Source organism: Callorhinchus milii, unplaced genomic scaffold (assembly GCF_018977255.1).
Source record: "Callorhinchus milii isolate IMCB2004 unplaced genomic scaffold, IMCB_Cmil_1.0 Scaffold3, whole genome shotgun sequence".
Classification (NCBI taxonomy): domain Eukaryota; kingdom Metazoa; phylum Chordata; class Chondrichthyes; order Chimaeriformes; family Callorhinchidae; genus Callorhinchus; species Callorhinchus milii.
In genome coordinates, this window is record NW_024704744.1 from 93,238,298 (window position 1) to 93,526,655 (window position 288,358).

The 288,358-nt window shown below is 44.1% G+C and overlaps 7 protein-coding genes and 7 non-coding genes across 17 annotated transcripts; 11 read left to right on the top strand and 3 right to left on the bottom strand.

Moving 5' to 3' along the window:
- The first annotated feature begins 44,184 nt into the window (after positions 1–44,184).
- On the top strand, positions 44,185–84,741 carry ppp1cb (protein phosphatase 1, catalytic subunit, beta isozyme). Its single transcript, NM_001292508.1, is given in 8 exon segments — positions 44,185–44,266; positions 68,146–68,277; positions 75,524–75,754; positions 76,475–76,579; positions 78,296–78,367; positions 81,145–81,296; positions 83,494–83,628; positions 84,285–84,741. Coding segments are annotated over 8 exon segments (984 nt in total). The 5' UTR covers positions 44,185–44,214; the 3' UTR covers positions 84,390–84,741.
- A 5,366-nt stretch (positions 84,742–90,107) lies between these two features.
- Positions 90,108–102,302, top strand: spdya (speedy/RINGO cell cycle regulator family member A). Of its 4 annotated transcripts, none has more exons than XM_042332647.1 (10): positions 90,108–90,204; positions 92,483–92,604; positions 93,322–93,471; positions 94,566–94,800; positions 95,911–95,969; positions 96,104–96,189; positions 98,446–98,617; positions 99,752–100,025; positions 101,647–101,753; positions 102,050–102,116. In XM_042332647.1, the coding sequence occupies exons 3-9, from the start codon at positions 93,469–93,471 to the stop codon at positions 101,733–101,735; spliced, it is 918 nt and encodes a 305-aa protein (XP_042188581.1). In that variant the 5' UTR covers positions 90,108–90,204; positions 92,483–92,604; positions 93,322–93,468; the 3' UTR covers positions 101,736–101,753; positions 102,050–102,116.
- A 943-nt stretch (positions 102,303–103,245) lies between these two features.
- Positions 103,246–109,772, bottom strand: trmt61b (tRNA methyltransferase 61B). Its single transcript, XM_042333167.1, has 7 exons — positions 109,119–109,772; positions 106,824–106,926; positions 106,067–106,257; positions 105,540–105,631; positions 104,808–105,025; positions 104,231–104,311; positions 103,246–103,419 (listed from the first exon to the last, which is right to left on the bottom strand). The coding sequence occupies exons 1-7, from the start codon at positions 109,770–109,772 to the stop codon at positions 103,346–103,348; spliced, it is 1,413 nt and encodes a 470-aa protein (XP_042189101.1). The 3' UTR covers positions 103,246–103,345.
- A 7,529-nt stretch (positions 109,773–117,301) lies between these two features.
- wdr43 (WD repeat domain 43) lies at positions 117,302–145,496 on the top strand. Its single transcript, XM_042333305.1, has 18 exons — positions 117,302–117,532; positions 124,434–124,568; positions 125,195–125,316; positions 128,303–128,423; positions 129,317–129,456; positions 131,203–131,305; positions 132,099–132,163; positions 133,609–133,774; positions 134,776–134,862; positions 136,163–136,297; positions 137,018–137,155; positions 138,201–138,287; positions 138,933–138,964; positions 139,888–139,951; positions 140,717–140,830; positions 141,585–141,654; positions 142,723–142,778; positions 145,033–145,496. Exons 1-18 carry the CDS (start codon positions 117,323–117,325, stop codon positions 145,159–145,161), a joined length of 1,974 nt encoding a protein of 657 aa, XP_042189239.1. The 5' UTR covers positions 117,302–117,322; the 3' UTR covers positions 145,162–145,496.
- On the top strand, positions 127,763–127,841 carry LOC121848618. Its single transcript, XR_006084994.1, has one exon. It is a non-coding gene; the product is annotated as a small nucleolar RNA SNORD53/SNORD92 (small nucleolar RNA).
- LOC121848615 lies at positions 128,970–129,044 on the top strand. Its single transcript, XR_006084991.1, has one exon. It is a non-coding gene; the product is annotated as a small nucleolar RNA SNORD53/SNORD92 (small nucleolar RNA).
- Positions 130,784–130,858, top strand: LOC121848616. The gene has a single exon (XR_006084992.1). It is a non-coding gene; the product is annotated as a small nucleolar RNA SNORD53/SNORD92 (small nucleolar RNA).
- On the top strand, positions 135,378–135,452 carry LOC121848617. The gene has a single exon (XR_006084993.1). It is a non-coding gene; the product is annotated as a small nucleolar RNA SNORD53/SNORD92 (small nucleolar RNA).
- LOC121848613 lies at positions 142,307–142,440 on the top strand. The gene has a single exon (XR_006084990.1). It is a non-coding gene; the product is annotated as a small nucleolar RNA SNORA31 (small nucleolar RNA).
- Positions 143,943–144,079, top strand: LOC121848612. The gene has a single exon (XR_006084989.1). It is a non-coding gene; the product is annotated as a small nucleolar RNA SNORA31 (small nucleolar RNA).
- Positions 145,497–159,976: 14,480 nt separating the features above from the next.
- Positions 159,977–185,287, top strand: togaram2 (TOG array regulator of axonemal microtubules 2). Its single transcript, XM_007896902.2, has 21 exons — positions 159,977–160,022; positions 162,054–162,139; positions 165,373–165,499; positions 166,202–166,324; positions 167,429–167,689; positions 170,438–170,679; positions 171,072–171,241; positions 171,936–172,009; positions 173,632–173,795; positions 173,930–174,083; positions 175,450–175,599; positions 176,742–176,883; positions 177,489–177,594; positions 179,102–179,337; positions 180,304–180,462; positions 181,243–181,360; positions 182,011–182,111; positions 182,733–182,931; positions 183,440–183,656; positions 183,891–183,977; positions 184,867–185,287. Exons 1-21 carry the CDS (start codon positions 159,977–159,979, stop codon positions 185,118–185,120), a joined length of 3,216 nt encoding a protein of 1,071 aa, XP_007895093.1. The 3' UTR covers positions 185,121–185,287.
- A 4,244-nt stretch (positions 185,288–189,531) lies between these two features.
- pcare1 (photoreceptor cilium actin regulator 1) lies at positions 189,532–197,909 on the bottom strand. The gene is made up of 2 exons (XM_007896903.2): positions 193,891–197,909; positions 189,532–189,661 (listed from the first exon to the last, which is right to left on the bottom strand). The coding sequence occupies exons 1-2, from the start codon at positions 197,907–197,909 to the stop codon at positions 189,532–189,534; spliced, it is 4,149 nt and encodes a 1,382-aa protein (XP_007895094.2).
- A 7,429-nt stretch (positions 197,910–205,338) lies between these two features.
- zgc:112001 (uncharacterized protein LOC550384 homolog) lies at positions 205,339–206,499 on the top strand. Its single transcript, XM_007896822.2, has one exon. It carries the CDS (start codon positions 205,395–205,397, stop codon positions 206,307–206,309), a length of 915 nt encoding a protein of 304 aa, XP_007895013.1. The 5' UTR covers positions 205,339–205,394; the 3' UTR covers positions 206,310–206,499.
- Positions 206,500–222,925: 16,426 nt separating this feature from the next.
- trnal-cag lies at positions 222,926–222,997 on the bottom strand. Its single transcript has one exon. It is a non-coding gene; the product is annotated as a tRNA-Leu (tRNA).
- Between the last annotated feature and the right edge of the window lie 65,361 nt (positions 222,998–288,358).

A 288,358-nucleotide genomic window follows, 5' to 3' on the forward strand; every position in this document is an offset into this window, starting at 1 on the left:
TATTACCTGGAAATCGTGTGTGTGTGTGTGTGCGTTGTTTTTTTTTTACACTTCATGTTTTGTTGTTATTTTGTTGGACGATACGATAATTTCGTTTTAATATTGTGATATCGCCCTGTTCACCATCCTTTCGCTTCCAACGACGAGGCAGAGAAAGAAAGACTTGTTCGAGTGCGACCATTAATGGACGTCGGCGAACAAGTGACAACTTGTGATGGTTCAAAAGAAGCACTTTGAGAAATTTCAATGCAGTCAAAAAACGGAAGCCCTTTCTATGATGACTCCAGTACCGGACTATTGTCAAAGGCTTGTTGGGCCTCAGCACTAACATTATAAGGTACAGATATCACAATGTTATTATATCATGATTATATCGCCCCGCCCTCGGTCGACCTTTCATCCTCATGCATTTGCCTTATCGTCTTCTCACCTTAACCTCAGTATTTATAATAAAATAAATCCAAGAAAATAACAAACACTGCAGAGCTCTGTGTTTGGCTTCTGCCTGGAGGTTGCAAACTATTTATATTTTTGGAGGGGGTGGTTGCAAGTTTGGAGGAATCAGCATAGAATTCTTCAGGGAGAATTTTTTTCCCCCTGTTCCTGGTCTGGCCTCCTCTTCCTGGAGTACAGTTCCATGGTCACTGGCTGGCCTCTGGTTTCCCACTCAAAATGATAACAATAATAATCCTTGCATTTGATGTAGTGCTTTACCACATCTTCGAGACGTCTCAAATCGCTTCACAGAATATACTCTAAAGGAATTGACTATATTTTTTATGGGCGAAAAGAGTCAGCCAATTACACACAGCAGTGTCCCACAAACAGTCGTGGATTGAATGACCAATTTATTATTATTATTATTTTTTTTGAAGGAATTATCACCCCTGAAAAACGATCCCCTGATCGACAAACAACCAGATTCCTACTTACTACTGGGTAAACAGAGGCGTGTGGAGCAAGGAAACTTCCCCGACATTTCGCCCTTCTTGGGAATCAAACCCAGATCTCTCGCTTGCGAGGCGAGTGCTCTTAACCAGAGCCGCGGGACTCCATGATCATTGTACATGTGTGATTCTTGGCTGTGAGCATCGGCAGGCAACTCGACTTAGAAGGAGTCCGAGTCAAACCAGCCTGTCTTCATCTGGTTGCCCCCCCCCCACACACACACACACACACTACTAGTACATGGTGCTGAAGAGAGGTCAGGAACAGGACCCTGATTTTACCCTGCCTAACTTGAGGAAGACGGGGGCCAAATCCTGCCTCCATTTGCAGCCCTGACTTGAGACCAGCAAATTTAGCACAAAACAGGATTTCAAACCCAGGGATTCTTGCTTCAAAAGCTGCAGGTCTATTCAAACCATCAGGCCTGCCTCACCACCTTAAACGTTAAGGCTGTGGCTTCCATTTTTTTTCTTGAAAGAGAATGGGTTCTCTTGGTTTAAAGGTCTTCAGATAAATTCCTCTGATGGCAGACAGGCCCTCCTAATGGGCTCAGTGGTTAAGTGCAGAAACTGGCCGTACAAGTTGCAGTTGTCAATGCAATTCGCTTATACAGAGGCAGAGAATGGAAGGGTTACAAGTAAAGGTTAACAACTGGAGTGGGTTCACATGAAATGGCAGAGGCCAGTAGACTGGGTTCAATTAAGGAACAGCTTGATGCTGTAATGGGGGGATGGTAGGAAGGATTTTCTGGAAATGAGCTAAAAGACCTTCTTTATCTGAAGCGCTCTTGTGATCTCATGAAAGGGTTTACACAGTGAAAGAAGTGATTAGCAGACACGCACATGGTCTGTGGATCAAGCTGCCTGCCTGTTAATTGGAGCCTCTTCCTGTTATAATACCTGACGTCGTTGTTGTCTCATCTTCAAATCTGTCAAAACAAAGATCTTTCCAGGTAAAAGATTGATCTGCAACTTCAAACACCTGACAGAGAATTGCCACCCAACCCTTCACTGGTACTTGTGTGTGGCAACATCTGAGCTGGTTCTAGTGTGTCTTGTCATTTTGATCAAAGACTTTGTGAGAAATAAAACTACACAAAGCAAGAGAGAAGTTCTGGAAAGAAACAATGGTTTGAGGGGGAGGATGAAGCGACTTAAAAAGTACCATTTGTCAACACAGAGAGAAATCGTGGCTATTTTGGAGAGTGTAGATACAGTTCAGCAGAACAATATTGTGCAATTGGTAACCTGACGTGAATTGTATCTGTTTGTTTGCAAAGAAGGGTTTGCACTACTGTCTTTTTTGTGTGGGGGGGTGTGAGGAGAAAGATGCCCACTTATGTTCTCAGGACTTATTACAATATATGTGAGCACTTTGCCTGCAATGTACAACTCTACCTTACACTTGTGGTCGCTTCACATCCAGAGGAAGTGAAATCGTGACAAATTCCGAGAAAGCAAAGTCTATTCTTGATCCGTTCACGTTCAGCCAGGCCTAGTGTAATGTACCTGGACCAACCAAACCCCAAGCTCTATTGAGAGTTGTAATCACCCACTTAACAAGCTCATTTATTTTGTGCTGTTAAAAAAAATTGGACAAACCCATGATTCACTTAAGCAGGGCTTAAAATGAGTCGGAAAATGGTGGCGATATTTAACAGGTCTCTGTGTGTTTGAGTATCACTTCAACTGGTTATTTGTGTGTTTGTGTCCTCTGCTGTTTAACTCTCAGTGCTTTTTCTCTCTCTCCCTCTATTCCTACGCTCACCTGGAAGAGATCACTGCTTGAGTGAAATCACAGCCCCGCTGCTTCTGTACCTGAGCTCCAATGTAGATAAGGGGACATGTGTTATCTGCTTTGTAGATAAACAATGTTCTATTCTATATATATATATATTTATATTAATTACCCTACATTAAATATAATTGGTTAGACGTTAGTCTTTCTTGCAGTTTAGTGATTATCAAGAGCGAAGGCTTTAAAAGTATGTCGCTTAGATTTTGGCAGTTTTTGGATTCAGATAAATTGCAATATGCTACATAATAGAAAGTAAGAATAGGTAACACAAGTACTTCTTGGATGGGATGCAAGTTGCCAAGCAGAAAACTGAAAGAGATCCATTGGTGTTAGTTGACTCAGTATTAACTCAGCAATAAAGGCAAGCAGGACACTTGGTTGTATTGCTAAATCAGCTAAATTCCCACAAGTCATCCCGATCACCCCAGTCCTTGCCAGACTGCTCTGGCTGCCTATCCCAGAGAGGATCGATTTCAAGATCCTCACCCTTGTATTCAAGTCCCTGCACTCCTCTGCACCCCCCGACCTCTCTGACCTCCTCTCTCCTCAAAACAGTACCCATTGCCTTCGTTCCTCTGGGTCTGGCCTCCTCCTCGTCCCCCGAGTCCTCCGCTCCACCCTCGGCAGCCGTGCCTTCAGCCACTATCTCCCGAGGCTCTGGAACTGCCTTCCTCATTCCCTTCATCTCGCTCCCTCCCTTCCCATTTTCAGGTCTCTGCTGAAGACCTTTCTTTTCGACCGCGCCTTTGGTCACCTTCCTCCCCATGGAGGGCGCTATATAAATCCAAGTTGTTGTTGTTGTCATATTCAGGCGATGGAGTGCTCTAGTGAGATCACAACCTGAAACAATAGACACTACTTTAGGATGCACCAAGACGATAGAACAAGAAGATGTAGGTTTAGATGTGCAAAGGGCAATTTCAGGACAGCCCCTCGGAAGTTAACAACTAGAATAGTTTGCTGGGAAGCAGGAATTGAGGCCAGGACACTGGACTCATTTACAGAGCAGCTTGATGCTGTGATGGGAGGAAGGTAGGTCGAGTGTTCTGGAGGGATGAGGTCAGATGGGCTGAAAGGCCGTCTTAACCCAAATTAACCTTGTGATTCTCAGACAAAAGTCTATCACTGGCGCCTGTTTATGAGTGAAGTATCCTGGTTAGCCTTGGTTGACTCTGTCATTTTGCCAGTGATCCTGTGCCAATCTAAGGAGTAAGACTGGATTTGTTTGAGGGCAGGTTGGGAGCTTGATCTTGACCTTGGAACCAGTCTAAAAATCCATGTAACATTGATATCCCAGCCTTTGGTGGGTAGTGTTGTATTCAAATTACCTGTTCTGGTTGCCTATGTATAAATACACAGTCCTTATACTTTGCACTTTGAGATGCTCCGACATGGTGGATGTAATATCAAACATGAGAATTATTATTATTAATAGAGCATTTATTTCATTTGAGCAATGCTTTAATTTTCTTTTACTTTGAAATTAATCTTTTCTTTCTTGAACTTCCTCCTCCCTCCCGCTCCACCCTGTTCCTGAAGGTGCCGACTTTTAATGGTAAAATAATCCTTCTCATTGATTCAGGGTCAAAACGAGCATCAAAGTGCTTCTCAAAGTTTTCTGTGAAGTATGAGTGTACAGTGCTCTGAGATACAAGACCGCAGCTTACAGTACAACTTGCATATGTAATAATAATCCTTGCGTTTGATGTAGCGCCTTATCACGTCTTTGAGACATCTCAAAGCGCTTTGCAGAATATACTGTAATGTGAATTCACTGTATATTTTGTGGTCGAAACGCAGCAGCCAATTGTGCACAAGCATCGTCCCACAAACAGCCGTGGATTGCAACCTTCAAGCAGGTGAGTGTCTCTAAGCGCTGTACAGTGGTGAGGTTAGACCCCAGCAAGGGAGAAGGGGAGGGGGAGACATGGCCAAAGAGGTAGGATTTCAGATGGTTGGGCTAAAGGAAATCTTCTTAAAAACTCCGCAGTGAAAAGACAGAATGTGTTAACAACCTCCTCAATCTTGCTTCACTGGGCGAAGAGTAGTTAATCATGAGGCAATCCATTAAGCCACAAAATGGCGTATCCACACCTAATTGCTGGAGGCACAATCTGTTCTGTCAGACACGCCCTCAATGTCCCAGTTCGAAAATGAACTGCAGTTGTTTGCCAAGACATTAATGGAACACACACACTCTCTCTCTCTCTCTCTCATCTTGTACTCTCTCCAGACTTTGGTCCTGATTTTTTTCCTCCCTTCCCCCTAATTCTGTGCGGGTACGTTTTTCCTGTAAGGATTTCCTGCTGTTAAGAGAGAGGCAAGCTGGTTCTGTACTCACTGGAATGGATCCAGTATCCGTGGAGGAAATGGTTGGCAACGTGCCCTTAGACTGCCAACACTGGCCCTCCCACCTGTATATGACGCATGTACTAAAGCACAGTTGTTCCCATGTTGCGCAGGTGTTGTTTATTCAACCGCCCCCTCCTCCCTCCACCCACTCTCCGCTCCCCCCCCCCCCCCCCCCCCCCACTCCTGAGAATTGCTCAGTCTTTTGTACGATCCAATAGCCAGGAATGCAAACCTAGGGAAAGAGCCAGTGCCAGACATTTCCTATCAGTGCAGTGTCAGCAATACAACGGACATCCCTGCCATCAAAGACCCACAGCAAGTTCAGCTCAATATTTGTGATGCCACCTTGAGCCCTTCCTGTGTACATAAGGGTAGAAAGAACTTGTGTTTCACTTATCGTGTCAAAACACATTGCAATATCCACTGTCATGTGCTGTGACTGTATTTGTTGGCGAACGTGCAAACAGCAACGTCCCCAAACCAACCGTGAAGTAAATATTATCGATGATCCTTGTATTTGATGATATAGCACCTTTCATGTTGGGAGGACGTCTCAAAGCGCTTCCCTGGAGATACCGTAACGTGGTTTGTACTGAGGATTGTTGGGCCGGGGCATCGGGAGAAACTACCTTCTCTTTTCGTGATCGTTTGCTGTGCTTGTAGCGTTGTGGAGTGAGAGGCTGGAATTACTGACATTGTGTTCATTCCACAAATTTAATGTAACTTGTCCACAAAACGGCTGATAGGTGTATGAAGCAAGCGATGTGGAGATGATGTCGGAAGGTATTCTACCAGCTGTCAGAAGCACCAGTGACTCTGAGTCACAAAGTTATGGGTTCGATCCATGAGTAGTTCAGGCCAGGAAACTCACAGTCTTGGCCGGTTCTCCAGTGCAACGCTAGGGAGCTTGGAGGTGCTATCCTTCAGCTGAGGCTGTAAACCCAGGCCCCAATCAAACCTTACTGTTCAGGTGAATGTTAAAGTTCCCGCAGTAAGTAAGTGCAAAACAGAAGAGGGTTTCTCCTGGTGTGCTGGCTGACAATTCTCCAGATAAATCGATCATTTGTTCTGTGAAAAACGGCTGCTGTTTGCCCACATGGTTGATGAAATTCAACTGTCAGGGCAGTTGATTTTCGTCACTTGTGATGTTTGACGTTGATGTTGATGTTGATGTTTGTGGAGTCCTGTAGCTCAGTGGTTAGAGCACTCGCTTTGCAAGCGAGAGACCTGAGTTCAATCCCAGGCAGAGGGCGAAACCTTGGGCAAGTTTCCTTACTCCACACAGAGCCTAATAATAATCCCTCCAAAACAAAACAATAATAAATTGGTCATTTTCAATCTACGACTGTTTGTGGGACATTGCTGTGCGCAATTGGCTGCCGCGTTCGCCCACAAATATACAGTCAATTCACTTTACAGTATATTCTGTGAAGCGCTTTGGGACGTCCTCCCGACGTGAAAAGCGCTATATCAAATGCAAGGATTATTATTATTATTATTATTATTATTATTGACGGCATAGGCGCCAAACCAAACAAAAATGGTCATTTATTTAAGTGTTCGGTTCAAGGCTAAACAGGTGATATGATGTCCCTTTTCACAAGTGTTGCCTGACCCTGATATTGTGGTCTCCTCTTGTCCTTCACTCTGGAGCAGTACCTGGGCTCATTAACACAGATTGGCCACTCAACCTGTGAAGGGGTCAGAGATGAAGGGAGTGGGAGTTAGGGGAGGTGGGGGGAGCAGGAGAGACAGAGTCAGTCAGTGCCACGGCCCTCTCTATCTCCTTATTTATCGGAAATGAAAATGCTTCATATTGAAAGCAAAACAGACGCAGGCAGAAGGTTGCTGTCAGTCCCAGCAACGTGCCCTGTCACTGCGAGGCACATTAGTGTAGCTGTCAATCACCAGCCTGGTTGTCTCTTGCTCCAGCAAGCTTCACAGTTCCTGTAATTGACAGGAGGCCTATGTCAGTGTGCAGCCTGTGGCGGGCAGGGTAGCATGGACACACAGGGATATTTATAGTTCGGAATAACCTATAACAATCTTTCAATTGAAAGCTGATCTCAAGCAACACAGGAGCATCCATCGCAGAGTTGTAGCCGGACCATCAATGGTAAGGCCGAATGTCCATTGTAGGTAGTTCTGTTATGCTCTGTGTAATTGTTCCAACCTATCCATTACCCCACTCCCGAACTCCAACACATCAGTTATTTCAATACTCCATTATCAGCCAGTTCCATCTGCTGTATCAGCCCCTGCAATATTTCACGGCTCCGGCCATTCCAATCGCCCACTGCCATTTCCCTGAGCAACATTTCCAATTACTCCACAACACAATGTCCTGCAGAACACTGGCTGTGCTTTTTCAGCTCGCCCTTGTTGCAAAAGCTGAGCATCATTTTAAAGTACCACCTAATTGACCCACCTGGAAAACAGCCACTTATTCCAGGAAAGATTGATTTGACAGCATTTGCAAGCACCAAGCAACATAACAATCCTAGGGAAATTATTACATAGAATAACAGGATGTTTACAGCACAGAAGAAGGGCATTCGGCCTAACTGTGCTGGTGATAGCCTTCCCCTCCCTGTTTGAGTTGTCGCCTCCGATCTTATTCCCCTACTTACTCTTATTCCTAATATTCTTTAATATGATTTATCCTCACATATCTATCCGAGTCCCTATTAAATACTATTGCATCCTCATCTTCAATAACCAATTTAAAGTGAAGTATTCCGCAATCTCACCACACTCTGTGTTAAAAACAATTACTTCTAACTATTACCCCATCTATTGCATTCTGGTGATAATTATTGATGTATGTCCAATTGTTACTGATTCACTGAACATTGCAAGGACTCATCTATTTGCTACAATAACAACAATTTACATTTATATACAGTGGTTGCCTTTTGCGTTGGGAAGTGGGGGGAGGGGAGATGGGGGAGGGAAATTGACTGAGAGTGTGGTCGAAGAGATAAGTCTTGAGGTGGGATTCAAAGGCAGGGGAGGAGGTGGGAGGAGATACCAGGATGGTGTTCCAGAGAGCGAGGGCAAAATGACTCAAAGCTCGCTCACAAACAGTGGGTTGGACATGAAAAAAGTGGGAATTTGCTGAGCAGAGGGACCAAGCCTCATGGAGTCCTGTAGCTCAGTGGTTAGAGCACTCGCTTTGCAAGCGAGAGACCTGAGTTCAATTCCAGGCAGAGGGCGAAACCTTGGGCAAGTTTCCTTACTCCACACACCTAATAATAATCCCTCCAAAAAGCCAAAACAATAATAAATTGGTCATTTTCAATCCATGACTGTTTGTGGGACATTGCTGTGCGCAATTGGCTGCCGCGTTCGCCCACAAATATACAGTCAATTCACTTTACAGTGTGTTCTGTGAAGCGCTTTGGGACGTCCTCCCGACGTGAAAAGCGCTATATCAAATGCAAGGATTATTATTATTATTAAGCCAGGGCAGTAGGGTCACTGGAGGTTGTAGAGGTTGGCTGGGTTGGGGTCTATTTTACCCTATTCATAATTCACAATATTATCATAATTTTAACAATATTATATTATTGTAATATCTTCATTAGAACCTCTCAGCCCTGGTAACATTCCGGGCACTAGAGATATATCTGCCATCCCCCCAGCACACACACACACACCAGTTTATATATTTAACTTCAAATCTTCAGATTAGCTACAGGGTGTTTCTGAGAATCTAAAATTTACGTAAACAGGTGGGGCAGAGTTCGCTCCTCATCAGCAGCCTCTCTCCTGTTAAGGCACGTCTCGAGCTACACCTCACTGCTCTGCTCTGAGCTCTTTGGCCCAGAGCCAAATGCTGCTCCCTTTATATTTGAATTACACCTTCGTGTTTCCTCCCAATATTTGTTTATGTATTATTTTATCTTTGGGGACCGGCCAGGTGGATTATTTGCAATGCTCGTTTCCGGTCTTGTACGTTCGTTCCTTGTGTTTAGATATCAGTTGAAATGAGGGGAAATAATCTAGACATTACTGTGGGGTGAGTCTGAATGTCTGTGGTTGTACAGCTTTCCTGACATGTCACAACTGTTAGTTTATATACTGTGACCTCATTTTATATTTACAACTGGACAAGTTCGTGAACAATGGTTAACTTTCTCTTACCTTTAAAGCCATCCACGGTCGTGCTTCGCCCTAATAAAACTTTGCCACCCTGTCCACTCCCTCAACTCCGCAGGCACTGGCCTGCTTCACTTCCCCCGCCTTCCCTGCTCTACTATTGGCAGTCGGACCTTCAGCTTTTCCTCTGGAACTCCATCCCGGAGCCCCTCCGCCTCGCCCCCTTCCATCTCAAGTTCTTCCTTTTCAACCACCGTCATCTTCTCTCCTCCAACCCTTGTCCTCCAGTCTCTCTGGTCCCAGCCTGCAGCGCAGCTAGTTGCAAGCCCTTCATTGACCAGTGCCTTATGACGTCCTTCCGATGCAAAAGTCGCTATACAAATGCAATTTGTTGTTGCTGTTGTTTTAGACTTCAATTGATGATTCACTTCATGGCTGCTTGTGGGACATAGGCTGCCGTGTTTGCCTACAAAATACACAGTCACTACACTTTACAGCAAATCCTGTGAAGCCTCCCGACTATATCAAATGGAAGGCTTCATTTTATAATTATCGAGGATCATCTGAGAATTTTTTTCCCCAGAAGATAAGAAGCGTCACAAGATCAGCCCATTCCAATCTCATCCCCTCAGAACACACCCCCTCATTCCCCCACCCACCCCCAAACACTGCATCAAACTACATCGAATTTACCCTCGATTGCTAAGTCCAGGAAATTCCCCTCCCTTCTTTATTTCTCATTTTCTATGATGATGCACAGGATGTAGTGGAAAAATTAAAAATCTGCTGCTTTTTAACAGCAAATCAATTTAAATTGGTTGATCAATTTAAAGTCACCCCAGAGCGGAAGATGTGAGGACTAAGGATGTAAGTGGAGTGAGGAAGGAGCAGGTTTTGTGGCCCATGTGGGTTCTTTATGAAAATAAAGCTGTAATTTCATTGTCAGCCTTGTTCAGTTGGTAGGGCTCCTAATTCTGGAACAGTAGGTTGTTGGTTCAAGGCGCATTTTGAGATGTTGGTTATAACTATAACAGATTAAAACTGTGTGGTGTCTCAGGGGAAGTGGCAGTGTGGAAGTGCTGTCTACCTTCCAGATGTAATGTTAAGGTAGATGTTGAAGATCCCATGACACTATTGGAAAAGTTTCTTGTTTAGTATCCTCGCCAACAATGTTCTACATAATAATAATTAATAATAGTAATCCTTGAGTTTGATATAGCGCCTCATCACGTCTTCGAGACGTCTCAAAGCGCTTCACGGAATATACTGTAAAGTGAATTGACTCTATTTTGTGGGCGAAACGCGGCAGCCAATTGCGCATATAAGTTGGTCATTCACTTCAAGGTTGTGGTTGGCCTTTGCTGTGTGAAAATTGACTGCTTGCAATTGCTTACAGTCACAACACCTGACAGAGATAACCAATAATAATAATAAGCCTGTAGCCGAGGTAGTGTGGCGGGTTAGGGGACAGGAGAATTGGGAATTGGACAGAAAGGTTGGAGTTCTTCCCAAAAATAATGGTATGGAGAGCTGCATTCACTCACACGCTTTCTACCTTTCTCTCCGCCGGCTCACAGCTTCTCATAGTCCTGGGGTTAGAGGCTCTGCCCTTAGCTCTGATTCAGGCCAAGTTGTCTATCTGACTCCGAGGCTGGTGAGGAAAGGAGCGGATTGGATTGCAATGGTCCGGTCTGGTCGAAGAGCCTGCAGGCACTCACTGTCATGGCTCGCACGTGAATAATGGACAGTTGGGCGAGTTGCTGGAGGATTCCCATGGAACGTTAACCCCAGTGAAAGGAAAAGGGAGTCAGAAGCCTTCAGAAGACAGATAGAAATAAAACAGAGAGAGAGAAATCTCAAGAAGGTTTGTGACATCCATATTAGTGATACCGCAGCGCCCCCTGCAGCTCACTTACAGAATGTCTGAAACTGGTGGAAGCCCCATTTATCACAGAGTTGCTCATTTCTATTAATAATAGTTGCATCGGATACAGCGCCTCATCACGTCTTCGAGACGTCCCAAAGCGCTTCACAGAATATACTGTAAAGTGAATTGACTGTATATTTTGTGGGTGAAACGCAAATAATAGTTGCATGAGATATGGTGCCTTTCACGTCAAGAAGATGTCTCAAACAAACGTGTAAGTCCTCAGGTAAAATGTTGTGAGGGAAGACGGTTTACTGGAGAGCAAAGGATGAGAGGGTCAGGAAAGCTGGTGATTCTGTGTGGCACTGACTCACCTATTAATCGCTAAAGCGACACTGGTCCACATGTACTCTCCAACTCGTGCTCTCAGGAGCTGGCATTTTTTATAGTAATTCCTCACATCTCATCACATCACAATGTCTTAAGATGCTTCTCTGGTAATTAGTTGCCCATGTGGGTATAAGGAAAATGTGTGTGTGTGTGTGTTGGGCATGTTTGTATGTGCATGTGAAAGAGATTGTATTGCCACTGAATACGTACCTGAGAGAGATTACAAGGCTACAATCTGATCAAATGGCTCAGATGATACTGTAAAATGCAGGAGCAAAGTTCACGGGTTTAACAACGGTTGGCTTCACTTTGGAATCGCAAAACAAAATGATGTTTCTTTTATCGGAGTTCAGAGTTATCTGACACTCCCAGTGAAACCTTTGCCTTGCTATCAAAAATCCTTACCTCGAGCAAACCAAACTTACTGGTGATCAGTGACTCTGTGTACACACAAAAAAAATACACGTAGCAGTTCAGAATATTTTTGTCTTTCCTCCATTTCTGCTCTGGCTTCTGGCCGGCAGTGAGCTCAGCTCTGTTTGCCCCTCTGTGGTGGTCATCTTTCCTCCAGCGAGGTGCCACAAACAGCCAGGAAGTGGTCAACAACAACAACAACTTGCATTAAATAGCGCTCCTCACGCAGGGTAGCGCCCCAGAGCGCTTGACCCCGAGCCGGAGGGAGGAGTGAAATGACTGTAGGCAAGGTCAAAGAGGAAGGGCTTCCAGGAGCGATCTGAAAGAAGAACCGATTAGGAGTAACGGAGGGTTAGGGAGGAGAAAGGGGAGCATTTTCAAAGAGAGCAGCTCGGGTCGGGAGCGGCAGCCAAAACACACGCACGGGCCCGGGAGCAGAGCGTTCAGTGGAGCTCAGTCAGTTCCGCAGGCACGGCTGCTCTCTCCACTTGTTCACGTCTCTACTTATTTGTCTAAAGGATTGACGGCCTGGATTCCCAGTGAAACTCTTTTCTCTATTTACAGAATAGTTGACATCAACTTGAAGACCTGGAACCTTGATTTAACGCCTCATCGTGTGACAAGGCTGGCTCGGTTGGTAGCATTCGTCTCTGAGGTCAGAAGGTTGTGGGTTCAAGCCCCGTGTTGGGACTTGGAATTCACCCCAATGCAGTGCTGGGTTTGTGCTACATTGTCAGAGGTGCCATCCTTCAGATGAGACATCTGTGATGGGTTTCCGCACGTGCCAGACACCCGGCTAAACCACACAGAAAAAAATCTGTGTCAAGCCATTCGGTGCATGGGCTGGGAAGAGAAAGGGACAGTGAATTTGCAAAAGTTCCTGTGGAAGTAGGGAAAGGAAAGCTCTTTATTGCCTTACAATTTACACTATTCAGCAATTTATTACATTGTAAATGTAGAGTGTTCAGCAGCTTTCGTAGGTTTATAGAGCTGGGAGATCATCCCACCTGAGCTGGTACAAGTGAGGATCTTATATTCCCCTGCGCTTTGTGTGCTCTGGGCAAATGGCTCTTTGGACTCCAAATATTTTGCTTCCCGTTTCCATTGTTCTCTCTTTCTCTCCACACATTTTCTCCAAAGTAGGGATGCCCTGGATTTAATGTTATGTTTAATACACCGATAACAAGATCTAGTTTTAAGATCTTCAAGCAATTTATTTGTGTTTGGTTTTCAGGAGCAAATCAACCAACAAAATTAGATTTATAGAGCGCCTTTCAACGCGGGAGGACGTTCCAAAGCGCTGAACAGTCAAGTGTTGGGGCTCGAGCATGGGGGAGAGGTGGTGTAGGGGTGAGGGAAGGCAGAGAGGTGGGAGGTGGGAGGCACAGTCGAAGAGAAGGGTTTTGAGACCGGCCTTGAAGGAGGCAAGGGAGGAAGCGACGCGAAGGGACCGTGGGATCGAGTTCCAGAGTGTGGGGGCAGAGAGGTTGAAAGTCCGGCCACCGATGGTAGGGCAGGAGACATGGAACAAACCGGAGCATGATGAACGGAGGGAGTGGGCAGGTTGGTAGGGAGTCATCAGGTCAGAGAGGTAGAAGGGGGCAAGGCCATGGATGACCTTAAAAGTGAGGACGAGGATCTTGGGGATGGGGAGCCAGTGGAGTCGGGCGAGGGTGGGAGTGATGGGGTCGCGGAGCCTGGTGCGTGAGAGTACATGAGCTGCAGAGTTTTGGATGACCTGCAGCTTGTGAAGGGAAGAGTTGCGAGGCCGATGAGGAGGGAGTTCCTGTAATCAAGGCTTGAGGTGACGAATGCGTGGGTGAGGGTTGCGGCAGCCTGAGGGGTGAGGCGGTGGCAGAGAGGTCGTCACTGTAGGGGAGAATACTCCCCACCACCACAAAGTCTAACACCGTGGGGGTGAGGTGGTGATGTCGACACGAGTTGTTGCGATAATAATAATGATAATAATAATAGTCCTTGCATTTGAGACGTCTCAAAGCGCTTCTCAGGATATACTGGAAAGTGAAGTGACTGTGTATTTTGTGGGCGAAATGTGGCAGCTAGTTGCGCAGAGCAGTGTCCAACAAACAGCTGTGAAACGAATGACTAAATTTACTTGGGGGATTGTTAGCCAGGACCGTGGGAAAAACTGCCTTCTCTTTTTGAATAGTGTTTTAACATCCACCTGAACCAGCAGGTGGGACCTTGGTTTAAAGTCTTATCTGAAGGACATCATCTCCAACAATACAGCGTTCCCCCAGAACTGTATTGGAGCATCATCTTCGACTATATGAGTTCCAAGTCCTGACGTGGGGCTTGAACCTACAATCTTCTGACTCAGAGGCAAGAGTGCTACCACATGCTACAGCAGACCAACCTACACAGCAATAGAAAGACTGGGCTCTTAAATTGGGACCTGTGATTGTTAATTGGCAACTTGATGATCATTCAGTAATTGAAGGCTGGTCCTCAGGTGTGATCTCGCATAAATGTAAGCTAACCAATAGTGGATTCAAAAGCAAGTTTAGGAGGAATTTTCTTCACACAGAGAGTAGAGAGAATGTGGAGCTTACTGCCAGAAACTGTGGTTGAATCAAAAGGCATTAATGTATTTAACAGGAAATTACATAGCTGAGGGAGAAGGGAAGAGAGGGATATAAGAGAGCGGTATAGGAGGGATGGGGCATCATGTGGAGTATAAACACCGGCATGGATTAGTTGGTTCGAATGGCCTCTTTCCGTGCTGTATCGTTCTATGTACCTCTATGTAACTCTCCCCGTCCCTAACTCTTGCCACAATGGTTGAGCGCAAAGCCAGATGGGACGCTATTCGATCACGTTGTTGAGACGTCTCAAAGCGCTTCACAGAATATACTGTAAAGTGAATTGGCTGCATATTGTGTGGGCGAAACGCGGCAGCCAATTGCGCACAGCAGCGTCCCCACAAACAGTCGTGGATAAGATTAAAGGATCGATAAGCTCCGATGGTTTGAAGCGCTCTGGGACGCTACCCCACGTGAAGTGCGCTATATAAATGCAAGTTGTTGTTTTGTATGTGTCATTAGCATGTAGTTGTGATGAATGGTAAAAAGCAAACACAGTGTGCAGCCAGATCAGAGATTAATCTCCCCAAGAGCACCAACACTATTTAATATGTATGAAAAGATTGGTCTTATTTTGGTCAGTCAGATATCTAACGCATGCAGAAACCTGCCACCTTGCTTAAGAGTATCCGAACTGTACTGAGTTCTACATATGTGTAGCCACCTACTTACAGAACGTTTACTATGTCTGGAATGGAATGCGCATTCCCTTCCTGGAGGCATATAATCTGTTTACCTAATTCCAGATAGGATTAGGCGCAGGTTGGCAAGAGCCAAGGCTTAGTGACCCCAGAGTGTATGTTGGGGTAACTGCTGAGTCTAACCAGCTAAAACAGTCTAGTTTGTCAGCTGGAACCACCCTACAACAACAACAACAACAACAAATTACATTTGTATAGCACCTTTCACGTTAGGAAGATGTCCCAAGAAATGCGTTAATGGATAAGATATTACACCAAGTTTCTGTCTATTTATATTTCAGGTGGACACGAAAGATCCCTTGATAGCTTTGGAAAAGGGAAGGAAATTTCTTCTGGAGTCCAGGCCAACAATCCTACGAATATATTGATCAACATTTTATGGCTGTGTGCAAAAGGATACTGACTTTGCCTACAAAATCAATTGCTACACCAGGCAATAATGACTGTAAAGCACTTCGAGTCATTTTGATTTGATATGGTGCTATAAAAATGTACATTTTTTTCTTCTTTTACCCATTTAAATGTCATAAACTTTCAAATTGCATAAGAAGACTTTTGTAAATAAGAGATAGAAAGAAGTCCATCAGAGAATCAGCTGCAAACTTACTGCTTTCTAATCAGACGATCTCTAATGGCTCCATTCAAATTGCTCAGTGAGATGGAACAGGTCAAAGGATGTTTATTAAGCCATCCCTGCTAACTCTCATTCCTGATATGTTTATAATAATCTAATAATGATTGTATTAGATATGGGGCCTTATGTCAAAACATCTCAAAGTGCTTTAAAGTTGTCTGTAAAAGTGCAGTGACTGTATTTGTAGGAAAACACAACAGCCAATTTGCAGACTGTCACCGTCCTGCAAACAACCAAGTCAATGCCTGCGTTTTTATCTGGGAGAAACTCCCTCCTCTAAAATGGGATCTTAAACGTTCACCTGAGCAGGCAGACCAGACATAGATTTAAGTCTCTTCTGAAAGTCAGCACTTCCAATAATGCAGTGATCCCCCACTCCCCGACTCCACTCTCAGCACTGTATTGGAAAGTCCTGATGGTGCTATTAGATTTGCTATCCCTGCTTTTCTGTTGATCCATCCTGCTATCTATTCTCCGCATTTCTACGTCTACCTGGCTGATTCCACCTTAGGCAAGTTTCCTTACTCCACACGCCTCTGTTTACCCGGGTGTTAGACGATTGGTGGATCTTTTCCAGGGGGTAATAATCCCTTCAAAAAAATAAAAATGTGATAATTCTGCCCTGTTAGCCTATTAACAATTGGCTGCTGCACTTTGCCCACAAGATATACTGCACTACACTTTCCAGTATATTCCGTGAAGCACTTTGAGACGTGATAGAGGGCACCATATCAAATGCAAGGATTATTATATTATTATGAATACGTCAATATGACTGTTCCCAGCACACAAAGGGTTAAAAGCACAGCTGTTGGAACGGGAGGTTATCAGAACAGGATTATAATAGACAGGGTAATCGGTGGGTGGGGTGGTTGTGGCAGTCGGGGGGGGGGGAGGGAGGGCGGAGGGGTGGGGGAATGTGGGGGGCAAGTTATGACTGGGTTATCAGTAGCAGGATAAGCAAGGCAATTGTGAAACATTTACCAGACTGCACACTGACAGGTTCAAGGCTCTGTGTGCGTTCACTTATCTTTCTTCATCAACTGGGTTTAAATACCTAGAACCTAGAAATACCCAGTATTATATTTAGCTTGGCTCAGCTGAAAGCACTCTCGCCTCTGGGTTAGATTTGAGCTCATAATCCAGGCTGACACACCAACATCTGTTATTGTTTTTTTTTTGCTAGCCGGTATCCGCAGGACAAACAACAACAGCAACTTGCGTGTATATAACGCGCCTCACACAGGGTAGTGCCCCAGAGCGCAGAAACAGTGGGTCTCTCGCCACCTCTGGGCAAGACAGGCCAAAATCGAGCAGGGTTCGATTCTTGACTGACCACGATGTCACGAGAAAGAGAGAGACAGAGAGAGAGTCAGATGAAGAAGGCTCTTCAGCCAATTGGATATCATTCTTCCAGAATACCCACCTTTCCACGTTCCTGTTAGCGCGGAAAGTGGTTTCTTAAATAAATCCATAAGTTTGGCCTCCAGCGCCTTTCTTGGTATCCAATGGAAGTGTATAACGCGTAAGGATAAGGTTACACACTATTCAACCCTTAGGCTGTTCCTACGGGTTAAATAGCCTCTGACAGTTACGATCCAAGCTCATATTTGAGGACTGACCACGTTGGTGAGTTACAGGATATCTTGCACTCCCACTGAAATGTACCCCACCACGAATCATCACCTTCGGAGAGGAGAGGAATAAGTAGACACAATCTGAGGGACGTTTGGAAGAAAAGAAGTGGGGGAGAAACGGAGGAGGGAAGGAATAGAAACAAAATATTTCAAGAAACTAATATTTCAAGGTACTGTTAAATTATGTTTCATCACTTCATGTGATTTGCAACCGTGAACCTTGTCATTGTGTATCTAGAGTTTAGTGTTAAACAATTGCCCCGATAAGGGCCTCTCGCTATCATACATTCACTTAGCAGAAGGGACGCATTAGCAAAATCCAGCTGGCACGGACCCAAGCCTTTTTGTTCCATCTCACATCGCTGACCTTGAGATGATAAATATCATTAGCACTGTGGCGCCACACATTAGCACTGTCGGGCACCAAACCATAAACGGAACAAATACTCAATGATACATCAGTCAGTGAAGCTCTGCTCCTCCAGGGACCAAAACTTCTATAACAGCAGATCGATCTAGGATTAGGGTGGTGGATCAGGCTTGATTTCCTCAGTGCTGTTAAGAAATCAGGACTGTTGGTGTGTTTTACAAATAATATGGAGGCTAGGAGAGGGAGTGGCTGAAATGTAAACAAGCTACCTTGTGACTGTATTACTGGCCTTGAGGTGTAAAAAACACGTGGGGAGCAGACTGGTTCAGGCCACGCCTAAGTAATTATCCCCGTTGCATTTATAACATGCACAACTGATCCATAATTCTAGCTGAAGCAACGACGACAACAACTTGCACTTATATAGCGCCCTTCACCCTGGACGATGTCTTGGAACGCTTTATGAGATATATATATCAATATCTATCAAGATATATATTGTGGAGTCCTGTAGCTCAGTGGTTAGAACGCGAGAGACCTGAGTTCAATTCCAGGCAGAGGGCGAAACCTTAGGCAAGTTTCCTTACTCTACACAGAGCCTAATAATAATCCCTCTAAAACCAAAAACAATAATAAATTGGTCACTTTCAATCTACGACTGTTTGTGGGACATCGCTGTGCGCAATTGGCTGCCGCGTTCGCCCACAAATATACAGTCAATTCACTTTACAGTGTGTTCTGTGAAGCGCTTTGGGACGTCCTCCCGACATGAAAAGCGCTATATCAAATGCAAGGATTATTATTATTAAGGATTATTATTACGAGATATATATATATGGGATCTATCAAGTAAACCCGGAACCTCCCCAATCTCTCAGTCACAGTCCTATATCGTGTCACGATTAATTTAATTTTAAGGGGAAAATTAACACTTTTGTTTACTCTAATTTTCTCATTCTGCTGAAGACATCTGACTTGTTTTCTTTCTACAGGGCTATGGTTCCATCGACTTTACTTGGCACATGTAACTATTATTCACAGGGGTTGGAGTGGGGGGCTGAAGTCAATTGTACTGCTCCACCTTCTGCCCTGACTGAGATAAGGAAAGTAAACACAGACCAGGATGCGAACCTGTGACCTTACATAAAAATAAAAAATAATTACTATTACTATTACCTAAGATTACAACAATAATCCTTGCATTTGATATAGTGCGTTATCACGTCTTCGAGACGTCTCAAAGCACTTCACAGAATATCCTGTAAAGTGAATTGACTGTATATTTTATGGGCGAAAAGTGGCAGCCAATTGTCCCACAAGTAGTTGTGGATTAAGTGGCCAAATTATTTTTTTTTGAGAAGGGATTATTATCCTCCAGAAAAGCGAACTGCCAATTGACTAACCATATTCCTATTTAATGCTAGGTTAACAGAGGCGTGTGGAGTAAGGAAACTTGTCCAATGTTTCACCCTGCCCGGGAATCAAACCCAGGTCCACTCCCTTGCGAGACAAGAGCTCAAACCATTAAACTACAGAACTCCAAGATATCAAGGTAAGGTAAATGGAAACCAAACTGACAATGAGCACATAATACGTGGAAAACTGTGGTATGGATACGATAATTATCACTCGACAGAAAATATGGCTAAAACATTTGATGTGAAATGTGACCTTATCATACCAAAGGATAAAACCGATCCCTTAACATCCTCAACAATAGATTTGAGACTGGACACCATTCTAACTGGACATTCAGTGTGAGTAAAGTGATTTTGTTTGCATAGAGAAGACGTGAAAAGGTGCTATATCAAATCCAAGGATTATTATTTATTATTATCATTATTATTATTACCTAATAGGAGGTTTGTTGGACAGCTGCTGGGCAAAATGCAGAGACCAGCGACTCTAATTTTGCTCCCTGAGTCGAGGGATATTGGTCCTGAATTTTCCAAAATTCTGCCTGATCTTAAATTTTAAAACTTAAGGCAATTTAAACTTATGATGTCCTTTTGGAAGCTGCACAGTCTTAACTGTCATGAATGCAGTTCAGCTCTGTGCCTGAAACCCACGTCAATTTGACATTTTAAGGGGTAAGTGTATGCGGGGTTTGCACTTTATAATGTCGTAGTCTAAGAAAAAAAACTTTTGATAAAAACCCATGCATACTCCAGCACAGTGGATATGTTGTTTTTCTATTTGATATTGTCTTTTTTTGTTCCCGAAAGAGTAGTAAAGATAGTGAATATCTCTGAAGTGGACAAACTGAAGTGGAGTCCTGTAGCTCAGTGGTTAGAGCACTCACTTTGCAAGTGAGAGACCTGAGTTCAATTCCCGGTAGAGGGCGAAACCTTGGGCAAGTTTCCTTACTCCACACAGAGCCTAATAATCCCTCCAAAACAAAACAATAATAAATTGGTCATCTTCAATCTACGACTGTTTGTGGAACATTGCTGTGCGCAATTGGCTGCCGCGTTCGCCCACAAATATACAGTCAATTCACTTTACAGTGTGTTCTGTGAAGCGCTTTGGGACGTCCTTCCGACGTGAAAAGCGCTATATCAAATGCAAGGATTATTATTATTATTATTATAAACTAGCTATGGAGGGATATATAACAATAATAATCCTTGCATTTGATACAGCACTTTATCACGTCTTTGAGACGTCTCAAAGCACTTCACAGGATATACTGTAAGGTGAATTGACTATATTTTGTGGGATAAACACGGCAGCCAAATAAATGCGCACGGTAGTGTCCCACAAACAGTCGTGGATTGAGTGACCAAATTATTATTTTTAAAAAGTTTTTACCCAGAACCTGCCATCGCTGCAATTGTCTTTCTCTACTTATCTCTGTTGTTCAAGATCATCGTTCTTTCCTTTAAATCCCTCCACAGTCTCGCCCCACCCTACCACAGTGACTTCCTCAAGCCCTATCTACCTGGCCACTCCCTTTGCTCAGCGACCACTAATCTGCTTCACATCACCTGCCCTCCCCACACCATCACACCCTCTGGATTCCCTCTGACTCACTCATTCCTGCCCCTCATTCAAGATTCATCTGAAGACCTACCTCCCCACCTCTCCTCCCCCTCAACTCCTATCCTCAGTTTGGGTGTCCAGCCAATAGTGTTAAGCACTTTGGGACATCCTCCTGACATGAACGCCCCCTCAGAAATGTAAATTTGTATTTGATATCCACAGCGTCCAGACCAATAGGATATCTAACAAAGAGACTGTGAAATGCCTGCAAGCCAAGTTCACAAACAGGCTCACACTCAGAAAGTTGGGCCTGAAGATTTCAGCTGAAAATGCCTTGAATGTGAGTGACCTCTTATTCTCAGAACAGTATTCTCTTCAGCCTTTAGCGCATCCTCCTCTTGACAGCAAAACTGACAGTAAGCTGATTGTAAATGTACTCAGTTAAAACCGGACACTGATGGGCTTCCCGAGAGGTCAATTGTGTAAGACATTATCTATTATGGAATTGAGCGAATCCAAATCAGGAAGGTTCCAGGTTTGATCCCTGGTCCATGCTGAGTGAGCTGATGTTGGTCTGGTCAGCGGCGAGTCCTGTAGTTTAGTGGTTAGAGCGCTCACCTCGCAAGCGAGAGACTTGGGTTCGATTCCCATCAGGGTGAAATGTTGGGCAAGTTTCCTTACTCCACATGCTCCTGTTTACCTAACCGGTAAGTAGGAACCCGGTTGTTAGTTGATTGGCGGATCTAAAGAAAATGTTAAAAAAATTTTGGTCACTCAATCCACGACTGTTTGTGTGGGACGCTGCTGTGCACAGTTGGCTGCCGTGTTTTGCCCACAAAATATACAGTCAATTCACTTTACAGTATATCCTGTGAAGCGCTTTGAGACATCTCGAAGATGTGATAAAGTGTTATATCAAATGCAAAGACTATTATTGTACTCAGCTGTTATGTCCTCGTGTATACTCATCGAGGGAGGTACTGGAGGGCAGCGGGTGCCTATGGAACAATACAACTGCCTTCAGCACACGGGGGAAGTAATTGGAGTCAATCCTTACCGGTGGAAGCACTTGCTTTATATTCTCCGTGCTTCCCCCTGCTGGAATAATTAAAGGACTTCTTTGTGTAAAACCATGTGTTCTCTGTTTATTCCAAATGAAACATCCCACAAAGCTATTCTGAAGATGAACGCAGCGTCCTCCTAGTGCCCTGGCATATATTCCTCCCCCAATCGCAACAATATTCATTGGTCATTCATCTCATTAGTGTTTGTGGGACATTGCTGGAGTGCATCAGCCTACAAAACCAACAGCTGCCCTAATAAGACACCATATCAAATGTAGGTAACATTTCAAAAGACTATAGAAATCAGTAGTGCATCAATTTCATTCCCACAGGAGCTTGGAACCTTCTGATGTCCTTGTTCGTTGAAACACTCTCCTAAAATAACTTCACTCCCTCCTTCCCTCTCTCCGTCCCTCCTTGTTTTTAAAGCCTTTCTGGAAACCTCCCAGGAGAGCTCAGTAAGAGTGTTTGCTCTGCAGTTACGAGTGTGGGCAGATGCCACTCTACAAGCAAGGAAAAAGTAGCAGAGTTAAACAAGTCCAACCTTATCTTTCAATCCTCCCAATGGCTGTTTATCAGTCTCCATTGGAAGAGGCAGTTGTCTGCCTATCCTCGTTTCACCCGAAAAATATACAGTTAATTCACTTGATAGTGCATCCTGTGAAGAGCCTTGAAATGTCTCTAAGACGTGATAAGGCGCTATATCAAATGCAAGGATTATTATTATTACCCTCTAATCCAGAGCATGACGCACCACAGAAGGGGAAAAATTATTAATAATCCTTGCATTTTTTGGATATAGCGCCTTATCATGTTTTCGAGACATTTCAAAGTGCTCCACAAAATATACTCTTGAGTGAATTGACTTTGCACAACAGTGTCCCACGAACAGTCATGGATTGAGTGACCAAATTATTTTGTTTAAAAAGTTTAATTGAAGGGATTATTATCTCGGCAAAGCAATCCTCCGATCAACTAACAACCGGGTTCCTACTTGCTGCGAGGTGAACAGAGACGTGTGGAGTAACGAAACTTGCCCAGTTTCGCCCTTCCGGGATTCGAAGCTTGCGAGGCGAGTGCTCTAATCACTAAACTACAGGACTCCGCTTTTAGCTAAATAAAAATAAAAAATATTAAATAGCTCACAGAAACATTCGGAGTCCTGTAGCTCAGTTTCGGAGTCCTGTAGCTCAGTGGTTAGAGCACTCGCTTTGCAAGCGAGAGACCTGAGTTCAATTCCAGGCAGAGGGCGAAACCTTGGGCAAGTTTCCTTACTCCACACAGAACCTAATAATAATCCCTCCAAAATCCCAAAACAATAATAAATTGGTCATTTTCAATCTACGACTGTTTGTGGGACATTGCTGTGCGCAATTGGCTGCCGCGTTCACCCACAAATATACAGTCAATTCACTTTACAGTGTGTTCTGTGAAGCGCTTTGGGATGTCCTCCTGACGTGAAAAGCACTATATCAAATGCAAGGATTATTATTATTATTATTATTTTAAACAGAGCTCTTGAATTTTTCAAATATAAACAAGTTTTTGTGTCCATTCAGCCAAAGCAACCCCTTTTGGTTCAGTTTGTTTTTCTAGTTTGCATTCACCTTGTGTTCATGTTTTTATCCGTTTATCCTTGGACTCTTAAATCCTGCTGTTCTTTTCCAGGAGTCTTATTCAGTGGATAATTACATGAAATATATTCAAGAGGCATTGTATATATTACACAAAGAGGTAAAGGATTGAATGGAAATTGTTCCCACAAAATACACAGGCAATTCACTTTACAGTATATTCTGTGACACATTTTGAGATACCTCGAAGACGTGATAAGACGTGATATCAAATGCAAGGTTTATTATTAGTAGTAGTAGTGGTGTTGTTAAGACTTGGGTGTGGAAGCGCAACTGGGATGATATTTCCCTCTCGCTCTCTGACTTTCCCCTGAGGGCATTGGCTCAGTTGACTTACCAAGGTTCCCTGACACCACATCGGAGATCATGAGTTCACTACGTACAGGATTTATAGGCATCAGCCCATGCATAGCAAGCAATTTTAGTATGTAAAGCAAGTACAAGTGAGTAGAATACAGAAAGGAAGAAGTATCAGTTTTGCAGATGGCACTTATAGGCGCTCATAGTACTTGGTACCAACTCACCCATAAGATGACATGGCCCTTAAATCCACTTGTCCTTCGAACTTCACACTGCCTTGTGGTATAAAATTCCCACTGCCCCAATTCTCTCCCTCCCTCCCCAACTCCCCCCTCCAGCCACCCGCCTAACCCCCACACACACAAACACACATATTCTTCCACTTAACTAAAGTCGAAATAATCTTAGACATTTTTAAGCAAATTGATTCAGAACTTCATCCAGATGAAGATCCGAGTGGGTGTGGTTTATACAGCATGTGGCTCTCGGTGTCTCCTAAGATCGGAGTTGAAATGAATTTGACTGATGTTCTCAGCAGACATGAGTGTGCAGCACAGAGATAGTTCAGAGTGAAGGTGACTCTGGAACTCTTCAGTTCAGAACCAGCAATCATCAACTGAACACAAGAATGTCTTTGATAACATCCCGAAATGCCACTGGCTCCAAAATATCTACAATAAAATGTAGCAAAACCATTTCCAAGGAAGAAATATTTAGCAATATTAGAAGCCTATCATATTTCCCCGATCAAAACCAGATGAGGCATTTCCACCTATTCTATTTATCCTTGTTTTGTACCGTGGAATTTTTGAAAAATGTAAAGCTTTTTTTTAAAATCACTGACAGCGTCTGTAGCATAATAATAATAATATAAATAATCCTTGCATTTGATATAGAGCCTTATCAGGTCATTGAGACGTCTCAAAGCGCTTCACAGAATATACTGTAAAGGGAGTTAACTGTATATTTTGTGGGCGAAACCCGGTAGCCAATTGCTCACAGCAGTGTCCCGCAAGCAGTCGTGGATTGAGTAACCAAATTATTATTATTTTTTTTAATTTGAAGGGATTATGACCCCCGGAAAAGTGAACCGCCAATCAACTAACAGCCGGGTTCCTGCTTACTGCTCGGTTAACAGAGGCATGTGGAGTGAGGAAACCTGCCTAATATTTTGCCCTGCCCAGGAATCAAACCTAGGTTGTCTCCCGAATCCACCTTCAGTGGCTCTATTCCATTGCTTGTTTTCCTTCTAAGTTTAATGTAACTAAAAAACTTTTTGTTATTATCCTTCACATCTCTTGCCATGCTCAATTCAAAGCTTTTCTTTGCCATTCGGAAGCCTTTTTTTCCAGTCCTGGCATGCCTTCTGGTATTGAGCTCAACTTATTTCCCTGCCATTTTCCTTCGTGACTTTAAATGGCTTTTTTTCCCTCTTTATGATTTGCTTTGAAGCCCCGTCCAACCAGGCAGGAGTGCCTTTTTAGCTTGGTACTTTTGCTTCGCATGGGTACACATTGTTCCATTGCCTTCATAATCACCTCCTTGAAGGAACTCCATAGGTCCTCCATTCCCATTCCCAAGCCCACTCTGACTAGACTTCTCAAGCTCGCAAAGTTAGTGCTCTTGAAATTTGGCAGTTTTGTTTGGGTATTTATAATCTCACCAACTCTTGTGATGCCAAATGTGACTGCATTGTGATCACTTAATCCTTCTCCCACCTTTATTTTGGAGATTTGGTTGTCCCTGTTGCTCATTATCAAATCCAAGATATTATCTCCCCTTGTTGGCTCTTTTACAAACTGAGTCATAAAACAGTCTTCCTTTAACTCTAGTAACCCCTTTCCTATCTTACCAGTAGACACATTATTATCAATTTCAGGTAAATTTCGGGTAAGTTAAAATCTCCAACCACTGTGGTTGTACACATTGCCCACCACCTCTTCTTCTCCTGATATGGTCGTTCCTAAACAGTTTCTAACCTTCCAGTTGCGTATCCCAGTGATTGGATTAATTCCACCATGTTTTAGGTGTGCTAATGATGTCCAATCTCTCACCCTCTATAAGACATTCCAGATCACGCATCTTGTTTGTCAGACTTCTTGAATTAATGCAACTACAGCTCCATTGTTTTTTGCCTTTCCTATTTAATTTATAAGCATTTTCTGTTTCTTTTTCACCAACCTTTGGAGTTAGACCCATTACACTGGTACGCTTTAAGGTTTTCCCAAATCGGTTCGGGTGCTCTCTTACACCTACCACAACCACCCCTGTCATGTTTTATTCCATTCAGTCTCATCAGATGATCAACGCCTGATATTAATTTTCTTCCTTGAAATGTTATTTCCTCCTGGTTCTTCAGGTCGTGCCTGGCATGTTTGGATGTGCTAATAAAACCAAGTGTCCAAGTTCACTTTCCTGCCACACTCAACATCTTCTCAACAGTTTGTACATTTCTCTCTGCAGAACCATTGCTCCGTGGATTTCGTGGCAACGTGATGTGCTTGAGGTCCCATTGTTTTTGTGAAATTTCCAAACTTCTGGGATATCATCATTATTATAAAAATAATATAATAATCCTTGAATTTGATACAGTGCCTTATCACATCTTTTACACGTCTCAAAGAGCTTCACAGAATATACTGTAAAGTGAATTAATTGGCGGTATGTTTTGTGGGTGAAACGCGGCAGCCAATTGGCACATATAATTTTTTTTTAAAAGGGATTATTAACCCTGGAAAAGCAAACCACCATCGACTAACAATTGGGTTCCTACTTAATGTTGGGTAAACATTATCACATAAATTATTATGCGAATTATGGTCAGTTGTCGGTAGGCCATGATTTTCAAACATTTCTTTTGCCTTTTCCACCGCAGCCTGTGCAGTCATTCCCGTTCAATGTTCATCTTTCTTTTTTGACAAACAATCTGCTATGAACGAAACATCTTTCTTTAGCGATGGAGAAAGTCCATTACAACATTCTTCAGTGTTGTCCCAGCATCTAGTGATGGATTACAGTTTCTTTTTTCCCCCCTTGTTTTGCATCAAAAAGCAAATATCGTGTGATTCACCAAAATACTGTGTTTGTGTGGACATCTATCCCTAGTCAGGAAATCGGTTTCCTTGCCAACAATTTTAATAGGCCTCTGAGAACTTCTCTCAGTATTCCTTGCCGGTATTCTATGATTTTCTTCAGTTCCTTGTAGATTGTTCCTGCTTGCGCGTCAAAGTAATCCTTTGTATTCCAGTCCACTATGTCTTGGCCATCCTCACCTGATAACTTCCATCAGTCCCTTTAGGTCCGTCCCCTGCACTGACGATGGGATTGGCAGCCACCATTGGCAGCCAAGCTTTAAGCTGGTCGCCCTCGATCCCTGGATCTGGCCCTTGCAGACACCGCTTCTCACCAACTGCACCGAACCGGCCCTGGCAGATACTGAATCTCAGCAGCTACACATAGCAGCTGTCAGATACTGACCCAGGACTGACACACACTGACTCGGTAACTACACTGAACCAGCCCTGACAGACACTAATTGTGCAGCCAAACTGAAGCAGCCCTGACACGTACTGACTCAGTAGCAACACAAAACCAGCCCTGGCGGAAACTGAGCCAGCACTGAAGGACACTGACTGTCAGTAGCTAAACTGAACCAGCCCTGGCACACACTGACTGTCCAGCAACTAAACTGAGCCACTCCTAATGGACACTAATTGTGCAGTCAAACTGAATGAGCCATGGCAGACACTGACTAGACATTGTTTCCGCTCTAACAGGCACTGACTCACGACAACTGCGCTGAACCAGTTCTGACGGACATTGACTCTCGACACCTACCATGGTCCATCCCTGCCTGACTCTCAACTCATGACAACTGTACAGAACCAACAGGGACACTGGCTCTCAGCAGCTGAACTGCACTACACCAGCCCCAGCAGATACTGAATGTCCAGATATATTGACTCAGCCTTGGCTGACACTGACTCAAGGCAATAACACTGAAGCAGCCCTGACAGACGCTGATTGTACAGCTACATAGAACATGTCCTGACAGACACTGACTCTTGCCGGTTATATTCAACCAGGTACAGGAGCGGCTGACTCTCATCAACTGCACCGAATCATCCCTGAGAGATGTTGACCATCTTTTATCCTGTCTCTTCTCTTGAATCTTAACATGAACTTTCTGCAGGTTTATAGTTCTTTGTGCCCCCACACCCCACCACCAACCACCCCACCATTAGCAGCTGACCTTTCAGAAAACCTATCCCCCCCACGCTCTCCGTAACTCCATCCATAGACCGTCCAAATGTGCAACTACATTTCAGACAGTGTGCATGTGGGCCAATAGAAAATTGCAGAAACATTCGTCAAACATTGTGGGGAAATTTGACAATTGTGATTGAGAGGCACATTTTACTGCTGACCTCCATTTTTTCACTTTATTGATAAAAACTAAACACGAAGAAAGAACATATTATCGATTGTTGCAAAAAAAAAACAATTTATGAATGCTTTCTTTCACAAAACAGGTGGCCCACTTGGGGAGGGAAAACACCACGGGGTGGGGGGTGTTTCAGTTTTTTTGACTTGGGACGTAAAAGGTGATCATCTGCCAGACAGTCTCTCCGGTTCCTGAGCCAGATGGGACTGCAGTACTCCAGTGCCCTGCTGATGGGCGAGCACTCCCCTTGATTGGGCTCCCTACAAGCCCTGGATGTCCTCTTTCTCTGTGCTGTCAGAGTGAAGGAACCTCAGAGGGAGTTCCTGCTACCTGCCATCTACCGAGTGAGAGCTCCAACCCTCGCTTGTCAGCTGAGATGGCTCCAAGGCGACATCTGAAATGTCAGATTTAAGTCCACACTCTGTGAGCATCACTAGTCGGGTTCCTGAGCCAGACAGGCCCACAGTATTCCAGGGCACTGCTGATGATAGCTCAGACAGCCTGGCTGGGTGGAGTTAACCCTGCAAGCCAAAGTCCTGAATGGTAGGGTGATCCTTGGCGGACAAGCAAAAGGAAGCTTGCCAAACCATGGTAAACTATGTGGGTTTAACTGGTTAGACTCCAGCAGCACCCAAATGCCCACTCTGGAGTCCCCAAGCCTTGACTCATGCCAACCTGTGCCTAATATGTTCTGCAATTAGGTAAGCAGGATGTGTCCCTCTGAAGCGAGAGTGTGCATTCCATTCTGATAAATATCTCTTCAATTTCTATGTATATGCATGGAATTCTCAGTTTGGGTTGGATACTCATAAGTATGGTACTGGATGTCTCGGTGTCACCTGCTGACAGCTAAGCATTGACGCCTGATTTCCGTTGACTTCACAGAGAGGAAAGAACCACTGAAGTCTCGTGTCTGAATCTTCAAATCAAGGGACAGGCCTTAACAAGTTCGGCACAAAGACTGAAGGTAAGAGTGGCTCAACACTGAGACCTTTTCCTGCACCTCCCCTGAAAATGCTGATTTGTTAATATAATGATAATAATCCTTGCATTTGATATAGCGCCTTATCACGTCTTCGAGGCGTCTCAAAGCGCTTCACAGAATATCCTATAAAGTGAATTGAAACAAAAACAGAAGTGGTTGGGAACACTCAGCAGGTCAGGCAGCGTATTTGGAGAAAGGAAAGTGAGTCAACATTTCGGGTCCACGACCCTTCGTCAGAACTGAGTGAATTGATTTTGTTGGTGAAAGGCGGCAGCCAATTGCGCACAGCTGCGCCCCAAAAACAGTCGTGGATTCAGTGACCAAATTACCATTATTTTGTCTGAGTTTCCCAAGGTAGGTGGTTTTTCTTCATGCGTGAGCCTTGATAGCCATTATTAGTGTCTATTAGCTCAATAAGATTCACTTCATGGCTGTTTGTGGGACATTGGCTACCGGGTTTCGCCCACAAAATATACAGTCAATTCACGCTACAGTACATTTTGTGAAGCGCTTCGAGACATCTATGATAATAATAATCCTTGCATTTGATATAGCGCCTTATTATCATTGCTGTGGGAAAATTGGTAGCTTTGTACACCCAGAACAAACCGCAGTGACTCAATTGTGCAGGACATCCTGTGAAGGGCTTTGAGATGGCCTTTCGACGTTGAGAAGCCAAAATACCGAATGCAAGGATTGTTACTAGTGGTGTTATTATTAGGGGCTTGTGTGGCAATGCAGGGAGTGGGGTGGGGGAGTCTGTAACACAAGGAGAGCTGCTGCTGCTGTTGGTCTGAAGCAGGAATGCCTTTACAGGTTCGATTAACATGTCTTTGTGCAGTTACAGATGTTCTCCACCCGAGGGCAGTAAATATTCATTCTCCAGTTGGAGAATTATAATTTACATAATAATAATTATTTTCACGTCTTCTCGACGTCCCAAAGCGCTTCACAGAACACACTGTAAAGTGAATTGACTGTATATTTGTGGGAGAAAGCGGCAGCCAATTGCGCACAGCAATGTCCCACAGACAGTCGTAGATTGAAAATGACCAATTTATTATTGTTTTGCTTTGGAGGGATTATTATTAGGTGTGTGGAGTAAGGAAACTTGCCCAAGGTTTCGCCCTCTGCCTGGAATTGAACTCGGGTCTCTCGCTTGCAAAGCGAGTGCTCTAACCACTGAGCTACAGGACTCCACATAATGCCTTTCACAGTGGGTTACAATAATAATAATAATCCTTGCTGTTTATATAGCGCCTTATCACGACTTCAAAGTGCTTCACAGAATGTACTGTACAGTGCTTTGTTGTTTGGGAACCAAGTCGGGTGGGGGGGTGGGTGGGTGGGTGGGAGGGAGGGGCGGGGGGGTGGGGAAGTGTTTTGTCTTCACAAATAATACAGTTAATTCAATTTACAGTACATTCTGTAAAGCGCTTTGAGACGTCTCAATGACGCGATAAGGTGCTACATCAAATGCAAGGATTATTATTATTATTATTATTAGATGACCAAAAGCGCGGTCAAAGATTTACACTCAAACTACATCACGACTATTTGCGGGACACACGTGCGCAATTGGCTGCCATGTTTTGCCCCGTAAAAGTACACAGTCACTGCACTTTACAATATATTCTGTGAAGCGCTTTGAGACGTTTCAACGACATGATAAGGCGCTGTGTCAAATGAAAGGATTATTATTATTTTGAGACAAGGCTTCAAAGAGAAGAAAGGGAGAGAGAGAGAGAGAGAGAGAGAGAGAGAGAGAGAGAGACAGAGAGAGAATCTGGGATGGAGTTCCAGAGAAACGGGGGCAGATGGTGGTGATGGTGGGCCAGGCAGGACGGGAGGACACGAAGCAGCAAGATTTCACACCATGTTGAGTGAGGTGGTCAGATACACAATAATCCTTCCATTTGATATTGCGCCTTATCATGCAGTCGGGATGGGGGCAGGGGGGAGATAAGCGAGTTCTCCTTGGTGCTGAACTTGTTCCAAGGTGATGTGCCTGGCAATGGATGTCAGAATCAAGCCAGCCCTCTGTGACGGTCTCTAATCCGGTTCTTGAGCCCAGGCCGGTCCGCAGTATTCCAGGGCACTGCTGATGACAGCCCAGCCCAGCCCAGCCCAGCCCGGCTCATCGGCAGGACCTGGAAGGGCAGACCATCCACTGGGCGTAGGGAGTCATCTCACTCGGCTCCTGTTAACCCTGAAACCAAAGCCCCAATGGATAGGGTCATCCTAGCTGGACAAGAGGTGGGAAGCTCGCCGGGCAGCAATATCAATGGCAAGCTAGAACAAAAATAGAGAGAGAGTTGGGAAAACTCAGCAGGTCAGGCAGCATCCATCGTTCTGATGAAGGCTCGTGGACCCAAAACCCAAGACTCACTTTCCTTTCTCCATAGATGCTGCCTGATCTGCTGCATTTTCCCAGCTCTCTCTGTTTTTGTTTCAGATTTCCAGCATCTGCAGTATTTTGTGCTTTATTTTTTTGTCAATGGCAAGCTATGTAGTTTTAGCTGGTTAGACTCCAGCAATACCCCAATGCACACTCTGGGGTCCCCATGCTTGTCAGACACCCGGCTGACCCCCAAAATATTTTTTTTCACACAGTTACGCAGTGCCTTTCACAACAGGATGGTTTCCCAAAACGTATTCCCATTGCAGGGTGAGCACCTGAGCTGAGGGTGGAGGACAAGTGAGGGTGGGGGGGAGGGCAAAGAAAACCAAAGCGCGGTCAAAGATGTACGGTTTGAGACATGGCTTGAAAAAGGGGAGAGAGCGGGGGGCAGAGAGGTTGATTTCTGTTTATTCCACAAGCTTAAACGCCTGCTGTTAGCACGGTGCCAGTCACATTAAAACGCAGGTCCCGTAGGACAATTACTTATGTATATTACCCCAACATCCACATAATGTACAAACTTCATCCTACAATGACCCAAAAAACAATGCTACTAAAATATATAGCAGCTTAGATTGAACGAGCTCCAGCACTAAATTTAAAAAAAAAACAACGTATGTGAAATGGCTTGTCGGGATCGAGGCGATATACAACCTCAAGATTGTGATGGGGTTGAAACCTGCTCTTGCAGTTCTTGTAAGACCTTTGAAGGTGAGACATAATATTAACTAGATGGGGCTCATCCAGTGACTTGTGATCTGTGCAACAACGATGTGCAAAAAAGATCAAATTATAACTATACAAAGCGAAGTTGTAATTTTTATGGGGATTCTGGTCACACTTAATGTGTTGTGCGTAATAATAACAATAATCCCTGCATTTGATATAGTGCCTTATCACATCTTCGAAGCGTCTCAAAGAGCTTCACAGAATATATTGTACAATGTAGTGACTGTATATTCTGTGGGCAAATGCGGCAATAAATTGTACATAGCAGTGTCCCACAAACAGTCATGGATTGAGTGATCATGTTATTATTTATTTTTTAAAGATTTGACAGGATTATTGACCCCGGAAAGCGATCCACCAATCAACTAACAACGGGTTCCTACTGACTGCTCGGTAAACAGAGACGTGCGAAATAAGGAAGCTTGCCCAACGTTTTGCCCAGCCCAGGAATCGAACCCAGATCCTCTCGCTTGCGAGGCGAGTGCTCTAACCACTAAACTATGGTCAGTACAGACAAATTTCACTGGGTTAGGTTAGCTAAGCGCAGGCACAATGGTTAGTTAGCGCTTAACATTTGAAAGATTATAAAAATTCAAAATATGAATCACTTAATACTTGAAAGCGTTAAACTAATCGTTAAAAAAAACACATTTTGCCTGGTGCAGCGAATATGAAGTGAGACAATTTTCCAGGGTTGCTCCCTGACTGCATCAATAACAGTTATTATTCTGTTTACACTCTCTGAATTTCATGGTGTTCTGGCGGAGAGCTTTCGGCTTAATGTCATGAAGATCTACTGAATCGTGTAATGCTGCATTTAGTATGGAGATCATTAGATTTACAGTGCTTTTTTTTAAAAAAAAAAGCACTGTGTCCAAGGACAAAGAGAAGCAGCTGCTGAGCTTCAGGTTTGGAATCAATAACCTCTTAAATTCCCGGTTACTTTAAAGTGTAATAGGGCAACTCCAGTGGTGTAATGGTTAAAGTTGTAGTTTACAGATCAGGAGTTGGCTGGCACCTTGTTCCTCTTCAACACCCTGTACTGTTGTGCGTGCGTGCGTGTCTGTGTGTGCGTGTGTGTGTGTGTGTGTGCGTGTGTGTGCGTGTGGCATCCTGTAGCGTAGTGATTTTAGTGCACTCGCCTCGCAAGTGAGAGGAACCGGGTTTGATTCCAGGGCGAACCCTTAGGCAAGTTTCCTCACTCCACACGCCTCTGTTTACCTAATAAGTAGGAACCCGGTTGTTAGTCACTTTTCTGGGGATAATAATCTCTTCAAATTTCTTTTAAAAAATATTGATAATAATAATTTAGTCACTCAATCCACGACTGTTTGTGGGACGCCGCTGTGCGCAATTGGCTGCTGCGTTTTGCCCACAAAATATACAGTCAATTCACTTTACAGTATATTCTGTGAAGCGCTTTGAGACATCTCGAAGACGTGATAAGACGCTGTATTAAATGCAGGGATTATTACTATTATTATACATGAAAGGGTCACAGGTTAGAGTCCTGGCTTGCTGAGTTGGCTGATCTTGATCAGGCTTGCACTCGCAGGCACTACACGTCCTAGTGTCTTGGGTTAGGGAGGGAAAATATTAGCCAGGGTTAGCAATCTTGATCCTGGACGCATAAGTCCTAACCCATGTTAGGAATACAGGTCTGTGAACATTGGGTTATGTGTGATTAGATAGTCTGCCATTACTCACTCTCTGGGCACTCATATGAAGAATGGCCACTTGGACGAAATCTCAGAGTTTCTGTCAGGAAACAAAACCCAGGCAAAAGTCACCATCTTCAGGAGGAGAAATTTGACAAATACTAACGAATATTTTCCATATATCGTGTCTCTTTATTCTCGTTAGGAAAAGCCGTATTTGCTTACATCTCGAAAACAGTGGAATAGGACAGGAAGAAACAACCAGTGGAGTCCTGTAGCTCAGTGGTTAGAGCACTCGCTTTGCAAGCGAGACACCTGGGTTCAATTCCAGGCAGAGGGCGAAACCTTAGGCAAGTTTCCTTACTCCACACAGAGCCTAATAATAATCCCTCCAAAACAAAAAACAATAGTAAATTGGCCATTTTCAATCCACGACTGTTTGTGGGGACGCTGCTGTGTGCACTTGGCTGCCGTGTTTCGCCCACAAAACATACAGTCAATTCACTTTGCAGCATATTCTGTGATAAGACGTGAAAAGCGCTATATCAAATGCAAGGATTATTATTATATTATAACCAAATATACCTTCACATTAGGCTCGACTGAGATTACCAAGGTTCTTGCTACGATAAGAAGAGTTCAGTTATGGGCAGATGTTGTAATAGCCGTAAGAGGCTTGATCATAGGTGGAACACTGATGGTGATAATAATAATAATAAACCTTGCATTTGACATAGTCTTTATCATGTCTTCGAGGCATCTCAAAGAGCTTCACAGAATATACTGTAAAGTGAATTGACTGCATACTTTGTGGGCAAAATATACAGTCTTCTCTAACCAGAAATGTGTTATGTTCTTGTAATAAATGACAAAATATGGAATATACTTCTGTGTTTCGCCCACAAAATATACAGTCAATTCACTTTACAGTATATTCTGTGAAGAGCTTTGAGACATCTTGAAGATGTGATATCAAATGCAAGGAGTATTATTATTATACTGTAAAGTGAATTAACTGGAATTCACTGTGGGCGAAACACGATAGCTAATTGCACACATCAGTGTTTCACAAACAGTCGTGGACTGAGTGACCAAATTATTATTTTTTTTAAAGGATTATTAACCCTGGAAAAGCGATCCGCCAATCGACCAACAACCAGGTTCCTACTTACTGTTACTGTTAGGTAAACAGAGGCCCGCGGAGCAAGGAAACTTGCCCAAGGTTTCGCTCTGCCCGGAATCGAACCCAGGTCCTCTCACTTGTGAGGCGAGTGCTCTAACCACTGAGCTACAGGACTCCACAATGTTTGATATTTACAAAACTGAAACCTCAGAAAAATGTGAAAAGCAGAAGAGAAGACTGTTAAATTGAAAGTGACTCCCCTGTAAAATACAAACGCAATGTGAATGAAGATTTGACTTTGAACCTGTCAAACTTGGTTCTATTTCAGTCTGCTCAAGTTTCATGAACTCTTATTTCATAAAGTAAATATTCTGAATATAGGTGTTTTATCATTTTTTTTATCAGTTAAACCCGAAAATCTGAATCCTGACCTATAATATAAACAGAGTGTGCAATATCTCTGAAATAAATACCAGTTCATTGCAATCTAAGTAAAAGGCCTCAATATTATTTCACTTCAGTTCACTAGAGTAAGCCATATGTTACTGTTTATTATTGCAAATAAAGATGTCACCGAAAACAAAATTTGTCATTTATTACAAGAACATAACACACCTCTGGTTAGAGAAAACATTGATAAACTGCTCAGAATCCTCTCTTGTAGATTGTGACATTATAAGATCTTTTAAATATGTTGTTTTATGGGTTATCCATAAAATATAAAACATGTCATCCGCTAATATTAACACCTATTCATTATGTGCTTTTAATGACAAAATGCTATTAGAAATGTGTTTTGTAAAGATCACTTGTGTTAATACTCATTATGTGATGAACTACATATTTACCGTACTGTACAGTATAAATGTTAATGTCCAGCAGCTGGTGATACCTTGTAAGATATAATGATCTAATCCTCTTTCGTTGCTAAGTAACGTTTCAACAACAAGATTACATTTCTATAGCGCCTTTCACGTCGGGAGGATGTCCCAAGGTTCAAAGAACAAATTGTGGCACTTTTTTATTCAGATGAAAAGGGGACTCCTGGAATTATATATAGAATATATAATATATAGCCTGAGCAAACTGTCCAGACTAACAATCCTCAAGATAAATTGGTCATTCGGCTGATAGCTATTTGTGGTAAATTAGCTGCCATATTTGTCTACAGAGACGTAGTCATCGTACTTGGCAGCAATTATCTGTAAATCTCTTTGAGAATTATCAATGCTCTCGGTGCTGTATCAAATGCAAGCAGTATTATAATTGTTACAAACTAATTAGCTGAAACAATATTCTATCTAAACTATCAGAAAGAACCTTGAGATATGTATGTACCTTGCTAGAGCCACGACGTTAGATTACTGCCTTATATCACTAAGGATATCTCTTATTGAAAATACATGCAAGGTAACACATTGAAAATAAGGCAACCTTTGTATTGGTTCTGTATGGCCAGGTCATACATCTTTGCGTAATTTAATTCTGAAAGAAACTGAAAGAATCCTGTAGAAAAATAAGAAAATAACTGACTTCATGACAGAGAACCAACAGCATACTAATCATCTAATGGGACCCAAGTACTACCAAGTTATTTTGAACTACAGATCAGAGGTAATTCCTATACTTCCATTATAATTAATAGTTCTGTAACACGCTCTTGCCTATAGATTTGTTTTGCCTGTATTTACATTGCATTAGTCCATGTTTTGACGGCCAATCTCAGACAACTTGCGATGCCATGGAGCAGCTTCTCACACGTGCTGCAATGAGCTTTGTCTGTTCTTCGCCGGGCTGATCGTCTACATGTCTTAATGTCTTACAGAAGTAGTTTCTCTCAGCTGAGCAGTGAGAAAAAACACAATGCGTGTCAGCAGGATTCATACAGCTTTTCGTCACTCTCGAAAATGAGTATTGCGTGGGCAGAAAACAACACTGGGCAATTGTGCTTAGTGGACACTGACTTATGCAAGTGTTCTCTCTCTGCAGCAGGGTCGAATGATGAACGGTGAAAGACAGTTACGCATGTATTGACTGATTAGTTGAGAAGCAGCACAATGATGTTGTGGTAAAGCCAGAGGTGATATTGGGATTTCACTGTCTGATTGCCAACAGTACTATAGCTTTCAATGTGTGCATCAGTTTTCAATGTGGGTTATTGTACATGTGGAGGTGTATTAATACCGTACCGTACCATTCGTGCCTTTGTGTCAAACTGCTTTCCCTTCTCTCCAGGAGATTGTGTTCACAATCTTGAAAATCCCATTAAATAGGGATTAAAGTTAAAAAAAGATCTGCACAAACAGCCCCAATAATGTTAGATTTGAATAACTTTTCAATGAGCTAATTTAAATCCTCAATCCCTCTCTGTCTCTTTGCCAATTGCACATACTGTATTACAATATAAATAAACCTGTTAACCCACTGGTAATAGGAACAGGTTTCCAATTCTGGTACTCCCTGAATATCATTGCCAATTAGTCACTGTGATAGAAATATAAACCAGCCCTTTGAATAATTATTTATTTATAAAGGTTATATTTGAGGTATATACCAATGATCTTCTGGGGATTAGGTAGAAAATGGATCTGAATACTCACAGACTGAAACAATTACACTGAGAGATATTTGATTAATGCAAATTCAAACTCTACCCTCGAATGACCAATAGAAATAATGTACACTAGATATTGAGTTTCTCTATAATTTGTTATCCAAATTAATCTAATAATATCTCATTGAGGACTTAAGTGACAAATCACTATTACTAAGCACTCCTACATCAGGGTCCACTCTCAACATAGCATCAACGACAATGTATCTGCTATTGAAACTTCACAATCCCCTATCTACATATCGGAAAATAATAATTCTTGCATTAGATAGAACACTTATCACATCATTGAAAGTCTCAAAGCGCTTCACAATGTTTTGCTGTAACGTGTAGTGACTGTAAGCAAACTGACTCTGGGTAAGCAATTGTTCTATGAGGTCTGTGTCATCGAAACTGTCCCCTTCACTCTCCCTCAAATGGATTACTGGAGAGAAAGGGGGAAACATTTATTACAGGTTGCATCATTTTTTTCTCTGGTATTTCAGTAGGTATACTATACAACAACAATAACAATTTACTAGATCCGGTGCAATATAGGGGTGATAGGTTGGCAGATCTTAGTGTGTATGAGGACATAGGTTGCAGAGGTCTGGTTGGTGTGCAGCTTGTTAGGAAGTCGGTTGGCAAGCATAGCGCTCGAAGTGTCAGGTCGGGACATGATGAAGGTGCAGATGAGGGTCTTGGTAGCCAAGGGAATGAGGCAGTGGCAGAGGTGATGGAAAACTAGGCCAGTGAGATCCCGGATGTAGGGCTTGAAGGACATGTAATGTGAATTATGATTTGAATTAACAGCTGTCATCCATCTGAGTATTCCACGTATTTGTATTGTGCTCTGGCAACAAAGCACTGACCTTTGATGATATTCTTTCCGGGTGTTTGTGATCCCACTGCAAATGTAGCGTTTTGCAGTTGACACCTACGACAAGAACAACAGAGTTACATTTATAGAGCGCCTTTCACGTCGGGAGGACGTCCCAAAGCGATACCTAAAAGGGGAAATATTTGCAACGTCTATGTATGTGCATAAAGGGAGCCTTCCAAATACCACAACCACGTCTCATAAACTATCAGCATTTTACCCCACATAATAATAACAATAATAATAATCCTTCATTTGATACAGCGCCTTATCATGTTTTCGAGACGTGTCAAAGCGCTTCATAGAATATATTGTAAAGTGAATTGACTGTATATTTTGTGGGTGAAACGCTGCAGCCAATTGCGCACAGCAGTGTCCCCACAAACAGTCACGCATTGTGTGACCGATTTTTTTTTTAAGGAATTATTACCCTCGGGAAAGCAATCTGCCAATCGACTAACAACTAGGTTCCTACTTACTGCTCGGTAAACAGAGGCGTGTGGAGTAAGGAAACTTGCCCAACGTTTCTCCCTGCCGGGAATTGAACTCAGATCTCTCGCTTGCGAAGGCGAGTGCTCTAACCCACTGAACTACAAGACTCCACAAGATATAGACAATTTCCAGCAACATGTGCCAGCAGGTATAAGTATATGAAATTCATTTCTCATCCCTCGATGATTTTAAAACCTCTTGGAATTAACAAAAGTATGATTTTAACTGTCCATTACACCAGCATCCGTGTTCTCCCAATCTCTTTACCTATCGAGGAAAATAAGTCCGATCAGGTTTATATTTGAATCAAGAGTGAAACAAATATCACCTCCTCTTGGTGCTGAGAAAATCAATCAGACTGACAGATAAAGGGGATCAACCATGACTTAGATATCAAACATTAATCACTTGGCTCCAGAGCATTTGGCAAGTCCAAGCTTGTTTTTCATCACTGTGTACCACGGTAACATCAGCCACCAGTGAATGACGACATGGAAGAATTCAAGTGACATTTGTGCTTTAAAAAACAGCATGATTGCATCACATTCACCGCTCAAAAACTCTACCGACAGCCTTTACAGGAGAAATGAAAGCCCTTTACATTTAAATATATTGTGGGATGCAAAGGGGTAAGAGGTACATTTTTGTGATCACTGCTGGAGATGAGATATAATTAATTTTCCTGTACATGTGTCATGGGTTTACTAAGCTGTTTAAAAACGTAGTCCAGTGTACAGCTACAAGAAATCATTAAATAATATCATCCTTAGTGTATCAAAGCAGTTTACCGGTCAATGCTATTTTTGCTCCAGGGAACATGGTTCATGCTTCTTATTCCTTGGAACAACTTTACAAAGCTAAGTAGCAGTTAAGCTGTCTAGAGTATTAACCTTTTAGGGGTCTGAGAAAGCTTTTCTCAGTCACAAAAAGAGAGAGACAATAAAATGTTGATACTTAAAGGGATCTGACATAGCGTGTTTTCTCTACCAAATGCAATACCACTACTGGTTGTGTTATTAAGGCCAATGACTGAGTAGATCCTTCCCCAGAGGAAATAAGGGAAAATAAATAATAAAAATAATAATCCTTGCATTTGATATAGCGCCTTATCACGTCTTCGAGGCGTCTCAAAGCGCTTCACAGAATATACTGTAAAGTGAATTGGCTGTATATTTCCTGGGCGAAACATGGCAGCCAATTGCACACAGCAGTGTCCCACAAACAGTCGTGGATGAGTTAACAATTTTTTTTAAAGACTTATTACCTCCGGAAAAGCAATCCGTCAATCAACTAACAACTGGGTTCCTAGTTACTGCTTGGTAAACAGAGGCGGGTGGTGTAAGGAAACTTGCCTAACATTTTTCCCTTACAGGAATCAAACCCAGGTCTCTCGCTTGCAAGGCGAGTGCTTTAACCACTGCGCTACAGGTTCACGAATGAGTACTCTCTCGGGCTGCTCTGGCATACATTTTAGTGGTTGGTTTCAAAGCATAGAGTGGTTTAGAATCAGATTGTCTAACTCACTTGTTTTTGTTGGTTAGGGAATGATTTATGATCAGGCAATGGAGGTTCCTCAAAACATAAAACAAGGGAAAAACGTATTGAATACAGTATGTCAGAATGCAATAAGAAGAATGTATATTATATTTAGTACAGACATAATATATGGAGTTCTGTAGTTTAGTGGTTAGAACACCCGCCTCGCAAGCGAAAGGACCTGGATTTGATTCCCAGCAATGCAAAATGTTGAGCAAGGTTCCTTATCCACATGCCTCTGTTTACCGAGCAGTAGGTAGGAATGTGGTTGTTAGTCGATTGGTGGATCGCATTTCCAGGGGTAATAATACCTTAAAAAAAATAATAATTTGGTCATTCAATCCACGACTGTTTATGGGACATTGCTGAGTGGTATTGGCTGCGGTGTTTCATCCACAGAACATACAGTCACTACGCTTTACAGTATATTCTGTGAAGCGCTTTGAGATGTCTAGAAGACGTGATAAGGCGCTATATCATATGCAAGTTTTTTTTATTAATATAAAGAAACTGAAGAGCACTCCGAGGAACACAGAGAATTCTTACATTCAATTACAGTATTTTGGGCACCGCACAGCCATTCTGCAGCTATCAAAAGGTTAATAAAAGTCTGATCTCAAGATACAAGGTAAAAATACCATGCACCTAAAACAATGGTGCTGTTTACCTGGCGATAGCAATCTGATGTTTCAAGGAGAAACCTGAGACAGCATAACAAACATTTTAAAATTGCCTTTAATAATAGTATTCATTGCATCCCAAAGTTCCATGAATAGGCCATTGTGTTTGAGTAATGCATTATTTAATGGAAGGCTTGGATAGTAAACCAATATCCTTTCAATATAATAAGATGAAAGCTACTATTAACAACTCATGTGACCTTGTTACCTAAACCAATGTATTTGTGTGAACATTACAGGTTTCACATCAGGTTTGGTATTGTTCATTTAAAAACGTATTTGTTGTTTTGCAAATGCTTTCGCGAACTTGGTACGGTACACAGTTTGTAAACATTACGTTAGTTTCACAGCTTGCATTATATGAGTGTCTGACAAGTGGAGTACTGTTCAACAACAGATGACATTGTTGATGACATTACCAGCTTGTACTGATGTTTATTGTGTTGCTAGAGTAGAGGGGAGTAGAGAATCTTTATCCCAAGTGTTTGTTAGACCCAATTGAGTCCTGTTTTTTTTCATTTTTATTCTCTGGAACTGTAGACATCACCTTCATTGCAATAATAATACTAATAATTCTTGCATTTGATATAGCGCCTTATCACCTCGTTGAGGCATTTCAAAGCGCTTCACAGAATATACTGCAAATTAAATTGACTTTGTGTGACCAAATTATTATTTTTTAAAGTATTTCTACAAGAAAATAAATGTTGACTGAAATAAATTGGAATATTGAATTCCAAGCCATTTAAATGTGTTTAATTTTTGTCCTGAATACTTGTTTCCCAAAGTTACGGACATTGATTTTCAGAAAATCCAGAAGCAAACAATTTATATCCGGGATTATTAATTATGGACTTGTGTACACTATTTGTAGGACTATTCAAGACTATTTACACATTCTGGGTATGGTATGAACACTGCCTAGAACTAAATTAAAATGAAGGATGTCACAAACAGATAAGAAACTATTCTCCAAGGCTAGAAAATGTTCAAATTAAAATATTACTGTCTTCGGAAGGAGTCAGGATCTATCATCCTTTGTTTTATTTTAGTGGGAGTATAGAGATAAAAGGGCGTCAGTAGATAAATGAGATTTTATGTTTTATATTGGAGCATTAACTACGAAAGCAAAGAAGTGATGTTCTATTTATCCAAAATTTAGTTATACCACAAATGGATAATAAAGAAGCTATCTTTCCTGGCCTTGACTCAATGCCTTACTAGTTCTATTCTTCCACCTTCTCAGTGATATATCTTTGGTGTCAAAGATGATTATAACGTGCAATAAATTACCGGTATTTGACTTTGAAAAAATCTTATCAATTTAGCAACACTCCTAAACTGGAGCCATCAGTATAGTAGTTCAACATTCAACAGCTCCATTTCAGGAGTCATACCAGCATTCCTCTGCACTCTGTCACCCACAAAATACACAGTCAATTCACTTTACAGTATATTCTGTGAGACGCTTTGAGACGTCTAGAAAACGTGATAAGGCGCTATATTAAATACAAGGATTATCATCATCATTTTATCATTATTCACTCTCGTTTCCCGATCTCAGATAGTGCTGCTGTGGGAAACAGCCGAGAGAAATCAAAATTCGTTCCCCAAAATAGAATGGAAGAAAGGTGAGGCAAGTTTCCTTACTCCACACGCTTCTGTTTACCGAGCAATAAGTAGGAACCCAATTGTTAGTCTCGATTGGCCGATCGCTTTTCCGGGGGTAATAATCCCTTCAAAAAAAAGAAAAATTAAAAAGTAATAATAAATCCACAATTGCTTGTGGGACGCTGCTGTGTGCATTGGCTGCTGCGTTTTGCCCATAAAATACACGATCAATTCACTTTACAGTATATTCTGCGAAGCGCTTTGAGACGTCTCGAAGACACGATAAGGCGTGATGTCGAATGCAAGGATTATTTGTAACATGGCAAAATGTGTCCAAATTTGAAGATGACAATAAATTTGGCAAAGGATAATAATAATCCTTGCATTTGATGTAGCACTTTATCACGTCTTCGAGACGTCACAAAGCGCTTCACAGAATATACTGCAAAGTAAATTGACTGTATATTTTGTGGGAGATATAGCGCCATGTCACGTCGTTCCGCGTTGACGGTGCTATCATGGTAACTGCTCTGTGTGCGAGTGGGAGAGAGAGTGTGTACCTATGTGTGTGCTTGTGTGAGAGAGAGAGAGAGAACGTGTACGTGAGAGGGAGGGGTTAGCTGTCAGTTCAGCGCTGACAGTGTTAATATGGTAACTACTTTGTGTGTGAGTGAGTGAGTGAGTGAGTGAGGGAGGGGTAGGGGTTAGCTGTGTGAGTTCAGCACCAGCACTGACAGTGTTAACATGGAGGGAGGGGCGGGGGGGGCGGGGCCAGAGCTGTGTGAGTTCAGCACCAGCACTGACAGTGTTAACATGGGGGGGCGGGGCCAGAGCTGTGTGAGTGCAGTGCTGACAGGGAGAGTGCGCGCGGTGACTGCTCTCTCTCTCTCCCTCTCTCTCTGTGTGTGTGTGTCTGTGGTTGGGTTAAGCCGAGTGGCCCCTCCCCCTCCCCCCTCGCCCCGCCCCCTCTCCCCCTCTCTGTGTCTGTGGTTGGGTTAAGACGAGTGGTCCCGCCCCCCTCGCCCCGCCCCCTCTCCCCCTCTCTGTGTCTGTGGTTGGGTTAAGCCGAGTGGCCCCGCCCCCCTCGCCCCGCCCCCTCCCCCTCTCTGTGTCTGTGGTTGGGTTAAGCCGAGTGGTCCCGCCCCCCTCGCCCCGCCCCCTCTCCCCCTCTCTGTGTCTGTGGTTGGGTTAAGCCGAGTGGCCCCGCCCCCCTCGCCCCGCCCCCTCTCCCCCTCTCTCTCTCCCTCTCTCTCTCTCTCTGTGTGTCTGGTGTAGAACTGGTTGCAAAATGGCGGACGGAGAGCTGAATGTGGACAGCTTGATAGCCCGGCTCCTGGAAGGCGAGTACCTCACCCTCACTCCCTCACAGCACCACAGGAGATGGGGGGTTTTTTTTTTGAGGGGGGAAGTTTGTGTTTTTTTTCGTTGAGGGGCGGGGAAGAAGGAGAAAAAAAATAAATGTAAAACGGACCTGTGGGGGGTTTCTTTTTGTGTGTGTGTGTGGGTGTGGGGGGGGGGCGCTGGACGGTGGGCCGTCGAGGTCGGTCGGTCTGTCTGTGGTGGGGAGGGAGGGGGAGGGGGGAGAAGCTGACGGGGGGGTCGCGAATATCTCCCGTGTGGAAGCGGCTGAAGGAGGGAATGAAGTGAATAACTAACCGGGTGTCGGGTTGAGGCTGAGGGAGGGAGGGAGGGAGGGAGGGAAGAGGGGGGCGGGGATTTGAGAGGCTTCGCAAGGCCCGGAGCCCCGGGCTGGGCTGGGGAGGGGAGGGGGGGGGAGTGCGGGTGGTGACGGCGGAGCGGGAGAGGCCTGGATGGGGTTGGAGGGGGTCGGTGGAGGGGGTGAAGGGGCTGTTGTTGGTGAAGGGATTGGGGTGTGTTGGGGAGGGGGGGTTGTTGGGGAGGTTGAGGGTGGTGAAGGGATTGGGGCGGCGGATTGGGTGGGGTATTGGGGGTGGGGGTGGTTGGAGGGGACAGGGGTGGTTGGAGAGGGGTGGGGTGTTGGAGGGTGTTGGGGTGGGGTGGGTGGTGGTGTTGGAGGGAGCAGGCTTGGGGGGGCTGGGGTCGGAGGAGGGGCTGGGTCGGTGGCGGTGTTGTTGGGGGGGCTGGGGTCGGTGGCGGTGTTGTTGGGGGGCTGGGGTCGGTGGCGGTGTTGTTGGGGGGCTGGGGTCGGTGGCGGTGTTGTTGGGGGGCTGGGGTCGGTGGCGGTGTTGTTGGGGGGCTGGGGTCGGTGGCGGTGTTGTTGGGGGGGCTGGGTCGGTGGCGGTGTTGTTGGGGGGGCTGGGGTCGGTGGCGGTGTTGTTGGGGGGGCTGGGTCGGTGGCGGTGTTGTTGGAGGGGCTGGGGTCGGTGCTGGGAGTAGTGGGGTTGGGGGGGTGTTGGAGTGGTGGAGGTGGTTGGGGGGGAAACATTTACCATTGGCATTAGCAACGGCTCAAACGGTGAATTGGTTTCTATAGAGCGCTGATCGTGTGAGCGAGCTCCTAATTTTTTTTCTTGGTTCACATTTGTATGAACCCTTTCGCTTCTAAGTATGATGTTAAATTATAAACCCAACCAACGCCTTCCTTTTCTTTTAAGTAGAAACGCCGCACCGCATTTCCTACCACCATCCCACCTATTTTTAAACCTTCCGAATGAAGTTTGTCTGGTGTGAGGTCACCCAGCGCAGGCATTTTCTTAAAGGACATGTTTGTATTTTTAAACAGCTGGTAAGGGTTGTCACGGTCCTTTTCTGTGCGTGACAAGTTTGCGGGGGGGCGTTTGTGGTTGAAATATACTGTATACGTTATTGCTAATTTTTGACTTGCGTTCTGGGAGTCGTGCTTGGGAAAGGCGATGAGTGTTTTCTGATTTAAACTGTACGGTTAAAGATTGTGGTCCTCCTAAGCCTTACAAGGAGTCTTTCTCTGGGTGTCTCTGATGTCAGCTCTCTGGGAATGTTAATATGTGATGCTTGTGGGTGTTTCTTTTGCCTCTGAGCTGGACTGCATTCCCCTTGTTTGGAATTGATTGTTTGGTGTTGTACCCCAAAAAGAAATGGTGGTGCTGATTTTTTTAAAAAAAACTTGACGCTTGACTGGCAAATTTGATTGAAATAAAGTAATGTTTTGACATAATAACGTGGAATTAACATTTTTTTTCTGGTCAGCTGCGTGAGTACCTGATCAATTCCACTTAAGAGTATCCTAACAACATGTCCAACTAGGATTTTTTCTGGCGGGTTGAATACAACCTTCCGGGGGTAGTGGGGTAGTGTAAGCTGGGTCTCCTTGAAGCTGAAGTGGCTTCAAGGGGACGAGTTTGGTAACAAGTTATCAGAATTGAGCCCACCCTCTGTGGTTGTCCAGTTCCTAAGCGCTGCTGATGAAAGCACAGCCAGGCTGGGTCATTGGCAGGGCTTGGAAGGGCAGACCAGTAACGAGAGCTGAGTGGGACTCCCAGTTAACCCTGCAAGCCAACGTCGTAACTGGTAGGTGATCCTAGGCTGGACAAGCAGCGGGAAAACTTGCCAGACAGTACTACAGATGGCAAGCTGTACTACGACAACAGCTTGCACTTATATAGCGCCCTCCACACAGGGTAGCGTCTCAGAGCGCTTAACAGTGACGGAGTCTGAGCCGGAAGGGGGGGGGGGAAGGTGGCCGTAAGCACGGTCAAAGAGGAAGGTGTTCAAGTGGACCTTGAAAAAGGGGAGAGAGAGGGGGCAAGGCAGAGGGATTGAGGGAGAGGGTTCCAGAGTTTTGGGGCGTAGTGGCTGAAAGTGCGACCTCTGATGGGAGGGTGCGAGGGACGACCAGGAGGCTGGTTCCAGTCGAGCGGAGGTGCCGGGTGGTGGATTGGGGAGTGAAAAGGTAGGGAGGTGCCAGAGAGTGAAGAGATTTGACACGAGTGCGAGGATCTTGGAAGTCGATCCCCGATCAGTGATGGGGAGCCAGTGGCACCCTGGGCCAGAACTGGTGAGATGTGGGTACAGAGTTTGGTCCGGGTAAGAATGCAGGCAGCAGAGTTCTATGTGGGTTTAGCTGGTTAGACTCCAGCAATAATACCCCAGTGCATACTGTGGGGTCTCAAAACCTTGGATCATACCAACCTGCACTAATGCTTTCCAGAATTAGGTAAGCAGGATGTGTCCCTCCAGGGAGAGTGAGCATTCCATTCCAACTAACTCATCTCTCTGGAATTTGTGTAGGTGGGATATGTGGAACACCGTTTGGTTTGGATACTCTTCCAAGCATGGTGATGGGTGTGTGCGTGTGTCAGGCTGAGCAAAAACAATTGGGTTTTATATTGTAGATGCACACATTTGTAGCTTGTGGTAAAGCAGTAAATTGTCCCATCCTCGCTTCCTGTTCATGATCCAGGATCTTAAGATGGATGTGGAAACATTTACTAGGCTGTAGCTGATGATAATGAGGCTGCATACAGCTATTTATTTTAAAATACTAGTGTCTTGTTGAAATGCAGTTTTAGTTGAGTTGAATCTTGTCTACGAGAAATAATCAGAATGCTATTACAGTAAATTGTATTGCTGTACACTATCTTTCTCCCTGTAAAACATTTTTTACGCAAACATTTAAAACCGTCAGTGAGTGAACCAGTGCCAAGGAAGAGGGAGGGAATCCAGTTCACTGGAAGTTTACTTGTAAAATGTTTCATGATAGTCATGACAGTACTGGTTTCAGGAATTTAAAAAAAAATACATCAAAGCTGTTTTGCTCTGAATATGTTTGCAGCACAACAGTTTTAATGCGATTAATGCTGTTACAAAATCTGTTACAATACTCGCATGATATTAACCAGTACAGCAAAATCTGATGCTGCAGTTCTAACAGATGCTGCATTGTACTGGTAAACAGTTAATGTGCTTTGTTAGAAATATACTGCCAAAGGATTACAGCTGCTGTTTATCAAAACTGCTCAAATAGGGGGAGGCGAGTATATATTTTCTAAACTTGGCAACATTTGTGATAATGGTTATTTAAAATAAAAATTTTCCATTTATGTTTTTTTTAAATGTGTGTAGTACTCTTACCTCATTAGGACATAATCTCGTGGTACAGGCCAGCGTAGGCAACCTTTTCTCAGGCCAGTGCCATAAAGACCAGAAATTTACTTTTTTAACACAGGTACCAGGTGAATTGTTTTCTTTTAAATCAGAATGCTTCAAAATGCTCACAATTCATTGAATTCCAAAATTGCTACAGATTGAAAAGGCTTCATTTCATACAGCTTCACAAAACGTCATAGTCCCATATAAATATTACTTGAATAAAAGGAAAAAAACATTTGTGCAGGCCATATTGCCTTACCTTTCCTAAAGATCTGTTCTCCTGAAAAAATACACTGCATAGAACCACTCAAAGACTGGCCAGCCACATTTTGCAACCTGTGAAGAACAAGTTGTTGTCTGCCCACTTGCCACTGCTGATGATGACTCAGTTACAGGATTCAAATCATGAGTGACATTCCAGGGATCCAGTAATTGAGTTATCAGCAATGGCGAGTGGGCAGTACACAAGAATGTGTCTTTCAAATAAGGGAATGTTTTGAAGTACTTTTGAAATAGAGACAGAGTGGGAGATTGAGAAAGAGGAGGTGGCCAAAAGTACAAAGGTAGGTCATTAGGTGAGTTTTGAGTGCAGAGAACCAGAGGGACTTCAGAAGAGAATTCCAGCCCATGAGATCAACGTGACTGCATTCCCCTGCTGATGGTGGAGTTGGTGGTAGTAACAGTGGTTGGGGAGCAAGGGGGAGAAGGGTGTCATGGAGCAGGCTAGAATGGGGAGAGTAGCTGTGGGAATAGGGTAGTGGGAGGGTGCCCAGATAAGGTGGTGGTGTAGCACTATGGAAGCATTTGAAAGGCATGGATTTAAGATCCACAATTTTAAGATCCCCACCTGGAGTCTGGGGGCGGACAGGGAAGCTGGGTATGGTTGTTGCAAGAGAGGACACAGTTCTAAGTGGTCTGGAGCGTGTCTGTCGGTGGTGAAGCTCGGGAGGCCAGTAACTAGAGCATTGGGAACATCAAGTTTGGAAATGACAAAGGTGAGAGTGAAAGGTGCCTGAAGGGGTAGTGGAAGCCGATTCGATAACAACTTTTAAGAGAGAAGTAGATAATTATTTGGGGAGAACAAGTTTGCAGGGCTATTGGGAGAGAGCGGGGGAGTGGGATTGATTTGGATCGCTCTTTTCACGATGGGCCAAATGGCCTCCTTCTGTGTTGTATAATTCTATGAAGAAGTGGCTGTAGACATAGTTGAAGAGGAAAGTTGTTTTGAAGACAGGTAAAGAGGGGGCAATGCAGAAAGATTGGGGGCAGGAAATTCCAAAAGTTAGGGGCATAGTGCCTGAAGGCACAGCCTACAATGTTGATGTAGAGGGATTGAGGGACGAAAGTTTGAAAAAGAGTTGAGGGTTTACTAAAACGCTGAGACACTGGCTCTGAGTTAGTGAGTAACTGGTTGATGCGTTCAGTGTCAGGTCAGGAACCTGAGCAGGATAGTTTCATCTTTGCCATTGAGAAAGTTTATTGGGGCTTCTTGTTTTCTTGTCAGAACAACAGTGATCCTGGAATTGAGGGTAGAAGCAGAGTTGGGTTTCATTTCCGTAAATGTAGAATTGGATTTACTCTCACGTGTCCATTGATTGCTGGATGTGCGAGTGGGAGGTGGAATTGACATTTTTGGCATTGAAGTTGAGTTGGCGGGATACAAAACTCTCAAGACTTAAACTTAGTTCTTTCTCTGCCTTCTTATCGCATAACAACTCCACAGAACTCTGTGTCTGGAAACATATGTATCACAAATTGGCACCTTTGCCAGGGTTTGTTGATCCCTGGTCTGACATTCTCATGAGGTGCTAATAGAATAAATAAAAATTGTTACAGTTGATATAATTCCTTGTCACGTCATTGAAACATCTCCAAATGCTTTACAGAATTTACTATAAAATATAGCGATTGTGTATTTGGAAGCGAAAAGAGCTGCATTCGCCCACAAAATTCACAGTCAATCCACTTTACAGTATATCCTGTGAAGCGTTTTGAGACGTCCCAACTACATAATAATATGTATATTATCTATATCAAATGCAAGGGTTATTAATATTATTGTTGTTATTGGAGGTGGGGGGTGTTGCCTTGTTGGTAGAGGTGCCCTTCAAATGAAGTATTATACGAGAACCAACCGTTATTCAAAAAGAACAGGGAGGTTCTTCACATTGGCCTTTTTGTTTGCGGGACCTCGCTTTGTATGAAATGGCTGACACAATTGCCTACTCACAATAGTCACTACACTTGACAGTAATTATTGTAAAATGTAGTAATTATTGTAAAGTGTTATTTGACCTTTCAACATAAGATGCTAAATAAAAAAGTTTTGCTTTTGTGTAGCTTTCTCAGTAAAGTCTCTGTACCATAAAGATTTGAACAAAATTCACAAAGCTGGCTTGTCCCATATTAACTAGTTTGTTTTGTGCATCTTTCAGTATATCTTGTCACTATTAATGCATGTTGATTTAAAAGTGTTTATTGTTAAGATAAATTTTAATATTCATGATGAGTAGTGCTTTATTTTTTCCTGGAACATTGAGTGATTCCGGGTCTATAGCAAGCCCATTTGTCTGTTGCTGTACTTCCATTGAAAATAGATAAATAGTCAGCCATCTCACTCATACAAAATGGCAGCCCTGGTGGGGGCAGCAGATGTGCTGGTCTGCTTCGTAAATTCTAAATATTTTATCGGTCGGGTTGCTAGACTTACTTAATTAGTGATTTTGCCACCAGTCATATTAAAATTCAAACCTTCACTTTAAGGCTTATCAAATTAATTGAAAAGTGGAAAGAACTTGCATTACTCAGCAGGAATTTTAACTCCCCGCAAGTCTTTTTCTCCTTCCCAATCCATGATATTCCGATGAGGAAAGGATAATCTTGTGCAGCTGAAGACGTTTGTATTATGTGTTTTTAATACCAGACAAGAGATTCTTGTCTTGTGTGCTTAAAGTTTTCTTGCAGTTCATGTTAGAATGACTTTGCAAACCAGTTACATGGATCTAGTTAGTTGAACAATCAACATAAATTTATTATCTACTAGTTTTATATTATATAGGTATCAACACAGACCATTGATATACATTATTCAGCTGTGGTTACTGAAACTGCTTCTCTTCCATGTTCCACGTGCTATGTCAATCAAACTCTGCAATTGGGACCTTATAGATTTGGCATGAGGATAGTTTTATTTTAATTGCATTGCAAATATGAATATTATTTTATTAAATTAGATTTCACTTAGTCAAGAAAGGGTACAGAATCCATCAGGGCTACACAATAGACCCAAATAGCACTCCCCTGCTGCCTACCAGGTTTGTGAACACCCTAAGGAAAGCTCTTCCTCTTCTGACGAAGGGTAGTGGACCCGAAACGTTGATTCACTTTCCTTTCTCCATAGATGCTGCCTGACTTGCTGAGTTTTCCCAGCTCTGTTTTTGTTTCAGATTCCAGCATCTGCAGTATTTTGTGTTTTGCTCTTCCTTTTATTATGTTTCTCCTCCTTGTGTGAGAGCTTCTTTGGGATCTGATTTAATTCCTGCATTCAATGCCACACTTAAGTACAAGAATGCAGCCTGTATCCTGCTGAGGTATTTTGATGTATTGGTGATCCTGTGTGCTGCAACTACCCTGAAAAATGTCTGTTTCTCCTACAAAATATACAGTCAGTTCACTTTGCAGTATATTCTTTGAAGCTCTTTGAGATGTCTCGAAGATGTGATAAGGTGCTATATGAAACACAAGGATTATTATTATTCTCGACCAAAACTACCATTTACAGGGTCAATGTTTCCTGAAATATAAATTGGGAAAAAGACAATTCAAGATGATTGAAAATTGTCTACACAGTCGCTACACTTTAAGATAAAATTCTGTGAAAGTTAGACATTTTAATTAATTAGGTGTTGTATAAAACGCAAGGATTTTAGTTTGCTGAAATAGTTTTGCAAGCTACCTTACAATAACTTTATGCTAGGTGGGGGGGGGGAATACGGGTAATCCATCCACTGTTTGCAGGTGCTGTATAATTAGATCTGCAGAGCCACACTGTACTGGATTAGTACCTGATTAAGTTCTATTCTGAATGCTGCAAAGGGTCATTGTACCTATGAAACTAGTTCATTAGAGAAACATTTCTTTTAAATTTTAAAAGTTTAATACCAGTACTAAAAAGTGAATCTGATAGAGTGATTTGGAACTTTTAACCAAGTGTCTAGCTCTGAAAACTTATGGAAGTCTTCAGTTAACTTAATTAACATATGACAAACTTGGCTTGCAGAGTGCTAGTGCCTGCAGATTTGTTAAATTCAAATCTAGGATGTCGGCAGGGCAAGTGTTGCTTTCAGCAATGAGATAGTATTGTATCATGCACACCAATACAGTGAAATGTTTTCTCAGCTCAATGTTACTTTGCAAGTTACCCTTGCAATTTGCTTCATGATTCATATTGTACTTTATCTAATTGCTTGCACTTCACGTAGGAGCAGAGAGCCCAGCAGACTGAGGAGGGAACTGAGTAAGGTGGAACAGAATGAGAATTCTGTTAAGGAATTTGGTGAAAGTGGGAATTCTTGAGCAAGAGAGAACACTTTCTTTTAACAAGAGTGGGAATTGTTTCTTGAGCAAGAGAGAACTTTTCAAGCAAAACAGGTAAACAAGCCAAATTGGCAGTTAGTCCCAGGCTAGGTGTTAGGGCTTAGCTAATTAGTTAATTATTTGCTGACCAGTTGAAACTGGTTGTGCCAGAGGCCTATATAAAGGGGAGAATTGCGAGAGCCTCACTTGAGCACAGAGTCCAGTCGCATGAGGAGGGAACTGAGTGAGAAATTTGTTAAGGAATTTGGTGACATGGGAATTCGGTGCGGAAGAGGAAAGAGGTGCATAATCATAAAATATATGATATTTTTAAAATATATAAAGCATGTCTGGGAATATGGCAGGACAGCTGAGACCGTTGCATAAACAATGTGTGCCATGTGGGAACTCCAGGATACTTTGTGTGCCCTGGACAAACGTGTATTGGAAGTGCCTCCGGCTGCTCGAGCTTGAGCTCAGGGTTTCTGAGCTTGAGGAGAGGCTGGAGTCACTACATAGCATATGGGAGGCTGAAGAGTTCATGGATCGAATGTTTCAGGAGGTAGTCGCCCCACAGCTATAGAGAGTTCAGAAGGAGAGTGAGTGGATGACCACCCGGCATTGTAGGAAGAGGGGATGGGCAGTACAGAAATCCTCTGAGAGTGTGGCACTCACAAACCGGTTCTCTGTACTGAATACCGGTGAGGGCAATGTCACCTCTGGGAAGAGGAGTCAAAAACAAATGGGTTCATAGGGGGACATAAGGAAGAGTGTCAATGCAATTGTCATTGGGGACACAACAGTGAAAGTAGTAGACAGATGTTTCTGCAGCCAAACATATGACTTTCGCAAAGTATGTTGCCTCCCTGGCGCCAGGGTTGAAGATATCACAGAACGGGTGCAAAACAGTCTACAGGGGGAATGGGAACCTCCAGAAGTCGTGGTCCATGTTGGAATCCATGACGTAGGGAAAAAAGGACAGAGATCCTACCTCGAGAGTATCAGAAGCTAGGAAACAAGGTAAAGAGCAGGTCCTCAAAGGTTTTGATCTCTGAATTACTCCCAGTGCCTCGTGCAAGTGAGTATCAAAACAGCATGATCAAACACATGCCTGGAGAAATGGTACAGAAAGGAGGGCTTCAGGTTCTTGAAACATTGGGACCAGTTCTGAGGCAAGTGGATGGGTTAGACCTGAACAGGGCTGGGACTAATGTCCTCGCAGGGAGGTTAATTGGTGCTGTGTGGAAGGGTTAAAACTAATTTTGAGGGGGGAAGGGAATCAGGACAGAGCATCAAAGAGGAGAAACAAGTTACATGGAGAGCCGAGAGAGACGAATAGCAATGTAATAAGGAGTAGTCCAGAAAAAGGAGGGATTAGACATGGAAGAAATGCAGAACACACTCAGTCGGTCTTGGATGGCATGTGTGTAAATGCAGAGTGTGACAAATAAGATTGGTGAGCTGCAGGCTCGAGATGCCACATTGGGTTATGATGTAGTGGCAATAATGGAGACTTGACCAAACAAGGGCAGGGATGGGAGCTGAATATTCCTGGCTACAATGTATTCAGAGGGGATGGGGGAGGATAAAAAGGATATGGTTGACAATTTGATTAAATACACGGTTACGGCCCTGGAAAGGGACGATGTACTAGAGGGTACAAAAACGGAATCTATTTGGTTAGAGTTAAGGAGCAGAAAAGGAGCTGATACTCTGTTAGGTGTATACCATAGACCACCAAATAGTGGGAAGGAGATAAACGAGCAAATCTGCAAGCAGGTTTCAGAAAGATGCAAAACCAATCAAGTACTGATAATGGGGGACTTCAATCATCCTAATGTAGACTGGCAAAATAACAGTATGAAGGGCAAGGTGGGAGAAGGATTCCTGAAATGTGTGCAGGATAACTTTCTGGATCAGTATGTTTCCTGCCCAACAAGGAAGGAAGCAGTGCTGGATCCAGTGCTGGAACAAGTTTCAGCAGGAGAGCATCTGGACAACAGTGATCACAACATCATTAGGTTTAGAGTACTTACGGAAAGGGCCATGGAACAATCAACGGTGAAGATACTCAACTGGAAGAGAGCTAATTTCAGTGAGTTAAAAAGGGACAGAGCCAAGGTGGACTGGAAAGAAAAATTGGCAGATAAAACAGCTAATAAGCAATGGGAAGCCTTCAAGGAGGAGATAGGACAAATAGTGCATTTAAGTAAATGCACGGAAGTGTGAGGTGATACACTTAGGTAGGAAAAATGATAGGAGGCAATATAGACTTAGTAGCTCAATCTTAAGGGGGGGTGAATGTGCAGATGGGTGTTCAAGTAAGCGAAATTTTTTCACTCAGCGAGTTGGATTTGGAATGATCTGCCTGAAAGGGCAGTGAAGTCCGATTCGATAACAGCTTTTAAGAGAGAACTGGATAGGTATCTGGGGAAGACGGGTTTGCAGGTTATGGGGAGAAAGCTGGTGATTGGGGTTAGTGAAAGTGACGCTCTGTCAAAGAGCCGGCACAGACTCGATGGGCCGAATGGCCTCCTTCTGTGCCGTAACATTCTATGAATCTATGGAAAAAGTTATGATGAACCTTTATGGTTAGGCCTCAGCTAGAGTACTGTGTTCAGTTCTGGGCACCACACTTGACATCACAGAAGGTCATAGAAACGTAAGACTTTGCTAGGCAAAAGAAGACCAAGATCCATCGAGTTCGCTTTCCACCATCCTGGAAGTCAGTTGACATTGTATTGGTGCCTGCTCTCTGCTTGGGCTATCTGTTTAATCCCATTCTCCTGATTTTCACCCATATTTTTTTCCACATGCAGTGCAGTATCTAATTCCTTTTTAATGTTAGTTGAGAATATTTATGAAAACTCTTGAATTTCCTGCAGAGGAATTTAGATAACCTGGATGGCCATACTCCATTTCAATTGTGAGGGACTATTAGAAGTTATAGGATGACATTTTTTTTGTTTTAAAATCTTCTCAGACATGGATATTTGAACAAAAGTGAGTGCATTTTATCAACAATATTTTTTGACAGTGTCTGAAGGAAAGCCTCGCATATATGTTTAGATTGTATCATGGATTACAATGTTGTCACTGAGCCAAGGCTATTGGCTTAATTCAGTTAAGTGCTTTCACTTCTGATATGGGTTGAATATAGTAACCTTACATAATAACATTTTAGTGCTATATAATAACAATCCTTGCATTTGATGTTGCTCCTTTCACGTTAGGAGGGTGGATCAAAACATTTCCCACGATTAATTGTGATGTACAGTGACTATTTTGTAGGCCAGTAATCAATTTACACACAGTAATGTCCCACAAACAGTTCCATAAGCACTTAAGCTTGTAGTTTAGCACAATACTGGGGGAGGGGGGAGTACTGAGTTTTTGAAGGTGCAGTGCTTTTTGACTGAGATGTTAAAACTGACGTCACATCTCTCTGTACAGTGACTGTTAAAAATCCTATGACACTATTCACAAATAATTATCCTCGCCAGCAATTGCTCATTCAATTCTTGACTACAAATAGTCACTAGTTTTGATAGTAATTGCTTGTGAAGCAATTGACGTTTCAATGTTATAAGCACTTCAAATGCATAGATTTTAAAAAAATTATATAAATTCTACATGAGGGAAATAATCAAGTTTCTTTCTAAATAAAAACGCATATAAGATTCTTAAGAAATGTTATACCTTAGAAGTCGCATTTATTCAGCCTATGTATTTATGAATTAATCTGATTTACACAATTATTTCAATTGTTTGAACATGTGCACTTAGATATTGCAACTAATGTCCTATGGGATATTGTCTTGTTTTGAAGCAGAGGTTTGCCATTGGCTGACAGTGGAAATCTCTTGTCAGTCGCAAGCGGGTACAAAAATTGAGAATTTAATATTGTGCCATGTACAAATTAAATTCATGAATGCAAGTGCGCATCCTTGGAAGATGGCCTTCGGTTGAATGCAATATGTACTCAGTAGTTTATTAGGTTGGTTTGGTCCACTGTGGATTTTTTAAAACATATCTTGCAATATTTTGCTTATGTCCTCTTTGTGTTTACAGTTTTAAAAAATAATGCACCAAGGGCTTGGAATTGTACTATAAATTGCAAGAAACCACATCCTATCGTCCCTGTAATGTGTTCCTTGCAACCTGTTAACTTCAGTATTATTTATATAATATTGAAACTCCTTTTTTTAAAAAAAATCAGATTTTTTTCCTGAATCGTGTTATGGCAGATAAAAAGCACACAGTGGGTTCCTGCAGTTGTGACTTTAACAAGCAATAATATTGGGACTTACTTCCCAATAATCGTCAAGGAAATATCATAAACTTACTTTGCTGCGGGCCTGTTGGATATTGGATAATAATAATCCTTGCATTTGATTTAGTGCCTTATCATGCCTTCGAGATGTCTCAAAGCGTTTCACAGAATATACTGTAAATTGTAGTGACTGTATATTTTATGGACGAAACGCAGCAGCCAATTGAGCATAGCAGTGTCCCGCAAACAGTCGTGGATTAAAGGTGCATATTGCCAGTATTATGTTCAAGCAGGTTCTAATAACTATTGATCCAGTTAGTTGGATATTTTTGTTTTGATATTTTTGTATTTGGTGAACCAAGAAGTTAGCTGGTGATTTGGCAGTAGTACTACAATACTCGATGTAAAAGGAACAATGCTCCTGAATATTCATGCTCTGTAAATACTGTAGTTCTTTGTTATTTTCACATTAGTATGTCTTGTGTGCTTCACTGCTTTTCAGTTGCATTGCATCGTGCTTCCAACTTCAAGTCAGGGTGTGCACAGGGCCATGTAATCGACCTCTGCCTTTAGCAAGTTAAAGTCTTTGCTTCTAATTCGATCATCCTTGTTCAATTAATGATATGTATTAATTGTGGGAATGTTAAGCAGATTAGCTGTGATACATTATAATAGTGAATGTTGGTCAATTGTACATAATGAATATTGTTCATCGTTTTAAATATCCAGTCACATGGGGCAAACCTGAATCAGTAGTCTTTTGAACTTTTCAGCCTACTCAATTGCATTCCTCAGGGATTTTCAGATGGTTTATGAAGGATATTGGAACCCAAGGGTTGAATTTCAAATTAGTCCCTCTTGAACATTTACTTTGAATTACAATATAGTGGATTAGTGGGTACATTTTGTATCATTGTGAAGTCATTTTTGCTTGCAATAACAACAGCAAATTACATTTGTAAAGCGCCTTTCACAACGGGAGCACATCCCAAGGCGCTGGACTGTCAGGGATTTGGACCCGACCAGGGGTTTGGGCTCGGGATGGAGGCCAGGGAAGGTAGGGGTAAGAGAATGCACAAATGCGCGATTGAAGAGGAGGGTCTTCAGTCGTGCTTTGAAGGAGGCAAGGAAGCAAGAGAAAGGGGCTGTGGGATGGAGTGCCAAAGGGCGGTGACAGAGAAGCTAAAGGCCCAACCACCGATGGTGGAGGGGGCCGGGTGGAGCACAGTGAGCAGTCCGGAGCCTGCAGTGATCTAGAATGAGCAGAAGTATAAATGCTGTTGAACTGGCATCAATTCAGTATTTTGTATTGTGTTTTTAGACCATTTGTGGGGCGAGTAATCTTCCACTAGTTGGAATATAACCAGGAACACGCAGCTTTTGATCTAAGTGTAGACGGTGTTGGCACTGGTGACTACTAAATATTGTTAATTGTAAACATTAAAATTTGGTTATTGTATGCAGAGCTTGCTTTCCCTGAATAGAACATTTTGAATGTACAATTATACAGACTGCTGGCACCATCCTGAAGATGTTACAGTGTTATGCAGATCTAATTATTTGAAGCTAATTATTTTCAATGCTGTTATCCAGCAGGAGTATACACTGATATTATAATGCAGGGAGGTCCAGCGTTTTGGCTGGTGCCGCAGGATTTGCTATTTGACATCGGGCTGCATAAGCAATATTTTGTTTCCTTCCAGAAACATAACATTTACACATTTTTTTTCATATTGGAAGGACAACTCAAAGTGCTGGACGCTTCCGGCTGGGCAGCGTCCAGCACTTTGAGTTGTCCTTCCAATATGAAAAAAATTGGCGGGATTGGGAGGGGAAATGATTGCCGAATGTGCAGTCAAAGAGTTAGGTCTTGACATGCCTTGAAAGAGAGGAGGGGGCAGCGAGTCGGAGGGAATTCAGGAAAGTAAATCCAGAGAGTGGAACAAAATGGTGATGGTGGGGCAGATGAGGTGGGGCGGGGGAGAGACATGAAGCAAGCTGGTGTTTGCTCTGCAAAGGGAACCGCAGGGTTGGGAGGTCACATTGTAAGGATGGGGGGTGGGGGGAGGAATTAAGGATGCAGCAAAGTTTTTCACTAGGGAAATAAGGAGCTTTCTGTTAGGAGCTTTCCGCGAGGAAGCTCCATGGTACGTCATTCGGTGTCTGCACTCTGTTCCCCCACGGCGGCTGAGGGACGCTCTGATTGTCTGTCCTGACAGTGAACCTGGAAACACTGCCCTCACTACACATTGCTGCTGACGACTATCATTATTTCCACTCTCCGCACTGTGTCCTCCCAACTGCTAGCATCTGCCGCTGCCATGGGAGGAGTTCACTGGGGCGGGGGAGAATGGAAGATGGAATTTAGGGAATGATCCCGGGCTGGATAAAATCACCCGTCGGGCTGGATACCTGTTACAATAGCTGACAAAATTATATTGTAGCCTGAGGATATGGCATCCAACCGTGGGTTTTCCAGTTGTGTAGAAAATTGAAGCCTTGCGGTTCAAATAACTATAATACTAATAATAATAAGATATAGCGCCTTAACATGTCGGAAGTACGTCTCAAAACTCTTCAGAGAAATTACTGTGAAACTGTATTTGGAGGCAAACGAGGCAGCACAATTGTGCACAGCAGCATCCTGCAAGCAAACATGGAATTAATGACTAATTTTATTGGGGGGGATTGTTGGCCAGGACACCAGGAGAAACTCCCTTCTCTTTTCAAATAGTGCCATGGGATCTTTTAAAGTAGATCTGAACCTGTACTGTTGAACCTTTACTTTATGATGCCCTTAATTGTCTGTAGATCAGTCTTGAAATATCAAAATATATTCTGTGTCGAGAGGATGCATTTTTATCAACAGTAGTGTCTGGAGAACATTCGTGGGAGCTATTAGACTAGTAGTTCAAGTGTTGCAAAAATGATAGTGCTATTCACTCAGTTTGGCTTCCACATCACCCAGAGCACTGTCACCAGTGACTTTGTTGAAAGGAATGTGCTCTGCATATTAGATAAGCTCTTGGCCGGAAAGAGAGGACCTTATAGAGATGCAAAAAATTTCAAATGGGATTGAGAATGTAAACCCAGAACAGTAATCAAAAAAAATTAAGCAGCAGAATAATACTGAACAATTATTCTGAATAAGAAAAGACAACTTCAAGACTGACACTTGGAAGCATTTCATTCACAGAAGGTAATTAGCACCTGGAACTGGTTGGCAGGAAGAGTGGTTGGGGCCATTTATTTAAGAAACTGCTTGATGCTGTAATGGGAGGATACTAAGATGGGTATCAAATGGACTCAAAAGCTCTTATTTATTTGAACATCTTTTGTGAACTTTCCTCTGAAAGAAAAATTGGTGTTTCATCAAGGAAATTGCAATTACTGTTGTGTGGCTCTGACCACAAGTGAGGTATTATATCCATTTTGCATCTGGAAATTTGCAAGTGCCTGTGATTTAAATCTACCTACTGTCAGAATAGGTATCCGGGTGCCTAATTCAAGCAGATTCAGCGGTTGACATTTTGCAAAAGGTCAACAAAAAAAGCCCTGATTACCACGTATTTTACAAAATGTCAGTTGCTCGATCTTTGTTGCTGATATGTATATCATTAGATTCAACATAGTAGCCAAGTTCCTGCCAAGGAGACTTTGCCCCCATTTCATTAGAATTCCAATTGCCACTTTAATGAGACAGAATGGTCATTTTTAATAATCCTGGGAGACAATAATTACTTCACTTAAAATTTGTCTATCATGAGCATGAAAAATAGCTGGGCCATTTTATGAAATATATAATAATCCTTGCATTTGATATAGCGCCTTATCACATCTTCTAGACGTCTCAAAGTGCTTCACAGAATATATTGTAAAGTGAATTGACTGTATGATTTGTGGGCGAAGCACAGCAGCCAATTTGCGCACAGCAGTGTCTCACAAACAAGTCATGGATTAAGTGACCAAATTATTCTTAATTGTTTTCTATTGTAAATTTTTTAGAAGGGATTATTACCTCCCGGGAAAGCGATCCGCCAATCAATTAACAACTAACTGCTAGGTAAACAGAGACATGTAGAGTAAGGAAACATGCCCAACGTTTCACCCTGCCTGGGAATCGAACCAAGGTCCTCTCACTTGTGGGGGCAAGTGCTCTAACCACTGAGTTACAGGACTGCACAATGTACAGATCATATTGCACATAATTTCTATGGTGACGAATGGGTGGTGCCATTTTGGTGGAAGCTTTGATGATAGATATGTAAATATTCCTGAGCTATTATCAAAACATTTCAAAAACAGGTTTGGCGTGTATACTCTTACCTTTGACAGCTCTACCATTTTAAGGTGGATAGGAGCCACCTCAATCTCTTCCTTGGATGCAAAGAAAGCTTTTAACCGATTCAGTGGGTTAAAAATTAGGCAGTTGCTTATTTGGCAACAAAACCATTGTACAGCTATCAAAAATGAAACCCAAGGGCATCAGTGTGACTTAACTGACCATCTCTTTTATACACGTACCTGCAGTATGTGGTTTGTTAGTGGTGGTGATATAGTGTTACTTTAGCTGTAATACAAAACTGTTCACCCTCTGATATGGATTTGCGAAAGTACTATTTATCTGTGCAGTTTTCATAATTCTACCAAATGTTTATGCCAACATTTGGATATGTTGGAGGGGAAGTGGTACTTACTACAAGATTGCCATGAGAAGAATCTTCTAAGATTATTTGATACTGGAAAAGATTTATATTATAGCACAAGTTTCATTTGAACTTGATTACTTTTGTCAGTTTCTTGATGTAATATTGTTTACTCTTGGGAATCTAGCCCAGGTAAACCAGCTGTTATCAACACTGAATTGAGTTCATTTTAAATTGATTTGAAGTTGGCCTGTTTGTGGGGGAAAAAATGTCTTTATTTCTGCTCGACAATTGAGCATTCAGAGAGGCGGTCATAGTGTGTAATTGCACAAGAGTAAAGAGCTATATTGCCACAGTAGATAGTAATTTGGTAAATATTTGTGAAATGTGGAGTTCCAGCTTCGTTAGATGTTGAATGCTGTGAGGAAGCCGGCAAAATATGCAGTCAATTCACTTTACAGTATATTCTGTGGATTGCTTTGAGACATCGCAAAGACATGATAAGGCACTATATCAAATGCAAGGATTATTATTATGATGCCACTTGGGTTATGTATTAATCTTATACTTTAGCAACCGATGGCTCATTGTAAAGCAGAAGAAACCCCAATTGCACATGGATGTTTGTGGGAGTGTGTAGTCAGGAAAAAGCCTCTAATCCCTGCCTGGTGTGTCAGCAAAGAACAAATGAGAGAGAAAGAGAGAGAGAAGAAATTGTTTAGTGAGTGTCGAGCATTGAAATGTACAAAATGCAAAAATTTCAGTTTTAATCTTGTTCTCTCCTGAAGTTACTGACTCTGGTAGGAGGGAGTTGGGAGGTACAGGGAGGCATTCCTCTAAACTAGCTCGGAATTATTTGCAGACTGTTTTACCATATGGAACGTTCTGGCCACTGAGTGCAATTTTGTTAATTTGGTGGCCATAAAACATATCTTCGGCAAGGGTTACTCAGTCAAGATCTAGTTGGAAACCTGGATAATTTTGCCTTCCTTAGCCCAGGGTCTTGTAATGCCAATTCTCGTACCCTGGTGAGATTAATTAATTCCAAAACAATCCTGTTCACTTCGCTTCAGAACCGTCCTTCCTGCCAAACTGTTGTAAAGCATCAATTATAACAGATATGAAAACTTTGCAGTCCAGGCTCGCAGCTGGAGAAGGATGCATGGCAGGAAATTAATGTATCTGAAAACGATTGGATGGAAAGCTACAACACTAGAATCAGAATTTTTGCAATAAAGAGGCTGTTGTAAAGGCTGGCTGAACTCTTGAGTTTTTAGTCACAAAGGCTATTCTGTGCTCTGTACTTGAATGAATAAGTTTCAGAAATAGCCAGTGGCCAATTATATCTCCAGACTTATTCAAATTCATTGATGTGATCTCTGCAGATGCTTTGTATGCCTGGATGAGGTGATGTGCGTATTTGCGATTCCCTGAAGCAAACATTTCTTAGATTTTCACTGCTGATGACTGTCATGTATAATGGTAGAGTAATAATGAGATGATTACTGTATTTCCCTCTTTACTAAATATGGTAAAGCACCATATGGAGAAAATTTTATAAAAGTATGTGTAAATTAACCTCGTTGTCTTACCTTGTCACTAATATGCTTGTGTGTTCCAGGGAACTCGAGTCCTGAATTAGAAATGCTGTAACATTGCTGTCGTTTTAGATATCATACATATGATTGTAGAGAGATTGTTCATGGAAACCAGGTGAATTATGGAATCTACTTTTTTTTGATACAGTATCACTTATCCAAATGTAAAAGCATTTGTGGAGTGCTTACAGGAGATATTTGACCTCCTTATTCATCCATTATTTATTTTGGGGAGAAAGCTCATGAGTTTGATCCAACTGTATAAATTTGCACAGTACAATCTTTCTAGGCATTTTAGAGATGAGTGTTTAAATTGGAAAGATCTTGTTCATAATTTGTTTCCGGACTAATTGCAAACAATTATGCGCAATCATTTTTAAACTGGTTATGTACTTGGAAAGTAAACTCTCAAATCCTTCCTCTCTCCTTTCTCCCAGTTTCCCGAGGTCACATAATTGCTGACATGTTGGGGTGGGAAGTAAATGAACTTGGCATCTTGCTAACAGAAGTGGCTGCTATAGGTATATGAGCAACCACTTTTCTGGGTCTCTTGCCTTGGTTTTTTTTTCCACCTGCATCCCAGTTAGGAAAAGTGAAAACAAGTTCAATTTTGCAAGGCAAGAGAGCTTCAACAAAGCAAGCAAATGAGCTGGACAAGAACCTTTTTATCTGAAGGCAAATTTGAATCCAGTTCAGCAAGAGCAGCATTGCTGTTCAATGGGCCGTATCTCTTTGATTTGATAAATTGAAAATCTTTCGATTCTGGTCTTGGAGGAATTTTATCTGGTAACAAAATTCAATGCAGCTGGCTTTTGCCAAACTAGGAGATAATCTTAACATCTATTTGTAGATGACCATAACAGTAAAGAATTGGGTGAAAATGGAGGATAACCCAGAAATATTACATTTTATCAAAACAATTTAATTCCGGCATTGTCCTGTTATGTTCATAGAGTTTAATATGAATTACTACTTTTAGAACCTATTAAGAATACCAGCTATCCTTCAGGGAATATATGTAAATGTTGAAGTATAAATCACTACTTAGTTCTGCAGCACAATTTTGTAGCTTTGCCTCATTCTATTTTGATACCGAGACAGATACATTTTCAATCTGAATTTAAATTTAATTGTCAATACTATTTGTTGGTGATGAGAGGAACAATGTTTTAATGTCAGCTCAATTTGTTGGATTCAATCGACTCAGGGATTTACGCTCTTTGTTTCTGGGGCAGAGTGAAATAATCCAGATTAGTGTGGTATGAATGGGGTTTTATTTTGAATTCATCGGGATTGTGTTGTCTGTACTTCACATAATTGTAGTTATGTGGAAGACCTACATTTTAATTGGGATTTTCCCTTCTGACCAGATTTTTATTTCTCCCCCCCCCATCTCAAATGGCTTGGCTAGATTCCCTCTGCTGTTTTTGATGGTAACCAGTACATCTGTTTTGAGAATGGAGCAATGGTGACTTTTGCTAGACAGGTTAAGCATTGAGGCTAAATTAGCCTTCTGGCTAATTCTTGTACACCCAAGGGAACATTTTAGGATCAAATGAGATTAACTGCATTGTTCATTGGCACTGTTCCTCCCCCCCTCAAAACAGCCACTATTACCCCCACCTTGAAAAAACCTTCTCTTGACCCATCACAGCTATCCAGCTACCGACCCATCTCAAATCTCCCTTTCCTATCCAAGGTCCTTGAGAGAGCCGTTGCCTCCCAGCTTCGCTCTTTCCTCTCCTCTCACCCCCTCCATGAACCCCTCCAATCGGGTTTCTGTGCTGCCCACAGCACAGAAACTGCTCTGGTCAAGATCACAAACGACATCCTATGCCTCCTTGTCTTCCTCGACCTCTCCGCCGCCTTTGACACCGTTGGCCACTCAATCCTCCTCCACCGCCTCTCCTCCCACCTCAACCTTCAAGGTTCTGTCCTTGACTGGTTCAGGTCCTACCTTTCACACCGCTTCCACTTCATCGCAGCAAACAGTTTCTCCTCCAGCCCCGCACTGTCTCTTGCGGTGTTGCTCAGGGTTCTGTCCTCGGTCCCTTCCTCCTCTCCCTCTACATTCTCCCCCTTGGTGACGTCATCCACAGAAATGGGGTAAATTTCCACATGTATGAGGATGACACCCAACTCTACCTCTCTGCCTCCACCCTGAACTCCAGGACTACTGAGGTCCTGACCGACTGCCTGTCCGACAACAAGTCCTGGACGAGGGTCACCTTTTTCCAACTCAACGTCAGCAAGACCGAGGCCCACCTGATTGGCTCGCGCCAGCGCCTCCGCACATCAGGCGCCGGCAGCATCAGCCTCCACGGCTGCACACTCAACCTCACTAAGCCGGTCAGGAACCTGGGTGTCTTGTTTGACCCTGAACTGTCCTCTCTCCCCCACATCCGCGTCATGACCGGCACTGCCTACCACCACCTCCGCAACATTGCCAGACTCCGCCACTGCCTCACCCCTCAGGCTGCCGAAACCCTCACCCACACATTCATCACCCAAGGCTCGATTACGGGAACTCTCCTCATCGGCCTTCCCAACTCTTCCGTTCACAACCTGCAGATCATCCAAAACTCTGCAGCTCGTGTACTCTCACACCCCAGGCTCCGCGACCCCATCACTCCCACCCTCGCCTGACTCCACTGACTCCCCATCCCCCAGAGGATCGAGTTCAAGATCCTCGTCCTTGGGAAATTTTTTCTTAGAACCATTCTAACAGGAGTGGACATTGAAGCACTCCTTAAACAGGAATGGAGGACAACTGGAAATGTTTCCTGAAAAATATCTGAAATGGGCCTGGTGAGCCTTTTGTTTTTTTAACATTAGTTCTGTTTCAGGGCAATATCAGCATTCATCTGGTAATACTTTAGTTAAAACTGGATCAGTTCTGAAGGTTAAAAATATTTTAGCCAAGATAGATACTATACATCAAAACTGCATTTAGAAATATGAAGTACTCCCAACCCCTTCATTAGCATATATCGAATCTGAAAATAAATTGTTCAATTTGTTATTACTTAGTGGGTTATGTTGAAGCCAAATAATTCATTAAATCAATGTCTGCAACTATTGTGTAATTAGCACAGTGTTTCTATAGACATGTTAGCATCTTAGCTCGATAGGAGTTTGATGTCAATGATTTGGGGTTCTGCAAAACTACCTACTGCACATCTTAATATCTAGCTGAAAGTTTAAAAAAAACTAATATGCAAGGAAGTTTAAGTGGGTTGAGGATTGATTGGCACAATTTTCAATAAAATAACATGACTTTGACTGAAAATGAGCAATGCCCAGCATTTAATTTTGTCTACAAGGCCTGATGAACTTTCAGTCTGTTTAAAGGATTGATTGAGTGAATGTCCAAATATGAACAACAGGAACTTGATAGAGCGCGACTTGCACAGGTCTGCTTTGTAGATTGCTTCTAATCTGCTATTCAAAGGTGAGCTACAAATAACTTGTGTTTGTAGCCTGGAATTGGTTACCACCAAAGTTTATTGCAGCCAGGGCTGTGTGATTTGAACTAGCAATATGAGCTTTTTTTTAAAAAAAACTATTAGTGTATATATAATCTTCTGAACAGTACAGCTGCTCAATCATCAGTCGTGATAAGTAACTGTTTGGTTTATAATGTAAACGCATGGCAGTACCAGTTAATTAACTATGTAATAGAAATGCTGTAACAGGATACAATATATATCCTTTGCACTGATATTGCATCAGTAGTGTTTCCCTCTATATAGTTCTGAATGGCCTATAATCAGCAATAATTGTTGTCTTTTATCGATTTCTACTTTGAGAGTGAGTCCCAGACTACGGCACTACCTCACCCCTCACACGGCTGAAACCCTGGTTCACGCCTTTGTCACCTCAAGGCTGGACTATGGGAACTCTCTCCTCGTCGGCCTTCCCGGCCCCTCCCTCCACACTGCAGGTCATTCAGAACTCTGCAGCTCGTGTCCTGTCCCACACCAGACTTCGGGACCACATCACTCCCACCCTCGCTCGCCTCCACTGGCTCCCCATCCCCCAGAGGATCGAATTCAAGATCCTCATCCTTACCTACAAGGCCTTTCACGGCCTCGCTCCCTCCTACCTCTCTGACCTACTATCCCCCTACCTTCCTGCCCGTACCCTCCGTTCCTCTGGCTCCGGTCTGCTCTACATCCCCCGCCCCAACCGCCCTACCATCGGTGGTCGGGCCTTCAGCCTCTCAGCCCCGAGGCTCTGGAACTCTATTCCCCAGTGCCTTCGCCGCCTCCTCCCTTTCCTCCTTCAAGGCCGGTCTCAAGACCTTTCTCTTTGACCGTGCCTTCAGCTCCCCTCTCAACTCTCTACCCCCTCCTCGCCCCCTCCCTTCCCTCCCCTCACCCTGACCATTTCCCCCCTCCTCGCCCCCTCCCTTCCCTCCCCCCTCCTCGTTCCCTCCCTTCCCTCCCCTCACCCTGACCATTTCCCCCCTCCTCGCTCCCTCCCTTCCTCCCCCTCCTCGCTCCCTTCCTTCCCTCCCCTCACCCTGACCATTTCCCCCCTGCTCGGGTCATGACCCAACAGTGCAGCGCCTTGGGACGTCCTCCTGACGTGAAAGGCGCTTTATAAATGGAATCTTGTTGTTGTTGTTTACAATTCCAATAAATGGTCTTTTGATATAGTCCTTTTGTTGACTGTAATTAAAGGAATGTTGATTAGTTGCTTTTTGGTGAAGTTGGTGCAGAATTTATGCCATTTGCTGTTCATGTAAGGAAGCTGAGTGATCTATTTTTGCTGTTTCTGTTTCCGCTTCTAAAAATGTACAAAAATATAATTCTTCTTTAAATCTACTACAAAAGCAGTTGGTTAGACAAAATTTGAATTTAGAAGGGGTTCCCTTTCATTTGAAGTTCAAATAGAATGAAGACCATTTATTCCTATAAGGGTACAAATACTGTTCTGGAGTTGTCCACATACTTGTCTATTGGATATCCCTTCTCCTTAAATGATGGAGTGGCGTAAGGGAGAAGCAGAGTTTTTTTTTAAAAAAATGTGTTTTAAAAGAACTCCTGTTAAAAGATTTCCTTTTTTTATTTCAGTGCGAGGATGTCGCCCTGGAAAAATTGTACAGATGACTGAGGCTGAAGTTCGAGGCCTGTGTATAAAATCACGAGAGATCTTTCTCAGCCAACCTATCCTCTTGGAATTGGAGGCACCATTAAAGATCTGCGGTAAGGCGGTGTTTGTTGTTTCATCCTGCTTCATTCAATAGCTTATACTTAGTTCACCAGTTCTGTATTGCTGAACACTTGCAATTTTGTTTTTGCAGAGTTTGGCTGCAAACTGATTGGTCTCTCTCTCTCTTCCCCAGCTTCTCTCTCTTCCGCGCCCCCCACCCCTCAAATATATACAGAGACTTTGTATATGTGGAAGCTGCTCAATTTATCACAAGAATAATTGTGTGTTGTTGGAGGCAGAGACCTTGAAACTACGGGTTGGTGCAATTATCAATCAAAGATATTTGGCCAACAGAAAAAAAATTGATTGCTCCTTGGAACAAACTGACTATTTAATGAAGTCTTTCTGAAGCAAGATTTGCTTGGCCAGTTTTAATCCAGTTCAAAGTGATTTGAAAAAAACAAAATTATGACTGCTCCGATTTGAAGTTGAAAATGCTGAAAATTCAGAAGTTGGCGTCTGAAAGAAAAAGATTCATATTTCAGGTTGACCTTCAGCAGAGGTTCTTGTAGTGGATGAAGGAGGGCAAATTGATCCCTCAAGAGAAAGAAATTAGGAAGAAGTCTTCTAAATTTAGCAGCTGATGTGACATGAATGGATTTAAAAATGCTGGGAGAGGGGGTTACATAAAATAAAATGATCATAGGTAAAATTCATTGTTTGCGCTTGAAGAGTGTTTCTGGAAAATAAAGGGGTTACGCTGGTAACATAATAATAATTCTTGCATTTGATGTAGTGCTTTAACACGCCTTCTAGACGTCTCAAAGAGCTTCACAGAATATATTATAAAGTAAATTGACTATATTGTGGGCGAAACACGGCAGCCAATTGCACACAACAGTGTCCCACAAACGGTCGTGGATTGCGTGACCAAATTATTTTTATTTATTTTGAAGGAATTTACCCTTGGAAAAGTGATCCACCAATCAACTAACAACCATATTCCTACTTACTGCTAGACAAATCGAAGCGTGTGGAGTAAGGAAACTTGCCCAACATTTCACCCTACCAGGAATCAAACCCAAATTCTCTTGCTTAGATTTGATATCTAAGATGGTCTTAGATATCAAATTTGGCAAGATCCCATGTGGCACAGTAGGGTGTGATTTTAAAAAAAAGTCTGTGCATGTGGGGAGGATAAATTTTAAGATCTGTTGCTAGACCTTGTTCCTACAAATGTTGCTTAGTCCTTTTGTCCGTCCTCTGTATTCCACCCTTCCTAATTTATTTTTTGGAGCTTAGCAAGGCATTTATTAATACATAGTTTGATATTGAAAGCATGGAGTATCTGTTTTATTGCCATGCCTCAAAGAACATTTGCTTGAGGGTAGGCTAATGTCAGTAGAGTACATAACTCAGCGTGAATCCTAATCTAAAGTTGCTCAAGTTCTATTTATAATCTACAGCAGTAACTTTATTGACACTTCTTAAGAGTAGCTATGAAATCGTTTCCTAGGTTGTGCACTGAGGTTAAATAACCAGCTTTCAAGCTTGAAAATCCTCAATGGAATCCCCCCCCCCCCCCCCCCTTCCCTTGGCTCCTTCCTCAGCTCCCCCCACAGCCACCTGGGGCTCCTAGTTGGCTCTATGAAGCACTTTGAGATGCCTTCGAGAGGTGGAAGGAGCTATATAAAATGGTGAATCTGATGGGGATGAGCAGGGGTGCTCATTCTGTATAAGAATAATCCTTGGTTTTGATATAGCACCTTAGCACATCTTCAAGACGTCTCAAAGTGCTTCACCGAATATTCTGTAAAGTGAACTGACTGTATATTTTGTAGGTGAAACGTGACAGCCAATTGTGCACAGCAGCGTCCCATAAACTGTCGTGGGTTGAATGACCACATTATTATTTATTTTAATGAACTTGAATGTTTTTTGCTTGAGTATCTGCTGCTTCCTTCTGTTCCTCACTGTGAGAGCTCACAATAGCTCCTGCTGCCTCTTAGTACAGTATAACATAATAGTTTTATAATCTGGTAATAGTGATTAGGAGAGCAGACCAGTCTGTAATCTAAGCATTTGAACACCTTCACTTCGAGGACTTCTGAAAGTACTTTACAAATTTTTTTATACTGTAGAATAATACTATTGACCGCGTATTTTCTAGATTCTCAAAAAAATCGCAGCCACTCCAGTAACTTTTGCATGGAGGAACTAGAGGGGCTCCATTGCATTTAATAGCAGCATGTGGTATGAAACTGGAGCTCCCAATTCTCTTTTCCTCCCTCCCCCACCTCTATTTTTACTTGAGACTTTCTAATTTTGTTCTTCTGCTCTAGTTTTATGGTCCGAGTCCAAATAACATGACCTCCTGACCCTAGTCCAAATAAAGTGGCCTCCTTTAAATTTACCTGTGTATCTCTCCAAAGAAAACCAGTTGAGCTCTTTGCACGTCTGTTTGTAATTAATGGTGAGTCTGATATCCTTATCGCTGTTAGGTTGTTGAAAATTGATATTGCTAATATACTTTTCTCGGTGGAAATAGGGTCTCAAAGAAAAAAATCTAATTACTTAAATTGTGTGTTTGCCTATTTGATTAAGCTTGTTGATAATAACATGGACTAGATATTTTTCAGTGAATGAATGGTTGGTGGTAGTACACAGATATTGTATACAGCTTTCTTTTTGTTCCACCTTAATTGTAGTAACATCCATCTGCAAATTCTGTTTTAATCACCAAACCACAAAGATAGCACGATCAGCAAATTTAACAATCCTCCGAGGAGCTTGTAAAGTCTAAGCCAGGTGACACTCCAATGCTATACTGACCATTTTCTCCGCACAAAATAAATATCTTACAAATATGTATCTCACCTTATACTTCAAAACAGACTGTTAGAGGCCTTGGGCCGTCCTCACCACCTTAATAATAATAATCCTTGCATTTGATATAGTGCTTTTCACGTCTTCTAGACGTCCCAAAGCGCTTCACAGAATATGCTGTAAAGTGAATTGACTGTATATTTGTGGGCGAAACGCGGCAGCCAATTGCGCACAGCAGTGTCCCACAAACAGTTGTGGATTGAAGTGACCAATTTTTGTTGGGCGTGTGAAGTAAGGCAATTTGCCCAAGGTGTGATAGGGGTATGGAGTTTTGTGTTGGTGAGTAGTTGGGAAGCGGAGTTTTGAATGAATTAAATTCATTGAATACTACTATGGGTTGTCAAAATTATTTTTAGTGGAGGGAAAGCAAAGCCTCTGACCGGGGAGTTCATTACTATTCTACCAGTTCTGTTCAGAGCAAGTATTATTTTGGGCAGTTTTGTTAACTTTGTTCTTTTGTCAAATATGCTTACCAGACCTGTTTACGCAGGAAGTTGAAAATACAGGAATGTGTCAAGTCAACTTTGTTTTAACTCATTTTTCCTGTTCTGAAGTCAGGCAATTTTATCCTATAGGAAGAGGTTGAATGCTGCTACAAACATTTACAGAATTTGTGCAACAAAAGCATTTTCAAAAGGTGACCTTTCCTACCACATTACATTCATGAAGCAACCCATTCCTCCAGCCAAATTAGTCAACCAGATTGCACAGCAAGATTTCACGAAGTAATTTTAATAAATCATTTTCTCATAGACACATGTCCCTAAAGACAGCACTTCAGCCTGACGTCTGCGTAAATAATGCACGAATGCTGGCAGAGTGAATAGGAGCTTCAAATCAGTATGGGAGCTCGAGAATGTATGCGTATTTCTGCCAAGGCTTAGTGGGAACCTTTGCAGAAAAGGTTCATGATTGATTGACTACACGATTATATACTAGGTTTACTTTTTAGTGCGGATGTCCATCACTCATAATTTTAAAATCTAGATTATAATCTGTTATAGACAAAATGGTTTGGGTATTGAGACCCATTGGATCTAACCGTTGTTGGTACATTTGCATTTGTATGTGAGCAATTGATTAAAAGATTATTTTTTAAATTTGAATTTGTAGCCATCCCTGCAAAGCATGGCAGCAAAGCAAACAACAAAGAACTGCTACCATATTAAGACATGACCATCCAGTCAATGAAATTGTACTAATGTGGGTATGCGCATAACCAGGTGGAGAAACGAGAAAGGGGTTAACTGCCAGACTGAAAACAAGCTCATTAGTGATCTGGATGTGTAGTTAAAATTTAATCTGGATTGAGAAATTAAATCCAGTACAACAGTTTCAGATGTGTTAAGAGGATTCAGGGTTGCAAAGGGCAATTTTAGGAGAAACACCAAGGGAGCATTTCTTTACCCAGAGTGTCATTGTCCAGCCTGGTTCAATCAGTAGCACTGTCTCCTCTGAATCAGCAGATTGTGGACTGAAGTCCCCCTTTGAATTAATAACCAAGGTTTGTGCTCCAATGCATACAACAACAACTTGCATTTATTAGCGCCCTTCACACGGAGTAGCATCCCGGAGCGTTTACTGGGGAAGCATTGCATTGTCTTTCAGGTGAGACTTTAAACTGAGATTGTCTGCCTGTTCAGGTGGAGGTTTAAAAATCCCATGACACAATTTGGAAAAAAAGGAGTTTCTCTTTGTGTCCTTGTCAACAATCTTCCTGGTGGGGGGTGGAAAGGTCATTTACCTCTTGGCTGTTTATCAGATATTGCTGTGTGAATATTGGCTGCTGTATTCACCTATGTAAATAGCCACCATAATTTTGCAAAAGATTCTGTGACCAAATGCTGAGTATATAAGATGAGTTTCAAATCAGTTACAAGAACCTTCCTTTGCCTCTACATATTGCTTGTTTACATCCCTGCCTCACCACCAATGTATAGTTTGTGCAGCAGCAACCTCTAGGAATAAATAACTTTCTTTTTCTTTTCTAACCACCTTTGTTCAAGCCTACATATAGTTCAGCTAATTCAGATCGCAATGATCCATGCCCTGCTTTCCATTCCCGTCCTTGTTGAGTTCTGCTGGCTTCGTTTATTGTTTTCAAGTCTCTTCATAGTCTTGTGCAATCTTCTGGGCTTAGCCTACATTACCGTCTCAACTCAGGTTCACTGCTCAAGTCCATTTTTCCCCCAAACAGTTAACAATCACACCTGTGACAAAAATCACTTTGTCTTGCTACGTCTCTGACCAATTGTTTCAACCATACTTTCAGTCACCTCTAAGTTCCTCCCTCTTCTTGCTAATTGTCTACCGCTCCCATTGTTAATCACTTTAAGACTCTTATGTAAATGGCACTTTATAAATGCTGGAGGTTATATAACTGCTTCAAAAGTTTGAAATGAGGTTTGTTAATTCATTAGTGAATGGAAATTGCAGCAAGGTCCACTAAGTTGATACCGTAAGTGCCAATTATGGGAATTTTGTGGACGTGACTGTTGTGCATGACTCAACCTTCAGGAATCTACAGGAGTGAAGGTGACATTAGAGCAAATATTTTCTCGTAATTAAAGGGTGTTAAAGCAAACCACATGGAATAATTTTGCATTGTTTTGAATTTAAAGTGTAGTTTGCGATAGAGATTCAATCCAGAAACAACTTTTAGAAAAAGGAATTTTGAGGGGTTGAGGGGGGAAACCTAAGAGGTTAGACTGATTCAGAATGTCATGAGTATAGAGGACCAATTTAACTCTAAATATCACTGAGAATGCAAATAAGTATCGAGGAAGAAGTGCAGTATAGATACTGAAAACCTGCACGTAGTGAAAGGCAAAAAAAGCTTTTTTGGACTCTCCAATAAAGATTATATGTACGACCAGTGTGGTACTCAGCCAAAAAGGTGCAAGGCTAAATGCCCAGTTAGTGCTGTTATCTGATTTCAGCCAAGAAGGCTGATTAGGGTTTGTACAATTGGCCTAAGCGACTATGGGAGGAGATTTAGAAATCAGCTTTTAGTTCCTGTTTATTTTCTTACCTTTTCTCTCCTCCATTCCTCTGAAGTTCTAAAGTGCAATAGACATTGCTTTCAGCTGATTTGGGGATGGTGGAGAAAATGCACCACGATATTTAATGAGAGAGAGATTGGTATTTAGAAATTGCATTAAAACTTGGACATAACGTTCAGTTCTGAGAATCACCATAAAGGTTATAACAGTAAATTACTAGGAAACTATGTGAAAATTGTATCCAATAGTTTACCTCCTCTATTGTCCTTTTTTCCCCACCGCCAACAATTTGTTCTGTCTTGGATAAATTCTCTTTCACAACATGGCAGGTGGATGATAAGTCCCTTGCAAGCACTTAGTCTGGTTTACTGTTATACAGATGAATTACAAAACACTTCTCCTGAGCCTATTTGATCAAGCAACTAAGTGACGCATTAAAGCCATAATATATAATTCGGTGCTAAAAATATCTTAGCCTGTGGATTCAAGATTGGCCTTTTCCCATATTTGGTTCTTTGAAGAACAAATGAACCGCCAGCTGCTTTTTTAAAAGACCAGTTTAAGAACTTGTGTTTATATTATTTTCCACATGAAAGAAATTTGCAGCGTTGGTGGACTCAAATAGATGAGTACGATACAGTATTTCAAGATGTTGACCAAAGGCATGACTGAAGTCATATATTAGGCAGGGAAAAAATAGGAAGACAAATTATTTGGGAAACTGGTTCCAGAGAATAGCAACAAGGTGAAGGTTCAAGGAGCAAGTAATTTACCCGAGTTGGAAGAATGGTATCTATCGGCTAGAATATAGGTATGGGTAAGTTGGGTTTGGTGAGACAAGACCATAGAGACATTTGAAGGTCAGAGGAAGGATTTTAAATTTGACTCTCTGAGGTTGCTGGAAGACGAAATTTAGCAAGAATGGCATATGGATGTGCAGAAGCTTATAAGCGGGAGCAACTCTTGCTGCAATCTTGAACCAGAGGAATAATTATCTGTTTGATCTGTTTGTGCCCAATATAGTCCATATGTCGGGCGATTGAGACGTCAAAATAATTTAATTTTACTCTGAAAAATGCTGTTTTTAATTTATTGCATGGATTATCCTGTTGCTTCATAAGTTCCATTTTCAAAATGTTCCATTCCAATATACAAGTGACATGAAGCACAAAGAGGAAACAGAATGTGTCGTGAGAAGCAAATCGAGCAATGTAGGAGGCTGATTAGGAGGAATTGAAGTTTGTGTGGAGTATAAACACTGGCATGGACTAGTTGGGCTGAATGACCTTTTCCATACTACAATGTTTTGGATGATTAGATGATATGAAAATCTCTTGTAAGGCAGAATCTGACATGACATGAATGTGACATGGTTTGTACTGTAAAGTGTTTTTTNATTCTGTTCTTTCAGGTGATATTCATGGACAATACACAGACCTTCTGAGGTTGTTTGAGTATGGAGGCTTTCCACCTGAAGCAAACTACCTGTTTTTGGGAGATTATGTAGATCGAGGCAAGCAGTCATTGGAAACTATTTGCCTTCTTCTAGCATATAAGATCAAATACCCAGAAAACTTCTTCCTTTTGAGAGGGAACCATGAGTGTGCAAGCATAAATCGCATCTACGGCTTCTATGATGAGTGTGAGTATCCAGTAATTGTTTTTCCTGTTTAATTTGTTGGGCAATGTTATTCAGTTTGTCATTGGAAATTTGCAACATGATTTTAATGGGAAAGAAGCTATTTTAAAATTTATATCCACGGCTTGGTGCCATCTTTGGCTTTGAAGTCCAAATTCCACCTTAAGATTTTTTTAAGAGGGACAGAATTACTAGATTTCTGCGGGTTTTTTAAATCAAATAATTGAGTTTATTGGTTTTCTTATTTGTGACCCCAACTACCTAATAATTGACATAATCTAGACTTGATTTATTTTAGATTACAAATCACTCACAGGTTTGGTAGTGTTGTGCGGACGGTGTTCAGTAATTTTTATCAACTCGTGTTCAGTTGTTTGTGCAGATATTCAAATCCTTTAGGTGTAACTGTTTTAGTGATGAACACATCACTGGGTGCTATTTTTAAACAGTGATTACAAATATTAAAAAAGGCAAAATGATACATATATGTAGGCTTGTATCTGTGATCCTTCAGGTTGTTGGTTCTTAATCTCAGACAAGTCACATTCGTGTGTGAAAATGTTCAATGGTATCCACGAATTTCTGTGGGTAGAATCAGAAGTTGCAACAGGCAAGGTTGTTAGTCAGTTAATTTTGGAGCAGTATCACCTGGGAGCATGTTACCTCTGTGTGGCATCGTTTGAAAAAAGTTTTCAATTCTCAATCCTCTTGTCGTGTGTTTAGGCAAAAGACGTTTTAATATCAAACTCTGGAAGACATTCACGGACTGTTTCAACTGTCTGCCGATTGCAGCCATTGTGGATGAAAAAATCTTCTGTTGCCATGGAGGTGAGATTCTGTAATGCTGTACCAGAAGTTTTTCTAAATGTGTGAATTTAATTTTTTTAACTTTACTGTGAATACCTAAGATCATTTGAGTCTACTGTTTTGGATGTCTGCTTTAGCTTAAAAAAATGCTTGTGGGGATTAATGAAGGTTCTTAATATTTTCCATTGGGAACTGAACATTCCAGTTGGTTGATTTGTATGGGATAATAGTTGTGACTGGCAAAACAAAATTTTCTTGTTAATGGAAATAAATATTGGAGACAAAGCTGTAAAATGAAATCTATTAGACATTTCCAAGTTATTTGCAGATCAGTTAATTTACATGAAATTAACTCATGATAGATGTATTTTTGCCCAAATTGTAAATTATAAAATTCAAAGTCTGATTGGTGGATGCTGCTGCATAAATTGGAATTGAAGATATTTGGCTCTGGAGGTTGTTTTAAAAAATATTCCAGCCAACTATTAAAATAAGCAATATTATTAAGAATTTTCTGGAGGGTAACTGCATGGCATGTCCAGTCAGAAATGTGGAATTAAATTTACTGAAATAAAGTGGTAGCCCAACTAGAACACAGAGGCCAGTCTTGACTTATTGCTCCACAGCATGCAGTTATTTTGTGATCACCGTGAAAAGGTGCTGCATGTGAAGAACATGAAACCTGCACTGTAGCAGGAATCATAGTTCTGCAGTGGCAAATCAACATTGGTCTGGTTTGCTTTTCTTCCCCTTAGACCTATTGTATTCCCTCCCCTTGCTGGAGGTGAATGACAAAAAATTGAATTTCTATGGTAAGATGAGGCAAAAAGGTTCAATAATAATAATGCTTACATTTGATATAGCACCTTATCACGTCTTTGAGACATCTCAAAGTACTTCACAGAATATATTGTAAAATGAATTGACTAGGTTTTGTGGGCAAAACACAATAACTTTGTAATAGATGGTAATGTGGTTTTAGTAGTAAATAATGGTCGTAGATAATAACACTCGTGATTCTTGGAAAAGATGAATACGGGATTAGGAAATGGACAGAAGGTCAATTGGAATGATTTTAGTTTCAGATGATCAATAACCAAGGTTGGCAAAGTATGGTGAGCAGAGTAAATAACAAATATATATGCCATTTGAGTTTCTTTTCATCCAGCATACACCCCTGTAATTTCTAGAAACGTGTAGTCCTGTAGCTCAGTGGTTAAAGCACTTGCCTTGCAAGTAAGACACCTGGGTTCAATTCCAGGCAGAGGGCGAAACCTTGGGCAAGTTTCCTTACTCCACACAGAGCCTAATAATAATTCCTCCAAAACAAAACAATAATAAATTTGTCATTTTCAGTCCACGACAGTTTGTGGGATACTGCTGTGTGCAATTGGCTGCCGCGTTTCACCCACAAATATACAGTCAATATACAGTCAAGTTATATACACATCCTATACAAAATAAAGGGTATCATACTGAGTTATGAAAGACCTGTCTGATGGCAGGGAATTTATGAACTTTATTAATAGCAGATGTTCTACGGTTTTTCTTAATTGACTTGTGATGAGATGCGTTTTTTTTCAGAAAATTTAAAACTGGGTGACAGGGTTACAATTTTCAAAAAGATTGTTGTGTTAACCGGTGTAGCACTGCAAACCTGTTTGTCAGTCAATTAAATAAAAGTTTGACTTGACTCTATTTCTTTCCCCCTCCCCTTGATTGTGCCACATTTCACAGGGCTCTCGCCAGATTTACAATCAATGGAACAGATCCGCAGAATTATGAGACCGACCGATGTCCCTGACACAGGTAAGGCTCGTCAGAAAAAAAAGCTTTTTAGAAATGTATTTGAGTAACCTTTCCCTCTCCTTACCCCCTTTTCCACCAGTTTTAGAAGATCACAAAAATATTGAAATAGTATTACCTGATTTAAGCAGGAAAATGTCAAGTCCTTTAACACTGCTGACTTTGCGACTCTGTTACATGTTGCCAATTAGTAAATAGAGAATTTTGTTAATTGCAATTTTTAAACTTAAATTACATGATGTTTCTAGAAAATTACTCATCTGGATTAACTCTTCCATTTATAATAGATTTGCACAATTTCATGTACATCCAGTTTGAAAGAACACGGTACAATCATCTTTGCAAATAACATGCCAGCAAAAGTATTTTAGTATGTTGGAAACTTTTGGATTTTGCCATTTAGGGTGATCCAAAGGTTAAACTGTTGTGTGTAGGAATATATCCAAGGAGTGAGATCATCAAGAAACGTGAGCCTCGGGTTTTTCGTACAATCTAATTTGCACTATGGAAACGCGTGCAGCTACACACTAAACACTAATAATTTTAATGTAACATTGTACAGTGGCAGTAGAGTACAAAGGACTGGACACTGTTTCATCTCCTGCAGTTAACAGAATTTTACAGCTCAGTATGCGTCAGTGACTGATGTAGAAAATGGATCCAAGTCTTCACTGAATAATATTTTAAGTTTGAAGTTATCGCATTTAACATCAAAGTAACATCTGATCATTCTGAGCCAAGAGCAATTCAAAAGCACATTAGGCCCTTTGCAGGAGTTCAAAAGAAATTATACCAGATTGTCTCTTAATTTTAATTACCTTTGGCAAATCTGCCAAACCATATGGAGAACTTGGCACCATGCACTCAAGTTTCCCCTTGAAGAAGCATGACCTCTGTGTTTTTACACTTTTAGTTATTGGTGTTTTGACGCACTTCTGATTTTTGTTTTGAAGGGAACTGTATAAGCAGTGCTAGTAAATGCTGTTATGGGTATAAACCTTATGACTTGTCTTATGACGTTCCTTCCTAGGAATTTTTCAGTATTGGGGAGCTGCTAACCAGTATTCCCTTAAATGATGAAAGAGTGAAAATTCTAAGGGCATGTAACTCAATGCTGCTGTTCTGTCTGAGCTACATGGAAGTATTCACTCCAGTCTGGGAGAACTAGCAGCTTGATTACATAATGGTTCCTGATGATTAAATGAACTGCCTCAGTTCACTCAACGAAATTATATTTTTTTCTGAATCACCATTACTTTCACAACTCGATTGTACATTCTGCATTGTGCATTCAAGGAAATGCAACAAGCTAAGGCTTCAGAAATTATGTATGTAAGTCCTACCCCAGAAATTGTGCTTGATCCATCACAAATTAAATGTAATAAAGAAAAGCCCTTATTAGTCATAATAATAAAAATTCTTGCATTTGATATAGCGCTTTTCATGTCGGGAGGACGTCCCAAAGCACTTCACAGCACACACTGTAAAGTGAATTGACCGTATATTTGTGGGCGAACGCGGCAGCCAATCGCGCACAGCAATGTCCCACAAACAGTCGTAGATTGAAAGTGACCAATTTATTATTGGTTTTGGTTTTTTGAAGGATTATTAGGCTCTGTGTGGAGTAAGGAAACTTGCCCAAGGTTTCGCCCTCTGCCTGGAATTGAACTCAGGTCTCTCGCTTGCAAAGCGAGTGCTCTAACCACTGAGCTACGGGACTCCACAAATGACTCCATAAATAGTTCTGTGGAATGCAATAGTTCTACCCCTTTGTTAACTGTATAATAAAGAATTATCTCCTGCACCGAATACCCTTTGGGGAAAGAGACCGGAATATTGTGGGGGGTGGGGTAGAAAAGCTAGAGGGGAGTGTGACTAAACAAATAACTGTTTTAGAGTACTAGCACTCTGGGGCTAAATGACCTCCATCATTGCTGGTAATGTACTACAGTATTCTATTTCCAGAGTAATGAATGTCCTACTTATGAAAATCATTTTCAGAGAAACGTGTTAAAATAACAATGGGCTGAACCTTTTCAGCTGAATCTTTAAATTGTTTTGAAATTGAGTTGAAATAAATTATTGCAACAATCACTACTCCTTTTTGCATCATGACTAAGGCTGTAAGAAAATGGCAGGCTGGGATTTGATTCCGAAAACCACAACTTTTAACACACGCGCAACTTGTTATAGTTGTCCCAATGTTTAATGACTGGTAGGATAATAGTCCTTGCATTTGATATAGTGACTTATCACGTCTTTGATGCGTCTCAAAGTGCTTCACAGAATATACCATAAAGTGAATTGACTATATTTTGTGGGTGAAACACAGCAACGAACAGGATTGAGTGACCATATTTTTTAAAGGAATTATTATCCCCAGAAAAGTGATCCACCAATCAACTAACAACCGAGTTCCTATTTACTGCTAATTAAACAGGCATGTGGAGTAATGAAAGTTGCCCAATGTTCTGCCCTGCCCGGGATTGAACCCAGGTCTCTTGCTTGTGAGGCGAATGGTCGAACCACTGAGCTACAGGACTCCAATGGTCCAGTTGAATGTGTGTGATGTGTTGATGGACTGACGAAAGGTCCAATGGAAGCGCAGGGTGGGTTGGACGGGTGGATGGTTCAATGGGAGTGCATACTGTACTCACTGGAATCGTTAACTTGAACGAACAGCACCAAAACTACAATGTTAATAAACTGGCTGCAATCTTTGAACCAAAAATCATGACTTCCAGCCTTAATCATGACTATATTTCTGAATTTCCATCTAGGGTTGCTTTGTGACTTGCTGTGGTCAGATCCTGACAAGGATGTTCAAGGTTGGGGTGAGAATGACCGTGGAGTTTCTTTTACCTTTGGGGCTGATGTAGTCAGCAAATTTCTGAACCGGCACGATTTGGATCTAATCTGTCGCGCACATCAGGTAAGAAAAAAAACTGTGAAGGAGACTTTATCTTAAATTAACCGTGATTTATTCTGAAATGCCATTGAAAGATTTATTTTCTTGAGTTGAAACTATGTAATGTTGCAACTCAAGAAATTCCATTTTTTTTCTCTGAATTATCTTCCAGAGATTCATAGCCTTGGCTAACTTGCTTGGTTAGCTGTCTGTGTTCCCTACTTTGTGTAGCGATGGGAGCCATCCAACTCCAGAAGAAATGCTTATTGAAACAAATTAAACATGGCCATCGTTTCCTGTACTTAGCTGCATCAAAGAAGGGAATGTACCAGTCTTCCACAAATTATCTAAGTAAAATATTTGCTGATTGCAGAGCAATATTCTGTCTCTGTTAAAGTCAAACTTGGCCTAATTTTGGTTGCTTGTAAAATGTATTATGAATTAAGCAAGGCTAGGTAATGCTAGTTCAATACACTTCTTTGAGTTAGCTTCCTAAAATAGGATAATTATAGGATTTAATAGATGTGAGTGACTCAGGGGTTACACTTCATCTGATTTCCCTCCTCCTTCAAACTAGGCTTCTCAAGATTGTATTGAGAGCTCTAACCTGAAGATCAGACTTGCAGTTTATTTATTTGTCCTAAAATAATGGGTAGAGTAGCATTTGGAATAAATAATAGGTGTAGCATTAAGAATAATGGATTCTTGATGATACTGGCGTCCAAATCCCAAGTTATAGTGGAGGTAACATTTCATTTTCCCTATAAAATATCCAGTTTCTTCTGGGTTGTCTCCAATAGGGTTATGTATTTTGGGGTAAATGTGTATTTGGACACATAAGGTGCCATGCTTAGCCTCAACTCGATATATAGGCAGAGGCTTGGGGTGATGGGCATGAAGAATTTGGGTCAAGTGAGAATACAGACAGTAGGCTTCTGTATTGTACCTTGTGGATGATGAAACTTGAGACTGGCGAGGAGTGCATTTGAGAAATCAAGACAGGAGGTGACAAAATTGTGGGTGAGGGTTTAGGCAGCATTTGGTGTGAGATTAGATGTTACACTGATCTATCGTACACATCAGTGTTACCAGTTGCTTCCTTTTTCTTATTGTTTTTAGATGTATTGATTCAATTTAAAATTGTCCTGCAAAAAGTTTTCACTGTATGATTGGAACACAATGTATTGCACCAGTTCTAGCCAAGCTCCACTGGCTTCCTATCGTTGAACGGATCGAGTTCAAGATCTTCATGTTCATTTTCAAATCCCTTCATGCCCTGGCACCTCTCTACCTCTCCGACCTGCTTACGCCCACAGCCCGCTGCCTCCACCTTCTGCATGTCCATCGTGCCCTCCGTTCCACGGCTGTGCTTTCAGTCACTATCCTCAAAACTCTGCAACACTCTTCCTCTATCCCTCTGCCTTGCCCCTTCCTTCCCCATCTTCTGGTCGTGCCTGAAGACCTTCATATTTGACTGTCCCTACCGTCACCTCCCCCTCTCCCCACCTCGACATGGTGCTCCGCCACTGTCAAGGGCTCTGGGATGCTACCCTCGTGAGGGGCGCAATATAAATGCAAGTTGTTGTGGTAATCTGTTATAGCAATAGCGCTATAGTCGAGGTTTAAATAACTTTGTCACACAACACATAAGTCAAGTTAAAGTCCATAAAGTATTTCAGGAACTGTAACCTGTTTTCTTTAAATGTGTACATAGATTTATCCTGACAGCGGTTAAGTAAATATCCACAATACTGTATTGAGAAAGATCATGGCCATTTTCATTGTATTTTAGATTGGATTTAAAAAAAGCAACAATTTTACATTAAAACTGCTGCATAGTTCAGGTTTGGAGTACGTTGATGCACTACCATGCTGGTTACATTGTTCTGTTATGACCTACTGTAGGGTTTTGATATTGCTTAGAGTGATATGGAGTGATACGTCACTCAGGATAATAGTGGAATTCCAATCTCAGCTAAGAATAAGATTTTTTTTAAAAAATACTTCTTCAAAAGACCCTTTCTTGGAAGAAAACATTTATTTAACCAGTACATTCATAGGCATGTCTAAGTCGCCAACTCAATGGGATGTTTGCTAAGGCAATAGTGTGGAATTCTTGCCTGCCTTTCTGTTTGGAAACGGGACTGGGGAGGAATGGTAAAAATTAGTTGAGGAAGATAGAATATTGTATGGTTTTGTCTCTTATTGTTGTGTTTTACAGGTGGTTGAAGATGGCTACGAATTCTTTGCTAAAAGGCAGCTGGTTACATTGTTCTCTGCTCCCAACTACTGTGGAGAGTTTGATAATGCTGGAGGAATGATGAGTGTTGATGAAACATTAATGTGTTCTTTTCAGGTACGTGTCAACCAAGGATTAACTGAAATAATTATTTCTACTGCTTGATGATGTAATTGTTCCATTTCATTTGAATGTCGATACCCAGGGTCATTAGGAAGAGCAAATGAAAGAAAAGATGTTTTTGATATTGCATCTGCACTTTTTTGCAGCTTGATCATTGTTAGCTTCTTGTGGCAAGTCGATGGATAGCATTTCTATAAATAAAACAGAAGTTTTTCTCATTTTCCTGCTCCTCGTCGCTGCCCAGCCTGCTCTACCATCAGTAGTCGGGCCTTCAGCCTCTCTGCCCCCACCCTTTGGAACTCCATCCAACAGTCCCTTCTCCTTGCTCCCTTCTTTGCCTCGTTCAAGACACCTCTCAAGACCCTTCTCTTCCACTGTGCCTTCAGCCACTCTCCTACTCCTACCCTTCCTGCCCTGCACCATCTCTCCCCCGCGATCGCAACCCACTGCTCGGGTCCAAATCCTTGACCGTCCATCGCCCTGGGACGTCCTCCCGACATGAAAGGCGCTATGTAAATGTAATTTGTTGTTGTTATTGGTTGTAGAGTTGTTTTTGCTTTTCTTTGACGGCTTTGAAGGTATTTCTGGGAAGATTGCTGAATACTTACCCAATGATTTGATTTGGTGTCTGCTTTATTTTTCTGTTTCAGATCCTAAAGCCTTCTGAAAAGAAAGCAAAGTACCAGTATGGCGGGCTGAACTCCGGCCGCCCTGTTACACCACCTCGCATGGCAAACGCACCCAAGAAGAGGTGAATATCCACGACCATGCAGCCACCTTTCATTTATACACAGAGAAAGCTACCAGTATACCAGTTCATATACTAAAGTGTGTAACCTGTAAGAACTGTACAACCATCTGCTACTGTCTTTAAGCCTCAATGCTTGTAAAAAAAATTAAATAAGTCTTTCAAAGTTTTCCAGTAAATACACAGGTGTGGCATATTGTAATGTAAATCAGTGTGATACCGTAACCAGCACATTTTAAAAATATTTGCGACTGGACAGGGATGAAGGTTCGGGTTCAAGTAAGATGAGGATAAAGGCTGTTTGTCAACCATTGGACGTTCTCTGGTGAAATCTTTAAACTTTAAAACAACTGAATTTCACTGCTCCTTGTGACCTGGTTATTTATGCAAGCTGCATACACACAATTGTTTTTACAATCTGAAAGGAGTCTGGTAATGAGAGGCAGTGTATTAGTGCTGTAGTAGCTTTTCAGGAAACTTTATTTGTGATCTCTAAAGCTCCTCCAGTTTCCAATACCATTATAAGTGTTAAGACTGTGATATTATCGTTTGATGTTCATATCAGTCAGACATTTTTCATTAGCTTCTTTAGTTTGTTCCTTTAGGGCTTGCTCGCTATTGTACACATTTATTTCACTTTCACACAGTCCCTAAAATACAGGTGTATAAAGCATGTCTGGCTAGTAAAGATAGCATTTGGGATTAGGTTGTATTAAGGTTATAATGAAAATTAATTATGGTGCACCCAAAATATATATTGCTCTTTTACCCCAAAATTCTTGCATGCACAGGATGGAATTGAATTAAACTTGCATTCAGGCAACCCGTACAGTAAGAGAGCAAGGATTTCAATTTAGCTGTTTACAGTAGTCTGTTTTGAATAGATTTGGTCAGGTTTAAAATTAACATTGGAAATCTTCATTCAAAGTTAATGCCAGTTGGGGTGAACTTTCAATGCTTGCAATGGATTTTAATTGCACATTACTGTGCATGGTGCATTCCTAGCTGGTTGTAGTGTATAGAGAGGATGGAATAGTATTACCACTGAGTCAAGATTGCAGAAAATTAGGTTGGGTGGATTCCTATAGCATCAGAGGTTATACATAGCCTTTGACATCATCCCAATCAAATGTATGTTTGAAGAGATTGCTGCAATTTGTATTGGAGCTTCTATAGTATCTTTTTTCCCCTGTGTTTATGAACAACAGGATTTCATATCTGCAGTATTCCACTTTTGAAGCAACTTTTACATGCAACTTCAGAGCAGCAAACATGATAAATTAATAAAAGCTTTTGAAAGAGTCAAAGCCAGAGGAAGCTTCCATATGCTAAAAGATTGTTCCAGCTGAAGATAAACACTTAAAAGATAGATTTATTATGGTTTTCTTTAGGGTTGCATGCATTTGTGGCATCAGTATTTTTTTGATCATTTTAGGGCCTCAGCACTAGGTCAATAACTGAAGTGTGTGTGGCCTATAATCTTGCAGATGTTTGAATCAATAGATATTAACCAAGGACTTCAAAAGGTTAGATTACCTTTTTGAAGCCCTTCATCCCAGTCCCGATGATCTGCACCATTTTTTGAATGAAGGTGAAGGGTATTTCTGCTTGTTGTAGTTTGAGAGATCTGTGAATTTGGATTGCTCTATACAGTCTTAAGGGTTTCCTTTAAACATAATGTTAATGATCTATCAAAAAACCCTTATTTTCATGATTTTGCTTCTCAATATTCTTAAGATTGGATCTGTGATATTAAAAAGGCAATATTTGAAGTACGCAGTCTTTCAGGTTTTCCCCCTTATTTATGTTGATTAGTTAATAATGAAATCTAAAATAATTTATTCTGTTCAAGTTTTGTTAACGATGCCCCTATCTACTATTTTCAATAGTCTTATATCTGGTATCATATTGATGTTGACTTCTTTTTTTTCCTCATATTACCTATTCATACTTTATCCTTGCAGAGTATTTGGGGGTGCATAAGAAGTCCCATCTTATTTATTTTTTAAGAAAACTCAGAATTTCACAATAACTTCTTTACATAATCCTGGATCAACAATTTTAATGGGTAGTGAAAGAGAGGCACAGAATACAGCTTCCCATGTCTTTAACAGTGCAATTTTGTGTGGTGGTGTCCCACGTTGCACCGCTCCTGGTAAATGACAATGTTAGGATGAGCTGCAGAGTGACGCTTCTGTGGTTAATCCTCACGCTTTGGCATTCCTTCCCACTGTTAAGTTTTGACACTACCAACCTCCTCTAGTACGATACATTTTTACATCCCTGTACCTCTGCCAGCTTCATAGGGGAAATGGTGTCATCTGGGAAAATGGCAATTTTTTTCCCAATTGCACGATGGAAAAAGGGAAGCATTTTTGTGAGTGGGCATTATATACATTTGTAAATAACTATTTACTGTCTTAGCCTGCATGTTCTCTAACCTATTTGTATTCATGAAATGTTCAATCCATGGTTAAATTGTTCACAAGTTTACTTGCCAAATAAAATTCTCTGCATACCTTTCTCTACAATGGCGATTTAAGTTGGGGTGATCGAACATGCAAGCAAAAGGAGGAAGACCTGTGCTTCTGAGTAAAATTAGTAAATAGATATTCCACATAAGAGCCTGTACCAGATTTTTATAGCTGCCAAGTTCTGTTTGAGATTCGCTCATTTATGAAGATATTGGAAATAAATGATCACCTGGGCAAACCTATTAAAAGCAATAGCTGCATATGTTGTTGAGCTGCAGCCGGTTCCTATGTCTAGAAAGAGAAGCTTGTTATTGGAAGAGATTTAGTAGATGAGAAGTGGCAAATAAAATAATGTGCTGCATTAAATGTTTATATACAGCATTCAGTGTGCAACACAGCTGATGGGAGTCTTGTCTGTGTGTTTCTTTAGCAACTGTAGCGTATCAATGTTCTGTTTTTAAATTTAACTCAGTTATCCTTTAAAAGGGCCTTTCTGTTTGCCTTCACTGATGTCAAAAACTCTTCTAATTAATGGTTACACATCTTTCCCTTCAGAGTTTAGCTTTATCAAACAATTGTTGCACAGCTTTTAAAAAAAACTTTGTTCACAGCCAAAAAAGCAGAATACAAATTTTCATGATCCATTTCATGGTTGTTGTCATCTTTGAATAAATTTGTAAAAACTCAGTGTGCACTTTGTCAGTCTCTTTCTTCTGTTGTCTGGTACATCTTTAACTTGGAGCACTAATTAACTGAATGAGAATGGAGGCAGAAGACATTATTTACTGTCTTAACTGATGAGTTTGAAAGCTGCTTAGTTTGAAATGTACTGGTAGCTTTAAATTATCAATGCTTTTTATTTGGGTTTCAGAAATATTTTTAAATACTAAAATACCTGCATAAGTAACAGTGTAGTAGTAAATAGAACTCTTCTACTGAATTCCCTGTTGATTTGAACACAGAACATTTCCTAGAAAGTTTGTACTAATTGATTTATTTGTATGTACATAAAAGCAAAGCAACTATTTTCAAAAAGGATGGAAATAAATTCAAAATGCATGTGGTTAAAGACATAAGGTGAGTTTTAAAAAGGGGGAGGAAGGGAGGAGTTAAAGGAAGTGGGATGGAGTTCTAGAAAGTAGGGGGGAAATTTGGCTAAAAGTTATCTACCGATGGGGCAGATTGGACGTGGGACTGTGTTGACTGAGGGGAGTGTTGGAGTGGGTAGGGTTGCAAGAATTTGCAGAGGTAGAGTGTGGATTTGAAGGTGAGGTTAAGGATCTTTGATCCACTAGGAGATGGGAGGCCAGTTACTTGAAGTAAAGTTTTCCTTCTCTTTACTGCTGTTTCATCCTAGTCAGCTTTAGACTATCTTGTTGGTAGACGTAGCATTTAAAATAGTATTTTACAAAACCATGCAAATTCTTGGGAATTTTGTAATATTGAGCATCATTTCCTTATTGAATTCATAAAAAGTTTTCTCATTTTAAAATAATAATCATTGGATTTGATATAGCACCTTATCGCTTCACAGAATATACTGTACAGTGAATTGACTATATTTTGTGGGTGAAAATCAATAAAATACTGTACTTTCCATCTGGAAAATAAGTTATTTCTGTGTGAAGAGAACTTGTGTTAATGCCATTTCTGTATCAGTGTCTATATGCTAAACTTGTCATCAACAAAAGCTGCAAACTGCAAAAATCTGCCACCATAATTTGTACACATGCCTCCAAATTATTCCTCATCGGGTATATTTTAAGGTTGGCTGCTCTGGTCAATTTCTGCTTGCTACTCAGACATACAGATAAAGGAGCTGAAGAGCACTATAATAATAAATAATAATAATCCATGCATTTGATATAGCGCTTTTCACGTCTTCGAGACGTCCCAAAGCGCTTCACAGAATATACTGTAAAGTGAATTGACTGTGTATTTGTGGGCGAACGCGGCAGCCAATTGCGCACTGCAGCGATGTCCCGCAGACAGTCGTGGGTTGAAAATGACCCAATTTTTCTTATTGTTTTTTTTTGGAGGGATTACTATTAGGTAGAAACGTAACCGATCAGACGAGTCGGTTTGTCGCGCCAGGCAAGCCGGCAATGTGCCGAGTTCGATGCCCTTAATCGGTGGTGTTCACTGACTTCAACAGCACGTTAAGACTGTGCGGCGACGATGTAGAGCTTCGCTCGCATTAATGTGGTGCGAAATACTGCATTTCTAATGCAATAATGTTTTTTTTTTGGCGGGTGGTGGGGGGGGCACAGACCAGTGGCAGCCCTGCCGGACAGGACACGGGGCTCGACTCCCTCCCGCCCTTGGCCTGAAGCACGGTGGGTGGGTGGGTGACGCGGCGGAGGTGGAGGCGGAGTGCAACTTTTTACCAGTTTCCTCGTTTTCAGTGGGTGCGAAACGACCGAGGAGTTCAAAGTATTCCCGAACAGACACCGGCAGAGCGAGAAATACGCGGCGTCGAACCCATCGGATCCGGTTGGGTCGAAGCACGAAACAAGGCGAGGGGGTGGGGAGGGAGGGAGGGAGGAGGGGAGGGGAGGGGGGAAATCCCATAGGAATAACCAGCCAACGAGTAAGTGTCCGGTGAGCGAAACGTGGCAGTCGGTTTGCGCACAGCGATGTCCCACAAACAGCCGTGAAGTTAAAATGGCTTCATATTTTTTTTTAATTGGGGGGTGGACTGAGGGGGGGGAGGAGGGGTAATAAATAATATATATCTTTTTTAAAAAAAATTAGTAATACAACAAATATAAAAATAATAATAATAATAATAATTGGGTCACTCAGAGAGAGAGTCGCTACCACAACCGCGCCGGACTGACGGACAACACCTGGAGATGGCGGCGGCGACGGCTGGTGGTGGGGGGGGGGAAGGGGGGAGGGGGGGGCGATGGCGCGAGTAACAGTGACGGGTAACGAGCCTCGCGCCGACCGTTGGTTTGCGCGGTTTGAATTCGAGGGAAAATGTCGCTCCGCCCCCTCTCCCCCTCCACACACCGCCTCGCGCGAGAGCTGCCCCGCCCCCCCCCCCCCCCCGCGTGCTGCCCCGCCCCCCCCCCCGCGTGCTGCCCCGCCCCCCCCCCCCGCGTGCTGCCCCGCCCCCCCCCCGCGTGCTGCCCCGCCCCCCCCCCCGCGTGCTGCCCCGCCCCGCCCCCCCTCGCGTGCTGCTGCACTGCCCCCCCCCCCCCCCGGCGCGAGGCTCGGAGCTCGCGGGTCTATCCATCCCTCTGTCTGTGTGGTCTGCATTGGCGTCCGCAGGTTTCCCCCCATCACCGCGGCCTCAGGGGCCGCTCATTCGCTCGCCACGTGTCACATAACGGCTGCACTTTGGTGAGTTTGACGTCCCCGTCCGTCCCCCTCACACACCCCCATCCCACCCTCACACACACCCTCACACACACACCCCCATCCCCCACACACCCCCATCCCCCTCACACACCCCCATCCCACCACACCCCCCTCACACCCCCCCCTCACACCCCCACACACACCCTCACACACACACACCCAGCCCCCACACACCCCCATCCCCTCACACACCCCCATCCCACCTCACCCCCCTCACCCCCACATCCTCACACCCTCACACACACACCCCCATCCCACCTCACCCCCTCACACCCCACACACACACCCATCCCCCTCACACACCCCCATCCCACCACACCCCCTCACCCCCACATCCTCACACCCTCACACACACACCCCCATCCCACCTCACCCCCTCACACCCCACACACACACCCATCCCCCTCACACACCCCCATCCCACCTCACCCCCCTCACACCCACCCCCCACACCCTCACACCCCCTCACACACCCCCTCACACACCTCACACCCAACCCCACACACACCCATCCCCCTCACACACCCCCATCCCACCTCACCCCCCTCACACCCACCCCCCTCACCCTCACACCCCCTCACACACACCCCCTCACCCCCTCACACCCAACCCCACACACACCCATCCCCCTCACACCCCCCCACACACACACCCATCGCCCTCATCCTCACACACACACCCTCACCCCCACACCCCTTCACACACACCCCCCCACACACACACACCCCCCTCCCCTCCCCTCCGGCCTACTATAAGCTCACGCTGCAAAGGGAAACGTGGTAGTCAAAGACCTCGACGCTGTGACAGGTAGGTCCCCTGACAGACCTCCCCCCCCCCCCCAACCCTCACCTCAACCTCCTCTACAAACAGCCCTCACCTCCCTCTCCCCGGGGGCTTCACCCCTCACTCCCCCCCCCCTTTCCCCCGAGGTCGCTCCGTCCAAAAAATCAAACATGGCCCCCGTGTTTCTGGCGTTGGGGGGGGGGCGGGGCGGGTTACTGTTTATTCAGCACGAATTGGATCCGAGTGGGTAGGGTTTCAGGAGAAGTGCGACCCCCCCCCTCACCCCCTCACCCCCACTCCATCCCGGGGAGAAGGCAGACACCGACACGTGGTCGTCGCCACCGTCGTCGAGGAAAGCTACAAAACTACCTGGTTTACGGGGGGGGGGGGGGGGGAGTTATTTGCAAACTTCTCAGTAAGAATCCCATCGCTTGAGCTAGGAGTGGGGGGGGGGGGCAGAGAGAGTTGGGTGGTGGTGGGGGGGAGAGAGGGCAGAGAGAGTTGGGTGGTGGTGGTGGGGGGGGGGGAGAGAGGGTTGGGTGGTGGGGGGGCAGAGAGAGTTGGGTAGTGGTGGGGGGAGAGAGGGCAGAGAGAGTTGGGTGGTGGTGGGGGGGGGGGGGAGAGAGGGTTGGGTGGTGGGGGGGCAGAGAGAGTTGGGTAGTGGTGGGGGGAGAGAGGGCAGAGAGAGTTGGGTGGTGGGGGGGGAGAGGGCAGAGAGGGTTGGGTGGTGGGGGGGAGAGGGCAGAGAGAGTTGGGTGGTGGTGTGGGGGGAGAGAGGGCAGAGAGAGTTGGGTGGTGGTGGGGGGGGAGGTGGCAGAGAGAGTTGGGTGGTGGGGGAGGGGGGGGAGAGGGCAGAGAGAGTTGGGTGGTGGGGGAGGGGGCAGAGAGAGTTGGGTGGTGGTGTGGGGGAGAGAGGGCAGAGAGAGTTGGGTGGTGGGGGAGGGGGGGGAGAGGGCAGAGAGAGTTGGGTGGTGGGGGGGAGAGGGCAGAGAGAGTTGGGTGGTGGTGGTGGGGGGGGGAACGGCAGAGAGAGTTGGGTGGTGGGGGAGGGGGCAGAGAGAGTTGGGTGGTGGGGGGGGAGAGGGCAGAGAGAGTTGGGTGGTGGTGGTGGGGGGGGGAACGGCAGAGAGAGTTGGGTGGTGGGGGAGGGGGCAGAGAGAGTTGGGTGGTGGGGGGGGAGAGGGCAGAGAGAGTTGGGTGGTGGGGGAGGGGCAGAGAGAGTTGGGTGGTGGTGGGGGGGGAGAGAGGGCAGAGAGAGTTGGGTGGTGGGGGAGGGGGGGAGAGGGCAGAGAGAGTTGGGTGGTGGGGGGGAGAGGGCAGAGAGAGTTGGGTGGTGGTGGTGGGGGGGGAGAGAGGGCAGAGAGAGTTGGGTGGTGGGGGGGGGGGGGAACGGCAGAGAGAGTTGGGTGGTTGGGGGGGTGGGGTGCAAAGCTTCTGGTCATTTGAACACATACTCTTTTCTCTCTTCCCTCCCCAGCCGGGGAATCGGAGCTTCCTGCCACTCACCTCCTCCTGGCCTGAATTACACCGGATTTGCACATGAAACATGGGCGGTATCAGATGTGCATCGTTTTTCCATCAATACAATGTTAATTCCACGTAAATCAAATTTTTTTTTTGCGCCTGTGAACGTCTTAACACATCATCTCCCCTTGCATTCGTTCAACATTTGGTTCAAGCCCCTGTGCCAACTCAAAAATTCCCTCTATCCCGACTGTTGGTCAACCTCAGCAGGACTTCCTCTGGTCCGAGGGATGGAAGGAAGGATAGCCTTACAGTGCTCTGTGTAACTACACTAAATTAGGAAAGGTCATTTGGCCCATTAGCCAGCAACTTCCACAGACAATGCAGAATCTGTGCCATCATGTACTTTAACTCATCTAACATGCTAAGGCAAATGCAAGGATTATTATTATCTTCTGTGGGAATGTTTTACATAGATATTCCAGAGACATCCTCAAAGGTATTCAACCAGAAACGTTAGAATATTCATCATCCCTGCATCTCCAGCATTCAAACAAGGGCTTTATGGAATTTTGGTATTATTAACCACAAATACACACATGCTCATGCGATGTCTTATAATAATAATAATGTCTTTATTATTTGGGGAGCTGACATGAGAAATTGAACTGCCACACACTTGTCCTACAATTTAATGTGTTCAATCACTGAGTTTAAGACTCTTGCGGTAGATCCATCATACTGAAGATCTGCTATCTTGTCTTGCTGTAGATGCTGTCCTTTAGATGAGACAATTAAACCGAGTCTGTTCAGATGGATATAACAATTTTCTGAATTTCATTATTTCTCAAGGTGTTTCAGTTAAAAAAATATGCTGGCTCCAGTGACACAGTGCCCTCATTTAGGTGAAAGTGACTGCATCTAAAGAAAAAAAAGAGACGGAGACTATATCTACAAAGAACCTCCTAAAGGCCTCCCGTGATCATTCCCCTACTAGATATGGTAAACGTACTTCAGAAACAAATGCATGAGGACAGCCCAATATTTGAGCTAGTGAGTTTGCAATACTCTTTGAAGCTTTAGATACTACTTAATATTGCAGATCAGAAGATATTTACGTAGCTTATATTCGAATTACCCTTGACAAGGAATGATCCTACCAAAGACACCTGTACAGCTTACAGTTCCCAGAGATTAAAAAAGACATTTCACATATTGATGAGACCAATATTTATGGATTTTGAAACTTGTGGGTTTAAGGTCGATATATGGCTATTTTAGGTCTTGTTTAAGATCTGCTCCAACAAATTGGAGTCAGCAACTATTTCTTAGTTTTGTGACATCGACATAGGGTAACCAGTGAGGGATGCAATCACTGTGGATGAGAATGTGAAGACATCAGATATACTTTACCATAGATTGAATGGTTCCTTCATTGCTGACCTGGGAATAGAGTATTTTTGGAGTGCTGTAGGCCAAGCTTGAATAGTGATCAGTACTGAAGTAGGAATAGTCTATATAGTAAAATAAACATCCAGTCTACCCAATGATTTTCTTCAATATTGCTTCATCTAGTAGCTAAGACTAATAGAATTCACCCAACCTAAACTCCTGAGATGATGAACCCCTGGAAACTGAACTGTCAATATACAGATAATAGGTTATTTACACCAACATTTTCATCTACCATGTTATTTGACAATCTCTGAGCAGTGTCAAATAGAGAAAAATTTAGAGGCATTTATCGCTTATGATAAAACCTGTAGCTCAGTGGATAGAGCGCTCGCCTCACAAGCGAGAGACCTGGGTTCGATTGCCAGCAGGGTGAAACCTTGGGCAAGTTTCCTTACTCTACATGCCTGGTAATAATCCCTCAAGACAAAAAAATAATAATTTGGTCACTCAAAACATGACTGCTTGTGGGACATTGCTGTGCGCATTTAGCTGCTGCATTTCGCCCACAAATATACAGTCAGTTTGCTTTTACAGTATATTATGTGAAGCGCTTTGATACGTCTAGAAGACATGAAAAGCACTATATCAAATGCAAGGATTATTATTATTATGATACTGTTTTGTTGCTTTTTTTTAAAAAGAACATTATGAGGAACAACCAACTCTGCTGTCAGACTCCTCCTTCAATTACTGTCCATATGAAACCAGGAGGATCAAGATTAAACCAACAAAAAAAAGTGACAAAATTGAAGCAGCAGCCGTGTATACAGAAAATGCGTGGAAAGAATACTAATGTGATTTCAAAGCCCAAGCATGCAAGGGGACCCTGTCTCATCATTCAACGCCAAGAAATGGCTGCTTTCTTCAAGTTGTTCGGTAAGTGGTATAGTAAAATGGAAAAAACAACTGGGTGGGGTAGGCAATAATATCGAAAATATTCAGGTAATACTATTTGTGGAGTCCTGTAGCTCACTGGTTAGAGCACTCGCTTTGCAAGTGAGAGACCTGAGTTCAATTCCAGACAGGGCGAAACCTTACTCCACACGTTTAATAATAATCCCTCCAAAACCAAAAACAATAATAAATTGGTCATTTTCAATCTACGACTGTTTGTGGGACATTGCTGTGCGCAATTGGCTGCCGCGTTCGCCCACAAATATACAGTCAATTCACTTTACAGTGTGTTCTGTGAAGCGCTTTGGGACGTCCTCCCGACGTGAAAAGCACTATATCAAATGCAAGGATTATTATTATTATTATTATTTCTCATCTTGGAAAGGTGAAAAAGGTTAAAGATAATCATAATGTTGTTGAAGTACTTGTCATTGAACCTTTGTATCGCGGTCAAAAGGGCAATAATCACTGTTCCCATGGAAATATGAAAATCAATGCAGCGAAAGATCAATTTCCAAAAAGGTCCCAGTCTTTTTAAAGGAACATTGTTTGTAAGAAAATTACAACAATGTGACAAATAATCCGTGTTGATTTTTAAAATATATAGAAATAAATGAGCCATGAGCCCCACTTAGTCAGGGATGAGATTTTTGTGATGTTGGGGAATTAAGGCTATGTTCCTCCCTAACTGAATATGACACAAACAGTTCGATTGACAGGCAGGTTCAATGTCATATAAATATTATGTGAAGGGAATTACTGTCCATATGAAACCAGGAGGATCAAGGTTCAGGAATTGACTCCCTAATTTGTTCAAAAAATAAACAACAACAAATTGCATTTATAGAACACCTTTCACGCCAACTGGACAGTAAATGTATTGCACCTGCGTTGGGGGTTTGAATCAAGGGGTGGAGGGCAAGGGGTGGGAAGATGACCGAAGTCGCAGTGGAAGAGCAAGGTCTTGATATGGGCTTCAATATATTTAGAAAAGATTTTAAAATATTTGGAACGTAACGGTTGAGGGTTTGTTTTAGACTTTTTTAAAAATTGATGACAAAGATTTATGATTTGCAATGTACTGCTTCACAGATGATGACTTAATACAAGATTTCCTGTGGATGGATTGCTGCTGCAAGGTCTCTGACAAGGTACATCTTTGCATTTTTCTCAACCTTGAAGTAAGAATACAGTAACAACATCTTGTTTAGTGCCCTTCACACCATTTTGAAGCTTCCATTTAATTTTGGGGTTTCTAATGTAGTTCTCTTTATATTTTTCCTAGTATCTGTTGGCCATGACCTTTGTTTATTTCAAGAGAGCTGGATTTCAAATAAGTGATCAAACCAGAATGAACTTCTTTGTTGCTTTGTAAGTATAACTGCTGTAGTAGGTATTTTGTGTTTCTAATCCATTCGCTTATAACCTTAAATATAAGTACATATTTATAAATAAGTAATCAAATATAAATAATAAACAATAAGATCAGTAAAAATAAATAAACTATTATTTAGCTTTCACTTCCATTCAGATCCTTTGATATATGATCTCTAATTATATTTTCTCCACAACCTTTCCCAAAGAACAAAGTAGAATTGGGTTTCAGCTGGTGTCATATAATAGCCCTCTCCCTTCATCAAGACTTAAGATCACATCGATCTTGTTGGAGGTACTATCCTTCATGTGATACGTTAAACTGAGGTCTCTTCTACCTGTTCTCCAGGTAGATGTTAAAGATGCTATAAACAATTTTATAAGCTAATTATAACTAGTCTATAAATAAACTAGAAATGAAACTGTTCAAAAAGAGGGAATTGCTCCCAGTGTCCTGACCAACAATTCTCCAGATAAATTGGATATTCACCTCATGGTTGTTTGTCGGACCTACAAATTAAATGCGTTTCTTACAAACATCGTCAATCTTTGATGTTATAAGACACGATAAAAAATAAAAGTTTTTACTTTCTACAATAAATAAAATCATTTCTTGTATGAAGCCATTACGGCACTTGCACAAAACAGGATTCTTTTGGATTTGAATAAAGTTACTAGATCATAAATTTGCCTCTTAAATAGGAAGTCCGTAGTTTAATCATCCTTGAAGATTAAAATGTTACAGCTACACAAAAGAACAAAAGTTGATCTGTTTTTTCTGTACCAGATTGTAGTTCATTTGCATTCTCTTATTTCCACAATGAACTTTTGTCCCATCTCATGCCACATTATGCTGTCACACCCTGCATGGCCTGTGCTTATTTCTTTTAATAAATCACATTTTAATTTTTTAAATTATACATTCCACGTTTTATGGCTTATAGTTTTGAGTGAAACCCATTTTGGAAAAATTGAGCATTTTACCTATTTTCTCCATTAAAATTAATATTTCCAATGCTTTTTTAATATTTCCCCAATCAAGCATCTGATATTGTTTTCCCAATGCCAATTTTACCATTGTTCTCTGAAGGCAGATCACTGATTTGTCATACTGTTTCTGTACGACGGCTCCCAGCTATGTTTAGATGATTTGATTCCAGTCATCCATCTTTAGAATTCTCTCTGGTTTTGTGACCCCACAAAGAATTGTTTTGTGACCCCTGTACAGAACTGAGGCATGCCACCTTGTGGCTCAGCTGACTAGTGTTGCAACTCAACATAAATGTTTTAAAATAGATTTGAGTAACTACACTAATAACTGGAACTTTATTATGAATTATTCTTAACATGCAGAATCATTCTACTGTTGAGCATCCATCTCCCTTTGCTTTGAAACCATTTTAAATTGCTTAATAATCTTGCATTGGTTATGTTTGGAAAGATTGGGCGCCCAAAGGCCTTTCTGTTTTGAACAGATAAAACTGAGGTGGGGAAATTGATTGAGATATTTAGGAAGAGAAAAGATTGCACCAGTGGGGGAGCTACATCAGAAGAGATATGATAGGCTGAATGGCTTCCTCTGTGCTGTAACTTTTATATGATTTGATGTATTAAAGCTAACATATCTGCTTTTATGTTTGACCACAAAATGGGCAGACAGTATTACATTTCAAAATTAAATGAACATTTCTCTATGGTTAATGAATTGTAGCGGAATCTACCTTATAATTTTTATATGTATATAAAAAAGTTCTTTGAGACGTCTCGAAGATGTGATAAGGCACTATATCAAATGTAAGGATTATTATTACTATTATGCCATGTTAAAAAGCTAATTGATGGGATGCTGGATTCATGTGGGAATTTAATAATGACTCATTATTTATATATTGGAGTCTAAAATACAGATTGGGCTAATGGACAATAGACTATACCATTCTCGTATAAGTGTCCTTAATTATGTAAATAACCATCAGTGAAATTTTTTTACAAATGTTTCTGGATCATGTTCTCAGGCCACATTTTAGAATCCATTTGGTTAAAAACTGTATTGTCACTTGTATTTCTTTGTTTATATTGTTAATATAGTTAAGTATCCCACCAAAGCCATGGCTCATTCTCACACTTTGTAGGATAATTAGCTGTAGTGTGTTGAGAAGTCTGCAGCAATGGAGCTATCTAACTGGGAATGGGATGCAGCAGTGAAATAATTTCTAATGTGACATTCTAGGAAATGTGATCCCTGTTTCTCAGATATTTAGCGAATACCATGGAAGAAGATGAAGAGGAATACAAGTATGAAATCTTTCCATGGGCTCTTGGAAAGCAGTGGAAGAAAGTGTATCCAGATTTCTTAAAGCAAAGAGATCAGCTTTGGGCAAGAATCAACTACCGAGCAGCTGTTAGCAAGCGCTGCTGTGAGGAGGTAAGAATGGCCGCAGCACAGTAATAGATGAGCCCTGCGTCATTTTCTGTGCCTGCCTCATATAAACTCACGCTCTGAAATGCATCTATGACAGATCCCCTTCTCTAATTCTAATTCTAAGTCATTTGGGAAAAGTGACCTGTCCAGTTCTTTTCTGACTACAACCGTTTGTGGGATTTGTAGGACGATCCAAGAATTTGTAGTTTGATATAAAGATGCCAAATTCTGAGAAAATGTAACATACAACAGTTTTAAAAACAAAAACAGAAGTCGCTGGGAACACTCAGCAAGTCAGGCAGCATTGATGGAGAAAGGAAATGAGTCAATGTTTCGGGTTGATCAGAGAGGAGTGTGATGCCCCCCATCACAAGTCAGCTTGGCTCGGTGGTAGCACTCTTGCCTCTTGAGTCAAAAGGTTGTGGTTCAAGCCCCAAGTCGAGACTTGAACTTATTGTCTAAGCTGACACTCCAAAGCAGTGCTGGGGACGTTTTGCGTTGTTGGAGGTGCTGAGGTCATGTCTGCCTGTCAGATTGACATTAAGAATCCCATGGCACTATTAGATAAGAGAAGGGAGTTTTTTTCTGATTTCCTGGCCAACAAACCCCCAAATAAAAAACATTGGTCATTCACTTCATGGCTGTATGGGACATTGCTGTATGCAAATTGGCTGCCGTGTTCGCCCACCAATATAAAGTCACTACAGTAAATCCTGTGAAGCTCTCGACGTGAAAGACGCTGTACCAAATGCAAGGATTTTTTTCAATTTTTGTCTCACTCTCAGCAGCAACTGGCATGTCACAACCAAATTTCATAGGAATTGACAAATCAATTGTTATCAGTTTGGTCCTGTACTAGTTAAACTGAAGCTGTAAAGGACCAGAGGGAAGGTTTGTTGCAACAGATAATTTGCAATAATATTAACATGTTTGGTATCCTTGGTAAGAGAGGTTACAGTGTTAGTTTCTAATTTAAAAAAATCACAAGTGGCTTGTACTTGTGCTTAGAAGAACAGTTGCTTCGATGATGAATTTCAAATGTAAACCATTTGTCTATTTGTGGTGAAATTGTATGCAAGTTAAGTTGTGTCCCCATTCACATCAGTACCTGCTGTACATGAAATATCCTTTTGGTAGGTTATGGCAATTGCTCCAACTCATTACATCTGGCAACGAGGAAGACCGGTGCATCACAGTGGAGCCATCAGAAGGTATGCAAGAAATGACGTGAAATTACCCCGGGGCCCATGTGACACACCGTTTCATTGTTCACTCTGTGGACAGAAAGAAGAATTCCTTGGCATGTACCCCTCATCTTCCTCTTCCTGTGAAAGCCAAAAGGATTTATGTAGGAATGACCTTGATGAGCACTTAGATGGCATGGAGCCTGATACTTGCTATTCATCAGCTGGTAAGAATCCTCTCTTTTTGCCCTCTTCGAGTTTGAAGCATCATCACGTTGTGAGAATAGAACATTATTAGTTCATATTTATATCAAATTAACTATTTCTATAAGAGTGGCATTCTCAAGTTTAGAACTGTGGAGTCCTGTAGTTCAGTGGATACAGCGAGAGACCTGGGTTTGATTCCCGGCAGGTTGAAATGTTTTCTTACTCCACGTGCCTCTGTTTACTTAGCAGTAAGTAGGAACCCTTTTGTCATTTGATTGGCGGATCGCTTTTCTGGGGGTAATACCTTCAAAAAAATAATAAATTGGTCACTTCAATCCACGACTGTTTGTGAGACACTGCTGTGCCCAATTGGCTGCCTCGTTTCGCCTATAAAATATACAGTGACTACACTTAACAGTATATTCTGTGAAGTGCTTTGAGATTTCTCAAAGACGTAATAAGGTGCTACATCAAATGCAAGGATTATTCTGTAGGTTGGAAAATACCCATATGGCACGATGTTCTTGGTGCGCATTACCAGGAAGGTAACACTTCTCCACAGAGACGAAGGGGAATTGTTAAAAAAGGAATCAGAGTTGGAGTGAGAGAAGCAGCTGAATAGTATAGTTGCTTAGAACACTGCTTTCTCACCTCTGCGACCTGGTTCAAATCCAGGCCAGGATGAAAGATTCTTATATGACTAGTGTAGGAATCCCGAGGTGAGCATGGACAGCTTTTGCTTGGCTCTCCATGGATAAGGCCATTTGGCAGTTTCACTCAGTGAGCCCTTGGGAATGGGTGGCAAGTTCCCACTGGTTAGAATGCTCTTCTGAGGTTGAGGTTTCTGTAAAATGAGAAAGTGATTTATACCACACCTGACTATTATGCACAACTAAGTGTGTTTGATGCCACCAAGTGCCTCAAATAGGAAATGTTTTTTCTCTTACACGTGTATCTGTTGGCTTTGACAACAAGATTCAGCCCCAAAAATATGACCAGTGGACGAGCTACACTAGACTACTCCAGCACATCTCTTTGGCAGCCTGTGCAGAAGTACCACTTAGAGCTTAAATTTATTGTGATAAATTAATCATTGTGGAGGTTAAAGAATAAATTCTAAAATTTTACAACGCATTTTAATGATCTGTTTACAGAGTAAGAGTTAGCAGGCATTTAAAAATTACTTGGAATATTGACAATTAAATCTTTATTGTAGTGAAAGAGCACATCGAATCTGACTAGTCTGACGAATGTAAGCAGACTCTTACTATGCCAATGAAGATGACTGAAAATCAAGATAGGATTTGAGCTCATAGTGTTGGCTGACAGTCCGTTGCTAAACTGCACTGAATTATCGGAGGTGTCATCCTTCGGACAAGATGTTAAAATGAGATTGTATCTGCCTATTTGTCACATGGATATTAAAGATCCCATGATATTATTTGAAAAGAGAAGTGAGGATCTCCTATTCTGCCCAACAGTCTTGCAAATAAATTAGCCATTTCATCCATTGCATTTCTTTGTGTAAAATGGCTGCTGTGTTTGCCTACAAGTTACTACACTTGGTAGGAATCACTGTTAAGCATTTTTGAGACATGTCAATGTTGTATGCCCTATAAAAATTCAAGTTATTTCTTTTAGAGCATCAATCCTTTAAAAACGGTGGAGCAAAGTACTGCCTTGCGATAAAAGACAGGTCCATGGACTGGTTTATAGGAAACGAGGAGTGACAATGTCTTGCGGCAAATGTAGGTTTGTGTCACCAGAAGCATATTTTAAGGAATAAAGAAATTCTCAGTTTGAGAGAAAAATTCAGTTTTATTGCCAATATGGTGGAAATATTAAATTGGGGAGGGTTCCTGATGCCTTTCAGTTAATTACAAGGGTTCAAGGGACATTATGGACGAGTAAGCATTAGGTAAAGCATGTTATCTGAACACACAGAATTGTTATGATATAAATGTACCAACTACTACTTACAAAATGTAGAAGTTAGTAAATTTTCTCTACAATTTACTTTTGTGTTGCTATGTTTTCATTTCAGGGTTTTGTGTGTCCAGAGCCCCTTACCGGTGACACAGAATTACCAATCCGTGTCTATCAGCTTTACCAAATTATTTTGAGGCTAGCCGCTAGAAAATTCAATGCCTTAATTTTACTGTCACACATTGAACAGGTACAGGTGCATGCAGTGACTGACTGAAGAAAATTTCTCAATAAACAGGAAGTGAGGCTCCAGTATAAACATCCCACTTGAAGGAATAAAACTGCTGCTATAAAAATGGATTCAGAGCTAAATTCTCACACAAAACACCAGGACAACTGGAACAGGTTACTAAGAAAGTCTTAGGAATATATTTTCTGTCTAAAATATATCTTGTTATAGATCGAATAGTATCCTTATTTTTTACCTCAGAACGGTACTGTGGTTCTTGACCAACTCTTAGACTGGACTATCTCCTTTAAACTCAGTGCAGATATTTTTCAATCCCCAGCTTTGTCAGCCCCATTTAAACTTAAGGAAGCCACTCCTGGATGCACACAGTTCTTCATTGTCAGTAGAGTAGCCTCAGAATACAGGAAGCTGGTCCAGAGCAATGTAGAAATTAAGGCTTTCTAGGTACAAGTAAAATATGTCTATTTTCTGTCCTTTTATATTGTGAGAGAGTTTGAATGTGTGTATGTTCAGCCTTCCCCCCTCCCCTTTAAATCCATAAAAACATAAATTTTCATAGAGGCACTTTCAGGACTCTAATCTTGGAATTCGGGTGATACAAGTATTATAACTTTGCAATGTACTTTGAAATCTTTTGATTGTGATGTGGTTTGAATATTTTGGTGATTTACTTACTGCCATATAATTGTTCCCACAATAGATTGCCGTGTTGAATGGACCATAAAGGCAAAATATTCTACTGTATTGGTGAATTGCACAGAGTGGATGTTATATTAAACCAAACAGCCTGGATTTAGGTTTTATATATCTTAATGAGTATTTTTTGTAGGGCAGTTGCCATTTAAGGTCTTTTACCAACTGACTGCTTGATTTTATTTATTTTACTGCAACTGCAGGTTATCTGCTAACAGACAGTTATTTATGGGTGAGATACAAGGTTGCTCAACTTATACACTGTTTATTTGCTTATTGCTTTTATGCTTGTTATCTTCTGTCCTCCCTCATTTTAAAAAGAAAATGTAAAAATGTAGCAGTACAAATTATATTAATAAATAAGTACAAAATTACTCCAATTGGTTTACTGCAGTTTGGATCAATACATAGATTATAAACATTACAGTACACAGAGCAGCACATTCCATCATCAGGCTAAATGTTGAAGTCCTAGCACTTCGTATTGCTGTCCAGAGTGGAGAACGGGGGTGCAGGTTTGAACTTCCTCAATTTGACAAGGAACGCTGTAAAGAGAGGGTGAAAACCTCAATGAATCAAAAGGACGAGGAAAACAATCTGAATTAGAATTTTTTTTGAATGATAATATTAAGGCTCAGTCCGACCGATCTCTGCAATTGAAGTGTTCCAGTGCAACCGTGTTCAACCCACTTCACTGTAGCATGAATTCACTTAACAACACTACACGGTGAACTTTGGTCACTGCACATGCGCGGACCCTGCTAATGACCCTGGTTGAGTGTTTTNAGTTTTCTGTGCTAAAATAATGGTCAAGTTCCAGTGCATTGGGTCACCGACAATGTCACTTGCTTTGCGCATTCACAGAAAGCAGGAAATGTTGCCAGTGACCTGATGAACCAGAAGTTGGCCATTTTTCATTTGAACACAGGAAGCGAATTAGTCAGCTACACCAATCTGCAGTAAAACCTGCCTTGAGCCCTTGCCCATATGCATTGGTGGCGGTGAACTGCATTGCCATGGGGTGACATCCTTCAGAGGTCCCTCTGCCAGTTCAGGTGGAAGTTAATTATTCAAAAAGCTTCGTGTGTAGGGCCTTAAACTGTTCGATCATGATGGGAGAGGAAAATAAACACGCCCAATCCTATTCTCACCCAACATCCACATGCATGTACTTTACCGCAGGGGCTACTGGATGGTGATAAAGTGAGTGTGAAGCATCCTCATCTATGTTCAATAGCCTCTCCTGTCAATGTGTGAGGCCAGATTTGGGCTTGATGTGGAAGTTACTTGTGGAATCCCATTTATCCCAGCGAAATTATGTAAGAAGAGATGCAAATAGAAAAATAACGAACTCACCCGTGTGAGCAAATTGCTCGTGATGGGGTCTGGCAATGTAAGGAATTGCACAAAAAGGTTTGTTCTCCTCTTCTCCGTCACCTGTATATATTGTAGATTGTTTCAAAAATTGTACCATTGATATTCAGTTTCACAGATGATTTGCCTGAACTCTATATAAGTTTTACAAGGTAAGTTGCATTCTGTTTGTTTGGAGAAGAGTCAGTAATGAAATCGTAGTTGGAGAAAAAAAATCTGTGCGCAGTTGGCGGTTTCAATGTCACACACCATTGTTCGGGCAGAGTCCCAGAATTATTTTAAAAGCGACTTCTTGAAAAACAATACTGAAGGGTATTTTTGAAGAATGGGATCAGAGTGGGTAAACGTATTCACTTTCAAGGATATTTAGGAAACCAATAATTCCTATTTTGATATGTAAATAAGAGTTGAAATGGTCAATCTTGTTAAGATGACACAAAAGGACTACAATATATAGTAAAGTGACTGCCAGCATGGTAGAAGGCGAACTAGATGCACCTTGGTCTTCTTTTGCCTAGCAAATTCTTATGTTCTTATGACTAAAAGCACAGTGTGTTACCTTCATCTTCTGACGTGACGACATCGCTTTCTTCTCTGTGCTCCTCAAACTCGACAATCTGGTCCTTTTGTGGTTGCACTCTAGGTGCCGTGGTGCCATCCTTCCGTTTAGCTGGCGACACGAGCCATTCCCTTTGAATCACCTCAATGATTCTCTCGCACACCAACGGCAACTGGCAGCTACGCACCCCCTCCAACAAATCAATGACCTGTGTAATACTGCAAACAAGGTAGAGGATAAGAGTCTCTCTTTATCTCTTTCTTGAATCCCTCAAATCATCTTCTCATCTGTGGCTTTCTGGGGCATTGCATTCCAAAATCTTAGCACTCTTTGATAGAGACAAATGTTCATTCTTGCTTCAGGCATAATACTTTAACCCTAATCTTAAAATCGACAACAACAATTTTATATTTATGTTGCACCTTAATATTCCCATTGAACTATTTGAAAAATTAAGGGTGTTTCTCCCGGTGTCCTGGTCAACAATCCCTCATATTAAGTTGGTTACTGACTCTGTGGCTCTTTGTGGGACTTTGCTGCGTACATATTGTCTGCAGAATATATAGTCACTACACTTTACAGTAAATCCTGTGAAGCGCATTCAATGTCCTATTGATGTGGAAGACGCTATATCAATGAAAATATTATTATTATTGACTGCATATAAAGAGGTACTTGAAAGCTACCACCAAGGGATGACACAAGATGGGTCTAACCTGCATTGACACTTACTTTGCTAGATACACAGCACAGATATGTCCTTGCTTGAGGTGTGAGCAGGTAGCAGGCAATGCAAGCTGAGGGTTTATCATATCGAGAGCTATCTACAAAAGATAAGAAAATTAAGAAATAGAATGTTAGGTATAAAAATCATTTTACCTGAATGTATACTCGGATACTGGCTGTTACCCTCAACTATCCCACTGTTGATTTTCCCTCTCCCTAACCCAGGTGGTGCTGTGCCCGAATGTAGCTCCCCGACTGCTTCTCCAGTTGAGATAATTTGCTTGTTAATTCTTACAACAAAAATGATTGCAGGCAAAAATATCAGCAACACTCAAAAGCAGCAAATGGGTTATTTATACATTTACGTATCACCTGTTCTTGCCTCCTTAAACTTGGTTCAAACACTGCCCAAAATAGAAATCAATGACTTGTTTTCCGAATGTTGATAAATCCAAGAAATCGGAATGGGAGTGAAACAAATGAACACCTTAGATTCAGTAACAAGAGTTTTAGTAAAAAAATAGGCGACTCACAGCATCAAACAGCTTTCCTTGGAGGTCCTCAGTGGCGGACGCAATATCTTTGTTGATGAAGTTGACATTGTTTGGCCATTCTTCCTCGTGAGACACTTCCCAAGCTTTCCTCCAGCGCCGGTAATTCTTTTTGGCATTAGAGTGATGATCCTCCCTGATTTCAAAACTGTACACTCTCCCGGAAGTCCCAACTATTAATGGAGCAATTGGAGAAATGGAATTACTGAATGAACAAATAATAATAATAATCCTTGCATTTCATATAGTGCTTTTCACGTCTTCTGGACGTCTCAAAGCGCTTCACAGAATAGACTGTAAAGTGAATTGACTGTATATTTGTGGGCGAAACGCGGCAGCCAATTGCGCACAGCAGCGTCCCACAAACAGTCGTGGATTGAAGTGTAAACCCGCTTTTAAACTCTGTTTTTCTCTTTATAGAATAATCCTTGCATTTGATTTCAAAACATCTCAAAGCATTTCACCGGTTAATTAATTGTAGGGCAACCGTGGCACACAAATTTGCACACAGGAGGTCCCACAAACAATATTGAAGTGAATGATCAATTTTCCTGGACACTGGGAGGAACCACCTTCTCATTTCAAACAGTGTCCTAAAATCTTTTAACAAAACGTTAGTAACTGTGGCCAAGCCCACACAAGATGAAACATATTGGTTCGTTTCCCCATCAGGATTGTTTGGTATTCAATCTCACCAGATTGCCATTGGGACCATCCAACATATGGCATTAAAAGTTACCTGCCCTGGATAGAAATAGTGTCATTGCTCCACTTCCTGACCCAGCCTCCAAAACACAGTCTCCATGATTCACGTCCATCATCATCAGCATCGTGTTAGCATCCTGGAGGAGGAAGGGAAAAGAAAGACAAATAATGAGAATTCTCACTGAGCGCTATCCTGCCTTGTCATGTATATGCTCATTTTTGGAGACTAGCGACCCATGCACAGGATTGCATACTTTCCAATTACTGCACAGGTTGACTCCCAATCTGCTCGTTCCCATCACAGGTTTTACCTCCACATTGGCATTTTGAATTAACGGTTTAGGCTGGCATTTCAGCTCAATACTGAGTAAATGCCGGATTATTTGAGGTGCCGTCCTTTGGACTGGACTTCAAACCAAAGTCCCACCTGTCTTCACGTGGCTGTTAAACATACTGTGAAACTATTTGAAAAGAGAGGTGGTTTCTTCCTGGTGTCCTGAGCAACAATCTTATCGGATAAATTGATCATTTACGACTTGGCCGTTTGTGGGACCCTGCAATGTGCAAGTCGGCTGCCTGTTTGCGCTACACTTGACCACAATTATCTGTGAAGAGCTCTGAGAGGTTTGGCATTACAGGCACAGAGGTACGTTAAATGTAAAGATTATTGCCGCTTATCAAATGCAATGATTATTATGATCTCGCCGCACCATTTTTGTGAGTGTAAACAAAATCCTTAAGAGCAGATTAGCAACAACAACAACAAAAAATTGCATTTGTATAACGCTTTTCACTTAGGGAGGACGTCCCAAGGCCCTGGACAGCCAAGGCTTTGCACCCGAGTAGGGTGTTGGAATCGAGGGGTGGAGGGCAAGGCATGTGGTGGGATGACCGAAGGCAGAGGGGGGAAAAAAAATAACAGGTCTTGAGTCGGGCCTTGAAGGAGGCAAGGGAGGGGTGAGGGGCAAAGCGAAGGAGTTCCAGAGGGGCAGAAAGGCCTGACCGCCCTCCTGCCGATGGTGAGGCGAGCGGGGTGGAACTCTGCAGCTCGTGTCCTGTCCCGCCCCAGGCTCCGTGACCCCATCCCTCCCACCCTCGCTCCCCTCCACTGGCTCCCCATCCCCCAGAGGATCGAATTCAAGATCCTCATCCTCACCTACAAGGCCATTCACGGCCTCGCTCCCTCCTACCTCTCTGACCTACTATCCCCCTACCTACCTGCCCGTACCCTCCGTTCCTCTGGCTCTAGTCTGCTCCATGTCCTCCGCCCCAACCGCCCTACCATCGGTGGTCGGGCCTTCAGCCTCTCAGCCCCGAGGCTCTGGAACTCTATCCCCAGTGCCTTCGCCGCTTCCTCCCTTTCCTCCTTCAAGGCCGGTCTCAAGGCCTTTCTCTTTGACCGAGCCTTCAGCTCCCTCTCGACTCTCTTCCCCCTCCTCGCTCCCTCCCTTCCCTCCCCTCCCCCTCGACCATTTCCCCCCTCCTCACTCCCCCCCTCCCCTCCCCCTGACCATTTCCCCCCTCCTCACTCCCCCCCTCCCCCTCACCATTTCCCCCACCAATGCTCGGGTCCCGACCCAACAGTCCAGCGCCTCGGGACATCCTCCCGATGTGAAAGGCGCTCTATAAATGCAATCTTGTTGTCGTCGTCGTCGTCGGAACGTGGGGCAGAGGCGGGCGGGGGCTGAGCGGGTGGAGGGAGCGGGCGGGCGTGAGGGCGAGGGTCCAGTCGGCTGCGGGGACAGGGCGGGGGCAGGGGGCAGGGCAGCAGACAGGGCGGGGGCAGGGGGGCAGGACAGCAGGACAGGGCAGGGGCAGGGGGCAGGGCAGCAGGACAGGGCGGGGGCAGGGGGCAGGACAGGCAGGAGCAGGACAGCAGGACAGGGCGGGGGCAGGGGGGCAGGGCGGGGGGGCAGGACAGGGGCAGGACAGCAGGACAGGGCAGGGGGGCAGGACAGCAGGACAGGGGTAGGACAGGACATGGCAGGGGGCAGGGGGCAGGGGCAGGGGGCAGGGGCAGGGGGGCAGGGGCAGGGGCTGGGGGCGGGGCAGGGGGGCAGGGGCAGGGGCTGGGGGGGGGCAGGGGGCAGGGGGCAGGGCAGGGGCTGGGGGGCGGGGGCAGGGGGCAGGGCAGGGGCGGGGGGCGGGGCAGGGGGCAGGACAGGGCAGGGCAGGGGCTGGGGGGCGGGGGCAGGGGGCAGGGCAGGGGCTGGGGGGCGGGGGCAGGGGGGCAGGACAGGGCTGGGGGCCAGACCCCGGCCCTCTCGGGCCCTCTGGGGGGAGGCCTCTCCGAGTCAGGACGAAGGGGCTCTCGGAAGCCGATGGAAACCTTGGGATAGGAAATCGCTGGACCTCGTCTCATCCGCAGCACAAACTCCTCCAGAGACGCTCTCCTCAGCAGCAGCGGCACTCCCGCCGAGGTCCGGAGCTCCTGTCCGGGCCGCTGCCCCGCGATGTCCCGGTGCGGGATGGCCCCGCGGTCGCTCTGCAGCCGCCCCTCTCCGGTCAGAGTGAACATCTTCTGAAACCCCGAGCGGCGCCGCCCTCTCCGGTACTCCGCCAGGACCAGGTCTCCGGGCCTGAGGGGCGCCTCCGCGGCCCGACCCCCCCCTCCCCCCGGCTCCGGCCCCGGCCCCGGGCCCTCGGCCCCGACCCCCTCCGGGTCTCCCGCTCCCCCGCCCGCTGGGCCGCTCCGACCCCCTCCTGAGGCGGGAGGAGGGGCGGCGGCGGCTGAGGCTGACACCAGGTGCCTTTGGGCCCTCGGACCCGGGGGGAGGCCCAGCGGGAGGCCCCGGGAGAGGCCCGGGGGGAGGCCCCGGGAGAGGCCCGGGGGGAGGCCCCGGGAGAGGCCCGGGGGGAGGCCCGGGGGGAGGCCCGGCGGGAGGCCCCGGGAGAGGCCCGGGGGGAGGCCGGGCCGAGCCGCCGCCCACAGCCACTCGGCGGCTCGGCCGAGCGGAGCGGAGAGACGGAGCGGCGGCGACATGTGGTCCCACACAGAGAGGGAGAGAGGCGGAGACGGCGACCGGTTACTGTCACAGGGCCGTGTGGGTGTGTGTCTGTAAGTCAGACCCACGCGGGTCACACACCCACACAGACAGAGAGACACAGAGAGAGAGAGAGAGAGAGACACAGACTCCCTCTCTCTTCCTTTGCCACTCAATAGGAAGCGTTTCTCTCTCTCTCTATAGCTCCTCCTCGACACTGACCACTCACTCACTCACTCACTCACTCAACCCACCCACAGGCCATGTGGTCAGACTGGACAGGAACCCCCCCCCCCACACCCCGACCCCATCCCCCACACCCCCGACCCCCCCCCACACACCACCCCCGACCCCCCCCCCCACACACACCCCCGACCCCCCCCCCACACCCCCGACCCCATCCCCCACACCCCCCGACCCCCCCCCCACACACACCCCCCCCCCCACACACACCCCCGACCCCCCCCCCCACACACACCCTACCCCCCACACACACCCCCGACCCCCACACCCCCCCACACACACCCTACCCCCCCCACACACACCCCGACCCCCCACCCCCCCACACACACCCCCACCCCCCCACACACACCCTACCCCCCCCCCACACACCCCCGACCCCCCACACACACCCTACCCCCCCCCCCACACACACCCCCGACCCCACACCCCCGACCCCCCACCTAAAATGGGGCAGGTTTTGCTGTTTTTGCCACATCTCACTTTATATCCCCCCAAAAAATAATTTAAACCTGTAAACCTCTCTCTCTCTTCCTCCCCCCCATCCCTCCTCTCTCTCTCTTCCTCCCCCATCCTCTCTCTCTCTCTCTCTCTCCCCCCCTTCTCTCTCTCTCTCTCTCTCTCTCTCTCCCCCCTCCCCCTTTCTCTCTCTCTTCCTCCCCCCCATCCCTTCTCTCTCTCTCTTCCCCCCTCCCCCCCTCTCTCTCTCCCCCCCATCCCTTCTCTCTCTCTTCCTCCCCCCCATCCCTTCTCTCTCTCTCTCCCCCCTCCCCCTCTCTCTCTCTCTTCCTCCCCACATCCCTTCTCTCTCTCTTCCTCCCCTCCCCCCCTTCTCTCTCTCTCTCTCTCTCTCTCCCTCCCCCCCTTCTCTCTCTCTCTCTCCCCTCCCCCCCTTCTCTCTTCTCTCCCCTCCCCCCCTTCTCTCTCTCTCTCTCTCTCTCCCCTCCCCCCCTTCTCTCTCTCTCCCCCCCCTCCTCTTTTTCTCGCGCACTTTCCGAACGCGGCCACGCGGAGTCCTGTGGGCTCAGCGGTTAGAGCGCTCAGCTCGCGAGCGAAAGAGACCCGGGTTCGATGCCCGGGCAGGGGGTAAGCCTCGGGCAGGTTTCTTTACTCCACTCCGCACGCCTGACGATGATGATGATCCCGCAAGAGAGGAAAAAAAAGGACCCGATAATAAATCGGTCACTTCAATCTCCACGACTGTTTGTGGGGACGCTGCTGTGCGCAATTGGCTGCCGCGTTTCGCCCAAAAAATCCACGGTCAATTCACTTTACAGTCTACGCTGTGAAGCGCTTTGAGACGTCTCGATGACGTGAAAAGCGCTGCAACAAATGCAGGGATTATTATTATTTATTATTATGAATTATTTGTAAAGAGAATTACGACGACGTTACATTTATGTATGTAACATTGCTCTGGGACGCTCCCCCGTGCGAGGGGTTCAATAGATACGCAAGTTGTTGTTGATTAGCACCCTTCACGTCAAGAGAACATCTCAAAACGCTTCAGAGAGCCGATTAACAACAACAAAATTACATTTATATAGTGCCTTTCATGTCGAGAGGACTTCCCGAGGCGCTGGACAGACAGAGTTACAGACCCGAGCTGTGGTTCGGGGTGGGGGAGAGGGGGAGAGGGGAGGGCGGGGGGGGGAGGGGGAGCAGGGAGATCGAAAGCACGGTCGAAGAGGAGGGTCTTGAGGTGGGTCTTGGAGGGGGCGAGACGGGGGGATTGCAAGATGGAGTTCCAGAGGGTGGGGGCAGAGTGGCGGAAGGCCCGCCCGCCGATAGTAAGTTCGAGCAAGGCGGGGGACGTGAAGCAGGCCGGAGCCCGCTGAGCGGAGGGAGCGAACAGGATGGTAGGGGGTTAGGAGGTCGGAGGGAGCAAGACCATGGAGGGCTTTGAAGGTGAGGACCAGGATCTTGAACTGTATCCTGTGTGTGATGGGAAGCCGGTGGAGTCGGGCGAGGATGGGGGAGGCTGATAGGGTCTCGGAGCCCGGTGCGGGAGAGGACACGGGCTGCAGCCAAACTGAGGATGGGGTGGGGCAGGGTGACCTTCAGTTGAGTCGAAAAGAAAAGGTCTTAAATGACAATAAATCGATGCTTGAAGAAGAGGGATGTTAAAGGGAGTGGAGAGTGAGCAGCGGTGGGGATTGGAAGAGGTGGGTCATATGGAGAAAAACAGATCTGGGGCCAAATGGCATGATTCTGTGCTGTAACGTTCTCCAGGCCAACTTTGTTATAACATTTTTTTAATATAAGAAGCTGTGCTGTGCTGTGCTGGGGTCAGCCTGTACTAGATGCCTTAGTTCCCTTTATAATAACGATCACTGCACTTAAAAATAACTTAAAAATAACTTGGGTGAAGTACTTTTATACACTTGAGACATTTTGTGCACCGCCTGACAGGTGGCAACAGTCAGAGCAGCAAAGACAGAGGCACACGAATAGGTCACAGAAGTCTCACCACACACACACGCACACACACAGGAAATAATGCATGATACAGTGACACCCAGAAATCAAGTGCAATTTGGAGGAAATCCATTTTGAAAGTACACATCAGAGTTGGTCTCAAGTATTGTTTAATGGGAAGACGGATAATTTGGTGGGTGTTAATAATAATAATAATGCTTGCATTTGATACAGCGCCTTATCATGTCAGTGAGACATCTCAACAGCTTCAACGGGATATACTGCAAAGTGAATTGACTGTATTTTCTGAGCGAAACATTTGCGCACAGTGTTCTGGAAGGAGGCGATGCAGTGGGTGAAAGAGCTTGGTCATCTGTGATACCCTTTCTTTTGATCATGTTTTGATCACAACATCTGTTGTGATGTCCCAAGTCTAACCAGTTCACGTGTGTGGCAAGCAGAGCAAGGGAGTGAAGATTGTAGCCTCAAAACCTTCTTCAAAATCTATTCCTTTGAGATCCTTAAATTATTTAATAACAAAACACACCGTCAATTCACTTTGTATATTCTGTGAAGTGTTTTGAGACGTCTAGAAGACGTGATAAGGTGCTATATCAAATGCAAGGATTATTTTTATTATACATACATATCTGTAAAGCACTTCAAGACATGCATCCTTTGCGAAAGTTGTTGCTATGTATAATTGCATATTGTGTAAGGAGAGCAGAGTTTTTAAGGGGAGCCAAAGATTTTACAGTGGTATTTTCTTGGGGTTATACAGCAGCAGTACTTTACCAAACGCCTCCATTTCATCTCAGCAAATGGTTTCTCCTCCCGCCCCCGCCCAGTCACCTGCAGGGTTTCCAGGGGCTTCATCCTTGGCCTCTTCTTTTCCTTATCTATATGCTCCCTCTGGGCGATGTCATCTGCAGACACGGGGTAAACTTCCATATGTATGCGGACGACACACAAATCTACTTTGCCTCCTCCAGTACCAACTCCAGGTCCCCCGATGTTCTATCAGCTTGTCTGGCAGACATCAAGGCCTGGATGAGTGTAAACTTCCTGCAGCTGAATACGGACAAGATGGAAGCCATACTCCTTGGCTCCCGTCAAGGTCTTCCCTCCTGCGGATCTGAACCCCTCAACCTCCTTGGGCTCTCCCTCAGAATCACTGAACCAGTGCGCAACCTAAGCGTCCAGTTCGACCCCCAACTGTCCTTCCTCCCCCACATCCAGTCCCTAACCAGGAGCCTTCTTCCACCTTAGCCACATTTCCCGCCTCTGACCGTATCTTACCCCAAATGCAGCCGAAACCCTCGTGCATGCGTTTGTCACCTCCCACTTGGATTAGTCCAACTCACTCCTCGCCGGTCTCCTTAGCTCCACCATTCACAAGATCAGCTCATTCAAAACTCTGCCGCCTGCATACTGACCCGGACCAACATCTCAGCAGTTCTGGCCCAGGCTCCACATCACCGAATGGATCGACGTCAAGATCCTCAAACTCGTGTTCAAATCCCTTCACTCCTTGGCACCTCCCTAACTCTCCGACCTCCTCACTCCCCAATCCACCACCCGGTACCTCCGCCGACTGGCACCGGCCTCCTGCTCGTCCCTCGCACCATCCACCCCACCATCGGAAGTCGCGCTTTCAGCCATTACACCCCAAAACACTCTGGAACACTCTCACTCAATCCCTCTGCCTTGCCCCCCCTCTCTCCTCTCTTTCAAGTCCTGCCTGAAAACTTTCCTGCTCGACCGTGCTTATGGCCACCTCTCTCCTCCCCCCTCCTCGGAGTCAAGCTCAGCCACTGTTAAGCTCTCTGAGACGCTACCCTGCGAGGAGGGCGCTATACAAGTGCAAGTTGTTGTTGCAGTAAGCAGGAAAGTACTGGAAAATTAATTGCAAAAATGAGCTTTCCTCCAAAACAAAACAAATTGCTCTCGTTCCTCCTGCACTTCTCTTTCCATCTGTCTCTGGGTATCTCATAGCAAGGGACGCACAGCAGCAGATATAAGTTGTATTATTACAGTAATGCGAATGTTTTTGTTATCGTTGAATGGGGATTCAGCCTGTGAGGGATGTTTCTACCAACATTTATTGTACTCTAACAATAAACGTGTGATTTCTACAGACGAGGCGTGACTATATCCTGGTTCCCTACATATTAAACAACATTTTTAGACTAACGTAATTGTTCCGTGGATCCGTAGGCTGTAACTTCACAACGTTCTACAAATTTTAAATTGTATCATAACAGAAAAATTAAGAGTGTTGCACACCCCTGGATATTAGGTTACATTATCACAACAACTTACATTTATATAGTGCCCTTCATGCAGGATTTACTTATTTATTTTGCTCTCTTGTTGGGTGTCTGACTCATGCGGAAACCCATCACTGCTTAAGAGTATCCAAACCAAGCTTGAGATTTCCATGCATCCCACCTACACATAGAAATCCCAGAGCTAGACAGCTGGAATGGATTGCGCACTCTGTCCCTGGAGGGACACATCCTGTTTACCTAATTCCAGAAAGTATTAGGCGCAGGTTGGCAAGAGCCAAGGACTTAGGGATCCCAACAAAAACAACAAAATTGCATTTGTATAGCGCCTTTCACGTCAGGAGGACGTCCCAAGGCACCAAACGCTCAGTGTTTCAGACACGAGCTGGGTGTCGGGATTGGGGAAGGCTGGAGGGCAGGGGAGGGAAGGAGGGTGACCCGAAGGCACTTCTGTGAAGTGCTTTAAGACGTCTCGAAGACGTGATATCAAATGCAAGGATTATTATTACATTGGAGCCTAAGCAGCTGATGGGGTAAATTTCCACATCTATGCGGATGACACCCAACTCTACCTCTCTGCCTCCACCCTGAACTCCAAGACTACTGAGGTCCTGACCGACTGCCTGTCTGACATCAAGTCCTGGACGAGGGCCAACTTTCTCCAACTCAACGTCAGCAAGACCGAGGCCCACCTGATTGGCTCGCGCCAGCGCCTCCGCACATCAGGCGCCGGCAGCATCAGCCTCCACGGCTGCACACTCAACCTCACTAAGCCGGTCAGGAACCTGGGTGTCTTGTTTGACCCTGAACTGTCCTCTCTCCCCCACATCCGCACCATGACCGGCACTGCCTACCACCACCTCCGCAACATTGCCAGACTCCCCCACTGCCTCACCCCTCAGGCTGTCAAAACCCTCACCCACACATTCGTCACCTCAAGGCTTGATTACGGGAACTCTCTCCTCATCGGTCTTCCCAACTCTTCCATTCACAACCTGCAGATCATCCAAAACTCTGCAGCTCATGTACTCTCACGCACCAGGCTCCGCGACCCCATCACTCCCATCCTCGCTCGACTCCACTGACTCCCCATCCCCCAGAGGATCGAGTTCAAGATCCTCATCCTCACCTTTAAGGCCATCCATGGCCTTGTCCCCTCCTACCTCTCTGACCTGCTGACTCCCTACCAACCTGCCCACTCCCTCCGTTCAGCGGGCTCCGGTCTGTTCCATGTCTACCACCCGAACCCGCCCTACCATCGGTGGCCGGGCTTTCAGCCTCTCTGCCCCCACACTCTGGAACTCCATCCCACGGTCGAGCACCTTTCACAGATCTTAAGATGATGCATTACGGGGCTGGAGGATGTTAGTGATTATGCACAACATGTTTACAATTGTTAATCTGAATTAAAGTAATACAATAATTAGCAGTGTTACTCTGGATGGGCTACAGGCTGTGAGTTACTCCACACACTGGCCACACAGATGGGAATGAACAGTGTTAGAGGCTTGAGTCACTCCACACATTGGCCAACAACAACAAGATTACATTTGTACAGCGCCTTTCATGTGGGGAGGACGTCCCAAGGCGCTGGACAATGTGCAGCATTTCAGACCCAAGCTATGGTACAGGGAAGGAGAAGGAAGTGGAAGGGAAGGGGAATGACCGATGGCATAGCTGAAGAGGAGGGTCTTGAGGCGGGACTTGAAGGAAGTTAAGGAGGGGGCGAGGCGGAGTGACTGGGGGATGGAATTCCAGAGGTTGGAGGCAGAGTGGCTGAAGGCTCTCCCGCCAACGGTGGGGCGGGTGGGTCGGGGGACGTGGAGCAGGCCAGAGCCGGCTGAGCGGAGGGAGCGGGCGGGTTGGTAGGGGGTTAGGAGGTTGCAGAGGTAGGGTGGGGCGAGGCCATGGAGGGCTTTGTAGGTGAGGACCAGGATCTTGAACTGGTTCCTCTGAAGGATAGGGAGCCAATGGAATCGGGTGAGAATGGGGGAGATGGGGTCATGGCGTTTGTGCAGGAGAGGACACGGGCTGCAGAGTTCTGGATTATCTGCAGCCTGTGGAGGGGGGAGTTGGGAAGGCCGACAAGCGGAGCGTTTGGATAGTCGAGCCCGGAGGTGAGGACGGCAATGACCGAGAGCTTCAGCGGCCTGAGGTAGTGGCGGAGCCGGGCGACGTTACGGAGGTGAGGGAAGAGGCAGAGCGGTTCGTGGCTTGGATGCGGGTGAAAGAAAAGACCCCCCCCACCGCCCCCCCGCACCCCGCCCCACCGCCCCCGAGGTTCCCGACCGGCTCGGTGGGCCGGTGAGCCGAAGCGCGCGCGACCCCCCCCCCCGCCGCCGGACAGAGCCCGAGGGGCGCCGTCGCGGGCCAATCGCCGCGGCCTGAGGGGCTGCGGGTTGCTCCACAGGGGGGGCCACACGGACTGCCCAGACTGTAGTGACTGGGCATTGTGTGTATGTGTGAGTGTGTGTGTGAGTGAGTGAGTGAGTGAGACTCTGCAGTGATTGACAGCTCCTGTCCCCGCCCCCTCTCTCCCCCCTCCCCCCCCGTCCCCCTCTCCCGGGCGCGCGTGCGCAGTGGGTTACACGTGGCGACACGGCATGGCGGCGGTTGGAGACGGGGCAGAGTCGCGCTGCCGCTGCCGCTTCTCCCCGGCGGCGGCCGAGTGCTTGGCCACCGCGGCGGCGGACGGCAGGATCCGGGTGTGGAGCACGCAGGGCAGCGGCCTGAGGCACGAGTACGTGCCGTCCTCTCACCTGAGCGCCACTTGCAGCTGCCTGGCGTGGGCTCCCCCGCGGCCGCTCGGTCAGGTGAGTCTCAGGCTTCGGCGGGGCCTAGTGAGGGCGGCGCGCGGGGGAGAGGGGTGATCCCAGGGGCCTGGGAGCGGGGGTCGGGCCGGGCCGGGCCGGGTCGGGTCGGGGGCTGTAGTGCGCGGCTGTTACCGAGGGTTTGTCACGGAGCGGGGCCTCGGGGCTGGGACTTTTCAACCGCCTTTTCAGTGGTTGTGGCCGCGGCTGCATGTGGCGCACAGCCGACCCCCCCACCCCCCACCCTTCCTCTCTCTCTCTCTCTCTCTCTCCCCTCCCCCCCCCTCTCTCCCCTGCCCCCCCCCCCCCCAACAACCAGCCTGGCACCCCGCATGATGAGGGGGTTTTTTTTTGGGGGGGGGTGGGGGGAAGAGCTGGGGAGGGGGTGGGGGGTCCCCGAGGTTTTCTCTCCCAACTCGCTTTACAACTAACTAACTGTGGGGGTTGGGGGGTGGGGGGGAAACTCGGTGAACCTCCAGCCGCCCCTCCCTTTTATTATTTTTTTAAAAAAAAAAATTTTTTTTTTACCAAAAAATATATATATTTCTCTCCCCCCCCCTCCATTTATTTCGATGTCAATCTTTTTTTTCTAAAAAAAAGAAGCTCGACTTTACAGAGACGTTTTTAGGGACGTTGTGAAATGATTAGCAGCGACAGACAAAAAAAAATAACTCCCCCCCCCCCCCCCCAAACTCATCGGATCTTTCTGATCCTATTCTCTCTCTTTTTATTAAAAGAAAATTAAAAATAAAAGGGAAAAACTTTGGGATCGAACTTAGTTTGATCTTTTTATTGAGAGCCTTTAAAACAATGTGGTTTTTTTTTACTTTCTCTCTCTCTCTCACTCACTCACTCACTCACACTCTCTCACTCACTCTCTCACTCACACACTCACTCTCTCTCTCTCTCACTCACTCACTCACACATACCATCTCCTCCTCCTCCTCCAGCCTGTTCCACGTGTAATGGAGAGGCGAGCTATGGGCAAGGCAAGGCCACACCGCCTGGGGATTGGGAGTTTTAAAGGGACGGGACCCGTGTGCTTGCCTTGTCCTACCACATGGTTGGGGGGGGGGTTGACCAGAGAGAACTTAACTCCCAACTTGTCTCAGTTTTTAGTTGTTAATCACCAGCTTGAGGTGTCTGTCTGTCTGTCTGTCTGACTTGCACACGTTGTGGAGCTGTAACTCACTGACAATCCACAGCTTGGAACTGTTCATGTTAAAATTTAGTTTTTTTTTAAAACGATCTTTCTCGTTAAAAAATGTACCCAAATGAAGTAGTTTCGCCCACACAATATACAGTCGATTCACGTTGCACTATATTCTGTGAAGCGCTTTTGAGACGCCTCGGAAGACGTGATAAGGCGCTATATCGAATGCAAGGATTATTATTACTATTATTTAGTGCTAAAGTTGTAATATTATCCATGTGCAGGTGCAAAAACTAACCATTTTATGAAACGAAATCCCACTTTTCATTATTTTCCACATATATTGATGCACGTGTAATGCACTTTCAAGACGCGGATGTGGATTTAAAATTAGCAGAAGAAAAGGAAGCAGAGAGTCATTGTTGGGGGAGCTCGGTCAAAATGGGGCAACGTATTAAGCGAGGTACCTCAGGGGCCTGTACTAGGACCCCTCCAGTTCCACATATATATTAGAATGACCTGGATTCACAGACCCAGTAAATTTGCAGATAACACCCAAGTTGGGGACAACAACATCAACTTGCGCTTATACAGCGCCCTCCACACAGGGTAGCGTCTCGGTGCTTTAGCAGCGGCAGAGCCTGACTCCGAGCTGGGAGGGCGGGGGGATCGTAAGCACGCTCGAAAAGGAAGGATTTCAGGCGGGACCTGAAAAAGGGGAGAAAGGGGCAAGGTGGAGGGATTGAGGGAGAGAATTCCAGAGTTTCTGGGCAGAGTGGCTGAAAGCGAGACCTCTATTGGTCGAGCGGAGAGTGTGAGGGACAAGCAGGAGGGTGGTGCCAGTCGAGCGAAGGTGGTGGATTGGGGAGTGAAGAGGTCGGAGAGGTAGGGACGTGCCCGGGAGTGAATGCATTTGAACATGAGTGTGAGGATCTTGAAGTCGATCTATTCGATGATGGGGAGCCAGGGGAGCCTGGCCAGAACCGGTGAAATGGGGGTACGGAGTTTGGTCCGGGCAAGTATGCGGGCAGCAGAGTTCTGAATGAGCTGGATTTTTTGAATAGTGAGGCTGGGAAGACCGTCGAGGAGTGCGTTTGAGTAATCCAGGGTTTCGGCTGCATTTGAGGTAAGGTTCGGTTGGAGGCGGGCAATGTGGCGGAGGTGGAGGAAGGCAGTCCTGGTCACGGATGGATGTGGGGGAGGAAGGACAGCTGGAGGTCGACCATGATGCCTAGATTGCGCACTGGTTTGGTAAGTCTGAGGAAGGGAAGGAAATGTGGAATCGGAGGAGGAAGCAAAGGTTCTACAAAGAAAGCTTGATAGAGTATGCACATGGGCTGATACTTGGCATGTTAAGTTTAGTACCAATAAATCCAAGGTACTTCATATAGAATTTAAGAATAGAAAACACGAACACTCCATGAATGGGATTGAATTTTCCAAGGGGGGGAAGCTGAAAGGGGTGTTCGTTGACTCATCGCTCACAATGTGAGGCAGCAATAAACAAGGCAAATGGACATTATTGCTAAATCAGCTAAGTTCAGATCCCCTGTAGAATGTTCCGGTCAGACTGCACCTTAAATACGGCTTAGAGTTCTGGTCACCATGTGATAAGGGGGCTATCAAGACCAGAGTCCAGAGGAAAGCAATGAGGATGATTCCCCAGTGTTAGAGGAATAAGTTCTGAGCAACGATTAGACAAGCTCGGGCTCTTCAAGTCTTGTAAGAAGACGACTTAGATGGGACTTCACAGAGGTGCACAAAATTTTAAATGGGATTGAAAAAGTAAACCCAGATCAATAATTTAGGATATATCAAGACAGTGGAACAATAGGACATAGATTTAGAGCTGTAAAGGGTAATTTCAGCTAATACTCAGGAAGTTTTTCTTTACGTAGGGGGTAATCAATGACTGGAACAGGTTACCAGGAAAGATGGTAAAGGCCAGGGCACTAGATTCATTTAAAAAGCAGTTTGATGAAGTGATGGGGGACATTAAGGCGGCTGTTCCAGAGGAATGAGATAGGATGGGCTGAAAAGCCTTCTTCGTCCAGACCAATCTTTATTTTCTGAGAGATCGAGGTTATAGATCAATAATTTATATTTTATCCCCTTTTTCCTAAAGGCACTGACTTGTTCTGGGATAGGATTCCTTGGGTGCTTCTTGCCCTCTATAAATGGCTGACATGGACACTTCCATGTGTGAGGTTCACACATGATAGGAGCCATTTTTTATGTTTGTGTGTAGATATTAACTTTTGAAGCGATTGCACATCTCTGAACCTGTTCTCACCTGATGTCCACCTGTTTGCAAGGTCAGCGGCTAGTGATCAGGAGCTTTACTCTCTGTTTGGCATGCCACTTCCCTGGCCTAGTGGTGCCCACAAAATACACACAGTCACACCACTTTACATTAAATACTGCGAAGGGCTTTCAGATGTCTTGACGAAATGAGGAGATCCTATATCAAAGTTAAAGTATTATTATTCTGTACTGTCACTCATTAGATCAGCTAATTCTGCATAGACTGATGATTGACCCTGAGTCTTGGGAGTCCAGGGCTTTTTGATATTGAGTTAGGGTTAGGATTGAGCAGTGGATTCACCATTCGTGTCCTCAGAAGCTCTGAGAACTGTCAACAAATATGTTTTCAGTTACCGGTAAACCAGTTAACTAGTTGCTTTCTTACCAAAAAGTAAGCTGCAGTAATGGACTCAACAGGTAAGAGATTTATATTGTTAGTGACAATTGTGTAAACCACAAAATAGTGTAGGTCTTTGTTTAACTTTCTTCAGCTCAATGTGCGCAAAACTGAGGCCCTCCTGATTGGCTCACGTCAGCGCCTCCGCACCTCAGGCGCTGACAGCATCAGCATCCAAGGCTGCACTCTCCACCTCTCAAAGCCATCAGGAACCTCGGGGTTCTGTTCGACCCTGAGCCGTCCTTTCTTCCTCATATCCGCACCACAACTGGCACCGCCTTCCATCACCTCCGGAACATCGCCAGACTACGGCACTACCTCACGCGGCTGAAACCCTGGTCCACGCCTTTTATCACTCAAGGCTGGACTATGGGAACTCTCTCCTCGCCGGCCTTCCCGGCCCTCCCTCCACACTGCAGGTCATTCAGAACTCTGCAGCTCGTGTACTGTCCCGCACCAGACACCGCGACCACCCTCGCTCGCCTCCACTGGCTCCCCATCCCCCAGAGGATCGAATTCAAGATCCTCATCCTCACCTACAAGGCCATTCTCGGCCTCGCTCCCTCCTACCTCTCCGACCTACTATCCCCCTACTTACCTGCCCGTACCCTCCATTCCTCTGGCTCCGGTCTGCTCCACATCCCCCGGCCCAACCGCCCTACCATCGGTGGCCGGGCCTTCAGACTCTCAGCCCCGAGGCTCTGGAACTCCATCCCCCAGTGCCTTCGCCGCCTCCTCCCTTTCCTCCTTCAAGGCCGGTCTCAAGACCTTTCTCTTTGACTGTGCCTTCAGCTCCCCTCTCGACTCTCTACCCCCTCCTCGCTCCCTCCCTTCCCTCCCCTCACCCTGATCATTTCCCCCCTCCTCGCTCCCTCCCTTCCCTCCCCTCACCCTGATCATTTCCCCCCAATGCTCGGGTCCCGACCTAACCGTCTAGCGCTTTCGAATTCAAGATCCTCACCCTCACCTACAAGGCCATTCTCGGCCTCGCTCCCTCCTACCTCTCTGACCTACTATCCGCCTACCTACCCGCCCGTACCCTCCGTTCCTCTGGCTCCGGTCTGCTCCACGTCTCCCGCCCCAACCGCCCTACCATCGGTGGTCGGGCCTTCAGCCTCTCAGCCCCGAGGCTCTGGAACTCCATCCCCAGTGCCTTCGCCGCCTCCTCCCTTTCCTCCTTCAAGGCCGGTCTCAAGTCCTTTCTCTTTGACCGTGCCTTCAGCTCCCCTCTCGACTCTCTACCCCCTCCTCGCTCCCTCCCTTCCCTCCCCTCACCCTGACCATTTCCCCACTCCTCGCCCCCTCCCTTCCCTCCCCCTTACCATTTCCCCCCAATGCTCGGGTCCTGACCCAACTGTACAGCGCCTTGGGACGTCCTCCCGACGTGAAAGGCGCTGAATAAATGGAATCTTGTTGTTGTTGTTTGTGTCGTCCTCCCGACGTGAAAGGCGCTCTATAAATAAAATCTTGTTGTTGTTGCTTTATTTTTTGTTCCTCTGCATCTCTCCTAAAAACTCTGCATGTACTTGGATATGGTTGCATGGATCTCCTCTGCACCAAGTGGCCATTCTTCATGTGTAAGCCCATGCAGTTGAATATCAGTGAGCCATGTAACTGAGAGACATCACTTCTCAGTCCAAACCTGAAGTTGCCCAATTTACATTGCCCAGTTGTCCACTTTACAGTTCACAGCAGATTCTCTTGAAGTGTGATCAGATGTGGTTCTCTGTCTCTTTTTTACTCTCTGTCTATCACTGAAGACTTTTAGTTCTGTTTGCCTCATTTTCACATTGGGCTGTGAATTAAGAAGCTGAGCCATTGTGTATTTTTACACATGGCCATTTGGAGGTTGTATCTTTTTGCATTTAAATCTCCAGAGTAGCCACAATTTTTTTAAAAAAGATTGACAAACGGCTTTCAATAGAAATAGCTGACATCAAGAGGGTTTTCTTTACAGAAAAAGTAATAGTCTGAGTTTGAAGTGAATGCATCTGAATAAAAGTAACGTTGCCTATGAAATGCAGTGAAGTTCCTACAAATACTTCATGAAGTTCTAAGATGTCTTGTAATAGCCACTATCAAAGGAAGGATTCTTTACCATAATACAGAAACATAAATCTACAGTTGGGAGGATGTTCTAATAACTATAAAGCAAGCAGTTTGCTTTTTCAAAGCTTGTTATTAGAACCCTTCAGTAACTCCCAGTAAATCTTCTAACATAATGTTTGATTTCAAAATGTTTTTCAAAAGATTAAGTGAGGCTTTGTATAACAACTTGCATTTATATAATTACTACATGTACCCGTTGCAGCTACACTTGCAACCAAAGGATCCGATATGGAATCTAGATTTCAGTGAAATCACTCACAAACCATTTAACATGCCTTAAACACTGTGTATACCTTAAGCAAAATTGCCATCCATGTGCTTTGAGCTTGTTTAGGTCCTAGATCATCAACGATAGGCGGTCGCCCCCCCCAAAAAAAAAATATGCCCATGACACTCGCAAGACATTTCCGATGAGGTATGAATCATGTCTCTACATCAATCGGTTATTGCTGGACAGACACACAGACAGACATTTTGTCTTTATTAGTATAAAGTACTCAACTTTGTATAGAGAGCATGTGTGGAGATCTACAATCCTGCTGTTGCATTGGTCACTGGATATCACTGCTTTTTTCTTTTTAAATAAAAATTGTGTGTGTGTATATGATAGATTGGGGTGGGTGGTGGGGGGAGATCTATCGGCAATAAAAATGCATGATTTTCTTCCCTTCCCTCTTAACTCTAGGAGGAGCTTTGGGACACTGCCCTGCGTGAGGGGCTCTATACGAATGCAAGTTGTTGTTAACTTTCTTCCCTTGTATTTCTCCAGTAGGTACTATATGGGTCATGTTGCATTGTGTCACAAGTGCTGGCAATCCTCCAGCATCTATTTCTCCTGTGTGTCTATGGGTTGGCTGTGCTTAGTAGTGGTACAGTGAAGTGCATATGAATGACTCCCTCCCCATATGTGACTGTTTTATTCCTCTCTCATCATCTTTCAGGATGGTCCACAAAAGAAAAAGAGAAGATCAGAAAATGTGCACAGTAGTCCAGAGTTGGACCTGTTAGCTATCGGCACAGCAGTCGGCAGCATCTTACTGTACAGCACAGTGAAGGGAGAACTCCAGAACAAGCTGGTAAGCGGTTTCTTTTTCGATAAGACAATCTTTTGCAACTTGTTTACTTTTATCCTGTGGGAAATGAGTGAGTGGCTTGGCTCGGATGTTTTCTTGCATCTTTTAAGGAGAACTAGTGTGAGGAGAAAATTGTGCAGCAACAACGTTTTTTTTAAAAAAAAAATCCAATCACATGAATTGCATTATGAAATGCAGTGGAATGCTGTGTATCTGAGCCCCAATTTCCATCTTGACCGGTTGTCTGAACTGGCTGGTCCTCTCTACATGCATCCCTTTGTTCATATAGCACATCAGTTTTGGACGGGGTTTATGACAATGTGCTAAGGCAACAGGTTTAATATACAATCACATATCTGAATTACTCACTTTATATTAACGGTCTTTGTTTACTGTGCCATTGAATGGCATTTACAGTAAAAATCGGTCTTGTAAAACTTAATTTGGGGAGTTCGATCGCTGCATAAGCTTAGTGCTTGTTTCAGTTACATTTTGCCTATGAGCATTGCAAAAAAACGAATTTGAATATTGCTCCCAATGCATGTTTGTAATTCACACGCGTTTAGTGGTTGGTAAGTTTGAAATTGTTGCTCTATCAAGCTTATCCTTTCTTTATAAAATACTGCTAGGATGGCGGACATGTCAGTAAAGTGAACTGTATACAGTGGCATCAAGAGAACGGTCATCTATACAGTTGCTCAGATGACGGACACATAGCGGAATGGAACGCACGAACAGGGAAAGTGAAATGGTTAGTAGAAGGTTCTACTTTTTCAGATGATGATGTGTAATCGATTTGAAGAGCCTCGCGCTCGTTTTCAAATCCTTTCATACCCTGGCCCCTCCTTACCTCTTGCCTGCTTACTCCCCATACCCACTGCCTCTGCTCGACTGGCTCCCTCGTGCCCTCCGTTCCACCATTGGTGGCTGCACTTTCAGCCACTATGCCTCGAAACTCTGGAATGTTCTTCCTCTATCCCCCTGCCTTGCTCCTTTCTTCCCCATATTCAGATTGTGCCTGAAGACCTTCCTCTTCGACCGTGCCTATATCACCCCCCCCTGGCTCAGCGTCATGCTACGCTACCCTGTTTGAGGGGTGTTATATAAATAGAATTTTTTGTTGTCATTGAACTTGCCTTGTTTACTGCCTCCTGTCAGCCATGTGATTTGATTTTGGGGCACCTTTCTATAAGGTGCTTCATTTAACAGTTGTTCTCCAGCTTGGAATAGAATGCAGGTCGAATGAATTTTAACTCCATGACTCAACTGAATATTTGCTTTGAAGATTATTGCTGTAACCATTATATTTTCTGACTCCCCTGCTTCACCGCCTTTAATCTTTAACGTTTCAAACTTACAGCTAGTACCTAACAAAGTACATTGACTTAAAGCTCTTTTCTGGGTTTTGTGAGTTTTACAACTGCCTGTTATTCTGTAAACAAAAGTACATTACATTTATCAACTCAATGTAGGCATTTTACACCACTTGAAAGAAAAGTTGGACTGTTTGAGGCTCTTATCCCATCATGAATTTAGATATTCTAAGATGGCAATTTTGTACCAGTCTCTAATGTAGTGTTATGAAATGTGATTTTTTTAATATTGTAAACATTTAGGCTCTTAGCAGAATGTGAATAGCAATAAAGCTTGGCCATATTTATCCCAAACTATTGAGAGCTGAAAGATTATAGTCTTTTCATCTTGAAGTCTGAAGCCATTAAAGGAGCCTTTTTATTCCCTTGTGATTCACAATTTATTTGTGTTGGAGGGGTGGTTACACCACTATCAGCAACTGAATTATCTTGATTCAAGTGCCTGACTGTGTGTGAACCTGCACTGAGAAACTATGCAACTGTGAAGAACTTCACAGTTAAGTCTCGTGACCACGACTGTTTGTGGGACATTGCTGTGCGCAAATTAGCTGTCGCGTTCCGCCCACGAAATGTTTGGTGAATTCACTTTACAGTATATTCTGTGAAGCGCTTTGAGACGTCTCTAAGATGTGATAAGGTGCTATATTAAATGCAAGGAATATGTTCTCATACAATATAAACTCTAGAAATAGATAAATGTGGAAAACACTTTCTTTTGCTCCTTTTTGCTTGTTCCTCCTCTGTAGCTGAAAGATACTAAGAGTAGTTGTAGAGCCCATTTGCTGCCCCAGCTATGATTCCCCCTACCTCAACACAGACCAGGATGCAAACCTATGTCCATCTGATTTTACGGCTCAGTATGCAGTTCTTAACATCTTGCTGTTTGGTTCTGCGTTGTATTGTCTGTGATGAAACAAAATTGTGTGTAAAATTTGTATTGGTAGAAATAAGGGTTAATTTGGATGGTTGTGAAAGTGAAACTCAGATTGTTGGAACTACTTCAAAGGCAAGTTTGTTACAACATCATCCTGTCCCTAATGTTGCTCCAAACTTTGGGAGTTTTAGTACTGTATTTGGAACCTTTCTGGTCGGCCCATATTGCCTTGATTCACAGTTATTTATTTTCTGAAAAGTATCTGAAAGTCACTCGATGATAAGGATGTTTATCAGCATTGTGGAAGCGAACTGCTGCATATGATATTTATACAGCATTGTTAGAGAATCAAAGTTGATTGGTTGCAATGAACAGAGGGCTGCGCCAACTATAAAAAACTTGAGACTGATGGAGGAGACACTTCCTAAAGTAATACAGTGCTTAACTATATTGTTCCAAAGCAGAGCTGGTGGTAGGCCTCAATGCTGGAATATGGTCCTTTGGGTCAGTCAATTAATCTGGAGTCCTGTTTATCTGTCCAAGCATATATTAAAGATCCCACGGGACCGTTTGAAAAGAGAAGGGAATTTTTCCTGGTGTCCTGGCCAACAATCTCACAGATCAAATGATCACTCATTTATTCGCACTGATCTCGCAGTTGCCTACAAAATAATCACTGCATTTTATTATAAATCCTGTGAAGCACTTTGAGTAAATACTATAATCCTTGCAGTTGATATGGCACCTTTCACATCAGGAGGAAGTCTTGAAGCGCTTCACATCTGCAAAGTGCTATATCATATGCAAGGATCATTATAAAATCTATTATGTAATTGTAGCTTGTTTTGTTGAGGTTCAACATTTCTAGTTGGATGTTTATTCTTACAACAGAGTTATAAAACCTTGATTTGAGTGTAAATCTATCAATCAAATTGTGGATTGCCTGAGTTGTGCAGTGATGACTTCAGAAGGTTTCGCTAAGTTTCTGACAAAATCAATCAGATGACATTTCCTTGGCTGTCTGAGCACATTGCATTAGCCCACTGATTTGCTATTCGAGCTGTATGAATTGATGGTCCAATTTTAAATCGAATCCACTGAAAGGCAAATATGAATGGGAAGGTTGCACTTATTCTCCAAGAGAAAGGCAGGCTGGTGCACTATGTGTTGGGATTCTTACTTCTCCTTCCCCATCCATGGTCTGCCTAACAACGTGTCAACCAGTAACTCATCCACAATGCCCAGAGTTGGCTATCAGAAGCAGGTATTTTAATCAATTGACTTGCTAATATTTTATCTGATGAATTTTTTAAATCCCCCATCATCACCGATTGTGTATTATCTCTGGTTCTTCAAGGAGAATCAGGCTATATGGGGTTATTGCAAATTTTGGTCATTGCGGGGTTCTTCGGACTACTGTGTTGACTAAATTACAGCTTTTAAAAAGGACTTTGGTTTAATGTATTTTTTTTTAAAAAAATCCTTAACAGCAAGTGGAAAGCTGAGAAGGGCAGTGTCAGCTGTTTATGTATCAGCCCCGATGGAAAGATGTTGCTCTCGGCAGGCCGTGGCATCAAACTATGGGACTTGGAGACCAAAGAAGTGTACAAGGTGAGTGCTGTGTGTATTCAAATGGGGGTGGGTGGATGAAATGCAACTTGTATCAATCATGCTGCTTCCAGACAAATGTGGAGGCCTGTAGCTTAGTGGTTAGAGCACTCGCCTCGCAAGCGAGAGGACCTGGGTTCAATTCCCGACAGGGTGAAACGTTGGGCAACTTTCCTTACTCCACACACCTCTTGTTTACCTAGCAGTAAGTAGGAACCTGGTAGTCGATTGGTGGATCGCTTTTCCGGGGGTTAAAAAAATAATAAATTGGTCAATCAATCCATGACTGCTTGTAGGACGCTGCTGTGCGCAATTGGCTGCCACACTTCGCCCACAAACTATAGTCAGTTCACTTTACAGTATATTCTGTGAAGCGCTTTGAGCTGTCTCAAAGACATGATAAGGCGCTATATCAAATACAAGGATTATTATTATTGAATGGTGATTCTCCTTATCGCTAGCTACCCAGAGTTAAATACAATTTAGAAAACGTGCAATATACTAGTGCAAATCTCTGTCGACAATCTAAACCAGCGATTTGCCCAAGGTGTGCTATGATGACTTAATAAGGTTTCGCTATGTTTCTGAGAAAATCGGATGACACTTCCTTGGCTGTCTGAGCATATCCATTTTGGGAAAACTTGACACTCCTTGGTTGGAGATGCTACCTTTAATATTTGCGAGATAGATGGGCAAATAAATACTGACATGTTAAAATGAGACTTAAAGTAAGATCTCATGATTACGAGGTTCACAAATGCAGGGAAGTTGGCCAGTTGAGAGTTAGCCACCTCTCGGTAATCAGCACCTGTTCATTGAACTTGATCAATTAATCACTTGCAAACGTCAGGCAATGTGTGGTCCAGTAATGTTTCCTTTCCATTATCTTTCTGCAGAAATTCACAGGCCACTCGACAGCAGTCACGTCTCTCACGTTTGCAGCAATACGACCTGCCAATGACAGTCCGCCGTTTGATGGAATAACTGGGCTGTACTTCCTGTCTGGCGCTGCACATGATCGAATTCTTAATGTTTGGTGAGGCAACTTTAGTGTTTCACTATCTATCAGTTTACATATCTAGGTATGCTTTGCAATTTCCCCGGGCAGGGTTGGGCAATTTTTCTTACCTCATACGCCTCTGTTTACCTAGCAGTAAGTAGGAACCCGGTTGTTAGTCAGTTGGTGGATCGCTTTTCCGGGAGTAATAATCACTTCCTCCCTCAAAAAATAAAATAAATAATTTGGTTACTCAATCCATGACCGTTTGTGGGGCACTGCTGTGTGCATTTGGCTGCCGTGTTTCGCTAAAAAATATACAGTCAATTCACTTTAGGGTCCTGGATGAGAGCTAACTTCCTGCAGTTTAACGTCAACTACACCAAGGCCCTCCTGCTTGGCTTCAAACCTTCATACCTTGTCACTGACATCTCCCTCCATGGATGCACTCTACATCTCACTTATCCAACACGGAACCTCGATGTTCTGTTCGACCCTCAACTGTCCTTCATACTCCACATCCGTGCCATGACCAGCTCTGCCTTTTCCAACGTCCACAACATTGCTCGGCTTTGCCACTGTCTCACACTGTGGGCCGCCGAGGCCCTCATAAACACATACAGAACATCCAGACTTGACTACGCCAACTGCTTGTTTGTCGGCCTCTCCAACTCCTCCCTCCATAGGCTGTAGATCATCCAGAACTCAGCAGCCCATGTCCTCTCTCGCACCAGGCTCTGTAACCCTATCACCCTCATCCTTGCCCGACTCCACTGGCTTCCCATCACAGAGGATACAGTTCAAGATCCTGGTCCTCACCTTCAAAGCCCTCCCCCCGACCTCTCCGACCGCCTAACCCCCTACCAACCTGGCCGCTCCCTCTGCTCAGCGGGCTCCAGCCTGCTTCATGCCTCCCCTCGCCCGCCCCACCATTGGTGGGTGGGGCTTCAGTTACTCTGCCCCACCCTCTGGAACTCTATCCCGCAGTTCCTCCGCCTCATCACCTCCCTTGTCTCTTTCAAGACCCATCTCAAGACCATCCTTCGACCGTGCCATCGGTCACCCTCCTCCTCCCCCAGCCCCTCACCCTCCTCGATCCTGACCCTCAGCTTGGATCCAAAACACATTGTCCACTGCTTTGGGATGGCCGCCCGACATGAAAGGCGCTATACACTGTAACTTTGTTATATTCTGTGTCGCTGTAGACATGATAAGGTGCTACATCAATTGTAAGGGTTATTATAATGCCTTAAAAGCTCCTTTGCATTGGGATACCATTATCTGGATTACAAACTTCAACTTGCTACTTTGAGGTTTGAATTAAAAAAAATGCAACTGCAAACTAAACCAGGGATTTGTCCAAGGTGTGCTATGATGACTTAATAAGGTTTCGCTAAGTTTCTGAGAAAATCAGATGACACATCCTTGGCTGTCTGAGCATATCCATTTTGTTGTATTGTGCTCTCCTTTAGTTGCTAATTCTAGAACGGTTAGTCTACTAAAGGCCCATTGTGTATTTTAGTGCTGATCCCCCTTCCCTCCCACCACCTGGGGAAATGCCAATTTTCTGTGCTCAATTTGATTTCTTAAAGACAAACTGGTGTTTTTCGGCTGTTTCCAATGATCGAATATGAGGTGGTGGCTTTGCAGGTGATGCTCAGTTTTGTATCTTCCTTAGTCGTGTCTATACATTGGCAGCAGTTTTTGTTTTCTTTTCCAAATATACAGCTATATACAGCTTTTGTTTAAATATGTGTTTGACAGGATTTTATTTCTTATCAACAGGCAAGTACGGTCAGATGGAAAGGATAAAAATGCAGTGCTCTCCTTTACATTGACAGACGAACCTATATATGTAGATCTGTCCACTTCTGAAGACCGGGAAGACGTAAGTGGAGATGAATTATGATGCCTGTTATACAATCACAAAACACGTGAACTCTAAACCACTCTTGGAAAGGTTTCCAATGGTTCTTGAGACCCCCCACCCCCCCACCTGCCTCCACTGGATTCTGCCCTCTATGGCTAGTGAACACCGAATGTGTGCCACATTATAACCTGGGGGTGGGAGAGGGTGGGCAGTCTGTACTATAGTTGAAAGCTGAGAGACTAAATGGTCAAAGTTGACTGGCTCTTTGTTGCCATTGCTAATGTTTCCCCAGTTCATATCAGAAAGCTTGTACATTTGTGTCCAACCAACTGCTTAGCAAAAATAATCTTTCCCCAATGTCAACTCAGGTAAAGTAACCATGTTCACTTCATACTGTGGATCTACCAAGTTAATGCTACCCTTTTCACTGCAGTGTCACACTATTCTAAGATTATGTATGAAAGTTCCTGCTAAAATGAAGTCATTTGAATAAGCAAGAAATTATGCAGCAGAAAATTAATATTATTTAGAGTCTAATGGCTACATAGTGATAAAAGGATGGTTAAGTTGACCCTAAATACCCTGATGCTGTTATCCATCAGTAACTGGGAATGCACAGCATCATATTGCCTTTAGGATATAGTAGAATCTGTAAAATGAAAGAATTGTGTTTGAATTCCTAAATCTTTTCAATTTGAATCTTTCTGTGACTGTTAATCAGTACAGTCATGTGCATTAGTTTTTATTTGGGGGGGGAAAAACTTTTTGCTTTGAGTGAATGATGGATCTAATCAAAGTTCTTGCTTTTCAGCCCATGAAGCTGGCAGTTGTGTGCAGAGATGGACAAATGCATCTGTTCGAGCACATTTTAAATGGGTAAGACTTTGTTTAATTCAGAAACATTTCTCTTCCCCCATGTTGTAGTGTTTTGAGTTGTAAAGCCTGAATTTTTGCTACTCTGCACCAGCGAGCCTGTGACTCAATAAAATATTTTTAGGATTCTTGGCCTTGCTCTGGTAGCTACACAATGAATTGTTAGTCTGTTGAGTTGGAGATCATGTTAACGTTACAGACTGTTTGTAATCACATTCCAACTTCCATCAGAATGTGACCTTTGACTCTCTGTTGGGTTGACTTTTCTTCCACTGTGTGAGCCCTACATCAAAGTCTGGCTATCACTCCATTGATAAACATTGTACAGAAAAGAATGACGGCATGTTAAACTCATACCTGCATCAGTTTGCATGTAGTATTGGGTTTTACGCTAATTATGCGTATACAAATGTAAATCCCAGACTGTACCATATGCATATTCTTGCGCATAAATGCTAGCTTATTGAGTTGACACGTATGCTTTCCCTTTCGAAGGCTCTGAAGGTATGTGTCAGCCTAGCACAGGGGCGCTCTCCCCTCGGAGTCAGAAGATTGTGGGTTCAAACCCCATTTTGATGCTTGGAATCACACGTTCTAACATGACACTCAAATGTGGTGCTGGGGTGTGTTGCATTGTTCGAGGTGAAATACTTTGGTTGAGATAGTAAACCGAGAGTACTGTTTGCTTGTCAAGTGGATATTAAAGATACATGGCACTATTCGAAAAGAGATGGGAGTCCTGACTAATAACCCGCCCTCCAAATAAGATTGGTCACTCACACCGTGGCTGTTTTTTGCGGGACACTACTGTGCGCAAACTGCCTGTTATGTTTCACTCACAAAATACAGTCAAATCCACTTCACAATATATCCTGTGAAGCACTTTGAGATGTGATGAAGTGCTATATCAGATGTGAGGCTTATTATTGTCATTATCCCCAGATCATGTCAAAATCCTTGTGCAATTGTGCCCAGGGGCCTGTGTCTATGGACAATGATCTCTCTTGGTGCCTCTGCTGAGATCAGCTAACTCAGTGGTTTTAGTCAGGCACAGAATTCGTTTTCTTGATTGAATATTTCTTGATTTATGCCATAAATCAAGAAATATTCAGTCTAGAAAAACCTGGAAACCCACTCCCGATTGAACACTTACTTAGACTTACTTAGACTAGTGCTAATATTCAGGGGCTGTTTCTTCCTGGCCTCGAGGGCTGTAGGTTGGTTGGCACAATGAAAAAACTCCATTCTGGTTGTTTTTTTTTCCCCCCAAATCCTACCTAATCTCCGGGCTACCTAACCTTGGCACACACACAATGTGTGCTTGAGTTGCTTGAATCAGCTCAGTACTGGGACCCCCGACAGATTATCCTCTCCCTAGCCCTGTAGGATCGGAGACATTCCTTTTTTAAAAAAACAAACCTGTCTAACCATTGTATTATTTTAAATAGGTTCTGCAAAAAGCCTCTCTTACCAACCTGCACGGTACAGGTAGCCACATCGGGAAAGGGCACAGACACAAGACCTGTTCCTATCCTGGGAGCTGCGTTTTGTTCGGATAGGCAATCGTTACTGATAGCATACAACACCGTGTTGCATCCAATCCTAGAGAAAGTGGTAAGTAGCTGATGAGTAATGCACATTTATGACCAGGTCACCTTCCTCCATCTCCCCACTTCCTGCTCTTTCTGTAGGTTGACATGCAGACATTTTTGCACAGATCAAATTTTCAGGCTATTTTTGTTTATTTCTTTTTCAAAAAATACTTTTTTCTTACCATTTTAAAAAAAATAAAGTGGCTCCCAACTTCTAAAAGGGTATGGTGAGAGCTGGACATTATAACAAGGGTACCTGGAGACAAATTTAGAAACTAAAATGATTAGAAATGCGTTTAAAATCAAAATACAGAAAGGAAAAGTAGAACAAATTGAATTAGATGAACATCTTTACAATTAACTTGCTTGAAGTTTTATTTTCATATAGTTTTGCTGGGTTGGGTTAAGATCACAATAAAGGCTATTCTTAAAGTTTGAGTAACCTGTATACTGGAAGAGAACTTTGTTATTTGTCTTTTTTTAAAAAATAAGCTAAAAAAACAGTGTAGAACTCATCAGTCACAGAACTGTGAGCACATGAGGGTTAACTTGGATGGTGGGAAGGAAGTTTGTAAGTGAAGTTGAGTCAAGCAATCAATTTTTACTGGTTTCAGGTAAAGAGCTCAAGTAATTTTTGCTCATTTCTAGTGTGGCTGAGCATGTCCTGTTGCTTCTTGGGACAAGTTGTTCGAACAACTTATAACTGGACCTGGAGTAGAATTGTTGTTTGTGGGACCTTTCATTGACCCGAAAGTTCCCACATGTACATTTGCATCAAATGCCTTTGGTTTTTTTTTCATAGATTCATAGAATGTTACGGCACAGAAGGAGGCCATTCGGTTGTTTGGCTGGATGTTTTTATCAGCAAGGGAGTGTATTTTTGCTCTGTCCTAGTTGACTAATTAAATATTTTGACATTGCAATGTGTTTGGTGTAATAATCTGATGAATTGTACTATAAATATCTGAATACTACAGTATTTTGTTGCACAATTATGAAAGCTATCCACATTTCTCATTTTAGACGCTGAACACCACCGAACCCCATATTTGTCTGGTGAGAGATGTCCAGACACTGGTGGTACTCAGAACAGAATCGGCTGTAACTAAGGTAGGGTGAAGAATGCAACCAAAAATACCATCCTTTTTAACCTTGTGGAGTCCTGTAGCTCAGAGGTCAGAGCACTCGCCTTGCAAGCAAGAGGACGGGCAGGGCGAAACGTTGAGCAAGTTTCCTTACTCCACATGCCTCTGTTTACCCAGGGGTAAGGAGGAACTCGGTTGTTAGTTGATTGGCTGATCGCTTTTCCGGGGTTAATAATCCCTTCAAAATAATTTGGTCACACAATCCATGACTGTTTGTGGGACACTGCTGTTCGCAGGTGGCAGCTGCGTTTTGCCACAAAATATACACTCGCTTTATGGTACATTCTGTGAAGCGCTTTGAGATGTCTCGGAAGACATTATGGGGCGCTATGTCAAGTGCAAGGATTATTAAAGTGCATTATTACCCCTTTGCATTGTTGGTGTACTGTTATCTGGATTACTAACTTCAATTTACCACTCTGTGCTTTGAATTTTTCAAAAAAATGCAACTGCAAACTAAACCAGATATTTGTCCAAGGTGTGCTATGATGACTTAATAAGGTTTCGCTAAGTTTCTGAGAAAATCAGATGACACATCCTTGGCTGTCTGAGCATATCCGTTTTGTTGTATTGCGCTCTCCTTTAGTTGTTAATTCTAGAACTTTTACCCTAAAAAAGGTGGGTGATATATATTACAAAATATATATTATTATAACTCAGTATAGAACAAATAACCCATTTCTATTTTCCTAAAGTGCAAAACACCATTTTCATGAAGTATTCCATCCATATAGTGAGATGCCCAATATAATAATAATTTGACTAATAATTTATTAGCCTTGCCACGCTGTTAAGGTGTCTCAAAAGTGTTTCACTGTCATGCAGTGACGATTTGTAGGCAAACCTTATAGCAAAGCTGGAACCTGCTGTCTTCTACTTGGGAGACTCAAATCTGGAATATTGGGCTATTTAGTGATCGATTAAGCGTCAAGAGTGGCTGATACTGTTGGTTTGATACTGAATTATTTGGTACGCCACCTAACCTTCAATCACATTTGGCACTAAAAGTGAGACGTTGCTCTGAACAAATTCAGCCGCTCTGTTCTCCTACAGCCTGTTCACTTTAGAGTATATCCTTGGAGCACTTTGAGAAGTCTTCACTAAAAATCAAATGCAAGTAGTAGTATATCAGGAAGAGGGAGAAAAAGTACAAAAACATAGTCCAATATAAGTTAACCTGTGATAGTTATGAGAAAGATTGGAAGGTGTGCAGAAGTTATTCTATGAATCCTCTTCATAATTGTTTTACTTGTTTCATATTTCAGGTAAAAACACCAATAGTAAAATCTGGGGTGAAAGTGTTGGTGCCTGGTACTCCTGGGCATAATGCAGCCATTAAGTCTGTACCCATGGAATCAAAGAAGATTGAAGCTAAGAGGAAGAAGGGTGCAGATAATGAGGTATGTTACATCTGATCTGGTTTTCATCAAAGCATTTTGTGAAACTTCTACGGTATTTGGGTTGGTGTATAAAATCACATCTTAAGTAGATTACTTTTAGGAGTAATTGCTGTGTTTTGTTGGCTTTTAAAACTTTCCTATTTTCTTTGCAGTGCGCTTAAAATAAGACTCAGTATTGGAAAGAAGCACACTGAAGTTCAGTGTGATGCACAAAATATAACCTTGCAAAATGTTTGTAGTATTTGCGATTGAAGGAGGGTAAATTCAGAACTAATCTGCGGTAACACTACTTCAATGAACTTATGGCACAGGCTCCCTAAAGAGTCAGTGGAAGCAGAAAGTGTTGTTTGTTTCAAGAATAAATTAGATAGATTTCTGCTAGAAAATAATATCTCGGGATACAGTGTATAGTTGGGGACACGGCATGTCAAGCGACTGACAGGATGGTGGAAGGTGAACTAGATGGACCTCGGTCTTTTGCCCAGCAAATTCTTATGTTCTCAATTTGGGGTTAGGTGGGTGTGTAGTAGAAGCAGCAGCTATCTGAACGTTCGTTGATGAACTACCTTATTTGGCTTGTAGCTAGTTGAAACATTGATCTTTAACCTTAGCTTTAAATTTGTAGTGTAAATTAAATTAAATGTAATTTTTTGTTGTTAACTGGGTGTGAGAAGGTAACATTTGAGTGTAATTTCAGTTGTTCTGTCCCTTTTGTTTCAGTTGAGTATTGAGGAGCGTCTTTGTACCATGGATATCGAGACGATGAAAGTGAAGAATAAACCCGGTGTGCCTCAGGCAGATAGCTTTGCTGTGCTGCTCGTACAGGGGTTGGAGAGCAACGACGCTAACATTCTAAATGTAAGACATCAAATGTGTGCACACTGTCAGAATAAACAAACACAGTGTTTGCTGACAGATATGTGGTTCAGTCAACTTCAAAAGACTTCCCCTTGTGTGTTCCTCTTTCTCCCTGCGCACCCCTCCTTGCATTTCCTGAGAGGGGCTGTGCTTCCTGAGCACAATTGTACTGCCTCCGCCGTTGCTGTGGCTCTTCATGATTTAGTTTTGGTTTAAATTCCCAACAATTTGTTGAATGTTGCTGGCAAATTGCCTACTAAGTACTCCACAGGGGGGCGCCATTGCAGCAGCAATCGTAACTCCTGGTACATGACGTCAAAATGAGTGCAATGCACCCATCTTAACATGCTTTATACATAGAGACATATATTTTATACTAAAATATATGTTTTATTATTTATATGATTAATTCATGGTTTATTTTGCACTTAAGAAGAGCACAAGCCTTTTAGTGACATGGAAACATAGGAATACTTTGGATACACCCAACAGCTTGCATTTATTAAAACAAGCTTCATTCGTGGTTTATTTTGCACCTAAAAGGAACACAAGCCTGTTAGAGACACAGAAATGGGTGCTTGACTCAGCTGCTCAGCTCCATAAACTGTAAAATAACAGTTAAACGATTTACATGGTTTGTCCCAGTCCACAGCAGAGACCATTCTGTTGTTATTGTGAACTTGCTAAGTCTAGAAGAGTGAATGCTTTTTGATGACAGCATTGTTCTTGTTCATTACAGCTCTGCATGTAGAGAGCTCCGTGTGCAATCTTTGCAAAGTTTTGTGCAGCAATCAAATTGAAGTTGTACATTGGGGCTGTTGTGTTGCATCTGTGGTCAGTGGCTGCTCATAATTACTGAGGATTCCGTCCAGTGATATTGGAGTTTTATTTTCTAAAGTCCCTGTTCTGGAAATGTGTATTCACGGAATATATATTATGCGCTTGTGTCTACATAATATATATATATTCAGTCATTCTCATGTGTTGACGACACTAGCAATAAATGAAGATAAAATATTAATCTTAATGTGTTTTTTTTAAATAGAAAGTGCTTCAGACAAAGAAAGATTTTGTGATCAAGAATACCATTGCCAGGTTACCTATTTCTTCAGTGATTCCATTGGTTCAGGAGGTATGATGCGTGTTTTAAGCCGACGGTGCCTTTATTTTTCTTACCAAGGTGGGAGGAATAATGTTCATGGCCAAGCCAAGACGACTGCTACTTTTCCACTAACAATGGGAGGAGTGGGGAATCCTGTCTGTTCTGCAGTTATATAATAGTCATGTTATTTGGTGCCATTAAAACTCTGGGTGAGCTCATCTTTTTTTTTGCCTCTCCTGGCATACTATCAGAGTGATCATGTATCTCAAATTGCGTGATGTTATTCCAGTAAAACTCACATAAGTTGTGTCAGTAGGGACCATAACATTTAAGATGACTTGCACAAAGTCCAAATTGTAGAAAAGAAGATTTATCAATAATCAAATAATGGAAGGTAGGGGAGCAGGGTTTCGAGTTAGGAGTTGATTAATAGAAGAAGTGCAAATAAATTTTATGTGGTTTTTGATAGGAAATTAAATGGGACTCGGGTGAATGTACGACTTAGGTGGCGATTATACGATTTATAAAGAGAGGGCTTAGCGGGTTTTACTGTGCATCAAATAAAATAACTTTTGTCTCAAAGCCTGAATATGAAGTTGGGATATTTCTTTTTTTTGTCAGTTGGGTATTTGACCCAGGGAAAACTCATTGCCATCAAACTTTTTTTGTTTCCAGATCACAAGGAGATTACAAGGACACCCTTTTAAGTAAGATTTCTATCTTGTAGATTAATTCTTCAACCTTGCAATGCGACATCTAAAAAAATCTAATTTAAAAACCTGTATTACTGGTGGTCAAATTGCTGCCTATGCTCTTCACAAACAAACTTTAGTGCCGTATCTTTTGCTACCGTTGGGTGGCTCAGTCACAAGCTTCTCGTTATGGCAATGTTTACAGAATTGGGTTTGTTTAATAGCAGAATTCCACTCCAGCTTTCCAAATGTAATAATGCTTTATAGTTTCATTTGATTTTGTACCTTATTACGTTAGTGTCTCAAAAGTACAAAGGGGTTTTCTGTAAAGTGTAGTGTGTTTGTAGGCGAACACAATAGCCATTTGTGCATGCAGTATCCCATAAACCACCATGAAATGAATAACCACTTTTATTTTATCTGGGCGATTGTTGACCAGCGCACCAAGATAAATTCTTGTTGAGCAGTGTCTTTAAGTCTTTAACATCCACGTGAACAGGCAGACTTGACCTAGATTTATTGTCTGTACGAATCCAGCACTGTATTGGAGTCAGCCTGGAATATGAGCTCAAAGGCTCAACATGGGGCTTGAACTCACAAGAGGTGAGAATGTTACCAGCTGAGCTTGGATGACACCTCGCTAAAATAAAACCATCTCAAGTTGGGTGTTTCCTCTGACCCCATGCCAAGAAATCCAATAAGGGGTGAATAATACGTAAATGCATTTTTGCATGAATAACACCGTTTGAAAGGGAAACACTTGAGGAGAAATGTAATAGATATGGGCAGATTGGTGTGTAAAGCACGGGAATGCGATTTTAATAGATAGTTGTGGTGGAGCTAATACCAGAATAGACAAGACTGGCAGTAAATAGTTTGCCGATTTGACATCTGTTTTAACGTTTGCTCATTTTTTTCTTTCTCCTTTTATCAACCAGTGCTATATTGATGGTTAAGTGGCTAAAGACTGTCTTCACCCACCATGCATCTTATCTCTCAACAGTAAGTACCTCTATAGTAATAATAATAATCCTTGCATTTGTTTTAGCCCCTTAGCACGTCTTCAAGACGTCTCAAAGCACTTCACAGAATATACAGTAAAGTGAATTGGACTATATTTTGTGGGCGAAATGCGGCAGCCAATTGTGTATAGCAGCGTCCCACAAACAGTCGTGGATTGAGTGTCCAAATTATTATTATTATTAAGGAGTGCACCTGAACTTGTAAATGTTTAGCACAAAACTATAGTGCAACTCTGACCTACACAGAATGTCTAGTGCTATTAAACCTTGTAGATGTTGTTGTACACCCATAACACCAGTGTTAGATTTCAAGAACCTCACACTTGCATTCAATCTCTCCCTGGCACCTCTCTGCGTGAGGAGGCGCTGTATAAATACAAGTTGTTTTTGTTGCAAACTTGTCTGTTCTGGTATTGGTTGAGCGATTAGAGTTTCCATATTCTCTGTTGAAGTAAGGCAGCTGGGAGAGTGTAACCACTTACGTTCTTACAGATTGTCTAAATTTCTACAATAATTAGAATTGGTATTTAGACTTTAATCTCAATTTTTGGGGGCCTGGGATTCTCTGAACTGCCTAAAATTTCAAGAGGAATAATATTTTAATGCTGCAGTTGTCTTGTTAGTAGCATGAAGTAGGTGTAGGCTTTTTAACATAGAATCATAGAATTGTACAGCACAAAAAGAGGCCATTGCTTTAACACTAGCAATTGAAAATCATCATGTTCATTGTTTGCACCCTTCACAGTTGCCAGACCTTGTGCCACAGCTAGGGGTCCTGTATCAGCTGGTGGAGAGCCGAGTGAAGACATTGCAGAAACTTTCTCGACTGCACGGCAAGCTTTACCTATTGGTAACCCAGGTAAGGGAAACACTGCCTATTTTCAAGAAAAGATATTGAATAAGTGAATGGGTTGAGCAGACTACTTCTGGAGCTCGTTTGAACAATTGTGTGGTTTAAAAATGATTTAGGGGATATGGCAGCGCTGGGTTTATTTATATTTATTTTAGATAAGGCAGATAGGGGGGGGGGTAATGTCTTCTGTTCCTATTTGTGTGCGTCAGAAAGAAACTTTTAATTCACTGAGACTCCTGATATCCTGAATACAGTTAAGCCCTTCCTTTATTTCCCTAGAGCATTTTGTCCCTTGACTTGAGCATTGCTCTGCTGCTGGGAGGTGGGATGCATTGTTACTGTGAGCACAGGGTGACTTAGCTGTGAGCTTTTACATCCTCCTACATTCGGAGAGCCTAGATTTCTAATGTGATGCTTTGTTCTGCCTGTTATATACAACCTATAATGGAAACATAGCTTTTCCTGAGAAGGATGTCAGGATTTAGGAGGAATTACTTCACACAGAAGGTAGTGAGGTTGTGGAACTCGCTGCTTGAAGCGGTGGTTATCAAATGGTACAGATGCGTTCAAGAGGCAGCTTGTCGTTTGCGTGAGAGAGAGGTGTAGAAGTGTATGGAACGGGGTAAGGAGCGGGTGAAGACTCGTGTGGAGTATAAGCACTGGCTCAAACTGGTTAGGCCGTGTGGCCTGTTTTCATGCTGTACGTTCTTTGTGATTCCACTGTTTACTGTGCTTTGAAATTGACACTGATTTGATTTAGGTCGCAGCTTCAGAGACGATGCGAAATGTAAAGGACATGAACCAAACTGCTAAGCTTGTGTACGAAGAAGGTAAGCGTTCATCCTAAGATGTTTTTTCCTGCACCCGGGTATGTCTTGGGTGTATGCACCCTGGCTATCAAGGCGTGGTCACTGCGGCTGGCAGGAGATCATAATGAGCACCACCTTGCCGGTTTTAAATGCGATGTTAAAGTGTGGAGAATATTTTGGCGACCGGCGTCTTCACTTCATAGGAGTGGGTACCTCGAGCTATAGGGAGCTGAGCTCCCGCCCAATCTATCTACAGCTCACTTCTTTGACGAGAGTTGGGAGGGGCAAGCCCTGAGCTTTAAGGAAAACCACTATCAGTCCTCTGAGCAGCCCCAACGCATACCCCCCCCCCCCATGGGCTCTTGCCCCTCTCCCAACTTGGCGGCGAAATAATGAAGAAAGCAGGACCGCCTAAACCGCGCTTTTAAAAGAGTTTTTTGACTCTGCGAGCTGAGAGATTTCATCAAAGTACAAAATACTAGAAATGTAAATGCGGTTGTGGTGGTTAAAGGAGACTTGCTAGCATTTTAGAGGTGGCCCTTTCACCTCGTGCATTTCCAACAGTCAGCTTTCCTGTTTTGTGATCAGTGGTGTTGAAGTTAGATGTGTGAAAATGGCCGGAGTGGGGATGTAAAGCCACTTTGGGATTAGTCTGGAGACCGCAAAGACGTAAACGCATCTATTGACAGCCCTGGAGTGCAGTACCGTGACTTTCTGGGTTTCTTATCTGAGATGCGAGATGAAAGTTCCTCGCGCTTTCGGCCTGCACCTCTTGTAGCAGCTCAGATTGAATAGAGGAATACACACTAGCCTTGTAACATGTTTATAATACACTCTGCACCTCAGTTGGGTCAAGTGTCAGATTGTATGATTTCTTATTGCTATAAATTACAACAAAAGTCTCTTGTTGGCTCTTATTCAGACATGTCTTATTGATTCCAAATTTGATCCCAATTGGTTTACGGTTGTAACAACCTATTTGCGTGGGGAGTGACACTGATGCCATGAAAACTTGTTTAGTCGGGGGAAATGGAAGGTTCAGTGATGTCTTCAAGTCTTGTTGCTAATTGGTTAATTCTTCCCTCGCAGAATCTTCAGAGGAAGAAAATTCAGAAGATGAGCTAATGCCTGAACAAAAATCTGATGTATGTAAAACAATCATTTCCAGCCATTAAGGCAGAAACGTGACTTCTGTAGATGTTTTAATATTGTAATCCGACACTGGAAACGTGGTGAGCATTGGGAAATGGAGGAGCACTTTCCCATTTCATGTACCCAGCGTCACTATCAAGAATGAGCTGATCAGGTGCTGCTCAGCCAGCTAGAAAGTAAAGCTCTCTCCCTCTCCTCTGTCTCAGTAAAAGGCTGTGACCCAGCCTCAGAAGGATAATTACCTACTGTACCCAAGCGATATTGCTGTGAAATGTAGTGACTGTTTTTTGTAGGGAATCACAGCAAAAACGACAACAACTTGCATTTCTATAGTGCCTCTCACCCAGGGTAGCATCCCAGAGCGCTTAAGGTATCCCAGCAGGTATCCTTGTACCAACAAGTTCTCAAACCAGCTGGGCAATGGCCAAGTTCTTCTGGGGAATTGTTTTTGCTACGAGAGTTTCTCCCTTGGTCAGTCGTCACATGGGATCTTTAACAACCACCTGAAGAACAGGCAGCTTTAGTATTTGATCCAAAAGACAGCACTAGGGTATCAGTCCAAGACTGATCTCAAGTCCTGACCTAATACTTGAACCCACAACCTTCTAACTCAGAAGTAAGTGCTGCCAACTGTGCCAAGCTTAACCCTGAATGAGATTATGGTATAATGACAAAAAATATTTTTTTTGCAAATGTCCGGTTTTCAAGTTGTAGTTGATAACTGCTTCCCATTGATGTGAGCCTGTGAGCTCCTGAATTCTACAATTACAGTGGAGCGTGTGGGGGAGAGAAGGAGATGGTTGTGGTCAAAGCTGAAACGAATGGGAAGGAAATAAAAGAGCTACAGATTACTATACTGTATTTAGGATAGCACTGCCTGCCTCCATGCCCTTGCACCTCCCTATCTATCCGATTTGCTTAATGCCCCCCCCCCCCCCCCACTCCACCACCCGGAGGGGTCAGACTCCGCCACTGTCGAGCGCTCTGGGACACTACCGCTCGTGAAGGGCACTATATAAATGCAATTAGTTGTTGTTGCTTAAGTCTTCCTGAGAGAGTGGCTAAAAAGAAATTCAGACCTTTTATTGAATGGCATGGCTGGAGAAGTGGATGGTGAGTGAAGGATTTATTTTGAGGGGAGTAAACAGAAAGTGGGTGTGCACCTATTGACAGCCCAGCAGTCCAGTAATGTGATTTTCTTGGGTTTCTACATTGAGGTGCAAGATTAAGGTATTCCTCGCGCTTTCTTCCTGTTCCCCTCGTAACAGTTCAGATTGAATAGAGGAATACATACCAGTCATATAACGTGTCAGTCTTGTGATGTAAGTTGTGTAATGTCAAAGGCATTTCTAATTACATGTTCTGACTGGCTAACTGTACCCATCTGTTACTTGCTGTGTTTTCTGTCCCAACACGTTTGTCATTTCAGAATTCTGTTTCTGTTGCCTGTGTTTTATTGTCGGGGAGGAAAAAATTCAGAGTCCAGCGCTTGACAAGAGAAATGGTGAAGCTGTAGCGTCACAAGACTGACTAATGAATTTGCTCTCTGTGTTGTGATAGTGCTGAAGAACATCACTCCTCTATCCCTGCCCATCTGATGTCTCACGAGGCCGAATGAAATAATTGGGACTTTAATTTTTTTTAAAAATATTGGGATATATTTTTAAATGGTTCGAAGGCGTAATAGTCCCTCAAAATAAATTTTTCGCTCAATTTATGGGACTGTTTGTGGGACATGCTGCACGCAATTGGCTGTGTTTTGCCCACAAAGTACATTATTCAATCCATTTTACAATCTATTCTGTGAAGTGCTTTGAGATGACTCAACGGCAGGACCCGACTGCCTCTCCTCCAGCACCGAAAGTGGAGGTTTATGCTAGTTTTGAATCGGATGTTTATGGGCATTTATTGCATTTAATCAATTGTCAGCAGCGAGTTATGTGACATTTTGACGGCTGTAAACAATGAAAATTCATGTAATGGGTTGAGTACAAGTAATTGGAATGTTTGAGCCTCCTCCCCCTTCGCCCCCAACTAAAATATATTCCCCAGTAGATTTTTGGTTTACCCTTAAATTTGTGGACTGTGAATTGGAACAAAATGGTTTCTTTTCAGGTTTAAGCTGCTGTACAATCTCAGTTTTTCCTTACTCAACTGGTTCAAGTAAGTGTGTGTCTCAACCCTTCTCTCCCCCCCACCACCCAATCCATTGAAAATACTGATCAATATCTACTGTTTCCCAATCAGGAGAACTGGGAGGAAGACGAGGAGGAGGTGAAGGAGAAAGCGAATGATTCAAAAATGCACGTCGACAAAGAAACCGATGAGGACTCTGAGGAGGACTTACACACAGAAAATGAAAGCGAAGAGGAATAAGATCAACTTTTAAGAAAAATTTGACTTCATAACTGCACACTTGGGCCAATGATTTTGACCGTCACATCTGAAATCTTACTTTTCAGATATTGTCTTTCTCTAATCTGGAGAGCAGTGGTGGGCTGGCTGACAGTCAATGGGCCCTTAAGAACTGTTCGTGCACTTTGGATTCCGAAGAATGTTTGACTATTGCTGTGCCCAGTTCACAAAACCTATTATATACAACTTCAACCATGTTTCTTATTGAAGTTCATTTTTGGAACATTTCTATATGGAGCAACTTGCTACATAGGCATTACTTGTGGTAAGAGCTTGTGACCGCTGAGGAGAGGAGAGGGTGGGGGGGGGGGGGGGGGGGGGTGGCAGTGGGGGGGAGACGAAAATATCTGGCAGGAGAGAGACCTAAATCCCAGTCCTCTGCAGAACTCTGGTCTATTCTTGTCACATGTTGGCCTGATGTGGGGACTAAAGCTGTGCAGCTGGATAAGTAGACAGTTTATGGGATTTTTCAAATCCCAAAGTTGACCAGTTTCAATTATTTCAGGTTGGTATGTTACAACATGTAGACCCGAGCCAGTTGACAAGAATTATGTACATTTGTCTATAAATCAGTGGTTTACAGCTCTGTTCTCCTTTGTAAAGTGAATAAATCTGACTCTCCTTTACAGTGGTGCGTCCTGTAGTTTTTCCTAAGTCGTCAGTGTGTTGCTCAGTCGTGTATCTATGCTGGGTAGCCAGTCACTCCAAAGAATGATGCGATTTAAAGTGTGTGGCTTTACCTGTATGCAGATTTTAGACAGCTTTGTTTAGCATGACCGTGAAAGGTTATTTTTATAAATCTGGTATTAACAGTGTTAAGAGTTGCAGGAGCTGCAGAGGAAATGTTTTCGGTACTTAAAACGAACTCAGTAGTTATCTAACCCCCCACCCCCCACTTCCTCAAATCTTAAGGAGGTATGATTTGCAAATAAATACAAAAATGTGCGATATAAATACAAGATACACGAAAACTGGCCTCCATATAGTTTCTAAAGAGGCTACAATAGTATTCTGTATTTAAATTGTAAACAATAAAAGTATAATTTTGCATAATTTTCATTTTTTGCTTGCAGCTAAACACAATAGAGCAAAGTCACTGGAAGTGACAATGAGCCTGTCCTGGGCTCGAGTCTACAATTCTGGTCACCTTGTTACAATGGCAAATGACAACAAAAATTGCATTCATATAGCGCCTTTCACATTGGGAGGACTTCCCAAGGTGCTGGACAGTGAAGGCTTTGCAACCAAGCTGGGGGTTGGATTCAATAAGGGTGGAAGTGAGTGGGAGGATGACCGAAGGCATGGTCAAAGAAAGTTTGGAGATGAGTTGAAGGAGGCGAAGGGATGGAGTCCCAGAGGCTGGGCACATAAAGGATCAAGGCCCAACTGCTGAAGGTTGAACGGATAGAGCGGGGGACATGGAGCAGACCAGTGCTCACTGAGAGGAGGGAGCGGGTAGGTTGGTAAAGTTTAGTAGGTCGCAGAGATTGTGAAGAGCAAGATCTTGGGAGAGCCAATGGACCCAGGCGAGGGTGGGGCTGATCGGTTCACGGAGCCTGGTGCAGGAGAGGACACGAAGTCTGGCGAGCAGTAGGAACATATTGCCGTTCAAGAGAAAAGCAACTAAATTGACAGTTTTTTAAACATTCCTGCATTCCTACAATACACTGCGCAGGGCCCCACATTCAGTTACGACCGATGACTATTTGGTATGTTTAACTCACCGAGAGTTTAACTGGTCTCCCATTCAGGGCTCAATCCACTGGTTAGGCACCAGCTGGAGTACTGTGTCCAATTCCGGGTGCCACACTCTAGGAAGGATGTCGGAGAGAGTGCAAAGGAGATTTACCAGAATGACAGCAGGGATGAAGGACTTCAGGTATGTGGAGAGACCAGGGAAGCTGAGATTGTTCTCCTTGGAGCAAAGTAGGTTAAGGGGCGATTTAATAGAGGTGTTCAAAATTGTGAGAGGTTTTGATAGAATAAATAAGGAGTAACTGTTTCCTCTGGCGGGCAGGTCGGTAACCGGAGGACACAGATTTAAGATAATTGGGAAAATCACCAGCTGGGAGATGAGAGTTTTTTTTTAAGCAGAGTTAAGGTCTGGAATGCACTGCCTGAAAGGTGGTTGAAGCATATTCAATAATAACTTTTAAAAGGAAATTGGATATATACTTGAAAAGGAAAAATTTGCAGGGCTATGGGGTAAGAGCGGTGGGGCGGGGGGAGTGCGACTAGTTGTAGCTCTTTTAAAGACCCAGCAAAGGCACGGTGGGCTGAATGTCCTTCTGTGCTATAATCTATGTTTCCATGACTCACAGAACCATCAAAAAACCTTTAAGTCGACTCCGCTTTTGGTCTCAGAACATGTTGAGAAGAGGAGGTGCAGTCAACTTGTGACGAGATTTTGAAAAAAAGAATGTTCAAGGATATAGTGCTCTTGCAAAGTATTAACGTAGATTAATATATTAAAATAGCTTGTTTCTTTACTTAGAAAATTATCGTTGTCACAAAAGTGTAACTGCAGTAACACTTGGAAAATAGTGTGTATGTGTAATTAATTACAATGGTCAACTGCGTTTTAAAAGAACTGCTCGGTTGTTGAGTTTGGCTTCTTAAATATTATCATTTTCCTGTCATGTGCACTTTAGTGTAATCTCTCGGACCATTTTTTTTTAATAAAGGCAGGAATCTGTTCAATATATTGATACAAATGGGTGTAGAAAATAATAATAATTCTCAATTGCTGTGCTGTGCTGCCGCATTTTACCCACAAAATTTATTCAATTCGCTTTACAGTATATTCTGTGAAGCGCTTTGAGATGTCTCGAAGACGTGATAAGGAGCTATATCAAATGCAAGGTTTATATTATTATAGATTATGGGATGCACCGTTGCTGGTAATGTTCGAGTGATTCCAGGAATGACTGGCCTCACCTGGAAAGATCTCCACAGCTTGCCATGACCTGCCATACACCCTGACCATGAGATTCATTATGAATTACGAACCTCCACTGGTCTGGTACTATTGTTCCAGGCTTTCAACCTGTGCCAATTGATCCTTTTCCAAGGGAATTTTGAAATTCCGAGCCAGTGTGTAACCTTCACATTTTGGTCAATGCTCACTCTCTTTCAATCCTTTTGGAACTCCATCCCACGTTCCCTTCGCCTCGCTCCCTCTCTTACCTTCTTCGAGGCACGTCTCAAGACGCTCCTCTTCGACCGCACCTTCAGCCACCCATCTACCCTCCCTGCCCTCCACCCCTCCTAATCCTAACCACCCCCTGCTTGGGTCCAAATCCCTGACTGTCCAGCATCTTGGGAAGTCCTCCCGACGTGAAAGGCGTTATACAAATGTAATGTATCCATTCCTTGACCAAGACAGCTGAAGGAGACTTACATCTGCTCCCTTGTCATCAAAACCGTGCTTATAAACCTGCCTCATTGACCAAAGCTTCACTAATCGTCCTTCTCCCCTTCCCTCCCACATCAACCACCTTGTTAGGTGTACCACATAGATGTTCTGTGTGAAAAACACTATAAAAGTGCTTGTTACATTTATTAATAACAATCCTTGCATTTGGCATAGTGCCTTTCAGGAGGGGAAGCAGGGGAACTGTTTACCTACACAGATAGACAAGATCTCGGTTTAACATCTCATCCGAAGGATGTGTACAAATGTGTGTAATACTGCGGCTGAGATTGTTGTAGTTCATTAAAAAGCTTGGCAACGTTCCTAGGTTTGCCTCGACCATAAAAGTGCGCGTTTACGTACTGACACTGCAGGTTTGGCAAAAATATTCTTCAACCTGCACTCGTCTCCTTTGAGCAGTTTCAGGATTTTTTTTAACAAAAAACCGCTCTCGTTTATGATTTGTTGTTTTCTGATTAGAGATGATACAAATGACCAGGAATGAATGACTTATTACCATGACAATTGTTGCCATAGAAGCTTAGAAGAAATGGGAATTCATTAAGTGTTTATTGCAGCGAACCTGGCCTGGCAGTACGTAAATTCCGCAAATGCTGATAACCTGAATGCTGTACTGAAGGTAGGTCTTGTCTTTGTGTCTGTGTGTGTCTGTGTGTTGTCTGTGGTGTGTTATGTGGGCTGTATGTTTGAGAAGCATTAAAATCTTGGTATTTTTAAAAAAAGTTTAAACATTTCTACGGTGGTTCTTTGAAATGCAGCAGTAAATGGGGCAGTGTATTAGCTTTTAGTGTTTGAGTGAGAGGCTGCTGCGTGGATGGTCAGAAGTGTTTTTTGAAATGAATCCATTGAGGTTTAAATGTTACCGTGTCTGCCTGGCTTAGGTGGTTGTACTCTTGCCTCTGAATCAAAAAGTTGGGGGTTTAAGTCCCGTGGGCTTTGAGCTCACAGTCCAGGGTCACTTTTCAGTGCGACGTTAAGGGAACGTTACATTGTTGGAGGTGCTGTCCTTTGAACGACACAAAGCCAAAGTCCCGTCTGCCTGTTTGGGTGAGTGTTAAAGATCTGATAGCACTTTTCGAAGAGAGGTAGGAACGTTTCCTGTGTCCTGGCCAATGATTCCCCAAATAAATTGGACATTCTCCACTGGGCTGCTTGAGGGACCTTTTCTTGTCTAAAATGACTGTCGTGCTCGTCTATAAAAAGCAATCTCTGTGCGTGACTTAATTACTTTTGAAGCGTTTTGAGTCGGGTTTTTTCGTAACCCGTTTAATATAGCTGAATCGTCTAAAACATTAATTGCTCGAAGGACCATTTTAAAAAAAAATCTCCCGGCAAATGCAAGAGGTTTCCTGACCAGAAATGTGTCCTCAGTCACGTTGGTTGCCAACAGTAACGAGACAGCATTGCATTCCCAAACCATGGTGGTTGCCGTGAGCAACAAGTGAGAATGAGAACGTTATTGACGTACATTTGTGAAAGAACTCTTGAGAAGAGAAAACATTGGGTTAGAGTAGTACAGCACCAACCGGATTGAACTAACTGCCTAACTTCTCCTGCAGACTGACCTGTTAAATCTTCTCTATCGTAAGTTACTGATCACGGCAAGACTCCCGTATCTACACTGAAAAGCAACTGACCCGCAACTACTGGAAAGGGAGTGAGCAAAACTGGTGATTGCTGAGTTGGAGACAAGGTTTGTCGTGACTTCTCGATGTTTTATGGCGGATTTGAAATGTAACGTTGTAGGCTGTGGGGAGGAGACCTGACAACTACAGGATAGGAATTCACAGGAAATTGTGGAAGTGTCTTAAACCATGTTGCGCTAAGTAAGCAATGTTTCCCTGCAGTTCTTTCCACGTTTCATTTTGCGCTTGGTAGATTCTCACCCTAGTATACAGAGTCCGACTGCTCACCGATACAGTGCAGGACACAGTTGCCTCACCCGGATGATGAGAATCGCCAAACAAGTAGGTGCCTTTTAAAGGTGTTGACCAAATGAAGTGGTGGAAAGCTGCTACATCGAGTGGACCTAAAAATGAGAACCAGCCGTGGGAGCAGCATTCCTACACGTTACGCTCTGTGTTTTATGCCTGGAGAATGCCTGGCGAATTTGTTTAGTTATATAATAACGATTTACATTAGTGAAGCAAAGCCATGCATGGCTTTTCCACTGGGAAGAGGCGCCTGAAAGTCCAGTGCATTAGGAATTAATTGTCCTGCCAGATAAAGAACTGTCATGATTGGTAGTGAAGTGGTTTAGAATTCAATTTGTAGTTTGACTCGACTAAGAGCCAGATCGAAGGTCTGTCGTTTTTTCAAACCAGTGATTGAATTTGAGGCTGTTCAGTTTTCAGGTTATACAAAGCTAGTGTGATGCAGGAAACCAGGTTTGGTCTCTCTTCGACTTGCCGTTCCCTTCTGGTTGTGAGAACGCAAAGCTCTGGACAGATTGTTCAGAAATAATTCTATGGTTTGGAGCACTAAGGGTTAGGAACCTGTAATACTTGGTTTGATTCACTTATGTCGCGTTTCGCCCAGATAATATACAGACAATTCACTTTACAGTATGTTCTGTGAAGCGCTTTGAGACGTCTTGAAGACATGATAAAGCGCTATATGAAAGCCAAAGATTATTATTGTTGTGGTGAGTATTCAATAAGTCGGAACAGGATGCGTTGGTGGTCTATAGAAAGCTGTTCCTTGCACCGACACTCTATGCATTGTTGCTGCCCAACCCTTGTCTAGTTTATATTTCACTTCTCCAAGATCACAATGGAAAATTCCATTCAGGTTAAAAATCCTGGCACTGCGTACAATGCACTCAGTGCTAAAATGTTCCCGAGTGAGGGCAATGCAACTCAGGATTAAGTATCGTGGCACCTGCCAGACAACAAAGGCCCTCGGTTGAGTGACGTCTGCCACGAGTAATCTTACCCTTGTTGGTGTCTGTCCAATTTGCCGAGGGTGCCAAGCCTGTGCTTAAGCTGCGCCGTAAATCTCACCTGACCTCCTCCCTGAGCAGTCCCTCCTCCTCGTTGCAGCGTCTGTGCCTCAGGCAGGACCTGGAACACCAGGACCCACTCTCGGTGTCGGTGTGTGACTGACCGAGGCTCGCACCTTTGCAGAGTTCACCGTGAGTATTGCCGGAATATTCTCTCACACGCACTCAAGCACCTCAGCCTTTGCTTAAAGTGTTTGTCTATCCGTGACTGTTGGTGGGGTTGAGCCCAGTAACAGCTTTGTTGAACATACACACACACACACACACACACAAGGGTTACTTAGGTTTATTGATTTTGCTGGTTTTCCTCCTTGAGTTGCAGTTAACGAACGCTGAGAGATTCTTGTGATTTTTTTGTCTTAAAATGTCAGTGTTGGTGAAGGGAATAGTTCACACCGAGTCCGCAGTTAGAACTGGGTGTGATTTTGATCTACGGGACTTGCTGGTGTGTATTTGTACCCTCCTTGTGTGACTCCGGCCCACGTAATTGGATGGTAACAAAGGAGTTGTCGCTACCTCTAGGGTTAATTTACCTCTTGGGTAGTAATGTGCCTCTGGCAGTGTAATAGGTCAGTCATGTGTCTTTGGTGTGTAACAGGGGTGCTAACGTACCTCTGGTTGTGTAACAGTTCAGTAATAATGGCTTTAGCTGTGTACCCGGTCAGTAACGTACCCCTGGGTGTGTAACGGCGCCTGAAGACCTCCCTCTTGGTCATTGCCTACGGTCACCTCCCCCCGGCTTGGCATCGGGTTCCGCCACTGTTCAAGCGCTCTGGGATGTTACCCTGCAAGTGGGGCGCAATATAAATGCAAGCTGTTGTTGTTGTAACAAAGCGGTAACGTGCCTCTGGGTGTGTGACAGGTCAGTAACATGTCTCTGAAATGAGGGAAACGAGAACAACTAACAAAAGGAATAAGTTTGGCTCCTCAGAGTGGAGTTCCCACCCACTGCACTGCAAGTAAACAATCACGTCAACAACAGGCAGGGCTGCTCATTGGGATGTTTCCCATGTATACTCGGGGGGGGGGGGAGGTTGGCATGAGAGCCAGGAGTGGCGCTCCGAGATGTATTATCAATGGGAAATCCCAGGCTCTTCCTGATCCCACTCCCTCCCCCCCACCCCCGTCCCCTCCCCTATCTCCCCCGCAAAGGTCAGGTCAAAGTGACTATTGGAAACTGGATCTCTTATTCCTTTTTGTTAGTTATTTTTGTTTCCCTCATTTCGGAGACATTTTACTGACCTGTCACTGAACTGGATCTCTTAAAACTTTGGGTTCATTGTGTTCTCAAGACAAGTTGTAAATTACGGGTGCAGTGTTTGCTGGTGTTTTTCTCCTCTTGCCCCCTTCACCTCCCTTAGCTGCCCCTACTGCAGCAGGACCCCATTTCTCTCTCTCCGTTTCTCTCCCTCTTTAAATTTCTGTTCACTAAACGCTGAGACGATGGGTTGTTAGTTGCAGGGCGCCAGTATATCTCGTCTCCATGGTTGTGAACTGACACAGTGGAAGTCAAAGCTCAGGCTGAAAACATGACCATTCTCGAAGGGCATTGTTTTTAAAGCTGCGTTTAAGCAAAGTGTCATGTCCCGTGCCCTGGCAAACCATGTCACACAAACAGCTGGGCTCGGGGCCTGGAGTACAAATGACTGGGAGATGAGCAACACTATCCTCGCTGTTTTGTGTTTTTAAAAGACGGGAGGAACTTCCATTTTATGGGTACAGGAACATGTTTTATTGTACGTCAAACATCCGGGGCTCACAATACTCTGTTGAGTGTCGTGACTGTTTTTATGGGGAAAAATTAGTAAGCCATCTTGCACACACCCCGAGCCGACGAACAGCCGTGAAGTGGATGACCGGTGTTACCTGGAGGATTGTTGGTCAGGAACAATCCGGCAGGGTTTACTACAAAGTTTATAGTAGGCAAACGCGGAGGCCAATTTGCACACAGCAACGTCCCACAACGAGCCATGTGAGTGACCAGTGTTATCTGGAGGATTGTTGGTAATCTGAAGAACAAGCAGATGGGATCTCGGGTTAATGTTTTAGTTGAAGAGCAGCACTACGAATACAAGGTTCCTTCCCCCTCTCCCCTTCAGTACTACATGATTTCTTCCCCCTTCAAGGCTTCTCAAGTATTGCACAGGCTTAGACTTAAGTCCAGACACGGTGGCTCAGATGCTGCTGAAAACCAGCAGATACATTATCCTGTTCCTGGAGGCTTTAACCATTGTGTGGTGAAAACGCCAGGGTTTTTTTTTTAAGCAGCGATAACTTTTTTGAGACGAGGAAAGAGGCTTTGTTTTTTCTTAGTTCTGCTATTCAGTTCTTCTTTGTAGGAGAATACATGAGAGATTACGCCTCCAGTGTTTTGCAGCTCCCAGTGTAAATGATACACAAGCAGCGGCTTTTAATAAGGACCTGAGGAATGCGGAAAAGTTCTCTATCGGAATGAAACGCGTGATCAGATCTCTATCGGCATTTTCCTGCTGTGTTAAGTGGCATGATGCGGGGGTCTAGACTCGAGGTAAACTTCACAATTTTCACAATGGGAGATGGAGGGATTCCCCTGTTTTGGGTTCAAGCCTTACATTGGGACTTATTATTATATTAATCCAAACAATACATACTACTAATCCTTGCACTTGACATATCGTGCTTTATCACATCATCGAGACGTCTCAAAGCACTTCACAAGAATTAATCTGCAAAAACTCCCTTCTCTTTTCGAGAAGTACAAAAAAGGGCTTATTATTACATTGATCGTTCGGGGTGAATGATCACTTAATCTGGATGAGCGTTGACCAGGACTCCTGAGACAGGCAATGTTTTACTGTAGGCAAAATTCTTGCTGGGTTTGGCTGGAAGATTAGTCACTACACTTGACAGCAATTACTGCAAAACTGTTTGAGATATTTTGACATATGGAGCAATAAAAATGCAGGTTCTTTTCTTTTATACATGATCCGTACCGAGAGCTGGAGGCTCTAGTGTGATTTATAAGATTTTCCTTTCTTCCCCTCAGGTTGTTTCCCTGCAGACACGCTATGTGATGGAGTAGGACTTTCTGTATCACTGGTCACATCAGCCACCCCTGCAATCGCGTGGGACTTTCACTGTCTCGGAGATAAAGTGAACAGAACAGCGACCAAAGTACAGAAAACGCAGGCATTTCATGGAGGTAATCAAAATATAGGGATAGGAGGAGGCTGTTCGGTTCATCAACCCTGTTCCAACAGTTTACTGGATCATTGCTTTTCCAGGAGTAATAATCCCTTCAAAAAAAAATTGGTCACTCAATCCACAACTGTTTGTGGGACACAGCTGTGCGAAATTGGCTGCTTTGTTTCCCCCACAAAATATACAGTCAATTCACTTTACAGTATATTCTGTGAAGGGCTTTGCGACGGCTCGAAGCCGTGATAATGCAAGGATTAGTATTATTGCAGATGTTTTAATACAATTTCTCCAGACCCCGTAATACAACAACAACAAAATTACATTTGTATAATGCCTTTCACGTCGGGAGGACATCCCAAGATGCTGGACAGTCAGGGATTCGGACCCGAGAAGGGGGTGGTTGGGATTAGGAGGGGTGGAGTGCAGGGAGGATAGATGGGTGGCTGAAGGTGCGGTCGAAGAGGAGGGTCTTGAGATGTGCCTTGAAGGAGGTAAGAGAGGGAGCGAGGCGAAGGGAACGTGGGATGGAGTTCCAAAGGGTTTGAAAGAGAGTGAGCATTGACCAAAACATGAGGGTTACACACTGGCTCGGAATGGTTCAGAACTGGAATGAATTACTTACAACAACAACAAGATTCCATTTATAAAGCGCCTTTCATGTCAGGAGGACGTCCCAAAGCGCTGGACAGTTGGGTCAGGACCCGAGCAGGGGGGAAATGGTCACGGTGAGGGGAGGGAAGGGAAGGAGCGAGGAGGGGCGAAATGGTCAGGGTGAGGGGAGGGAAGGGAGGGAGCGAGGAGGGGGGGAATGGTCAGGGTGAGGGGAGGGAAGGGAGGGAGCGAGGAGGGGGGAATTGGTCAGGGTGAGGGGAGGGAAGGGAGGGAGCGAGGAGGGGGGAAATGGTCAGGGTGAGGGGAGGGAAGGGAGGGAGCGAGGAGGGGATAGAGAGTCGAGAGGGGAGCTGAAGGCACGGTCAAAGAGAAAGGTCTTGAGACCGGCCTTGAAGGAGGAAAGGGAGGAAGCGGCGAAGGCACTGGGGGATGGAGTTCCAGAGCCTCGGGGCTGAGAGGCTGAAGGCCCGGCCACCGATGGTAGGGCGGTTGGGACGGGGGATGTGGAGCAGACCGGAGCCAGAGGAACGGAGGGTACGGGCAGGTAGGTAGGGGGATAGTAGGTCGGAGAGGTAGGAGGGAGCGAGGCCGTGAATGGCCTTGTAGGTGAGGATGAGGATCTTGAATTATCCTCTGGGGGATGGGGAGCCAGTGGAGGCGAGCGAGGGTGGGAGTGATGTGGTCGCGGTGTCTGGTGCGGGACAGGACACGAGCTGCAGAGTTCTGAATGACCTGCAGGTTGTGGAGGGAGGTGGCGGGAAGGCCGGCGAGGAGAGAGTTCCCATAGTCCAGCCTTGAGGTGATAAAGGCGTGGACCAGGGTTTCAGCCGCGTGAGGGGTGAGGTAGTGCCGTAGTCTGGCGATGTTCCGGAGGTGATGGAAGGCGGTGCCAGTTGTGGTGCGGATATGAGGGAGAAAGGACAGCTCAGGGTCGAACAGAACACCGAGGTTCCTGATGGCTTTGAGAGGTGGAGAGTGCAGCCTTGGATGCTGATGGTGTCAGCGCCTGAGGTGCGGAGGCGCTGACGTGAGCCAATCAGGAGGGCCTCAGTTTTGCGCACGTTGAGCTGAAGAAAGTTGTCTCTCGTCCAGGACTCGATGTCGGACAGGCAGCTGTCAGGACATCGGTGGTCGTGGAGTTGAGGGTAGAGGAGGAAAGGTAGAGTTGGGTGTCATCCGCATACATGTGGAAGTTAACCCCATGTCTGCGGATGATGTCACCGAGGGGGAGCATATAGAGGGTGAAGAGGAGGGGACCGAGGACAGAGCCCTGAGGGACACCACACGAGACAGTGCGGGGGGTGGAGGAGAAGCCATTTGTGGAAACAAAATGAAGACGTTGGGAGAGGTATGACCTAAACCACTCAAGGACAGAGCGTTGAAGGTTGAGGTGGGAGGACAAGCGGTGAAGGAGGATAGCGTGGTTGACCGTATCGAATGCTGCCGATAGGTCGAGGAGGCAGAGGGAGCCCTGGTCGCAGATGGTCAGGATGTCATTGGTGACCTTGACCAGGGCAGTGCCTGTGCTATGGGCAGCACGGAAACACGACTGAAGGGGTTTGAATAATGCATGGGTGGAGAGGAAAGAGCGAGGCTGGGAGGCGACAACTCGTTCAAGGACCTTGGACAGGAAGGGGAGGTTGGAGATGGGCCGGTAGCTTGATAGCTGCGACGCATGGTTTTTTCAAGGTGGGAGTGATGGTGGCAGTTTTTAGGGGAATGGGAACAGAGCCAGAGGAGAGGGACAGGTTGATGATGTCTGTGAGAAGTGGGGCAAGGAGGTGGAGCTGAGAGATAAGGAGTGGAGTAGGGATGGGGTCAAGTGAGCAGGTGGTGGGTTTCAGGGATAGGATGAGGTTGGTGACAGAGGGTGGGGAAACGGGTTCGAAGGTGTGTAGGGGAGGATGGGTAGGAGTCGGATTGTGGGAGGGAGGGGTGGGGGGGTGGGTGGAAGTTGGAGGGGGTGTGACCGCGGAGCGGATTCCCTTGATTTTGGATTCAAAGAAATCCAGCATCTCCTCACAGTGAAGGTTGGAGGAGATGACCTGCGCGGGGTGGCGGGGGGACGGAGGAGTCGGGATGTGGTAGAGAACAGAAGCCTGGGGTTGTTCTTTGCCTCCAGGATTATCCTGGAGTAGAAGGACGACTTGGCCGAGGCTAGAGTGGAGCGGTAGATTTTGAGGAGGTCCAGCCAGATTTGTCGGTGGACTGTTAGGCCAGATTTGAGGCAGGTGCGTTCAGCGGCCCGCACCTGGCTCTTCAGTGAGCGGAGGTGGGCGGTGAACCAGGGGGAGGAGCGAAAGTAGGAGACAGTACGGGAGGTGTGGAGGAGAGGGTGTTGTGGAGGAGGGTGAGAGGAGAAGAGGGGGTCAGTTAGGGTTGAAGTCTAGAAGGAGAGGAGTTCAGAGGACTCCAAGGCAGCGGTTAGGGATTGTGGGGGTAACTTCTTCCAGGGGCGGTAGAAGATGGTGGTGGGTCTGATGGAGGTGGGGAGGGGGGTGGAGGTGGTGAAGGAGATGAAGTGGTGATCGGAGACGGCCTTGTCGGTAATCCTGACATCCAAGACACTGAGGCCCCGGGTGATCACCAAGTCGAGTGGGTGGCCGTGACTGTGAGTGGTGGAGTTGATGTGGAGGGAGAGGTTGAGCGAGGAGAGCAGGGAAGAGAAGTCCGAGGAGATGGAGCAGGAGGGGGTGAAGTGCAGGTTGAAGTCGCCCAGGATGATGAGGTCTCCAACCTCCCCTTCCTGTCCAAGGTCCTGGAACGAGTTGTCGCCTCCCAGCTGCGCTCTTTCGTCTCCAACCACTCACTATTCGAACCCCTTCAGTCGGGTTTCCGTGCTGCCCATAGCACAGAAACCGCCCTGGTCAAGGTCACCAATGACATCCTGACCATCTGTGACCAGGGCTCCCTCTGCCTCCTCGTCCTCCTCGACCTATCGGCAGCATTCGATATGGTCGACCACGCTATCCTACTCCACCGCTTGTCCTCCCACCTCAACCTTCAAGGCCCTGTCCTTGAGTGGTTTAGGTCGTACCTCTCCCAACGTCTTCACTTTGTCTCCACAAATGTTTTTTCCTCCAGCCCCCGCACTGTCTCGTGTGGTGTCCCTCAAGGCTCTGTCCTCGGTCCCCTCCTCTTCACCCTCTATATGCTCCCCCTCGGTGACATCATCCGCAGACATGGGGTTAACTTCCACATGTATGCGGATGACACCCAACTCTACCTTTCCTCCTCTACCCTCAACTCCACGACCACCGATGTCCTGACAGCTGTCTGTCCGACATCGAGTCCTGGACGAGAGATAACTTTCTTCAGCTCAACGTGCGCAAAAATGAGACCCTCCTGATTGGCTCACGTCAGCGCCTCCGCACCTCAGGCGCTGACAGTATCAGCATCCAAGGCTGCACTCTCCACCTCTCAAAGCCGTCAGGAACCTCGGGTTCTGTTCGACCCTGAGCTGTCCTTTCTCCCTCACATCCGCACCACAACTGGCACCGCCTTCCATCACTTCCGGAATGTCGCCAGACTACGGCACTACCTCACCCCTCACACTGCTGAAACCCTGGTCCACGCCTTTATCACCTCAAGGCTGGACTATGGGACTCTCTCCTCGCCGGCCTTCCCGGCCCTCCCTCCACACTGCAGGTCATTCAGAACTCTGCAGCTCGTGTACTGTCCCGCACCAGACACCGCGACCACATCACTCCCACCCTCGCTCGCCTCCACTGGCTCCCCATCCCCCAGAGGATCGAATTCAAGATCCTCATCCTTACCTACAAGGCCTTTCACGGCCTCGCTCCCTCCTACCTCTCCGACCTACTATCCCCCTACCTTCCTGCCCGTACCCTCCGTTCCTCTGGCTCCGGTCTGCTCTACATCCCCCGCCCCAACCGCCCTACCATCGGTGGCCGGGCCTTCAGCCTCTCAGCCCCGAGGCTCTGGAACTCTATCCCCCAGTGCCTTCGCCGCCTCCTCCCTTTCCTCCTTCAAGGCCGGTCTCAAGACCTTTCTCTTTGACCGAGCCTTCAGCTCCCCTCTCGACTCTCTACCCCCTCCTCGCCCCCTCCCTTCCCTCCCCCCACCCTGACCATTTCCCCCCCTCCTCGCTCCCTCCCTTCCCTCCCCTCACCCTGACCATTTCCCCCAATGCTCGGGTCCTGACCCAACTGTACAGCGCCTTGGGACGTCCTCCCGACGTGAAAGGCGCTCAATAAATGGAATCTTGTTGTTGTTGTGGTATCCAGCCCATGTCACTATCGTTCATGTGGGAGCTTTTATAATAAATGTCAGGAGGCTGTTTGAGCCAAACTGATCCTGATATCCAAGGTTAGGATCAGGCCTGGTTTCCACCCAATGGCAACAATAATTTGCATTTTTTATAGCACTCCTCACGCAGGGTAGTGTTCCAGAGCACTTATGTGTAGGAGAGTGTAGGGTTGTGTCTGTTGTGGGACAGGTGGTGGTACTGCCTGTATGTGCGGAGGGGTAATCATTGCCCTTTGAGGCTAAGTATCTGACTGACACTCGTGTCCAGGTCTGCACAGAAAATGGCCATTGGGATCAGGCTGATAGCTTTGGTGGGAACGTGCACTCGTATCCTCGCGGAGAAAAGAGGAGATGAATTGCAGGGGTTGTGAGGAGAAGGGGTCAGTCATTCATTGTTAATAAACATGGTTCAGAACTGGAATGACGTACTTAGCAATCTATGATGGGCATATTTCTACAATGCAGTAACTCCACTTTGCGTTGGTGTGTTTAAGTGTGTGTGGGGCGGGGTGTGGGTGGGGGGAAAATATGTGAAACAAATTCCTGTGTAACTCAATGCAAAGCCTCCCACTGAGCCTGTTGTATTGGCAGCCAGACTGCCGTTATCTGGGTGAGTGACTGCTCTCAGCTGGTTAATGAATGGCGTTTTGGTCAAAAGCAATTTCCAATAAGTGACTGCCGACCGGCCTGGGGAGACTGCCCTGAGGACCACGTTTAATCACTGGCAGTAAATTTCCAGCACTTGCTCTGACTAATAATAATCCTTGCATTTGATATAGCGCTTTTCATGTCCTCTCGACGTCTCAAAACGCTTCACAGAATAGGCGGTAAAGTGAATTGACTGTTTATTTGTGGGTGAAACGCGGCAGCCAATTGCGCACAGCAGTGTCCCACAAACAGTCGTGGATTAAAATGACCAATTTATTATTATTACTACCTTGAGAGGGTTTGTTGACTTTCCCCCAAAGTCCGCAGTAGAGAAGATCTCCCAATTGCTACCTTTGTGGAGCAGGTGCGTGTGGGTGGATGGGTGGGTGTGGGAGAGTGTAGGCTTGTGTCCTTTATGGGACAGGGGTGGCTCTGCCTGTAAGTGTGGGGAGGGCTGTTTATTTGTGAGTATAGTTGCTTTTTTGGGTCAGTCGAGCATCTGATACATGCAGAAATTCATCCAAACCAGACTGAGAGTTCCATGTGTACCAGCCACACATAGAAATTTTCCCATGTCTGGAATTGAATGCGAACTCTCTCTCGCCAGAGGGACGCCCTCTGGTAGCTGAAATTCAGATATTAGGCGTGGGATGGCGAGAGCCAAGGCTTGAGGGACCCCAGAGAGTGTGTTGTCCTGACCCAACTGTCCAGCGCCTTGGCACGTCCTCCCGACGTGAAAGGCGCTCTATAATAATAATAATCCTTGCATTTGATATAGCGCTTTTCACATCGGAAGGACGTCCCAAAGCGCTTCACAGAATATACTGTAAAGTGAATTGACTGTATATTTGTGGGCGAACGCGGCAGCCAATTGCGCACAGCAATGTCCCACAAACAGTCGTGGATTGAAAATGACCAATTTATTATTGTTTTGTTTTGGAGGGATTATTATTAGGCTCTGTGTGGAATAAGGAAACTTGCCAAGGTTTCGCCCTCTGCCTGGAATTGAACTCAGGTCTCTCGCTTGCAAAGCGAGTGCTCTAACCACTGAGCTACAGGACTCCACAATGGAATCCTATATAAATGGAATCTTTTTGTTGTTGTTGTGGTGTTCCTGGAGTTGATCAATCTGTCCCTCCAAGTCCTGACGGTGAGCCAAGCTCATCAGAAGTAGCCTGAGAGTCCCAGAGACCACAACAGAGGGTTGATTAGACCCCGACATCCCATTATGTCACGTCATCTTGCAGGCAGCTCAGCTAAAAGGAGATCCTGCTTGACTCTACCACCCCCACCCCACCCCTCTACCACCTGGACGACAGTCAATAGTCATATATATCTGTGTGTGTGTGAAACCATCTCAACAACAACTTGCGTTTATATAGCATCCTCACACAGCGTCCTAGAGCGCTTAAATGCTAGTGGAACAAAGGGTGACCTTATCAGTGTAGCTCAGCGGTGATCAGGTACACAGACTGTTAACTCTCTTTGTTAAATAATTACGAGCCCCGTCATCCTTTTATGCCTAATCCCAACGGCATTCTTGGAGCCTTCATTGACTCGCGGTTGCTATGCGACGCTGTGTGCTCTGCAGTCGTTCCTGTTTACTTTACCTTTTGCTGACCACCTGGGTTAACAAGTGCCCTCTGTGCTTGCGAGCACGGCAGCCAATGTGAGCAGGTTCGTGCACACATCCTGCCCCTGTCCTGTTAGCGACATGGTTGAACTCCGGGTGTGAGAGAGGCCGGGTTTGGAAGCCACCCCCGGAGGAGCGATCCGGGAGCAAGCGAATCGGAGAGGTCAGTTTGAATTCCAACCAGTCAATGATTGGGCTGTAAACAGATACTAATAAATATTCCTTGCGCTTGTCAGGACATCTCAAAGCGCTTCACAGGACATACTGTAATGTAAAGTGGATGGACCGTTTTGCGCTCAGCAGCGTCCCACAAACAGCCATGGAGTGAGAAACCAATTTCATTTGGGGGTTGTTGTACATGGGGTTGTGCAAAATTGCTGAAATGTTTGTGGGGGGAAAAAAAACAGTGGCTTCGCTTGGCGGTGATTGCTCGTGAAGTGCTTGTGGCCGTGGAGATGTGACAAGCTGTTAATAAAACACAAGCTCTTTTTTTTTGTACTTGACGATGTATTTAACAGGCGATAACACGTTGTGTATTTAAAAATAAGCAAGATAATGATTTCAGTCTGCACCAGCTGTAGTGGGACAAGTGTCTACTGCGCAGATACATTGCTCCACACGTGGGAATGGTTCACAGTGTGGGCAGAGTCATTCACATATTAATATACGTAGCTGCTACATCCATGGACGTGTGCGTAAATGCGTCCACGTACTTGACGAGGAACGCGTACACGCACCCATGCACGATGCGAAGTAGCTGCGCATCACAAAGACACCCGAATCGTGCGCGCGCAGGGATATTTGTGCCTCCACGAACGTGCTTAAGGATCGAACAAAGAAACCCCCAGAAAATAACTCCTTGTAAGGAAACATTTCCAATGCAGTTTAAAAAAAAATTAAGTGACGTGAGCTTTTGGTGTGTAAAGTACGGATTTATTCGGGCCCTGGAAATGAACGAGTCGTCAAGTCTGGTTCTGACAGGCCGTAAACCATGATTTGTTTCATCACTTGTGGTCAGAAGGTGCAGCTAAGCTTGAGATCACCGATCAGGGCTGCTCCACACTCTCTCTCTCTCTCTCTGCTACACAGCAACCTGGGAAGCCACAGAGGCAGGAAGCACCGTCCTCATCCGTTCAGCCATTGAACCGTCAAAAGTGTTTGGGAGTGTTTGGGAGCACAGGCTACCACATGGCCTACATAGTCCTTGCACCTTGTTTGGTACAGCGCCTCATCGCGTTCTTCGAGACGTCTCAAAGCGCTTCACGGGATCCACCGCAAGCGAATTGACTGTATAGTTTGTGGACGAAACGCGGCAATTACGCACAGCAGTGTCCTACAAACGGTCGTGGATTGAGTGACCTAATTATGATTGTTTTAAAAAAATGTTGTGAAGGGATTATTACCCCCAGAGAATCGATTCGTCAATCGACTAACAACCGGGTTCCTACTTCCTGCAAGGTAAACAGAGGCGTGTGGAGTAAGGAAACTTGGCCAGTGTTTCCCCCAGCCTGGGAATCGAACCCATGCCTTTGGAGTCCTCTGCCAGTGCTATTTCAAAGATATGAGGAGCTATCCACCCTTCTCCCCTGGTTTATATTCCCCTCCTGATCCAAATTTACTCTCAAACCTTCTAATGAGTTGTCTGCTCATCCCATTGTTCCCGGGATGTTTCTGGCACAGACTTGGCTGCCAGGTTTGCCTGTGTAACAACGTTCAATTATTAATAACTATTGTAACAATAAGAGACGGTGGAAGCAGAGAGTGCAGATTGTTTCAAGAACAAATTAGATCGATTTCTGTTAGAGAGTAATATCTCGGGATACAATATATAGTTTGGGTCACGACATGTCAGCGACTGCCAGGATGGTGGAAGGCAAACTGGATAGACCTTGGTCTTCTCTCGCCAGCAAATCCTTATGTTCTTATTCCCTCTGTTTTTGATCGATTATATATTATAAACTGCTTGGAGCAGTCTATTTTTACATGAGAGTCGTTAGGTAATTGCAAGTTATTATCGCTGTCACCCCTTTGTAAGTATTGAATCCCGCACATTCCCAGATGAGCTTGGTCGACTCGATAGAATTCCACTCAGCGCTTTGGTTTGCATTTGGTTCAGCGTTTATGTCTGAAAGCAGGGATCGCTGTCAAATCTGCCGTGCGCAATTGGCTGCCGCGTTTCGCCCGCAAAATAACAGTCAATTCACTTCACACTATATTCGGTGAATCGCTTTGAGACGTCTCGAAGACCCGCGATAAGGCTCTATATCAAAAGCAAGGATTATTATTAAGTGTAGTTGACTATACATTTGTAGCTCAATGCACATTCTGTGCACAGCAAGGTCCCGCAAAACTCTGTTAAATGTCTCGTTCGAAAGGCAGCACCTCTGAAAATGCAGTGTTCCCCCTTTCCTCCCTTGCACTGTACTGGAGTGTCAACCTCGAACTTGTGAGCTTACAGTGCCGATGTGCTTGAACTACAATTTTCTGAAACAGAGATGAGAATGATGCTGATCGTGTATATTGAGCTGTTTAAAATCTGCTCCGTTGCAGCCTCTGTGACAACGGCTCTACTCAAGCCCCAGCGCTTGATTTCCAATCTGAAACGTTTTATGATTTTACAGTTCACTACAGGCCTGGGCTCAGTGCCAGTATTAGTACAATGAGGGACAGTAATAATTACTGGGAGAGGCATTTCACCTCTGCGCTCACACACCACAATGGGCAGTAAATATTCGGTAATGCTACCCCACACTGAACCATCAGATGGTCATTTATCCAGGAAATGTCATGGGCCAGACAGCAAGTTGATACTGCACATGGGGAGCTGACACTTTGTGCCAACGTAGGTAGTGCTGTAGCTTAGCGGTTAAAGCCTCGCAAGGGAGAGGACCTGGGTTCGATTCCCGGGCAGGGCGAAACATTAGGCAAGTTTCCTTACTCCACACGCCTCTGTTTTCCTCGCAGCAAGTAGGAACCCGGTTGACAGTCAATTGGCAGATTACGAAATCAACAACAAAATATTCAGTCAATTCACTTTACAGTATATTCTGTGAAGCGCTTTGAGACGCACCGAAGATGTGATAAGGTGCTATGTCAATGCCAGGATTATTATTATTATTAACATAGGAGGCTGCTGGTTGGAGTTCTCCTTTCACATCCCAAGCTTTCTCAGCACTGAGGACTTGGGTGATGGGAAGAGAGAGGAAGAGACTGAGTGGGGGGATGATTGGATCGGATGTTGCTAAAGCACACTACACATATCTTTGCAATAGCAACAGCTGTCAGCCCCTTACGTCCAACCGGGCATGTGGAGCAAAGTGGACCTGATGAACCACAAGGTCTTTTCTTGTTTTCGTGTTATTCTCTACTCATGTGTCCGTCCTCCCATCTCCCAAGTCTTCTGATGTGTTTGGAGAGGAGACAACCTCAGAGCAGTGGCACAGTGAGGTCCAGAATCATCCAACCATTGAGAACGGTGACAGCAGACGACAGGTCATGGACCCCGGTGGGGAAATCACAGGAGGTAAGAAAGTGCTCACTGATTGGAGTAAACCCTAATCCGCACCAATAATCCCTTACATTAAATAGTAAATGGTACTTCCTGGTCCGCATTCACCCAAAAAACGTAATCCTTAGCAAAGGTTCCCTTTCACCATCATCCTTTTGTATCTCCCCCCATCCTCTCTCCCTCTAGTTGTCCCCCCAAACCCCCACCACTGCAATCGGTTTCCTTCTATGGGTATCCCCCAAAGCAGTTGTTTCTGGAAACCAAGGTGAAAGCTGACACTCCAGTGCAGTGTTGGGGGGAGCGCTTCATTTGCTGAGTTGCTATCATTTGAATGAGATTTCAAATGCGGGACAATCTGTCAAAGATCTAAAGATTCGCTGATGCTATTGAAGAATCCACCAGGTAAATTAGTGATTCCCTTTATGGCTGTTTGTATGGACCCTGTGCAAAAACTGTGTGTGGCCGTTTTGGGATTAGCTGCCTCGTTTCGCTCACCAAATACACAGTCGATTCACTTTACAGTATATTTTTTGAAGCGCTTTGAGACGTCTCAATGATGTAATAAGGTGCTATATCAAATGAAAAGATGATTATTATTATTATTATTATCCTATTGTAGCTCTGGTCTGCTCTTGGTACAATTGAGAAATACTTTGACATTTTACTATCCCATTTTCACTGCCACTTTTTTTTCCTCTGCCTATTCTCCTAACCCAGTTAACTACAGGGCTCCGGTAAGTGTATACTGTGGACCTGATCCAGGATTCAAGCCTGTGCACAGCAAGAGTGTGGATTCTAATCTGCATTTACAAGCCAACGGATGGGCATCGCGGGATAAAGGTGTGACACTGAGAAATAGCTGTCGTGCAGAGCTTTAGCTCACTGCCTCTTGACAACCCTTTGGGTCCTGAGCTCGACCCCAGCCTGGATTCAGCTCAGGGCGATGGGGTGAAAGTTTCCTTCTGCTGGTTGCAAACTGATGACATCCAATTATTTACGAGGAATCTCACTCAGTGCATTGTTACTGTCAGCTGAAAGCACCGAAACAATTTGTGCTACTTTGAGGCTTTAAAATCCTCTTGTGAAATTGAGCGTGATTGCGGATGAGTCTGAGAGTGGCCAGTGTTCTGAGAGGGATCAGTGTGGTATGTGGAGTGAGTCTGAAAGGGGTCAGTGTCTATGTGAAGGGATTTTGACAAGGCGAATGGGGAGAAACTGTTTCTATCTGTCAGTTAGATGACAACTAGAAGGTATAAGTTTAAGATCATTGCCCAAACCTCGACAAGGAATAGTTAGCAGAAAGGACTGCTGAGCTTATTGGGTGCTGTAAAATTCTTTAAGAAAAAGGGACTTGATCTACAGTGTTTCCTCTTACAGAGAGATCTGTGTGTGTGTGTGTGCGTGGGTGTTTGGGTGTGGGTGGTGGGGTTCCCCCAGTGTGATATAAATATAAAATAATCCTTGCATTTGTAGCACCTTATCATCTCATTGAGACTTCTCAAAGCGCTTCACAGAATATACTATCAAGTGAGTTGACCGTATAGAGCACTCGCCTCACCAGCGAGAACAACTGGGTTTGATTCCCCGGCAGGGTGAAACGTTGGGCAAGTTTCCTTATTCCACACACACGCCTCTGTTTATCTAGCAGTAAGTAGGAACCCGGTTGTTAGTCGATCGGCGGATTGCTTTTCCGCCGCTAATAATCCCTTGAAAAAATCAATTTTAAATAATAATAATAATTTGGTCCTCAATCCACGACTGTTTGTGGGACACTGCTGTGCGCAATTGGCTGTTGTGTAGCTCCCACAAAATATGCAGTCGATTCACTTCACAGTATATTCTGTGAATCGCGTTGAGATGTCTTGAAGGCGTAATAATGGGCTATATCAAATGCAAGGATTATTATTAATGTAAAGCTGAACCACTACTCTCCTTCTCTTGTAGCATTTCTTCACTCTAGTGTGAATCCTCCGCTGAAGAAAACCTGCTTTGTGCGAAGTGGAGAGGGGACGGGAGGTTGGGTGTTGGAGAGGAGCGACCTCTATCGTTTGTTGGACGGAGATGGACCCAAGTCTCCCTCCCACACACGCGGCTACAGCCTGAGCCTGGACTGGAGCCAGGGAGAAGTGAAGGAGCCTTTTCTCGAGACCCTTCAACTCAAAAATAAACTCAAGAGACAAATGTCAGAAAACCTGCCACGGAGGGGTCAGTACCATCAAATCTGTAACTTAAGCTCACGCACAAATCTTACTCTCAATCGCTCCTTCCTCAATCTGTCACTCTCTTTGTTCCTTACTCCGTCTCACTCTCTGTCTCTGTGTCTCTCTCTCTCTCTCTCTCTGTCTCTCATGGGTTGGGTGGACCTAGCTGGAGAAACAGCCAGGAAAGCTTGCCAGACAGTGCTCACGATAGCCAGCTTTTCAACTCTAGCAGTACCCAACCCACACTCATGGGTCCCCAAGCCTTGGCTCTCACCAACCTGCGTCTTCGCCTACAAAATACACGGTGACTAAACTTTGCAGTAAAAATGCTGTGAAGCGCTTTGAGATGTCCTTCTGGTGTAAAAAGCGGACACCAAATCCAGGGATTATTATTGTTATTATTAATACTCTCCGGAAATAGGTAAACATGGTGCATCCCTCCAGGGGGAGAGTGTGCATTCCATTATGGATATGGCAAAATTGTCATAGGTGCGCAGGTGGCATATATGAAATTCTCAGTCTGGTTTGGATACTCTTAAGCAGGGTGATGGGTTTCCATGTGTGTCAATAACTACTGTCAAGTACTGAGAATACATAGCACGTTGCCAAATATCCAGCTGTCGTGCTCTTTTCTACACAGACCCCTTGTCTAGAATCACGCCCAGACCAGAGGGACTTGTGTTGAAATCCCCGTAAAGACAGGCAGAGTAGAAGTGCGAGGTGTGGGTGCCTTGGGTTTCTCTCCCTCTCGCGACCACAAACCCAGGCAGCACTGAGCCATCTTGCATGTGGAAGGAACAGGACCTGCTCGGTTCCAGCTGTGATTTTCCCCTTTGTTCAGCCACACAATGGCCTCTCTCTCTTTGTTCTGAGACGATCACAATGGCTTCAATGAGAATAACTTGGACCAGGCGGCAGGGCTGCAGTGCTCCAGTGACCAGGCGCCTGGCTGGAGTCCATGCTGGCAGCGTGTAGCGGACGGCTGAAGGGACCTGTGATCACTGCCAGTGCAGAGCTCTTGTTTGGTCGTGTTTTCTGGGGGAAACTGGGGATGGGGAGGTGGGTTCCAGAGATGCCTAGTGGGCATCTCGGTGACAATGCTGCCCTGGGCCATGGCAGTCTTCTTGCAGATTAAAGTGCCCAAATTATTTTTTTTTTAGGGGTATATTATCCCCGGAAAAGCGATCCGCCAATCGACTATCAACCGGGTTCCTACCTACTGCTAACTAAACAAAGGCGTGTGGAGTAAGGCAACTTGCCCAATGTTTCACTCTGCCTGGGAATCGAACCCAGGTCTCTTGCTTGCAAGGCAAGCGCTCTAACTACTAAGCTCCACGTGCGAAAATCCATCACCATGCTTAAGAGTATCCAAACCAAGCTGAGATTTCAATGCATCCCACAGCAACATCAATCACAAAGATGTGGGGGTGTGGGCTTTGCTCCTACCATGTAATGCAGGGAATGGAATGCCTCGGCGGGTGGGTGGGTTGGTTTTCCACTGACCGAAGATTGTGCTGAGAGCTGGCAAATTGTTTGCAATGTTGATGAGGGTTAAGCACCAGAGGACACGCGTTAGAGAGGAAGTCGGGAGGGAAGCCATGCGTTAAACCTCCAGCTGGCTGCTATTTTTGAGAAATCGCTTTGCTTTCTCGTGACATCAATTGGCTGCTGCGTTTCGCCCACAAATTACAGTCAATCTACTTTATAGTATATTCTGTGAAGCACGTTCAGACGTCTGAACGACGTGATAATGCAATATATCCAATACAAGTCTTATTATTGCGATTATTTAATGCGTCAAAGTGTCAAGTAGTGATGCTTTTTGAAGCAAACTCAGCATTATTCCACTGTGCAACCGTGCAACCTGTCAATGGAGCATTTCCCAAGTACTGCTTTGTAGTGTCAGCCTGGACTGTGAGCTTAAAGTCCTGGAGACGTGGGGCTTGAACCCACAACCTTCTGCCCCTGAGGTGACAGTGCTACCCAAATGAGCCAAGCAGAGAGTTGCTGAACTGAGGCAGTTTGAAGCATTTGCAACTCTTTTTATTTCGTGGTTTTAGAGGGAGGAGAGAGAAATCAATGCTGCTGTGTCCACCTGACCTCTACAAAGAGGTGTTTGTGGCACATGTGTCATCTTGAAGCTCTATAACGTACCCAGCGGTATGAGGGACATTGTACATACATTTCACCCACTCCTCAGCACTGGAAAGGTCAGGCTGAAGGAGATTGAATGTGAAGTGTCTGTTATCCCGAGAGAACATTCACTCCCAAAATCATGTTTCTGAAAGTGTGGAAAAATTCTGATTTTTTTTTAACTGTAAATGCATCAAACGGGCACAGACGCCAAAAGAGATAGAGAGTGTTAACTCAGAACAGTACATTCAAATAAGCTACGAGATGGGAAGCCTCAAGGAGTGGATATTCTGGAAAGTTGAGATCAAATTGGTCGAAGGTGCTTCTTCGCTTGTACTGGTCTTGCCCGCTCCCTCTGGAACTCCATCCTGGAGATCCCTTTGCCTCACCCCTTTCCCTCACCTCCTTCAAGTTCCGTCTCAAGACTTTTCTCTGTGATCGTGCCTTCGGTCAACTTCCCACTCTTAACACCCTTGGCCCCCACCCCTCTTGAATCCAACCCCCTGCTCACGAACAAACCCTTGACTGTCCGGCGCATTGGGATGCCCTCCCAATGAAAGGTGCTGTATAAATCCAAGTTGTTGTTGGTTGTAACTGTGTCGCTCTCTTCCAAGTGCAGGGGAGACTGTTGTTCCACTGAAACCTGCTCTGGCTCGATCCACCACACAGCGGCTGCTAAATGCCCCCAGACCCGTCCCACCCATCGAGCGGAGTGCCAGCCCACAAGGGAACAGAGGTGTCAGCAGTGAGGAGCAGTCCTCTGAGAGCAAAAACGATGGAGCGCCTGAAGGCCCAGGATTATGGCTCCCAGGGGAGGGAGCTGAAGCAAAGCCCATTGGAACTGCAACTATCCCAGAGGAGGTAGGGGCACTGCTTCATAGTCATTCTAGCCCAGCCCATTCAGTGAAAGTCATCATCTGCGCCTGTGATGAGTAGTGGGAAGAGCTCTCTATGGTGTGTCCTTCAGTGAGGTGCCTTTATTGGCTATACCAGTGAGTAGAAACGAAAAGCAGCCGTGTACAAAGTTTGTGAAAGATTTTGCTGTTGATATTGTAACTCCATGAGACCCAGTGGTGAATCTCTTGCTCTCCTGCTGTTCCCAGCCAGGAGTGACCAGATAGGAATCATTACATCCACCAGGCAGTGCCTTTACCCACTGAGCTGGGTTGGTGTCAGTCAACAACCTAGAGATGAGTGCTGTTCGAGTCCCATTGGATCATTGCTAGACACATATTGTATTCCTTCTTCTTCAGGTAAGGAACTCGCTTCTGCACCTGCGCAGCAGTGCTGAGAGGAAGCGGAAGTTGCTGGGGGCCAGCTTATCTCAGTCCACTTCCAAATCTCCAAACTCAGCATTGGACAGTATCCATTCAGTGCCTGCCAGAGAGCAACAGACGGTGACACAGATGCTTCAGCTCGTACGGTAATGGACAGCAACAACCCCTCATTCAGGGTAGCGTCCCAGAACGTTTGACAGTGGCTGAGCACGACACCGAGCTGGGGGGATGTGATCATAGGCACGGTCGAATAGGAAGCTCTTCAGGCATGACCTGAAGATGGGGAGGAAGGGGCAAGGCTGAGGGATTGTGTTCCAGAGTTTCGGGGCGTAGTGGCTGTAAAGTGCGGCCACCGATGGTGGAACGGAGGGCACGAGGGACAAGCGGGAGGCCGGAGCCAGTCGAGTGGGAGCAGCAGGTTGTGAGTTGGGGAGTAAGCAGGTCGGAGAGGTAGGGAGGTGCCAGGGCAGGAAGGGATTTGAAAACGAGTGCGAGCATCTTGAAATCGATTGTGGAAATGCCAACTGTGCGACTCTACGGATCCCAACGGTGATCCCGACTCTGCCCTGATCTCAGCCCTAACAGTAGCAGTGGAGTTACAGTTGCCCTTCGTGCGTTCCCCATGGTTAATAATAATCCTTGCATTTGATGTAGGTCGAGATGCCTCAAACCACTTCACAGAAAATCGCTATCAAGTGCAGTAACTCTTTTTGTAGGCGAATACAGCCCGACTTATGCAAATCAAGATCCCACCAACAGCCAAGGGTAATTATTAGGCCCTATGTATAGAATTGGACTATGTTCCTATTTTTCTCGAAAAAAATCTTGGTTCTTTTTCAGGGCATCTCGTGAGACGGGAGGGAACCCTCGTGCTGCCCACAAACACACTGAAGAGAGAGAGGCTCGGGTTACAGGCAAGAATTTCTTTCCCCCTTCCTTGCTGTGTCTATTTCCTTGCGAAAGTGACTGTCACTTCTGTGCGGTTTCCAGGGAGGTACTGCAATAAAGTATCAGTCTTTCCCAATACCTCAACTTTCCAAGACCCATTTCTGGAAATATGGCTCTTTTTCCGTCCTGGCATAAAATCCTTCTCCCGATCTCGCGGATGTAATAATAATAATTATCCTTGCAGCTGATATAGCGCCTTATCACGTCTTTGAGACGTCTCAAAGTGCTTCACGGAATATACCGTAAAGTGAATTGACTGTGTATATTGTGGGTGAAACGCGGCAGCCAATTGCGCACAGCAGCGTCCCACAAACAGTCGTGGATTGAGTGATCAAATTATTATTATTATTTAAAATTTATTTTTGTTTGGAAGAGACTATTGCCCCTGGAAAAGTGATCTGCCAATCAACTAAACAGCCGGGTTCCTACTTATTGCTAAGTAAACAGTCTAAACCAGGTCCTCTCGCTTGCTAAGCTAACTGCTAAGTTACAGGACTCCACAAAAATGAACAGTAGAATAACAATAAAATAATCCTTGCATTTGATATAGCGCCTTATCGCTACTTATTACTACTTAGGAATACCTACAAGAACTGAAAGGAATGGGATTAACCTAGCATCACAGACTAATCACACACACACACACACCACCACACACACAACACACCCCACGTACACACTGGAGCACAAGAAAACAAGAGATCAAATATTCAAAAAGCCTTTTTCAATCTAATCCTTCCTCGTGAAATATATAGCAATGTGGCAATGAACGCCCGGGTTGGTTATCCTCCTGTCTTTGTATAGAAGTACAGCACAGGACGCACTTGTTATGTGGTTGTCCTGTTTCCCCGGGCTGACAACAAGCCCTGAGTGGCACTGGCTCTATAAAGAGGGTTGCTAAGGGATCTGACGTACTCTATTCAACCCGCGAATTGGTGTCACACGGGCCTAGCTCACTGGCAGGCGTTTAAGAAGTTTCCATTTCTGTATGTGTGTGAAAATTGGACAAAGTGGTTGGCTGGCAGAGTCCTCGCCGAGGGAACGGCAGCTTAAATCTCACCTCGTGCTGGAGAAAAGCCCTCGAGAGGCCGAGTGACGCCGTTTTCTGTCGGGAAGCCTCGCGTTACATGGCTGAGAACCCGGCTCTGAGCTCGAGCTCGCCTCGGAGCTGGTCTCACGGGGTTGGTGGGATGAGCGTTGAGCTCCCCAACCCCCCCCCCCAGGAGTCCCGCTGTGTTCGACGGGAGCTGCCACTGAAACCGTGTCTCAAAACTGGCTGCCACCTTTCATCCACAAAATACACAGTCAATCCACCTCGCTGCGTTTCCTGCGAAGCGCTTTGAGACGTCTCGAAGGCTTGATAGGCGCTGTATCAAATGCAAGCAGTATTATTATTACTTCCAGTTTGAGCACTTTATTTGCATCTGGAGTGTAGATGATCGTACTTACAGTCACCTGCCCCCCCCAACCCCCCCTCCCTTAGGCCCTGGCTATTTGTCAGACTCCGCCACTTTGAAGCTACCCCATGTGAAGGGCGCTACGTAAATGCGTGTGGTTGTAGGTAACGTCCCGTGCATTGGCTCAGTAGGAGGCTGTGTCCTGGAGGCCGCAGAGTTGCCAGTGGAGCGAGTCGAGGAGCAGAACTCGCCAGGCGCCAGCACACTGGTACCCTCAAGGTTCAGCGCAGTCTTGACCAGGGGAGCAAACGGACGCCGCTCAGTGGAGGACGATGAGACGCAGAACGAGAAGAGGGTAAGTGGGACTGGCACTGAGCATCATCATAATATTGACTGCTTTTGACTGTGCTTTTTTTTTCTTGATGTAATATCGTAAGCCTCATTATTCCCTTCCCTCTCCACCCTCCGCCGCCCCCATTTGGTTTGCAGCAGCTATGCCACGTGACCATCTCAAAGTCAGCTCAGGATAAAATGCATCAGAAGCGACGTGAAGAGATGGAACAGCGACGGCTGCAAATGGAAACCAGGAACGAGCTGACACAGCCCCCGAGAGAGAGAATGCAGAATACAGTCTCTCTGCCAGGTAACTGGCCACATACCACACACACACACACACATACACACACACACATACACACAGACTGGGCAGTGCCAACAGCCTGGCAAACATTCCTCCCTCAAACCAAGTTCACTGAAAATCCTTCTGAAATGGGCATTCAACCTATCGCTGTTTGTGAGCTACGGCTGGTGTGCATATTGCTGACCTGACAACAATTGATACGCTGAAAATATCTCAGAGTACAGTGCATAGTTTGGGACACGATATGTCAAGCGACTGCCAGGATGGTGGAAGGCGACCTCGATGGACCTTGGTCTTCTTTCGCCCCAGCAAATTCCTATGTAACTAAATCAGATGTCTCTCTCTCTGTCCATTAGGTGCCAGTTTGGCTCAGTCAGTAGCACTCATCGCCCCCTCTGGGTTTGAAGGTCATGGGTTAGGGACTTTGAGCTCATCGTCTAAGTTGATGTTCAATTTCAGTGCTGAGGGAGCACAGCGTGGTTCGAGTGCAGGTCCTTCGGATGAGATGTTATACCGAGGTACCACGTGTCTGTTCAGATTGTAAGATCCTGTGATGCTACTCAAATAGAGAAGGAAGTTTCTCCTGGTGTCCTGGTCAACAGTTGTCCAGATAAATTGGTTATTCACTGTTTGTGGGACCGGGCTGTGCACAAATTGACTGTTGTGTTTGCACTACAAATACACAGTCACTACACTTTACAGCAATTACCTGTGAAGTGTTTTGAGACGTTATGACATTTTATGTTATGACAACAACAACAATTTGCACTTGGATAGCGCCCTTCATGTCAGAAAGACGTCCCAGGAAGCTGGACAGTCGGGGGGTTTTGGACCCGGGTTTTTGGACGCTATGTCAAATACATGAATTATTATCGATAATGCTGCAGTGTCTCAGATCCTTAAAGTGGGAAGTCAGGAGGGTTTGTTGCTCGAGAATACTTTGGAACAGCTGGAAATTTGTGTCGTTTCTTGCACATAAAGGAAAATGTGCCAGAAAGCAAAATGATATCCGTCATTGCAAAAGGAAGTTACATTTAACAGATATCTGTTGTTTGATTATTGGGTTTTAGACTCTATCCTGGCATGAGGTTTGGCTCTCAACCCCAGTTCCAGTGTCAATCCAGAGCTGTTAAGCGCCTAGGGACATCCTTCCGATGTGCAAGACGCTATATAATTGTAAATTTGTATAGTATTGCATTTCATTATTGTGAGAGCGTAGGATGTGTGTTAGCAGAGAGCTAACCAGATAGGTGTTAGCAGAGAGCTAATTTATCACATCCAATTGGTTATGAATCGCTTCAAATTTCACCCCAATCAACCCAAGCCACGTGCACCCTGCCACGTCTCTGTGCTTTTTTTTGTGACCCAGATGAAGAGTTGTTGAGCACTCAGGAAACCCGCTCTCCCAACCTGGGCCGGATCAGTAACGACACCTCGCTCCGTCAACGCATCAACAGAACTTCTCTGCCCAACATCCCCAACATCAGCCAAATGTACCATGAGTCACGGCACTTTTCTGGTAAGGAATGATGAGGACGAGAGAGGAAGAGTGCGGATGTGGTTGGCATGAAGCCCACCTCATGGATTTAATGGAAAATACAGTGTTAGATAACAACAACAACAAATTACATTTGTATAGCGCCTTTCATGTCGGGAGGACGTTCGTTAATACTGCCTAAGAATGATTCTGCTCCATTGAATACATTTCACAATTGTTACTACGATGTCTGTATGGGACATCCAAGTCTGTCCAGTATAGGCTCCCAACTCTGTGTGGACGTACCATATTTTCTGTGAAGCGCTTTGAAACATCTCAACAACGTGATAAGGCGCTATATTAAATGCAAGGATTATATTATTATCATTATTATTATTAGTTGATCGGCGGATCGCTTTTCTGGGGGGTAATACTTGCTTAAAAAAAAATTGGGCACTTCAATCCATGACTGTTGGACGCTGCTGTGCGCAATTGGCTGCTGCGTTTCGCCCACAAAATACACAGTAAATTCAATTTACAGTATGTATTCTGTGAAGTGTTTTGAGATAATACGAGGGATGTTATTATTATTATTCCAGGAGGCAGCAATGAGACAGCAATGACTTCATAGTAGTGTTGTAAAGGATTGTAAAGTCACTATGATGTCCCTAAGCCCTGAGAATTCCCTATAATGTTTCTCCCGGGTTGCTCTCGCACCAGTGGAGACTAACCTTTAATTCCTGGAGACTCCAAGACAATTCAGTAAACCCAGTTACAGTGTAACCTCCCCATTCTCCCTACGGAGTCCTGTAGCTTAGTGGTTAGAGCAATCAACTCGCAACCTGGGTTCGATTCCGGGCAGGGTGAAATGTTGGACAAGTTTCCTTGCTCCACGCGCCTCTGTTCGCCCCAGCAGTAAATAGGAACCTAGTTGTCAGTCAATTGGCGGATTGCATTTCCAGGGATAATAATCCCTCCTCAAAAAAAAATGTGGTCACTCAATCCACGACTGTTGCTGAGACGCTGCTGTGCACAATTGGCTGCCGTCTTTCGTCCACAAAGTATCCAGTCAATTCGCTTTACAGTATATTCTGAGAAACGCTTTGAGACGTCTCGAAGACGTGATAATGCGCTATATCAAATTCGAGAATTATAATTATTATTATTCTCCTGCCTTTCTGCAGCTCATTCCTTACCTGGATTTCCCCTGAATTCCAACGGAAGGGACAGGGACTCGGATGAGGAGGAATCCCTGGAGATGAAGCCCTTCTCCCGCCAGGAACAGGGATTGACGGAGGCGTTGAAACTCCTGGCTAACAGCGACTGGTCAGAAAGCTTTGCAGATTTTTGAAGCCTGATTATTTAACAACCAACAACTCACAGACAGCACCGAACTGTGAAGCAGGGTGAAGAAAAGGCAATAAGTATATATATAAAGAGAGAGAGGGAGAACCAAGGGTGAGAGAGACAGATGATGAGTAGAGAGAGGGAATGGAATGAGAGAGGAAAAAGACAATAAGTGTAAAGTGGAAAAAGAGCGCAGGAGAGAAAGGCGATAAATATAGAGGGAAAATGGAGTGGAAGAGAAAGAGAGAATAAATCGAGTATGTAACTTGCAGTTGTTCTCACACGATTGTCGTAGTTTTATTCTTTTATACACGCAAAGTCCAAAATTTCTCACAGCCTCAGCCTTGAGACGATTTTGGACTTTTACCAGGGTTTTGAGATGTCCCCTCGATGTTAGAGACAGCACGTCAATGTTGTTATTATTGTATTGCGTTTATCTCTAATCCTAGTGGTGGAGGGTTGAGCTTAATGAGGCTTTTGTGAACTTGTGTTCGTGTTGTGGTTGGATGTTTGGCGGTTGCCCGTTGCCTGATGTGAAGCAGCGATGGCGAGTGTTGATGCCCTATTTTGTGGCCTCTTTTCAGGGAGATGAAGCAGAAAGGGCTGCGCAGTGTTCGACGGCTGGCCCGGTTTCACTCCGAGACTCTCCAGGCGAGGCTTCACGACGTCTGCTTGGCGGTGACCAAGGAGGTGGGTGAGGCACCATTGACTTGTCCTGTCTCAGCACATTTAACCCCAGCCGATGACTGAGACTCTCAGAGGTCTCTCCTATGCCCAGGCCCTGCCGATTGTAGACGTTTTACCCACAAAATATACAGTCAATTCACTTTATGGTATATTCTGTGAAGCGCTTGAAGACGTCTAGAAGACGTGATAACTCATTCTGCCTCCACCTTCAATTCCATGTTGCAGTCTCTTCTGCCAGACTCCAAGTCCCGTCAGTCAATAAGTGCTGTCTGCCTCCCCGCTCGGGCTCCCACTCACTTTATAAAGAGGAGTCCTGTAGCTCAGTGGTTAGTGAGAGACCTGGGTTTGATTCCCGGCAGGACAAAACCTTGGTCAAGTTCCTTATTCCACACGACTGATAATAATCCCTCAAGGAGAATAAAACAAACAAAAAAATAATAATCTAGTCACTCAATCCACCACTGTTTGTGGGGTTGCTGCTGTGTGTAATTGGCTGCCGCGTTTCGCCCACAAATATACAATCAATTCACTTTGCAGTATATTCTGTGAAGCGCTTTGAGACATCAAAAGGGTGTAAAAAGCACTATATCAAATGCAAGGATTATTATTATTACTTTGTCATTAGCATTTCCCTTGTTTCTTGTCTCATCTCATACAATGATAGACACAACAGTGTAAATGTTTGGCACTTATGTTGACACCACAAGTTCCTTTGCTTCTCCTATCCTTTGGACGTCCTCCCGACTTGAAAGGCGTGAGACTTGCCCCTTGAGAAGGAGGTGGTTGGGGGAATGGGGGCGAGGGGTTGGAATGAGGGTTTGAAATCAGTGCCTCGGGAGGTGAGGGGGGGGAGTTTGGGGGTTGAGGGCTGCTCTTGGGTAGGGGGAGAAGAGAGGATTCTTGATCATGTGAATTTGTTTGTAGGTGATTGTACCGAGGATGCAATAGGTTGAAGATATTTATATCAATAATGTTAATTAAAAATGAGTGTGGCTGGCTGGATACACACTAGATTTTAGCTGAGTGTGTGGGTTGGAAGGGAGGGAGGGGGCATTAAGTGTAGCAAATTTCGAAATATAAGCACAGAGTGAAGTAATTGATGCGCTGAAATTGCTCATGATCTTGTTGGCAAATGGCACCCTTTCCTCTTGTTACTGTGTCTCTGCACGTTGTGAAACAGCATCGACGGTGGATTGAGGAGTCAGTCCTGTTTGAGATAGGGATTCGGGTAGGGATTCGTCCCACTTGGTTCCTATTAACCCTGCAAGCCAAAGCCCTTAGGGTTTAGGAGTAATCCTACCTACACAAGCAACGGGGAGCTTCCCAAGTGGCAAAAAAGAGCCCGGTTTGAGTCCAGAGAGGGGAGTGAGAGAGTAAGACGATGAGTGTAGAGAGGAAAAAGCATGGTTAACAGGATCGAAAGGGAATGAATCCTTGACCCCCCCACCCCCACCCTCCTCCACCCTCCCCCACCCCACCCCAGGTAATCATCGCTGTGCTTTCTCCCCAGGTCAGCAATCTGCGTTCCAAGGTGGCTCGCTCGGCAATCCTGTCTCTGAGTGGCCTCTTCTCGCACCTGAGGAGAAACCTGGACCAGGAGGTGGACGAAGTGACTCGAATCCTGCTCCACAAGACGGGCGACTCCAACGAGTTCATCCGGGAGGAGGCGGGCAAGGCCCTGGCCGTCATGGCAGAGAGTGTGAGCCCCTGGCGGGCTCTGGCTGCTCTGGTGGCGGGAGGAGTGAAGTGAGCGACACAGGCAGCGTCGACCATGTTGCGTTGGTCAGCGCAGGGCGGGATTGTTGTCCGTCTAAGGCACTCGCACCTTGTACCAAGGACTGAAATCACACCTGGCCTCTGGCCCGCAAAGATCATCTCTTAACGTTTAAGTTGGCGCAGAATTGCGGGAAATTCTTAACATGTAATCACGAGAGGGGTGAGGGTGAAGAAGGCCCTTCATCTCATGTGATGTCAACCACAACAACTACAACTTGTATTTATATAAGCGCCCCCTCACGCAGGGTAGGGTCCCAGAGCGCTTGACAGTGTCGGAGCCCGACACCAACGCGGGGGTGGGGGGGAGAGGTGACCATAGGCACAATCAAAGAGGAAGGTCTTCAGACCCGATCTGAAGATGGGGAAGGTAGGTGCAAGGCGGAGGGAGAGAGGACAAGCATTCCAGAGTTTCGGGGATTGGTGACTGAAAGCGCGTCTAAAAGTGTCATGATTCTGAAATACCCACCAAACCGTCCCCCCATTACAGCTATTTGTTCAATGCGTCCCTGCAAACTGGCTCCAACCACCCTTCCGTTAACCTGTTCCAGTTATTAATTACCCTCTGGGTAAAGAAATATTTCTTGATGGTCTGTCCTGAAATTGTATGTACAGCAACAAGAAACAATAAATTGCATTTATATAGCGCTTTTCATGTCGGGAGGATGTTCCAAGCCATAAAACACATCCAGTCACTCGCTAGCTCCGTCCCTCCATGGGTGGTATTTTGGAAGATGAGATCAAATGGGCCTCCTTCATCCAGATCACTCTTGTGGTCGACATGGTGGGGTTGGTGGTTCGGTATTGACAGGTCCCTATCTCTCTCTCAGGACTGATGCCTAACTTCTTTCTGGTTTTGTCCTCCTCCTTGGAGCTAAACGTTGGTTGGCTGAACGCGTTGCCTGTTCAATGACTTTCTTTGCCTCTCTTCTTGTCTAGTCATCGAAATAGCATTGTTCGGAAGTGCGCTGCCGAGAATCTGCTCCGTGTTGTGCAGCACCTCGGGCCCGAGAGAGTGCTGTCGGGGCCGAAGGAGAGCACAGAGCAGATAGTCCGGGCCGTGGGGAAGTTTTCCCAGGATGGCAATTCGGAAACCAGGTCCGTGTGTCTCTGCAGCAGCGCTAACCAAAGTGGCGTTGACATATGTGGCGTGATGGGATTCAGCTCACTGAGATATAACAACAACTTGCATTTATATAGCGCCCCTCACGAAGGTTAGCGTCCCAGAGTGCTTGACAGTGGCGGAGCACGACACAGAGCCGGGGGAGGTGACCGTAGGCACAGTCGAAGTGAAGGTCTTCAGGAGCGACCTGAAGATGGGGAAGGAAGGGGCAAGACGGAGGGACATAGGAAGAGTGTTCCAGAGTTTTGGGGCTTAGTGGAGAGGTTGCAGAAGTTGGTTTAAGAATGGGGAATGATATTAGAGTAAGTAGGAATCCAGATGTTAGTCGATTGGCGGATCGCTTTTCTGGGGGTAATACTCCCTTCAAATAATTTAATAAACAAATAAATAATAATTCGGTCACTCCATCCACGACTGCTTGTGGGACGCTGTTGTGCGCAATTAGCTGCTGTCTTTCGCCCACAAAATATACAGTCAATTCACTTTACAGTGTATTCTGTGAAGCGTCTCAAAGACGTGATAAGATGCTATATGAAATGCAAGGATTATTATTACTACACTGAGAATGTGTCAATGAACTGAAGGTCAGCTGGAAGCACTTCTGGCTAAAGTACTTTTTAAATTGGGATCTGGATCGCAAGGGAAGTGTAACCTCTGAAGCTTGCCTATATCCTACCTCTGCCGGTTGCCTTCCTCTGTACCTGTGGGTTTGACGTCTGCCTGGTTTAATGTCTCTTTCCCGTTGTCCTGGTCAGGTTTTACGGTCGGAAGATGCTGAACGTTCTCATGTCTCATCCAGAATTCGACCAATGTTTGGGCCGCTTGCTTCTGTCCCACGATCTGCAACACGTCATCACAGCTGCTAAGCAGAGAGTGAGTCTTCCCATTTACCACGTGCCTTGCTGTTACTGCACTAATTGGTGCCAGGCTTTGAGCTGGGGAGAGGTATCCATGTATGGCAGTGAAATATAGATGTTCGTTGAATTGGAGGCTCCGTAGGTAGCAGGTCTGAAGGTCTTGCTCGCAATGGCTCACTTGGTGAATTGATGGTGTGGAACTAACCCATATGGCCCTGGATGTCCCATGTTTGGGTCCTCAATCTGAGCCGTTAGCCACAATGACATCATCTTGGATTTATATAGCGCCCTCCACGCCTGGCGGCATCTCAGAGTGCTTCGAACTGATCTCAGCCAGGACCCTCGTGTCTGAACTACTGTTGGTCTCAGCAGAGTTGGGTTAGAATAAGGCCAAATGAACCATTTCATTGCGATGCAGCATATCCTCTGCTCTCTGTGTGTGTTTGTATGTGAGTACATACATTGCTGTTTCATACACAAGTCCGTTATCTTTGCCTCAAACACACTTTCTGATATCGTGTTTCCTGGTGTCTGTAAAAAAACTGTTCTTCATACCGGCTTCTCCTGCTGCCTTATTCGTAGGCGATGTGCAAAATGATCTAGTTTTAGTGTGATTGCTCAAGTCTTTTATTTTTAAAGAGTGTTTTCTTTCTCCTCTTCATTTAGAGCCTGGGAGATGCTTCTTCGGATCTCGTCCTTTCCAGGGATTGGAGGTCCAGAGCCAACAGCTCCTCAAACTCTCAGGAAAACATTTGCACTGTTGTGAGGTGAATTATAACGTGCCGGATATAATGATTGGGGGGGGGTGTTGGAGGTGAAAAAGCAAGTGGTTTGCAGTGTGTTCACTAACAGCAACTGAGTCGCTAATGTGGAATCTTATCAGTAATCAGCAAAGCTTCAGGGCTGGCTCACTGGAAGTCCTCAATCTACTTCCAGCTTCTCAGATATATTGTTACGTTTTGTACTCATTGAACTATTGCATTGCGAATATGTTTTTAAACCTGGATTTGGATCAGGTTCTGGACCCTCCATTAGCCTAGAAATTCACAGTCACTGCATTAGACAGTAATTACCTGTGAAAAGCATTAGGATGGTTGGATGTTATTTTAATCCTGACATTTGATATAGTGCCTCATCATGTCTCGATTCTTCTCAAAGCACTTCACAAAATTTACCATAATAATTCCTTCATTAAAAAAAATTGGTCACTCAATCCACGGCTGTTTGTGGGACACTGCTGTGCGCAATTGGCTGCTGTGTTTCGCCCACAAAATATACAGTCAATTTGTTTTACAGTACATTCTGTGAAGCGCTTTCAGAGGTCTCGAAGACGTGATAAGGCGCTATATCAAATACAAGAATTATTATAAATGGTCCTTTCTCTCTAGTGGGGAGTCGGACACGATGGCACAGAAGCAGCCGATGATTCGCAGGCCGACTGTCCGCATTATGGAATCAGTGGAGCAGGTGAAGGAGCTGAGCAAACTGCTGTGTGCCAAGGACTTTCAGGAGAGGATGCGAGGCATCAATCTGCTGCTGCAACACTGCGAGGCCAACCCTGGCTTCGTAACCGCCAACCTTGTAAACGTAAGCTCAATTCCTACTTCGTTGCCTGGGGGCAGGGTTGAAGACGGACGTGAGCACTGGGGAAACGCATGGTGGTTGTGAAGAAAGACAATGGTAACTCTTGTGGAGACACTAAACTGAGGTCTTGTCTGCCTGTGGATGTTAAAGATCCCATTGCCACTTTTGGGAAAGAGAAGCGAGTTTCTCCCAAGTCCTCTAAGGACAATTAGCCATTCAGTGCATGGCTGTTTATGTGGGACCTTTCTCTTCTCAATAGGCCCGCCACGCTTACCCACAAAATATTTGCCTACAAAACCAATTAATTGTGAAACACTTTGATGTCATATATGCTACATCAAATATAAGGTTTATTGTTACTACACTTGATATTAATTGCCTGTGAAGCACTTTGAGACGCAATGTAAAAATGCATCTTTTGTTCGTTCTTTCATCTCCTTCCTTCCTTCCTTCCTTCCTTCCTTCTTGAGCTCACTGACCGCTTGTATTTTGTGCCTTTTGACGTTGGCAGATTTTCGATGCCTTCACCCCGCGGCTCCAGGACTCCAATAAGAAGGTGAACCAGCTGGCACTGAGGTCCATGGCTACCATGGTCATGGTGCTGAAGGACAACCTGCACCGGGTCCTTCATTCCACCGTCACCATCGTGGCCGACAACCTGAACTCCAAGAACGCAGCCATTTACTCTGCGGCTGTCCAGGTGCTGGACGGGCTGATCAGTAACGTAGGTGAGGCTCTGCCTGGCTCATTAACACCAGATTAGAAATGGTTCCAATTGGCTGGAGCATGAGAAGAGATACTGTAAACCATTGGGTCCATTTGTGGTGCAAACATTTGTGATGTTAAATTTTAAGATGTTGGTTCTTAAGCCTAAGAGGTGGTGTCGTGGGAGACCTAATCGCGGTTGGTAGTTGTGCATTCCTTGCGTCAGTGATGAGCCACTCTTTGTTTTCTCTTTCAAGATAACCTGCTGCTCCTTCAACCCTTTGCGAGCAGAGTGCAGTTTGTTAGTGGCCAGGCCTTGCAGGATGTCACGGAGAGACTGGCAGGTGAGATCAACAACAGCCACTTGCACTCGTGTTATGAGGAGGCATTCTGCGTCCATCAATATGGTTTGATTCAATCGATGAACTGTGTAAACTGCAGTCCGTTACTAAATTCCTTTAGCACCGAGAGTGACTTGCCTTCCAATGCCACTAATTCAAAATCAAATAAGGAGTTTTATAAACCCTGCCTCGTCAACTAGATTGACTCTGAAGTCTTGGCTTTCAGATGAGATGTTCAACTGAGTTCCCACCTCTCTGTTAAAGATCTTGTGATAATTATTCAAAAAGAGAAAAGGGAGTTTCTCCCAGTGTCCTGGTCAACAATCTGACCAGTTCAATTGGTCATTCACTTCATTATTATCGGTGGGACATTGCTGTGTGGAAATTGGGTTGCGCTTCATTGGTTTTGTGCTTAATAATAATGCTAATCCCTTATGTCTTCGAGTTGTTTAAAACGAGTCACAGATTATACTGTAAAGTGTAGTGACTGTATTTTGTGGGCAAAACGCTGCAGCCAATTGCATACAGAAGTGATCCCAGAAACAGTCGTGGATTGAGTGACCACATTATTATTTTTTTGAAGGAATTATTGCCCCGGGAAAGGGATCCACCAATCCACTAACAACCGGGTTCATACTTACTGCTAGGTAAACAGAGGCAGGTGGAGGAAGGAAACTTGCCCAACGTGTCACCCTGCCCTGGAATCGAACCCAGGTCCACTTGCTTGTGAGGCGAGTGCTGTAACCACCGAGCAACAGGACTCCACGTGATGATCTTATGGACCTGAAATATCTGACTAAAAGGCTGGAGTGTCACTTGCCTAAGGCACGATTATGCTGGCACAGGGCGTAGACGAGCTCTCTAACTGATTCCCTCTTCTCCCCTCCCCTAGGCCTGGTCCCAGCGGTGTATCAGCGTAAGCCTCAGGCTGTTGAACGTCACGTCCTACCCGCCCTCTGGTACCTGCTGAGCAACATGATGGGAAGTGGCGTCATCAGAGGTGGGGGCGGCAATGTCCGAGCGGTGACGGGCAAGCTCGCCAGCAACCTCCACCAGCAGATGGGAGGTAGCCTCCTGGAGTACGCTGCCAGCCAGCCAGCTCACGTCACCAAAACACTGCTGGACCTTCTAGCCAAGGAGCTTTGATCGAAGGCTGCATCATGTCAGCCACTGCGGAAATCCATGAACTCCCCAAAAAATACACGTATTGTTCGTAAAGTTCTTTTAAATATGTAACGCAACAGTTGATGACTTATTTCGTCTGCCAACTCACGTTTTATGTTTAACATAAATATACATATGTTGGGGGTGGAGTTTATGTTGTTTTATAATAATAAGCACCTTATCACGTCTTCGAGACTCTCTCAAAGCACTTCACAGAATATACTATATGGTGGGAGTCCCTGTAACTCAGTGGTTAGAGCTCTCGCCTCACAAGTGCGAGACCTGGTTTTGATTCCCGGCAGGTATCTAAATTTCCTTACTCCACACACCTGATAATAGTCCCTGAAGGAAAAAAAAACAATAATAAGATTGGTCACTTCAATCCACAACTGTTTGGGGGTCATTGCTGTGCGCAATTGGCTGCCGTATTTCGCCCACAAATATACAGTCAATTCACTTTAAAGTATATTCTATGAAGCGCTTTAGGACGTCTAGAAGATATGAAAAGCGCTCTATCAAGTGCAAGGATTATTATTAACGCGAATTGACTGCATATTTTGTGGGCGAAATGTGATACAGTAATTACCCCAGGGAACATATTCTGAAACCTCGCCTGGTTTTCTCTCTGTAGATGATGCACTTTATATATTCACAATATGAAGTTTATATAGCCTGAATCATTTTTTCTAGAGAGGAGAGATTAATATTAAAATCTCATTAACATGATGTAGTTATTAGGGCTGTGCTGAGGTAATTCATCTTGTGTGTGCAAAATACAGCATTCAAACTGTAACTCCAGAAAGTTGGTGCTGGAGTTCAAGGAAATTCACAAAGAATAACCATCCTTTCTTACTTAGCTATAGCAAACACTTCTCACACACACTCATGCTGCCACACCAGCTAACATAGCACAGACAGGAGAACGAACCTGAGCTTTTCTAGTTCAACATGACTCCGTTTTACACCCACATGCCTCTCTGATCTATAACAGGGGATCAAACATGCCCCTCTGTTACTCAGTGTACAGAGTGAGGGCCTGATTTTCCCACTCGCTCGGTTCACACACCTCGCCGTGTGTCCGACTCTGCTCTCTATCAGGCCTTCAGATATCTAAGATTTCTTGAAACCTTGGATAAAATCTTTTCATTTGATTACAGAATTAGCAGGGCTTCTTAATGCCTTTGTATTCAGTGCCCGTTGCTCCTGTACTCTGTGTCCCTGCACTGGATTTCCTTAGCCCTCACAGGGACCCCTGGCACCACAAGCAAATGAGGAACACTGAGGTTACGGACATAGATGAGCTATGTGCATCACTATAAAGTGGAGTGCTGGGCAGCAGCTATGGGCACAGCAGCATAGAAGCATCTTCCAGGACATTTCCGGATGCTATTGTCCCTTTCATCACCTTGCTCACAGGTTTGATTTAAATAATCAAATGCTCTCCCTGTCCTATCCTATCTATTCATTTGTGAGCACTGGGTTACATAGGAGTGCAACTCAGAAATTCCTTACACACTTACAGAAAAAAGGCACTGGAACTAAATGTCTTAGAATCGACCATTCACCTAATCAACCGTCAGTTTATTAGATTCCAGCAGATTTGTAAATCCTATTTTCCTGCCTTTCCGCCATAAATATCTGAATACAGTATCCTTATAGTCCAAGAATCTATCCATCTTCTGATTGTTTTGCGTCTACTATTGCACAGGTTCACAATGCTCGGTGTGAAGAAATGTTTTCTGATCTCACTTCTAACCGTCCTGGCTCTAATTGAACGAATATCCTTTTACTTTTACCTTTGCAAGTGACAGAATGAAGAATCGATTATTAAAAACAGTGAGGCTAATATTTGCTTGTCATGTCCTTGTCTTTGGTGTACTTACTAATCGTTTTGGGTAGGATCTGTAGGATTCACAGTAGAATAACTGTGAAAGGACCCGAATGACTGGACACAGTAACCATTTTATTATTTTGGTGTGTGACAATCTAATACTTGTTTGCAAAAAACATATTTCACTTAATTGGTGCCGGTATCAAAGGCAACAACTTTAATTGTAACTCGATAAATATATCTACAATTAACATTTAAAACCTAGCGAATTTTATCCATGGCCACTCGCAGCTATTCACTCATGTTCTAGTATTTAATACAAGTTAAGTTTAAGGGCCATTTCAGTACAGAATGTGGTACTGGAGCACTTTTAGCGATGTATCCATTAATGTTTGGTTACAGCATTGGCTTTGAATTATTGTAAATTACAGGCAACTCATGAAATTTGTTCAAAGTTAGCATAATTGACCTGAAATACAGAATTTGCTCCCCTTCCCCCTACTCCCAATATCTGAAACGTTTACGCTCAAATCATACTTCACATATACCAATGATTTTCCAAATGGTTGTCAGGAATAAAATGTTTTTTTTTCCAAAAAAAAATCTATTTCACCCTTCCTCACCTTTGGTTTATAATCTTGTGAGGTGGCCTTTAGTTAATTCCTGTCTAAATGTAAATCCGGGCGATTTCTGCCAATTTCGAATCCTAGAATGATATAATTTTACAGCAGTGGCTCTATGTAAGAGTTATTTTCGTGGCCCATTTCCCTGCATTAGATTCATAGCAGATACAGCTCGGAAACAGCCATTTGGCCTATCCTGCCCGGCTCGTGTTCATACTCCACGTGAGTGCCCTTTTCTCTCATTCCCTTCAATACTTTTCCTTTTCAAATATTGTATTAGTCTAATTCCCTTTTAAAAACTATTACGGATTCTGCTTCAACCATTGCTTTATTCCGTGTCCTAATTGCCCTCCAGGTGTAAAAATATTTTTAAAAATCCTAAAATATATCAAATGCAATTATTATTATTATAAAATGTTCCTTAATTTTTTTCTAATAATTATCTTAAAATTCTCAAGTGATTCCCCTTTAACAGTGGAAATAGCTACTAACCCTATTCCCTCATGAGAGTGTCAGATTGTCCACTAACTCAGCTGTGGCGTATATGACACTCTGACTTAAATGCAGAGCTGGGTTTCAAACCCAGGACCTACTTACATGGGGAGACCTGTTTTTTTTTCTTCAGGGATCAATGGGAGGACAAGATTTTGCTGCGTGGGGGATAAGATCTGTCACAATCTATTATTTTAAAGATAGCATAGTACCTGAAGCAATGTTACAGCATCACTATGGACACTGCAGGTGGTCCTTGAGAGAAAATAATCTCATTCCAGAGGATTGCCATCCCAGAGCCACTCACTTTCAATTACTGACTGTGTCCAGCAAAATTGACGATGGCATCTGCATGAGGCAGGGAATCATTATCACAAAATCACGAAAGAGGTTTGGGTGAAGAAGGCACTTTGCCCATCTCATCCATTCCACCCTCCAGCCTTCCCATAGTGGAGTTATTTTAGCAATTGGAGAAGGAATGGGTTTAATATATTGAAAGTTAACTAAATGAATGACAAGCTATTGAAATAGCCCCATGGGGACTCAGAGATAGTTTGGAGATGTCAGGGTCTACTTTTAATTTAACTCCTTGATAGCTTTATGGCAAGCACGATGAGGAATGTTTAATATTTTCTGAAATAACATCTAGTTGTAGTTTGTAAAATCATTTTGACTTGCAATTTAAGTTTGCTCAGGTTTGCGCAATATTTTTAAACGCAGTCTTAATTTGGAATCTGGTTTGCTGCAAATTACGACTGAATTTAAGAATTTTTCATAATTATAGGTGATCTTGTATTTTAGCACCAACATATAACACTCCTCACTCAGGATCTCAGGATAGCGTCTCAGAGCGCTTGACAGTGGGGGGGGGGGGGGGGGGTAAGGGGAAGGTGACCGTAGGCACGGTCGAAGAGGAAGGTCTTCAAGCGTGACCTGAAGATGGTCATTTTAAGACACAATTACCTCAATTAATTTCAAACCTCTGTTTTCTCAAGTCTTACATTACATTTTCTGGCACTTCACACTCACAAGGATGATTGTTTTGTGCTTTTAACTCGAAATATCTGCCAGACCTTTGTTCTTATTTGCTGATGATGAGCTTGACTGACTGACAGGAGAGTTTAATCCTATCTTCCCATTCAGTGCCCATGAAATTCCCGTAGAGGGGATGGGATAACCTTTGAAAAACATACTTTCTCACCCGGACCAATTTGGAAAAAAAAATAAAGCTTGTGCATATAAAATCTATACGCAGTATATATATTAAAATATGCTTTTCATTTCATCTTAGCTGTTTCATTATGCCTTGCACATCATATTTTTGTAGGTCATCTCATTAAAGGATTACTTTGCAGAGCTATTATGAATTCAGATAAGCTGGGTTTGTCCTGCCCTGGTTCTTGGCAAACAAGACGCAAGAGTAACAGGGGCTTGGGCGCTGATGGTATCAGTCTTTCTGCAGCCCCTGACCAACAACACAGAGTTCAGGGTGGGAGGTTGATCTGTTCGACCCTCTCAAATCAGAAGTGTATTGACTCTTCCAAACATCGCCTTCATTTGATGAATTCTCGTCAAAGCTGTTGAGAAAGAGAAAGAGAGAGAGGAATGTAGTTCGCTGGGATTAGAAACAGATAATGGCATCACAAATCCCACTGGAGTGAATTAACTACTTCACCACCGACTGTTGTGTGGAGTACTGTAGTAGTGCGGAGACTTCAGATTGATCAATCACCTCACGACTGACTGTTTGTGGGATATTGCTGTGTGCAAATCGTCTGCTGCGTTTGCCAACAAATACAAAGTCACTGCCCTTGACAGCAAATAATAATAATAATCCTTGCATTCGATATAGCACCTTATTGCGTCTTCGAGACGTCTCAAAGCGCTTCACAGGATATACTGTAAAGTGAATTGACTGTATTTTGTAGGTGAAACGCGACAGTCAATTGTGCACAGCAGCGTCCCACAAACAGCCAAACAAAATGACCTGTGAAATGTTTTGATTTTACGGATACTGCATCAAGTGTGAAGATTATTGTCAGAAGGACAGCACTGTCCACACTTCGGCTCAGTACTGCACTGAAGTGTCACCCTGAACTATGAGCACAAGTCCTGATGTAGCGATTGACCCTACAAATGTCTGAGCTAGAGGGAAGTTTGCTACCAACTGAGCTATGGCTGACACATGTTCACTGCCTATGCTGCCAATGTAGTGCTGCTTTGGAGTGAAATGTGGTTAATGTTGTGATGTGACTCAGTACACAGTGAGATTAACAGAGACTAACATTGCACAAAGCACCCTTCGGCCAGTGCTGAGGGGAACTGTTCATCTTAGCCTGAATCGCATTCAAACCCAGGGCCCAGAAACTGAAGGGGAAGCATGCTAACTAACGTATGATAGGGGGGGCAGCAAGTCAAAGAAGGAGTAAAAAGACAAGCTGTGTGATAGGCATCGTTAGTAATAATCTAAACGTAAATGGGTAAATTGTTCATACTAAATACAAACTTGGAGGGCCCAGATAGTATGCTCCTATATTGGTAATAACAGTCTTTTTTGCCACGTGCAGAAACCCATCATTGTACTCAAGTGTATCCAAACCATATGTGCATGTCACCTGTAAATGGAAAATGCCTGCAATGGATTGCAGTGTGTTGGAGTGTCACTCGAGTTTAACAAAAAAACCAAATAGCTTGCCATCGCAAACACTGCCTGGCAAGCGTCCTGCTCTTTGTCCAGATAGGATCAGGATTTGTCTTGAAAAACTAATAGGAGCCGAATCCGGGAAGAATCCCTGCCCCAGTCTGAATTCTCAGTGTGAAGAGGGTCTGTCCCTCCAAGTCCAAGCTGGCTGGTCTGTCATCAGCCGTACCTTGAGTATTATGGGCCCCTGCCTGGCTCAGGGAACTGAACTACTAAGACTGACATAGAGGATTGACTCAATACCCACCGACCTCCACCCTAAGCAGGTAGTCACCACATTAGTTGGTTGCAATTGTCTTCCTGTGTCTACTAAAATACCAATGCCACTGCACCAATGCTTTTGTGCAGCATGCTCCTAATGCACTTCCTCTGCAGCTGTTCCCCTTCAAATAAAACTCCAAACTTAAGCTCTGAACTAGCGTTACCATCTGCCCTTCTGCAGGCACTTTATAAATACCATCCAAGGCAGCCCTACTTAATATTTTTAGCACGCTTTGCTTCTCTGTGTTTGCAAGGCCAATTCAGGGGAGCAATATGTGGCGATGTGATAATTACCACATCACACGTGATTTTTTTCATCCATATAATCTTAATACAATATACATAATATAATAAACTACTGGAAATCAATGCGTTCTGTAAAAAGGGTTGAAACACAGTGGGTTGCATCTCTCCTATAGTAACATAGCTTGAAGACAGGCACCAACATCAAAATTGCACTCTGAACAATTTGCCAGCTGAAATTATTTCATTGAAGCTGCTTTAACAAGATCATTTCCAGTAAGAGCATGGTGCAGTTTGATGTTGTCCAGCATCTAACAGGACACTGATTTGTAAACTACAGGATATGGGAAAACAGCAAATAAATGGGACTGAAAGGATTGTTCTTAAAAGAGCCAGCACAGGTACGATAGGCTCAATGACCGTCTGCTGTGTTGTATATTTGTATGGTTCTTTGATACAATACAATAATACTGTAGCACAAAACTGTGTGCCTCTGTCAGCTCTCCGGCTAAGCTATCTGTTTAATTTTACTCCCCTACCCACACTCCAAATGTTTATAAATGCTTCTTTTTTCAGAGATTAATCTAGATTCTGCTTTGTTTCTGGTAGGGCATTTGTGTCCTCATAACTCTCACAGACTCTATGCATGACACTTCACCCTGGAATATAGTCGATCGGTCAGGCAAGTGGGACAGTGAGTATTATTTTTAAACAATTATGATTTACAACGAGTATCTGGTCGTTAGGAAATAATTCATCAATAGTTGTCACTTAAATCAGTTAGTCTGGGGATTACATGAACTGGAATCTGTATTGAATTGATACAAAAGGAAAACGTCATTGTATAATGTGTTGAAAGGGCATTAATTCACAACACGACAAGAACAATCCCATGCATTTGATACAGTGCATATGGTAGTGTCAACACATCTCAAGGCAGTTGTGCAACGATTGTGTTTGTAGGCAAACACAGTAAAGTCCCACAAACAGCCTTGAGGTGAATAACCACTTTATTTGGAGAGTCGTTGTCCAGGATAACAAGAGGATTGTCCTTCTCTTTTCAAATACTGTCATGGAATCTTTGAAGTCCACCTAAACAGCAGACAATTTAATTTAATATCTCACTTAAGTACAGCATCTCTGACAGTGCTGTGATTCCCTCCCCTACACCCAACTAAGCGTTGCACCTAGACTGTGTGTGAGCTCATGTCCCACCATGAGGTTGGCTCAGAATCATCGCAAGTTCCACACAAGCATCAGAACCTGTCCATGAGACAAACGAAAAGTCTGCAACGAGCAGGTAAAATAAACATCACTGGAGTCAGACACCTTTCTACCAAGAGTACTGCTTCGGCCAGCAAACTCCAGAGAAGTATAGAAATAACAGCACAGATTAGTGAATATTCTGTCCATCAGATCTATACTTGGGCGGCTAGATACCCAACTGAAGCATTGCACTCCAATCAAAGTACTCTAATTCTGCAGGTAACCAAATGTGCATCACATCGATGGACACAAACACAAATTGTCTGAGTGTGTCAGGATGCAGTTCCTGGGGCTTAATGTGATGTACTGTATATCCAGTTTCTTTCTAGAACTTGATATTTGTGAATCCTATTGTGAATTCACATTCTGATCCCATTGTTTCTCTCCAATTTCCATCCCACTAAACTGCAACTGAACGCAGGTTCCTAAGGGTTCTCTAGGCTGCTCTTTACACTCATCAACTTATGAAAAGGCAAGGTAAGTACTATGGCTCCCCATGTCCCGCCCATTGTGTTACTTGCTAATTATTGGCTGGCTTGGATGCAAAATGTTAGTTGATCTGATATTTCTCACTGGTAAAAATTAACATATCACGTCTTGCATTTTTCACCCAGATAAATAATCCTTTCCATGAAACGTTAGACTGAAGAGGTTTCTTCTGCCGGTTCAGGTAGCCATTAAAGATCCCATGACATTATTCAAAACCAGAAGGGAAATTCTCCCACTGGGTCTGAGCTACAATCCTCCAGAGATGCCTGTTTGTGGGACACTGCTGTGCGCAATTGGCTGCCGCGTTCGCCCACAAATATACAGTCAATTCACTTTACAGTGTGTTCTGTGAAGCGCTTTGGGACATCCTCCCGACGTGAAAAGCGCTATATCAAATGCAAGGATTATTATTATTAATATTATTTACAGTATATTCTGTGAAGCCCTTTGTCTCCACAACAAGAACAAATTACATTTGTAAAGTGCATTTCATCTCGGGAGGACATCCCAAGGCACTGGACGGTCAGGGATTTGGACCCAAGCAGGCTGGGTGGGTGGGTGGGGTTGGGATCAGGGAGGGTGGAGGGCAGGGAGGGTAGGGGTAGGAGGGTGACCGAATGGTGGTCAAAGAGGATAAGGCGTGATGAGGTGCTATATCAAATGCAAGGATTATTATTGTAAACACACAATCACATTGAGACGTTTCAACCTCATAGGCACTGTTCCAAATGCAAGGATTCTTATTCCATGTATGAATAATAAATGTGAAGCTGTATTTGTGAAGGATTTATTAATCGCCTCCAAAAACACACAAGTTTATGAGAAGGACACCTGAGGAAGACTTACCCAGTTCTGCAAAGTGTTGGCTCACTCCCAGCAGAAGCCGAGATTGAGACCGGGAGTTGAAGCGGAAATGCAGCCCTGCAATCTGAAGCAAAGTTTCTTTTAACAAAAGGCTGAGGGTAGACACCACTCAATGTGGACCTTCTCTGCTGGTCTCCATACTGCCTGAACATGAAGCTGTTCCTCCACACTGACCTGGAGGTCATAGGGCTACCGTCCCCTAGAATACAGACTTGGGAGTGACCTGTAGCATTCACTGGATCAAAGCAGGTGGGTGGAGAAGATGATTTGGCCTCGAACATGGAATCTGATGATGGGCAAAAGATGGATGAAACATTGGATGCAATTCGCATGGAGGCCTGAGGCTCCTCGCCGACGTTTAAGCTGTGTCGGAATCCTCTATGCAGCATCCTGGGTGAAATGGGGGGAGAGCTGCTGGTGGGATACGGACCTGGGCCCACCTCTCTCCGGCCAGTCGTCGGGCTTGGGAACTTACTGTGTGAAAGGAGGTTCGTCTGCTTCCGCTGCGAAGGTGGGCTGGGGATCTTGCTTTGGGTTGGTGGGCTGGCTTGTTTCTTCTGGGTAGGAGGGCTTGGCATCTTTGCACTGACCGGAGGGCTCATCTGCCTACGGAGGGTGGGCGGGCTAGCCTGCTTGTTACTCATGGACAGAAAGAGATACTTGGGCTGCACGGGTGGGCTGGTCAGTCTATTCTCTGATGGAGGTGAAGATGGAATGTAAGTAAGTGCTTGAAAAGGGCGCCTGGGTTGTGTAGGTGGGCTCTGGAGCTTCCTCTCTGTAGGGGGTGAGGGAAATGTACATCTCATGGTCTGGAAAAGATTCCTGGGCTGTAACGGGGGGCTTGGAAGCTTCCTCTCGGGAGGCGGGGATGGGCTTCTATATCTGCTTGGAGTCGATCTCCGGACAATGATAGGGGTGTCATCACCTCTCATGTCTGAAATGGAAGAGAATTGGATTTGTTTGTCTATAGGGGGTGAGAGAGCTGTGCATCTGTACGCAGAATCCCTTTGACCATTGCCAGTGCTGGCATTTGCCATGGAGTCACAAGAGTTCTGCAATTGGCTCTCTGTAGGTGATAAGAACCCGTTGGTCTCTTTCAGCAGCATTTCTCCCCCATAGTCTCGCTCACTTTCCCTTTTATCTTGGACTTGACTTGTCTGCGCATCTGGAAACTGTATCGTTTCAGATTCCAAATCTTCCATTGAGCTTGAAGCCGTTGTGTTTTTTAGGTTTATGATCTTGTAGGATTGGGGGTAGTGACTGCTCCTCCCGCACAGTCTGCGCTGTGTCTCCATGTGTTCCTGTTGGCTCATGTCCAAGGATGAGTTGCTGAGAGACATCTCTTGCTCTGGTCTTTTCTGCATCCTGAAGGCCCCAACGCGCCTGTTTCTACTTGGCAGAACGTCCACTGAGTTCAGCGACGCCCTCAGCTTCTGCGCCACTAACGTCTTTTTGGGAACAATAAAATTGACCTTTGCAGCTCGCTTGTCTGCTGTTTCTGAGGGGTTTGTCGGTGTGGCTGCTGTGATCCCTGAAGCCCTTGGTACATCCGACAGGCTCTCCAACGAAACATTGGACGGCGGTGGTGGGAAGCTCTCCATCTCCTCTTCGTCCTGTGCAAAGCCCTCTTGACACTCACTGGTTGGCACAGGAGGAAGAAGTGTCTCGCTGGATGAAACTGGTTCCTGCTGATCGCTGAGATCTTCAATGGCAGGAAACACGTGCCTCTGAGATACTCGGTCTCTGGATCCCATAGCAACATGGGGAAGGATAAGAACCCCCAACTGTTTTGCCCGTTTCATTCCAACTGGAGCCTTTGGATTCTCAGATTTGTCGTTGTCGTTCCCTTGGCTGAAAGTATCGATCAGTTTCTTGACTGATTTGTGGTGGGGGTTCTTGGCAGTTTTCCCCCCACTGGTCTTGGGCGTCTGGCTTTCCTTGGCATTGGCTGAGTTGTGTTTCGCGGGCACTGCCTTGACGGGGCTCTTGCGACTTTTCCTGTCTTCCTGTTGCCTGCCATTCCCCTGGTCGTTCTTCTTAAGCAGCACCCGGTCTGGGTTGGGCAGAATGCTAAAGTTTTTATTGAGGGATGCTTTGAGCTTGCTGTTGGGAGTGGCCTGATCTGTGCTCTGCGTGTTGGCTGCAATCCTGGGCCGTGTGGCCTTCTTCTTCTCGGGTATCGCTTTGTTATTCTCTTTCGCTTGGAACATCTTGTCCAGACGTTTGCTGAGATTCTTCTGGGTTCTTTGAAGCTCCAAGAGGGTTGGATCCTCGGCTTTACTTCTCAGTGACTCAGCCGACCTGGACCTCTTCTGTTTGGCGATGGTAGTTTTACAGATATTTGCGGTGCTGGGTCTCACGGGATAGGGTTTGCTCTCTTCATCGGACCATGTGTTGGTCCCGGAAGCGATTGGGACAAACTGGATCCTGCCACTGATAGCATCTTTAAGCTTGATAGTCATCTCTTCGTTCTCTGGGTTATCGATTCTCTTCGGGCCAGACCTCAGGGACCCAATTTCTATTGGGGTTGAACTTGGCCTTCGAGGCACCGTCCCATCGGCAATTGTCTCCGTGTCGCTCTCATTGGTGTCCTCTTCGTCCAACGAGCCAAGGTCCATCGATTCTGCGCCTTTTAGGCTCTCAGCATCCGTAGTTGCGTTGGAGTCAAATGAGTTGCCCATCTTCATCAGCGAAGATCGAGGTGCATTTGAGGCATAGAATATGTCTTTGAATCGCCGTTCAACGGCACAGTCGTGGGACTTTGAGGAGCAGGTCGGTGCATTGGAAACACACGACTGTGTTGGGCAGCCACTCTGATGGGAATGGGTGCACAAAGGGTACGCGTTGACGTCACAACTCACCCGCCTCCCGTACTTGTCCAGTATGCAATATTCCTTGAGGGAATCGTTGTCAGCACCAATGCCGCTGTCCTCGGAGTAAAGGGTCATGTCTGGGGCACTGTGAGAGCGCTGTGTGGCTCGTGCCTCCAAGTGAGCGATCAGCCTCTGGAGCCGGTCGTCCATCTGCTGTTTTGTCTTCAGCTTCTCTTGGAAAATATCCGTGGCCGACTGCAGATAACCACAAGTCTCTTGCAGGGCCCCACCAGTCACCAGAGCCACCGTCCCGTTCACCGCCTGCATCTTGTTGACCGTGTACTGCAAGAGCTGCTGCAGTAGGTCGGGCTGATCCTTCAGAACCCCTTGCTCGGTTGGCCAGGTCAGATTGTCCCCAACCCTCTTGACCAGCTTCTCGCCGCCTATGACTATTTCCTCCAGGGCTTGGTTGACCTCTTCAAAACGAAACGCCAAGAAGCTGACCATCTGCTGGAGGATGAGTTGGGTCTGGGTGGCTTGCTCGGTTAAGGTCAAGATGGTTTCATACTTGGAGAGACTCGGGTTGAGAAAAGCATAGGCCGCCTGGTGGCTTTGAACCAACACATCAGGGAACTCAACCTTGTCTTCGCTCTTGGCTCTGGTCTTGATGTTCTTGGTCTGCTTGACTGACTGAAGCCCCTTTGGCTTCTTGGTTTTCTTGTGCTGTTGTGGGACTGGCTTCCCTTCACGGTTCTGCTGGATCTCCTCTGCCAGCCTCGAGGAATGCGCTTCAACAACCCCTCTCTTCGAAGTTACATACTTTTCCAAAATGATCTGCTCAGATTTAGCTACCTCTGTCTCAGCGGCCAGCTTCTCTGCCTTCTTGCCTTGGTTGTTGAGTTCCAGCTGCCCGGCTGATCCCTGCCGAGGAGACGGATCTGAGCAGCCCAGTGACTTGGAGTCTCCCTCTCTCTTCCCTCTCAGGCCCACTTTGTGACAGATCTCTTCTTCCCCGAGGTTGGACTCACTGTCTGAGGTACAGTTACTGGAACCTTCCTCGAGTGATCGGGTAAAATTCTCACTGGGAATCTCCTCCGGGGGCATCAAAGATTTAGTTTTCTTCAGCGGCTTCAAGGTAGTTCTGGTGATGTGCTGGATTATCCCGCTTTGAGATGGTGTACACCCCATATTATCACTCCTTCCTCCTGTACCTTTGGAAAAACCCTTTTAAAGTAAAGCACCAGAGAGGCTGAGCGCTGTTTTATCCACCTGCCATTGCCAGATGCTTTCCATCAACAATTGTCCTTGACTCAAACCAACCCCTTTTGCTTTCAAAGGCTTCGATGCGCTGAAAACTGTTACACTTCAGAACATCCACTGTCACACCCTCGGAAAGAAAAATTGATTTTGACGCATTTGCTCACTCAAATTTCCACCTATTTTTCCACTCAAAAACGCTGCATTATTTGTTTCCAGTCGCTCGCTCGAAGCTGTGGCAGGCTGTGGATTAAGAGGGTTTATCCACCTCCTTTCTATCTCGACAGATGCCCGAATAGATAAAAAAATATAAGAGCTTAAGCGCATCATCTTAATCAGGCTTTGGCCAGTCACTTCTCCTCTGTGTCCTAAGGGAGGCCACGGTGTGTTAATTAATGGGGCCAATTAAAGTAAAGTGGGTTGTTTCTTGTTGTAGGTACTGAACTCTCTATGTGAGTCGGGATATAAGGGTTGAAAGGCACAGCATTCCAAGATGTTATCCTACATGAAGGGTGCTGTATAATCCAAGTTGTTGTCATTGTCGAGTCTTATTAGGGAGAGAAGAATTTTTTTTACAGGCGTGAGGGGGGAAATTTTACTGAATAACATTGGAAATCATAGCACACTTAGGAAATGTACCCTCAAACGTCACAAGGGATGAGGCTGAGAGAGCAGTTAAGAGCAGTTTCTTAACCCTGTGGTCACACCAGCCACGTAGAGCACTCGCGGCTCTTGTTTAAGCAGCACGTTAATGCCGTGTTGAGATAATACTACGTGCACTTGATGCAGCGCCTCACCGAGTTGTAAAACCCTTCACATGGTGAGGTATTTTGAAATCTCTTGTATTGGTGAACACGGCAGTTCTTCTGAGCCTCCGGACTGCGATAAAACGAGTAATTGATTAGAATCCCAGAATCGTAGTACTTTTTCAGTACAGAAGAAAGTGCCCCCTGTTTACCTAATTTCAGAAAGAATAAGGTGCAGATGGTGTGAGTAGCAAAGGTCGGGGATCCCTCAGTAACCATTGGGATGCTGCTTGAGATTAAACTGTTAAAATCACATAACTTGCCATTGTGAGCGCTATCTGCCACACTTCCTGCTGCTTGAACAGGTAGGACTACCAGCCCATTGGGGCTTTGGATTGTAAGGTTAAAAGGAGCTGAGTGGGAAGATTCCCTACTCCCAGTGACTGGTCTGCCTCTCCGTGGTCTGCCAATGAGCCAGGCTGTCTGTGCGGTCATCAGCAGTGCCCTGGAGAACTGGAGAAACTCCAAGGCTCAGAAATTGGACTACAAACACACCACAGAGGGTTGATTCGATTCTTACTTTTCATTGCCAAGTACATCACCGTGGAGTCAAGGAAGGTGAGAAGAGAATTTCCGATAGCCCACAAAGAGACCCCGCTTTTTCGGGGATAAATGCTCTATTATTGAGGATATGTAAATGTTGACATCCTCTTCAATATCTACGTGTTCCCTCTTGGTGACAGACTGGGGTCAACTTCCACATGTATGCAGATGACACTCAACTCTACCTCTCTGCCTCCACCCTCGACTCCAGGACCACTGCTGTCCTGACAGAAGGACATTGTTTGTCAGACATCAAGTCCTGGATGAGAGATAACTTTCTTTAGTTGAATGTCAACAAGACCGAGGCTCTCCTGATTGGCTCCCATCAGCGCCTCCATACCTCAGGTGCTGAAAGCATCACCATCCATGGTTGCACACCTTACTTAGCCATTCTGGAACCTTGGCATTTTGTTTGACCCTCAACTATCCTTTCTACACCGCATCCATGCCGTAACCCACTCTGTCTTCCCCCACCTCCGCAACATTGCCCGGCTCTGCCACTGCCTCACCCCTTAGGCCGCTGAAACCCTCATCCATTCATTCATCATATCTAGGCTCGATTATGCCAATGCCCTGCTTGCCAGGCTTTGCAAATCATCCCTCCACAAGCCGCATATTTTCCAGAACTCTACAGCTCGTTTTCTCTCCCACTCTAGGCTCCACGACCCCATCACGCCCACGCGGCTCCACTGGCTCCCCATCCCAAAGAGGATAGAATTCAAAATCCTCGTCCTTGCCTTCAAGGCCCTCCTACCTCTGCGACCTGCTGACCTCATATCAACCTGTCCATTCCCTCTTCTCAGCAGGCTCCAGCCTGCTCCACATCTCCCGCCCGGCCCGGCCCGTGGTCAGGCCTTCAGCCTATCTGCCCCCACCCTTGGAAAACCGTCCCACATTCCCTTCACCTCACTCCCTCTCTTGACTCCTTCTAGGCGCGTCTCTTTGACCGAGCCTTTGGCCACCCTCCCACCGTCCCTTGCCCTCCACTATTCCTGATCCCAAACCCCAGCTCGGGTCCAAATCCCTGTCTATCCAGCGCCTTGGGATGTCCTCCCAACAAGAAAGGCGCTGTACAAATGTAATTTTGTACTTGTAAGCCATCGAACCATTTAAAGAGTGTAGTAAAGGTTTACAAAGGTGATATCAGGGATGAAAGTTTAATGTATTTTAGGAAAGGTTTGAATAATTGGGTCTGTTTCTACTGTGACATAAAAGGTTAAGAGGGGATGTAAGAGAAATCTTCAAAATTCTGAAAGGCTTTGAGAGGATAGATAGTAAAGGATTATTCCTGTTGTTTAGTAAATTGGTAACAGGGGGATTAGCTGAGGGCTGTCAATGGAAGAGGCAAAAGAGAGGTTAGAAGTGAATTTCGCACAGTGGGGTTGTTAAAAAACAGAAAAGCTCTGCCACAAGTGGCGACTAAAGCTGGAATCAAAACCACATTTAAAAAGATAATTGGATAAGCACTTCAAAAGAAGCAAAATAGAGGCTTGAAGGATATGAGGATAAGGTAGGGTAGTGGGACTGAATGAATGAACACCTTGCTCTGAGAGCTGGTGGAGAATTGATGACAGACTGGCTCCCTTTTGTCCGAATACAAATAATCCTTGCATTTGATATAGCGCCTTATCACGTCTTCGAGTCATCTCAAAGCGCTTCACAGAATATTACTAAAACTTGATTTTGTGCTTCATTTGCGTTTAAGTCTCCAAATCACCTTTATTCATACAAACAGGAAATCATGTAAGCCTTAGGATTCCATCTAGTCTTACTCTGAAAGACCATTTTGTATTCAAATTTAAGATTGTTTGGAATTATGGATAAAAAAAAATGAATCTCATTCTGCTGCTTTACAGAATCAGCGTCCAAATTGAGAACTGAATTAAACAATTTCCTACAATTCCGCACAATTTTATAGTTTGAGACAAAATGGTCCTGCGGGTTATAATAATAATAATAATAATAATAATAATCCTTGCATTTGATATAGCACCTTATCATGTCGTTGAGACGTTTCAAAGCGCTTCACAGAATATACGGTAAAGTCTAGTGACTGTGTACTTTGTGGGCGAAAGGCAGCAGCCAATTGCGCACAACAAGGCGAGCGCACTAACCGCAACGGGACTCAACTGCTACAATTAAGACCTATACAGGATATATGTAGCCGCTGCTGGGATTGATACAGGAGGCAATCTTCCGTCAGTCAGAGGGAAAAATTGCATAGGCATCTGTTTTTCAACAGCTTTTATATCTGTCGTTCTTACCCAGACGTCGATAGTCACACACGACCCATTAGGCATTGATTAGTTATTAATCGGGTGAGATTTTTGACATCTATATTCATGCAGAATAATAAAGGGTGAAGCAATGAAAAAATGTGTTTAATTACTGAAGTGTCATTTGATGGCAGTGATAAGTGATAGTGATTTTCTATGAACGTGCGACTCATTAGCTGTATTCTATACAAACTGCAATGCAAAATTACATTTGTATTAGGGCCTTTCACGTCGGGAGGACATCCCAAGGCGCTGAATAGTCAGGGATTTGGACCCGAGCTGTTTGGGGGGGGTGGTGGAGGCAGAGAGGCTGAAAGGCCGGACCACTGGGACATGGAGCAGGCCAAGCGGAGTGAAGGGAGTGGACAGATTTGTATGCATTGTACCAGGTGACTTAACTGCACCTGACTTGGAAGCTCTTAAGCCACTTAGTGAAGGGATATTGAAGGACTACCAAACATGTGAGGGATTATACCAACCTACAGATTTATTTTTCTTTCCGACTTCAACCAGGGTTCTCAATATTGAGGTAATGTTTGAACCGAATTGTTAGCTGGAACGTCTCAGAAAAGTGAGCGACACGCTCACAGGTGTGACTCTGCTACATTGCTCGTGATAACAATAGTAAATAATACTCATAATCCTTGCATTTGATATAGCGCCTTATTACGTCTTTGAGAATCTTAAAGCGCCTCACAGAATATACCGTAATTATACAGTATCTTTTTTTGGTCTCAGCCCAGCATTGGGAACTTTATCATATTTTCTCTGCATTTATAATAATCCTAGCATTTGATACAGGGCTTTCATACTGGGAGGACATCTCAAAGCATCTCACAGGATACATTATAAAGTGTAGTGACTGTGTATTTCGTAGGCAGATATGGCTGCCACATCCAACAGGCATGAAGTGAATGATAATAATAATCCTTGCTTCAGGCAAAGCACCTTATCATGTTGTCGAGGTATCTCAAAGGACTTCACAGGATATATTGTAAAGTATAAAGCTGTGTGTATTTTGTGGGCGAATGCAGCAGCCAATATGCACCACAGCAATGTCCCACAAACAGCTATGGAACAATTTTATTTAGGTGATTATTGGCCGGGACACAGGGAGGAACTTCCTTCTCCTCACTGTTTGAACAGTGCCATGGGATCCTTAATGTCTTTGAATAGGCCGACTGGACCTTGGATTAATGTCTCACCCGAAGGACGGCACCTCCAACAATTGAGGACTCCCTCAGCATTGTACTAGAGTGTCAGTCTAGACTATATGAGTTCAAAGACCAATGTGAGGCTCAAACCTACAGATACAAACACACACACATTGCAATCATGTTCAAATGTATGCACGATTGACAAACGACAAACTCAAATGTCACAGGTATCTGCACAGGAATACTATGCAGTTGAAGATACTGGACTATCAGCACATAGAAAGAATGAATACATCCACTTCTCTCAGTCACAGGAGGGAACCAAAGACAACAGCTGAACCATCTGGACACATTATTCAACCAGTCCCATATCAAAGAGATAGACGGTCACTTTAGCTTGTACAGATTTAATATCTTAAGTATCTCCTTTAGCATTTTCAATTCAGAAGATAATTTGTGTTGCGCTCTTACCGATGTGAACTGCACCAACAACATTTTGTTTATGTATGTTGAGTATAATACCTGGGTTTATTGCTGGCCACATCTGCAATGAATGCATTTTAATATTGCATAGTTACTGTTAATAAGTTGGGTCTGCTTTGCGCTTAGTGTATTGGCAGTAAAGCATGAAATCTCTAATTTAAGGCTAAGTGGTATCTCTCTCCTGGTCTCCTGCCAAACCTCTTGACCTCAGCCACCACACCCGTAACTCTGGAACTCTCTCCCTCAATCCCTCTGCCTTGCCCCCTCCCTCCCCATTTTCAAATCCCGCCCAAAAAGACCTTCCTCTTTGATCGTGCTTACGATCGCCTCCTCACCCACCCTCTCCCCCGGCTCGGTATCAGACTCCGCCACTGTGAAGCGATCCTCGCGAAGGGCGCTATATCAAAGCAAGTTGTTGTTGTTGTTGTAGTATTGCCAGCTGCCAACATTACACTTACCATCCCATAAGGTGGGGCTCAAACCCCCAACCTGCTGGTGTAGGGATGTGCGTGCTGGACCGAAAGGTGTAGGGGCGGAGGAGGGAGGTGGGGGTTGGGGAAGAGATCAATGAGCCAACACCAATGGTAAAAGGGGATTCATTTCCATTAGTATTTCTGCACATCCCTGATCGAAATATGACTGTACAACTGAGCAAGTCAGATTCAATTCATGTTAACAAGGGGGAGTGTGGTGGTAGTGGGGTGGGGGGGGGGGGATTTGCACCAGCTCTTGTCATGACCTTTGTTACATCATGTCATCACTTACATTTAATTTAATTTACTAGAGGATTTTCCCCTTGTAATTCATGTGTGTTGTCTCTGTGTGTGTGTGTGTGTGTGTGTGTCTCTCCCTCTCTCTGCAATCTCTCTTTCTCTCTCTGCATTTTAACCATTCCTTTAATCCCCTTTTTTTCTCATCCTCTCCCCCCCACTCTTCCTTTCCCTCCTTCTCCTCTCTCCCCTTCTCCTCCAATTTATTTTTTCTCCCCCCATTTATCCATTGGCTGGGATTTTGTCTATTTTCTCTCTCTCCTCCCACTCTCTTCTCTTTTCTACATTTTTCTCTCTCCCTTTTTTTGTTTGAACCCCCCCCCCCCCTCCACAAACACACAACCATCCTCTGATATTTTTCGTGTGTCCTCTTTTTCCTCCTCCTTTTACATCCCTTTCCCTTATTATTTCCTCGCATCTCTGGTCTGCTATCATCTGCAATATTTCCTCCCCCTTTTTCGTTCGCGAGTCTCTCTCTCTCTCTCTCTCCGCCCTCCACAGCTTTTTTAACACTGAAACTGACAAGGTCGCAAGGGAGGAGAGAGGGAGAGAGAGCGACTGAGTGTGAGAGTGCGTGTTAGAGAGATAGAGAGCTCTCTCTCTCTCTCTACACATTGCAAGGAGGCGATCGATGCAGCAGATGAGCTTGATGGTGTGTGTGTGTGTGTTGTGTGTGTTGACCCCCCCACTTCCAATTGCTGGCAAGAGCAATAACTGAAAGAGAGCGAGAGAGAGAGAGAGAAGAGAAAGAGGAAGAAATATTAGCCTTGTGTTCATTTTCAATGTGTCTTGCCGACAACTGCGGGATTTTTCAGTTTGGGAAGAAATCGGTGGTGGTCCCAGTCAACCAGGAAGAAGATAGTGTAAGGACCACTCGATTCGCCCATCACCAGCCATCACTAGCCATCACCAGCCATCGCTAGCCATCACCAGCCATCGCTAGCCAAGGACGTTCTCTGAGAAGCCTCAACACTTGACTGACTGACTGACTCAACGAAAGGAGGAGGTTTTGAGACCAATCGATAGACCAGAGAGAGAGACAGACACACACACACACACACACAGAGTGTGTGACACAGAGATACAGGCACACATACAGAGTGTGTGACACAGACACAGAGCAGTGAACATGCCAATGCAGATGCATGGGGTAGGTTTGACCTTCGGGATTGTGTTTATTTAAATAGCAATCGACATCAAGCAAAAAAAAACACACACACACACACAGGAGGAGGACAAGAAAAGCAAAGGATAAATCTGGAGAGCACAGAAACCACAGCATCCTCTAAAACAACACAACACAGCCACAAGGAAGGAGGGAGGGAGGGAAGGAGTGAGTGGGTGAGTGAGTGGCCAACCTGACCGTGGTTTTGTGTGGACTATGTGTAGCCACCCTGTTTCCAACCGGGACCATCAAAGGCAATGCAAGTTCCTGTCCTACATGTTCTACCAGGCAGTGAGGGACCGCACGCCGGTGTGGATGCTGGAGGACATGAGGACTATGGAGTGCTTCTACTGGGAGGAGAATGCCAGCCTCCGAGCTTACTCGCCCTCGGAAGCCCTGCTGTACGCAGTGGTCCATGACCACCTGCCTTACGCCCAATACCTGCTCTCTCGCTACCCCCTCGAGGCGCTGGAGGTGCCTGGCGACCGCTTCTGCTGTTGTCCGTCCTCGGCCCCTCACCTGACCATGGCGGTCAGGTACGATCGGGAGGACATCCTGGGACTCATCCTAAAGATCGTCAACCGGCTGCCCGGCTTGAAGTCCTACATCGACAGGAAGGGCTGCTTCCACGTGGAGGACGGCAAGACGCCCCTGCACCTGGCCTGCGAGCTGACCAGAGCCGAGACCGTGCTGATGCTGCTGGGCAGCGGGGCTTCGGCCAGGATCGCGGACAGCCAAGGGTTAACACCGCTGGACATCATCCTGCAGCAGATCTGGGTGTCCAAGACCAACTCCGAGCCCAAAAAGTTGTGCGCCAATCACCTGTTGCTCTTCATGTCCACGCTGCAGTTTAAGATGAAGAGAGCCCTGGAGGAGAATGCGACGGAGTGGAAGGAGCTCCTCGGAGAGGAGCAATACAACTACCTTAGCGGGAGAGTGCCTGCCACCCTATCCATGTTGGCTATGCAGTGCATCTTCAAATGCCTCCCTCCATCCAGATTCCCCGGGAGCATCAAAGAACTGCCAATACCTCACTCCTTGAAGCCACTGCCTTTTGCAAAGCCAGTAAGGTTTTCTTTCTCTCGTGCCAAAACGAGCCAAAAAGGAGGCAGGAAGCACCAAAATCCCTGAAAAGTAAAGGGATTTTATTTTATTTCTTTTTTCCACCCCCCCCCAAAAAAAGCGATGAATTGTTACATGACGTCCTGGAGCACGGTTGGCATAAAACGCTAAATATTCCTCTAACGATCAGTGCATGTGTGTAGACCTATTTTTGATACGTAATAATAATAATCCTTGCATTTGATACAGCGCCTTATCACGTCTTCAAGACGCCTCAAAGCGCTTCGCAGAATATACTGTAAAGTGAATTGACTTCGTATTTTGTGGGAGAAACAACTTGCAGTGTTGCGGCTCAATGTTAAGGTTAACGTAGATTGACACCGTCTAGGGGGTTGCAACATGTAAGGCAGGTGAACACACGAACGAAATAGTTTTCATAGCATTGTAAACCTCGTCATGTTTTGGTTTGCTTAAAGGGTGAAAGGGCAGGGGATAGACAAAATGCAATCAAATGTTATGCTCTGCTTAACACAACGTGTCTATATAGTACACGAGCTATTGGATTCTAAACTATATACTCTGCAATGAATATACATAAACATTCCAGCTATTCAATTCAGTTTTCTTTGCAATTGAAACCTTTGTGTACTCCATGGGCTGGTGAACGATGCCTCGGTCACTGAAATTTTGCAGTGTGCATACAGCGTTATCAAGAAAAATAATGCAAGGCTTCATTTTAGCAGAAAGTGCTACAGAAGGCGGTGCAGTATTAAAGGGCATACGGGACATCCAGACCAGGCAGCTGTGCTATTCAGTAAACCTTCCCTTCCAGCTCCACTGAAAACAACAGAAGCCTCTTTGCTATTCCTGTCACGGCCCGGTGTAAATCGGCTCGTGTTTTTTGTCTGTCTTCCTTATGGTTGTGTGAAGATACTCTGCTGGGTTGAGTTGTACCAAAGCAATTGTGCAGAGGGGTGGTCAAGACAGTGCCTATGTTATGTCAAACCTAAAACTCTTTAACAGAGATCCACACAGTCCCATCAAACTAGATAAACAAACTGCTCAACAAACATGCTGGACACTATTATAAGGAAGATCATATTTTTGGTTGGGAAATAATAAAAAGTTGCATGTTTAATATATAGTGAAACATAAAATTATTAACATGAATATATATTAAATATGAGGTTTCAAGCCAAAGTTTACCTATTTCTAACAAACTTTGCACAAATGTATAGTGTTCAATATCCATATCTTTTTAAAAATGATATAATTCATAGAAGATGGTGCACTTCACCGGTTTTATTTTACAAAACTTCCAAATATTTTAAATCATGCATCATTTATTTGAACAAAGTGCTTTTAAAATACTTATTGTATTGGTGAAAGATTTCTAATTAATTTTTAAACGCATGCATGAGTATGGTTGGCTGTCTTTTGTACCATAGTGTATAGTTGTGCATGTGTCTGAAATTGATTTAGTTGAAAAAATAAATGCTCCAAAGTCCAGAAAATGACTCAATTTGTGTTTGTGTGTTTCTGTATGTGTATCTGTGTTTCTGTATGTGTATCTGTGTTTCTGTATGTGTGTGTGTGTTTCTGTGCGGACATGAAGCAAGCAGCTGTTTGCTGGGTCAAGGGAACGGATGGATTGGGAGATAGCAGAGGTTGGGTGAGGAGCGGGTGATGAAGGCCATAGAGAAATTTCTCACTGTGGAAAGAAGGAGCTCCTCCGTGTTTGTCCTTGGTTCCCCCACACCCGCTAACTCTCCTCCCTCCCTCCCCTCCCCCGACCGTGGTGGTCGAGGGAGGCTCTGATCGTCCGTCCTGACAATGAACACCGACGACTCGCATTGATATAGTGTCCTTCACGCTGGGTGGGGTCCAGGCTGGAGAGCTTCACAGTGGCGGGAGTCACTTTTTCAAGTCCCGCCTGAAAACCTCCCTGTCCGACCATGGTTACGGTCATCTCCCAGACTGAGATATTGTGTGTCAGGTTTTTCAGGTGGCTTCAGATCTTTTCTGCTAAAGTTGGGGCTGTGTGTGTGTGTGTGTGTGTGGGGGAGTGGGGGGTGGGGGTAGGGGGGTGCAGGTTAGTGGTGTGGGAACTGTTCCCACCCAAAACTCTCGATAAATATCACCTGAAAATCTGATACCTCTTAACAGGTTTGTTGGTGTACTACTGCATTGGATCTGTTATCTGTTATGATGAAACATGGCATTATTCCCACTGAAGATTCAAGGAGGATGATTCACCAAACATCTGTAACAACAACTTGCATTTATTCATCGTCCCTCAAGCAAGTTAGCGTCCCAGAGCGCTTAGAGTATCTTGGAGGGAAGGAGCACATTACGCATGCTGCCCTGGTCAGTACAATTGCCGGGCTTGGTGAAAATAGCTTTCTCACACTGATTAGGAATGATTTTGTGCGGGTGTTCAAGCCAAGCTTTCACTTGGCTGAATTGAAAGCGTTTTGCATGTTTTACAGAGAGTGGGAAATGGCAGCGCTTCCCTGGCTCTCAAAGAGAGAAAACAATCCATAAAATGACTCAGTCGCTCAAATATGCATCAATCAAAACCAGAGAGCGGTCTCGCAATTCAAACAGCCGTGCAGAAAGCTACAGTGTGCTGCCCTCTAGTGCTGAACAAATCGCACGATGGACTTTTCATTCCTGAGCTAATCTTACGCAATGCAGAGAATGTGCGAGAAGAGAAGCGGCGAGAGTGAGTCCTGGGTAGCAAGGTTCCACAGTAGTTACAGCATTCCTACAGAAGGAGAGGATCGAAGGCATTGCCTTTATAAATGAATGCAGCAATTGAATATAACAGCTGTCTCTCACATGTACTGCTTCCACAATACACCACAAATACTGTGTAATACAATTTACATTTAATTAGCGCCTTTCACTGTATCAAAGCAGCTAACACTCTTGGTTGGGCACCGCCTCAGCTGAGGGTGGGAGCTGAAAGGACTGGAGAAGAGAGAAAGGTGACCGAAAACGTAATCAAAGAGGAATGTCTTGAGATGGAGTTTGAATATGGTGGTGAGGGAGGGAGCGAGTTGGAAGAACTCCAGGACAGAGTACCAGAGAGTGGGAGAGCAGGATGGATGAAAGCCTGTCCATCAATAATAGGGTGGATAGAGTGGGGGACATAATAATAATAATAATAATAATAATAATTATTATTATTATTATTATCTTTGTATTTGATAATAATAATAATCCTTGCATTTGATATAGTGCCTTATCACGTTTTCCAGATGTCTCAAAGCGCTTCATAGGATATACTGTAAAGTGAATTGACTGTATATTTGTGGGCGAAACGTGGCAGCCAATTGCGCACAGCAGCGTCCCACAAACACACAAACACTCATGGATTGAGTGACCAAATTACTTTTTTGGGGGGGAAGGGTTTATTACCCCAGGAAAAGAGATCCTCCAATCGACTAACAACTCGGTTCCTACTTACTGCTTGGTAAACAGAGGCTGTGGAGTAAGGAAACTTGCCCAGTGTTTCGCCCTGCCCGGGAAGCGAACCTAGGTCCTCTCACTTGTGAGGCAAGTAAGCTACAGGACTTCATGACGTGAAGCAGGGTGGTGTTTGCTGAGCAATCGGAACAGCCAGGTCGATAGGGGCTCCAGAGGGGATCTCATGGATTGGAAGAGATCCTGGATCAGTGGTATCAGGTTACAGAGCTCCTATAAGAACATCTGCATTTCTACCTGCTCTGTTTCACACAACTGCAGTGCACCAGGTTTGAAACCACTGCAAATGGTCAAAGGGTGAATTGTCCATAGAATGGGAACCATACATAGCAATTTACCTGTACTAATGTGTTCCTATCATCAGCAACTTCCTTCTTAAGTGAGTCCAGTGACCTGGCATCAACTACCTTCAGGCCCAACACATTGTAAAATCATTTTGTTTTACAATTTATGACCACACAGAAATGTAGAAAAGTCTTGAATTGACTCAAAGCTCGGAAGCCAGATTTCTGACTTTTCCTTAATTCTGTGTGACCTCAAGTTATAAAACAAAATGGTCTTATGTAGACTAGGTGGAATTTCCAGTCAATTGCTGGTAACTCATTCTGTTTAAAGAAATAAAGCCCGGGTTCTGGATGGTCTTGTCCTGTTGCTTTAGTGTGTGGCAAAGTATTCTTCTGGATTTATTTTCTCAATCCGGTTTAGCATCCTACATACAACATATATACACATATGTTATATATATTATATTATATATTATTTATATACATATAAAAATACAACCTCTTTGGAGAAGTCTCTCTTTGAGATTGAATAATAATAATCCTTGCATTTGATATAGCGCCTTATCAAGTCTTTGAGACGTCTCAAAACGCTTCACAGAATATACTGCAAAGTGAATTGACTGTATATTGTGTGGGCCAAACAAAATATACAGTCAAGTGAAGATTCCTAGCTTACATTGCTCATCGCCACTAAAACTGGGATCAGCCTTATTGCTCTGACAGAAGAGAAAGAATGTCAGATATGAATAGTGGAAAGACAGCAGTTCAATATTACTACTGAATAACTACTATTTAGTGCTTTGACACATTTCCATGTGATAAAGTGCTGTAGAAAATTCAAGTTTGGTCGTCTTTTTATATGGTAGAGATTCTGTGCGATGGACCTCAGTGTTCAAGCAGAACCTTCCCCAAGCGATAGAAATGGGAGAGCGAGGTCTGTGATTGTATATATCGTGGAGGGAGCAAAGGTGATGGCTTTTGCTCATTCTAGCTGGACTTATGAGAAGCAATGAGGTATCAATTGGAGAGCTTGTTATCTGCACTAACTGGGATCAGCCCCAGTGTGGATATGGAAACTATGTGCATAATGGGTCATCATTACCAGCCAAAATTCAAATGACTTAAAACTCCTTCCAGCAGGAGTTAACCGAACCGAACACATAAAGAACAATGTCAACCAGCACTAGAGGGCAGTCTCGCCTATCAAAAATGTTGCTTGAAACTGCTGGAGCAGAAACTATGGAGACATGCTGAATACGGTAATTCATGGTGTTTTTGTGCTTTTGTATGGATTCGTTATGGATAACAAACCGCGCTGACCGAAAAACAATTGATACACTGTAAAGAAGCTGCTCTCAGTTCAATGAAAACAAGTCCAAATGTTGTCCTGACGCAAGGTCATCGACCGGAAACATTAACTCACTCTCCTCTCTCCGTAGATGCTGCCTGACCTGCTGAGTGTTCCCAGCCACTTCTGTTTTTTATTTCAGATTTCCAGCATTTGGAGTATTTTGGTTTTTGTCCAAAGGTAGTGGTGGGTGAGATTTCAGCCACTTTTCCCCCACTATCTTCCAATGCCTTGGAACCTCCTCCCGACGTGAAAGCTGCTACAGTATATAAATGCAACTTGTTGTTGTCTCTGGAACTTTTTCTTTACCTCTGTCCCACATCCTCCCTCTTGGCTTACAAAAGCCGCCTAAAAAACTATCTCCTTCCTACTCGCATATCTCCCAACCTGTCTTCCACTCCATCTATGTGTATCTCTTTGAGCCATTTTCCTATGTGAAAGGCTCTGTATACATAATAATAATCCTTGCATTTGATATAGCGCCTTATCACATCTTCACGCCCTTCACAGAATATACTTTAAAGTGAATTGACTGTATATTTTGTGGGTGAAACGCATGTAAGTACAGACTTTCTGCTTCTTTCCTAGAATGCCCTGCATTTTGGGATTTCGTAAAAGCTGAGAATTCTAGCACGAGAAATCTCCGAAACACACACCTGTGTGCCACTCAAAGCTATTTTGAGACCGAATGAATAGGAAAGAGGATTAGCACCTGAGAACTAAAAGGATTAAGGGATTTGTTGAAAGAGCTGAAAAGTGGGATTTAATAAATTGAATTACATTAAAAAAAAGTAGCATTCGATAGGTTGAGTTGTTCAATGCTGATAAATCGCTATGTTTCTGTGTTGGCAGCAGTGGGAGCAGTGGATCTGGAAACTTGTGCCATCGAAAATAAATAAAGAATCCTTGCATTTGATCTGGCCTCAAAGAGCTTCACAGTTATAATTAATGTCAAATCTCGTGACTGTATTTGTTGGCAAAAAAAAGGACATCTGACATTTGAGATACTTTAAAATTAACGAGGAATGGCATTTGGTATTTCTAAACTGTTCCATTCCTTAATTAACGATGTTCCTTAATTGAGGAATGGAATAGTCCCTAATAAATAAATAAATTAATTAATTAAATAATCAACAAATCTTTCAACAACACGTCAATCAGCTGCAGCCTTGAAGGAAAGGCAACAAGAGAAGTCCTGGATGAGTGATAACTTTCTCCAGTTAAACGTCAACAGGACCAAGGCCCTCCCGATTGGCTCCGGTCAGCGCCTCCGCACCTCAGGCGCTGACAACATCACCATCCAAGAATGCACACTCCACCTCACTAGCCAGACCAGACTCTTGGCATGTTGTTTGATCCTCAACTATCCTTTCTACTCCACATCCGTGCTATGACCCGCTCTGCCTTCCCCCACCTCCGCAACATCGCCAGGCGCCTTGAGACGTCCTCCCGAAGTGAAAGGCGCTGCACAAATATAATTTTGTATTGTATTGTATTGAACGGACCAAAAGATTCTCTGCTGCTGCAGGTGACTGATTGGCCAGAGGTGACGCTATAGGAACAGATTTCTGGTCTATCACAAACAGGAACAGGTCACCACATGGACACTGGAAAATTTTTAAATATTCCATAAATATTTCAAATTGGAGACTGGGGCTCTTGCTCAGTATTAGCGCACATCATAATATAAAATTTAATTCAATAAATTTTAAACAGGAATGCTTTCTTCTGCTAATGCTCCTATTAGTACACCCTTTATGAGAATGTATATTATACTGTTCTTTTTTGTAATGGGGAATTTATGTGCTTAGCGAGATGAGGGAGATCGGTACTGGCAACTTTCCCACTTGGGTACTTAGCACAAACTACTCCAAGACTCCGTCTGGCAGAGTTGGATGCAGATGGACCCTCTGCCTTGCTCCTGATCATAATAATAATAATCCTTGCATTTGATATAGAGTTTTTCACGTCTTCTAGACGTCTCAAAGCGCTTCACAGAATAGACTGTAAAGTGAATTGACTTTATATTGTGTGGGCAAAACGTGCCAGCCAATTGGGCACAACAATGTCCCACAAACAGTGGTAGATTAAGTGACCAAATTCTTTTTATTTATTTTGATGTACCGGAACCTCAAAGAGCACAGGGGGACAAACTGGGACAAATGGTTATTGGGTCTCAACCTCCATGTAAAGGAGCATATTTTTTGTGTGTGGGACTTGATAAGATGGAGCTTCCAATCAAGAGAGCTACTGAGGGCTGAGTGATAATTGGGGACCTAATGAGCACCAGAATAAAGCTGGTGCTAGTAAGATGTAGGGTAAGTCTGGAGAAGATAGATGTGTGTAAAAAAAAGTAAGAAAGTATTTCCCTTTCAAAATAAACTTGCTTCTTTTAAGTATATTTAAAACTGTTGTGTAAGTATTATTTTCTGGGTGTGATCCATGCTCTCCTACAGTCCTAACCTAGCTCAGTGGTTAGAGCACTCGCTTTGCAAGTGAGAGACCTGAGTTCAATTCCAGGCAGAGGGCGAAACCTTGGGCAAGTTTCCTTACTCCACACAGAGCCTAATAATAATCCCTTCAAAAACCCAAAACAATAATTAATTGGTCATTTTCAATCTACGACTGTTTGTGGGACATTGCTGTGCGCAATTGGCTGCCGCGTTCGCCCACAAATATACAGTCAATTCACTTTGCAGTATGTTCTGTGAAGCGCTTTGGGACGTCCTCCCGACGTGAAAAGCGCTATATCAAATGCAAGGATTATTATTATTATTATTATTACCCTGACATTTCACCAAATCCAAAATTGTCAATTCATTGGAGATAAAACAAGACTGTTGTTCCATGAGTCCATGTACACTTGAAACTGTGTTGAGACTGCACACACGCATTTCACAAAGAAAGCTTACAGCAAACAGAGTGAAATACATAGGAGAATGTCACGTCATCAGTCTGAGCTTGATTTGAACCCAGTTTGCTCAGGTGACAGCCTGTGTAGAAACCCACTGCATAGCCCACTCCTTGTTTGCTCGAGCAGTCACTTGTGGTCAGATTTAGCCATGGCTGGGCTGCCACCATGATAGTTAACAATAAAGCTGTCTTAGGAAAGAAAACCCTCAGAGAATCCTGGATTTATATAAACAGGCGTAGAATACAAATGCAAGAAACGTGCACAAGACCTTGGCTAAGCTACAGCTGGGGTCTTGTGGATAACTTTGGGTATCTCATTTTAAGAAGGATCTAAAAGCAGAGGAAAAGGTGCAGAGTAGGTTTGCTAAGATATTACCAGGGATGAGGGATGTGAGTTACAAAGAGTGGCTTAAGACATTAGAGCTTTTTTTGTTACTAAAGCTGTGAAGGTTAATAGTGCTTAAAGAATGTCTTCAGGATTAAAAATGGTTACTATATGGTAAAGCCTAATTGATTATTTCTACTGACATTAAAGACAATGGTTGGAAAGATTAGAGAAAAAAAACTTTTTTTTTACACACCCTATGTGTAGAAAAGTGTAGAATTCTCTGCCACGAAAGGATAGCAGAGACAGTGTCCATCAATTTACCTAAAAGGGAAGTGGATAGATAGCTTCTTGAATAGGAGAAATATTTATGGTCGTAGGAGTGAGAAAAATGAGATTAGTAGGACAGTGGCTAGTGTGGAGAAAAACACCGGCACAGACTTGATGGGTTGATTGGCTTGTCTCCAAGCTGTAACGTTCTATGGGGGGAAAGCTGGTCACATTTTATGTTGTCCTTTAGTTCATGGAATGCCACAAACCTCACCTCAGCGATTCCCAGACTTTGCTGACCCCCTGTACATCAACATCATGTTCACTCGGAACAAATGCATTTCCTTGCCATTAGCTGAAACGGTCTCGAGTCGAGAAAGATGTGGTCAGAAACACACAACCTGCAATGAACCAAGCGCTTCTCAGATTATATTATATCCAGTGACTCCACTGTATGGTATAGGAGTTATTAGAGTTTTAGAAATGATTGACCGGAGTTGAAATCTGAAGTTCCAGTAATTTTCTGTTCCCACTTTAGCTGCCTGATGGTTTGCAGTGGTGTCTGTTGCACGACTGTTTCTGAGAGACTTAATTTCACACTCTATTTACTTACCTATTCTGCTTACTTTACTCAGCCTCCAGCCATAGGGAAATGTTATGAATCGCTTCTAACAATGTACTTTCATTACCAGAGTGAACAACACGATGTGTTTGAGGAACTTGCTCGCAGAGCTTTTCACCATGGCAAAATAATAATAATCCTTGCATTTGATATAGTGCCTTATCACGTCGTTGAGACGTCTCAAAGGGCCTCACAGAATATACTGTAAAGCTAACTGCGCACAGCAGTGTCCCACATTCTGACAGCACTGAGTGTGTGACTGTGGCTCTTAGCCCAGAGAGAAACTATATTGTGGACCATGTTACATTTTTCTTTTATTGTGACTGCTGAAACACTCGTAGGCACAGATGGCATTGCACTACTGAGAAATAATAATAATAGTTATAGACATTACATTCTAGCTGTTAAGCCATTTGATTTCTCAAGCCAAAGCTGTAGCTCCGTAACTTGTATAGATGGGAGTAAGAAGTCACAAAGGGATTTAGACAGATTAAGTGAGTGGGCAAAGTTGTGGCAGATGGAATTCAATGTAGGGAAGTGCAAGGTCATCCACTATGGACCGACCAACTATAAAGCAGAATATTTTCTTAATGTAGAGAAATTAAGAACTGTGGAAGAGCAAAGATAGTTGGGTGTCCATATCACTAAAAACTTGTTCCCAGGTACAAAAACGAATCAAATTGGTGAATGGAATGATGGCCTTTATCTCAAGGGGCCTGGAATACAAAGGGAAAGAAATGACGCTTCAGCTGTATAGAGCGTTAGTCAAACCCTATCTGGAGACTGCGTTCACCGCACCTCCAGAAAAATATATTGGACTTTCGAGGGGTTCACCAGAATGTTACCAGGCCTAAACGGGTTAAGTTATGAGGAAAGGCTGCATAAACTTGGATTGGATTGAGCTTAGAAGGTTGAGGGGTGATTTGATTGAGGTATTTAAGATGATAAAAGGATTCGATAGAGTAGATACTGAGAAGCTACTTCCTCTGGAGGGGAAATCCAAAACAAGGGGCATAGTCTTAAAATTAAACCCAGGCCATTTAAGAGTGAAATCAGAAAGCATTTTTTCACTCAAAGGGTGGTAGAAATCTGGAATTCTCTCCCCCAAAAGGCCGTGGATGCTGGATCCATCCACACCTTCAAGAGTGAGGTTGATAGATTTTTGGTAAATCAGGTGATTAAGGGATATGGGGAGAAAGTGTGAAATTCGAATTGAAAGGATTAGTTGAGGTATGGATCAGCCATGATCTAATTAAATGGCGGAATAGGCTCGAAGGGCCTGTTCCTATGCTTCTAATGTTTTCCAATTCCATTCGATAGCATATTATTGTCTACGATATATTATTGTCTCAGATATACCATGTTCCAATGACCCTTTATGTGAAATGTTTTTTTCCAACCTCCTATTAAATTCTTCCACTGACAATCCTGAGCTTATGCTCCACTTCTTAGCGATTTACTACTCTTTGGAGAGTCTCTAGCCTCTCAAAACACTCATTTGATTTGATGTGATAGATGTTGAATGCCCTGTTAAATTAACCCCACTGTTTCTGAGCTTCACTTTGTGTTTTCGCATTGGGAAATAGAGCTGTCTTTTGAATGTCTTATTGTGCTTATGATTTCCTGTGTACAGTCACAAATTCCACGTCCTTTGCTTTTCCTGGCTGTGCATTTATTCATACTCTTGTCTGTGCAGGGCAGGACTCAGTCCACAACTCACAGACCTCAGTGGTTGAATAAAAAAGGTCAGAGGGAGCTGAAAAGCTTAAATACTTTAGACGATTCACTCAAAAATCGATTGGTATGGGAAAAAAATACTAGGAAAGATGGAATAGCAATAGAGTGACAAATTGCAGATAACAACTAAGACTTTGCTGCTATAATAATGATGATAGATCAAACCTATAGATATGAAATTTCACCTGGTTTTAAGATCTTTCTAGTAAGATCATTTTGATTTAAAATTTAAGATCAATTTTGGAGAATTCTTCAATTCAATCATAATTTGGAAGCCAGTTTTCTGCAGTCCTCAAAGAACTCCCACAAAATATACAGTCAATTCACTTTAAAGTATATTCTGTGAAGTGCTTTGAAATGTCTGGAAGACATGATAAGGCACTATATAAAATGCAAAGATTTATTATGATAATGATTTTGGACCAACTTCCAAATCAAAATTGAATTTAGGAATTTTCCCCAATTTTGAGCAATCTTAAATTTTATAACAAAGTAGTGTTGCGGGCTAAAACTAGGTGGAATTTCAACCCTAGTTTAATGTTGAAATGTATTAAAGCGCTTCAGGTAATTGCTGCCATGTGTAGTGACTGTATAGTTTTAACATCTCGTATGAAGGGATGATAATGCAGTTTTGTCCGAATAGTGGTCATTTTAAAGAATAAGTTTATTAAGAAATTAATTTAAATAGACCTATCCTGGAAGATTTGCCAGATGCATTAAATAAATTGCTCCCTTTGGTCTGCCCAAGAAAGATTTTCGGTTCCTCCCAGATACAATTAACATGTGTAAGGAACCTATAACATATGTAGGAGTTAGTAAAGCATTTTGTTATGCTGAAATTTGAAGGATTAATTGTCTACAAGGCACCTGGAACAGATGGGATACTTCCTAGAAGCATCAAGGGACTGAAGGAGGAAATTAATGGTTCTCCAATTGTTTTTCTTAACTAACTCTGCACATAGTGATGTGATAATGAGTTAGACTGCCTTCAATGGCTATCCAACAGTTTGGATACCAGGAGCAGTCAGTGTGATTTAGGAACAGTAGGTCATCTCTCGCAATCCTACTGTAAATCTACCAGAGATACATTGATTCATGGATAACAGATTTTCATTCAATCTAGTTTACTTTGATTCTCAGCAGTTTGAACAAAGTTTCCCATGCAAGGCGCTTTAAGAAGCTTAAGGCACATGGAATGATGATATATTATCCAGCTGGGTTGAAAATTGCTTTGCAAAAAGAGACTGAGAGTCTTGATAAACCACAACTGCTTGCCTGGGAGGCAGTGAACCAGTATAGCTTCCCTGCTGTTCCTATTATTCCTGAATAATACGGAGCAGGTTACAGTACAATACAACTTACACTGATATAGCATCTTTCACATAGGGAGGTCGTCTCAAAGTGCTTCACACAACAGACTTGACTCTCGAGCTATGGGGGGGAAGCCGAGGAAGGTGGGGGGAGCAGAGAGACGACTGAAAGTGTGGGTGGAGAGAGAAGTCTTCAGGAGGGGGTTAAAAGTAGGGAGGGAAAGGGAAAGAGGAAAGGATTCCTCAATGGTGTTCCAGAGAATGGGGTAGCATGGCCATGGTGGGGGATTGGACGCAAGCTGGTCTTTGTTGAGTTTGTGCAGCAGCCAAGGTCAGTAAGGTTGCAGGAGGTCTCAGAAATGGGTTGGGGTGAGGCTGCGGAGGGGATTCGAATGTGAGAACGAGGTTCTTGAATTTGATCCACCGGTGCATCGGGAGTGGAGCAACAACAACAAATTGCATTTACAGGGTGACCAAAAAGTTATGATATAACTATCCTATTATCTAAAAAAAATCATAATTTCTTTAAGACTTATTAGACATTGGAATGGTATCACAACTTTTTTGGTCACCCTCCAGAAAGCAACGTTCACATCAGAGCAGAATGATGACAGTGGTGATAGTTCCACAGAACGTGATGTGGCAGAGAGAACACAAGTTTACAGTTCTGGATGGTCTACAGCTTGCGTTTGGAGGATCTGAATTCTGGCGAGCGGGGCATTGGAATAATCGAGCTTGGACATGATGAAGGCATGAATGAGGGGCCTGGCAGCCTGGAGGGAGTGGTGGAGGTGAGGGAAAGCTGAGTGAGTGAGAGCACTGATGCAAGGCTTCAAAGAGAGTTTGGGATCAAACAAGACACAAAGGTTCCTTGCTGGACGAGGTGGAGAGAGCATTTATGCAGGTCAATGCAGTCTCAGTACTTGAGGTGAGAAGGCTCTGATAGAAACCAAGCAGGAAAGCCTCAGTCTTGTTCACATTCAACTGAAGAAAGTTGGAGCTCATCCAGAACTTAATGTCTGCAATCAGTCAGAGCAGCATTAGTAAAGGAGAAAGATGAAGCAGAGAGAGACCTGGTCACAGAGGGAGGGAATTCTATTGCCGACCTTGACCAGGACAGTTTTGGTGCTGTGTGTGAGATGGAAACCAGAATGTAGGAAATTGGAACCGTGAAAGGCTGTTGGTTAGCAGATGTGGTATAGTTTCAGGCGTGTTCAATGGTCATGATCAATGGATATGATCAATTGATGAAATCTTTGAAAGTAGCTCATCAATTACTAGGAAGCATTTACAGAGCACTTGTTTACAAGGCAAAACAACTAGATTCTGCAAGCCTATGCCTCCCATCCTTCATCATTGCTTGGCTACACTGGCTCCCCATCACCTGCGGATCGAGTTCAAGATCCTTGTCCTTAATCTTTAAATCCCTCCGCAGTCTTGGCCCACCCGACCTCTGAGACCTTCTCACACCTTACATACCCACCAGCTCCTTCTGTTCAGCTGGCACTGCGTTGCTTCAACTACGCCACCCTACCAGCTTTACTATTGTCAGTTGGGCTCCATCCTGGACTCCCTGTGATTTGCTGTTTCCCTCATCTCTTTCAAGGTCCACCACAAGATCTCCCTCTTTGAGCACACCCTTTGGTCATCATCCGAACCCCCAGCTTGGGTGCAAAGCCTGGACTCTCCAGATCCTTGGGCCATCATCTCAATGTGGAAGGTGCTACTGTATATAAATGTACAGTTGTTGTTAACGCTGTTGAGATTACTGTTGAGCCACATTCTGTCCAGGGTAAGATGTGCCCTTTGAGTTACCTCACTTTAAAGAGGACTCCGATGCATTAGAAAGGGCTCAAAAATTAATGATAAAAGCATGCTTCCAGATCTTAAGGGACTAGGTTATGAGGCAACTGTTCTCCATTGTGGTGATAATCATATCACTTACTACACATCCCTGACCCCCACTGTTCTTGTAATTCTTGGTCTCTGCTTTGCTATTGCATTGGTGGCAATGACACAAATAACGTTCAACGACTTCAAATCAAACCAATTCAGCAGTTTCACTTAAGATATTTTATCACAGTCAATAATACCACTTCGATAATATGATCACTGGATGGCACCAGTGAGATTAGACGCAGAATCCTTAAACTATGGATATCCATTAGATTTTTGATTTCTTATTAACTCGCTGTTCAGCAAACATGTCAAGCCTGTTCCCATAGTCTGTAAAACCTCTGTGACCTTTCTTGAAGCCAGTGATTGCTCAATATTGTAGAATCATGGAAATTAAACGTCCATTATTCGACAATGCAGTATTCTCATTCCCCGGAACTCCATCTTGGAATCTCACTGCCTCGCCCGCTCTCTTGCCTCCTTCAAGGCCTGTCTCAAGACTTTCCTCTTTGATCATACTTTCCTCTTTGATCATACTTTCGGCCACCCTCCGCCCACCTACTCTCAATGCACGATTGTTTGTGGGGCCCTGCTGTGCGCGATTGACCGCCGTATTTTGCCTACAAAATACTACAAAATACAAAATACAGTCAATCCACTTTAGAATATTTTGTGAAGCTCTTTCAGATGTCTCAATGATGCGATAAGGTGCTATATCAAATGCAAGAATTAATATTACAGTTTAGAACGTTTATTAAGCTGGTGCTGGCTCCTCCATAGCTACTCAAATGCCAATCCCTGCTCACTGATCCCTAATTCCACTGCCTTCTTTTTTGGAGTCTTCCTCTTCAGAAATGTACCCAATTTCCTTTGAAACACTGTTGTTGTCTCAGCTTCAACAGCCTCTGGTAGAATCGCTGTAGAAGTTCACAGTACAGGAGGTAATTTTGAGATTATTGTGCTGAATCTCTGTAAGTCCTCTCCCCTGGTTCCTTGTTTAACCCGGTTTGATTTTCCTATTCCAATCTGTATCTAAGCTATTAAGGATTCTGCTTTCAAAAGCTTCGTGACAAAGCATTTGCTATGCTAATAAACCTATAACCCTCTGCGTGAAATCATTTCTTCTAACCTCTGACTTAAATCTTTCATCGACAATCTGGAGATATGCCCTTGACCGATTTACCAGCCGACGGAAATAATGTACCAGATGGGACATTCAAACCGAACTCCCCATCTGCTTGTTCAGGTAAATGTTAAATATGCCATGACACCATTTCGTAAGAGAAGGAGCTTTTGCATGATGGAATTCTGTTGGAATTAGCTGCTGAATTTGCCTAGAAATACAGTCACTACAACACCAACTTGCATTGATATTAGTGCCCTTCATGGGGGGAACGTCCCAGAGCACTTGTTTCTTACACTTGAAAGCAATTCCCTGTGCGGCAATTTGCAATGTTTTGTTGCATTAAAAAACTGAATTAGTTATGATTAATAATACTAATGTTTCACTGTCTATCCTTTCAACACATTCAAAAATGTTAGCATTTTCAGTGGATAGAAGGGCAGAGAATAGGACCAGATATGTGCTCACAATGCTACAGTGGTACACTAGTGACAGAAGCCTTATATAAGACATCAGATCACCTCTGTGGCACCAGACTTGAACCCAGTTAAGAAAGAACTTGCATTGCTTATGGTGCTTTATTACATCCAAATGTCTTAAAGGGAATTTACTTTAAGCATAGTAAGTACTTTGGCAGGCAAGCACAACAACCATTTTAGACACAGCAAAGTACATTAAACAACCTGCAAATAGCCCTGAGGTGAACAATTTAATCTGAAGGCTCGAAGCTCCATTCTCGCTTTGAATGGTGTTAATAGTTTGCCCACAAATTACACCCAGTCACACAGTGTATCCTGTGAAACTCTTTGGGATGTTTTGACAACGTGTTAAGGAGGTATATCAAATCAAAGGATTGTTATTACAGTAAAACGCTTGGTGCCATAACATTTAATACGACTGAATTGTATGCAAACTTGTATAAATCGTATAAAATCCGGTTTAATCAATAATCTACACTGCGCATGCATAATTCAATACAGCCAGTAAGTGCGCATGTGGTGACAGCTCAAGACTGTTTCCTGTGATTCAATGCAGCCGGTAAGTGTGGGAGTAATGAAGGATAGGGGAGCAGCGTTACAAGTTAGGAGGTTATAATAATCCTTCCATTTGATGAAGCGTCTTATTACATCTTTGAGACATCTCAAAGGACTTCACAGAATATACCGTAAAGTGAATTGACCGTATATTTTGTGGGTGAAAGGCAGCAGCCAATTGTGCACTGTAGTGTCCCACAAACAGTTTGTGGATTGAGTGACCAATTTTTTTAAGGAACTTTTAACCCTGGAAAAGCAATCCCCTAATCGACTAACAACCAGGTTCCTACTTACTGCTGGGTAAACAGAAGTGTGTGGAAACTTGTAAAACGTTTCGCCCTGCCGGGAATCGAACCCAGGTCTCTCGCTTCTGAGGCAAGTGCTCTAACCACTGAGCTACAGGACTCCAATAATAATATGTTTATCGGAAAGGAATCTAAGTGGATTTGATAAGAAACTGAATGGGACTTGGGTGGATGCATGACTTAGGCGATTATACAATTTATAAAGACTTATGAGAGTTTTTCTGAATATAGTTTAACATCAACGTAAACAGACAGACAGGACCTGGGTTTAACGTTGTGTGAAGGATGGTACTTGTGACAATACAGCACTCCACCCTGCAGGAGAGTGATTGAGTATGAATCAAGTGCTTGGGATTTAGAATGATTTTTTGTTTCTCTCTCTTTTGCCCTGACACTCTAAGACTTGAACCCACAACCTTCTGACCCATAGGCTAGAATGTTAGACTGAAAGGGAGGAATGACAGCCACTGTAGAATCAACAACACAACGGAACAGAGCCCAAGTTCTCTATGGAGGGAGGGGTTGCAAATGGACAATTGCTTTAAAAATTAGCCAAGTCGGGGAGGAGATTTCTTGTGGATAAAGGGAATAAGTGATATGGGGATAAGGCGGCTAGGTGGAGTTAGAATAGATCAGCCATGATCTTATTGAATGGCGGGGCAGGCTAGAGGGGCCAAATGGCCTACTCCTACTCCTAATTCTTATGTTCTTATGTTCTTAGAAGGCCAGTCAGTATCATTGCTAACTGCCCTTCTCATCAATTCCATTGCAAACTTTGCAATCAACCAACCGATCACTTTCTGACATGTTACCTCTTTGGCACAGCTTGTGGAACGGTCGCTTGAGCTTCGATGCATTCCAATAAAGTCAGTGGTCTTAAACAGCTGGGCTTTGCAACAAGGAGTCACAGATATAGTGCCAGTGGTAAAAAGCTGAGCAGCTGCATGGAGGGAGAGCTCCAGTCTACACTGACCTGTCCCTCAGCACTAGTGACCACTGGTATCTATCCATCTTGGGGTATGGTAAGTAATAATAATCCTTGCATTTGATCTAGCACCTTATCACGTCTTCGAGATTTCTTAAAGCGCTTCACAGAATGTACTTGTAAATCTACATTGTACAATGTAAATCTTGTGGGTAAAACGCGGCAGCCAATTGTGCACAGCTGTGTCCCACAAACAGTCGTGGATTGAGTGACTAAATTATTACTTATATATTTTGAAGAGATTATTACCCCCAGAAAAGTGATTCATCAATCAATTAACAGCCGAGTTCCTACTTACTGCTAGGTAAAGGGAGGGGTGTGGAGTAAGGAAACTTGCTCAATGTTTCGCCCCACCCAAGAGTTTCGCCACACGCCCCACCTGGGTCCTCTCGTCTGTGGGGCGAGTGCCCTTCACCTCTAAGCTACAGGACTCCTTGGTGCTAAGGTGGCTCCAATGGAATGTGTGGCAGTCTCAGATTTCCGGTACCTAAGCCAAGGCGAGTCAGCATTATTGCAGTGCACCGCTAATGACAGACCAGCCAGTCTGGCTAGATAGCAGGACTCGAATGAGCAGATTAGGGGCAGCGATTGCTGTTAACCCTGCAAACCCAAGCCCCAATAGGTAGCATGGTCCTCGTAGTGCTTTCGATGGCAAGCTATGCAGGTTTAGCTGGTTCAACTCCAGCAGTACCCAACAGACACTCTGATGGTCCCAAACCTTGGCTCTCGCCAACCTGTAGTCTACAATCTGTGCGCTCAGTACTCTCTAGAATTAGGTAAGCAGAGTGCAGACATCCCTCTAGGGCGAGAGTGCACACAATTCCAGACACAGGGAAATTTCCATGTGTAGGTGGCATACATACGTTGAACTCCTGGTCTGGTTTGACTGAAGCAATCCACTTCATAAGGTGCATCTGTTTACCAGCAATAGTTGCCATTTTGATGATTCCTTTTCGCAAATACTGTGTTTTCAGCTCCATTGAGCAAAGAGGTTGGGGAATGAACCGATCAATGTCCTTACAATGACGAGGAGTTTTGATGGAGTCGATCGGGAGGAATTATTTCTTTGATTGGTGAGTGGGTGACTAGAATGCACCATGTGGGAGGTTAGGAGATTTGTTTTTCAAGCACAGTGTAGTTCGGATATGGAATGCCTTCTTGGGAGCAGTGGCTGAGGCAAAAAACATATTAGTTTTTAACAGCAGCTTGCATTTACATAGCGCCCTTCATGCGGGTTAGAGCCTCAGAGCTCTTGACAATGGCGGAGTCTGACATGCTTTCAAAAGGGACTTAGATAGATAACTAAACAGGATTAAAATGAATGGACTATGTGGGTATGGGGGATGGGGGAAAGGCAGGTAAATGGGAATTAAACGATTGCTCTTTAAAAGAGCCAGCAGACATGATGGACTGTGCTGTAAAATTGATATGATTGTATAAATGACGCAATCCTGGTTTCTGCAGTGCTAAAATGGGCATAGTCCAGGAAATTGTGGTGAGACATTGGTAAGGCTTTCTCTCTTATTGAACATTTCTAACGTGCTTGTGACTTTAATGAAACATTTGCCAGATAGTAATTGTACATTTTTCTTTGTCTGCTTTTATTACCTTTGAGCTGCTCCTACTGGGACAGGTTGTTGCGATGGCAGATTTCATCCCACTCATTATCCATAAAGAACACTCACTCTGTGTGCAAACTCAGTCAAATGTAGGGTCTGGGGAAATCGCAAACCAGCAATGAGCAATGAAAATGATTCAGTTTAAGGGAAGTGAGTTCAATAGGGTGAAAAATGGATCTGGGATAATTTTTCCCTGATGGTAATTAATTGACTCAAATGATTCCCCTAACAGAAACTCACGTAGAATTGGAGAGTGCAATAGCAACAAACTGAGCTTTGTAGAGATCTACGTCAGGAATGTGCACAATGGGTTTTAATTCCCATCAAGTAAAAATCTGTTATAACTCAGTATAAGACTGAAAATATTTTTTTAACAAAAATTGGGCTGTCAAACATATTGAGCACAAGATGATTTGAGCCAAGGAGCTCAACAGTTGGAAAAGGATCGAACAATGCAAAAACAGCAACTTGTATCAGAAAAGCTGACATTCCTTAGCCTTAAAATTCTACTGTGGGGTTTTGAGGACTTTAATAATAATAAATAGTAATCCTAGCATTTGATATAGTGCCTTATCATGTCTTTGAGATGTCTCAAAGCGCTTCACAGAATATACTGTGAAGTGAATTGTCTATATATTTTGTGGGCGACAGGCGGCAGCCAATTGCGCACAGCAGTGTCCCCACAAACAGTCGTGGGTTGAGCGACCAATTTTTTTTTGAAGGAATTATTACCCTCGGTAAAGTGATCCACCAATCGACTAGCAACCGGGTTCCTACTTACTGCTAACTAAACAGAGGCATATATTGTATAATATATTATTATACCGTGCACAGTTAGTTTACTGTGAAATCAGAAAAAATCAATATAATCTGCACTTCTTAATGTATACAAATTCTTTCATTGACTTTAATAAGCAGGACAAGATAAGACCCCTACATGTTGACACTTTGGAACTCCACCCCCTATTCCCTTGCCCTTGCTCCCATCCTTAGCTCCGTCAAGGCACGTCTTGAGTCCCTCCTCTTTGACTGCCCTCCTACTTCTACCCTACCTGCCCTCCACCTCCCCAGATCCCAAACCTGTCTCATGTCCAAATCCCTGATCATCCAGCGCCTTGGGATGTCCTCCTGATGTGAAAGGTGCTATACCAATATAATTTGTTGTTGAGCTCTTGGCTGACAGTCCAATGCACTGCCCAATACCAGGGGTGTACTGCATTGAAGGGTGTTGTCCTTTGAATGAAAAATTAAATCCAGGTCTCATCTGCCTGTTTAGGTGGACTTAAACGATCCCATGGTACTATTTGGAACGAGAAGGGAGTTTCTCCCAGTGTCCGGCCCAAAAAGTTTCAAATGTTGATTTTAGTATTGTGGAGAATTCCTTAATTTCAGTCAATAATTGGGATTCGGTTTTCCGCAGTGCTGAAAAAGAACCAGCTTCCAAATTTAATAACATTAACGTATTTTCGGTTACCAATACAAGTCACTGTTTGAAACTCCTGTTGTGATAAAGCAACTTAGGCCTCGTTATATCATTATAAACAAGTAGCAAAAAAGATGCAAACATTCAGGTAAGTCAAAGACCCCAATGAATGTCAATCGGCTACTCATGCAAGGGGGAAAGGCATCACAATGAAGTCCTCACCCAAAGTTCCCGCAGGAGTGTGACTGGCTATCAATCAGGAACACGCCCTGGCTGAAATTTCCCCCTCTCCAGCCCAGGAAATCTGAGACCAATTGTAACACACCTATGGATCGATTTCAAGATCCCCCCCACCCGTTTTCAAATCCCTTCATGCCATGGCACCTCCCTACCTCTCCGACCTGCTTACTCCCCTACCCACTACCTCCGCACGACTAGCTCCAGCCTCCTGCATGTCCCTCGTGTCCTCCCTTCCACCATCGGTGGCCGCATCTTCAGCGACTATGCCCTAAAACTCTAGAACACTCTTCCTCTATCCCTCCACCTTACCCCTTCCTTCCCCTTCCTTCTGACCGCGTGCCTACAGTCACCTCCACCTCCCCCTGGCTCTGTGTGGTGCTCCGCCACTGTCAAGTGCTCTGGGATGCTACCCTGCCTGAGGGGCGCTATATGAATGCAAGTTGTTGTTGTTAACGCATGGTACTTCCTCCTAACTCAACAGAGATCAGAGAGGATTGTAACTGCAACAGTATTTGGGTTCTGACGCGAATGTATTATTAGAATGAGGGACAGGATAAGAAAGATTTATCTGAAGTGGACAAGGGGGTAGGCCAAGACACAACAAAGGAAGAGCTTCACTCTCCTATCTAAGGCTGTCCTACTAATTTTCCCATCATTAGGAATATATTCCATTATTGGGAAAGTCTACCTACCATTATTGGGCATGTGTTAACTTGATTTGGGGCTGATCCTGGGACGCGTTCTCTCCCTCTCCCCCCTCCCCCCGCCCCCCTGGACCACCCCACCGCCTCCTTCTTGGGATATCTGCAACACCCATGGTGCTCGGCGTCCCCACAAATAGTCTTGTGGTAACGAACCAGACCTCCGAGGGAAGCTTTTCCCAACTACAAGGGACAGATGGCCGCTTTGAACCATAGCATTCAAAATGCGCAGTCTTCCGTCGAAGTGGCAGGGGAACAGTAGGCTGCAAGTGGGATGGCTCCAGACCGCATCAAGCAAACTGTGATGTGCAACACAGCCTGCCTGGCTGAGGTGAGGAGAAATGGTCCTTCTCTGCCTTACTGATGCTAACTACAGACTGAAGAACACAAACTAGCTGAAGTGACTCCCTCGCCGGAGTGGCTATCGTCTCATCTGTTGGAGTAACAGCCACCTTCACAGTTGAACGACTTTGGACTTGGGAAAGACTGTGGTGACCATCAGCATCTGTTAGAGACAACCTCTCTATTCATACAGAACTCCTGGGGAGGGATGAACTATGTTGTCTTAGGCTGATGGCTACACCGATTGTGGTTAGCCTGCTGTTCACCAATGGAAATACCCACGATATTTAGGAGCTTCTCTCCTCTGGCCGACATCAGGTAACAAAGCTTTATTTACCCCACAGCCAATTTATGGACTGTTTCTGGAGTTTCTTCTTCTGTTCAGGGCTATTGTGTGGGAGAGTGACATGGGTGGGAGGGGATTCATAAGTGGCCTTGGGACTAAGAGGATAAATTGGTTACTTGCTGTCATGGTCTTGTTAAGTTCACTAACTCGTCTGTCTAAGGGTCCCTTCGTTGTAAGGAGCAAATTTAGATCAGACACCAGGAAGTGTTTCTGTATACAGAGGGTAATTAACCTACAGGACAGGTTACTAAGTAGGGGGGGGGTTGAACTCATTGGGTATTCTGAGAAGATGAGATGAAACAGGCCAACTTCTTGCAATCTCTGACAGTGATTCATGTTTGACTGGTTGATTTCCTCGGCATAATCTGACAGTCCCAACAGCGTGTGAAACATCATGTTCCACATTGCTTTTGATCATCTCTCTCTCTCTCTGCGTTTATCAATACAATCACCAATCCCATTCCAAACCACACAACAGAATGTGAAATCACTTTTGCTCCAATCTTTGGAGATTTGTCCTCATTCCTTTTTTGATATTAAAACTGTTTTATATATTTATATGTTCTACAATGGATAGCAGATAACCAATATGAGGATTTTTCTTTTGTCAAAAAACGTAATAACACAGAATCGTGAAGCAGCGATTCCCTTTGGTAATTCTCACATCTTTTTCATCATCTTTATCTATATGCTTATCCTCGCGACACTCGATCCTACTCCAAAACCAGATAATGGAATTTTTGTTCAGGTCAATTCCCTGATAGCAACCCCTTCACAAATGTGAGAATAGCTCATTTAATCTCTACTAAAGTAAAGCGACAAGAGAATTACTGACATGAGATCCGATCGCTGCCAAGGCATGTTGAAATGGTTGGCATTTGTGCAGGTTTGGGGTTGCTGTTTGCACTGATCTTGAGGCTCAATATTTCTCACGTTCTTACGTTTAAGAACACTGTCTTAAAATGTGCAATTGGAATCCTGTAGCTAAGTGGTTAGAGCACTCGCCTCGCAACCTAGAGGTTCGATTCCCGGACAGGGCGAAACATTGGGCAATGTTTACTCCACACGCCTCTGTTTACCTAGCAGTAAATAGGGTCTCGGTTATTAGTTGATTGGGGGACTGCTTTTCCAAGGGTACTAGTCCCTTAAGAAAATTTAAAATAAAAAATAATTAATTTGGTCACTCAATCCATGACTGTTTGTGGGTGACTGCTGTGCGCAATTGGTTGCCGGGTTTCGCCCACAAAATATACTTTGCAAAATTCACTTTATAGTATATTCTGTGAAGTGCTTTGAGACGTCTCAAAGATGTGATAAGGCGCTATATCAAATGAAAGGATTATTATTACTGAAAGATTAAAATGGCTTTGAGTAAACGGGCAGTGTCAATTCATGGAAGAATCTTCCTGTCTTGAGCAATTCAGATCAGTAGGATCCTAATGCAAAAGAAACTCGAGATGCAAATAATGATTAAATGTACGTAATTGGATTTTGTAGGCATAACTTGAAACTTGTGAATAGATAACAGCCAAACTAGCCACAGAGCATTTGCTTATATGGGCTCCCAGGACTCTGTCTGATTTCTGTAAATGCAGAACAAAATTAGAAAAAANGGAAATGGAAATATTGCAATAATATGTCTCACCAGCTAATTACCAAGCCATAGTTTCCTGCAACTGACGTACAAAACTCAATAATGTAGCCAACTATTATTCTCTTGATGATGATAATTCTTGCATTTGTTATAGGACCTATAACATTCAAATTTAGCAAAACACTTCACAGGAAATTGTTGGCCATTTATTGGTAGGCAGATAAGGCAGGTGACTTGCAGGCAGCTATGTCCAACAAACAGCCATGGAGTTAGCTGGAGGAATGTTGGCCAGGACACTCAGACAATCTTTCTTCTCCCTTCAAGTAATGCAATTGGATTTTTCATGTCTACCTGAACAGGGAGACGGTATGTGTGTTTTTCATCTCTTCCAAAGGATGACATGTCCAACAGTACATTGGAGTGGCAGCCTAGAACTTTAGCTCAAAAGTCCCAAAGTAGGACTTGAACCCACAATCTTCTGAGCTAGAGGCAAGAGTGCTACCAACAAAGTAGACCTGTACCTGTTCTAACATCAAGCTATGAAATAGAGGGAATTTGTGTGCAATGTTCTCTCTGTTCTCCAACTTCTGTTGTATGTCAGATAATTGTTTGATCTTATTTGTGCTATTTCTTTACAGCTTTCTTGACAAGAAATGAGAATATTTTCAAATATTCCTAATCATCTTTCTAAATCATCGAATGTGTTGCAGACTGTATTAATGAATTCCTAAAACATGAATGCAAAGTTGATGTTGATGGTGACATCATCTGCAGACATGGGGTCAACTTCCACATGTATGTGGATGACACCCACCTCTATCTCTCTGCCTCCACCCTTGACTCCAGGACCACTGCTGTCCTGACAGAATGTCTGTCAGATATCAAGTACTGGATGAGAGCAAACTTTCTTCAGTTGAACGTCAACAAGACCGAGGCTCTCCTGATATGCTCCCGTCAGCGCCTCCACACCTCAGGCGCTGACAGCATCACCATCCTAGAATGCGCACTCCACCTTACTAAGCCAGAACCTTGTTTGACCCTCAACTGTCCTTTCTACACCATATTCGTGCCATAACCCGCTCGGCCTCCCCCCACCTCTGCAACATCGCCCGGCTCTGCCACTACATCTACGCTCAGGCTGCTGAAACCAGCATTCAGTCTAGGCTCAATTACACCAACTCCCTGCTTGTCGGCCTTCCCAACTCTTCCCTCCACAAGCTACAGATCATCCAGAAATCTACAGCGCGTGTCCTCTCCTGTATCAGGCTCCATGATCATATCATCCTGACACTCGCCTGGCTCCACTGGCTTCCCAACCTTCAGAGGATAGAGTTCAAAGTCCTCTCCTTCAAGGCTCTCCACAGCCTTGCTTCTTTCCACCTCTGTGACCTGCTAACCCCCTATCAAAGTGTCTGCTCCATCCTGCTCCATGTTCCGACACGGTTCGCCCCACCATCGGCGGTCAGGCCTTCAGCCTCACTGCCTCCATTCTTTGAAACTCCATCTCCCAATCGCTTCGCCTTGCTCCCTCCCTTGTCTCCTTCAAAGCTCATCTGAAGACCCTCCTCTTCGACCGCACATTCAGCCACCCTCCAACCTCTCCAACCCCTGCCCTCCACCCTTCCTCCTCCACCCCCCGGTTCCCAACCCCCTACTTAAGTCCAAATCTCTGACTGTCCAGTGCCTCAGGATGTCCTCCTGACGTGAAAAACGTTATACAAATGTAATTTGTTGCTGCGTCAGATGTTTGATAATTTCATATTTTATATGAAGAAGATGTGGGATAATGCAAACTAGTATGTGTGGTAAGCAGCACACAGTCTGGAGTTGCTTAATATAGAATTAGCATGCAGAGTAGAGTGGGTTAATGCAGCATAACACGTAGACTGCAGTTGGGTATGTCTGGGTAACACGTAGAGTGGAGTTGAATATGTTACACGGAGTGTAGCACTCAGGATGGATCATGTGTATAAGGTATGAAATGTAGGCTGTAGCCTCTGTCATGCAGAAGAGCAGAATGCCTGGACTGTGTTTTTTAAGAGATGGAACACAGGCTACAGCAGGATGGCAGAAAACCTGGATTGTGCTCTTTAAAAGATAGCTAGAATGTGTTACAGGGCGCGAACACATTTAAGGTTTACCTGCATATTAAATGGATGATAAAGCAGTAATGGTTTATGAACATTAACTCGGCTCCAAATTATGCTGGACACATGCTTCAGACGGTGCAACTCTGCATAGCAAGTACAGCTGGAAATTTGTCTCCAGTGGCAACAAACCTCATGGCAGACAGCAGCAAATGGCACCTAATGTGATTCAATCATCTGCTGATTTGAACTGAAGACACAATTAGGAACTAAAACGTGATATTTGTAAAGGGACGTAAGACAGTGAATAATGCCAATAGGGGTATGGGTCACACTAAACCCCAGAGGTAGATGGGAGAGGAGTTCCTGCAAGTCAAACCAGGGGTCACAACCTTAAAATCAGAGGCAGCCCTTTCGCACTGAGTTGAGGAAGAACTTCTTCACTCAAAGGGTGGTGAATGTATGGAACTTGCTATCCCAAAGGGCTGTTGACGTTCAGTCCTTGAACATATTCAAGACTGAGATAGATAGATTTCTTATTGCAAAAGGGATTAAGGGATATGGGATAACGCAGGGTCAGGCTATTAGCTGGAGTTAGATTAGAAGATCAGCCATGATTGAATGGCGGGGCAGGCTCGAAGGGCCAAATGGCCTACTCCTGCTCCTACATGTTATGTTACGTTATGTTCAACATGATGTTCACCCAGTGCCTGCCAGGACTAGGCACTTGTGACTTCCTGTTATGAGTACCATGTGTTAGATTTGCATTGTATCACATGATTTGTATGTTGAATGTACAGGGAATGGAGTGCGAATATATCGCAGGGGACCCTGTATATATTATATGGGAGCATGGAGTTCGATTCCCGGGTCAGTCAAGTTTCCTAACTCCACACGTCTCTGTTTATCTAGCAAAAAGTAGGACCTGGTTGTTAGTTGGTTGGTGGATCACATTTCCAGGGGTAATAATCCCTTCGATAAATAAATAATGTGGTCACTTGATCCACTCCTGTTTGTGAGACGCTGCTGTGCGCAATTGGCTGCCGGGTTTCACCAAAGGAATATACAGTCAATTCATTTACAGTATATTCAGTGAAGTGCTTGGAGACATCTCAATGACGTGATATCAAATGCAAGGATTATTAACAATTCATAATGTATTTTGACGGGAACAATATACTCTACCATGTTTTAATAGGATAGACCTATGTGGATAGCAACATGCCCATGGCTAAGACTGTTAGAAATGAAATCAGAAAACATTTCTTCAAACTGAGTCATGAGAGTTTTCTGCCTCAGAGATTGTAGAAGTGGAATCGATTTGAAGGTAGATGTTTGGGATACTCCATATTCGTATGGCTCCACTGGTTCCTGGTGAAATGCTTTAACATCCGTGTTCTCAACTTCAAATGCCTCCATGCCCTTGCTCCATTCTACCTCTGTGATTTCTTACAAGCCTAGTGTCTCACCTGCTCCCTATACTTTGCTCACTCTTTCCTGCTTCATGTCCCCTCCACCCTCCTCCCCACCATTGGTGGGTGAGATTTCAGTCGCTCTGCCCCTGCTCTTAGGAACTCTCTTCCTAAGTCCCTCCACTTCACACCCTCCCTCTCAAATTTACGGCAATGACTTTTGTATGAAGGAATTTTGACCCTTGACATCCTATATCTTTACCTGGCCTTCCACCAGCTCACTCCTTACCCTTCAGGTTAGGGCTTGCAATGGGATTAAAAGATCTGACTTGATCTAATAAACTGATGGAACAGAGTCAATGGGCTGAATGGCCTCTTCTCGTTCCTCTGTTCCAACACTATCTGACAATTGTTTGTTTATACAGAACAGCATGTGTTGTATGACAAAGGGAATAAAATATCATATTTATGTTGTAAGGGAAAATAAATTTACATTTTACAGGGCAAAGGGTTGAATGCAATTAAAAGTTGGAAATTATACAGAGAAAAATAAAGAACACCAACCTACTGGGGAAGAAAGGCCAAAAACTATTAGTGATCCACACAATATAAGTGCTGTAACTGTATGTTGCAGAGTAGTTATTAAAGAGTTAAAAATCATCATCGTTTTCATACATTACTGAAAGTTGAAGCATTTCAAAGGTTCATAAGGAATATTTGATTAAAAAAAAGCTGTGGCAATTTTTTTTAAAAATTCGTCCAGTCAGTTGGCTTGAATTAATTGCTATTTTTAATGAGCATCGTCAGACTCTAAAGGTTTCATCAACTGCACTTACTTTTGCTATTAATCAAGACATGGTTTCGTGGACTTATGAAAGAGAGAGAAAGATCCTTAGCTCTTTAAAGATACAGATTTGTTTATTTCACTTCACATTCATTTGTGTTGGTTTAGAATCTGTGGGATGTGAGGTGGGTTCATTCGCCTGGGAGAGTACAACAACAACAACAATTTGGATTTATATAGCACCCTCTGCACTGGAAGGCGTCACAGAGCGCTTTACAGTAACGGATCCCGGGGCCGAGCCAGGGGGAGGGGGAGGAAGGTGACCAAAGGCGCAGTTGAAAAGAAAGGTCTTCAGCAGAGACCTGAAAATGGGAAGGGAGGGAGCGAGACGGAGGGAGTGAGGAAGGCAGTTCCAGAGCCTCGGGGCATAGTTTTGAGTACTTCAAAACGCTACTGATGATGAACCAGCCAACCTGACTTGTTGGCAGGACTTGGAGGTACAGATTGGCCACTAGAGCAGGGATTCTTCTCGCTCAGTTACCATTGATTGTCTGTCACATTTTGCCCACAAAATATACAGTCAATTCACTTTACAGTATATTCAGTGAAGCGCTTAGACACGTCTCAAAAACATGATAAGGCACTATATCAAATGCAAGGATTATTATTATTAACCCTGCAAGCCAAAGCCCTAACTAAAGGTGGTCTGAATAGGACAAGCAATGGGAAACCTGCTAGGCAGTGTTGATCATGGCAAGCTTTGCGGTTCTTGCTGATTTTACTCGAACAATAATACCCCAACATACACTCTGTGATCCCCAACCTTGGCTCTCACCAACATGTACTTAATACTCTCCAGAATAAGATGCATCCCTCCAGGAAGAGAGTTTGCATTCTATTCGACACAGCCAAATAGATACAGTAACTATACCAAATGGGACCACGATTATATCAAAGAAAATTCATATCAACGTGAATTATTCCCTCTTTAAGAACATTTCATTGCCTACAAACAAGGCAAATCTGATAATGTATTACGTACGGTGGCAAAGGTATTCCCATTGCATCAAAATGAGCAATGATGCTCTCTGATATCTTGCCGTGCCCAATGTGGATTGGGGGGAAAATTGTGTTCACAGTAATACATTAGGCAGATGTACATGCAATATATGTATATAATAAATGTGAACGTGTGAAAAAGTATTTCTTAGCTTCCAAATTTAATGATGAATGAACGAGGAATGGAATGATGATTTTTTTTCCACAAGGTCAGAAGGAAATAAGAAATGCTGCAAAGAACAAATTAGAAATCTAAGATGGTTTGATATGTATTAGTGAAGAATCTGGAAGCCTCAACAGGATCAGAAAGTAGTCAGCCAGTTAATTAATTAGAACAACATTGTATGGCTATAATGATATCGTGAGCAAACTGAGCCGTCAATAAATATGCCCAGTCTTTGATGGCTTGAATACAATAATGGCAAATGACTGTGGTTTTTTCCAGTGAGTTGTAATGCATTTGACAGCTTGGATAGTTAGTTTGCTTTGATCCGAACTGACCCAAATCCATCACATAACAAGCACTGAAATAACCTGTTGCTCTGCAGAAATCGATTGTGAAGGCCAGTGTGAATGCTATGATATTCTGCAAGAAAAGAAAATGTGCTATGCAGTGTACACTGCAAATGTTTCACACAATGTATGGCATGTTATAAAGTATAACACAACTTGCATTTATACACCACCTGTCCAGCGAGTAATATCTTGGAGCGCGTAACAGTGGCGGAGTTTGATGCCGAGCCGCGAGAAAGAGGGGAGGTGACCATAGGCCCACTCAAAGAGGAAGGTTTTCGAGTGTGATTTGAAGATGAGCAAGGATGAGGACAAGGCAGAGGGATTGAGAAGATATCTTAAAATGATTAAAAAAGGGCATAATCTTCAAATTAGAGCTAGCCCATTTAGGAGTGAAATTAGGAGGCAGTATTTTTTTGCACCCAAAAGGTCGTGGAAATCTGGAACTCTCCCCCAAAAGGGTGTGGATGCTGGATCCATTCACATTTTCAAGACAGAAGTAAATAGATATTTGTTAGGTAACGGTATCAAAGGTTATGGGGCAAAGGCGGGTAACTGGACTTGTGGTACAGATCAGCCATGGTTTTATAGAATGGCGGAACAGGCTCAAGATGCTGAATAGCCTACTCTTGTTTCTACAGTATATGCTATTTTATTTCCTGGAATTATATGACATCCTACTCTGATTCTTACCTCTTTCAAGGTCTGCCTCAAGACCTTCCTGTTTGATTGAACGCTTGCACATCTTTCCCCTCCCCTCAGCTGCCAAACCCCTTAGGAAAGTCCTCCCGATGTAAAAAGGCGCTATGTAAATTTGCCTTGTAGCATTGTTTTTAAGAAGGGTTTGAAGACAGACAGAGAATGTGAAGCAGAGAGGTTTTGCACAAGAGTTTCAATGGGCAGGAACATACTAGCTGGAAGCTTAACCTATAATAGCAGGATGGAGGGAGTGAGGGACAAGCATTGGAAGAGAATTAATTGGAGAAGTGGAGGGTACAGGCAGGAGAATAGGGATAGAGATTACATTGGACAAGCGAGCAAGATTAAGTGATATTCTACACTATCTGAAGCCTGCAATGTATTGCAGCCTTGAAACACAATTCTCAGCTGCATTGTTCTGCATATTCCTTACAGATGAAGTTTGTCGAGTGGGTTTTATTCCAAGTTTGGTGTTTTCTTTTGTAGTTTTATAATGGGCAATAACATACTGTATCGTTATATCATGGTGAAGTGGCACGGATAATACAAAGGAATGCTAAATCTCAGAACTTTAACAAATACTGTACTTGGTGTGGGAAACAAATAAAGGTTAATAAGGTCCGAGGTTATAGAGCACAAATCAAGCAAGATGAGACTTTGGTCAGACACCATCTGGAGGACTCTAGTCTGGTCTTGGGAAGGTATTGGTCAGGGTTTATTCCCTTTTGAGAATGATACCTGGTAGTGTTTCCATTTATTTGTTGGCCGAACACAAAGGTTGGCCAACACTGAATTAAGGGCTTGAACCTATAACCCTTCAAGCGCTATGGGACGCTATGTAAATGCACGTTGTCCTGACATAGAGGCGAGAGTGCTACCAACTGAGGGAAGCTGATACCTAGCACTTGCAGAGACTGCCAGTTAGTGGATATAAACTTATTAGAGGCTTGCGGTTAAAGCACTCGCCTTACAATTGAGAGAACCTAAGTTCGATTCCCGGGCGGTGCAAAACTTTAGGTAAGTTTTCTTACACCACATCTCAGTTTACCTAGCAGTAAGTCGGAACCTGGTTGTTAGATGATTGGTAGATTGTTTTTCTGGGTGTAATAATCCCTTCAAGAAATAATACAAATAAAGTTTAGTCACTCAAATTCACGACTGTTTGTGGGACACTGCTGTGCGCAATTGGCTGCCGTGTTTCGCCCACAAAATATACAGTCGATTTACTTTACAGTATATTCTGTGAAGCACTTTGAGAAGTCTCAAAGATGTGATAAGGTGTTATATCAAATTGAAGTATTATTTTTGTCAGAGCTTCAAGAGACTTCTTCACTTCTTGTGGCTTTGAAGCCAAATATTCAGCTTCTGACACTACATCTCACATCCCCTCAGCTATTTTTTCTCCCCCAGGGTCTGAATTCAATGCCTTGTGAACTTGTTCAACAGCACTGAGAATAATTTTCTCAGTGGAGCCTGGAATAATTTTTTTTTAAAAAAAGCTGCTTTGTTATCTCTTAATCTGCTGCGAATAGTTCTTGTTGACAGTGTGTTATTTATTTGCATGCAGCGTAGTATGATGTAAATGACAGGGATTGTTTAGCACCATTCAAGTTAAGATTAATTTGCTCCAAAAATAATTGCACAATTTGTTTTTTACTTGTGTTGATGTTCTGTAGCATAGGTTTACGTTCTACATTATAATCAAAGATATTTTATACCACATTATACCATGTCAAACAACCATCTATGTAAAGAGATTTCTTCCAACCTTTCATTTTTATCCTTCCAGGTGATAATCTACATATATTGCTTGCTTCTAACTAACTTGTCCATATTTGAGATCTTTTTACCTTAAAAACTGACCAAACTACCTTTACCATTTATATAATAATAATCCTTGCATTTGATATAGAGCCTTATGACGTCGAGACATCTGTGCTTCACGGGATATACTGTACTGCAATGTCCCGCAAACAGTCATGGAGTGAGTGACCAATTTTATTTGTGGGACTGTTGGCCAGGACACCGGGAGAAACTCCCTTCTCTTTTTGAATAGGGCCATGGCATCTTTATCATCCACCTGATCAGGCAGACGGGACCTCGGTTTAATATCTCATCCAAAGGATGGCACCTTTGACAATGCAGCACATCCCCAGCACTGCATTAGACAATGTGATTCCAAGTCCTGACCTGGGATTTAAATTACATTCTTCTGACTCGTAGGCAAGAGTGCTGCCACAGCTCTAGGACTGACATTATTTGACTTTCACCGGCTGCAAACAACAGGAGAGATTCTCTTGATCTGAACGAGGCTGGAAACACTGAAGAGTGTTTGATCATTTCAGTCTACAGCGATCCTTTTAACCTGTGAAAGTCAATTAATATAAACGGTAAAGATAGCTGGGTACCTTTGAGGATCAAGGACAAATTTCGCAGCATTTTATATTAAAAGTTTTTCCTATTGATATTCACCTTTTTCAGGAGAATGGGTAAATTGCGCAAACGTAGTGTTTTTATTCAGAAGCCGTTTTTTCTGCAGGTATTATAAAGAACCAGCCTCCAAATGAATACTAAATGTAAGAATTTTCCACTATTCCGCTCAGTCTTTAAGATGAAATAGTCTTACAGGCTAAGACAAGGTGGATTAAGATCTTCAAAAAAGAGCATGTTATGACATGGTAAATAGAAGGAAACTATTGAGTCAGTGAAAAACGAGCAATGCATGAGGATTATCACCAGGAAAGATAAAAGGGTAGGTTGGAAGAAATCGCTTTACGTTTGTTCACAAAATACACAGAGGCATGTGGAGTAAAAAAACTTGCTCAACGTTTCGCCCTGCTGAGAATTGAACCCAAGTCCTCTCGCTCACTGCTCTATAGTAATCCTTGCATTTGATAATAGCGCTTTTCACGTCTCCTAGACGCCTCAAAGTGCCTCGCTGAAAATACGCTGTAAAGTGAATTGACTGTACAATTTGTGGGCGAAACGCGGCAGCCAATTGCGCACAGCAGCGTCTCCACAAAGAGTCGTGGCTCTAACCGCTGAGCTACAGAATGTCACGTCTTTGAAGCACAATGAAATGTTTCGATATGATAAGGTACCATGAAAGTGCAACTTCTATTTTCTCTCTTTCACTTTGAGTGGCTTGGCAATGTTATAAGGAAAGAAAGACACGAGGACCCTGACAGGTATTGTATTAACAGGGTCTGATCCCTGCAGATCTTTCAGATGATTATTAGATGTGCGTGGTTCAGGCACTGGACAGTGGCAAGACCCCTGGTATGAAGGTAGCTGACATGATGGACAACCCTGGCGCAAACACCTTTCAAATAAAATATGTAGGTGTGCCCCCTGTCTGTCCAGCTAATCTGTCAAATGCATTGAACTGTGGTGCAAAGTGCAGACAGATGTCCCAGCATTGTTAAGGAATCCAGAGGTCTGAAACCCACCCTTTCTATTCTCTGCTACACCCCTCTACTCTCTTCTCCCTCATGTAGGCATCAAGTTTTTAAATACACTGATGCTCTTTGCTTGAATCACACCTTCCAGCAGCGCCTTTGAACTTCCACACATTCTCATCACCCTCCGTGTGAAGAAATTGCTCCTAAACTCTCTATTGGATCTACTACCAGCTTGCCTTGAAATACTTAAACACTTAACAATGATTATTAGTCCCAAGTGCAGTGCTTTTGCTGGCAAATTTGGCAGCTGTTTTGTCCCACAGCAAAGCCCCACAAATTATAGGAAAGGAAAGCATTGACCAATTTATTTGGATGATTGTTGGCCGGAGGCTTTTCTTTGTGAAAATTTCCATTGGGCTTTTAACCTAAGAACAGTAAAGGGACCTGGTTTAACAACCAATTTAAGAACGGCACCTCTGACAATGCAGTGCCTTCTACCCACCTCCCCCCAGGACTGCACTGAAGTGTTAGCCTCGACTGTGAGCTCAAGTCCTGATTCGAACTTACAATCTTCAAGGCACGTGTTCTACCAGTTGAGCCACATGAATATCACTTGGGTGTTTGATCATCCGTTTTGAGTCCTGCACCACAGTGTGCTCAAGGGTAACCACTTCCTAGGGAGCACAGTTAATGTAGTGTGTCTGTACTTACCTTGTATGAACACTAAACCCTACCTTTGTGAAGAGTGAAATTTCATGGCTGCAAGTGTGAGACAGATTGCAAACGTAATGAAAGGTACCAAAAACAAATCTGGAGGTTGTTTTTCTTGTGCGAGCTACAGAGTTTCTTTATTTGGGACCTGAAATGAAAGGTTGGCATGTCACAGACTTGTTGGAGTTTAGTGTGCAGCATTTCTTAATGGGATTCCTTAACAAAAAATCCAAGTCAGGTAGTAAACAGTCTACCTCAACGCCTCATGTGATATTCCGCTCCAACACAATCTTATTCCTGAGAGAAATACTGGTCAGGTGGAATTCTAATAGGATTAAAGAATTTTGCAAATCAGATCCCAATATTACTAACTTGTACTAATTTCTGTTTTGAAACTACTGTAATTAATCCTTGCATTTTGATAGAGGACTTTTCACATCTTCGAGACGTCTCAAAGAGCTTCACAGAATATACCATAAAATGAATTGACTGTGTATTTGTGGGCGAAATGCGGCAGCCAATTGCGCACAGCAGCATCCCACAAACAGTCATGGATGGAGTGACCAAATAATTATCATTTAAAAAAAAATGTTTTTGAAGGTTTATTATCCCCAGAAGAGCGATCCACCAATCGACTAACAACTGGCTTCCTACTTAGTGCTAGGTAAACAGAGGTGTGTGGAGTAAGGAAACTTGCCCAACGTTTCGCACTGCCCAAGAATAGAACCCAGGTCTCTCGCTTGCGAGTCGAGTTCTCTAACCACTGAGCTACAGGACTCAATTGAAACTTGTTCCTAAGGGGCACTGATATCGGACTGGACTGTATTGTAGCTTTGGATGAGCTCGGTTTCGTCCTTGATCGACAGTGTTGCAGACACCACTGTGACTGTAGCTCCAGATGCACTTCAACTGTTGGATTAGGAGCTATTTATCTGCTGTCGTTCAATAACTGATCATAAAGTTTATATTCCCCTCATCAGCACCCGGCTCTCCATGAATCTTGCCTGGTAGACTGATGTGTTTGCTTACAAATACAGTCACTATATTTGGCAATATTTATCTATGAATCATTATCAGACATTTTGCCATTAAAGGCGCTACTGTATATCAAACAACGGGAATAGTAGTGTTATTTAACGCTAATGTTCAAGACTTGACTTCTGCGCACGTATCTGGGGAAACTCATATAGATTTTTTCTCCTATGGACCTGTATTGTTGTAAGTCACCCTTCTCTCAACTCTAGTTTCCATTCCCCTCAATCCCAACACCCCCCGTCTGTCACAACCTCTCAGGTCTTTCTAAATGTTATCTGCTCTTTTACCATCATTCCTCCTCTGATCTTTGCTCTCTTGCTCCATCTAAGTTCCATTCCGAAGTCCTGCACTCTCCTCCTCCTTCTCCCTGCATTGAAATCAAAATCACTGCTCTGTCTTCTAAATAATTCACTGTGGAGTCTTGTAGCATGTCGGTTAAAGTGCTCGCCTCACAAGCAAGAGGACCTGGGTTCAATTACCAGGTGCGGTGAAACCTTAGGCAAGTTTCCTTACTCCACACGCTTCTGTTTACCTCGCAGTAAGTAGGAACTTGGTTGTTAGCCAATTGGCTCATTCCCTCATGCGGTGGTAATAATCCCTTCAAAAATAAAATTTTTAAAATAATATTCATAATTTGGTCACTCAATCCACGACTGTTTGTGGGACGCTGCTGTGCGCAATTGGCTGCCGCGTTTCGCCCACAAAATATAGTCAATTCACTTTACAGTATATTCTGTGAAGCGTTTTGAGACGTCTCGAAGACGTGATAATAATAATCCTTGCATTTGGTATAGCGCTTATCACGTCCTTGAGAGCTACAGGACTCCAAAAGGCACTGTATCAAATGCAAGGATTATTAATATTATCTTTGTTTCTCCAGCACCTTAACGTTGAAGAATCCCTCCCTTTTACATTTGGATTCCCATCTTCGAAATCTATCACGCAATCACTACTCGATCTATCTTATTTTATCTTTTTTTAAAAAAAATTGGTCGTTCATTTTGTGGCAGTTTGTGGGACATTACTCAGCACCGCTTGTCTGTGGATTCACTTACAAGATGCACTGTCACTACACTTTACAGTAAATCCACATTCACCTTCAAAATACAGTCACTATATATTACTGTATATTCTGTGAAGTGCTTTGACAGATCCTCCCAACATGAAAGGTGCTACGTCAATGCAAGGATTATTATTATTAATTTTTTTATCTCCTGTATCATGAACCCTAGTGCTCTATCTAGGCAATGTAATAAAAATGCACGTGAAAAACCATGCACTCACTCCCAATGTCAACTATGATATAATTCACAACACGATGATGTATTAGGTGGAAGGGAAGGCGTATAGGAAGGCTTTACCCGGATGATAATCCCTTTTAAAAAGGACACCACCTTCAAATAGTATTTGCAGACTCTTTTTGTCAGATTCTTTGAAAAGATGAGAGAGAGAGAGAGAGAGAGAGAGAGCACAGTATCAGTGATGCGAAGAAACAGCCGCAAGGTAGGTTTGACTATAAAGAGCGACTGAGAAAAACAGACAGCAGTGACATAGGTATGATGAGCCATATGGCCCCTCATTCTGTACTGAAAATTTCTGTGTGTCTTCTGGTCACTATGACAATTGCGAGCGCACTGTATGACAATGCATCTTGATGCAGTTTATATTATCACGCCCGATGTTTGCAAATGGATGAAACAAGTTGTCAAGTGCTTTATCGAGCAGATCCCTTCAGTTTGAAGTACCCCCTTTAACATTGCTGCTTCTCTGTAATTTTGCAACCAAATCAGTTGTCAATAGCCATTGTTATTCATCACTTGTATTCGTTGAAGGCACAAGATTTTTCATGGTGTTGTTCTTGATGCTATTATTTTAAAATTGTATAGATGATAATTGGTAATTGGAAGGTGTTTTTTCTGCAGTTGTTAAAAAAGAAACCAGCTTCCAAATTAAGATTTTAAGATTTTTCTAAAATTCTGCACAATCTTAAATTTTAAGGCAATGAATGGTTTTAGGATTAAAATTTAAGATTTAAATTTTAAATTTTAGGATTTTAGAACCATGCGAATTTCAGGCCTATTATGTTCATGGTATCAGTCTCAAGTGAAGTCCAAACAGGTCTTAGAACATAAACTTATTGATGGGTTTGCAACTGGGCTGATTCCTAATGAACAAGGTTATCTTTAAAACAACCATGGTTCTCCTTGCCTCCAAAAGATCGTGTTTATTGTGTTATATTGGTGACCATTTGTGAAGCTCTTATAATAATCTTTGCATTTGATACAGCGCCTTATCGCTTCTTCGAGACGTCTCAAAGCGTTTCACAGAATATAGTGTAAAGTGAATTGACTGTATACTTTGTGGGCGAAATGCGGCAGCCAATTGCGCACCGCAGCGTCCCGCAAACGGTCATGGTTTGAGTCAGCAAATTATTATGATTATTTGTGTTGAAGGGATTATTATTCCCCAGGAAAAGCGATCTGTCAATCGACTAACAACCAGGTTCCTAATTACTGCTAGGTAAACAGAGATGTGTGGAGTAAGGAAACTTGCCCAATACTTCAGCCCGTCTGGGAATCAGACCTAGGCTTGTGAGGCGAGCGCTCTAACCACTAAGCTCTTGACTGCAGAGTGCGAAAGAGTTAACGTCTCCGACATTAACAGAGGCAAACATGTCCCTCGATTTAATGAATATGCACCATCTGTGCTTGTGAACTCTGCTGTATGACATTTCAAGCCTGCTAACCTTTCTGAAATCTCGTAATTTTAAAGTTAATGAAAGCTCTTGTGTTTTAGATTTTTTTTTTTTTAAAAATGATCTTGCGCCCCGAAACTGCACATTTGTGAGGGAGCGCTCAAAAACCCCTACTGGAGAATCGATGGCCATAGGGGTGTCTGTGGCCCTCAGGACATTCAAAGAGGCTGCTCTTCATGTGTGAGCCTGGAGAGTGAGCACCAGCGAGCTGATAGACCGTGGTGAGGGATCCAGTCCAGTTGTTCTCGACTGTGCGTAACTTCCGCAGACCTGCTCTTTCCAGTGGAGGGGTTGTGAGAGGGAGGCGGGGGCGGGGGGGGGGGATTAATGGCTGATTCCGTCCTTCTCAAAGCTAAAAACCTTTCCCCGACTGAGGCCATCAGTTACCAGAGGACATGACCTTAAAAGTAGGACAAAATGGACTTGGACCGAGATGAGGAAGAGTTTCTGCTTGCAGAGAGTATTCAGAGTGTGGAAGGCATTGATGCAGAAGGACACAGCTGGGAAATTAGTTGAAGGATTTTAGAGCGATGGGTGTATTTGGGGATAAGAATACTCAGGACAACTCCTACTGCCATCCCAGCCAACTCAGCGCAGACTGGGAGTTGAACCTGGAATGTTCCTGGTCTGGTAAACTCCAGGCCAGGAACTCACTGTGCGTCAACTCGTTTTTTAATGATATTGGGGGTGAAAAATGCAATTTACGTGGCGCTGATTAATGCGATGAGGAAAAATGTGCGTGGGTTCACACCCCATCTTAGGGCTCATAATGCGGGTGGAACAGTGTATTGTCAGAGCTGCCGGCATTCAATGAGATGTTAAGCCATGGTCCTTTCTGCCCATCCAGGTTGAATATTCCATGGCACTGTTTAACAAGAGCACGGAGTTTCTCTCAGCATCTTCCAGAATTAATTGGATATTCACCTTGTAGCTATTTGCGGGACCTTGCTCATTGGCTACGAAAACAGCCATTATATTTGACTGTATTTGCCCTTGAAATTCTTGGAGGTGTTTTGATGTGATAAGTTGTTGTAGAAATGCAAGGTGATTTCTTTGATTGCCCTCTGTGCAAATAACTTTCCTGGTGCCTGTTCTAAAGTTGCCCTTCACAACCCTGAACCTGTAACCTCTTGACTCCTGCTGTATTTTGACATAGTTGAGAGTAGTGTTTCATGTGTACTCTCTCTAAGTCATTTATCAACTTGTATACCTCTAAAAGGTACTCTGTAAGATGTCTCTATTGAAGGCTGAAGAACCCTAGCTTAGCTAATAGCCCATTAAATCCTTCTAACAATGGGGATAAGCCTCTGATTTCAGAGTCAAGGTAACCCCTTTTATGTTGTGGTGACGAGAACTGTTACACGCAACTCTAGATATAGGAGCATCCTCATCATCATCATAATAATAATAATAATCCTTGCATTAGATCTAGTGCCTTATCACGTCTTCAAGACGTCTCAAGGCGCTTCACAGAATACACCACAAAGTGAATTGACTGTTTTGTGGGCGAAACGCAGCAGTCAATTGCGCACAGCAGTGTCCCACAAACAGCTGTGGAGCAAGTGAGTTTTTTTTTAAGGTGTTGCTCCCGAAAAAGCGTTCTGCCAATCGACTAACAACCGGGTTCTACTTACTGTTAGATAAACAGAGGTGTGTGTGTGTGTGGAGTAAGGAAACTTGCCCAACGTTTCGCCCTGCCGGGGAATCAAACCAGGATCCCAGCGTGCGAGGCGAGTGCTCTAACCAGTAAGCTGCAGGAGTCCATGAATTGTAGAATTTTACAGCACCGAAGGTGGCCATTCGGCTCATCGTGTCTGTGTCAGCTCTCTGAAAGAGCTATCCAGTGAGTGCCACTCCCCGCTCTTACCTCTATAACCTTGCAAATTTTTCAGGGGGTGGTGGTGGGAGAGAGGCGGGGTGGGGGGGGGGTGTGGGAGTCTGAACTCAACTGATTTGGCAATGCAGGGCAGCGTCTTGTCTTGTTTATCATTGCCTCACACTGCCCGAACAAGGATGCTAAGTACATTGCCCAGAGACATGTCGGACAATCACCGTGAGTGGGTGAGACGCCAACAGTGAGATTTTCGAACCAAAACGATGAAACAAGAAAAAAAAAATCTTGCAAGTAATTAGCGACTATCGTTTTTCAGAGTGAAGCGCCAAACGATGAAAGAAGTTTCGTGATCCAGTGGTTTGCTTTGCTGTATTTTTTTTAAAAAAACAAAACCCAAAATGAAATGAGTTAAGTCTCACTTCGAATAACCGGACAAGGGAACACTTCAAGAGATTATTTATTCCTTGAGGGGTGATTCCACTGCTCTGCTGGAGAGTGAGTGTATGAGTATGTGCGTGTGCATGTGTCTGACTCACCCCTGTGAGTGGGGTTGAAGTGAGTGTGTGTGTGTGTGTGTCTGACTCACCCCTGTGTCTGGGGTTGAGGTGTGTGTGTGTGTGTGTGAGTGTATATATATATATATGGGGAGGTTCTGAGGTGCCAACCAATCTTTAAGGTACAGGATTTTTTTTATATATATATACACCAGACACCACAAAGCTGACACACACATACACACACTCACACACACACTCACATACACCTGTGAGGAGCAAGTGAGGGAGACTGTGTATGTTGTGTGTGTGTGTGTCAGAGTCTCACAGCACTGGACAGGCATGGATTTAACATGGGAAAAATATCTCAACTAACTATCTTTTTTTTCTCTCTCTCTCTCTCTCTCTGTATCTTGCTTTCCTCTCTCCCTCCCTCCCTCCCTCCCTCTCTCTCTCTCTCTCTCTCTCTCCCCACACAACACACACACACACACCAACAAAATCCTGCACACCAGCAAGAGGCAGATTCTAACTTGTTCCTGGAGAAGGAGCAGGAAGAGACAAAGCAATAAAGCTCTTTTCTGGAGGAGGGTGGGAGAAGAGGAGGAGGAGGAGGAGAAAAGGGAGAGAGGGAGAGAGAGAGAGAGAGAAGGAGAGAGGGAGGGGATGAAAAACAGCTGCATTAACGTGCACTTTGCAATGGAACAAGCGAGGAGAGGTGGATGTTTGAGAACATTTTGCAGAGGAAGCTGCTGCTCTGTTTGAAAGAGAGGATCGGTTTGGTTGGCACATACATTGGGGGAAGTGGAGAGAAAGAGGGAGAGAAAAAAGAGAGAGAGAGAGAGGGGGGAAAGAGAGAGAGAGAGAGAGAGAGAGAGAAGGGGGAAACAAGAGAGAGAGAGAGAGAGAGAGGACATCACTGGTACAGTACTTTGCCCTGGAGTGACTGTGGAGAGGAGAGAGAGATAGAGAGAGAGAGAGAGAGAGAGAGAGAGAGATAGAAAGAGGGCGATTTTAGGTTTTTTTTGGGTTGAATTTTTTTGTAAAAACATTTTTTTTTGGAATTTTTGGGTAAAAACATTTTTTTGGAGAGGAAAGATCGGAATTGTGCTTTTTTTTTAAAATGTAAACACAATCGTCTCTCCCTCTCTCCCCCTCTCCCCCTCTCTCTCCCCCTTTCACCCCCTCCCCTCCTTCCCCCCACCCCCTACCCCCTACCCCCCCCCCTCTCTCTCTCTCTCTCACTGTATCACCCCCACCCCATCCTCCCTGGGCTTAGCTCAGCACTCACACACAGACACACAGACAGACAGACACAGACACAGACAGACAGACAGACAGACAGACACGGGACGATGAGGGCAGTCTGGGTGTTGTTGGCTGCTGTGTCGCTGCTCACTGTCCGGGATCCCCTCCAACCCGGAGCCGCCGCCAGTCCCTGGGCTGCAGCTGATGGAGCTGCTGGTGATGGAGCTGCTGGTGGTCCTGATGCTGGTGGTCCTGATGCTGGAGCTGCTGGTGGAGCTGGACCTGATGGTCCTGATGCTGGAGCCGGTGGTCCTGATGCTGGTGGTCCTGATGCTGGAGCTGCTGGTGGAGCTGGAGCCGGTGGTCCTGATGCTGGAGCTGGTGGTCCTGATGCTGGAGCCGGTGGTCCTGATGCTGGAGCCGGTGGTCCTGATGCTGGAGCTGATGCCGGAGCCCCGCTCGGGAGGACCCGGACCCGGACCCGGACCCGGAGCCGCAGTCGGGGTAAAGCGGAGCAGACCTTCCTGTCGAGGCTGAGGAGGAAGGGTTTGGCGGTGGACTTCACCTTCTCGCCGCTGTTTCGCAACTACCTGTTACAATTCTTCGGGAGACTGAGAGATGCCGAGTGCAGACTCCTCCTGGACTGCCGGGCACTGAGGGCAGTCTGGCCCGGAGCGGCCCCCCCCACAGCCCCCACAGCCCCCACCACAGCCCCCACAGCCACAGCCACAGCTCAACTCCCCAGGAAGAGGAGCAGGAAGCCATCCAGCCAAGTGGTGCTGGAGATCGGAGCAGGAGAAGCCTCCCGCTGTGCCGGGCGCTGGGGTGCAGAGGGAGAGAGGGATGGAGAGGGAGGGAGGGATGGAGAGGGAGGGAGGGATGGAGAGGGAGAGAGGGATGCAAAGAGACAGAGGGATGCAAAGGGAGAGAGGGATGGAGGGGGAGAGAGGGGTGCAAAGGGAGAGAGGGATGCAAAGAGACAGAGGGATGCAGAGGGAGGGAGGGATGGAGAGGGAGAGAGGGATGGAGAGGGAGAGAGGGATGGAGAGGGAGAGAGGGATACAGAGGGAGGGAGGGATGGAGAGGGAGGGAGGGATGGAGAGGGAGGGAGGGATGGAGAGGGAGAGAGGGATGGAGAGGGAGAGAGGGATGGAGAGGGAGGGAGGGATGCAGAGGGAGAGAGGGATGCAGAGGGAGGGAGGGATGGAGAGGGAGGGAGGGATGGGGGAGGGATGCAGCTGCTGGAGTTTAACCTGACTGAGGTGTTCCTGTGGTGGTCGGGTTCGGACGAAGGGAGACTGAGGATCAGACTGATCCCCGAGAGGAGAGCACAGAGGGAGTCCATCCCGACCAGAGACACCGCGGCTTCCGAGGCGATCAGAGGCTCCCAACCCCGAGTCTGGCTCTGGCTCTCAGTGACAGGTGAGGAGGGGAGTGGGGAGAGGGGGAGGGAGGGGGGAGAGGGAGAGGGGGGAGAGTGCTTCACATATATATACACACACACACACACACACAGAGAGAGTTTGAGATACAAACAGAGAGAGAGAGAGAGAGAGTGATACAAACAGAGAGAGAGAGAGAGTGATACAAACAGAGAGAGAGAGAGTGATACAAACACAGTGATACAAACAGAGAGAGAGAGTGATACAAACAGAGAGAGAGAGAGTGATACAAACAGAGAGAGAGAGAGAGAGTTTGAGGTACAAACAGAGAGAGAGAGAGTGAGTGTTTGAGGTACAAACAGAGAGAGAGAGTGATACAAACATAGAGAGAGTGAGTGTTTGAGGTACAAACAGAGAGAGATTAGAGTGTTTGAGATACAAACAGAGAGAGAAAGAGTGAGTGAGTGTGTGAGATACAAACAGAAAGACAGTGAGAGTGGGTGAGTATTTGCCATTATTATACAGAGATATATATAGAGAGAAATGTATATATAGAGAGAGAGAGAGAAAGAGAGAGAGGTGTAGAGGGGACTGACTGAGGTATAGAGAGAGAGAGAGAGAGAGTTTTGTTATGAGAGACACATGAAGAGAGAGAGAGAGAGAGAGAAAGTGTGAGACATAAGGAGAGGGGAAGAGTGTATGAGAGAGACATAGTTTTTTTGTGGGAGACAGAGAATAAAACACAGAGCAAACGAGTGAGGGTGATATTAAAAGAGCCAGACAGAAAGAGAGAGAGAGAGAGAGAGAGAGAGAGAGAGAGATGCACAGAAAGATATAGAGAGAAGATTGCAGACAGGTAGAGAGAGACACAGATGGAGAGAGAGAGAGAGAGAGAGAGAGAGAAAGTATGAGAAAGAGAGAGAGAGAGATGCAGAATGTTAAAGACACAGCCACAGAGAGAGAGGTACAGGTGGAGAGGAGGTGAGAAAAGGTGAAGAGCAAACCAGAGAACATGTTATATAATACGAGAGAGAGAGAGAGAGAGAGAGAAGGAGAGAGAGAAATGCACAGAAAGAGATATAGAAAGAGTTTTAAAATGTATAATGCAAACTAGAAATCTTGCAATAAAAAGTTGGGAGGCTGTAACTGACCTGTGTGAAACACACAGAGAGGGAGAGAGAGAGAGATCTCGAGAAAGGCAGAATGGGAGAAAGAGAGAGAGAGAGATAGGGAGAGAGAGATAGGGAGAAGATGAAAGAGGTAGACCAGTGCTCGAGTGAGCACTAAAAATGCTTTTTTACTATGTTTCTAAAAAGAGAGACTGAATGTGAGAGAAGAGCTAGTGAGAGGAACAAAATAGGAGATGGAGAGAGAGAGAGTGAGGAGAGAGAGAGAGTGAGTGTGTTAGAGGAAGAGAGAGAAAGAGAGAGAGAGAGGGATAGTGAGACAGATAGACAGAAACAGTGAGCGAAAGAGATATTTAATGGGGTGTGAAATTCCACTTGTGTTTAAGATGCACAGAATTGTGAAGAACATCTTAAATTCAGCCTTCGTGATAAAGGCGATGTTATCGTCGCCAATGTGCTGTTTAATAGTCAGCTTCCAAACCAAAGGCGAAAAAACCAGAAGCATTTTGCATAATTTGATGCCATCTTAAATGTTCCATAACTCTATGAAGTCTCAAGACCTTCCGCTTTTGACTGGGCCTTCGGTCATCATCCTACCCCTACCCTACCTGCTCTCCACCCCTCCTGATCTCAACCCACCCCCCCCCACTCCCCCACCGCCAGCTCGGGTCCAAATCCCTGACTGTCCAGGGCCTTGGGACGTCCTCCCGACGTGAAAGGCACTTCGTAAGTGTACTTTGTTTTCGAGACAAAATGGTCTTCGAGTCTAAGACGAGGTCTTAGGAACAAGGCTGGGGAAGCCTATTACAAAGGATGAAAAGGGGGGGAAATACTATACGCAGAAGCAAATGAGACGCGTTGAGTTACAAAGTGAGCAAGAATGAGAGAGATGGGAGGGAGATTCTGAAAATGACCAGAACGGACATAGACAATGAGTTAATAATAATTCCTGCGCTTGATGTAGCACCTTATCACGTCGTTGAGACGTCCCAAAGCGCTTCGCGGAATATACTGTAAAGCCAATCGTCTATATTTTGCGGGGAAAGTCGGACCGAGGGAAAGGGTAAACACGATGACAATGAGAGGCAGATGAAAAAGGAGCAGGAGGGTAAAGGAAGGAACTTTATTCCGAACAGGTGAGGGGATGGAGGGAAAGAGATACAAAGAGAGAGAGAGAGAGAGAGAGAGAGGAAGAGATACAAAGCAGGAAGATGGAGAAAGAGTTCCTGAGCTAGTGAGGGATACATCACCAAAAAAAATGACACAGGGAATGAGTGAGTGAGGGAAACACCTAAAAGAGACATAGAAATTATAATAATATACAATAATAATCCTTGCATTTGATATAACACCTTATCACGTCCTCGAGATGTCTCCAAGCACATCACAGAATATTCTGTAAAGTGAAACTGACTGTATATTTTGTGGGCAAAGCACAAATTGAGATTGAGAGATGGTGAGAACACGAGAAATAGAGTGTAAAGCATAAGCTGCAGAGGCAAGCGAGGAGATAATCAGAGTCCGAACGAACTCAATTTAGGCAGAAAAATGGATAATGTGAAATCAAAGTGCGTTTCGGGGAAGGGGAGAAATTCCACCTGAGTCGAGGTGGACTATTTACGTAGCATTTCAGATCATGTAGAATTTGGCAAATTGTTGAATTCTGACTTAACTTTGAGGTTGTTTTGTTGCTGTTCTTCAAAGACCTTAACAGAACGCCAGCTTCGAAATTAAGGGTTGCATTTCAGAATTTGCCAGTTCCTGGATGCTCTGAAATGTCAAGAAAATAAAGTAAATCTAGAGCTAGACCCAGGTGCGATTTACTACCCATTGGGTGAGGAGAACATGGAAGTGTGAGAGATTGCAGGGGAGGAACAAAAGACTGAGGAAATTCTAACTGGTAAGTGCAGAAACGATATGAAAGGGAGCTGGAGATTTGGTGGGGATGGGGGTGGAAGAAGAGAATGAGGGAGAGGTGGAGGGAATTGGTCGAACAAAGAGAAAATAAATGAGAAGATGATAGAGGAAGAAGTTGGAAACTGAGGATGGAAATGTAGAGAGACAGAGGAAGGAAGATAGATGGTGATGGAGGGATAGACAGAAATTGAAGGAGGGAGATAGAGAAAATTAGGCAGTGAGATAGAGCGAATGAGGGATATAAAAAGATAAAATTCCTCATTTCGCCGCAAAATATACAGTCAATTCACTTTACAGTGTATTCTGTGAAGCGCTTTGAGACGTCTCGAAGCCGAGATAAAGAAGATAGAGAATGAGGGAGTCAGGTGTAGAGAATAAGGGACGGAGATTGAAGGAGGGGAAATTAAATGATTTTAATAAAAAGAGCTGGAGGGAGTGAAAGATACACAAATAATGGAACGAGGCTCAGAAACTGATGGAGAAGAATGAAGGTAATGAGATGAGAGTGGTGTATGGAAGCTACGAGATAGAGCGTAAGATGAATTGGAGAGATTGAAGAACGAGATGCCCATCAAAGTGGTGCGAGGCAGGAAATAAAACCAGACTGAGATTTTAATAAGGGGTGGAAGGGATGGAAAAAAAAAGGAGAGGGAGGGAGGAGGGAGAGGGACGGGAAAGAGAGAGAGAGAGAGAGGAGGGAGGGAGGGAGGGAGGGAGGGAGGGAGGTATCATCAAATGCAAATAAGAGGAGGAAAGATCGAGGAATATGATTTGAAAATGTGTGTTCAAGTGGCAAAACGAGGAAGTTCAATAATTGAGAGAGTTTCCTGACGTACACTTCTCAGTACTCACCGAATGGGGTTTGTAACACAAAGCACAGGCTGCTGCATACTGATGTGTGAAGATAAAATTTGAGTGGATTATATTGACCAGGTGCTCATGTGAGCGGGACTGAGCGAGAGCGAGAGAGAGCGAGAGAGAGGGTGCACGTAGTGGGGAAAGTCATTAGTCCCCGGGGAATCTTCACGAAGACCTTCAAGGCGAACGATCTTTTAAATATTTTAAAACATATATATATATCAGACCATAATGAAAGGGAATTTTCCGCGTGTGTGCTGCATCAGTAATATGACATGTTCATGAGAGGAATTGATGGGCAAATGGCTGGAACGTGCTGATCACGGCGGTTGTGAATTACTTCCAGACACGTACTGTACTTTTATCTCTCCAGCAGAGAGTTGGAGAACGTTAAGAACTGCTAAGATCCTCCCTGTTTCCCACCCCCACCCTCTGCATTTCTTGTTATGCGATTTTTCCGGTGTTGTTATTAAGTGTATCTGTGTGATTTACCGAGGGTTTGATTTGATTTGTGAAGCGTGCCAGTACTGTGGCGGAGTTAGCTCGGTCTGTCTTTTGTAAGATAAATAGCCTGTTAAAACACGTCATGGTGAAAAGCAATAATACACACAATATTGAATGCATAATTTTTCTCTTGACGATCGATCATAAATCACATTAATACACTGTCGATTAACAAGCACTTTCTAAAAGTAAGTTATCCTAAATGCGAGGGGCAGAGAGAGTGGCGAGAGGGAGCACGTTTGTTTTTTTTAATAACTTTAAGTGTCTAATAAACAAAAACAGTTGTTGCAATTCAACTCTGCTCCACTTATTATAATAATAATAATCCTTTGCATTTGATACAGCGCCTCATCACATCTTCGAGACGTCTCAAAGCGCTTCACAGAATAAACTGTAAAGTGAATTGACTGTATATTGTGTGGGCGGAACGCTTTTACGTGAAAGTAGCGTCTAACTCGGGACACTATTTTTCCTTGCAATTTGGGAGCACGACTGTGCCACACATAGAAACATCACATGAGAGTCTTTCCGTTCTCTCTCCCTCCCGTTCCCTTCCTCCCTTTCCTTCCCCTCCAAGGGCTGTTGGCTCTTTTGCCGAGTTCTATGACGCTCTGCGTCCATAATCCCTCTGCTCTTCACGTGTGAGCTTTGACAGTGAATGTCAACCCCGGCTCCAGGTTCAACTCCAGATCGCTGAAATTAATCATAGCGTCTCTCTTAGGGCCTCTCAAAGTGGCATATGTTATCTGTGACCCTCTGCGCTAAATACCTTGATCTATTCCAAGCAGCCTCTCAATGTGATTACTTAAACCGTAAACCAGATCACAAACTCGGTTCCGCCTGTTTCTCCTCCCCGCAGCATTTTCTGATTTGTGCGCATTTCTGTTGTGAAGTTTTTCATATAACTCCGTCTTGTGGCTGTGTGTCAGTCTGGCTCAGCTGGCACCAGTCTCACCTCCGAGGTCCAACCCCCATGTCGGGACTTGGAACTAAGTAGATACTCCAGTGCAGTGCTGGAGGGAAGCCCTCTTTACTAGAGGTGCCGTCTTTTGGATGAGACTTTAAACTGAGGCCCTGTCTTACCTGTTCAGGTGGACGCTAAGGATCCCATGATACCATTTGACAAGAGGAGCGGCTTTCTCCTGGTGTCCTGGTCAACAATCCGCCCAAATAAAATTGCCATTCACATCCTGGCTGTTGGTGTGGACGTTGTTGTGTGCAAATTGGCTGCTTCGTTCGCCCACAAAATACACTTAACCGTATATCATGTGAAGCGCTTTGAGGCATCTTCCTGATGTGAATGGCGCTACACCAAATGTAAGGATTGTTAGTATTGAACCCAAAATACTGCTTGCAAATCCAGCGGTACATTAATGTGGGAGAACATGGATTGAATTCATGGCATCGTAAGAGGTACAGGGATGGAAGAGGTATATCATATTGTAGAGGCATTTTGTGCACGAAGGGATACGAGAGAAGTGCAGGGAATTGGTATTAGGATAGATGGCTTTATTGAAGCAGCAAACACTGTTACAATGGGTCGAATAACCTCCTACTGTGTAGTAGATTTCTATGAAGAGAGCATGTGTAGTTATTTATAAAAATACAATTCCCGTTCTTACAATGTGAGCCTTCAAGTGTGAACCAGAAAGCTTCCTGTGTTCCAATATAATTGAACAAGTAGGCGAGACGAACCGATGGCCCAATCTTCCTGAAATTTTTACAGCTTCACCGATGAGTTTGGTAGCTGAATCGTTTCTTCAGCCATTGACCCATTGTGGCTCGCAGGGACAAGAGTCTCCTGCTAACACGGATTTCACGATTCCACCTTCGTTAATACATCCTGCAGAGAGGGGGTTGAACAGGAAGCGAGACCCCCTTTAACTTGCACTGTCCATATCCCAGCTGCGGTTTCAGAGATGGAGACATTAGAAGAAGGTTCGTTGACTATGCATTGGGTCAGGGATATTGTATTTCCTGCATTAATAAATAAAACACTCCATGCATTTGATCACCTTTCTTTTGTTCTCCTCACCTCGCCCCAGCTCAGGGTCCCAGTGGGCTCTGTGAAGCACTTGAGATGTCTGCCCGATGTGAAGGGCGCTATATCAATGTACAATTGTAGTTGTTGATGATATAGTGCCTGTAGCATCAAAACCTCTCAAAGTACTTCCCATGGAAATGCTGCCAAAGCGTAGTGACTGTATATTTGTCGGCAAATGCCGCAGTCTATTTGCAGACAGCAATAATCGTGGGGTGAATGAACAATTCACTTGGGGGATTATTGCCCAGTTTTCAGGCGACTGAAAACCAGAGGAAAACAAGGGAATTTAGTTTACGGAGAGATTGAAAAGACTTGACAGGTCTGAGATAATGTGTTTGTGTAAGGTTTTATTAATGCATGATATGCAAAATACAGAAAGAAATGCCAACATTTCACAGAAAGCAACGATTCTGGCTGGAAATAAGTGAGATTTGATGGATCTAAAGTGGATGGATACATATCTTTGGGGAATAAGGACAAGGTAGTGTAGACAGAAAAACTCCCTGCCTGTTTCTGATTATTATTCCTTATTACACTTATGTAAAAATAAATAAAATTCACTTATCTACTGAATGAGAAAATGAGTTTATGACACACTTTCAAATGTTCTTCCTGTGGTCCAAGCACTAGAGAATATAATCTGTATATTGACTTTATCAGTCAATATGTCACAGCGAGCAGTATAATAACTATTTGCTATTAGTAGCAAAGAATTATCATTGATAATAATTAAACCATCCTCTGGAACACATCTTGATCTTGAGGTGGATGTATAAAGATCCCTACTACTGTTTGAAAAGAGAAGGAAGATTCTAACTGTGTCTTTATAATAATACAACAACTTGCATTTATATTGTGCCCTTCATGTGGTTTAGCATCCTGAGCACTTGTCTGATAAAATAATCCTTGCATTATTACCAGCGCCTTATTACGTCTTCATGACATCTGAAAGGGCGTCAGAGAATATACTGCAAAGTGAATTGACTGTATATTTTTGCGGGTGAAACGCAGCAGCCAATTGCACACAGCAGCGTCCCACAAACAGTCGTGGATTGAGTGACCAAATTTTTATTTATTTATTTATTTTTGAAGGGATTATTACCTCTAATAATGGTGATCTGCCGATCGACTAACAACCGGGTTCCTACTTACTGCTAAGTAAACAGAGTCGTGTGGAGTAAAGGAAACTTGCCTAAGTTTTCGCTCTGCCGGGGAATCGAACCCAGGTCCTCTCACTTGCGAGGCTAGTGCTCTAACCAACACGCTACAGGAATCCAACCTGAAGAATTCGTGACGAAAACATCTTGTCCTGGCTAACAATTCCTCAGATACATTGGGCATTCACCTCATGGCTGATTACGTGACATTTCTGTGAGAAAAATGACTACCAGTTTTGCTTCCAAAAAACATTCAGTTCGTCTGACAGTAATTACCCATGAAATACTTTGGAACATTTCCATGTGATAAGGCACAATAAAAACACAACAACAAATTATATTTGAGTAGCGCCTTTCACGTCTGGAGGATGTGCCAAAGTGCTGGGCAGTCAGGGGTTTGATCCCGAGCAGGGAGTTGGGATCAGGAGGGGTGGAGGGCAAGATGGGTAGGGGTAGGAGGGGGACTGAGGGCGCGGTCAAAGAGGAGGGTCTTAAGACGTGACTTGCAGGAGGCAAGTGAGGGAGCAAGGTCCGAATGCCGATGGTGGGGCAGGAGTGGGACATGGACCGTGTCGCAGGTCGGAGTCCGCTGAGTGGAGCGAGCGGACAGGTCGATATGGCGTTAGTAGGTCACAGAGATAGGAAGGAGCAAGGTCGTGGAGGGCTTTGAAGGCGAGGGCGAGGATTTTTAACTCTATCCTCTGGGGATGGAGAGCCAGTTCATTTCTTATCCAAAGCCTCTTCACATTGCTCAGACTGTGCCTTTGATCAGCCAACTTAAATCTCTCATTTCCCTCCTCAATATCTACCACTAAGTGCGGTCAAGTGCTTTGAGACCTCCTTTTATTTGAATGGCGCTGTACACACGCATGTTATGGTTGCAGTGACGGGTTCAGGCAGGAGTAGACTATACTTCCAACAACACAAAAGATTCCTTTAACCGTTCTTCTCATTGTCTAATATTGTGACATTGTCTGTGAATGGACCCAGTCCTTGTGTTTGTGCCCTCTCTATATTGCTCCAGATAAAATTGATCATTCACCTTATGGCTTTTTGTAGCATCTTGCCTATACACAGTCACCGCACTTGACAACAATTACCAGTGAAGCACTTTGATGATAATAATAATAATTGTAATCCTTATGTTTGGCATAGGACCTTTCACATCGGATGGATGTCCCAAAGCACTTCACAGCATATATTGTAAGTGCAGTGAACAGTGTTAGGTGGGGAAATCGTTTTGATACTATATAATAATAATAATCCTTGCATTTGATATAGCGCTTTTCACATCTTCTCGACGTCTCAAAACGCTTCACAGAATATGCTGTAAAGTGAATTGACCGTATATTTGTGGGCAAAAAAACGCGGCAGCCAATTACGCACAGCAGCGTCTAAAACAGACAGTCGTGGATTGAAAATGACCCATTTATTATTTTCTTTGTTTTGGAGGGATTATTATTTATCAAATGGAGGGATTATATCAAATGGAAGAATTATTATTACTGTATTATATTATACCTGCTGCCTGGCTGACTATACAAGGAAACAGACATTATCTGCACAGAGAGGTGCCATTTGGGCTGTTGGGTCTGTGGCACTTGTTTTTCCGACATCGTTTAAAAATAGAATCCCACTTGCCAGTTCTCTCAATTTATCTGCTGTGCTTGTCCTGTAAATTCCCTACTAACTTGTTCGCTGTATATCTTTGTTTTAGAAACAAAACAATTCGCGAGAAAAAGTCTCGACTGAGTCCTATCTTGTGACACTTGTATTTTGTGCAATTATTTCGTGCCTTTGAACTTCCCAGAGGTGTGTATCAGGAGATGGCGCAGCTGGGAATATTGTACCAGGTTTTCACCACGAGGTGGCGCAAACAAACTCCCCCCCACTCCATCACTGAAGATGTCTTGTAAGTACATCTCAGCTGCCCATGTTGCAACCTCTGGTTTTCTTTCATTGGTACGGACACCCAGCAATGGTTTGTGCTGAAAGCAGTTGCGTGTTGGAGGGAAAGACTCCAGTCGGGTGGAAAAAATGCCGATTTTTTCTTCAAAAGTAACTTGAAAACATCAAACTTCCCAAAGATCTTTTTTGGTTGTGTTTAAAGTCACCTCCCCCCCACTCCCCCATCCCTCTCTCACTGGCTCGGTGTCAGACTCCACCACTGTGAAGCTCTCCGGGACGTTACCCCACGCGAAGGGCGCCGATATAAGTGCAAGTTGATGTTGTTGCATTGGTCAGATTGCCGTCTCTGTGTGAAGCTCTCACGCTCACAGCTGAAGGTATCTGATGGGTTGCACGTGCTTGACTATCACAGAGAAGTAAGTGAGAGTAAGGATGTAAGTAAGTGTGCCGCACAGCAGGATCCTCACGGCGGATTGGGGAGGGTGGGTGGAGGTGGGAGGTAGGAGCGAGAGCGGCTTCACAAAGAGACCGGGAGAATCTGCTGGCAATTTGTCGACCTGCAAACCAAACAAAAAGATATTACTCTCTTCGCCTAGCCAGCTGAGCGATGATTCACAGAGAGATAAACACTGGTGCGTTTGGGTTGGATTATGGGATGTGCCTTTAGCTTTTGTCGTGCTTCACACAGTGGCTGTGTGATACTTTGTAATTTGTATGCAAACACCTACCTTTGATTCTTCTAATTCAGACATTGCTCAAATGAAGTATGAAGATTAAGGCACAGAGGAACTGCAGATATATGGTAATAGTTTTTTAAATGTTTTTTAAATTATGTGTGTATATATATATATATCAACCTGGTCGCTCCTTCTACTCAGCAGGTTCCAGCCTGCTCCACATCCCTGACTGTCCAGCAGCTTTTGGACGTCCTCCTGATGTGAAAGGCGCTGTACAAATGTAATTTGGGATTGTATATGCAGTATAGAGAGAGATGAAAATGACAAGAGAACCACTCAATGCTTCAATTTGAAGTAGCTCAAGTTAGACGATCTCTCTTTGGAGACATTAAACCAAGGACACGATTCAAATAGATCAGGGTGTTTCTCCTGGTGTCCTGGCCAATAATCATCCAGAAAAGTCTACTTTAAAACGTATTGTGCACAGACCTTGCCATGCACAATTTAGTCACTTCATCTGCCTATAAAAACATAGATAATACATTTGACAGCAATTACCTGTGAAGTGCTTTGAGACGTCTTGATGATGGTCTCGTCACTGTATCAAATACAAGGATTGTACTTATAATTTTACAAGGGTAATAATAATATAAGGGTAATGATAATCATCCTTGCATTTGATAAAATGCCTTATTATGTCATTGATGCATCTCAAAGCTTTACTGTTGAGTGAAGTGACTATATTTGGAGGCAATAAACACCTATAGTGATAGCAATCAGAAGCAAAGAACCCTCGATGATTTTATTTCTCACTCTCAGCCTTTCTAGCCCGGACACACTGAGCCTAACAGCAGTGCTCTTGCATCCCAGTCCTAACCTTGATTTGACCGGTGTGTCAGCCTGGCTCAGTGGTAGCAGTCTCGCCTCCGAGTCAAAAGGTTGTGGGTGCAAGCCCCATTTCGGGGTTTGGAATCACATAGGTCTAAGCTGATACTGCAGTGCAGTGCTGGGGGTTGGGGGTTGCATTGTCGGAGATGCTGTCCTTCGGATGATACATCAAACCAAGTTCCGTCTACCTGTTCAGATGGATGTTAAAGATCCCATGGCACTATTCGAAAAGAGGTGGGAGCTTCTCCCGGTGTCCTGGCCAACAATCCCCCCAAATATATATATTTTTAAAAAAGAATTGGTCACTCCCTCCACGGCTGTTTGTGGAACATTGCTACCCGCAAACTGGCTGCTGGGTTTTGCCCACAAAATACGCAGTCAGTCCACTTTACAGTATATCCTGTGAAGCGACGTGAGAAGGCGCTATATTGAATGCCGGGATGCCTGGGTCTATCCTGGTTTGTAAGGTTCAGTATCATGTCACGTGGTGCACTGAAGCCACTCAGCTACTCCGGGGTTCAGAACTCACAGCTGATGTGACTGGAGCGAGCCTCAGCTCCAACAAGTCACGTGTGGTGGCTGGGACATGCAACATGACCTGCACCCATGTGATGACATCTGGAGCAGAGTTCCTACCCTCGACGTGATACAGTAATAATCATACTTGCACTTGATATAGTACCTTTCAGGTTGGGAGGACATCACAACGCAATTCACGGGATTTACTGTAACGTGTGGTGGCTGTGCATTTTGTAGATAAACGTGGCAGCCAATCTGCGCGCAACAATTTTCCCCAAATCAGTCATAAAGTACATGCCCGATTTTATCTGGGGGATTGTTGGCCAGGACACAGGGAGAAACTCTTTATCATCCACTGGAACAGGTAGATTTACACCTGGTTCCTGACCGCTATTGAGAAACTAATTATTAAAGAATCTCATTTAGACATACTGCTATTTAGACCTTTGGATGAAATGGCACATTTCATAATGTGTCAAAAACCTATTTGGCTTCCAAATGGATTTGCAGTGTTTTATTTGCTGATCTTACCAACTAAATTAAAAGTCACCGGCGATCTGTCAGTCTGACTCAGTGGATAGCGCTCGTGCCTGTGGGTTTAGAAAGCTTAAAACCCATGTGTACAACTTTGAGCTCACGGTCTAGGCTGACACTCCAGTACATTGCTGGTGGTGTGCTGTGCCGTTGGAGTCCTGTAGTTCAGTGTTTAGAGCGCTTACCTCACAAGCGAGAGGACCTGGGTTCGATTCCCAGCAGGGCGAAATGTTGGGCATGTTTCCTTACTCCACATGCCTCTGGAGTCCCATAGCGTAGTGGTTAGTGCGCTGAGGTTAGTGGTTACAAGCAAGAGGACCCGGGTTTGATTCCTGGGTGGGGCGAAGCCTTACTCCACCTGCCTCTGTTTACCCAGCAGTAAGTAAGAACCCGGTTGTTAGTCAATTAGGGGGTCGTTTTTCCAGGGGTTCCTGACCACTATTAAGAAAGTAATTATTTAAAGTAATGCTGTGGCATTATCCCTTCAAAAAATAATAATAATAATTTGATCACTTAATCCATGATTGTGAGACCCCGTTGTGCGCAATTGGTTGCCACGTTTTGGCCACGTTTTCGCATATGCTGCGAAACGTCCAGAAGATGTGAAAAAGTGCTGTGTCAAATCCAAGGATTATTATTATTATTGGCAATGCCGTCCGTCAGATGAGATGTTAAACCAAGGTCCTGTATATATACCTGTTCAGATGAAGGTTAAAGGTCCCACGGCATTCCTTAAAGAGAGAAGGGAGTTTCTCTTTGCGTCCTGGCTAACAGTCCTCTCGAAAATCGGTCATTCATTTCACGGCTGTTTGTTGGATATTGCTGCGGCAAACTGACTGCTGGGTTCTCCTGAAAATACAGACAACACACTTTGTAGTAAATCTTGTGAAGTAATTTGAGAATTTTTGACAACACGAAAAGGCGCTATATCAAACCCAAAGATCAGTATATTGTTATATAACAAGACGGGATGAAACAAAGCACCGAACGTTTCAAGTAGGAAAATATTTTTCAGAACCTCAGTCACAAAAGCAAAACATACTGTAAATCACTTTGTCCTTACAGATCTTTCTCCCCATCCCCCACCCTCTCCGCGCTCACCTTGTATTATTGAGGAAAATAAACAGCTCAGATGTGGGAAACGTTAATGGTTTTTGCCACAGTGGATAGCAAGAGGTTACATTTAGATAATTATTTGGAGAGGACAAGTTTGCAGGGCGATGGGGAGAGAGCGGGGGAGTGGGATTGATTTGGACAGCTCTTTTCAAAGGTGGGCCGAATGGCCTCCTCCTGTGCTGTATAATTCTATGATTCTATGTAACTCGCCAGTGACTTCAATAGCGATTTGCTTTCTTGCCTGGATCTCTTAATGGCAGAGAACATTTCCACGATGCCACTGTGCAATCAAGGCAGAGCTAATGCACTCGTGCTCACGGTGTCTTTTCACTGAGCACACAGAGCTGCACGGGGAAATTGCTCGGCCGTAGCAAGAAAACAAAAGGACAGGCTGAGCATCGCAAGTGTTTGTACACGTGAAGAGCTCCCATCTCCGGTAATTGCCCCACTTTTCCAGACTGAACGAAGTAAGCCAGATCATGACACACCGTACATTTTAGGATGCAACTAAAATGCGCGGGGCCTGACTTTGGCAAGGACATCACGAGCAGCCCTTCCTACCGAAATGAAAAGTGATGCTTTATTTTGCGATGGGTGATCTGCACCATTCCTCTTGAAGCATACATATGGACATTATATTTCCTATTATGAATTGATACTACATCCCATCAGCTTATCTCTCCATCCTTCCATCCATCCATATTTCTGTCTCTATTCTCTTGCTATCTTTGTGGGTGACTCTATACCCTAAATTTATTTTTTGTCCTTTCTCTTTGTGAATGAATGTCTGTTCGTTCTCTCTTCTTCTTGGTCTTCTATATCTTCGTGTGTGCCTTGTTTTCCTCTTATTTATTTTTGATACTGTCTCCTTTCCCTCTGTTTGTTCTCTGTTTCTCTGACTTTCTCACCAGCTTTTTTCTCTCTGTCTGTCTCATCTCTGATTTATTGCTCTCCGGAGTGATGTTCAGGGCTGATTTCTTCAACACGTTTCCATCCATCACACAGTATCATTATCAGATTCCTTGGGTGGAGAGAGATTCTTTCACATTCCCATTTCCCAGATGACTCGCTTGAGGATATGTTGACACCTAGATGTGCGTTGACGAGTCTACCAATGGCTTGCCCTAGTTTAGAGTAGGAGGAGGAGTGTTGCTTGCGGTTCTACTTGTCAGTGTTACCTGCAGGATTTTATTTCATGTCTAAAACTTTGATCTGTGTTTCTTTGAAGTTTTTTTTTGTTGCCCTTATTTGGTGGTAGCACTGTTCAATTTTGTGTTGTTGTGTGTTCCCAGCTTATAGCTAGATTGAGTTAACTCTTCTTCCGTGGTCTTGAAGCATTGATCTTCACTGTACTAGAGCATTGGAGTTGGATAGGAAATAATCGCAGGAGCAGGCATAAAACCAGTTGAGCCTGCTCTGGTAGTTTATTACATCATAGATTTTAATTCACATTTTCACCTCTTTTGCCATAGCCCTTGAAACGTTTACTTGTTAAATATTTATCTAGTTGCCTTTTAAACAATTTTTTGTGTAAAGATATGTTTTATGATCTCACTTGTAACTGACTTGGCTCGAATCTGTATGTTGGAGTTGGCAATCCAATACCTGAGCCACACAATCCCTTATGTGATCCAGGCCACTATTGCTGGCTGAGCTGCCTGCCTAGATATATACTGTGTATATAAAAAAAAAGCTTGTGTTGATGTAGCGCCTTTCGCATCAGGAGGTTGTCTCAAAATGCATCACATAATTTACTGTAAACCATAATGATGGTATATTTTGTAGGCAGATCAATGGAATTTGGATGCATTGACATGTCTTGAGTTTTGCGAGTTTTCCCCACTCAGCTCCTGATAACTCTGCAAGCCAACAGCCCGATGGGTGGTCTTATTTGGTCATGCATTGATCAGCTTGCCAGCGTCTTGTATACTCGGCCTCATGGTTGGAGCTGGTTCAATTCCAGCAATATCCTGAATGCACCTGTGGTTTCCCTAATGATGTGTGTGTATGACAAGCAGTCCTTGGCCAGGGCACTGGGAGAAATTTCCTTCTCTTTTGCAATAGTGTCACAGGCTCTTTAACATCTACCTGGGACCTTGCTTTAATGAGTCATTTAATTGTTGACGCTGTGACTATCCATTGCTGCCCCCAGTGCTGTACTGGAGCATCAGCCCTAGACTGCAGCCTCAAGTCCCAATGTGGGGCTGGAGCCCATGATCTTCTGATGCAGAGGCGAGAGTGCTACTGTTTGAGACAAGCTGATACCTGCTCCGCTGAGGGGGCTCCAACTGTTCATGCGACTCATGAAGGCAAAACACCTAACTTTTACTTAGATCGTATAGGTTAGTGTAGATTTAGCGTATTGGTTAGAGCACTCACCTCGCAAGCGAGAGGACCCGGGTTTGATTCCTGGCCAGGGCAAAACAGTCGACAAGTTTCCTTACTCCACACGCCCCTGTTTACCCAGCAGTAGGTAGGAACCCGGTTGCTATTCAATTGGCGGATCGCTTTTCTTCCTTCAAAAAAAATAAGAATTATGAAAAAATAAGAAGAATTTGGTCTAACAATCCACGACTGTTTGTGGGACGCCCACCGTGCCCAATTGACTGCCGCATTTCGCCCACAGAATACACAGTCGATTCATTTCACAGTAGATTCCGTGAACCTCTTTGAGACGTCTCGAAGGCATGAAAAAGCGCTACATCAAATGCAAGGATTAATATTATTATTATTATTATTGGGGGCCACCATGCTAAGAATTAGAAAGCGTGAAAATCTCCCTAGAATTTAAACCTGTTTAACCACGTATGATCGTCTTCACACCGTTGGCCTTTCCAGTCAGACGTGGTTCCAGCGCTGCCGCTGATGGAAGACAACCTTCGGACAGCTCCGAAAAGAAAGAGCAGGGAAATAAAAAAAGAAAAGAAAAGAAAGTGAAAGAAGGGAGAGTGGCAATGCTCTGCTGTTAGCTGTGCTGAGATCAATTGCATTTCCCCAAAGCCGTAAAAATCGTCAATTAAGATCCTCCGGTCATTAAAAATGGATAGTTTGCTGATTCCGTATAAAGTGGTAACTTTCTTATTTATGTGCTGGTTCACACGCAAGCCTGTCAATCACCACTGAATAAATAACAAGAGCCCTGAAGGGATCTGAGTTGACATCTCTCAACTCGGTTGGAACAGGAAAGCACGTGTTACTTAACTAGAATTCGCTGTTGCTGTTGAGAGCGAGAGTTGGCCACGGGATGTGATCAAAATAATAATAATAATCCTTGCATTTGATATAGCGCCTTATCAGGTCTTCGAGCCGTCTCAAAGCGCTTGACAGGATATATTGTAAAGTGGATTGAAGGTGTATCTGTGCGGATCGCGTCTCCGGAGGGAATCGATCCCTTGAAAAAAAATAATAATAATAATTTGGTCACTCAAACCCACGACTGTTTGCGGGGCACTGCTGTGTGCAATTGGCTACCGCGTTTCACCCACAAAATATTACAGTCGATTCACTTTACAGTATATTGTGTGAAGCGCTTTGAGACATCTGGAAGATGTGATGAGGATCTATGTCAAGTGGAAGGATTATTATTTTTATTTTGTGGGCGAAATGATTTGAGTCGCGCGGGCGGGGGGGACAGAGCAACAACAACAACAAGATTACATTTGTATTGCGCCCTTCACGTCGGGAGGACGTCCCAAGGCGCTGACAAACAGCAGGTTTATTGCAAAAGAAATCCCTTTATCTCCTCCGCGTACAAAACAAATCGGATTCGGAGAGGGAAAAAAAAACACAGCAAATAAAAATTTGAACAACGTTTTGTGGAATTTCTAACGTTATGAGCCGCAAAATCAGTTTTGTTTTTGAAGTAACGGCCTGGGAGATGGGTTGGAAAGCAGGTAGTGCTTCACAGTGGGACTCTCTGCACAGAGTGGCCCATTGCTAGTAGAGAGTGTGATGCTGGTAAAGGGCACACTCGCTCACACTCTCTTGCCTCTGTCTCTCTCTTTCTCTCTCTCTCTCTCTCTCTCTCTCTCTCTCCCCCTCTCTCTCTCTCACTCTTTCCCAGCGCCCAGTTTCTGTTGCAAGTCCAATTCATAGAACATTACAGCACAGAAGGAGACCATTCGGCCCATCGTGCCTGTGCCAGTTCTTCGGAAAAGCTATTCAACTCGTCCTGCTCCCCAGCTCTTACCCCATAACCCGGCATGTTTTTCCTTTTTTAACATACCTTTTATATTTATGTAGCTCCTCTCACTTTGGGAGGAGACATCAAAGTGCTGGACATTGCTGACTTGGTGCCCGAGCTAGGGTGAGAGCCGAAAAGGGTGGGAATGGAAAGGGTAGTGACCAGAACTGAGGTCATGATCTTGTCCAGATACCCCATCAAGTTGACTGGCTGGAACCTGTACTGTAAGTCTTTATGGATGTCCAGAATCCCTCCCTGCCACCAGAGATTGTGGGCACATGTTCCTCCCGCCCCCCTCTCCCCACCTCCTGCAATGTGGTGTTTTATAGATCACTGACTTCAACAAACCAGTCAACGCTTACCTTCTCAAGTAAAATACCTTCTCAAGTAAAATACTACAGAGAGTGGGCTGAAAACACCTCTGTCTACGCTGCAGGTCTGCTTCGAATGTTGAATTTAATGACTCGTTTCTATAAGGTTTTATATTGGGATCATCTGGTCCATCTCCACTCATCAGTTGCAGGTTCAGGGAGAGAGTGGGGGAGAGGAATTACACTTTTCAGAGTTAAGTGGGTTTTGCAAATTCCGTGTCTCATGTCTTTGTAAGTTTAACCTAATTGGGTTGAGGAGACCTGAATAAGGAGCGTTAAACACATAATTATTATTTTTGCAAATGTCACCACAGTTGACCTTTATGCACGGAAGCAGTTGATGGTTTGTTTTTGTATTTGCTAAGCTTTCTATCTGCCTGGTCAGATGGATGTTACAGGTCCCATTACACCATTCACAAAGAAAAGGAAGTTTCTCCTGATGTCCTAGCCCAACAATCACCCAACAACAACAACAACAACAACGGAATTACATTTGTGTAGCACCTTTCACGTCGGGACAACATCCCAAGGCGCTGAACAATCAGAGTTTTGGACCGAGTTGGGGGTCGGGATTGGGAAGGGTGGAGAGCATGGGGGGGAATGAGGGTGATCAAAGGCACGGTCGAAAAGGAGGGTCTTGAGACAGGTTTTGAAGGAAGCAAGAGAGGGGGCGAGGCAGAGAGACTGCAGGATGGAGTGCCAGAAGGTAGGGGCAGAGTAGCTGACCACCAGCCCCCTGCCCATGGTGGAGCGGGCGAGGCGGGGGACATGAAGCAGACCAGAGCACCTGAGCAGAGGGAGAGGGCAGGTTGATAGGGGGTTAGGAGGTTACTGAGGTAGGAGGGAGCAAGGCCATGGAAGGGCTTTGAAGGTGACCCAAATGCAAGTATGGTCACTCACTTCAAGGCTATTTGTGGGACATCGCTGTGTGCAAATTGGCTGCGGTCTAGATGACGACTATATGAATGCAAGGTTTATTTCTGTATCAGTGCAATGCCACAGAGCTTTATTCCTGGCTTGTCTATGAGTCCAAAGAAGTCACATTTTCATAACATTAGGTTGACATACCTCAAGGTGCTTCGTGGTAATTATTGGTAGGGCTGGTGATGGTTCCTTTGGGGGCAAAAGTGACAGCCAATTTACAAACGGCAGGATCTCGTGAACAGTGATGAGGTGAAATGGGCAAATTATCTGGTTGGTAGCACTTTCGCCTCTGAGTCAGAAGGTTGTGGGTTCAACCTCCCAAGTTGAGGAATGGAGCTCTTAGTGCAGGTTGACACTTCAGTGCAGTCCTGGAGGAATGTTACATTGTTTGAGGTGCCATCCTCACGAGGAGATAATGAACCGAGAATGCTGTCTGTCCGTTCAGGTGGTTAAAGGTTGAGGATTCCTTGATACTATCGGAAAAGAGAAGGGAAGTTTCTCTTGGAACCCTGGCTAACAATCTCCCCGTTAAATTGGGCATTCACTTCATGGGTGTTGTGGGGACACTGCTGGTGGCCAAAATGCCTGCAAATGCAGTTCCTACACTTGAAGCAATTACCTGTGAAGTGCTTTGAGACATTTCCACTTGATAGACACTGTACCAGATGCTAGAATTATTATTAGGAGCATCTCAGAAGAGCCACCTTGGAGAATATTAAGTTGACGACATAGGTGAAGATATTTCCTCCAGCACTGTACCCTTTGATGGTACCTTTGCATCAAAATATGCTTCTCGACATCCCCGGAGATTTGTTTGACCTTTGGTCATTGACTTAAAAATAAATGGATCAGCCTGACCGCCTGTTGTCTTGTCTGGGTGGAGGAGGGCAGCGAAACGCAATCTGTCTGATAACCTTCTCAGCTCCCTTCAAAGTCCCATTGTGAAGACACTCACTGCTGCAGCGTTGTGTTCCCTGTCTCTGCTATTTCTGCGCGGGTTTATGTTGTGGCGTCCTGAGCCTAACTCCTCCTTTAAGGTTGCAAAGGAGAGTCGGCAGAAACTTCAAGTTGCCTTGGCAACTTCCTCCTAAACTCTGACACATTCTGTTGCCATAGGGAGCGCAATGAACCTCAACTGGGCTTTATGGCCAGGCTATTTAAAGAGACCGCTGTGTTCTTCGAGCGCAAGCATTCTTGCGTGTTTGCCGAAAGCTCAGACGCCTGACTTTTGCATCAAAGCTTGCGATTTCGGGGCAACATCAACTTTGTCGCAGTTCTCACTCAGCGACAGCGATGATCGATGCAACGAAGCAAGCAGGGTTTGTGCGCCGCTGAGCTGGCTCCACGTGATGTGCCTGACAGTAAAAGATTGGAATTCAGTCGATCCTTAGTGGCGCTAGTGGTCGTGGTAATCCAATAGCCGAGCCAGGCATGTGCGTAGTACTCCCAAGGCATTGCTGGTGTGGGAACGGCCAGCTTGACTCATTCCTCCAGAGAGAAGGAACTCGCAATAGTTTGGTTTGAAGATTCTTAATTACGGTGATGGGTTTCTGCATGTGTCAGACCCCCCCCCCCTCCCCCCCCAAAAAAAAACTGTTTTAAATCCCACATTCGGTCCTCAACCCCGCCTGGAGTACTGCGTTCAGTTTTGGGTACGGCAGTTCAGGAATGAGTGCAATGCAGATTCACCAGAATGATACCAGGGCTTAAAGGGTTAAGTTACGAGGACAGGTTGAGTAAACATGGTCTCTATTCCCATGGGCTTAGAAGGTCGAGGGGTGATCTGATTGGGGTTTTTAAACTAATAAAGGGATTCGATATGGTAGATACAGAGAATCTATTTCCTCTGGTGGGGGAATTCAGAACAAGGGGGGCATCATCCTAAAATTAGAGCCTGGCCATTTAGGAGTGAAATTAGGAGGCAGTTTCTCACCCAAAGCGGAGTGGAAATCTGGAACTCTCTCCCCTAAAAGGCAGTGGATGCTGAATCCATTCACATTTTCAAGACGGAGGTAGATAGATACTTGTTAGGTCAAGGTAGCGTCCCAGAGCGCTTGACAGTGGCGGAGCACGACACCTAACCAGGGGGAGCCGGAAAGATGACCGTAGGCACGGTCAAAGAGGAAGGTCTTCAGGCGCGACCTGAAGAAAGGGAAGGAAGGGGCAAGGCGGAGGGATGGAGGAAGAGTGTTAAAGAGTTTGGGGGGTATAGTGGCTGAAAGTGCGGCCGCTGATGGTAGACAGGAAGGGAATCACTGGACTGGAGAGACTTGAACTGCAAATTAAGGCACGCATTCGGTATTATTTTTATACCGCTCTGATTTAATCCTGTTTTTCTACTTTGTGTAAGTTTTGAAAGGGAGTGGTGCGGCGGAGGGGGAAGGGGGGGGGGGAGCTGGTTTGCAGCCTCCTCTACCTTGTGATGCTGATGTCAGCGAGCGCGAAGCCAGAAATACTCCGTGTCGCTAACGTTCTCTGCAGAGGTGAGATCCTCCAAAAGAACTGGCAAAACACATCAGTAACGACTCGCACCTCATGGATACAGGACTCAGTCGTGCGACTGTGACGTAAGCCTTTACCCACAGCGCAGCCAGTTGTTTGTTCCGTACTGTACCAACTCATTGTGTGCTGTGTTGCTGCATTGTGCTGCATTGTAAAGTGGTGCTGTATTGCAGGGTGATTCTATATATAGTGTGTATATATATATATATCTATATATAATAGAATCATCCTTGAATTTGATGTAGTGCCTTATCGTGTGACTGAAACGTATTGAAGCACTTCAAAGGATTTGACCGTGGAGTTTTTTTTTGATTTCTTTTTTGATTTCACTCCACAGTAAAATCACAGTCAATTTGCGCTCACCACTGTCCCCCAAACAGCCGCGATGTTAATGATTTTGCCGGAGGGATTGTTGGCCAGGACACCCGGAGAAATATACTCTTCTCTTTTCAAACAGTGCCGTGGGCTCTTTAACTTCCAGTGGGACCTTGGTTTAACATTTCATCCAAAGGACAACCACCTCCGACAACACACCAGTCACGCAACACTATTATTGGAGCGTCAGCCGAGACACTCAGCTCAGCTGTGGAGAATGAAACCACAACTGTCTGATGTAGAGGCAATAATAATAATAATAATAATAACAATCCTTGCATTTGATATAGCGCCTTATCACGTCTTCGAAACGTCTCAAAGCGCTTCACGGATTATTACTGTAAAGCGAATTGACTATATTTTGTGGGTGAGAATGCTCCCGAGTGAGGCTGACTGGCATTTGCATTGCCATGGTTGTGTTTAAAGGTCATGACGTGCTTTGCTTCACCTCCACCACATTGCCTAAACTGTACCGCTACCCAGCGCAGCTGAAATCCTTAGCTGCGCTTTCGTCATCTCCCGCTTCAGATTTTTCAGCGCCCTCCTCGCGGGTCTCCACAGATCCACCGCTCGTAAATTCCAATTAATTTAACACCGCTGCTCATATCCTGACTTGTACCAACTCCCAGCATCCCAGTCCTTACCAGACTCCACTGGCTCCGTATCACAGAACGGATCAATCGATTTCAATATCTTTGTTTACAAATCATATCATTCCCTAGAACTTCCCTACCTCTCCCACCTGCTTACACCCCACTCCTCTACCTGCCATCTTTGCTCAGCTGCTCCAGCCTCCTTCATGTCCTTTGTCCCCTCCTCTCCACGATTGAGAGCCGTGCTTCGAGCCACTGCACCTAAAACCCTGAAACTGTCCGCCTCAGTCTCTCTCCACCTTGCCTGCCTCCTTGCCCATCTTCAGATCACACCTGAAGGCTCTCTCCTCTTGGATCGTGTCAAGCTCCGCTAACGTTAAGCACACCGAGACAGTGCCTCGCGGGAAGGGCGCTGTACAAATGCAAATGCAAGCGTATCACCTTTCCACCTTTCCATGCTGTGTTACTCGTGCAGAGCTTTTATTGACTTGCTGTGTTACTCTGACTCGCGACAGCATGAGTACATTTCTCAGCATCGCAAGTCAGCTTTCGTTTTGGAAAGCAGGCGCTGGAGTTGGATTTAAAAATAGCTCTCCTTGTTGCCGACAGAGATGAAGTGAGTGTTGCCAGACACTGAGCGTAGGATGCTTGAAGTGCCGCTGGTTTCATTTCTTGAGGGCCTGTGTGCCAGGCTGACAGGGCAGCACAAGTGATCGAGCAGGGTTTTGATATTTGTTGCTACAGGTTTACAGACGAAACGAGTGGAAAGATTGGGGAGGGGAGATGCCGGGCCAAGATTGGATGCCTACGACTGATCGTTAATAATAATAATAATAATAATCCTTGCATTTGATATAGCGCTTTTCACGTCCCAAAGCGCTTGACTGTATATTTGTGGACAGCCAATGGTGGACAGCGCTGTCCCACAAACAAAAAGGAAACTTGCCCAAGGTTTCGCCCTCTGCCTGGAATTGAACTCAGGTCTCTCGCTTGCAAAGCAAGTGCTCTAACCACTGAGCTACAAGACTAGCTCAATCCAAGATTCCTTGTGCTGTTTCCTTTCAGACCTGCCTTCAAATTCCTACGAGGAGTTTTGGACATTAAAGATCCTGTGACCAGAGGCAGTGGATGAAAATATTCTTGGTGGGAGCTGAATAAAACTCAAGTTAGATGGTTAGTCCCCTTTAAGACAGGTGAAAAGTTGGTTTGACTGACAGGTCCAGAGATGAGATCAGATATGAATAATAGTAATAATAATCCATGTGTTTGCCTTATCATGTCTTTGAGATGTCTCAAAGAGCTTCACAGAATATGCTGTGAATTGGCTACATGTTTTGTTAGCAAAACGTGGCAGACAATTCCACACATAAATAGTCGTTGACTGAGTGACCAGATTATTATTATTATTATTTTTAAAAAAAACTTCAGGAATTATTACCACGGAAAAGTGATCTGCCAATTGACTAACATCGGGGTTCTTACTGACTGCTAGGTAAACAGAGGCTTGGGAAGTAAGGAAACTTGCCCAATGTTTCACCCTGCCCGGGAATCGAACCCAGGTCCTTTTGCTTGCGGGGCGAGCGCTCTAACCACTGAGCTACAGGAGTAAGCTACGAGTGCTCCCTGACCAGACAGTGTTGAGACAGCGCTCGTGAATGTCACAAACGGTATCCTCTCAATCTGTGACTAGGGCTCCCTCCTCTCCCTCCCATTCCTCCTGGATTTCTCTGCCGTATCGACACTTCACCCCCTCCTTCCCATCTTCAGGTCACACCTGAAGACCTCCTCTTCGACTGCACTATGGTCACCTTCCCTCTCCCCCTGGCTCGGCCTTGGGCTCCGCCATTGTTAAGCGCTTTGAGACTCTGCCTGGCGTGGAGGGCACTGTGTAAATGCACGTTGTTGTTGTTGACAAGCAGTCCACCAGACCAGAAGTGAGTGGGCACCTTTAATGGTTTGGGAGAGGGACAAGTGGGTGCTGTGGATTTGGGGCTGCTTGGAGGACTGGTCCTCCTCAGGGCTCAGAGCTTTCCCCTCCCAGCTCCTCTTAAAGAGGTGAACTGGAGATAGATTTGGGCAGACTGAGCCCCCTATAGCCCTCACCACCTGCCGCCTGGGTCTCTGACCCTATTGGGAAAGAAGGAAGTTTCTCCTGGTGTCTCTGCCAACGATCCTCCATATAAATTCATCATTCTCTTCATGGCTCAGTGTGGGACTTTGCTGGGTGCAAATCGGAATCGCCAACACATCATACAGACACTACAATAGATGTGTCGGACGCCTGGCTGACCTGAAAGAATACAATGGACAGCAATTACCTTTAAAAAGGTAATTTAAAAAAAAACTAATTTTCCAGTTTGAGGTTAAAGACAGGGATGTTTTTCCCCATTTATTTCCTTGTTTAGGTGGCCCTGACCTGTGCTGGTGACACATAAGGCACTGGTACTGTTGATACTTGGAGTGAATCACTCGATTGCTGAGTTGCAGTCACACGTCTGGTGTTGATAATAAACTCTGCATTTGATGTAGCACCTTTCATGTCGGGAGGATGTCTGAAAGCACCTCGCAGGATTTATTTATAGGGACTGTGTATTTTATAGGCCTAACTATATCAGCCAATTTGCGCACACAATAGCCATGAACTGAGTGACCAATTTAACCTGGAAAAATTCCCTTACATTTTCGAATAGTGAGATGGGATCTTCAACATCCGCCTGAACAGGCAGACAGGACCTTAGTTTAACGCCTCGTCTGAAGGAAGATACCTTTGATGATGTAGCGCATTCCCACGTAACATAACATCTTGGAGGAGCCTCTGCCAAGACTATGAGCTCAAAGTCCCGACATGGGGCTTGAACCCACAAGCCTCTGACTCCCGAGTGCTACCACTGAGCCGGACTGACACCGTTCAATGCAGCTCAGCGGCTAATTTTACCAACCCTCCAAGAAATCTCCCTCCATCTCTGCAGTAAAAGTTTTACGAGTTATTTTAAATAAATAGATTAAATTTTTAGTCTCTCTCCGCTTGCGTACGGGGAGAAATTTCTCACTTTCGGCTGACATTTCTCTGCTCCGTGACCCTTGACCATCTCCCGGCACCGTAGTCAATGTGGGAAGATGACAAATCTAAAGCACAGCTGTTATTCAACTGCGTCTGACCTATCCCCTCGCAATTCAAATGCAATAAACTTTTGATTGATGTGAGAAATTACGGTGACTTCTACATTGCCACAGTCAGTAATAATAGCAGATGTTCTTGGAAGCTGCTAATTGCTAATGTTCATGTGACGTCTGAGAATGTGGCCGAGTTGTGCAGGTGCCACGGCCACTGTCTAAGTGGCGTTTGCAAATTCCTTGCAAATTATTGTCAAAGAGATTTGGTTTGGCAATGGCTCCAGTTTAGATTCCATTTCTGAAGTCAGGTTAGGCTGAGGTTTTGGTCGACATGGTATACGAGTGGGGAGAGGGTGGGTGCTATGTTTCTTGGTACAATGAGTGCAGGGACAGTTTCAACCCGTCCTCATTGAAAGTGGGTTCACCGTGCAAAACTGCCCTTAATTTGGGACTAACCTGTTGATCTAATTTCCATTTGTTGATCTTATTGTATGTTGCTCACTGTCTGCAGAACCATCTGACAGCAATTCTGCCATCATGTGCTTCGGGACGTCTTGACTTTTTCGGCGCTAACAGAAAGACTTATTATTTTTTTATGCAGCACTTTCATGCAAATGAAACACCTCGAAGCGCTTTGCAAAATAAGACTTGAATTGAATGTTGTTGTACAGGCGAATGTGGCAGCTGATCTGCAAACCAGCAACATCCCGCAAACTATAATGAGATGATTGGTCACTTGTGTGGGGGGGTGGGGGAATTTGGGTGAAGAGGGGAATATAAACCAGGCTGAAGCAGGAGAAAAACTTCCTTAACATTTTCTTAAATTGCATCGCTTGGCAAACAAACTAACATAAAAACCTTCAAGACAGTTTTGGTCGCGAGTATGAATGCGAGCATTGGCTTTCTGCCCATGAGCTTTCTGCTCTGTTAGAAACGTGAAAGCTGGACTCAGACGAGATGTGATCAAATGAAAACTTAGACATCTACAGGCATTGAGAAGGAGAGAGCTGAGCTCCGCAGCAGGCAAACACATTAGCCTCTCACGCCTGGGTTCTGGGTCTGCAACCGGCCCAGAGTATTGGGTTGAAAGTCAGCTTTATATGTTGGGCATATGGTGTACAGGCGGGGAGTGGTGGGTGCTGTATGTGTGATGAGTGTGGAGGAGGCTTCAAACAATCCTCAATGAGTGTGGGTTTGCCATGTAAAACAACAACAACAAATTACGTATGTGTAGCGCCTTTCACATCAGGTGGACGTCCTAAAACTTCCCTTAATCCAGGACTGAACCGTCGATCTCACTCAGAGGGACTGTTCGCAAGCCGGTGGGAAGTGGGGAATGCCCAGTGATGCAATAGTAAACACTCAGGCGAAATGTTAGGCAAGTTTCCTTACTCCGCACGTCTCTGTTTACCTAGCAGTAAGTAGGAACCCGGTTGTTAGTTGATTGGCGGATCGCTTTCCGGGGATAATAATCCTTAAAAAAATAATGATTTGGTCACTCAATCCACATTTGTTTGTGGGACGCTGCAGTGTGCAATTGGCTGCCGCATTTCGCCCAGAAAATATACAGTCAATTCACTTTACAGTATATTCTGTGACACCCTTTGAGATGTCTAGAAGACATGAAAAGCATTATATCAAATGCAAGGATTATTATCATTTTATTATGATGTGAAAGGTGCCATTATCAGATGTAAGGGTTATTATTATACTATAATTGCCCATTTTCAAAGTCAGCTTCTCAGGACCCTGGGACTGAGGGAGCGTTTATCTGTATCTAACAGTGTGATCTGGAAGAGCTTGATTGGTGCTATATAGCCTGAAGTCGGACAGCATTGTTTGCTGGCCCTAATGTCCCTGCCCTGCAAGCACAAAGTAATCTGTGGCCATTATCTGTGGTCACAGGACTGCTAATTTAGACGTGTGATGCTTCCATATGTTTCACTCCATTGAGGTGAGACAACGTTTAACAGTGCTGTGTCCCAGAACTAGCTCAAATAAGCCCTTTACCAGAAGTCATGTGGCTAGAGAATAAACAATTTGATGAAGACATGAGACATATCTTGCCCTTGGACTGTGCTGAATAATAATAGTCTTTGCATTTGCGATAGAGCCTTATCACGTCTTCGAGACGTCTCAAAGCGCTTCACGAAATATACTGTAAAGTGAATTGACTGCATATTTTGTGGGTGAAACGCGGCAGCCAATTGCGCTCAGTAGTGTCCCACAAACAGTCGTGGATTGAGTGAGCAAATTATTTTTTTTTTAAGGGATTATTACCCCGGAAAAGTGATCCACCAATCAACTAACAACCGGGTTCCTACTTACTGCTAGGTAAACAGAGGCACGTGGAGTAAGAGAACTTGCCCAACGCTTTGCCCTGCTGGGAACTGAACCCAGATTTCTGGCTTCGAGGCGAGTGCTCTAACCACTGAATAATAAGGCTCCACAAGTACCTATCTAATTCCCTTTTGAAAGCTATTGTCGAATCTGCTTCCACCACCCTTTCAAGCAGTGCTTTCCAGACCATAACAACTCTCAATCAACAAATTCTCCTCGTCTCCTCTCTGGTTCTTTTGCCAATTCTCTTAAATCTGTGTCCTCTGGTTACCGACCCACCCACCAAACGAAACAAGTTTCTCCCTATCTACTCTATCAAAACCCCTCATACCTTTGAACACCTCTATTACATAATAATATGAAAAATTGAGAAAATGCCTATAAAGCCAAAAGGTCTCAAAGAGCTTCCCAGATATTTACAGTCAGTCAAGTGAAGTGACTGTGTTTTTGCAAGCGAACCAAAGGCTCCCAGTTTTCAGGTAAGAAAAGGGATGAGAGGAGCTTTGAAGTCAGCCACACTAGTGCCCCAGTCTGCAGGAGTAGATGGAAACCCATGACGTTTGATAACTGATAGCACACCACGTGGAATCTGTCAGGGGGCATTGCTGAAACAAAACAGACAAGAGTATTCATTTGAGCAGCACCAACACAACATGAGAGAGTCTCAGCTGAAACAAAATCTGAATGAATGTCAGAAAATCAGAAAATCAGAAAATACTTCAAATACACAGAAGGTCAATCAGCCTCTGAAATTCTCAGTGGTTTTCTCTGTCCTTGCCCTCTTTCTCTAATGCCTTGCGGCCCTACATTTGCATATCTTTGCAATAGTTTTCCATAATAGCAAATCACAATAGATGGTCATGCACTGTATAATACAATCAAACTACCATCTACTAGCAAATAATCTACAGCGGGCCATGCAGCCATTATTTATTGTAACTGAGCCTGCAGTAATATTAGGACCCGAGCTCGCCACCCAATCTGCGAGTGGAAAGAAAAGGACACGGGGAAAAAGATTATATTTAGCATTTGTGTAGCTCCTTAACAGGGAAAAACACCTCAAGACACTTCTTGAGAAATTACTGTCAAATGTAACGACGGCTTTTTTTGTAGGCAAACATGGCAGTTAGTTTGCTCAAAGCAAGATTGAGCAAGACCAATAATAATAATAATCATAATAGTCCCTGCATTTGATAAGGTGCCTTCAAGGGATGCCCTTGAAGACGTCTCAAAGCACTTCACAGAATATAGTGTAAAATGGATTGACTGTGTACTTTGTGGACCAAATGGGCACAGTGATGCCTGTTTCTTCCCCAATAGTGCTGTCCTTATCAGACAGGTCATGAATTTGTGTGGATCTGTACACATGTTGATTGCCATACGCCAATCATACGTAACACCACTTGCCTCACTTGTAAACTACCCCGTTTTATGAAGCTCTTCTTTGTTGCTATAATAATGAGTGTTGTTGTGGTCTTTCATTGATGCCCACGGTTTATTTCGGAAGCAGGACACTGCCATTTGGAAAAACAAACCAGTTTAATAATGGTTTTGACATGTCAGAATTGTCCAGGGAGTTATTTAACTGATGAGATTTAGAACCAGTCCACATATGTGCTTCTTTTAGAAATCAATAGGCTCAGAGCCAGGAAGACCAGAATCCTGCACAGGCAATAGCTATTAATTATAGACAAAATAACCCGTGAGAATATATCAATATATCAAAAAAACTGGCAGAAAAATATTCAGCACAGGAGAAGTTTTTTTTAATCATGTCTGTGCCACCATTACCTGTTACCATCCTCTATTATAAATCCCAATTTGCATCTCTCTCCTTGATTTCTTTATTAATAATAATCCTTGTATTTGATATAGCACCTTAACACGTCTTCATGACATCTCAAAGTGCTTCACTGTGGCGTGCATCTTTCTATCTCACTCTCTCTGTCTTGTGTGTTTGTATGTATTTCTCTTGCTCTTTGTTCTCTGTGTGTGTGTGTATCTCTCTCTCTCACTAATCTTTATTTACCTGAATTTTATCCCAACCTCATCAATACTGGTTCAGTGCTAGTTCAGCCTCGCTCCATTAAAATCATGATCCTGGACTCCTCTCGATGCCCATGACTAAGAAATGGTCCTGACATTGCAGCCCAGCCTGACCTCTGTGTTGAAACCTGACGTGGAAATCAAATCGGGTTTGTGATGTGACAAATGTTTTGTCATTTCTCTTCCTTGCCTCTCTGCTAATCTACCTATTTTGACTGAGAAATCTATACGATCAGCAGCCACCGATAAACTTGTCAACCCACAAATGAACTCCTTTGTGCATTGAATATTCTTAGTTGTTTTGGAAGTTCTACAGTCAGCAGCGGAGTTGACTGTAGGGCAATGCGATAGCAGGCTGCATTTCATCTCTAGGGGCTGCATTTCATCTCTAGGGGCTGCAAACAGCTACCCAAATTCTTCACGGTACGTGTTATGGTTCTTGTTGGTGAAGCATCGGGTAATACAATAGAAAATTACATTTGTATAGAGCGCTTTTCATGTCGGGAGGCAGGTCCTCTCATCTTTTTGTGCTGTCATCAACCCCCACAAGGATTAATTTTGTAAATGATACCTGCATTAGAGCATGGTACTTGCCTAGCTAAGGTTATCCTTTCCCTGCCTTAACTGTTAAGGGCTTTGGCTTGCAGGGTTGCCAAGGACTTACTGGGCAACTCGTTTAAGTAGAGTCGGAGAGTCAGTGTGGCTTAGTTGGTAGCCCTCTGCATTAGAAGGTGGTGGGACTCAAGATTCAAGCTCACAGTCCAGCACAGCACTGGTGGGACTGCTGGGTTAAGGGAGGTGACATCTTTTGGACGAGAAGTTAAAATGGTCCCATCCGTTTGTTCAGGTGGATTTGAAGGGAGCCATTGATGCTATCGGAAAAGAAATGGGTGTCTGTCCAGACTTATTGGTTGCCCTCCGCACAGCTGCCAAATAGTATCTGGCTTTACCGCAATCGCCTATCAAACAGCCACTGCCTTTGGCAACAGTTAATTGCAATGCATCTTGAGTCATTTCCTTGTGATAGGAAGCTATAGAAAAGCAAGTTTTTTTTCTTCTCAACTGCTTCGCGCATCAACAAGTCATTTTTTTTTAACAAGGGAACATTACTGTAGGCTTATTTAACGATTTCTTTCAATTGTGTGCATAATTCACAACATTTGATGCCTGGGTTTTGAAAGATGGGGAGTAATGACTGGAGGAAGCCAGCAGTAAAACAGACCACTAACTGATTCTGCTTGTCTTTGGGCTAGAATTCTGGATCATTCTCCTCCCTGTAATTACTCATTCCAGTCATTCTGTGCTCTGCCTCATAAGTGGGTAGTTAAAATCATGATGAGGAATAGCTGCAAAATAATTTGAAAAATTATTAGCTGCCAATTCTCGGAGACTCTATAGACAGTGATATAAATAGCAAGCTTTGTGGTTTTAGTTGGTTAGACTCCAGCAGTTACCCCAACGCTCACTCCGGGGTCCCCCCAAGCCTTGACTCGTGCCAACCTGTGCCTAATACTTTCCGGAATTGGGTAAACAGGATGTGTGTCTCCAGGGAGAGAGTGCGCATTCCATTCCAACTATCTATCTCTGGGATTTTCCATGTGTTTGACTTGGATACTCTATCGCTCTGTACCTCAGGATATATTCTGGTGCAGCCCAGATTGACCAGAATGATATCTGTATTTAAAGGGTTAAATTACTAGGACACATTGCATAAACTTGGTCTGTATTTTCTTGAGTTCAGAAGATTGAGGGGTGATGTGATTGAGGTTTTTAATACAATAAAGGGATTGGACAGAGTAGCTACAGAGAAACTATTTCCTTTGCTAGGTCAGGGTATTAAGGGATATGGGAAGAAAGCAGGAAATTGGAATTGAAAGGATTAGCCGAGGTACAGATAGGCCATGATCTAATTAAATGGTGGAACAGGCTCGAAGGGCTGAATGGCCTACTCCGGTTCCTGTGTTTGGTGGGGGAATTCAGAGCAAGGGGCATCATCTTAAAATTAGAGCTGGGCCATTTAAGAGTGAAATCAGGAGGCAGTTTTTTTTACAGAAAGGGTTGTGGAAATCTGGAACGCTCTCCCCCAAAAGGCTGTGGATGCTGGAGCCATTCAAATTTTTAAGGCTGAGGTGGATAGATATACATTAGAATACATTAGAATATACAGCACAGAAACAGGCCATTCAGCACAACTGGTCTATGCCGTTGTTTATGCTTCAAATGAGCTTCCTCCTGCCCATCCTCAACTAAGCCTTCAAGCATAACCTCCTAAATATTTGTTAGGTCAGGGTATCAAGGGATATAGGGCAAGGGCGGGGAATTGGAGTTGAGGTACAGATCTTATAGAATGGTGGAATAGGCTCGAGGGGCTGAATGGTCTACTCCTGTTCATATGTTTTTATGTCGGAAGTTGTCTCAAACAGCCTTATAGGATTTACTGTAAAGTGCAGTAACTGTGTGGGTTAATGGGGAGCCAGTTTGCGCACTTGATGTCCCACGAACAGCTGTGAAGAAAATGACCAATTTTTGGGGTGGGAACAGAGATGATTAGGTGAGGCTCCATGGTCTTAAAATTTTGCCCACAAAATATACAATCAATTTACTTTACAGTATATCCTGCGAGGCGCTTTGAGACGTCTCGAAGACGTGGATAAGGCGCTATATCAAATGCAAGGGTTATTATTATTATTATTATTTAAGATCAGTCTCAAAAAGTACTGCGGGAAACCAGCTTGCAAATGATGAGTGAATGTCATGATTTTCTGGCGGTGTAATACCTAGAGGCTGAGGCAATCCTAGCAGACGGTCACTTTAAGTCCCCTGACACCACTAGCTCTTTTTTTCTAAAAAAAATTGAATAATAAAAATGAACTCTACCTGCATATAGAATAACAGGAGGTAACGCAATTATTTTTTGATAAAATCTGCATTTGCAAAGAGCAAATGGATTAAAGTCGGGTATTCAGCGTGCATCTGTTTCATTAAGTGAATGCGAGCAGCAGGGAGAGGAAAGCAACACTTTATCTCCCAGCTCTTTACTCCCTCGACTCTCCGCACCCTTCACTGGCTGGGAGTGTTCGAACTGCTTGCTGAATTGTGACGAGGAAAAAAAAAAAAAATCCAGAGCCTTTTGGATGAGCGTGTATGTGTTTTGCATTGTGAGAGTGAGGCAATGAAAACTTCAGAGCAGGTTCGAAGACTATGACAACAACAACAACAACTGCGCTTCTATCGTGCCCTTCAAGCGAGGTAGCTTCATAGGTGCTACATCAAATGCAAGCTTTATTACTATTATTATTAAACCTTCCTGACACCACGCCAAGCAAAAAATGAGATGACCCTTGCATTTACTGAAGTCCCTGTAATGTCAAACAGCAGCAATGTGCTTTACGAGGATTTGCTGTCAAGTGTAGTAACTGTGAATTTGTAGACAAGCAGCCACGATCAACTGATTGATCAACTTGCACAGAGTATTGTTAGCCAAGTCGCCAGGAGAAACATTTTTTTTTCAGACAGTGTCATGGGATCTTTAACGTCCACCTGAACAGGCTTAACATCTCAATGCAACATTACTCCCCCCCCCCGCCCCCAACACTGCACTGGAGAACCAGCCTGGACTGCGCGCACAAAGTCCCGATTTACGGCTTGACACCGCGATGATCTGGAAAAATCTAATAAACTTGAATTTAATAATAATAATAAATAATAATAATCCTTGCATTTGATAGAGCGCATTATCACGCTTTCTAAGCGTTTTACAGAATATACTGTAAAGTGAATTGACTGTATATTTTGTGGACGAAACATAGCAGCCAATTGGGCACAGCAGCATTCCCACAAACAGTCGTGGATTGAGTGACCAAATTATCATTATTATTTTTTTGAAAGGGATTATTACCCCTGGAAAAGCGATTCGCGAAACAACTAACAACCGGGTTCCTACTTACTGCTACGTAAACAGAGGCATGTGGAGTAAGGAACATTTCGCTCTGCCCGGCAATCAAACCCAGTCCTCTCGCTTGCGAGACAAGTGCTGTAACCAGTAAGTTAAAGGGCTCCGCAAGGTTAGGTCAGATGTTCCATGAAGGACCATGCGTAATATTGGGAATTCAGTCCATGGAGAGTCTCAAAGCCTGCGTTCCAATGCTGCCTTAGCACATAATATTGTCTGGGTACATTCTTAAGAATAAGAAAGAATAATAGACAGTGATGATCAGGGCCATGGTTTAGGGCAATATTTCTCCAACATTTTGATATCAGGGTTATCAGGGTTCAGTTTCGTCTTAAAATGTGGTGACAATTAGTAAATGTCACTTAACTCAATCTAAAGAGATCTCTAGTCAATGAGGCTCTGATAATAATAATAATTCTTCCATTTGATACAGTGCCTTCTCATGTTGTTGAAACATGTCAAAGCGTTTCACAGAATATATTGCAAAGTGTAGTGACTATTTTGCAGCAAAATATACCGGAATTCAGTCTGTGGATCACTCACTAGGAGACCATAATGTGGAACACCAACAAGGTCGAAAAGAGCAGGAAAGCATGAGATAAAGCAATAAGCAGAGTTTAGGTGATAGAGCAACTCAAAACTGTTTAAAACACGGCAAATTCTTGGTTGAATGGCTATAAACGTCCTACATGGCGAACTAAAATTGTAAGAAGACTATTATACTTTAAGATGTTTCAATACATGGTAGTCAACTAACGTACTGCCGGGGTTCTGGCCAACAATTGGTCACAGAGCGTTTTAAACATCTGAATTGCCAAATATCTTTCTGTCTCCTGTTAAATATTTCAACAAGCTTTGCTTTGCAGTCTTTCAGGCTGAGCAATCTATAGTCTCACAGCCCCTTCTGTGTGAAGAAATATTTTCTGATCTCACATCCAACCAACTGACTTAGCTCCAGTTTGTCATTGATGTTAGGCCATTGATGACCCTCTTGGGGAGGGTTATCATGCTCGCACAATGTGTTGAGACGCAACAAACAACGCTGGGGTAAACAATGTTAGGTTTCATGAAAAACTGCAATGTGTCAGCTAGGGAGTGGGTTGTCTGCCTTAACTCATTCCTTTAGGACAGGCATGGTCCAGGAGGAAAAGTTGAGAAATGTGAAGAAATGTTGGATCTTTGCCAGGATGGAAAAAAAAATAGGGATTTTACATTCATAAAATGCTTTGCGTTCCCAGAGACAAATATTCTACGTGCCTCATCAAACTGCTAAGCACTTGCCCAGAGGGCATGTAAGGCAGACTATGAAAGCGCACGCTGGCAAGAGTTTTATTGGAAATTCTTGGTTGGATCAGCCAGGGAAAAGCTGGAATGTTGCTCCTCTAAAGCAGCAGCTGAGATCTCAAACAAAAATAAATAAATGAAATCGAAAATGACCCACAGCAACTCCACAGGAAGTACCACAAGCACATCAATCAGGACACCAATTAAAAAGAAAGATTCACTGTTTCCCTTTTATGGCAATTGTTTATTGCTGAGAAGTCGCCAAAGACTTCACGAGATTTTATTTTTTTTCTTCGCTTTCATGCCCACCGGAAATAAACTGCTCCCGGGCCCAGATTTACTCAGTTTGTGCGCCATTTCAGAGCATTCGGGATTTGGTCAATTGTTAAATTTAGTCTTAAGTTTGAAGCTGTTTTTTTTCCCCCTGTAATTCTTAAAAGAAAGACTCAAACATCAGCTACAAAATTAAGTCTGTGTTGAAGCATTTTCTAAATTCAGGATGCTCTAAAATACTACATGAACGGACTCAATCTACACTCAGATAAATCTTCTCCCCTATGATTCTGTATCAGGAAAGCGCTTTGAGACATTTCGAAGACGTGATGAGGCGCTATGTCAAATGCAAGGATTATTATTATTATTCCACATGGCGCTATGATATTTCTTGCCTCTGGGTCAGAAAGTTGTTGATTTTATCGGGACAAGGACAAGGATGATTATTATATCTCGGCGATGTTGCCACGAGCAACCTTGAGTCTGTTCCATCTCTCCCTTATCTCGTGGCCGTTCAAGTTAACCTATAATTTTGTGCGGATTTACCAGTTGTGGATATGAGATTTGCAATATTTTTGTTTGTGTTTTTTTTTTCCGTTTGTGATTTCAATCAGAAGATGACGTTTTAGGAGTTTATGGATATCCTTTGCACTCCGTGATTAAATTCAATTCCTGGATCTCACTCGGACATATATTATTCATGTATGTTGAGCGAGATTTCTTTGAGCTCTCCCTTCACAAAAACAGACCATTCAGTATTCTGCTTGAAGTGATGTTGTCCCTTCAAATGGTAAGAAGGGCTGGCGAGGCAAGCATTCCTGAGAGTTATAGTTGATATAGCTAACACACACACCTGTAAATTATTACTTGTTAGCTTGAAGTCATGCAAATTTTCCAAGAGTTTGAGCTAAAAGCTGTGCTCAGGTTTCAGGTGTCACTTGCTCTCATGGAGAAGACAGACTATCTTGTCAAAGCTTTCCTCCCAGCCTTTCATTGGGTTTTAATGCATTCTTTTTCTATGCATGAGGATCTTGCTGTTAGGAATAGTCGTCTAGCCTCTGTTTATTTATCCTCTCAGATGACAGGAGCATCTCAAAGTGCTTCACAGTGTGAAGTGCTGGTCTGTCAGCATGTTAGCTGACTTGTACACAGGGTCCTATAAATCTGGAGGATTGGTGGCCAAGAAACCAGGAGAAACTCTTTTTTTCTTCAAATGCACAGTCAATTCACTTGACAGTATATTCTGTGAAGCGCTTTGAGATGTCGCAAAGATGTGATAAGGCGCTGTATCAAATGCAAAGGTTATTAGTATTATTATTATTAATTAGTGTCACGTGATTGTTAACAACTTACCAGGCAGACGTGACCTTAGTTTAACGTGTCATCTGAGGAACAGCACCTCCAACAATGCAGCCCATCACTGGACTATCAGACTGGTTTGTGAGCTCAAAGTCCCAGTGCGATGCTTCTTGAACCCGGAATCTCAGACCGGCAAACAAGAATGCCACCGGCTGAGCCGGACTGGCACTCGGTAGCTACGATGTTCACAGCAAAGGGTTAATGTTCATAAAACCACTGCGAATTTATGGAATCGTTAACGAGGGTTAATTGTCAGGAAACTAACACGATAGTGTATGTTATGACATTTTAAATGAAATTGGCCACGGAAAATCCGTCCTCACTTGCAAGTACTGTAGATTTAGTATCCAGTTTAACCATCCCATTCCGTAGATTTGCAGTGATAGATGTCCCATCTGTATCTAATTTCATCACATTAATTCCACTGCTTGGAGCAGATGGACTCGGGTCGCTAAGTAAACAGGTTAAAATGAAATGTCAAAATGAACGGAATGATGAGACTAATCCTTCTGTTACACTGACAGCACTGCTGCCCACAGTACTGCGCTTTTCTGATCCGTTTGCCCCGTGTTGGGACTTTAGATTCGCAGTCTTTGACTCCAATACAGTGCTGGCCGAATACTTCACTGTTGGAGATGCCGTCCTTCGGATGAGTAAATCCGCCAGTGAATCCCGCGAAGCACTTTGAGACGTCCTCCTGAACTGAAAGGCGCTGCATCAAATGCAAATGGTTATTATTATTAGTTAGCTGAGGGCACTGCTTCTGGAGGCAGCACTGCAGTACAAACGAGATGGTGATTTTTGCCTCCAGAGGCAGTGCTAGGTGTCTCGATTGCCATGTTTTCTAGCTGGGTAGAGCACGACTGGGTTGCTCTCCCTCTCATCCACCACCCAGCTGGATCAGTAGTGTGGTTTATGTTTGTCAAACTGTGTGGGCATGATTCCTTGAGAAATAACCATCAGGAAGTCTGTTTACAATGATGTAGCATCTGGAGAGTCAGCAAGGTCCCTTTTAATAATAATAATAATAATAAACCTTGCATTTGATATCACATCTTATCACGTCTTTCGAGCCCTTCACAAAATATACTGTAAAGTGAATGGAATGTATGTGTGGGCGAAACGCGGCAGCCAATTGCGTACAGCAGTATCCCACAAACAGTCGTGGGGTTGAGTGGCCAATTCAAAAAAATAAGTCATTAGAGTGTGCAAACTGAAAAATCAGCCTCTCTGGTTTAATCACAAGATACTCCCATATGACGAAGATTAAGTTAGCTACAGCATTGTCCCCTCAATAAGTACAGAAAGATTGTAATCGCTCCTGAAAAACAAGTTCCTGTGAAGAAGAACTCATTGGTGTTTACCCAGGATTTTCCAGCCTAGTTTGGATGCTACCATTATGCAGAAGTTGGGCGTGGGGCAAGAGCTAATCCTCCAGATAAATTGGTCATTCACTTCACAGCTTAATGTGAAACTTTGCCCTGAGTTGCTGTGATTGCTTACAAAAATATACAGTCACTGAACACTGAGAGCATTTCCTCATGCGGTGTTTTGAGACATTTCAACATTACAGGCACTGGACCAAATGCAAGGATAATCCTACGATAGCATTTCGAAACACAATTCAACTCACGTTTCTCAAATAAGGAATGTGTTCAGGAATACCACAATTTGCCCGTAGAAGGCTGAAGCGAGTATTTATCAGTACCCTCTGGCTCGGAGGATAATGATAAACACTGCACTTAAAATAATATAATAATCCTTGCACTTGATATAGCGCCTCATTACGTCTTCGAGATGTCTCAAAGCGCTTCACAGAATATACTGTAAAGTGAATTGACTGTATATATTCAGTCTTCTACAGGCAAGAAGCATTAATATTTTGTGGAATCTGTCTTTTTCTTGTTGATATTCCAGGATAAATTCTCTGCGAGCCCCTCTAAGCTCCCAGGAACTACCGAGATCAAATTCACGAGACAGCCATCCTTGTTTTGGTTGTTACTGTCTGCTCCTTTTGACATTGAATATTGCCGATTGCTGGAGGCAGGTGAATGCTGAATCCCACTCATAAAGCTTTCACCTTAAATCCAATCAAAGCGTTAGCTTTGAACATTAATTACTTTGTGGCTGTGTGTAAGGATGACTGAAGGAGTCAATTTACTTATACTGCTAATGTGACGCTTTTATAGTTTTAGTCCCGGTGATTTATATTAACATATAACTGCGTCACCTA

What these genes read in the sequence shown, in the direction of transcription:
- spdya (XM_042332647.1), top strand. An exon ending in TGCTTTCTTCAAGTTGTTCG is followed by an intron (nt 94,801 to 95,910) that starts GTAAGTGGTATA and finishes ACTGCTTCACAG; the next exon opens with ATGATGACTTAATACAAGAT. An exon ending in TACTTGCTATTCATCAGCTG is followed by an intron (nt 100,026 to 101,646) that starts GTAAGAATCCTC and finishes TATTTCTTTTAG; the next exon opens with AGCATCAATCCTTTAAAAAC.
- trmt61b (XM_042333167.1), bottom strand. Translation starts at nt 109,772, where the DNA reads ATGTCGCCGCCGCTCCGTCTCTCCGCTCCGCTCGGCCGAGCCGCCGAG. An exon ending in AAGGAAAGCTGTTTGATGCT is followed by an intron (nt 105,632 to 106,066) that starts GTGAGTCGCCTA and finishes TATCTTTTGTAG; the next exon opens with ATAGCTCTCGATATGATAAA. An exon ending in CGTCACGTCAGAAGATGAAG is followed by an intron (nt 104,312 to 104,807) that starts GTAACACACTGT and finishes CAATATATACAG; the next exon opens with GTGACGGAGAAGAGGAGAAC.
- wdr43 (XM_042333305.1), top strand. Translation starts at nt 117,323, where the DNA reads ATGGCGGCGGTTGGAGACGGGGCAGAGTCGCGCTGCCGCTGCCGCTTC. An exon ending in TTCGAGCACATTTTAAATGG is followed by an intron (nt 132,164 to 133,608) that starts GTAAGACTTTGT and finishes TATTTTAAATAG; the next exon opens with GTTCTGCAAAAAGCCTCTCT. An exon ending in TTACAAGGACACCCTTTTAA is followed by an intron (nt 138,965 to 139,887) that starts GTAAGATTTCTA and finishes TTTATCAACCAG; the next exon opens with TGCTATATTGATGGTTAAGT.
- togaram2 (XM_007896902.2), top strand. Translation starts at nt 159,977, where the DNA reads ATGGCCATTGGGATCAGGCTGATAGCTTTGGTGGGAACGTGCACTC. An exon ending in TTTGGTGGGAACGTGCACTC is followed by an intron (nt 160,023 to 162,053) that starts GTATCCTCGCGG and finishes CTGTCCTGTTAG; the next exon opens with CGACATGGTTGAACTCCGGG. An exon ending in GATGGCAATTCGGAAACCAG is followed by an intron (nt 180,463 to 181,242) that starts GTCCGTGTGTCT and finishes TGTCCTGGTCAG; the next exon opens with GTTTTACGGTCGGAAGATGC.
- pcare1 (XM_007896903.2), bottom strand. Translation starts at nt 197,909, where the DNA reads ATGGGGTGTACACCATCTCAAAGCGGGATAATCCAGCACATCACCAGA. An exon ending in CCAACACTTTGCAGAACTGG is followed by an intron (nt 189,662 to 193,890) that starts GTAAGTCTTCCT and finishes CTTTCTCAACAG; the next exon opens with CTTTGACGAGAATTCATCAA.
- zgc:112001 (XM_007896822.2), top strand. Translation starts at nt 205,395, where the DNA reads ATGTGTAGCCACCCTGTTTCCAACCGGGACCATCAAAGGCAATGCAAG.